The sequence below is a fragment of the Stegostoma tigrinum genome, chromosome 16 (genome assembly GCF_030684315.1).
Source record: "Stegostoma tigrinum isolate sSteTig4 chromosome 16, sSteTig4.hap1, whole genome shotgun sequence".
In the NCBI taxonomy this organism is placed as follows: domain Eukaryota; kingdom Metazoa; phylum Chordata; class Chondrichthyes; order Orectolobiformes; family Stegostomatidae; genus Stegostoma; species Stegostoma tigrinum.
Window position 1 is genome coordinate 56,996,557 of NC_081369.1, and position 288,358 is coordinate 57,284,914.

General features: G+C 43.6%; 2 protein-coding genes and 1 long non-coding RNA gene across 12 annotated transcripts; 1 reads left to right on the plus strand and 2 right to left on the minus strand.

The window, feature by feature from the left end:
* Positions 1-2,074: 2,074 nt before the first annotated feature.
* On the minus strand, positions 2,075-20,731 carry nudt7 (nudix (nucleoside diphosphate linked moiety X)-type motif 7). Of its 2 annotated transcripts, none has more exons than XM_048546714.2 (4): positions 20,457-20,731; positions 12,883-13,036; positions 3,959-4,117; positions 2,075-2,768 (listed from the first exon to the last, which is right to left on the minus strand). In XM_048546714.2, exons 1-4 carry the CDS (start codon positions 20,624-20,626, stop codon positions 2,415-2,417), a joined length of 837 nt encoding a protein of 278 aa, XP_048402671.2. In that variant the 5' UTR covers positions 20,627-20,731; the 3' UTR covers positions 2,075-2,414. The 2 variants fall into 2 exon arrangements, with proteins under 2 accessions (XP_048402671.2, XP_048402672.1); XM_048546715.2 differs by lacking the exon at positions 20,457-20,731 and adding an exon at positions 19,960-20,102.
* LOC125459814 (hypoxanthine-guanine phosphoribosyltransferase-like) lies at positions 17,037-89,927 on the minus strand. 9 transcript variants are annotated; one of them, XM_048546708.2, is made up of 12 exons: positions 82,478-82,574; positions 81,946-82,326; positions 80,015-80,161; positions 69,844-70,027; positions 67,917-67,982; positions 64,710-64,727; positions 61,342-61,424; positions 59,769-59,815; positions 56,495-56,571; positions 38,821-38,947; positions 35,073-35,161; positions 32,298-32,606 (listed from the first exon to the last, which is right to left on the minus strand). In XM_048546708.2, the coding sequence occupies exons 4-12, from the start codon at positions 70,015-70,017 to the stop codon at positions 32,520-32,522; spliced, it is 768 nt and encodes a 255-aa protein (XP_048402665.1). In that variant the 5' UTR covers positions 70,018-70,027; positions 80,015-80,161; positions 81,946-82,326; positions 82,478-82,574; the 3' UTR covers positions 32,298-32,519. The 9 variants fall into 9 exon arrangements, 8 of the variants coding, with proteins under 8 accessions (XP_048402663.1, XP_048402665.1, XP_048402662.1 ...); XM_048546705.2 differs by lacking the exons at positions 80,015-80,161; positions 81,946-82,326 and adding an exon at positions 89,599-89,927 and having other exon boundaries at positions 82,478-82,584; XM_048546710.1 differs by lacking the exon at positions 80,015-80,161.
* On the plus strand, positions 89,467-120,804 carry LOC125459816 (uncharacterized). The gene is made up of 3 exons (XR_007249111.2): positions 89,467-89,623; positions 111,004-111,167; positions 120,272-120,804. It is a non-coding gene; the product is annotated as an uncharacterized LOC125459816 (long non-coding RNA).
* Positions 120,805-288,358: the final 167,554 nt, after the last annotated feature.

Below are 288,358 nucleotides of genomic sequence, written 5' to 3' on the forward strand. Positions count from 1 at the left end.
CATACCACCCCACCAACCTCAGGATACAATGCATCATTCTCCGACAATTTCGCCATCTATAATCCGGCCCCACCACTAGAGATACTTTTCCATCCCCACACTTGTCTGCCTTCTGGAGAGACCACTCTCTCCAGGACTCCCTTGTCCGCTCCACACTCCCCTCCAACCCCACCACACCCGGCACCTTCCCTTGACACCGCAGGAAGTGCTACACTTGCCCCCACACCTCCTCCCTCACACCCATCCCAGGCCCCAAGATGAGTTTCCATATTAAGTAGATGTTCACCTGCACATCTGCCAATGTGGTATACTACATCTGCTGTACCTTCCTCTACATTGGGGGAACCAAGTGGAGGCTTGGGGACCGCTTTGCAGAACACCTACGCTTGGTTTGCAGTAAACAACTGCACCTCCCAGTCGCGAACCATTTCAACTCGCCCCTCCCATTCCTTAGACGACATGTCCATCCTGGGCCTCCTGCAGTGCCACAATGATGCCACTCGTAGGTTGCAGGAACAGCAACTCATATTCCACTTGGGAACCCTGCAGCCCAATGAAATCAATGTCGATTTCACAAGCTTCAAAATCTCCCCTCCCCCCACTGCATCCTAAAACCAGCCCAGGTCGTCCCCGCCTCCCTAACCCGTGCTTCCTCTCACCTACCCCCTTCTCCCATCTCAAGCTGCACCTCCATTTCCTACCTACTAACCTCATCCCGCCTCCTTGACCTGTCTCTCGCCCTATTTATTTCAGAATCCTCTCCCCATCCCCCTTTTCTGATGAAGGGTCTAGGCCCGAAACATCAGCTTTTGTGCTCCTAAGATGATGCTTGGCCAGCTGTGTTCATCCATCTCCACACTTTGTTATCTCGGATTCTCCAGCATCTGCAGTTCCCATTGTCTCCGATCTCAAAAACAAGAGGCACGGTTTTAAGATAATGAACAAAACAGCTACAATGGCAAAGAAGAGATAAAATTGGGCAGAGTATTGTTGCGCTGCTAAAATGCACTGTCTCAAACATGGAAGATGATTTAATAGTACAATTCCCAGGACAAAATGGCTACGGTGAAACAACAGAAACTAATCGTCTACTATAAGAAAGATTCAACACAGGCAGCATATGCCAAATTACCTCTTTCCAAACTAATGAACCTCAGATGCAACAAAAAAAAGTCAAATCAAATCATTCCGCAGCCTATTTTAATACATTTACTGATTTCTCCTTAAGTAGATTTATGCTAAATACAAACTCCCTACCACCATTGTGCATTCCAGCACTTAAAATCTTCACCGAATGAATAAGTCTTCAATGTTAGAATGTGTAGTTCAGATTCTCTCTAGGCAGAGCCACATTAGTTAATCCTTTCCTGTGTTTGAACGTATATCCTATAAAAAAGATCTGTAGCAAATGCCATTGACTTCAGTTGTTAATAAGGTTTGCAACTTGTTTTAACAAATGCTAAGGCTGAGAAATTTGATGAGTAGATCACTGATGGGTCTAGGAATTTAAAAATGATAAACGTTGCAAAGTCCAAAGCTCCCCCAACCCTGGAAGTTTCTTACAGCGAATAGCTGCTCAGTATGCAAGATAATCTTTCAAAATCGCTAATTGCAGTAGACACATTTTCTTACACAGTGTGTCACACTGTTGAAAACTCATCCAGCATAAACCACACATCAGCACAGAATAAAGCAAGAAGGGAACACAGTTGACAAAGCAGCAAGAAAAACAGTATGAGAATTATTTCTTTCAAAATCTGAGCAGAGGATCATGTGCTATATGTGACGTAGGATTTTTAAGTTGAATTTTATAGGTGACAATGGCGTTAAAAGCCATCCTGAAGACGTTTCCCCAGAATCTTCTCTGCCTGAGAGATTTTGCGTGCTATATCATCAAATCCATTAACCCATTTAGAATTATCACTGCGTCACTGGATGAAGCCGCGTCCCAAGAGGTTAGAACAACTCAGCAGATATGACATCCTGGCCACTCTTGATGCAATTCTCCAAGGATGACTGAATAACAAAATGGAAAGCATGCATACACGTCCCATTCAAGCATATATTAGTGAGTAAAATAATTTATTATCTGTCTTTATAATTATTAATTAATTACATGTGCTTGTTTAAACCACATGTATTCTGATGAGGTTTCACATCAGTCCACAGCATGAGATCATAACAAACACTGTGGCAACATCAGAAAATGCTCAACTTAATTAGCTGCTGGTTCATTAAGGTAGTAGTATGGCAATTAAAAATGAATAAACTGAGAATACTGTACATAAATCAGCCACTGAAGTAAAGAAATAAAATAACAGTTAATACACTAATGTAAAAGAGGGTTTTAAACTTTATCAAAATATTAGTGCTTATCCAATTAAAGACAGAGCAAGGAAGTGCATCAGTAAAGCTCATAATTTACTAGTAGCATATTTTGCCATGAGATACTTATCCATACTTGCAAAGGGGTCATCAATGTCAAAATCAACCTTAAACAAAGGCTTCTGGCCTAGAGCTACATAAGCCACAATAATACAAATTTGTGCAGTGAGGCCCCAGATAGTGAATGACTTGTGTAAATGCCGGTCCTTAAATGTGAAGAAGTGTACCAACATGCCCGTTTCGTAAGATGTTGAAGAGTGCTCTTCTGACTTTAAGAAGTGGTACAATGGCAGGACAAACACGTCGCTCACTTCATCAGCATTGGGCTGTGGTTGAAATGTATCTTCAATAAATGCCACCACCGGTGTCACCAGAATATCATCCTGTGGATGAGGGTGAGTACAAAGTAAACATTAGGATAAAAAAAAGACACAACAGAGGCGCCATAAAGACTGTCCTGAGGTTTGACAGTGAGAGATTTAAAGTGAAATTAGTGTGTAAAATTTTTGATAGCTCTTCCAGGTTTTAATTCCCTTTTTTGAAAAAGTCAATCATTAGTAATTATCCCATCTAAAAGTGGCAACTTAAGCATAAAAAAAGTGGCAACTTAAGCATAAAAATAGTTTTTTATGTTTATTCTGGCCAATGTTCTGCAGTAATTAAGTGCAAACTTAGTGAATCGCCTTACAGCAATTTGCAGTGTTCACTGTGTACGAACAGCTTTCTATTCCCCTTCATCCTTTCTAGGATTCACTACCCTATGTCAAGTATCTGTCCTCAGGCTTCAAAATAGCATGTTTGCCATGGCATCAGGGAAGTGGACAGACAATTGAAGTGTTTGGCTTCGCCTCCCAGCCGTTCCTTCTTTCCCAATAAGAGGAGGATCTGGCCTCCAAACTAGGAACTGGGACACAGCAGGCACAAAACCAAAGCTGACTGATGGCATGAAACAGCTTGGTACAATATGTCAATGTCACATCCTCAAAACCTATCCACTATCTACAAGTCAGGACTGTGGCAGAGTAGCCTCCACTTGCCTGGATGAGTACAACTGCAATAACAATTAAGAAGCTCATCTCCACATAAGAAGAAGCAGCCCAATTGACTGATGACACATCCAGATTCACTCCTGACACTCAACAGAAGCAGTGTGTGTCATCAACAAGATGCACTGCATAAATTCACCAAATCGTCTTACTTAGCAACTTCCAAACACATGACCAACACCATCTGTGAGGACAAGGCCTGTAGATACATCGGAATACCACCCTCTGCAAGTTTCCTTCCAAGCCACTCACCATTCTTAAATGGAAATAAATCACTGCTCCTTCAGTATTTCTGGGTCAAACTCCTGGAACTACCTCCTTAACAGCATTTTGGATTTGTCACAGACTGCAGAAAGAGGCTAAAAATCCCAAGAAGAATGAGGGATTGGTAATAAATGCTGGGCCACCCAGGAAGCCTACACCTCATGAATGAATTTGTAAAAAAGCTGATTCAGGTATTGACTTGATTTGAGTACTCAATAGCCTGGTGCTGATAGCTGACTGAAGAAATACCTGCAATCATGTACCTTGTTGATGACAGGGACCAGTTTGCAGACTACTTCCACTTGATCTGGGGGAAGGCCAATTTCTTCTTGGGCTTCACGAAGAGCTGTATCTATATCATTCCTATCCTTCATGTCTTGTTTCCCACCTGGAAAGCAAACCTCTCCACGGCTGCTGTGCAACTATACAACCAAAATCATGAGAAACATTATTGAGCAAAGTTGAATTATGAGAATTTCTCTCTACAATGTAAAGGAATGTTATTGCAGATTTTCACCTACAGTTTAAGTTTTGGATTACAGCACTGGGCTTAAATCTCTCCTTGCGTCAGACACATGGTCAGCCATGCACTTTCTTTCTGTCACCCTTCTCCAAAGTTCACTAGCTCATGCTGGCAGTAAGTTCCTTTCAGTACCTTGACTGAGAGGCTATTCTTTTAAATCTGAACTCTGAGAAGACAAGGCAAGGCAAGCTCATTAATGTCCTCTTCTAGTGTTCATACCTGTGCACTTTCAGTTAAGTGTAGCTACCTACCCTGGATAGAGACACAGTAATTGATTTATCTCTCTCCTCAGCCCCACAGTCACTGAGGTCAGAAGATTAGATAGTTGCTTCCCATTGCTGAATGGCTGTTCTGTCATACCAGAAATAGTGTGGAATCTTTCTGGTAACTGGCTTCATTTCATTGGAATCTGAAGCTTCAGTAGCAACGCTTGTGCCTCTGAGCTAGAAGACACAGGTTCAAGTCTCATCTGAGATGTGTTGACCATGTTGGAACAGGTTGATTAAAAACTAAAAAGAGCTGATTCCATTCTATAGCAGGCAGCCAGCCACTATCTCACATGCGAGATGAGAGGATTGTATGCATTGATTTAGTTGCAGTTGCAGAAGTAAGACCTTAGGAACTTTAGTACCTCACTAAGTCCCCGGAGTCTGCTTTGTCATTCAAATAGATCATGGCCAATAGGCAACATAACTCTAATTATCCACTTTATATCCATATGGCACATTTTTAGTCAAAAAGAAAAAGGAAGCATACAAAAGGTTTTGGAAACTGAAGACAGGACCTTTGAAGAACACAAAGATAGTAGGAAAGAACTCCAACAAGGAAGAGGAAGGGCTGAAAGGTAAATAGGATTGAAGAAAATCCCAAGGCATTTTATACATGTTTAAGAACCAAGAAGGCAGCTAGAGAAAGGGTAGGTCCACTCAAGGAGAAAGGAGGAAATTTATGATGGAGCAGAAGGAAGTGGGTGAGGTCCTTAACAAACAATTTGCATCAGCATTCATGAAGATGGAAGAGATGGTGGATGGTGTGTCTCAGGAGGTGTACGTTGATTTTCTAGGACATGTCATTATAAAAAAAAGTTGGGTGTTTTGAAAAGCATTAAGGTAGGCAAGTCCCCAGGGCCTAATGGGATCTATCCCAGAAGGCTGAGGGAGGCAGCTGACGAAATTGTAGGGGTCTTGTGTGAAACATTTGCCTCTTCTTTAGTCAATGGAGAGGTGCCAGAGGACTGGAGAACAGGCAACACTGTTCCTTTGTTCAAGAAAGGCAACACAAATATTACGGAAAATTACAGGCCAATGAGCCGTATGTCAGTAGCAGGTGAATTATGAGAGAGGATTCTTAGGGATAGGATTTACTTACGTTTGTAAAAATAGGGATTTATTAGCGACAGGCAGCATGGCTTTGTGCTTGGAAGGTCATGCCTCACAAACTTGAGTTTTTTGAGGAAGTAATAAAGAAGATTGATGTGGGGGAAGGTGCTTTTTTGATTGGAGATCTGTGACCAATGGTGTTCTGCAGGGACAGGACACATGTTATCTGTAATACATGCTTCAGAGGACAACATAGGTGGTCTGATTAGTAAGTCTGCAGATGGCACAAAGATTGGGATAACTGCTTTAATGAGGAAGATACAGCAGAATACAAATAAGTTAACGATTTAGAAGGAAAAATGGTAGGAGTTTAACCCAGCCAAATGTGAGGTGATGCATTTTGGGTGATCTAATGCAGGAAGGAAATATATGTAAATGGAAATGTACGTAGCATCAAAAACAGAAGGATCTAGATGTACCGGTCCATAGTTCCCTACAAGTAGCAATAGGAGTTGTTAAGGTGGTCAAGAAGGCATATGGCATGCTTACTTTTATTGGTTGGGGCATGGAGTATAAAAATCAGTAGGTCATGTTGCAGATAAATAGAATTTAGTTAGGCTACTTTTGGAATGCTGTGTTCATTTCTAGTTGCCACACTACCAGAAGGATGTGAAGCCTTTGGAGAGGATATAGAAACGGTTTGCCAGGATACTGTCTGGTTTTGAGGGCATATGTTATGAGGAGAGATTAGACAAGCATGGTTTGTTTGCACTTGTGTCGAACAATGAGAGGCAACCTGGTAGAAGTTTACAAAATTATGAGAGGCATGGATTGAATAGATATTCAGAGTCTTTTTCCCAGGGTATAAATGTCAGTTACTAGGGGACAAGGGTTTAAGGTAAAATGGGTACGTTTAAAGGAGATGCGAGAAGCAGGTGTTGAGTGCCTGGAATGGGCTGGTAAAGGAGGTGGTAGAGGCAAATACAGGAGTAATGTTTAAGAGGCACCTTGACAGACACATGAATAGACAGGTAATAGAGGGATATGGACTGTGGAAAGGAGAAAGGTTTTTAGTTTAGAAAGTCATGTGTCAGTGCAGTCTTGGTGGAACTAGTTTCTGCACCACCTCCAGTTGACATTACAGAACGCAGTTCCAAGAAACAAATGCATTTTTGGAAAATGCTATATACTCTTGCGTGGCAGAGGCTCTCTTTCCGTTCTTTCATAACTTTTGTGAAGAGGGGTTGCCTCCGTGGATTTCAGTCCTGACAGTTAGTTGAGGTGCAAGTTTCTAATCTTGCTATGAAAGCTGCAATTATATTGAATTCACATCCAGTTACAGGGAAATATGAATCAGCATAGACTACATGACTCACAGATTGGAGTCTTTTATACGCAGCAACACTTTGCATGGGTCAGATGATGTCTGAACTGCAATGTCTGTTATGTCTCAGATGCTTTATATTGGGTAGGCAAGAGGGTTACATTTTGGAAGTCTTCTTTCTGTTGAAGGTAGTGTTTTTAAGGTAAACAGGAATAGCAGGGGCATATGACTGAATGTGAACTGAGGTTCCATGTGCTGCCTGACTGATTAAATGAGGTGATACTAAGTTTTATTGCTGGCTACTGCAGTAAAAGATTTTTGTCCCAAATTTCCAGTGTTGAGAGGACAAAACCCATTCAAGGTTTGTATAAGCCCTTCAAAAAAAAATGCACAAGCTCCAAGTGGGGGAAAAATAATAGAAACCACAGAAAAGTACATTTGACTTCTTAGCTTCACATTACGTGGCTACTCTATTCTGTCATCATTGGCAGAGTCCCCAATAATCTAGCAGTACTTCACCATGGAAGTTCTGCATCCAGGATGGTTATTTCACAAACTGGGAGAACAGACTAGGATCCAACAGCACAGCCGAAGAGTGAAGGGGTGACTGTGAGAATTGAGATGAGGAGGAATTTCTTCAGCCAGAGGAAAGTTAATCTGCAGAACTCATTACCAAGTTATTGAATGTATTTAAAACAGAGATAAATAGGTGCTTGGTTAGGAAGGCGATCAAAGGTTATGGGCAGAAGGCAGGGGAATAGGGCTGAGAATCGTATCAACCATGATTGAAGAGCAGAACAGATTCAATGGGCTGAATGGCCTAACGCTGCTGCAACATCTTCTGGCATTATTTACTGAATGGCATCTGCTGCTACCTAATCTTTTATGTCTTCTTTCTATTTCATATGCAAATAATATTCCAATACTGTTAAAATTTCTCAGTTGGGAGTTTTAAAAAAAATCATTCCACAATTACCCCAGGGAAATTTTAAATAAAATAACATTCCATTTCAAAGCTTTTAACAAACTAGTCTATACATTACCTTATTCATTGTAAATAGCAGCTAATTACCTGCAGCTGGCAGATTAAGATAATATCTACCTGAATTCTGGCATTCAATTTTTTAATATTAATCAGCTTTCAGATATAACCGAACACTACCTCATCTTTTACTTTGATCTAATTTGCATAACAATAACTCTGTGAATCAGAGTAGAATTGGTTTGAATGGTTAGTTAATCATTCTTTCGACCAGACAGTAAAAGGAGTATTGCTGTAATTTCAGCAGGTGATTTTTTTTATTCACACGGTGAAGATGTCACGAGCTCGGCTAGAATTCGTTGCCCAACACTAATTGGCTAGAGGGCAATTAAGAGTAGGAGCAAATTTGAGCAGATGCTGGAATCTGAACAGAAAACAAAAAATACTAGAGATCACAGTGGGACAGGCAGCATTCATGGAGAAAAAGCAAGCTAACATTTCAAGTCAAATGACTTTTCATCAGAGCTGAAATGACGTGTGGAGGGGGTATGTAGCATTTATGCAATAGTGGGAGGAGGAGTTGGAGTGCTGGGGGAGAAAGTATGTCGATAAAGAGATAACCAGGTGTAGAGCTGGAAGAACGCAGCACACCAAACAGCATCAGAGGAGCAGGAAAGCTGACGTTTTGGGCTGAGACCCTTCTTCAGAAATGGGGGAGGGGAAGGGAGTTCTGAAATAAATAGGAAGGGGGGGAGGCTGGTAGTTCAGATTAAGTGATCAGAATGTGAGAATGGTAGAACTATGATGTGGAAAAAGGAAGGAATGAGTTCCCTTTTAGATTTTCTTGTTACATTCTCTGTCACCCGTCTCCCTTTCCCCCACTCCAGCGGGACTGTCTCTTCTTTCCTGTCTGACAGTTAGACACACCATTGTTCTGCCATTGCACATTGCAATCACGTAATCTGAACTATCAACATTCTTGGATTAACAGTCCAGTGAAAATACCACTAGGTCATCACTTCGCCTTATGGTGAAGGATTAATTTTGCAGGGAGGAGAGCATACATTTAGTGCACAAGGCCTTTGACCTAGTACTGCAGGGGCGAGCCTTGGTTAGGTTGTTCAAACCCCATGCTAAAGATTGAAGCAGTTAATCTAACCTGACATTTCATTGATGTACTGAATGAGTGCTGCACTACTGGAGGTGTTAAACTTATGCCTTATTTCTTCTGTTTAGAGGTTTTAAAATATGCCATCATCTAGTGACAGCCAGCATTCCTATCAGCTACCCATGTGTAGATTTGCAGGAAGCATGTAAAATTATCTGAAGCGTAGATAGGGTATATTGTTGAATCATTCCCCATGGAAGACATGTTAAGACTAGAGGGCATAAGTTTAAACTGAGGAGTAAGTGGTTTAGAGGGGATCTGAGGAACACATTTTTCACCCAGAGGGTGGTAGAAATATGGAACGGGCTGCATGAGAGGGTGGTGGAGGCAGGTACCCTCACAATATTTAAGAAGCATCTGGACAGGGATTTATGATGCCATGACATAGGAGATATGGACCACGTGTGGATAAAAGAGATTAGTGTTTTTTGATGAAGGGCTTGTTTCTATGATGTATGTCTCTGCCTGCACTTGTGCAAAAATCTGGCATCGTGCATGCGTAACCTGCTGGTTATCTCTGGTTGCATTGGGAAAAGACCTTTTGTTAAAACACAGCAATTTGATACAACTGGATGCCTTCCTCAACTATTTCAGAATACATACGGTCCTACAACACAGAGACAGGCTCTTCAGCCCAAACTGGTCCATGTCGACCAAAATGTCATTCCACAATAGCCCCATTTCCATTCACTTGGCCCATTTCCTTCTAAACCCTTTCCTATCCATGTGTCATTCCAAATGTCTTTTAAACGTTGTTAATGTACCTGCGTCAACCACTTCTGCTAGCAGCTCATTCCAAATGTGTACCACCCTCGGTGTAAAAAAAGTTGCCCCTCAGGTTCCCATTTATTCTTTCCCTTCTTACCTTAAACTGCTGCCCTCTAGTCCTCGATTCCCCAATCCTAGAAAAAACACTGAATACATTCACCCCATCCATGCTTCTCATAATCTTATACATAAAACACAGAACAGTACAGCACAGTGCAGGCCCTTCGGACAAAATGTTGTACCGACTTACTATCCGACTAAAATCAAACTACTCTGCATACCCTACACTATACTATCATCCATGTGCCTATCCAAGAGTCACTTACAAGTCTCTAAAGTATCTGACTCCACTACCACTGCCCGGAAGCGCATTCCACATGCACACCACTCTCTGCATAAAGAACTTACCTCTGACATCTCCCCTATACTTTCCTCCAATCGCCTTAAAATTATGCCCCCTTGTAATAGTCATTTCCACCCTGGGAAAAAGTCTTTGGCTATCTACTCTATCTATGTCTATCATCATCTTGTACAATTCTATGAGATTCCTCCCTCAGTCTCCTATGCTCTAACAGAAAAAAAGTCCTGGCTTGTCCAACCTCTCCCTATAATTCAGACCCCTGAGTCCTGGCAACATTCTTGTAAATTTCTTCTGCACTTTTTCCAGTTAATAACATCTTTCCTCTAGCAAAGTGACCAAAACTGAACACAATACTCCAAGTGCAACCTCACCAACATACTGTACAGCTGCATCATAACTTCCCAACTTCTGCACTCAATGCCCTGACTGATGATGGCCAGTGTGCCAAAAGCTTTCTTCACTGTCCTGTCTACCTGTGGCTCCATTTTCAGAGAACTGTGCACCTGAACTCCAAGGTCCCCCTTCCCACTACACTCCTTCAGACCCTACCATTCACCATGAAACTCCTACATTGATCTGACTTTCCAAAATGCAAGACCTCACGCTTATCTATATTAAACTCCATTTGCTGTTTCTCGGCACACTTCTGCAGCTGATAAGATCCTGCTGCAAATTCTGATAACTCACTGTCCACAATACCACCTATTTTAGTGTCATCCGCAAACTTACCAATCATGTCTTGTACATTCTCATTCAAATCACTGACATGGATAACAAACATCAATGGGCCCAGCTCTGACCCCTGAGGGACACCACTAGTCACAGGTCTCCAGTCCAACAAACATTCTTCCGCTATTACTCTCTGTTTGCTACTACTCCATACGTATGTTGACCAGTTGATGTAAGGATGGTCATTTCCTTCAAGACATTTCGGTGAACCAATCAGATTTACTGATCATTCTGAGAACTTTACAGTCACTTTTTATTTCCAACTTGTTTTTAAACATTTCTCAAATGCCTCTGGTGAGATTTGAACTTGCATTCTATGGATTACTAGTTGAGCCTTCAATTATGAATAACAGAATGCTATAAACAATGCATGACTACACATTTACAGTGGTACTCTTCTCTCAACTTACCGTGCCAGCTCTCACTACAAACTCCTCTGCCTCCTATCTAGGGGAGATAATAACACAATAGTGCTGTTATTTATCCTCTGGGGAAATGAGTTCAAATCCCACCATGGCAGTTGGTGGAATGTGAATTCAATGCAAATCAATTCAGTGGTAATGCGACTATGACAACAACCATTAATTCTAGTAAAAACTCACGTCATTCACTAATGTCCTTTACAGAAGGGAATGTGCTGGCCTAACTAGGTCTAGTCCATATATGACTCCAGATGTACAACAATGCTCTCTTGGGAATAACCAAGAAATGCTGGCATTGTCACCAAGACACATCTCATTGTAATACCATATCCATACAACTAAACTTTTCTTCCGCATCACAACTTACACTAGGTGCTATCTACCTTATCCCCAACAAGATCCTACCCTTTCCAGAGTCTTCAATTCACATGGGGGTTCTCTTCTCTCTCAGTATTATTTCTCCTCCAGCTGAGTCCAACTGGTCTAGGGACCCAGTCTTGCTAAATTGTGAGAAACATGAAGCAGCACTATGTTGGCAGTACGATACTGTAGGGTGCTGGTGGGGACCATTATTCACATTCATTTTTATCAGCAAACTTCGACAAGCAGATTCCAACCTATGTTGGATGCCCATATGAATCATGAATAGTTGGCATGCATGTTGTGGCATGATACAAATGGGAATACTTCCAAAATCAAATGAAAATTAGATGTTGCTAACTGGAAAACACCTGAGGGTAAATGCTTCCCATGGAGAGTACCTGACAGTGAAGTAATTGACTTCTCTTGAGGCATCAGTTCCCCATGATCTTAAAAGGCAGTCTGCCCTGTGATATGAAGTTGATTAAACATTAAAAAAAGTTTAAATAATCAAAATCTAATTACAAATAGAATGTAATTTTACAAGGGGCAGCTCTCATGACCTAAAAGTATGCTCTTTAACAATTTTAGTTTAGGAAGATTGCTGCCAGGATGCTGCCTGGACTGGAGGGCTTATCTTATGAAGAGAGGTTGACTGAGCTCGGTCTCTTTTCATTGGAGAAAAGGAGGAGGAGAGGGGACCTAATTGAGGTATACAAGATAATGAGAGGCATAGATAGAGTTGATAGCCAGAGACTATTTCCCAGGGCAGAAATGGCTAGCACGACGGGTCATAGTTTTAAGCTGGTTGGTGGAAAGTATAGAGGGGATGTCAGAGGCAGGTTCTTTACGCAGAGAGTTGTGAGAGCATGGAATGCGTTGCCAGCAGCAGTTGTGGAAGCAAGGTCATTGGGGTCATTTAAGAGACTGCTGGACATGTATATGGTCACAGAAATTTGAGGGTGCGTACATGAGGATCAATGGTCGGCACAACATTGTGGGCTGAAGGGCCTGTTCTGTGCTGTACTGTTCTATGTTCTATATGTTCTAAGACCGAAAGGTTCGTTTTCGTGCTTTACGACTCTATAACTTCATGCCAACTGAAACTGATAGAAAAGCTGACGACTCTGTGAATGAAAATCCTGGATCTAAGAGTTCAATGGGCAAAGCTCCCCATTCTGATACAAACTAAGATTAATACCCCTGCACTCTCTATTTCTCAGTACTGTACCTTCATGGATCTGACTGTAAGAAGTACATGCAGCTCCTCATTTTTTATGAACAGGGGCACTAGCACTGATGCTCTGGGAAGGGTCAAATCTGAGTATTTATTTCCGACATCATATGTCTTCAGCACGTGCTTCACCTTCTCTTTAATTGATGATCTAATAAGAAACAAAATAAGAAACATCATAGGCTGAAACAGAGCTCCAGTTTGAAGACTTGTGACAGCATTTGCTGCAACTGCCCGTAGATATTACAATCTGCCTCAGAATTGTGACTTGGCACCTTAAAGATGAAAATGGGTAAAGAAAAAAAGTCAACTTATCTCATATCTGGTTCCAGCAACAGACATGTTTTAATTCAATGTTAGATTCACCACACAGGAGAGGAAATTATAAAGTGTGGAGTAATGTTTCCAATCATAGAAATCACTGAATTTTAGAAACCACACCAACCCTCTGAAGAGCATCCCACCCAGGCCCGTTCACCCTACCCTATCCCTGTAACCCTGCATTTCCCATGACTAATACACGTAGGTTGCACATCCCTGGAACAGTATGGGCAATTTACCATGGCCAATTCACCTAACCTGCACATCTTTAGACCTCGCGAGGAAATTGGAGCATCCAGGGGAAACCCACGCATACATGGGAAGAATGTGCAAATCCCACACAGACAGCTGCCCAAGGTGGCACTGAACCTGAGACCCTGGTGCTGTGAAGCAGCATTGCTAAACACTGAGCCATCCTTCTGCTCATTTACTGAGAAAAGTCATGTAGTGATTTTAGGTAAACATTAGCAGAACATTTCACAAATATAAACTGGAAAAGTAAAAATCCTAAAGTGTGAATCAAGTATGTTCAGCTGGACAGAATCCTGTGCTTTTGTAACAACAATATTAACTTGGAGAGAGGATGTTTAGCTAATTGATCCAAAGTGCACACACTCTCATTGAATCATTTATCCTCAAATAAACTCCTCGGTTAATTACAGTATTACAATCACCCTGCAGTTTTCTAGTATTGTAAAGATACACAGACAGCACAGCTGTAGTTTTGGCATTCTTTGCATTTTCTCCAGCAGAAATGTTGATATGATTTACAAAAATTTCAATGATAATGAGCTAAAGTCTCCTGGAATTTGGGTTGCACACAACTTCTTCTTACATTGAAGTAATGACCCCATTATCATTAGTCTTTTTGACTGAATATCATTATAAATCAATGATAAAATGGAAATTATCTGTTACAATGCAGCAGTGGCAACAAATGCAGAATGCTCATAAACAAAAAATATTTATAAATAAATAGATATCAGGAAATATTCTCAAACTAATTAAGCCTTACACCACATCAGTACCGAGGTGCTCCTTTCACAAGTAGCCCAAACTTCAAACACAAAATAGTGCAAGTGCCCTTTACGTCACTTCAAGAACCACAAGAAGCCCACAGCAAGGAGCACAGCACTACACTCAGTAATTAACCACTCCCACAATACCAGTTTCCATTTTCAAGTTTTTGCAATTGTGCCCTGTACATACTTTTTTTTTGAAATTGTTGCAAGTGTTTAATGTGGCCCAGTGATTAGCACTATTAACTTTCGGTCTGAATGCTGTGGATTCACGTTCCACTCCAGGGATTATAACATACAATCTTGTCTGGTATTTTAGAGTTATATTGAAGGAGCATCACATTGATAGAGGTAACGCAAATGGAGATGGAGAAACACAGCAGGCCTGGCAGCATCAGACAAGTAGGAAAGCTGACGTTTCGGGTCGGGACCCTTCTTCGGAAATGGGGGAGGGGAAGAGGGCTGTGAAATAAATAGAGAGAGGGGGAGTTGGGCTGGTGAAGGTAGATGAGATGGCGAGAAGTGAGTGCAGGTACGTAGTGGTGGGGATTAGCAGAGGTTGGAGGAGCGCATAGATGGGAGAGAAGGCAGGCAGGTCAAAGAGGTGAGGATGAGATGGGCTGGGGAGGGGAGGTGGGATGGTGATATATCCCACCTCCCTTCCTCAGCCCCTTACCCCCACCTCCCTGACTTGTTTCTCTTCTCTCCCACCTATCCGCTTCTCCAAGCTCACTGCCAATCCCCACTACTACCTACCTACACTCACTATCACCATCCCACCTACCTTCCCCAGCCCAACCTCCCTCTTTCTATTTCAGAGCCCCCTTCCCCTCCCTCATTTCTGAAAAAGGGTCTTCTGAAAAGACCCGAAACATCAGCTTTCCTACTCCTCTGATGCTGCCTGGCCTGCTGTGTTCCTGCAGCTTCATGCTGCGTTATCTTTGACTCCATCATTAGCACTTCTTACTACATTGATAGAGGTGCTGTCTTTTACATGAGATTTTAAACCAAGATCCCACTTGCCCTCTAAGGCTACTTACCTCTAAGGGTATTATGTCACGTGGGGAAATAAACAGGTCATACACAAGTGACAATCTGCAGACTCGGCTATGCATCAAGGATCTCACACAATGCAACAAGCTGGCTGTATACAGTTAACACAAATTAGAGGAAACACTGCTCTCAGGTTGAGATAAAAGAAGGTGGAAATTTATTTGAAGAGTGAGGGAATTCTAACTTGTGTTCTGGTCAACATTTCTTCCTTAAACAACATCACAATTGCTGTTTGTGGAAATTTGCTGTGAATAAAATTAATTCTGCATTCCCGATGGCTGTATTCCCGACTTTACCTAGGTTGTGAAAGATGCTATATAAATGTAAGTCTTTCTGTAATCTGTATTTCAATAGCGCCATGACAACAGTTCAACTGTTCAGGTGTAATCATTTCCCAACTGCTGTGAAAATTTTCTTGTTTTGGAATGGGGTGAATCAGCATTAGACCACAATAAAATCTTTCCAAGTATATCAATTCAATTCCTCTGATCAGGTGGAGGGGTTTTGTAACTACTATTCAACACAGGTAGATGAGACAGACTTAGAGCAAATTAGGATATGAGATTTGACTGAGGTCATTTTTGCATATGGGAAGCTGGTCACAAAAACAAAAGAGATAATAGGAACTGGTCAATGATCTCAAGCAGCGTGCGAGACTAGTCAATGAGATGGAATTGAAGGTGAGGGGTCAGTATTTGTGGAAGGGACTTAAAGACAATGGCAGTGAGGACTCTCCAATAATAAGCCCATAATTTGTCTGTGTCTTGTTTTCACACTTCAACTTTCTCATGCTTCTAATATATACATTATCTTCCCCTCCTTCCCCTTTATATAGCAGCCATTTTTTTGAGCTCCTCATGGGCTGTCTGTCCTCTCACCATAATTAAGATTCTGCAGTACAAATAGGTTTAGGCAGGACTTGGTGAAGCCAGGTAGAATTCAGTGTTAATTGGACAATATCTTTCAGAAATATCCAGAGCCCAATGGTTTGTGAAATTAAAAAAAATTAAAAAGTATCTGAAATGGAGTGAATGCAGCACTATCACTGAAATTTTTGTCACGCTCATAACACAATTTCAACATTTTATCAATTTGAGTGATGAAAAGCCCAGTGTTACAGTTAGAGAGTTTCTGTTTACAAATCTAAACTGTTGGGAAATAGAAGTTCAAGTTGTTTAATACCAAAAATTAAATATTTGTGATTACAGCTCTATCACTGTGTAATAGTTTATTGGCAATTATAAATAATATTGGACAAACTGTTTATTGTCGTAACATCAAATTACGTTAAAAACAAAATACTGCAGAGTTGGAAATCTGAAATTAAAAAGCAGGTAACATCTATAAAGGGAAAAAAGCAGTTTATGTTTCAAGTTCAATTTGACTCTTCTGAATTATGTTAGTTTAGATTCAATTTCCAAAGAGTTTTGGCAATTAACCATCCATGAATAACAGTGATCCCTGTGATTAAAATTAACATACATACAGTGCACTTATACACATTAGGAGGTTAAATATCAGACTGCATACCCTTGGTCTTTACTCCATTGAATTTAGCAGATTAAGAGAGGAGCTGATTGAAATAACGAAATATAGCATAGACGCAGACAGGTAAGCATCCTACTGAAGAAAAATCTGTTCTGCACCAGACCAAAAGTCAGACCCCAACCCCAAATATAGTAAGGAGATAGCCTCTTATATTTATTAAAAGGTAAGTGTAAAGTGCTGTGTTTCAGATATGATTCAACTGGTCCACCATTAGGCTTTAAACAAAACACACTTTATTCCTACAACACTGTTAAAATACAGAAAAAAAATTGGCATAACTTTAACTCTATTGAAATACTTAACAAGATAATTATGATTTACCAATAATCATCAACTGTTCCAAGACAGGCAGTATCCCATGAACACACCCATTGTCAAAAATGCAATTCAGCAAAACAGTTCTTGTTCTCATATGCTGCCTCTCTCCAGTCCAGAAGAAACAATCAATCTGCCTCTTGTCTAAGATTTCACTCTTAGCAGTTTGGAACTCAAGCTTTTAGTTCAGCAGCCAGCAGAAATCTTCAACCAACTGAAAGCAAAACTAAAGATCTTCTTGGATCTGTGTGAGCCTTGAACTCACCCACTCATAATGCTTTGTCATTTCAAAAAAGCAGGGAGAGTTCTGAAGCTGTTAACCAGCCTGAACCACTGTGGCAACATCTTTCTGCAAGAGAAACAGTACAGAAGACACGTCTCTTGAAAGTGCAGTACCATCACAAATCAAAACAAATAGAAAAGCACGCTTTTTTTAAAAAACAGAATATACATAATTAAATGATCAACAGACACATACAGAACAAAAGAAAATCAGGGTGGTGACAGTACCACAAAAGGTTACAAACAACAAATTCAGCGGTGTTGGCAGGAATACAGAATAGTTTCTTGATCCCAGTGTTTATTAGGGAGACTGACAAAGTGGGCATGACATTGGAACATAAAAAAAGATGCAGAAGTAGCCAAGTCAGCCCTTCAAGCCTGCAACACATTCAATATGATCATGCAATTTCAGTATCCCATTCTTGCTTTCTCTCCATACCCCGGGATCCTTTTAGCCACAAGGGCCATGTCCAATTCCCTCTTGGATAGAATCAAGATGTAAAGACCTATGTGACAGAAGGGGTAGCAGATACATTTTGAGGAAATTTTATAAAAACATGACAGAGTCAGATGGGATGAAGGTGAATCGAACTTTGATCACATATTCTATTTTTGCGCTATAAATATCATGTAACCAAACCAGTGGGATTACATACAAAGATTAGAGAAATGAGGGAGAGGTAGCAGAGTCATTATTATGTACATATAAATTCATAACTAAATAGTGCCAAAAGACTACAGTCAACTAAATACTTCCTATATTCAATAAAAGGAGCGAGAGTAAGTGCAGGGAATTAAAACTGATTAATTCAATATCAGCGGGAGGGAAGATAATGGAAGCTTTACTCAAAATTTCATGCAAAAGAGAAACATCTGGAATCTGAAGCTATCTTGTCAACATGCATTTCAGAAGCACCTTTGCACAATACAGGTTGGTGGAAAACTGGAACTCCATCTGTTGAAAGGCTGCAGCTGCTTGGTAATTACAAATTTTAGGACAGAGGATCACCAATTTTGTTGGTGAGGGGTATCCGGAAAATGATGCACATGCAGGTAAAGGGAGTTGAGATACAGATTAGCTATGATGTGATTGAGTGCAAAGATTCAAAGAGCTGAATAATCTCTGTCTATTACTCTGATTCTAGGATGGATCAGTACACCTCTGCATTTTTCATTGTTGCATGCCTTTAATGCAATCCACATTCAGATTCCATTATTATCATGGTTTTAGGACCAGTATTTCCAATGCTCCAAAAACAAATTTGATAATTCTTCAGCACTGTTCATGCGCATGGAAGCCAATTACAACCAATTCGCAAACATGTCTCTCAAAAGTCCTGAATTAATTCATCATCCTGTCCTATGATGCTTTTCTCTTACCAACATTTTCCATCATTCCCATTGGCTTTTTACGCAAAATCCAGTGTTTGATCTGCAAATCACATTAGAAATGCTAAATGATAAGATTAGATGATTTGAGAGGAATGTGGCTATCATTCCTCAGTGTACTCCCAGATCTCAAGGTCTCATTGCGTAATAAAACAGTTTCTCTTGCTTGCTTGCTGCAGGCTAGAACACCAAAAGGACACAGGAACACAGGATGTACACTGGGAGAATACCACTTGGCCCATCAAGCCTGCTCTGCTGTTCAATACGACCACAATATCATCATAGCTAATCTCAGGATTCATCCCACTTTCAAACGTGTTCCCTAAATCCTTTGATTCCCCGAAAATCTAAGCACCTGTCAATCGCAACTCTAAGTGGATTCAATCATAAAGCAGCCACAACCCTCAGGGTAGAAAAATCTGAAGTTACATTGTATTCAATGTATAGTTTACTAATCTACCCAGCATGGTATTTTATTAATGTAAACTCATCAATGAAACAACTGATTGCCCATGAGATTACAGCAAGTCTTACAATGCTACATACTTTGCTAGGAGATCACAGGCCTCCACGTTCAAAATCAATATTCTCTTCTGGCATGCCAAATAATTCACAATATTTCAGGTGGGTCTGTAGATAGCAGCAGCACATTCAAGGTAAGTGTTCTGTAAATTAGCCACTGGCTATCAGTTACCACAACCAAGGATCAGTTAAATGCTCCAACAAGTTGCACTGGCTTGCACTGGAGTATTAGCAGAGCATAATTAAACCTCCTCCTAACAAAACATACGCATTTGTCCCTTGCTGAGATGAACATGGCTATTTTTGTGAATCACCTAGTCCTTTGATGTTCCATAGATGTTCAAATTCAGTGGGTGAGAATCAAGCCACTCAGCACTTGACCGAACCACGAGGGAATTCTTCTCCAAAAACAACCAGTCTTGACTTGTAATAGAGACGGTACAAACTGCTGATGCTGGAGAATCTGAGATAACAACGTGTAGAGCTGGAGGAACACAGCAGGCCAAGCAACATCAGAGGGGCAGGAAGGCTGAAGTTTCGGGTCAGGACCTCCCACCTGCTGTGTTCCTCCAGCTCCGCAGAACTTTAAAGCTAATGTTTTCAAATAAACCTGTTGGACTCTCACCTGGAGTAGTCTGCTTTTTGACAGCCCATAGACCCACCCTAACAGCCTGGCCCTGCCACAGGTTCCTTCCCCACTCCAAACCCATAGAGCCGCCCTAAGGCCTAGGCCTGACCCAGCCCCGCCCTGGGTTCCTAGTCCCACCCTCACACGAAGTCCCTCCTCGCCCCCCCGTGAGTCACCCCCAGCCCATAGCCCCGCCCTACACCACTGGACACGCGCCCGACTCTAGCTCCACCCACCAGGACTAGCCCCGCCTCAAAGCTGCAGTTTCCACGCCCCCACCACGACGCCCGGACTTGCCAGCAGCTCCTTGCCGTGGTTTCCAGGCCCTAACTTTCGGGACGGCCACCATCCCGCCAGCTCGTCCTTCCGTTCGGGTGGCCCAGCCGGGCACGTCCCATCGAATTTCTGGGTTCTGGTCCCGCACTGTCCCCTACCCCATCCCGGTCAACCCTGTCGCAGCCTTATATCGGGAGACATAAGAGAGAGAGAGAGACCTTCCCTGTTGTGCCATGCCACCGGAGAACTGCTTTCCACAGGGACTAACGACCAAACGAATGACGCGCAGCAGGGGGCTCGAGCGGCTCGGTGTACTGTTACCAACATCCCAAAGCAACGCCCTCTGGTGTCCTGGAGTAATAATATCAACCTCCCCGCGCAGCGCCATCTCGCATCTCGGAGTTGTTCTACCACCTTCTGAAGTGGTGCCTCCTGGCGCTGTGATGATGGGAACTGCAGATGCTGGAGAATCCAAGGTAACAAAGTGTGGAGCTGGATGAACACAGCAGGGCAAGCAGCATCTCAGGAGCACAAAAGCTGATGTTTCGGGCCTAGACCCTTCATCAGAGAGGGGGATGGGGTGAGGGTTCTGGAATAAATACGGAGAGAGGGGGAGGCGGACCGAAGATGGAGAGTAAAGAAGATAGTTGGAGAGAGTATAGGTGGGGAGGTAGGGAGGGGATAGGTCAGTCCAGGGAAGACGGACAGGTCAAGGAGGTGGGATGAGGTTAGTAGGTAGCTGGGGGTGCGGCTTGGGGTGGGAGGAAGGGATGGGTGAGAGGAAGAACCGGTTAGGGAGGCAGAGACAGGTTGGACTGGTTTTGGGATGCAGTGGGTGGGGGGGAAGAGCTGGGCTGGTTGTGTGGTGCAGTGGGGGGAGGGGACGAACTGGGCTGGTTTAGGGATGCAGTAGGGAAAGGGGAGATTTTGAAACTGGTGAAGTCCACATTGATACCATTGGGCTGCAGGGTTCCCAAGCGGAATATGAGTTGCTGTTCCTGCAACCTTCGGGTGGCATCATTGTGGCACTGCAGGAGGCCCATGATGGACATGTCGTCTAAAGAATGGGAGGGGGGAGTTAAAATGGTTCGCGACTGGGAGGTGCAGTTGGTTGTTGCGAACCGAGCGGAGGTGTTCTGCAAAACGGTCCCCAAGCCTTCCTCTACCCCAATGTAGAGGAAGCCACACCGGTCGCAATGGATACAATATACCACATTGGCAGATGTGCAGGTGAACATCTGCTTGATATGGAAGGTCATCTTGGGGCCTGGGATGGAGGTGAGGGAGGAGGTGTGGGGGCAAGTGTAGCACTTCCTGCGGTTCCAGGTGTGGTGGGGTGTACCTACCACCTCATCCCGCCTCCTTGACCTGTCCATCTTCCCTGGACTGACCTATCCCCTCCCTACCTCCCCACCTATACTCTCCTCTCTACCTATCTTGTTTTCTCTCTCTATTTATTCCAGTTCCCACTCCCCATCCCCCTCTCTGATGAAGGGTCTAGGCCCGAAACGTCAGCTTTTGTGCTCCTGAGATGCTGCTTGGCCTGCTGTGTTCATCCAGCTCCACACTTTGTTATCTTCCTCCTGGCACTGAGAAGTGCTGCTGTCCACCTCCCAATGCAGCGCTATCTAGGCTCACGGCTGAGCTGCTCCTTCACATTTATTTCGATTTACCATGTAGAGTGTTATGCAAACAGGCCAGTCTTAAAAGAGTGCCCTCAATGGATTTCCAGCTGATAAAGTATCTTTTGAGATGTAATTGTTGCAACGTAGGGAATGCAACAACCAAATTACTGACAGCAAGCTGCCAAAAGCTGCAGTGACATAGTTATCTGGTGATCTGATTTACTGATGTTCGTTCAGAAAATGAATACTGACAGCCAGAAATCCTCTGAAATAAAGGCACTGAGTTTTTGTCATCCACTTGCAAATATTTTCTAGTCAACCTATTTAGAGATATCATGACACACCACCAGTACAGGTGAGACTTGAATCTGAGACCCTAGCTTAGAGCTCGGGCCACTTCCACTGTTTCACTGTCACTAAGTGCCTCTGCTTAATGTCTGGCCTGAAAAATGGTACTGGAATGGATTTCAGCCTTTGTGTAGCAGATGTTCTTTTGCCTCTGAAAAATTCAAGGTAGTTCGGATTCCAAGCCTCATACCGGCCCAGTGTTTTCAGTGCAAAATCTAGGCTGACTGAGGGCGTTCTGTACTGGCCAATGTGCAATCTTTAACGTTGAGGCTTTGAACCAAAGTGTTGCCTGCTCTCTCAGGTAGATGTAAGATACATAATGGCTCCATGCAAAGAATAGCACAAACCTGTCAACAATTCAGCGAACAACACTTGGCCAACATTAGATAATAAAACAGACCGCCATTGATCAAATTCTGCTTCTGGAATTGTTCTGTGCTAACTTTGGTTACTGCATTTCTCTACATTAGAATAGTTTTTTGCTATTCACTAATGGGACAAGGACATCACCAGCTGGACTAGCACTTATTAGTCATCCATAGTTGCCCTTGAGAAGGTGGTGGTGAGCTGCCTTCTTGAATTGCTGCAGTCCACATGTTGTGGTAGACCCATAATGTCATTAGGGAGGGAATTCCAAAATTTTGACCCAGCAACACTGAAGGAATGGTGAATATATTTTCAAGTCAGGATCATGAGCGGTGCGGAGGGGAACTTGCACCTGGTGATGTATCCATGTAGTCTGCTGACCTTGTCCTTCCAGGTGGAAGAAACAACATGTTTGGAAAATGCTGTCTAAGTCTCTGATGAATTTCTACAGTGCACCTTACAGATAGCCCATACTGCTGCTACTGAGCATCGATGGCAGAGAGAGTGGATGTTTGTGGATAATAGTATCTGAAAAACAGAATGCCAAACACACTTGTTCTCTGTCCAGATTTCAGGCCTAGGAACACTAACTTGTTAAGATTCAGTTCCTCCTGATAGTTTTATCCTTTTGGTTTTAGTAGACATTGTATTCATTCATGGGATCAATTGGCTTGGATGGTAGTTATTGCCTTCTCCAATGGCTCTGGAGAAGATGGTGATGTACAGTCTTCTTAAACCACTGCAGTGTTTTCTTAGGAATCTTTTAATTATCATGCATCTTCATTGTCTCTGTAAACTGGAAACCAGCACTGGGCAGAGTGCTCACAGCATTTAATGTGAGCAACCAGCTTGAGCCAGATCACAATGTACATCTTCCACTCTTCCTTTCCTCACCACTGGAAACCAGAACTATCTCATTGAGACACTGTGAAGGAGCTCGACAGGGAAGACACTGAGATCATCTACCCATTTAGCCAGGGATCCTAAAGCACAAGGGACCAATTGATTAGAGCTGAGATGAGCAGAAATTACATTCAAATCGAAGGACTATGAATCATTGGAATCTCTGCTCTGGAGAATAGTGGATGCTCCATTGTTGAGTACGTTTAAGGTTGAGAGAGGGGCAGGATTTTGGTCTTTCAGGGAATCAAAGGATTTGGGGAGTGAGCAGGGGAAGCGGAGTTGAAGCCCAAGGTCAGTCATGATTGAATTTAGGAGTACAGCAGGCTTGATGGGCTGAATGATCCCCTTCGAGTTCTATTTCTTGTGTTCTTTTCTTGCCCTTCAACTTCTTCAGTGGAGGCCAGTCATTCACTGTGATCTTCAGTTAAAGAATTTTATTTCCCCCTTCACTGACTCAGTTCGGACTCTGTGTTCAAAATGGTCTCCCAAAAAAAACCCTTCACTCGACCTTTAGACACCCGTATTAAAGTTTCTCTATTTCTAACTCAACATTCTACCTTTTGATCAAGTATCCTGAAGTTTTAGGATTTATTTCTGAGAGTGGGGACTGTAAAGGTGTCAGCGTTTGACTCAATTGCCTCCTCTGACCTAACTTTGATCCTGAAGCTGTAATGAAGCAGGACAAAAATGCACATAATGGCAAAATACCACAGATGTTGGAGGTGTGAAACAAATAAAAGCATGGGTCTACCTGGCTCTGAGTCCCACCTAACTCTATTCTACAATAAACAAGATTTACGAGTTGAGGACCTCAAGAGAAGAGACAGGGCCTCGGTTTAATACCTTATTCACAGGATGTACAGTACCTCTGACAATACCGCAGTGTCTCACTGATAACCTAGGTCTCTTGGTACTCCAGTGTCAGGCAACTCAGCTTTCTAAATTCAGAGGCTGACCCACTTGCTAAGCCTGAAACCTACATTCAGAAATGTCATTAAAATTATCATAATTCCAGTTTTAACACTACATTCTCATTTTGGTGTGACAGCTGACGCCAAAGGATTGTTTTAAGGAGTTGGTGGAACAGTTGGAGCTGAATCATAGTATGAGCCCCCTCTGCTGGACAGTCCCCAGTAAGACTGGTTGTAAGGAAAAGGAACCTGGGGACTAGAACTTCTCAATATCACAGATTCAAAGGAAATCAAGGCACAGAAAGAGGCTATTTGGCCCACTGCGCCTGTGCCAGATTAAAAGAGAGTTATTCAACCAAAAACTGGACTTTGAACTCTTTGTACCATGTCTTATAGGTTACAGACTTTCAAGTCTAGGCCTGAAACAACAGCTTTTGTGCTCCTGAGATGCTGCTTGGCCTGCTGTGTTCATCCAGCTCCACACTGTTAACCCAAACTCAAGCTTCTGTTTTTACCACATTTCCCCTGGTGAGTCCCAAGCCCGACCACCCGCTGCTGTCATATTATACCTCAAGGTAGCTTCACCAACACCAACAGTCTCAGTGCCAATTTCCACCTCTTAGCATTCGACTCACTCCCGGCTGATTTAAAAATAAGAATTAAGAGCAAAACAATACCATTTCAGTGCCTCAAGATCTGATTATGACCTCCACCTCATTTTACTGCCTACCTCTTTAACACTCATGTTAACTAAGAATCTATTGAACTCTGCCTTTAAAATATCAAAGGACCCTACCTCCATAGTCTCCGGGGAAAAGAATTCCATCGACTCCACTTACTCCCAGAAAAAAAATTCTAATTTCCATCTTAAAAGGGGAACCCTTATTTATAAACTGTGTACTCTAACTCTTGCCTCCTCTGCTAGAGGAAATATCCTTCCAGCATACACTAAAAAAACCTCTAAGGATCTTTTATGCCTCAGTAAGATCCTCTCTCATTGATCTAAACTCCAAATCTGTCCAACCTTTATCAGAATCCCCTCATCTCAGGAATGAGTTGAGTGAACTTTCTCTGAACTGCTTATAATGCAGGTTTGCCCTTTTACAAATTAGGAGATGAAAACAGTAAATAATATGTCTGGTCTCACCAGTGTAATACAAATCTGTACCCCTTGCAATAAACAACATTTCAACTGCTTCCTAATCACGTGCTGAATCTGCATACTAACATTTTATGATTCATGCGCCTGGACAGAACACATTTTCACTATTTCTGCTAAAACGTCTTCCTACATTATCTGCCATGTGTTAATGTTTTTACACAATTAGTTTTGCAGATCCCTTGTGATCTCTTCACAAGTGACCTTCCTATGCATCTTTGGGGGTCACCTGAAACTTGAGAAGTTGTACATTCAGTCTCTTCACCCAAGTCATTGATACACATTGGTATTCCATATTCCATCCTCCCTAAAATGGAAGTCACCCCAAAACGTGCTTCCTGCATCCTTACTCATGCCACATCCCAGTCACCTAAGCTTGCTGACCTATAGTGGCCCATGGTCAAGGAATACTCTGATGTTGAAATGTTCATTGTTTACAAATATTTTGACATCCCTATCCCTACCCTGCCAGATCTCTGTAACCTCCATTCTTGCTCTCATCTGATTTTGCTCATGTACTTCCAATTGTAACTGCTCCACTCTCAGCAGACATGCCTTCAGCTGCATTAGCCTAAGCTCTAGAAATCCCTTTTTAAGCATCTCCCTCTACCATTAATACATTGAAAGCCTTCTTTCAAATGAGCTTTTGGTTATCTGCCCCAACATTGCCATATGTGGCTTAGTGCCTAATTATACTACTTCTATAACCTTCGGAGAATTTATTACCTTAATGGCTGCTGATGAATGAACAATCCACACGGTTAGGATTGGTTCAAGTTCAGAACCTAAGGGAAAACATTGGGGAAAATCCTGAGTAATCACTAGGAATAGGGAATTGAATAAATCATTCTTTATTTTCCATAACTGTTTTGTCACTCTTCACTGATTTCTGTATAAACAATATATTTATATAATGTGTACAACTTACATTTCCATGCATTCATTAGCAACAAAGCAGAGCTGAACTAGACAGCCTGTGTTTATTTGGTGCTGTGTCATGGCTTCAGAACAGTCCATGAACTATTCTGAAGTGATGTTATCATAAAAAGCAGACGATCAACACACAGCAAGATCCCACAGTAAGATGAGTGATCAGTTGACCTCTTACAACCGAGGAAGTCAAACCTGTTAAAATTATGGAAATGGAGTGTGGTGGGGGTAGGGAGAAGGATGTGGTCTTGTAACAGGATAATGGAGCATCAAATATACCATTACAATTTAATATGGACTTGTGACATATGCCAGCATCCAAACAGAGCAGGATGGAATGACATCACCTGGTAAATGAACTCATCTATGGCCCAACTACATCATCATGGCACACGTAAATGAACCTGATTATATTATTAGCCTCAATACTGTACAAACTTAATTTTGACAGTCTGGTTTCCTGGTGCACATTCAACTAATAACAGTGAATGCTGCAGCTCAGATCGGTATCTGAACGAATCAGCCATACTAATGTCTGAATCTAGTTATCATGCGATCCCCTCAAAACCGAGCAGGGAAGAGAAAAGTGTGAAGCTTCTCCTCCCATATCAAGTTAGTCTTCTGCTGTTCTAAATTATGGGCAATTATCCTCAAGTTGTGGACTTCCAACCTTCACTCAATTTACTGAGAGTATCCCAAACTAATCTTGACTGTTAAAAGCCAGTAAAGTATTGTTCATTCCATTAATCAATGTTAGATTTAATGTCATCAATAGAGCGTGCAACTCATTGCAGAATCTGTCTATCACCACACACTGGGTTGCAACTACAAAAACAGCTTTGTCGTAGCAATGGTTTAATGTGTAGTGTTGTTGCAAGTGATAGATGGTCCTTGACTCTTCAACCGAAATAGGCTTGTTGTTGATTTACAAACTTTCCTGTATAAAGGTGGAGATTATACAGAAACATGATCTGGATATGCAAATCTTGTTCAGCTGTTTAGCAATAGCGGCCTCTGGAGTCTGAGTACCAGCACTGCACTAGGTATTTCTTTGCTAAATTTAAGGCTAAATTTAAATAAGATTCTCATAGAATCCCTCGCTGCAGAGTGGAAACAGGCCCTTCAGCCCAACAAGTTCACACCGGCCCTCAGAGCATCTCGACCAGACCCATTCCCCTCTTTCCCACCTACCTACGCATCCCTACCACACTACAGGCAATTTAGCAAGGCCTTTCCACCTAGCCTGGACATCTTTGGATTTGTGGGAGGAAACCCACGCAGTCGCCCGAGGGTGGAACTGAACCCGAGTCCGTGGTGCAGTGAGGCAGCAGTGCTAACCACTCAGCCACTGTGCCGTCCCTTTGGAAGACATATGCTAAGAAGATAAATTTCTGCCCATCTCTGAGGTGATGGCTGTGTGGTAATATCACAAGTCTATTACCTCAGTGAGCCAGATAATGTTCTGGTGACGTAGATACAAACCCCACCACAGTAGATGATGGAATTTGAATTCAACAAAGCATCTTGAACTAAGAGGCTAATAATGATCATGAAATCATGGTCGCTTGTCAGGAAAACCATATAGTTCACTGTCGTCTTTTAGGGAAGGAAACAACCATCTTTACCTGGTCTGGTCTGCATATGACTGTAGATCCACAGCAATGTGGTTGACTCTTAACAGCCCTCTGGGCAATAAACACAGGCCCAGGCTGTGAAACACTCATTCTGTGAATAATTAAAAACTCCTGCACTAGCCAACACTGGTAACACCACCACACAAAGATACGAATGGAAAACACATACACAGGTTTGAACCTCGAGGGTGAGGTCCGTACCCTGCTAACTGATAAAGTTTTCTTTGGCATGAAAATCAAGCATGCGACTTTTCATTTATTGAACTTTAGCCCGACATTGCAAAGCCTCAAGACCTTGGGCTGGGAGATGCTATTCCATCGATGAGATGTGAAACTTGTATCTCATGAAGATAAATGTTGAATGACTGAGCAGTTAGGCCTACACTTGCCAGAAATAAAAGAAATCTAACTGAGGTACACAAGATGCCAGTAGGAACTGAAAAATTAGATGGAGAGCAGATGTTTCCCCTTCTGGGCCAACCCAGAATGAGAGGTCATAATTTTAGGCAAAAGGGATGGCAGATTCAAAACAGAGGAGTTAGTTCCAAAGGATCATGAACCTGTGGAATTCATGAAACCAGAGTGTGGTAGACATTGGGAGATTTGAGGGGCATGGAGACATTTTTAATTATTAACAGGTTAAAGGAACATGGGGAGCAGAAGGGAAAGTGGAGTTTAAGGCTGAGACAAGATCAGCCACTAACATATTAAATGGCAGAGCAAGTTCGACAGGCTGAATTGCCCACTCCAGCTCTGTCGTTTTATTGCAAGCCCTTGATACTCTCTGAACTAAGGTGTCCTGGTCACTGTTGTTATTTGGCTGCATTTATTCCACCTCCAGCCAGAGCAGGAAACACATGTCAGTCAAAACTCAACATCTAAAAGCAGGAACAAAAACAGAAATTGCTGGAAAAGCACAGCAGGTCTTGTGGAGAGAAATCAGAGTTAACGTTCAATGATTTTTCTCCACAGATACTGCCAGACCTGCTGAGGTTTTCCAGTAATTTCTGTTGTGTTTCTAGTTTACAGGATTCAGTTTTAATCGAAAAGCAGGACTTCTCTGAAATATCTGAAGTGACAGGACAGCTATCCTCCTTCTGCAGTGAACATCTAGCTGTTGCGCTTGGTGTACAGAGGTGATTTACAATCTTACCTGCAATAACTAGGAGTTCCCTCTGATTGTAGAAGCATTAGCTGATTTACCTTACTGCAAGGTGTACTGCAAAAACTGGGGGAGGAAAACAAACTGCTGCTTTCTTAAAAATGACCACCTCAGAATGACAAATTTATTTGCACCCTCATTCCTTTAACAAGTCTGGGAAGGCCAAGGCATAAATGGCTATAGGCCAAGTGCTGGAAAGGGAGATTAGATTAGGTGGGTGGTTCTTTTTGACCAGCATGGTTGCAACGGGCTGAAGGGCCCATTCCTATGCTGTACATTTCTACAACTCTAAGGCCAAAAACTTCAACAATATGCAAATGCGTCTGTTCACATACAGTTGAATCATAGTGTTCATGTTTTAGCAGTGAGACCCTTTGATCTGGTCCGAATTTCTTCAATTTAGAAACAGATGAATAGGCCATCAGCTCCCTGCTCTGAGAGATTTGGCTGTTGCAGACTAGCTGATGCATTTACCACCAGCTTTCAAAGCAGAATGCTTTTCCTATGTTGCAATACCATTGACTTTAAAATCACCCTGGTATCAGGAATCATTTGTCATGTGTACTAATTCCTATCTTAAACCGAAACGGGAGCCATGCACTGATAGCAGTGGCATTTAGCAGATTATCATTAATGTTTGCACCAAATTAAAGATTTCTGCAGCCATCTCGAAAACTGACCCAGGTCTGAACAACTCAGAAGTTAACACAGTTTCTAATTTTTACCATCTCCAGCAGACTCTGAATGCTACCGACTCTGTGAGGTAGCTACGCTTCTTTCATATTCATATTTATTTCATGGTATCGATGCTAAGGTCAGAATTTGATACCCACCCCTAACTGCCCTTGAACTGAGTAGCTTGCTAAGCCATTTCAGGAGACAGTTAAAAGCCCACCACCTCACATGGTCTGGAGCAAAACGTAGGCCAGACCGGGCAAGTGTTCTAGGCTCCCCTCCCCTGCCCTCCAGAACATTAGTGAAGTGAATCAGGTTTTACAGGTGATGATAATAAACAATAGGTGTTGGAGTAGGCCATTCGGCCCTTCAAGCCAGCACCACCATTCATTGTGATCATGGCTGATCATCCACAATCAGTATCCTGTTCTTGTTTTATCCCCATAACACTTGATTCCACCATCTTTAAGAGCTCTATCCACCTTTTCTTGAAAGTATCCAGAGAGTTGGCCTTCACTGCCTTCTGGGGCAGAGCATTCCATATATCCACCACTCTCTGGGTAAAGAAGTTTTTCCTCAACTCTGATAGTTACATGGTTACCAATAGAAAGGCCAACTTTCAATTTGTTTGCTGGCATGTTGGGATTTGAACCCATGGCCCCTAACCACAAACCTGTGTCTCTGCACACTTAGGGCAAAGACAGTACAGATATGCCAGCATCTCTTCAACAGTAACTGAGGCTGCAGAACCAGCTCATGATGACAGTCTAAGAGGCTTTCCCACCCGACAGGAAGGCAGGCGATCAGCTGCTGACTCTCTGCTAGGGTTTGAGGGATGGCGAGCACCAGAACAAGGTACATTTCCCCGCAATGCCACCTTCCTGGTGGAAGTAGTGAAGACAGCAGGCATGCCTCAGGATCACAGCCAGCGTTCCCTGTAACCCTCTTACTGGTTGTGTAGGCCTCCGAGGCTCGGAAACAACAACAACTTCCTGGATGAGTGCAGCCCCAACAACAGTCAAGAAGCTTAACACCATCCAGGATAAAGCAGCCGCTTGATTGGCATTACATCAACAAGCATTCAGTTCCTCCACCGCCAACGCTCAGTAGCAGCGGTGTGTACTATCTACAAGATGCACTGCAGAAATTCAAAGATTCTCAGTCAGCACCTTCCAAACCCACGACCACTTCCATCCAGAAGGACAAGGGCAGCAGATAAATGGGAACACCACTATCTCCAAGTTCCTTTCCAAGTCACTCGCCATCCTGACACTGAAATATATTGCTGTTCCTTCACTGTCACTGGGCCAAAATCCTGGAATTCCCTCCCTAATAACATTGCAGGTCAACCCACAGCAGGAGGAATGCAGCAGTTCAAGAAGGCAGCTCATCATCACCTTCTCAAGGGCAACTAGGGATGGGCATGAAATGCTGGCCAGCCGGCGACACCCACATCCCACAGATGAATTAAGAAACTGGAAACCAATATCATGATCACCGTGCTGATTGCAATCACCACGTGCTCAACATCAGAACAGCTGCACACATGCAACCTACAAAGGTAAATTGGTCAGAGTCCAATACAGCACCAACGCAATCCACTGAAAGAGGAGTCAACCATTGCAACAGCAGAGCAATTGCTACCAGCAGGTCCAAAAGTTTCTTTTTCACTTGTTCACAGGATGAGGTTGTCACTGGCTAGGCCAGCATTTATTGCTCATCCCTAACTGCCCAGAGGGCAGTTAAGAATCCACCACATTGCCCTGAGTCTACAGTCACATGTAGGCTAGACCAGATAAAGGACAGCCATGACCTTCTCCAAAAGGGCATTAGTGAACCAGATGGCGTATTCCAATATTTCACGATCATTAGACTCCCAATTCTAGATTTTCATCAAATTCAAAATTCCACCATCTGCTGTGGTGGGACTTAAACCCAGAAAGGGGAGAAACTGGAGTTAGCTGCGAGGTCATTAGTTGAAGCCAGGCAGTCGTTTTATTTGGGGAGGGGGGGTGGGGAGCACAGTGTGGAAGATGACAAAGCAGAACAAGCCAAGGAGTCAGAAGCACTGGCTCCTTTTAATGGGCTTACCAGCCTGGTTTGTGGAATATTCGGTTCTGTGACACTGATCATCAGCTTTGTTCATGTCTTTTCCAAATGAGCTGCGTCCACTTTGTTTCAGCCAGCTCTATAAAAGATTACCTCACCTGGTGTTTTCCCTTCTCAAAAACAAACTCAACTGCTGGGTATTGCTAACACTTCCTCGCACTCAACTTGAAATCTTTCATAGTCAGCACAAAGGTCAGGCCATTCACCGTTCGCTACAAAGACTTCATTCTCTTACAATACTTTTAAAAGGCTGCTTTAATACATCTGGAATTATTCAGTATCAAAATCCTGAGGGTCTCTTTAACAGCATTCAAGATTGAGGGCAGGAAAATTCGATGGGTTGAGGTATTCTTGGGATATTCAGCAGCTCGGGAGATTTCCCAGCACGAGGTTTCCTCCTTATGTGTTGTGCGTTTGGTGCATAATCTGAGTGCTTGTTTGGCTGTTGTCTGCTTCATTTTACCGAGAATCCTCTCCATCACATTCTTTTGTAACTGTAGTAAATATCCTCAGGCCGTGCATGGCTTGGATTTCATCTTTTAATGCCTATATTTAAGTGAAAGTGAGAAAAGGGGAGCTTACAGTTACCTTTCACAGCCTTGAGGTGCCCCGAAACATTTCACAGCCAACAAAAAACATTTGACATGGAGTCACATAAGTAAACACATTAGTGAATATGGACATAATGCGGACACACAAACTGCAACATGAAGATGACCGGATAATCTTTTTTATGGTGCTGGGAGATAGTTATCATCCAAGATGCCTCAGAGAGTTGTCTTCAAAATAGTTGGACGCAAGATCCTGAGGCACTAACAGGAGCTGATGGGCCTTCTGCTTAATATCCCAGCATCTCTGACAGTGTAGATCTCACTTTCTGTGCTGGGAGGGCCAACTCAGAGGATACGCTCAAGTCTTGAAACTGGACTGATAGCTTTCTGACTCACAAGCAAGCATGCTATTAACTGGGGCACAGTCGACACTGTAAAGGTAACAGTGTCAGGGAACAAAACTGGGTTTTATCTAAAGTAGGACATCCTTTTCATCCATTCCCTAATTTAACAGAGGGAACAGAATGGATGGGATTCTCCAATCCAGGCACAAAACATTACTGTCCAAAGCTTTGCAGTAATGAGTGTCCAACCTCAATGTCAAAGTGGCCTTTGCCTCCCCCAATGTGACATGAGTAACATACAGAACAGTGTCAGATGAGATCACTAAAGAGAAGACCCTGTACTGCCTGCAATTCAAATCCCCTGAAAGCAGCAGAATGGAGTCAGGTTTTCATTGTAGTCTGTGCAGAACAAAGACTCCACAATGTACACGTCTGTAACGTGCTTGGATGGACAAACAGATAATTTTGTAAAAAAAAAGTCAGGTCAACATGGAAAAGGAGGTGCAACAGCCCTAATAAGGAAGAGTGACATAGGAATAGCAGTGAGAAAGAATCCTGGCTCAGAGAATCAGTCAAATCAGTACACAGGGAGAATAGGAAGAGCAATGGTTAGAACTCAACTGATGGAAGGATAAATATTAGGTAGGAGACTGGGGTTAACTCCGCATCTCTTCCTCAAAACAATGTCATGGGATTTCTAACACCTACTTAATAAATTAGACAGGGCATTAATATAACCTCTCATCTGAAAGACTGTGTTGGACAATGCAGCACATCCTCAGAAGTATACTGGAGGATCAGCCTGGATTGTGTGCTATTAAGCGTCTGGAGTGGGATTCAAACAGGAGTTCTTGATTAAGCGGAAATTTGTTGCTCACTGGCATCACTTACTAAAAAAAAACCTCAAGTTTTTAGCGACATCGTGCATCATGGAACATTGACTAGATCAGTAATTGCGACATTGTCACAACTTCACAGATCCTTCAGCCATTTCTCAGAACCACGGAACTGGTACAAAGTGACAGGAGGCCATAAGGACTTCTCGCCATTCTCCTGAATTCTCCCTAGATCCTTGCACATTCTATCTATAGATATTGTCCAATTCCCTCCTGAGCCCTCAGTTTACTGGGCCTCCATACTTCCACTGTCAGTAAACCCTAGACCCAAAACAGTTGTGTGAAAACAACATTACCTCATGGCTCATTTGCTATGTTGGCAAATCACTTTTAGTCTTAGTCTTGACATTTTACAAGCAAAAACAGTTCCTCCCTATCTCCTCTATCCAGAGCCCTCAGCAATTCTGAAACTAGCAAATCTCTTCTCAGCCTTCTTCCCCTTTAAGGAGAACAGTCCCAATATCTCCAATTTATCCACAAATGAATTTTTTCAACCTTGGAAACATTCTTTCAAATCTTTCACCCATGAGTACATATCCTTCCCATAACATGGTGTCCAGGAGTGTACATATTAGCTGAGGTCTAATAAGTGTTATATAAGTTCAGTATAACCTCTTTGGTCTTGTGCTCTATGCCTCGAAGAATAAAGCCCAGGATACTGTGTGCTCTATTAATGGTTCTCTCCACCAGTCCTGCTACTTTCAGTGACCTGCACATATATACATCTAGGCCCCTCTGCTCCTGCATTCCCTTAAGATTGCTCTGCTAGTTTATATTGTTTGTCTACCAGAATGCTTCACCGAGTCTACAATGGAACACCTTTAGATGAGCTGATCTTTACCCGTCATGCAAAGGTGGGATGCCTCTAGTAAACACAACGGTGTGGGGGATGGGAGCAAGTGGGCTGATGTGGCAAGGAAGAGAGACAGACAAGAGTAGGGGGAGGCGGGGGGAGAAGAGAAAAAAACCTTTTGCGACTCGGATGCGAGCAATAAAATCAGTTAGCAGCACCACTGTGGTACTCTGCACTGTGTAGAAATGAGGCCAAAGCAAGATTTGATTAAAATGGTTTTACATGCATTTGGAAATTTTCATGTCTTGTGAGGAGAGTGCAGTTTGCCACCGAATTTAGGTTAAATAGGAAACTAATGTGGTTTTGTGCTAAGCTAGACTGCTCTTGTCTCTGCCCCATTTCACAGGATAGGGCAAAGCTGCCAATACCTGATTAATCATCTGGTGTTGTTGGACAATGCGTTTTCCTTTAAACTCCACTGATTCCACATGCACTTCATACATGGCCCCACAACCTCCTATGGGAGAGAAAGTGTCATATTTAGTGGCTCACAGGTCACCACAAGGGCCTTAATAAAGAGAACAAAAAACAGTTTTAGGCTAGGCCTCATCACTGAGTATAACTGGAGTTACATAAATAACTGTGACAGTGGGCATCTTCAATCCTACACATACACAAACCTGTACTCTTTGAAAATAAAAGCCACTGGCAACTTCTGCAACTGTTGTCCATCACTCATTGCGCTCAGCTCCAAAGAACAATCACAGCGCTGAGATTCTGACTTTGTGACAAGTCAGGAAGGTGTACCTATTACCCTGGTTCGTGCAGATGGTAGAGGTCAGGGGGTTCTTAAGAAACTGCTAAAAGTAACCGTGACAAGTTGCTGCAGTGCAATAAATTTCTGGGCTTGTGTCAAGGATTGAACATTTAACACTGAATTGAATTAGCTTTATTGTCACGTGCACTCAGGTGAGTACAGTGAATAGTTTATAAGCCGCCTCTAAAGGGCCATATTAGGTGCAGAGTACCTAGGTACAATTCTTAGTTACAGACCTGAAGAAAAACAAGTGGCACTACAGCTATACACAGCATAGCCATGGGTCAGAAAAACAAGAAGCAAAGTTAAAAAGACAAACATCACATCACAGATGAGACAGAACACTGTGCTACCAACAACAGCCATTTACAACTGTATTGGGATTGCAACCTGGCTGGATGCCATGATTTAAAAGGGGAAAAATACACAGGGATTGGTGGGGCGGGGGGGGGGGCTACAAATTCTCAAATGGCACCTGAAGGCCTTTATCAGTTTTTAATTCAAGAACAGTCCTGTCAAATCTCAAACTATAATGTTACAGGTGAACCGCTCCGACCTGTAAATAATCTGAGGTCCAACTTCTTCATCAGGAATGGATCAAATGTCACCGATAATTTTGAAACTGATGGTATTGCGTATGTCAGGATGTAAAAATTGTAGTGTTGTTAACTGAATGGGAACATTGAACTTGTGTACAGGGAATATGTCATTCCTTGGAACATGCCTGCTGTGGGAGCATCATTTCTCAACTGTACAACAGAAAACGAATACTGTTGAGTACCTCCAAATACGTGGAGTGGTGCAGCATGTTTAACTTGGTAAAAGCATATTTTGAGGAACGGACCCACTCTGTACACATCAGAAAAGTGAGTGAAGAACTAATTCTATTCTCTCTTGTTACCTCATGACCACAATGACACATTGCTGATACTCGAGGAGGAAATTGTTTCCAAAGGTAGAAACATACCTTTCTGTAGAATTGTGTAATGTTAATTGCTGGAAAGAGATTGTCATTCACTTACAGTTGAAGAAAAGAAAAGTGTCTTTGCTGTGTAGCCACAGCAGACGAGAAATTTTACTTGGAATAGCCCACTGCACAAATTTGAAATGCAATATTACAATCTTACCGCAGGCAAATTCGAAGCAAATGCTTAAAATTCAGACATTTTCTGAAATGCCAAATACGGAAATTAAGGATTGCTGGAAGACTGCAATCAACCTTTTCAGCAAAATGTTTCATTTCAATGTTACTCAGATATAATGTTAATTCTGTCTGATTAGGTGGATGTCTAAGGTCCTGCAGCGACAATGGAGAAAATACATGGAAGGCCAGCATTTAACTTTAAACCAGCACCCCTCAAGCAAATCTATTGAACACATTGCGCTATAAGGGAGCTTGGGTGTGTGTATATTTTTATACAGTGGCTCAGTAGTTAGTACTGCTGCCTTACAGTGTCAGGGACCTGGGTTTGATTCCACACTTAGGCAACTGCCTGGGAGGAGTTTGCACATTCTCCCATGTCTGCCTGGATTTCCTCTGGGTGCTCTGGTTTCTCCCACAGTCCAAAGATGAGCAGGGTGGGTGGACTGGCCACGCTAAATTGCCTGTAGTGTCTAGGGATGTACAGGCTAGGTGGATTAGCTATGAGAAATGCAGGTTCTGGGTGGGATCAAAAATAAACAAACAATGGTCACACAGTGGCTCAGCAGTTAGCACCGCTGCCTCTGTGCCAGAGACCCGGGTTCGATTCCATCGTCGGGTGACCATCTGTGCAGAGGTTACACATTCTCCCTGTGCGCGTGGGCGTTTCCTCCAGTGCTCTGGTTTCATCCCATTGTCCAAAAATGTGCAACGTGGGTGGATTAGCCATGGGAAATTGCCCTGCAGTGTCCAGGGATGTGTAGGCCAAGTGAGTCAGCCATGGGAAATATAGGATATGGGGAATGGGTCACTCTTCAGAGTCTGAGAACACTATTTGGGCCAAATGGCCCATTTCCATACTGTATGGATTTTATTCAACAGAATGTATTTGGAGGTGGAGGGTTGCTACAAGACTTCAAGGACATCCTAAGAGTCCAGGTCTGTGAACTGTGACCACCACCCTGGTCGGGATTCATCCAGGTACCTTTCTAATGCTGAATGCTCATAGTTTGGTTACAAAGTCAGTTAACTCCTTTTGATCCTCAAACAGCTGTTAATGCTTACTATTGGTAAGGACGTTACAAGTATATATACTTGACATGCTGCTGATGCCGAGGCAGGAATGACACTGGGAGTAAATTTCAAACTGTATAACGTAAAGCTGAATCTGGTTACATTTTACATTTTGTAAAAAAAAAGTCAGGTCAACATGGAAAAGGAGGTGCAACAGCCCTAATAAGGAAGGGTGACATAGGAATAGCAGTGAGAAAGAATCCTGGCTCAGAGAATCAGTCAAATCAGTACACAGGGAGAATAGGAAGAGCAATGGTTAGATTTTGCAATGACTGTCTTGTCGCGCAGGCTGTTTTCAATTGTCATTTCGATCCATCCTTTAACCATCTTTTCAGATTTTCATTATAGAGGTTACTCAGTGAATTACAGTATGAAAAAAAGGCAAAATACATTCTAGAGTCAATCATTTCCCTGCACACCCGAGCGTAGTCTGTGCTCACGTTTATCACTGTTAGACAGCGCCTCAGATGCAACTCCTCCCGAAACCCACACCCTCAACTGTTCTTTCACATACCAACCCTGCCCCAAAGCAATGAAACAGCAGCTACACTCTTCCTGTCTGTTCTGGCTCATCTGCTCAAAGTTTGAATGCAGCTCTGTTAGGCTTCTAACTGAAGAGAAGGCTCTGCACTGTATCACTTAAGGCCTCTGTTATCCGGCCCGAGACCCCTCCCCTGTGCCCTTGTAATTTCTAATCCAGTCAACCCTGGATTGGAAGCAAGTTCCCTGGAAAATTTCTGCAGCTTTCCACGGTGGCTGGGGTCAATTCAGAATTGCAACCCAAACATGGCCTCCTAACTGCTTTTTGGGTAGAGACTAGTGCAGCGATCGCACAGAGACTGCAGATCAAAATCTCATCGCAGTCTGCTGCCTTATCGACGATTGGTGTTAAAAGCAATAGCACCAGCACTTCAAGAGGTCATATTCAGGGCAAAACTAAAACCGTTCACACAGAGACACCCCAAACCCTGTGCTAAGATTCCCACCAGCCACCCGCCCACCCAGATTCCCTCCTATTCTTTTGAGCTTAGACTGTTTTTATCCCCAAATCTCACTTTGGTAAAAAGCATTGCTAGCCCATTTTCCCAATTATCTATTCACTCCCAGAAAGATAGCAAACGCTGTGCAAGTTTGCTGCACTTGCCTGATATATCCACAACTTTAATCGCCGAAGCACGTGGAAATTTGCTTTTTAAAATGTCTGTAATCCGGGCCTCGCCATTGGTCTGTGCTGACAAACTTCTTTTTAGCATGTGGGAGAGCGCCCGTGTCTAACAGCAAAGAAACAGCAGTTACATTTTGTACAGAGATTCTAGAGCACTCATGGACCACGCACCCATCAGTAAAAGGATGATCTAGAAACATTAGGAACAAGAGATTCAGCTTTTTGAGTCTGTTTCACTATTTAGCTAGTGAGAGAAGGATCAGCATCACCATTACATTTTCTCATCTTAGCTGTCATTCTGAATGCCCACATTGACCAATTTCACTTCCTGTTCATGGCAGCTTCCAAAATTCTTGGGGAGAGAATTCCAGAATTGCACAATTTTTTTGACTGAAGAAAATAAGAATAAAACGAAAGAATACAAATACCGGAAATCTGGAAAAAAAAAATGCTGGAAAAGCTCAGCAGATCTGGCAGCATCTGCGGACAGAAATTAGAGCTAACGTTTCGGGTGAAGTGACCTTTCCTCGGAACTTACGATAGCTAAGAAAATGTTAGTTTTTGTGCAGATGATAAGGTGGGGCTAGAGGTAAAGAGTAAGTGACAGGTAGAGATACAGCCCAGAGAGAGAGAACAGTTAAGACAGAGAAAGGAATGGACAATGATCAGCTTGGGACAATAATATGGACTATTAGTGGCTAGCAATGAATTGTAGGTATAAGAGTTCATGTGATAACAAGGCCTGGTTGAGAGGGAGAGATTGTAGGAACTGCAGATGCAGGAGAAACTGAGGTAACAAGGTGTAGAGCTTTTTTGAAGAATTTCTGAAGCAGGGTCTAGGCCTGAAACGTCAGCCTTCCTGCTCCTCTGATGCTGCTTGGCCTGCTGTGTTGATCCAGCTCTACACCTTGTTATCTCTGGTTGAGGGGGAGTTGGGGCTAAGGGCATGGGAGGAGGTGCGTCAAGCTCTGAAATTGTTGAACTTGATATTGAGTCCAGAAGACTGGAGAGGCCTCACGCAGAAAATGCAGTGCTGTTCTTCCAACTTGTGGTGCGCTTTGCTGGAGCACTACAGCAAGCTCGAGAGAGATGTTGGCTCGGAAGCAAGGTGGTGTGTTGAAGTTCCTGCTATCACATGGTCTGCTATTCCGCACAACCCATTATTAGATGTTGCAATCCTTCCTGATGATCATCCCTGAACATTTTAACTCATAACTCTAAAATAACTTCTCTTTGTTTCACATTTTCTGACCAGAAGAAAGCTTTTCTTATCCATCCTAACATTTCCTTTAATTATCTACAGGCTTTGTTAAATCTCTCTCCTTTCATCTTAAAAATATGCACCCTGCCTTGAAATTCCCCATCCTAGTGAAGACACCTGCCACGAACTCTGGACTTTAACAAGTGGGAGCAACATGACGGATAGAGCCCCCTTCCAGGCCCTACACCCCACCACCTCCCCGGTCGCCCTCGCACCACAAAGCTCCCCCCACCCCCACCAAGTGCCCCTCGCGCAGCTCCCCACGTCTCCCCCCCCCTCCCCCACGTCTCGCCTCGCCCCCCCTCCCCCACGTCTCGCCTCGCCCCCCCTCCCCCACGTCTCGTCTCGCCCCCCCCCTCCCCCACGTCTCGTCTCGCCCCCCCCCTCCCCCACGTCTCGCCCCCCCCCTCTCCCCACCCCCACGTCTCGCCCCCCCCTCTCCCCACCCCCACGTCTCGCCCCCCCACCCCCCCTCCCCCACATCACCCTCGCGCAGCCCCCCCCACCATTCCTTCCTCAGGTCGCTCCGCTCCAAGCCCCTCTCTCCTCTGATCACTCCCATTCCCCTCTCTTCCGATGCGGACCCAGCCCCTTTACCCGCGGGGAAGGAAGGTGAGGTGAGGTCCCGGTGCTCCGGGGTGTCGGGGTAACCCACTCACCGCCGCCCGCAGCCGAGGCGCTGACTCCATGGAGCTGGAAGAGTTAGTGTCGCACCTCTATGTCATCAAGGCGAGTTTCGCGACGCATTGAAATGACGTCCCCTGAAATAGGACCCGCTCCCCTCCGCCACCGGGCGGCGAGCGCAGGAAGTGCAGAGGCTGGAGCCGGTGTAACTCCCAGGGTAATGGCCCTACATTGGAGCTGGTGCAACTGCTGGGAAGGGGGATGACAAGGTATAGAGCTGGATGAACACAGCAGGCCAAGCAGCATCAGAGGAGCAGGAAGGCTGCCATTTTGGACCTAGGCCCTTCTGCAGAAATGGGGGGGGGGGGGGGGAAGAGAAGGGGAAGGGGGTTCTGAAATAAATGGGGGGGGAATGTGGGTAGAAGATGAATAGAGAAGATAGATGGAGAGGAGACAGACAGGTCAAAGAGGCGGTGATGGAGCCAGTAAAGGTGAGTGGAGGTGTGGAGACGATAGGTCAGTCCAGGGAGGATGGACAGGTCAAGGGAGCAGGATGAGGCTGGTAGGTAGGAGGTGAGTGTGAGGCTTGAGGTGGGAGGACAGGTTACAGAACTGGGGACAAACTGTGCTGGTTTTGGGATGCAGTAGGAAGAGGGGAGATTTTGAAGCGTGTGAAGACCACATTGATACCATTGGGCTGCAGGGTTCCTGGGAAGGGGGGGGGCGGGGTGAACTGCTTTGGAGCTGGAGTGGTATAAGTGTAGCACTCGAGTGCCACTGCTGTGATATTGAGTGGTATGCTACGACCAGAGCAAAATATTTCTACAGCGCATCTGGGTCGGTTCTGCAGTCCCATCAAGTACTTGGAAACAACAGTATCAGATGCCACAAACATCTCAGTCTTCAATATTGATAGACCTCAGCAGGAGGGCAGAAAATCATTTGTAAAACCTTCAGCTGGAACATTGATGTCATATTTGACTTTAGGATTCCAACTGTGGTCTTAAGAGCCTTGCCTTCAATAAGATGTAGTTTGTTGCTTGATAGTAATGTTATTCATACCTGTTTGCTAAGATCAACAGTATTGCCCTGGATATTCCAATGGCCAGAGAGTCAGTGGAGCAGTTTAGGCTGCTATTGCCCATTGGGATCATGCAGAATGCCTGACACAACTGAGTCTGTGGGAGTGGCATCTGTTGAAGGCAGAGTCTTCGGATTCACTCAAGCATAACCATTACCTAGGAAAGTTAAAGGATTGAAAATACACTAATTTCTGATGAAGGGTCTAGGCCCGAAACGTCAGCTTTTGTGCTCCTGAGATGCTGCTTGGCCTGCTGTGTTCATCCAGCCTCACACCCTGTCATAAACACCAGTCTGTTTCACTACTGCCGTTTAGGGAAGTTAAATGCTGACATTGCCAGTGATACCCACATCCCATGTATAAATAAAAAACACACGTGCAAAGCAACATAGGTCATTGTAGAAAACACTTTTAGCCAGTAAGGTATCTTGCCAAGTCTGGTTTATTGCTAATACATCCATATCCTACATTCACAAATATAAATAAAACAAAGATAAATCAATAGCAAAGTAGTGTAGGCTGACATTGAAATGGCAAATGCACTGAAGTATATTCCACACCATGCAGTGAGTTCTGGGATCTCTAGCTTGTGCTCTTACATGCAATGTTTACAATACAAAGATGCAAGCAGCACATCCCCTTGTGTTAAAACTTTGGTGGGATGCCAGTCCAGCAAACACAGTACACAGAGCATGCCAATACAGATCTACATGCTCAGCAGGTGATGGCCATAATGACCAAGCCACATGAAGCAGGGAAAAGCCCACTAAAGGGAGATCGGCAAAAACAGGAATTCCACCTCATTCTATCAGAAGGGGGTTTCGACCCCCCCCCCCACTTTCTTGCTGTCACTTTGCAGAAGAAAATTGGTACAGATGGGTTCCTATTTTCTGTCAGGTGATGGGATAAAAGAGCTGAAAGCTGCTGAAGTTCCACCCCTGCTTTTTATTTGGAAGGCTGTGCAGCCTTATATCCTGTTTGCCTTTCCACTCTCAGGGCTCCCTTTGACGTGGTTATTAGAAATGTCACTAAGCCACAGCACTGCATAGCAGTGTGGTTGGGATGTGCCCCTTTGCAGGGGGACGTGGCCCTGAGGGAGGCAGCAGAATGGCCGCCTTATTACTTGTAAATGAGTTTGGGATTGTCTGGTTTGCAAGATGGGCTCAACAGAGACAGGACACTCCAAAACTAGCCTGCATCAATAGATGAAAACAGCTTTGTCATGGCTCAGTCAATTTCTATCTGGTCTGGTTCTCTGTCCCATTGAAGCCCGATAGGAGTTGGGTTTGCTAGGAATACATTTCAGGCTACCAGTTTTTAAACCCCCAGGCCTTTGGTTGTTTTCAACTGCTGATTTGCAGACCACCCAAGCCATTTAAAGCGACTGGCCCTGGGTCAGTACACTCCCAATCTCACCTACACTACTTCAATCTTGTTGAGGTAGGCTTGGCAAGTGGAGTTCATCTGCCCAATCTGACAACGCCTACTCATGAGCACTGCTGCCCAGTATTGAGATTGGGCCATTGACTCCAACTGCTCACCACTGCCTCGTGTGAAACACAGAGCACAGTACATGCTGCAGATTTGATCACAATGCCGCTTCACGCTCATTTGTGCGCACATAAACAAAACATCTGAATATAAAAATATTTCTTTTTGCTCTCAAATGATTCCACGAGGGTAAGTCATAACTTTACAGCACATTTCAAATATAAAAATTTGACCCATTTCCATCAGACGCAATACAAAAATAGTAAATAATCTGACATATGTACATTTTCAGATGGAACCATTTTGCACACATTCCCATTGCCGATATCAAATCGATTGATCAAGAGGGTAGGGATGTTTCGAGATCTACAGTGATTTATTCCTTGTCAGAAATATTCACGTTATTGCAAACATGTCCTTTGTGTCTTCATACTTTGTACTTTTGTCTTCCTTTTTCACTGATCACACAAATATGCTTTGAAAGAAAAGAAAAGGTTCAAGGTGATACAGGTAAAGTTTTGCCAATTTAACAGGTCAACATTAATCTTTTAGTTTTTATTCTCCCATACTTTTGACTATTTTAATGTTTTCCTGACTGGTGAACAACTAGCTGTAGTAAGAAAGACTTTAGAAGTTTGGTCACTTTTGTAACAAATTTGGCACATGACAAATTGCCACAAACAGCAAAGTGACTAGTTTACAAAATAGTGAGGGGTACAGATAGAGTTAATGGGAGTTGTCTTTTCCAAAGGATAGGGGATTTCAAGAGGGGGGAGGGGCACCTTTTTAAAGGAGAGGAGAGAGATTTCCAAAAGACCAAGGGGATTTTTTCTTTTGCAGAGAGGGTGGTTCACATGTTGAATGAACTTCCTGAGGAAGTGATAGATGCGAGTAGAGCCATGGAGCTGTACAACATAGAAACAGATCCTTTGGTCCAACTTGTCCATGCATACCAGATATCCTAAGTTAATCTAGTCCAATCTGCCAGCATTTGGCTCATATCCCTTTAAACCCTTCCTATTCACATACCCATCCAGATGCCTTTTCTGGCTTCTGGCAGCTCATTCCATACACACACCACCCTTTGTGTGGAAAAAGTTGTCTGTTAGATCCCTTTTAAATCTTTCCCCTCTCACCTTAAACCAATGCCTTCTAGTTTTGGGGTTCCCCCACCCTGAGGAAAAGACCTTGGCTGTTCACTCTATCCATGCCCCTCATGATTTTATAAACTTCTATCAGGTCACCCCTCAGCCTCCAACGGAAAATAGCCCAACCTCTTCAGCCTCTCCCAATAGCTCAAAATCTCCAGCCCCAGCAACTTCTTTCTAAATCTTTTTTCTGAACCCATTCAAGTTACTCAACATCCTTCCTACAGCAGGGAGACCAGAACTGCACACAGTACTCCAAAGCGACCAAACCACAATTATATTTAAAGAAAATGTTTGGATAAGTACATGAATAGGAAAGGTTCGGAAGGATACGAGCCAGGAGCAGGCGGTGGGACTAGTTTAGTATGAGAGATAATAGATACTGCAGAATCTGAGATAACAAGGTGTAGAGCTGGATGAACACAGCAGGCCAAGCAGCAGAGGAGCAGCAAAGCTGACGTTTCAGGCTGAGACCCTTCATCAGAAAAATATCTCTTTTCAAAGACATTCTGCTTTTGTTACACTCAGTTACACTCTCCTACCCTCTCCTTCTCTAGGAAGTACTGACTTATTATTTTTTAGTTGCAATAGCTTCTCATGATAGCCTTCCCATTCACCATTTTTCATGGGATGAAGGGATGTGACTGGATTGTAATCCAGTAATCCCATTTTTCATGGGATTACTGTGCACACATTGCCAAAGATTGTACCTCTCTGGCCATGTATTAAAACCGTATGAAGTAAAACAGAGTCTCCTTAATTACAGAATGATCCCCTGGAAGAAGATAGCAAAACAAAAAAAAAAAAGTGTTGACTAATGGTGACTCGTCTCAATCCTGAAGAGGCCAGATCCGGATCAGTTTCAACCATGCACCATGTACACCATGCGATAGCCCTTTCCTGTCTGAGTCACTGTGATAATCTCCCAAACATGGAGAGGCAGATTGAGGGAAACGCAAATACAAACACCCTGCACCTAGAAGCCAGAGCCAGAAAGAAACAGCAGTAGTGGATGTGTATTTCGCTGGATTGTAAGAATGGCCTTGCCCTAGCGAGGAGCTGCCTCGGTAACAACCCCAGCTGACAGAAGCTGTCATTCCCAGCAGGTGCAGGGGGGGGGCGGAGAGAAGCGGTGATAGGAGCAAAGTAGAGTAGCTTACTCCTCCTGAGTGACTGATGATCAGCAGCAGCAGCTGCTAACAACCAAAAAAATTCTAAGAATTCATCTTCCATTCTAAGTTCAAGATTCTGGAACAGGACTTATAAGAAAGAGGTTGGATAGGCTGGGACTTTCTTCCCTGGATCAACGGTAGATTGGGGTGACCTTAGAGATTTATAAAGCCCAAGGGGCATGGATAATGTGAATAGTCAAGGACTTTTTCCAACGGTAAGGGAGTCCAAAATTAGAGGGCATTGGTTGAAGGTGAGAATGGAAGGATTTAAAAGGAACCTGATGGGCTCATTCTTCTGAGGGTGCTACTTGTATGGAATGAGCTGCCAGAACAAGTGGTAAAAGTTGGTACAATTATAACATTTAAAAACATTTGGATAAGTACACAGATAGGAAAGGTTTAGAGGGATATGGGCCAAATCCAAACAAATAGATTAGCTCAGTTCAGGAAACCAGGTTGGCATGGGTGAGTTGGGCCAAAGGGTCTTTTTCATGTTCTGAGACTTGTAGCCATGTCCTGAATACAGCATGCTCCTGTTGGGTGTGTTTTGCATCCTTCTCACCTAAGACAACAGCAAGCACTCAGCCCAAAACCTGCCCCCGACCCCACAGTCCCATACAGAGTGCACATGAACACTGAAATGAGCAGCTTGTGCAGAACTTACAAATGAATTGGTGTCAGGTCAACTGAATTATTTAAGTGCTCAGTATGACTGCAACATTTCCCTGCCCACCCCATAATATGTGCAGAACAATAGATTAAGAAGCCCTGCCTTTGCTATTTGCAAAGTATGAAAATCAGAGAGAGGAAAGGATCACTATGTCCTGAGGCTGCCCTTTACACTTCAGAGGGTCACAACCCAGACAAAAGGACACCTTTCTTCCTCCCTATAAAAGGGTTTAAAAACCAAAACCTTTTCCTCATCTCTCACCCACCCACAATCCACATCTTCCCCTCCCACCACCTTGTGAACAAATCCCCACTGCCTGATGCCCCTCACTTGCCTGGTTCCAGGGTCCAATGAGGTCCACAGTTCTGGGTAACTGCCACTATGATTGGCAGCACGAGCACTCCAATCGTGTGGGCCAGCAGGTGCAGGGGTTGGGACCACCTACTTCCTGCCCCTGGAAGTGGATGGGGAGGTGCTGACCTACTCTGCAATAAATTTAGCCACCCGCAGCACAACATACCTCCTTACCGTCTATCAGTCAGCTGCCGACTTTCCTTCCAGGAGGTACCCTCCCCATGCCCCCTGATGTTTCTATCCACGGATATAGTTATGTTGCTGACTAATCAGAAATAGCAAGTTGAAGAGACCGGCCAGGCTGAAACACGGCAGGTGCAAGGAATGTCTGTTGGAGTAAATTGCATCTGTTTCAATGCAAGATGACAGACAGGTAAGGCCGATGAACTCTGTACCTATCCACACAAGGGACTGGGATGTTATAGCTGTTAGAGAAACATGGCCAAGGGAGAGACAGGATTAGCAGCTTAATGTGCCAGGGTACAGATGCTTTAGGTGGGACAGAGTGGAGCAAAGATGGGAAGGGCAGTTGCATTTTTGATTAAGGGGAGTATGGCAATAGTAGTCAGAAAATAACTAAGGGATCATCCAGCGAGGTTGTGTGGGTGGACCTAAGAAATGAGAAGGGATGGTGACTTTGAGGTTGTTCTATCAGCTCCCAAATAGTCAACAGGAATTAAAGGAAAAAATATGCAGGTAGACTGGGGAGACTTGCAGGAAAGATAGGGTTGTCATAGGAGGGGTTTGTTATTTTCCTAACATAAACTGGGACTGCCAGAGTGTTAAGGGCTTAGATGGGGTGGAATTTGTTAAATGTGTTCAGGAAAGTTTCCTCAAGCAGTATACAGACAGTCTGACTCAGGAAGGGGCAAAATCCAACCTACTGTTGGGAAAAAGGGCAGGACAAGTGACTGAGATAACAGTGGGGGAGCACTTTGGGACAATGACCATAGTTTGATTAATTTTAAAATAGTGAAGGGGAGGGACAAAAGCAGGTCCACAGTTCGTGTTCCAAATTTGGGCAAGGTGAATTTTGATCCAATTAGACAGGAACTTGCAGGGATTGATTAGTTTGTTTTCAGGCAAAGGGAGCTCCAGGAAGCGGGAGGCGATTAGAATTGTGGTTGCTAGAGTTCAACGTCTATATATTCCTGACAGTGAACAGCAAGGTTGGCAGGAGTAGGGAAACCTGGATGACAAGAGACATTGAGGCTTTGACCAGGAGAAAAAGGAGGAGGCATAGCTCAGGTAGAGGCAACTGGGAGCTGGGGAATCCCTGGAGGCATATAGGGGATACAGGAGTTTTCTGGAAAAGGAAATCACAGGGTGAAAAGGACACAAGGTAGCTTTGGCTGAGAAGACTGGGGTGAATCCAAACAGATTCTTAAGTATACTAAAAGGAAAAAAAGCTGGAAAGAGAATTGGACCTCTCAAGGACTAACGTAGACATGTACGTATGGAGCCACATGAGATAGGCAAGGTCTTCAATGAATATTTTCCCCCCCCCCCCAGTGTTTACTGTGGAGAAATACATGAAAATTTGGGAACTCTGAAGTTAGTGGTGACACCCTGGGGACAGTTCATATCACAGAGGTGGTGTTGGACATATTACAATGTATGAAGGTGGATAAATCTCCTGGTCCTGGCCAGATATATCCAAGAACCCTGCAAGAGGCTAGAGAATAAATTGCAAGAGCACTGGCTGATATATTTATATTGTTGTTAGCCACGAGTGAGGTCCCAGAAAACTGGAGGGTAGTGAATGATGTGCCCTTATTCAAGAAGGCTGCAAAGAAAAACCTGGGAACTATAGACCAGCGAGTTAACATCAGTGGTACGTAAGTTACTTGAGATAATGGAGGGAAAAGGTATATGTGCATTTGGAAAGACAGGGTCCGATTAGGAGTAGTCAGCATGGCTGTGTGCACGGGAGATCATGCCTCTCAAATTTGTTAGTGTTTTGATGAAGTGGCCAGGAAAGTTGATGAGGGCAGGGCAGTAGACGTAATCTATATGAATTGCAGTAAGGCCTTTGATAAAGTTCCACACAGTAAACTGCACTGGAAGGTTAGGAGGTAAGATCTCGTGGAATCAGGGAGAGCTGGCAAATTGGATACACAATTGGCTTGATAGTAGGAAGCAGAGAGCAACAGTGGAAGGATGCTTGTCGGACTGGAGGCCTATGACTAGTGGTGTGCCTCAGGCGTCACTGCTGGGCCCATTGATGTTGATATAGATAAACAGCAATGAGTTGGATCAGAATGTACGTATAAGGCATGATTACTAAGTTTGCAGATCACCCTAAAATAGGCGGATCATGGACAGTGATGAAGTTTATTAGAAATTGCAGCAGGATCTTGATCAGCTGGGGAAATGGGCTGAGAAATGACAAATGGAGTTTAATATAGATAAGTGTGAGGTGTTGCATTTTGGAAAGTCAAATCAAAGTAGGAGTTTTGTGGTGAATGGTAGGGCCTTTGGGAGTGTAGTGGGACAGAGGGACCTTAGAGTTCAGGTGCACAGTTTTCTGAAAGTGGAATCACAGACAGGGCAGTCAAGGCGGCTCTTAGTACACTGTCCTTCAGTCAGGGTGTTGAGTAGAGAAGTTGGGAAGTTATGATGCAGCTGTATGGGACATTGGTGAAGCTGCACGCGGAGTATTGTGTTCAGTTTTGGTCACTTTGCTATAGGAAGGATGTTATTAAACTGGAAAAAGTGCAGAAGAAATTTATAAGCATGTTGCCAGGACTCAAGGGACTGACTTACAGGGACAAGTTGAACAAGCCAGGACTTGTTTCTTTAGAGCACAGGAGACTGAGGGGAGAATGTTATAGAAGTGTCTAAGATCATGAGGGGCATGGATAGGGTGAATACACTCAGTCTTTTTTCCAGGGTTGGGGAAATAGAGGGCAGCAGTTTAAGGTAAGAGGGGAAAGAATACATGGGAGCCTGAGGGGCAACTTTTTTTGTTTTTTCTTAAAAAGAGAGGGTGGTATGCATTTGGAATAAGCTGCCAGGGAAAGTGGTTGACCAGGTATATTAACAGCATTTAATAGGCATTTGGATGAATACATGGATAGGAAAGGTCTAGAAGCATATGGGCCAAGTGCGGGGAAATGGGGTTAGAATGGATGGACATTTTAGTCAGCATGGGTCAGTTCGGGCTGAAGGGCCTGTCTCAGTGACATAGGACTCTGACTCTACTGCATCCTTGATGACAGTCTAAACACAAGATTATAAAAAGGTGATTACGGATTAGGCAGGCTATTTAACATCCCACGTCTCCTGTTTTTTGCCAATATTCACTGAAGGGCTCACTTTTGGGTCGACTTCCCTGCTCTTCTCGTGGAAACTTCATGGTGTACTCAGAGAGGTAGGCTGGGCCTCAGTTTAACATTGCATCTGAGGCACGATAACTGACAGTGAGTCACTTCCTCTGTGCTGCACTAGACCTCCACCCAAGGGTTTAAACAAGTCTCTGAAATGAGATCTGAACCCACCAACTCATTGCAAAAGGGAGGGCAAGCCACTGGAAACATTAACTCTCCTTTCTCTTGTAAATGCTGCCAGACCTCCATTTTCTGCCTGTAGACACATGACTGTTGCCAAACTCTGAACAAACACCAAATACAAGTTCACTGACAACACCACGGTAGTAGGACAGATAGCTATCTACGAATCCAAGTACAGAAGGGAGGTAGAGGGCTTGGTGATGTGGTGAAATGAAAACAATCTCTTTTTCAATGACAGCAAAATTAAAAGAACTGATCATTGACTTCAGAAAGAAAGCAGGAGGACGTGGTCCCATCTACATTGATGGAACTGAAGGGGGGGGGGGGGGTGGGGGGAAGGTGGTCAAGTTCCTCAAAGTGACAATAACCTATCCTGGACTTCCCACATAGCTGGGGCGGTCAAGGCGGCACAATGTCTCTTCTTCCTCAGGCAGCTCAGAAAGTTTGTCATGTCTGTAAGGACCCTCACCAATTTCTACAGATGCAGTGATAATGGGAACTGCAGATGCTGGAGAATCCAAGATAATAAAATATGAGGCTGGATGAACACAGCAGGCCAAGCAGCATCTCAGGAGCACAAGAGCTGACGTTTCGGGCCTAGACCCTTCAGAGAGGGGGATGGGGTGAGGGTTCTGGAATAAATAGGGAGAGGGGGGAGGTGGATCGAAGATGGAGAGAAAAGAAGATAGGTGGAGAGGAGAGTATAGGTGGGGAGGTAGGGAGGGGATAGGTCAGTCCAGGGAAGACAGACAGGTCAAGGAGGTGGGATAAGGTTAGTAGGTAGGAGATGGAGGTGTGGCTTGGGGTGGGAGGAAGGGATGGGTGAGAGGAAGAACAGGTTAGGGAGGCAGAGACAGGCTGGGCTGGTTTTGGGATGCGGTGGGTGGGGGGGAGGGGGGGTCGGAAGAGCTGGGCTGGTTGTGTGGGGCAGTGGAGGGAGGGGACGAACTGGGCTGGTTTTGGGATGCAGTGGGTGAAGGGGAGATTTTGAAGCTGGTGAAGTCCACATTGATACCATTGGGCTGCAGGGTTCCCAAGTGGAATACGAGTTGCTGTTCCTGCAACCTTTGGGTGGCATCATTGTGGCACTGCAGGAGGTCCATGATGGACATGTCATCTAAAGAATGGGAGGGGGAGTGGAAATGGTTCGTGACTGGGAGGTGCAGTTGTTTATTGCGAACCGAGTGGAGGTGTTCTGCAAAGCGGTCCCCAAGCCTCCGCTTGGTTTCCCCAATGTAGAGGAAGCCACACCGGGTACAATGGATACAATATACCACATTGGCAGATGTGCAGGTGAACCTCTGCTTGATATGGAAAGCCATTTTGGGGCCTGGGATAGGGGTGAGGGGTGGTGGTGTGGGGGCAAGTGTAGCATTTCCTGCGGTTGCAGGGGAAGGTGCCGGGTGTGGTGGGGTTGGAGGGCAGTGTGGAGCTAACAAGGGAGTCACGGAGAGAGTGGTCTCTCCAGAAAGCAGACAAGGGTGGGGATTGAAAAATGTCTTGGGTGGTGGGGTCACATTGTAGATGGCGGAAGTGTCGGAGGATGATGCGTTGTATCCGCGGGTTGGTGGGGTGGTGTGTGAGAACGAGGGGAATCCTATTTGGGCAGTTGTGGCGGGGGCGTGGTGTGAGGGATGTGTTGCGGGAAATGCGGGAGTCGCAGTCAAGGGCACTTGCGACCACTGTGGGGGGGAAGTTGTGGTCCTTGAAGAACTTGGACATCTGGGATGTGCAGGAGTGGAATGCCTCATCGTGGGAGCAGATGCGGCGGAGGCGGAGGAATTGGGAATAGGGGATGGAATTTTTGCAGGTGTGTGCGTGGGAGGAGGTGTATTCTCGGTAGCTGTGGGAGTCGGTGGGCTTGAAGTGGACATCAGTTACAAGCTGGTTGCTTGAGATGGAGACTGAGGGGTCCAGGAAGGTGAGGGATGCGCTGGAGATGGCCCAGGTGAACTGGAGGTTGGGGAGGAAGGTGTTGGTGAAGTGGATGAACTGTTCGAGCTCCTCTGGGGAGCAAGAGGTGGCGCCGATACAGTCAACATAACGGAGGAAGAGGTGGGGTTTGGGGCCTGTGTAGGTGCGGAAGAGGGACCGTTCCACGTAACCTACAAAGAGGCAGGCATAGCTGGGGCCCATGGCCATCCCTTTGTCTGTAGGAAGTGGGAGGAATCGAAAGAGAAGTTGTTGAGGGTGAGGACGAGTTCGGCTAGGCGGATGAGGGTGTCGGTGGAGGGGCACTGGTCGGGCCTGCGGGACAGGAAGAAGCGGAGGGCCTTGAGGCCATCTGCATGCGGAATACGTGTATAGGGACTGGACGTTCATGGTGAAAATGAGGTGTTGGGGGCCGGGGAATTGGAAGTTCTGGGGGAGGTGGAGGGCGTGGGTGGTGTCACGGACGTAGGCGGGGAGTTCCTGGACCAAAAAGAGGACAAAATGGAGTCCAGATAGGTGGAGATGAGTTCTGTCGGGCAGGAACAGGCTGAGACAATGGGTTGACCAGGGCAGGCAGGTTTGCGGATTTTGGGAGGGAGATAGAAACGGGCTGTGCGGGTTTGGAGAACAATGAGGTTGGAGGCTGTGTGTGGGAGGTCTCCCGAGGTGATGAGACCATGAATGGTGTTGGAGATGATGATTTGGTGCTCGGGGGTGGGGTCATGATCGAGGGGGCGGTAACAGGTTGTGCCGGAGAGTTGGCGTTTGGCCTCGGCGATGTAGAGGTCAGTGCACCATACTACCACTGCGCCACCCTTGTCTGTGGGTTTGATGGTGAGGTTGGTGTTGGAGCGGAGGGAGCGGAGGGCTGCCCGTTCTGCGGGGGAGAGGTTGGAGTGGGTGAGAGGGTGGAGAGGTTGAGGCGGTTAATGTCTCGACGGCAGTTAGAGATGAAGAGGTTGGGGGGGTGGGGTAAGAGGCCTGGGGTTGGTGTCCAGGAGGAGGACTTGTGTTGGAAGCGGGTGAAGGGGTCAGTGGAGTGAGGGTTAGGTTCCCGGTTGAAGAAGTAGGCATGGAGGCGAAGGTGGCGGAAAAACTGCTTTATGTCCAAATGTGACTGGTATTCATTGATGTGTGGTTGTGGGGGGACAAAGGTGAGCCCCTTGCTTAGGACTGACAGTTCGTCCTCAGTCAGTGGGTGGTCGGGGGGGGCGCGCTGAAGATTCGGCAGGGCTCAGTGTGGCTGTCTCCTCTGGGGTCCCGTCGGCCGTGGGCGGAGTTCCGTCAGCCGTGGGCGGCAGCAGCTGCAGTGAGGGTGGTGTGTGAGGTGTTGTAATTGGAAGTGGAGGCGGTGACTGCAACAGCGGTCCCGAAAGAGGTGTGTCCGGCGGATGCGACGTCATCGGTGAGGTCTCCGGCCGTGTCCTCATGGTCAATGGCGGCAGGTGCGTGGTGGGGGAGGGGCAGGGACAGGCTCGGGATTTGGGAGGTGCAGGAATCCTCTTGTGGATGGCAGGGGCCAGTGAGTTTGTTGTACTTACGATTTTTGGTATCCAGTAAAGCCTAGTAAAACTGGGTGTTCAGTCTGTGGATCCTGCGGAGGATAACAAACAGCAGAGGTCCTTTGCAGGTCTGGGAAAGGGAGGCTCTGAGCTGGGGCAGGCTGGATTGCAGTGCCTAGAGGTGCCGGCACATGGCCGCGAGTGTCTGTTTCAGGACTTTGAAAGCATACAGTCTGGGTGCATAACGGTCTGGTACAGCAACTGCTCTGCCCAGGACCATAGACTACAGAAGGTGGTGTGCACACTCCAGACCATCACAGAAAACTTTCCATCCATGGACTCTGTTTACATGGCTCACTGCAGCAGAAATGCCAAAGAGCCATCACACTCCAGTAATGATCTCCTGCAACCTCTTGCATCAGAAGAAGAGAAGAAGCCTGAATAGACGCACCAGCAGGTTCAGGAACAGCTTCTTTCTGGCTGTTTTTAGACTGATATTAGACTTTCTAGCTTCAAATAACACTGTTCTTGTTAATGTTGGTCTAGACTAGCACAAGTGCTGTTCAATGTAACTTGTATCCTCCAAGTCTTTTTGATCTAAACATTCTTGCTTACTATGATCTGCCTGTACCGCATGTAAACAAAGCTTTTCACTGTACTTCAGCACGTGACAACAAATCAATTTCTATTTTTGTTTCACATTTTAAGTTCTTTTGTTATTTTTAGTGTCTTCAACCCACAGTGACTCAACGGTGAGACAAGACTAACAACACAGCCATTTGTGACTACAAAGCTACAAAAAGAGCTGCTTTTGACAATTGGTATGCATTCAATTTTAAATCAGTCTACCATTGATCTGGAGGGGACAGATATAGTTCAAGGGATCAAAGGGAATGAGGTGAAACCCGGAACAGGTGTTGAATTAGATGATCAGCCATGATTATGTTGAATGGCAAATGAAATAACTGCACAGAGGCGGTTATCCCATCACCCTTTATTTACACATGCTCAGTACATGGTCTCTGACCAGCCAGCTCAGAGCCAGTCACTAGAGAAGACTTTCTGACACTCCTATTTCTGTCAGCCAGGATTCCCTGATTGGCCCAGGTTAACAGCCTCAATTGGCGATCTCACACTCAACAAGATTCACCTGGCCAGACTCATTCCAGTCACCACAGCACAGCAGGCTTGAAGAGCCAAATAGCCTGCTCCTGCTTCTATTTTGTGTGTTTCTATTGGTGAACGTGTCTTCAAGTGCCTGGGTTATAACCTGTGGACACCATCCTCTCTCAGAATTTAATAAATAAATGAGAAAGGAGAAATCATTGTTGTTAAATACAAACCACCAAATCAATCTGTCACTCACTAAATAATCAACAAATTACAAAGTACGAGATCCCAGGGGCATTGCAACATTAAAAACAGGTGAGGTTGGAGGGAACTAAATTAAAATGGAGTTGACAGAGAAAAATCTCACACTCCTGCTCCTTTAGACAATGCCTTAAATCCAGGTTCACCCATCACAAAATATCCTGATGTGGTTTGGAATCAAGCTTTGTTTGATAACCTTCCTGTGTAGGAATTTCATCCGGTGCCCATTCTGAACTGTCACTTGTTTGGTCATTTCAGAGGGAGGTTAAGAGTCAACCACGTGATTGAGAGTCTGGAGTCACAGGAAGATCTGAACAGGTAATGACAGCAGACTCTCTTCCCTGGAAACATTAAATGAACCTGACAGGTTTTCACAATATTTGGTGGTGGCATCATCACTGAAACTGTATCTGAATTAGTTGAAGGAAACAAGATGTCTTTGGCCTATATGTCAAGGACCCAGAAAAAGACATCATACTCCATAAAAACCAAAAAAACACTGTAGATGCTGAAAGACAGGGTAGGAAATGGCCTAGTGGTTTTATCATTGGACGATTAATCCAGACACCCAGATAACATTGAGGACCCGGGTTCAAATCCCACCGTGGTAATAATAATCTAGAATTAAGAGTCAAATGAAAAATCCATTGTTGATTGTCAGAGGGGAAAAAAAATACTCTGGTTCACTAATGTCTTTTAGGGAAGAAAATCTGCCATCCTTACCTGGTTGGGCCTACATGTGGCTCCAGAGCCACAGCAATGGGGTTTGACTCTTAACTGCCCTCTGGGTAATAAATGCTGGTCAAAAATAAAACAAAAAAAAAACCACAGTAAATTGCTGAAAAAGCTGAGCAGGAGTGTCACAGTCTGTAGAGAGAAGTCAGGGTTAACATTGAGTCCAATGACCCTACCTCAGAACCGATGGTGGCTAGGAAAAAGTTGTTTAGTTTTGAATACAGAAGTTATGGTGGGAGACAATTGGGGTAAGGAGTAAATGATAGGTGGAGAAGAGTCCAAAAAGGAGAGAGGGACAGCTGGACAGACAAAGGAGTGGATAATGATCAGACTGGGAGAATGAATAGCTACTAATGGGAACAATGGGTTGTGTGTAATAGCAGATCATGTGATAACAAGATCTGGTGTGTGGGGTTTAGTGTCATGATGTGAGAGGAGTACCTCGAGGCCTAAAATTGTTGGACTCAATATTGAGCAAAGACGACTGTAGAGTTCCACTCTAAATGGCTTCAGCTATTGTACTGACTGAGGAGGGGAGATAATACTACAGGTACATCAAACTGTACACCAAGGTAATGAGAGAGCAGAATATATTTGTAGGACCTAATAAAGCAGGGCAATGGAAACCTTTCAGTTAATGGATGAGGAATTGGGCCAAGCCATCAAACTACTGCACAGGTAAAGCAATGTGAAAAAGAATGCTCATTGCAACTGTAAAGGAGGGCATAGCATGAGTGTAAAAGGCTTCATTAAAAAAATTCCATAGATCACAAATAAAAGTTGTAGCAATGCATACTTACATTCAAGTCTCGGAAATACTCGTTGTAATCCAGCGCATATCCCACCACAAACTTATCGGGAATTTCAAATCCTACAACTGCAAAAACAAGGCATTGAGCGTTAGCACTGTCACCATTGGTAGCTGTCACATCCCAAGATGGGAATTTGTTCAGTGCCTTTGATTGCCCCCTTACGGAACGTTTCCTGTCTTCTGATTACAGCCACTAACTCTTTGGTATGTCGATTCAATGTTTGGATATGAACTGTCCACTATAGCATCAAAGACTAGGAGGAGGCCATTCAGCTGATGAAGCCTTGTGCTACTTCTTTGAAAGAAGAATTCATACAATCCCATTTCTCATTGCCCTGCTATGTCCCATTTCCTTTTAAATGTCACTATTGACCTGGCTTTTGCCTTTCTTTCAGACACTTTAATCCTGAGCAAAACTTGCTTAAAACAAATGCTCTTAACTCCCTTCTGAGGCAACCATAGTTTTAGAGGCACTGAAGTTACAACTGTGGAGGGTCCTTCAAGTTTCCTGATTGCAGGGAAATCCTTCCCCACCTGGTTCATAAAATCCATCCGTCACCGCTCCTTCTCCACCTTCCGTAGTTCAGTAAAAAGGAGGAGTGAAGCAAAAACAACGTGCATTTATAAAGCACCTTTGACAGAACGTCACAAAATGCTGCAACTTACCTAGTACAAGGAAATAAATGCTGGCCCAGCCAATGACACCTGCCTCCAGTGAACAAATGAAACAAAACCTCATTGCAGCATTATCAAACAATAACTAACATTTGATTCAACAAAACAGGCATTACAAAAGATGACCAAGCATTTCGTCAAGAGGGCTTTTAAGGGGTAACTTAAGGCTGGAAAAGAATTGGAGAGTTTTAGGAAAGAAATTCCAAGGATTAAAGTCTGGATTACTGAATTACTTACCATTAGTAAGCATTGTGTGCGTTTTGTAACCTAAACCAAACAGTTCTGTTGATTATTTTGGGATAATCCCACATCCTGATTAAATCTGAAGTGATAAGCAGATGGTTTGAATCCAGTATTACTGTTTAAAATGTCAACTCTACATCTCAACTTTTCCTATGGTTCCTGACCAGCCTCCAATAAACACGTGTTCACCAAGGACTCAAACACCAACATCCTAAAACACAAAGACCGCTTCAACCATGACCATTGTTCTCTGACCAATACTGGCTCCTGGTCCAGCCATGACTACGTTCTAAGTTTTTGGAGTAGATTTGTAGCTCGGGTGATGGGTGTTGAGGTTGGTTGGTTTCTTGTTTCTCAGACGTTTTGTTACCATGCTGGGTAACATCTTGAGTGCAGCCTCTGATGAAGCATTGGTGAGATTTCCCAAATAACAGTGTGGAGCTGGATGAACACAGCAGGCCAAGCAGCAGCTTAGGAGCACAAAAGCTGATGTTTCGGGCCTAGACCCTTCATCAGGAAAGGTGGATAGGGAGAGGGAACTGGAATAAATCGGGAGAGGGGGAGGCAGACCAAAGATGGAGAGAAAAGAAGATAGGTGGAGAGGAGAGTATAGTTGGGGAGGTAGGGATGGGATATGTTAGTCTGGGGAGGGCGGATAGGTCAAGGGGGTGGGATGAGGTTAGTGGGTAGGAAGTGGAGGTGCAGCTTGAGATGGGAGGGGGGGATAGGTGAGAGGAAGAACAGGTTAGGGAGGCGGGGACGAGCGGGGCTGGTTTTGGGATGCAGTTGGGGGAGGGGAGATTTTGAAGCTTGTGAAATCCACATTGTTACCATTGGGCTGTAGGGTTCCCAAGCTGAATATATGAGTTGCTGTTCCTGCAACCTTCGGGTGACATTATTATGGCACTGCAGGAGGCCCAGGATGAGCATGTCGTCTAAGGAATGGGAGGGGGACTTAAAATGGTTTGCGACTGGGAGGTGCAGTTGGGGGGGCGGTGGGGTGGGGAGGAGGGGAGTTGCGGTCCTTGAAGAACCAGGACATCCGGGATGTACAGGAGTGGAATGCCTCATCCTGGCAGCAGGTGCAGCAGAGGCGAATGAATTGGGAATAGGGGATGGAATTTTTGCAGGAAGGTGGGTGGGAGGAGGTGTATTCTAGGTAGGCATGGGAGTTGGTTGGCATGAAATGGACATCAGTTTCTAGGTGGTTGCCCGAGATGGAGGTAGAGGGGTCCAGGAAGGTGAGGGATGTGTTAGAGATGGTCCAGGTGAACTTGAGGTTGAGGTGGAAGGTGTTGGTGAAGTGGATGAACTGTTCGAGCTCCTCTGGGGAGCACGAGTGATTATTTTCAAATTTGCTTCCCAGATTTCAAATCCCACCCTTGCCTTATCCCTTTTCACTGCTGTTACATCCTCCAACTGCACAACCTGCTGATCTCAGTCCTCCAATGCTGCCCTCTTGCGCATTTACAGGAAAATGGTAGCATTATGGTAATGTCAATGGACTAATACTCCAGAAACATGAGAGTAATACTCTGGAACACCAGTTCAAATCGCACTAATGGTGACTGGTGGAATTATTATAGTTCGATTGATAAATCTGAATATAGAAATTTCGCTTAAGCAATTGTGGCTTGGTATCATCTGTCATAATTTAAAAACCCATCAGGTTCACAAAATGTCCTTTTGGAAAGGATGTTTAGTGTCTTTACCCAGTCTGGCCTACATGCAATTCCAATTCCATAGTACTGAGGTTGACTCTTAACCGTCCTATGAAATAGCCCAGCAAGCCACTCAGTTTGAGGTTAATTCAATGACAATGATGCGCGCATATTCCAGGAAAGAATCATTGTTTTAAAAATCCCAATTGCACTTGCTCAACCATTGGTTGCCATGACCGAGGACTCAAGCTCTGAAGTTCTGTCCCTATGCCCCTCTTCTTCATTCTAACTTTAAGTGGAGCCTTAAAACCTAACTTATTCTTAAAGCCTCGATCGTCTAGCTGAATACTGCCTTGCGTGCTTCAGAGTCAATGTCCATTTGAGAATCCTGCTGTTCAGTATACATTTTACCACGCTGAAAAGGTTCAAGAAAATGCAAAATATTGTTGCTCAAGACTGAGCACAAAGCATGAGAAGCTATCAGGGCTTCTCAGATTATAGTTGAGAGACCTTTGCCCTAAAGCCTCCCTCTCCACACAAAAAAAAAAGCCCTTCATATTGCAACGGCAGACTATTTTAGTGCTTCTAGTCACTGGGTGTAACTGCAAACTCAGTCATGAAATTAAGCCCAGCACTAATCTTCTTTCTTGGACTTTAGTGAAGCAAATGGAGTGCAGTACTTACAATCTGGTCTATATCCTGAACTCCTAGGGGTCCTTTTCAGCAACAAGCTGCAAGTAGATTCAAAAGAGAAAGAAAGTCATTTAACATGGGCCAATTTAGCTGCACCTTCAAAAACTGTGACCCTTACTGCCTAAATGATCTTGGGCAGCAGACACATTGAAACACTGTCTCCCATCAGGTCCCCTCCAAGCTATGCATTATCCCAAATTGGAACTTAAAAATCACTGTCCCTTTACAGTCACTGGGTCAAAATCTGTGAACTCCACTACTAACAGCACTGGGGTTTGGGGACACCCCAAGGACAGTAGTGGCTTTAGGCCGTGGCTCTCAATCACATTCACTGGGGTAATTGGGGATGGGCAATAAATGCTGGCCTTGTCAGTAACCCCAGCATCCCACGAATGAAAACAAAAACCACAAGTCTACATAGTAACCGTGAGCCAGTGCAGTGAAAAACTAGTAATCTACCATGAAGGGGGATGGACACAGTGCAGAATATTCAAGGTCACTGCATTAAACTTAAATGGAATGGACAGTCACAGTGGACTCTGATTCAACAATACATCACAACCTGTCAGTTTAGCTCATGCAGTTACATGCACTAATGAATGTTAATTAACGCTCTACTTCAGAGATACAAGAATGTGCCTTAAACTGAGAGTGCCACACTGTCAGGTGTCATCATTGTAAGCAATGATAAAATTGAGATAACGGAAATGAAAACCCTCATTTCTGATGAGCTTTTCATGAGCTCAGGGTATCTCAAAATGTAATATAACGTGGAAGTTTCTCAATGGCTCTAGTGTAGGAAATACAGGAACAAGGATCCATGTGGTTGTCCCTTTAGGACTGAGCTGAGGAGAGATGCCTTCACCCAGAGAGTGGGGAGCCTGTGGAATTCTCTGCCACATATAGCAGTTGAGGGAGAAAGCTGGAACAGGGCGCTGAGCTGAATGATCAACCGAGATCATATTAATGGTGGAGCAGGCCCCAGGTGCCTATTTTCCAGGCTTCTACATAAACGCAACAGTCAGTTTGTTCACAGCAAAATCCCACAAACCAGATAATCTGTTTTAGAAGTTTTTAAATCAAGCTGTAGGGACATAGCACCACACCACACACATCTGGTAATCTGTTTTATAATACTGTTGATTGAAGGACAAATATTGACCAGGGCATTGGGGTGCGCTCCTTTGCTCCTCTTCAAAATAGAGCTATACGGTATTTTAGATCCACCCCAGAGCACAGCAGAATCTCACAATACAGTACTCCCTCAGTGCTACACTAGAGAGTTAAAGACCATCATACCACACAGAAATAGGTCCTTCAGTCCAACGCGTCTGTGCCAACCAGACATCCCAATCTGAACTAGTCCCATTTTCCAGCACTAAGCCCATTCTCTCTCCAAACCCTTCTATTCATTACCCTTCCAGTTGCCTGTTAAATGTTGTATTTGTACCCGCCTCCACCACTTTCTCTGGCAGTTCGATTCACGTACTCGTCACCCTCCAGTCAACCAAAAGTTCTGAGTCAGGGTTCAAAGTGCCAAGTGGCCTACTGAAGTGCACACTACCTTGCGACTTTGACCATTTGGGGCTTGTATGTCTCCAGGAGGGCAAGAAGTTTCCTCATTGTTCTGCCTGTTTCAATAATGTCCTAGAGAGGGAAACAACACGAGGCACAGAATGATAACCAGGCTATGGAATTCAGGGCATTGAATACGGTGGGGACAATGGAAAGGAAATGGAAAACGAAGTGTTTCATAAAACTAATATTACTGGCAATAAGTGGTAGTATGTCATCCCAGATCAATCATCTCTCCACAACGATAAACTGGCTTCCCCCCGGCATCCCTTCAATCCCTCCATTTAACGGTTTGGGCATCATTCTTAGCTTAGCAGCTCTTACCCTGGAGTTTGACAGTTTTAGTCTTGCTTTCTACCTCCCCAGTCAAAAGGAAAACGCAATGTTAGTTTTTGCTTGAAAGAGCCTGAAGTAATAATCCATACTTCATTTTAAGCAGCTTTATCATATTTTGCATTTTGCTTGAAACAAATAGTTAATTGCAAAAACTAAGGCAGTGACAGCTGTTAATTTTAAATAAACAAAGCTGTGATAATATTGATAATAAGAATAATTTAGAGAACTGACCATCCAGTGCCTATCCAAGCCAAAAACAGAATTAGTGGAGGCAGTTTAGAGAAGGTTGACTCGGACGATCCCTGGTATGGAGGGACTGCCTCACGAACAAAGGCTAAACAGGTTGGGACTCTCTGCTCATGAGGAATTGAGAAGAACAAGAGGCAATCTCACCGAAATGTATAGGATTCTACAGGGGCTTGACAAGATAAATTCTCAGAGGATGTTTCCCATTATGGGAGGGTCCACGACCAGCGAGGGCATCGTCTCAGAATAAAGGGGTGCCAATTTTAGATAGATGAGGGGGAATTTCTTCTCTCAAAAGATTGAGCATCTTTAGAAACCCTTGCCACAGACAGTTGTGCCTTGTCTATATTTAAGGAGGGGATAGATCTTTGATCAGTCAGGGAACAAAAGGGATACAGGCAAAAGGCAGGCAAGTGGATGTGAAGAATGTCAGATGAGCAATGATCCCACTGAAACGCAGAGCAGGTTCAATGGGGCCCAATGGCCTACTCTCGCTCCTACTGCTTACGGTTTAATTGTTATAATAACTAGCACGAAGATGATGGTGATGTTCTGGTAATATTACTGGACTAGTAGGCCACAGCATGATGTCTGAAGGCATGAGTTCATATCTCACTGTGTAAGACAGACAGCAGAATTTAACTTAAATATGCTGACAGCTTGTCTCAGTAATTGATGTGAAAAGCCATCTGGTTTATAAAATGGATTTAAGGGAAGGATATTTGCCGCCCCTACTCAGTCTGGCTGACACGTGAATCCAGGACCACAGCGATGTGGCTGGTTTGCTCCACATCCAAGTTAGAAACTTAATAAAACATAAGGCCACAATGTGAGAATACACAATTGGAAAGCATTTCATGCAACAGCCTTTATGTGGAGAGAGAAATGAGAAAACTAAAAAAGGATGGATTTGTAATAGTACAACTGGAAGGCTGCTCTTCTCTCCCACTTCTCCACATCCTCCAAGTGACAGTGTCCAGCAACAAAGTGAAATTGGAAAAACATTTATTCACCATGAACTCAAAAGACAGCTACACATTTTGCAGGTTTGGGGAGGGAAGCTCAGTGCAGAGGGCCTAAACAAAAACAAGGAATTGCCTCCAGTGTTAAAATGATGAAAATTGAATACATGCAAGCTGGATGAGCCCAGACAAAAATCACAGAATTGTTACAGAGCAGAAGGCAGCCATGCAGCCCAACGTACCTGCACTGACACTCTGGGTATTTTGACTCAGCGCCAGTTTGTCCCATAACAAACAGATCAGCCAATGCCCTCCTGAACGCCTTGACTTAACTCCAGAGTGCAGTGAATGCTGGGGCATCAGAGGAGGAGTTTTTTTTTAAATTAGTAATGGATTGAAGAGCTATGGAGAGCATGCATTTAAGTCGATTTGAGGCAGAGATGAAATTAGTCACAATCATGTCAAATGATTGGGCAGGGTTGAGGTGCTGAATTGCCTACTCCTGCTCTTAGCTCTAATGAACTTGTGTCCAACCACAATTCACAATATCGCACTCCAATTATTACGAAGTTGGATACAGCATTCATGAATCGGAAGTCAGGAAGCTAGAATTTGGTGGTAAAAATGATCGTGGGGAGAAAGGAAAGAATGCAGTGGTCCCTTTAAGAGGTTGCGCTTTGTCAGTGCTTGCAAGTTTATAAATGCAGGCACACAGACAATGCCCAAGTAGGAGCATTTTGCATAGAACAGCCAAATAGCATTTTTCCAAGACAAGTTTGAAATTTGCCACTATTTTAAACCAAGCACCGAGATACAGAAAGCCAACTGAATTTAAAATCGGATGGTGTTGACAACCTGAAACTGATCATATTGCAAGAATTTGACTGTGTCATTACACGTAAGATGAGGGCATTTGGAAAATTGTGGAGAGTCATCTGCCATTTGTGAAAGGTTAGCATCATTTAGCGCTCAGAGGAAGCCCATCTAATTAATCAAAGGTGCTATGGTACTTCAGCTTAAAGTCCTCACTGAAGAAATTAGACAGAAAAAACCCATTCCTGACAGCAGAATTAGCAGAAAAAAGGTGCTTGTGAAGAAAGTGGAGAGGACAGAATATTCCCAACGACGATCTCTCCATGTTCGTACAGACTCAGTTATATTTCATTCTTCTCTTATTAATTGGGTTTATTAAATTGGACGTGTTTATTTGAACAGTGTTCTAGTAGCAATTAGAAAGTAGTTAGAAGTCTCAAGGGGAATTGTCGATTTGTTAGTAATCGTTAATTTGTTTCTTGTTACTTGTAAATTGGAGATCAGGGATTTTCTTTTAGCCACTCTTAATATATTATTTGGAGAAAGGGGAGTTTCTCTGGGTGTTTCGGGGGAAATTATTAGAAGGGAACCTCTAATCCCATCATAGCAGATTGGGGCTTGTGTGTTGGTTTGACTGTCTGAGGGGTACAGCTATTCCCCCTCCATAACACAATCCTGAACCATTGCACGAAAGCGCTCTTTTATCTTGTACTGACTTCTTTTGCAAAGCAGTTTGAAAATGTTCCCTCTGGCTCTCGATCCTTTTACAAGCAGGAACAGTTTTTCCCCCACAGTACTCTGTCCAGACCTCCATTGTTAGGTTTAAAATAGTTTACCAAAATAGTGAAGGATGTGAAGGGATTGTAAATCAAAGATTGAATTTTAAAATTGATAGTACATAAAAGTCTATTTTCATAACAAAATTAGGAGATCCGTAACATTTTAGAAATCTTACAACACATGTCAGATATTAGGAAATGAGAACATAAAAGTGACTTACCTCAACTATTAGAACATTCTAGATCACATGACAGTAGACAGGGGAGAAGAAAAGGAGAGATTATAACAATTTGTTTTCATCAACTTTATACTAAATGGTCTGTAATTAGCCTGTACACCATTAGAAAGTACAGCCAAATGAACTGACAAATCAAGTAGCTTCGTGAAGAATGTGATAGTTTTGGCATTAGCCAAAATCCAAATCCATCTTTTCAGTGCCTCTACCTCCTATTTTTATTTTTTTTAAAAACATATCTTGACCATGGTCAAGGCTGACTCCCACAATGTTGTTTTAGGTCATTCAAACATACTTTTTTTCCTTTCAACAGTCCCAAAACTGCTTGCAACATTCCAAAAATGTGGTCTAACCAGAGCCTTATGTAATCTCTGCTTGCATAGTGCAGCCTTTGTGAAGCCTTCACATGTTCCCAGATTGTATTCCATCTGCCACTTCTTTGCCCACTCCTCTAAACTGTCCAAGTCCTTCTGCACCTCTCCACCTCTTCAGCATTACTTGTCCCTTGATCTATCCTTGTCACCCGCAAACTTAGCAACAATATCCTTCATTCTTTTGTCCAGATTGTTAGTGTATACCATGAATACTTGTGGTCTTAACTGACCCCTACAGAACTCCACTACTCCCCTTTATCCTCACACTCTGCCTTCTACCAGTCAGTCAATCCTCTACCCATGCCAGTACCTTGCCCCAGTACCATGGTCTCTTATTTCGCTGCTTCCCATGCAGCACCTAGTCAAAGGCCTTTTGGAAATCCAAGTAGGTAATGTCTACTGGTTTTCCTTTGTCTAACTTACTCATCACCTCCTCAGAAAAGAATTTGAGCAGATTTATCAGGCACAACCTTTCATTGACAAGTCTGTGCATCCTCAGCCCTATTTTACCATGCACTTCCAAACACTCTGCAATCTCATCATTAATAAAGCATTTTAAAATCTTACTAACAACTAAGGGCAGGCTAACCAGCCCACTGTTTCCTGTTTTCTGTGTTCCCAACCCCACCCCCACCCCCACACCAACCCTGGCAATTCTTAAATTGGAGTTTCACATGAGTAGTCTCAGTCCTCCAGGAATTTCCCTGACTCTAGGTGATTCCTGAAAGATCACCAATGTCTCCACAATCTCCTCAGCTTTCTTCTTCAAAACCCTGGGATGTAGTCATTCTGGTCAGGCTGATTTCTCCACATTCAGACCGTTCAGCTGCCCCAGCATCATCACCTTAGAGATGGCCACTGCACCCACCTCTGCCCATTGACTCTCAAATTCTGTATGCTGCTGGTATCTTCCACTCTGAAAACCGATGCAAAAAGTGTTCTCTCTCTCTAGCCTCACCTTCCATCAGTCCAACATCACAATTGCGTCTCTTACCTTCAAAATGTCTTTTAAAAATGCCTTGCAATCTTTAATACTTCTAGCTAGCCTACCCTCTTATTTAATAGTCTCCCCATTATTCCTTTTTTAGTTATTCTCTGCTGGTTTTTAAAAGGGTTTCCAATCCTCTGGTTTCATCATCACATTGCCTGGTCTTTTGTTTTCAATGCTGTCCCCTACCTCTCTGGTTAGCCACAGTTACCTCATCCTCCCTTAGTATGCTTCTTCCTCCTTCTGTGCCTCCACGATTACCCCCAAACTCCTGCCACTGCCACTCCATCTTCTATGCTAGGCTCCCCTACCAATCAATTCTGGACAGCTCTTCTCATGTTATTGTAGTTACCCTTACTCTGTTAATACCGTTCCATCTAATTCCAGCTGTTCCCTCTCAAACTGCAGGGTGAATTTTATCATATTATGGTCACTGCTCCCCTATGGTTCCCTCACCTTCAGCTCCCAAAACAAATCTACCTCATTACACATCACCAAACCCATAATTGCCCGTTCCCTAGTGAGCTATACCACAAGCTGCTCCAAAAAAAGACACATATCACACAGGTACAACACTTCACTTGACCCTGCATCTTCATTTTATTTCCCTAGTTGTTCATTTGATTTAAAAAAGAATTCCTACTGGTCATTTAGTTTGTAACCTGTAAATAACTCCCGTTTTTCCTTCAAACCAAAAGTAACCGTTAATAGTCAGTCAAATTAGAAGCTATTACCAACCAATGAACTTACAGTTTTCCTGTAACGCAACTGTGTGCTGGGCCCCAATTTATTTTGTATAAAAAACACTTTATAGCTATGAACTATAGATTAGTACATGAACAAGAAATGTTTGGAGGGATATGGGCCAAGCATAGACAGATGGAACAAGTTTAGTTTGGGATTATCGTCAGCATCAACTGATTGGACTGAAGGGTCTGTTTCCGTCCTATATGACTGTATAAAAGTCGAGAATTAAATGTTCACCCACCTACCCACAGACACACATTGCTTCATTCAACTATCAGGGGAAACAAAAATCTAAAATTCACCCAGGTCCGGCTGGGCTGGTCAGCTACAAAAGGTCCTGAAGTCACTGGAGGAGGAGAGCGGAGGGCAACGTGCACAAAGGTGAGAGAGTGTTGAGAGATACAGCATACCGAGAGGGGGGTACCAGGCTAGGGAATTTGTCAATAGCAATGTCACACTTGATGATGGAAGGATTATGAAAAATAGTTTAAATATCATTTTTTGGAGCTTGGATTTCAAATTAGTGGCACATGGCTGTTGGCTACTTTTGTGGAGCATTTCTTTTAAAAAAGAGAACATAACGCCAGATAATCCTTCTGAAACAGTGACATTATCCAGTACGTGTCAGACAACAGGTAACTGCAAAAACCTGGATCAATAATACAAGATGTTTATCCTGTGGTGTTTATGAACGGTAGTATAAAAAGGCAAGACCATTCGTACTTTTCCCTGGTTCAGAAGAATCTAGGATCAGTTTTTTTTTTAATTCTATTTCGCAGATAGACTTTTCATAAGCAAAGTGGAGGAAGGGATAAAGGGTAGGTGGGAACAGAGTAATCAGATCAAAGGAGGCTCAAGGGGTTGTGTGGTATACTCACGTTCTCAATTTGTCTATTTGGCATTTGAATGTTAAAAACAAAAGCAATATCTGCTGGATATTAAATTGCACTTTGCAGAGTACAGCTCTGGAACTCTCAGCCTGTCGCGATATGCACGGCAGTCAGTCAGTCGAGTGCATGCACACCCTGCACACTAAAAATATAGTTAAATTATTGTGGCACCAAAGGAGAGTATTATACCAACCTTTCCAGCCAACATGCACAGGTCATCCCCTCCAATAACTTTCACCTCCTCTACAGTCTGGTCATTCTTTACAAAAGACAGAGAAAAAGGACATTGTAATTTTGCAAAAGTAATAGATGAAAGGTCAACACACACTAAAAGCATTTACTTGGATGTCACCAGGAATTAACTCAATTCCCAGTTTGAAGTTATTCAAACCGACTGTGGTTTTGAATCCATTGTGGACTTTTTTTTGTGTTTGCATTGTAATTTCACTTTTTACTGCTTTGTTGCACTTCACATTTCTACATCTCATACAGATACTTGTTGCTCAAGTCCCCCAGGCTTGGTGGGAAAGGATCAACATTATGAAGAGAGCTTAGTGTGAGATCATTTAAATCAAAGAGTTGGACCATTATTAATCTTTTGGTATGCACCACTGCTGGAGGAGCTAGCTGTGTGCTCTGCTCTCCCAGCACTCCCTTGTTGTCTCTTTCCTCCTCACCTCCAGTGCCCTCCCAACCCCCGCTCTCTCTGCCATGAAGCTATACACCCAGCAGCAAGGCCCCAGTTTAATGATTTAGCTGGTCTTGCTGGTAGGTGATAATACAAACGGGCTTTAAAATGTCTTTAGGCTAGGAATAAGGGCGATAAGAGAGGGATTAGACATCCAAGTGGCGAATGTTATTCATTTGTCATCTTTTGCTGCCAAAAGTACCTGTGTCGTTTGGATCCAGCACTGATGGGAACTCAGTTCTGCCAGGCTTCATGGTTGCACAACCTTCCAATATTCGAGGTCTAGGCTGACACACATGAAGGCTTCTGGAGGGTGCTGACTCTGGCAGGAATGGGATGTCGAGCAGATTATTAAAAATGGATTTGGATGGGGCAGGTGATAGAAATCACAAAACCAAACCAAACCAAACCACACCACACCACACCACCCGCTTCTGGTGTTAGTGGCAGCTGGGCAGCCGAACTGCTCCCAGGAGGTAGATTCTCATTTAACTATTTCAATGAGAACACGTGCTTCAGAACTTTATCTCTATTTTAAATTTAACCCTGAGCAGCTCGGCATCATAACACTGAAAAGCCAGCATCTAAAATACAAGCGAGGCAAAGGGTACTGCACAGAAATTGCACATGGCCATCGTCCCCACCAACCAGTGGTGCGAGCGCGCCGAGGAGGCCCCCAGTCCTATGACATGAATACCCACCTCGGTGACCACTCCAATCCCTCCACAACAATCCTGTTTCTGAATTCTGGGTACACTCACAAAGCCTCAAAACTATTATGTAGTCTCCCCCGTCCACAACTAATCCCCAAGCAATGCACAACATACCACTTCTTGGAGTGCAGCAGTCCACATACAAAAAGCAACAAGCCAGTCCATTTGATGAACACAGCAGGCCAAGCAGACCAGTCTGTCTCCTCTCACTCTATCTTCTCCTTTATCCATCCTCTATCCGCCTCCCTCATCTCCCTATTTCAAAATCCCCTTCCCCTCCCCCATTTCTGAAGGCGGCTCGCGACCTGAAATGTCAAACTTTCCTGATCCTCTGATGCCGTTCGGCTTGCTGTGTTCATCCAGCTTCACACAGTGTTATCTCAGGTTCTCCAGCAATCGGCAGTTCCGACTATCCCAGTCCGTTTAATTGGCATTTAATTTTCCCAAATTGGGACAAAGTGCTAATATCCTACCCAAAATGAATCCCACCTGCTCCTAAAATCACTTCTTCCCCCCCGACCAACTTGAAAATCCTACCTACCATAATCGTTAGGTTTGACAACACAAGAAGTGTCATTCTTTTCTGGAAACCATGACATATCAGTTCAGTCTACATCTCATTTCACCAACATACATTACTTTGTCCTCTTTACCTGCAAGAGGCAATTTAGAAACAGACCATTCGGGCCATCTTCCACGGCTAACAAGGAAATACTTACACAGTAGCTCTTCAAACGAATGAAGTCAATGGTCATTGGGAGTGACTCTTCCTGGTTCCTATTTAGAGCCTTGATGTAGTCCAAAAGGTCAGCGAAGAACTTGTAACCACCCTTCAGCACACAGAGGACAACAATGTGATCACCTCCCATTTCCTTTGCTATATCTCTGGCCATGCGTTCGGTCCTGAGAAAGCAAACAATAGCTAGTGCATCTTCAGATGGAATCCAGAATGCCGTAGCTTTCCTAAGGTTTCACAGAAAATTGCCATTCATCTAGTCATGTTGGTGCAGATTAAAAAGTTAAAAAACAACCCTTTCTCATTCCACGTTCCTGATCGTGGCCTGTAGATTTGCAGGTTGCAGCGCTTCAGGTGCGAATTCACAGAAACATTCGTATGCCGAGGGCAGCCCCTTGGTCCATCTTGCTGCAGCGGTTCTATTACATGGTGCCTGTCTCCTGACTTGTCCCTATAATCACTGAAAACCATTCCTATTCAAACAATCATCCAACACCCTCTTGAACACTTCAACTAAGTCTGCCTCCTCCACATTTGTGGCCAGGGTATTCCATACCCGAATGACTTGCTGTGTGAAAAGGTTTATTTTTCATTACACCCATGTTTCTTTTGCACATTATTTAAAATCTGTGTCCTGGCATTGTTAGGCCATTACAAATAGAAACGGGGGGATGCCATTTGGCCCCTCAACTCCACTGTGACATTCAATGGGATCATGGCTGATGCAACTTTCCTCATGGGCACTCTCCTGTCTTTTACCTGTAACCCTTAATTCCCTGACTGAACAAGGATCTAACTCATTCGTAAATATACACAGGACTTTGCCCCTACAGCTGTGTGTGGCGTGCATGCATGGAAGAAAAAGAAAAGTTCCACAGACTCAATCCTCAGAAGAAATTCATCATCATCTCAGTCATGAATCGCTGGTTTCATTAGCGAGTGGGAACAGTTTCTTCCTACTTACTCTATCCAATGCAGATCCAGATCCTTTTAAAAAGGGCTAAGGCCACCATTATCAAACGATAATAGTCATACATTGCTTTATAACTAGGGATATCCAAATAGTTCAATTCTTCCAATCTTTCCCCAATTCTGGCCGTCTAAACAGTTGTCAGGGAAATATTAACTTCAATAATGCTTTAAAACATTTTGAATGAGTACTGAGAGACATTACAGCTCTGGGAAAGATCACCGGATCTGAAACCTTAACTGACTTTTTTGCACAGAAGCTGCCAGACCTGCTGAGCTTTTCCAGCAAGTTGTTTGTGTTTCTGATTTCCAGCAGCAACAGTTCTTTTGATTTTTTATAAAATCTAGTACATCAGCTGGAAGACCAGCATTGTGATTCCACTTGATAATGATAAAGCTAATGGCAGTTTGAATTTTACGGTTGTCTCCGGTTTCCTGAAAATGTGTTCATTCCTGAAGCCCCTCTGGAGATGCCTGCTGTAGACAGAGCACAAGAGCAAGGGAACACAAACTTTGTAAGAGACAGAGTTTGACAAGCCCAGCAGTGTGTCAACCTTGCCCTGTTATTGGAGTATTTGGACTCTTTCCTGGTTTTCCTTTTCGCTGGTTAAGCATTTGTTACCTATCTGACAATTGGTAATTTCAAGTTATTATTGGGGACTAAGGTGAGGTCCTTTACGTTTACAGCAAATACTCTATTGCAACAAAATGGAGAGATTCTGTTCAGCGGCAAAAGATGGGGATTCTCTCCAGTGCTCCAGCTGTACCTACCTGCCCAGCTTCGTCCAGCTCAAAAAAGGTACTTCCAGTTTATCAAAAAAGCTTTGTAGATCTCTTTTGCTTGCTAATCTTACTTTTTCCCTACTGCTTGTATTGGGGGAACTTTTAGAATGTCTAAGCATTATCTGCCTTTTCTTCTTGTGGACTTAAACTATGTTGCTGCTTTTGTTCTTAACCAGAAAAAAAACTTCAGCTACATTGCAGTAATTTTTTGTGCAATATGCATTACAAGTAAGGTTAAGTGGATTCCCTACTTGAATTTTATTTGCAGCTAAAACGCTAACTCGAACACAGTTTAAAGAGTGAAAGAACTGTGAATTAGGAACAAAAAAAAACAGAAGTTGCCAGAAAATCTCAGCAGGTCGAGCAGCATCTGAAGAAAAAATTCAGAGTTAATGTTTCGGGCCCAGTGACCCTTTCTCAGAACTAATGGTAGATGGGAAAACGTTGGTTTATATGCAGAAAATAAGGAGGGTGGGGGAGGGGTGGAGATGGATTATGGAGTAAGCAATAGAATAGAGCCCGAAGAAAGAGAACAGTTGTATAGATAAAGGAGTTGATAACGATCTGGGTAAGTGGGTGAGCAGTTGTTAAATGGGGATGGTTAGTGACTAACAATAGGTAGGGTGAGAGATAACATGGCCTGGTGAGTGGAGTAGCAGGCGAGGACCTGATAGGGTTTAGGCCCTAAAATTATTGAACTCCATATGGAGTCCAGAGGGCTGCAGGGTCCCAAAGTGGAAAATGAGATGTTGTTCTTCTAGCTTGCATTGAGCTTCGCTGGAGCACTACAACAAGCGAGGTTGGCCAAGGAACAGAGTGGTGCGTTCAAGTGGCAAGCAACAGGTGGCTCATGACTTTTGTGAGCAGAACGTAGATGCTCTGCAAAACGGTCATCCAGTCTATGTTTCATTTCCCCAACGTAGAGGACACCACATTGTGAGCAGTGAATGCAGTAGACCAGATTCTGGGAAGTGCAGGTGCAGGCCTACATGCTGAGGAACACACTAAAGTTTTGGGCAACAGCAAAGTACAATGAGGTAAGACCATCATCCAAGATCTTGCTGCCAAAGTTAAATGGAGTTCCAAACACAGAAGTTACTAAAAAGCTCAATAGGTTTGGCAGCATCTGTGAAGAAACTGCAGCACAGTGGCTCAGTGGTCAGCAGTGCTGACTCAGTGCCAGGGGCATGGGTTCAATTCCATCCTTGGGTGACTATCTGTGTGGACTTTGCACCTTCGTCCCGTGTCTGCGTGAATTTCCTCCAGGTGCTCTGATTTCCTCCCACAGTCCAAAGATGTGCAGGTTAGGTGGATTGGCCATGCTAAATTGCCCGTAGTGTTCAGGGATGTGTAGATTAGGTGGGATGTGAAGGAGGGTGTGGACTTGTTGGGCCGAAGGGCCTGTTTCCACACACAGTGGGGATTCCATGGTTCTAAAAATCAGTTAGTTGTTAATATTTCAGGTCCGGTGACCCTTCTTCAGTTGTGTTCACGGTTCTGTCCTGAAGGCAAATCCACGTCCCAGATCTGGCAAACTTCCATTTATTCTCAGCGAGTGAGTGCCCAAAATAAAAGTGAAATTGCAACCGCAGTTTCAGCCCTGCTGCTAAAAACAGCCTTAAAATGTTACATATGCACACAGCTGGTTGCAGTCGAATTGACGTGCCAGTAACCAAAAGCATAAGTGCTTTCTTAAAACTGATCTCCATTAAATATTTAAAACCAGGATTCTCAATGATATATCTTAATAAAATCAATTCAAACCTCACTCTCACCTTTGCTGTTCCTGTTTTTCCTCATGCCTCTGATCTTAATTTGAGTACTAAAACATTATCCAATAAGACAACAATTCCTATTAAACCAGTAGTTACTTAATTCTTATTTCACACCTGAAGTATAAACTAGCATTCTGATAAAGATCAAGGACTAAAGGGAGATAGCTTAACATTGCATGCAGCTATATCAGACCATTTTAACTGCATGCCTCGGACAGTTACAAATCAGTTTGTCAACACTTAAGGCCTGCATCTAGGAAGGGGAATGCTGTCACTGGCAAGTTCCCCAATGCACTGTCACCGGGTCAAAATCCTGGAACTTCCTCACCAATAACATTTCAGTGGTGAGAGGGGCACTACCTGCAAGATCCTTCACATATGCCCAGTTGGTCTGTGCCACCGCATGCTGCCCTCAAAGCAGCTGTGGAGAGTGTTGAGACTGTCAAACATCTCCTGCCCAAAGTGTGCCTTTGCACAGGAAGCCTGGAGAAAAATGCAATAATGTGTGTCTAGGTTTATCGCAAGCAGCTCTGTGATGCAGGATTCTGCACTCATACAAGCTGTTGCCCAGACACACAGATTTTTGCAACAATGGACAACAGTTTCATGGTCATCGTAAGACCATTACTGACTCATTTTTATTGAATTCCACCATCTGCTGTGGTGGGATTCAAACCTAAGTATCTGTGGCATTACCCGGCTTTCTGGATTCAAAGTTCAGTGACAACACTGGTTGGGTTATGTAAATGTCAGAGGCAAAGCAGTTTCTACTTGACCAATTCACCACTTTGAGCAACGGTCCTTCAAGGTTTAAGAAGATTTGTTACTTGCGCTATGGATGAGGTTGTAGACTTGCTCGCTGAGCCAGTGTGTTTGGTTACAGATTTTTTTGTCACCCTGCTAGGTAACATCGTCAGTGCACCTCTGGTGAAGCATCAGCATTCTGTCCAGCTTGTTATTTATATGCCTCTGTTTGCTGGGGTGGTTGGTATCACTTGGGTTCTGTTTTACTGTAGTTTGTATAAATCAGGTCCAGCTCATTTGTTTCCCCCAGTTCATGGCTTCCTCTACATTGGGGAAACCAAGCGGAGGCTTGGGGACCGCTTTGCAGAACACTTATGCTCGGTTCGCACTAAACACCTCCCAGTCGTGAACCATTTCAACTCCCCCTCTCATTCCTTAGATGACATGTCCATCCTGGGCCTCCTGCAGTGCCACAAAGATGCCACCCGAAGGTTGCAGGAACAGCAACTCATATTCCGCTTGGGAACCCTGCGGTCCAATGGTATCAATGTGGACTTCACCAGCTTCCAAATCACCCCCTTCCCCCACTGTATCCCAAAACCAGCCCAGCTCATCCCTGCCTCCCTAAACTGTTCTTCCTCTTATCTATCCCCTCCTCCCACTTCAAGCCGCACCGCCATTTCCTACCTACTAACCTCATCCCGCCCCCTTGACCTGTCCGTCCCCCCCTACCTATACTCTCCTCTCCACCTCTCTTCTCCTCTATCCATCTTCGGTCCACTTCCCCCTCTCTCCCTATTTATTTTAGAACTGCCTCCCCATCCCCCTTTCTGAAGGAGGGTCTAGGCCCGAAACGTCAGCTTTTGCGCTCTTAAGATGCTGCTCGGCCAGCTGTGTGCAACCAGCTCTACACTTAGTTATCCCAGTTCATTGTTTGTTGATGGAGTTCCAGTTGGAATGCCAAGTCTCCAGGAATTCCCTGGTGCATCTGTTTGGCTTGTGCTATTATGGATGTGTTGTCCCAGTTGACTTCATGTCCTTTGTGTGTATTGAGACCAATGAAAATGGGTCGTATCTCTTAGTGGCTAGCTGCTGTTCATGTGTCTTTATTGTCAGTTTTCTCCTAGTTTACCCCATGTAATGTTTTTCACAGTCCTTGCATGGGATTTTGTATATTATGTTAATGTTACTGGTTGTGGATACAAGATCCTTTACATTTTCCAGTAGCTGTCACAAGGTGGTTATTGGTTTGTGGGCTACCCTGATATCTGAGCTTCTGAGTATCTTGTGGTCATCTCTGATAGGTCTCTGATGTACAGTAGGGTGACTGGTGTATCTGGCCGTGGTAAGTCTTCTGGTTGTGGTGTGTCATGGAGGGAACGGTGGGTTGTGCTTTTTGGGTGTCTGTTCCTTTCAAAAAGGAACATTTAAAAATGCTCTTGTTCTGCTTTGCATAATTCCAGGTTTCTGCAGCGTATTGTTGCTCGTTTGAATAATGTCTTGATGCAGCTCCGTTTATGAGTGTTAGGGTGGTTGCTGGAGTAATCAAAGTATCTAGTCCATATATATGGACTTTCTGTATATGCTAGTCTGGAGTTCACCAGTTGTTTGTGTGCTCTACCATTATGTCCAGGAAAGGTAGTTGTTGATTGCTCTTTTCCTTTGTGAATATTATCGCCATGAGGATGTTGTTGTGTTTCGGTGGGTTTCTTATAGTCTGGTGCATTTGATAATCATGAAGAGGTCATCTAGATAGCAGACTCAGTTTTGGTTGTATTGCGGGGAGCACTGTTCGTTGTAACCTTTGCATTACTGCTTCTGGTGATTGGTCCTGATATTGAGGATGTCATTGTTTCATTTGTATATACAATGAAGCACCAGTCATTGAAGCTGAAGTGGGTTCAGAGGCACAGATCCAACAGTTTCAGAGCGCAGACCCTGATGATGCTTTTGGTGTCATGGAGGTGCCCGCCTTCCCGATTCATCCAGCAGCGTGGCAATTGTCCCTTTGGCTAGGTCAACATTTATGGACATAGAAAATAGTGCTGTTAAGTCATATGATATTATTATCTTGTCGTTTATTCTGGTGTCCTTGATGATATTGAAGAATTCTTGAGAGGAGTAGATGGACTGGGTAATGTTGTCCCCTGAGTATTTCAGCTTCCGTTGTAGTTCTTTGGCAAGTCTATATGTTGGCATGACTGGTAGCAAGACAATGGGTCCAAGGGGGATCTCTGACTTGTGTACCTTGGGGAGTCCATAGGACCGGGTGTAGTGGATTCCTCTGATTTCATTTTTGTGGTAATCCCGGAGTTGTGTAATTTCTTAAGGGTTGTTTTGATCTGGTTCTCTAACTGTGGTGTTGGATCCATCACCATCTGTAGGTAGGTGCCGGTGTCTGCTAGTAGAGAGTTAGCTTTCTCAATGATTTGGGCTCTGTTAAGGATTACTTTCATGTACCCTTTGTCTGCTGGTAAGATTACGATGTTTCTGAATTTCTTGAGTCTTTTCAGGGCTTTCCTCTCGTGTTGAATATGTTGCACTTACCTCTTCAATGCTGGGACTACTGTCAGTCTGACAGACTTGTCTTTCCTCCAGGACTCTGGTATTTTTTTTCCAGTGTTGATTCCAGTGCAGCCCAAGTCAGGTTTTTTGGCATATCTGTAATTATAGTTCAGTCCACATACGAGGACAGTCTTCTGTGTCTGCAAGTGATCAGTCTGCAATATTCTTGATCTGTGTTTTTGTGTTATCAGTGTCATTGTTGTGGGGGAGTTTAGATAGTCCTTCTTGTAGCCTTTTCTTTTCTGTGTGCTAGTCTTTTGTTGCGAAATGGTAATGGCTTGTTCCAGTGTGCATGTCCATTCTTGGTCAGTTGCATTGGAGTTTAAAATTTTTTGGCACGTAATTTCTCACTCAGAGGACCCCACGCCCACAGCCAGTAAAATTAACTTAACATACAAAATACCATGCAAGGACAGTGAAAGCTAGGCCAAACTGGAAGAAAATGAACAATAAAAGCTAACATGAACACCAACAGGCCACCAAGAGACACTACCCATTCTCACTGGTCTCAATTCAAATGGACAAAGGAAGACAAATTTGACTCGGATGGCACGGTGGCTCAGTGGTTAGCACTGCAGCCTCAGTGCCAAGGACCTGGGTTGGATTCCAGCCTCGGGCAACTGTGTGAGAAGTCTGCACGTTCTCCCTGTGTCTGCATGGGTTTGCTCCAGGTACTCCGGTTTCCTCCCAGAGTCCAAAGATGTGCAGGCTAGGTGAATCGGCCATGCTAAGTCACCTGTAGTGTTCAGGGGCGTGTGGGATCTTCAAGCGGCGGTGTGGACTTGTTGGGCCGAAGGGCCTGTTTCCACACTGTAGCGAATCTAATCTAATCTAAAACACATCCATAACAATACAAGCCAGAGGCATGTCAGGGAATTCCTGGAGGCCTGGCATTCCAAACATGTTGAATTAAACCTAACACAAACCACAAAAACAAAATCCGATGCAATGCTAACCATAGATAACAAAGTGTGGAGCTGGATGAACACAGCAGTCAAGCAGCATCTCAGGAGCACAAAAGCTGACGTTTCAGGCCTAGACCCTTCAGAGAGGGGGATGGGGTGAGGGTTCTGGAATAAATAGGGAGGTGGGGAGGCGGAACGAAGATGGAGGGAAAAGAAGATAGGTGGAGAGGAGAGTATAGGTGGGGATAGGTCAGTCCAGGGAAGACGGACAGGTCAAGGAGGTGGGATGAGGTTAGTAGGTAGGAAATGGAGGTGCGGCTTGGGTGGGAGGAAGGGATGGGTGAGAGGAAGAACAGGTTAGGGAGGCAGAGACAGGCTGGGCTGGTTTAGGGATGCAGTGGGGGAAGGGGAGATTTTGAAGCTGGTGAAGTCCACATAATTCCATTGGGCTGCAGGGTTCCCAAGCGGAATATGAGTTGCTGTTCCTGCAACCTTCGGGTGGCATCATTGTGGCACTGCAGGAGGCCCAAGATGGAAATTTCATCAGGAATGGGAGGGGGGAGTTAAAATGGTTCGCGACTGGGAGGTGCAGTTGTTTATTGCGAACCGAGCGTAGGTGTTCTGCAAAGTGGTCCCCAAGCCTCCGCTTGGTTTCCCCAATGTAGAGGAGGCCACACCGGGTACAATGGATACAGTATACCACATTGGCAGATGTGCAGGTGAACCTCTGCTTAATATGGAAAGTCATCTTGGGGCCTGGGATAGGGGTGAGGGAGGTGTGGGGACAAGTGTAGCATTTCCTGCGGTTGCAGGGGAAGGTGCCGGGTGTGGTGGGGTTGGAGGGCAGTGTGGAGCGAACAAGGGAGTCACGGAGAGAGTGGTCTCTCCGGTAAGCAGACAAGGGTGGGGATGGAAAAAATGTCTTGGGTGGTTTGGTTGGATTGTAGATGGCGGAAGTGTCGGAGGATGATGCGTTGTATCCGGGAGGTTGGTGGGGTAGTGTGTGAGAATGAGGGGGATCCTCAGAGCGATTGTGGCGGGGACGGGGTGAGAGAGGTGTGTTGCAGGAAATGCGGGAGACGTGGTCAAGGGCGTTTGCGGCCGCTGTGGGGGGGCGGCAGCTAGTTGCGGTCCTTGAAGAACTTGGACATCTGGGACGTGTGGGAATGGAATGCCTCATCGTGGGAGCAGTTGCGGCGGAGGCGGAGGAATTGGGAATAGGGGATGGAATTTTTGCAGGAGGGTGGGTGGGTGGTGGTGTATTCTCGGTAGCTGTGGGAGTCGGTGGGCTTGAAGTGGGCATCAGTTACAAGCTGGTTGCCTGAGATGGAGGCAGAGGTCCAGGAAGGTGAGGGATGTGCTGGAGATGGCCCAGGTGAACTTGAGGTTGGGGTGGAAGGTGTTGGTGAACTGGATGAAGTGTCGATGCCAACCAACCCAGCAAACCAAGGCATATAAGCAACAAACGGGACTGAGCACTAATGCTTCACCAGAGGTGCACTGACAATGTTACCGAGCAGGGTGACAAAACACTTGCAACTCAACACACTGGCTCAGCAAGCAAGTCTACAATCTCAAATGGTCCTTTAAAACTCAACTTCCACACATCTGCAGGACTTAAATTGTGAATTAGATATCAAAAGAACCAGAGGTTGTAGCCATGGCTAAGTTAGAGAGAGAGTACATTTTGGATTGGGTGGGGCTGGGCCTCGGTGTCTTGAATGGGCAATGTGGATGTAGGGAGCTAAAATGGAGGGGTACAGCCCCAATTGACACAAGGTACCTGGTGCAGGCACTCATCATCAGACAACACCCAAGCTAACTGGCCAGCTGCCCAGAGGGTTAAAATCTGCCACGCTCCAAGTCAAGTATAAGCCTCTCCCCTCACATCAGACTGGGATGAGGCCCTTAGCAGAGCCACTGGTGGACGATCTGCCCAACATGGACGCCCCTAACACCCCTCTCGCCCCACCCAAAAAAAAACTCCGTGTCACTCAAAATCTAGGTGGGGGCATGGTACAGCTCAATGGTGAACAGAGTGCCAGTGGCACTGTACCCCAAGTTACAGTGCTCTCCAAGCAACCCACCTCCAACACCCCGCCCCCACCCCCGACTCTGCTGCCTGCTGGTCACCTGTCAAACTAAAACCACAAACAGTCAACAAAGCTTCCTGAACTGTTGAGTTTTTCCCAACACTTAAGTAAACAACAATTTTGCGATTTGTAAAATTTTAGGTTATGCTTTTTCCCTTCTTTAAAGCAGGAGAGAAAGCACTCGACACAATCCATCATTTAGCAAAACTCCGGCTCCTAAAGTCTTTGATAAATTATGGTCTGTTCCTCCCACAGCTCCTCAGCATTGAAAACTATTGACCTATTTTTTGAAGTCTAAGACATTGGATTTCTGAACTCACTTGTTCAAGTGGCACAGCTGGTTTGGTGCGGGGAGAGGGGATATAGCTCTTCATGTACTTCAAAGCAAACTTCAGCTGGCATTCAAATTGGATAGTTGCCAGTTCTCAACACAGATCCATAAATAACATTATAAAGCAGCAAATGCACTTGGGTATCAGGGTAAAGGAGAAAAAAATCCAAAACAAAAAGTCTATTAAACAATGAACAATTATTAGCACATTCACATGCAAAGATACATGCAGCATAGAGGCCTTACATCGATTCTTTGAAAGACACATCCCAGATGGCTTATGGACCCAAGTGGACTTGTCCATTTTGTTTTGATCGATGTATAAAATTTCTTTTTGAAGTTACAACTAAATCTGCTTCCACCAGGGTCTGGGAGAGCAGGCAATTAAAGATCAATAACAGGGGCTCACTGTCATCAGGTCAAAAGGTTAAAGGCTGGAATCCCCAGCCAGTGATTTCTGTCCCTGACTCTGCAGGCTTCAACAACCCTTTCAGGTAATCCTGTCCCAGATCATAACAGCTCTCTGCTGAAAACAATTTCTCATGTCGCCTCAGGTTCTTTCCTAATTACTAAGTATTGGGGTCCTCTAGTCATCAATCCTTCTGGCAATGGAATCAAATTCTCACTTACTCTATCATAGTGCTGGTAGTTGTGAATACTTCTGTTAAATCATTACATATCTTTGTCTGCTCCAAGGGGAATATCCAGCCATACAATTGAGTCACAGAACAGTAACAATGTAGATGGAAACCATTCTGTGGATCATGTCAATGCTGGCTCCTGATAACTGCTAGGAGCAAGGACAGAAATCACAATCTCTGGTGCTGTCCTGGACTCAGGCCTTTGGCCCTAGCGCTTGCCACCTTAGAGCTTTGGGCACCACCGATCGGCTCTGATGTATCCCCAGAGTCAGCCCCTCGTGACGTAATGCTTGATTGGTCCCACTCCTTTACATTTGCCACCAAACCCCTGCAAAATTTTCCTCTCTTCAGATTATCAGATTCTCATTTGAAACTCACAATGGAGTCTGCCTCCAACACTTAAGGCAAGGCATTTCAGATTCTAGCTGCTCGCTATGTTTCAATTTTTTTTCCTCACTTCACCTATGTTGTCAAACCCATTGATTTAATGTCTTCAGGTTCTGAACCTTTCCACCAATAGGAAAAACTTCTCCTTACCTACTTGTTAGATCGCTCATGATTTTGAGCACGTCACTCAAACCTCAACTAACTCTTTCTAAAAGAAAGCAGCTCTAGCTTTGCCAATCAATCCATGTAACCAGTGTCACTTAGCTATTTACCAAAAATCTTTCTCGGCCTCCCTCCAATGCCCTCACATCGTTACTGAAGTGTAGCAGTGTCCAATTTGGAGTACGATACTCCGACTGAGTCCAAACCAGTGCTTCGTGAAGACATCACAATTTCATTGCCTTGGACTTGTTACTTTTTAATTGTAAAGCACAGCATCCTGTATTTTTCTCAGCCTGACCTGCCACCTTCAGCTCTTTGTGCATCTGTTGGTTAGCTCAGGCTGCTGGTTTGGTGAAGCACAGTACTGCCATAAAATGTTGGTTCAATTCTTGCACGAGCTGAGGTTAATGTGAAGTGTGCTCCTTCTCAGCCTGTCCCCTTCACCTGAGGCATAGTGACCCTCAGGTTTAACCAGTACCAGTCATTTCTCTCTCATCCTGTCATGGCCACACGGTCCTCTGCGACTGTGGTGACTGCACTACCAAGATCCCTCTGCTCTTGCACCCCCTTTAGAATTTTATCCTTTATTAAATGTTCTGTCTCATTTTCCCATCCAAATGCATCACCTTGCACCTATCTGCATAAAATAGAATGAGCAGATGAAGTTTTATGTACTTTTGTGTCACTTTACTCCTCAGTTCATAATTCTCTCAAGTTTCATGATACTTACAAATTCTGAGATGGTGACCTGTTAGGGTCATTCACAGAAGATTGATATGATGTATTGTTGATAGTTTATCCCATTAGTACCATCCCTCAGGCCAGAGGCGGATCAAGAGAGTCACTTCTCTCTACTTCTTGCTATTCAACCAATTTCGTATTTATGTCTAAGCTTAAAGTCCTCTTCTCTGGTGTCGTAAATTACATCCTGAGGTCACGACACCTTTTCTAAAAGCATACTAGCAAAAACACAATTCAATCACCTAACTGGAGCTCAGTGATTTCTAAGATTTTTGCACAACATTCATGGTTTCTTTTGCATTCTAAGTCTCTGTTCCCAAAACGCCAGGATCCTATGTGTTTGACTAGCCTTCTTAACTTGACCTTCCACCTGCGAACAAAACAAGAGGCAAATCATATTCAAGTAGATTTTTAAAAATGCTGTTTCAGATCACAGAGCCCACAGTAAACTGTTACAGAGTACATTAACTGGAGAACAAATGGAGGACACCCAATGGAAAGCATGAAGGCTAATTTCTTACCGGTCCATAATAAGGCCATGAGGAATGAAAACCCTTTCCAGATCCTCTATGTAGTGTTTGGGGATACAAAACATCTCAGGGTCGTAACCGCTTTCATTGTCACTGATCTGCAGAAATCAAAAAATGATAAATTAATTCCAGATTTATTCCAATGCGTCCATTGCATCTCAGTGATGACGCAAAAAGGGGCTTCATATATCAAACAGCCTTGTTTTTCGGTAGCTTTATTGCTGGGTTTTTCAATGAAGCTGCCACTAGTAGAAGATAGATAGCGGGAGGTCAAGGCACTCATCACATAAATAAGGGAAGGAAGACAAGACATCCAAAAGGAAAAGAAAAGAAAAGCAGCATTTACTTAGGATCAAAGTTGTGAAACATGCTGAAACACTCTCTAACTGATGAGATAATGGGAACTGCAGATGCTGGAGAATCCAAAGATAACAAAGTGTGGAGCTGGATGAACACAGCAGGCCAAGCAGCATCTTAGGAGCACAAAAGCTGACGTTTCGGGTCTGGACCCTTCATCAGAGAGGGGAATGGGGAGAGGGTTCTGGAATAAATAGGGAGAGAGGCGGAGGCGGACCGAAGATGGAGAGAAAACAAGATAGGTAGAGAGGAGAGTATAGGTAGGGAGGGAATAGGTCAGTCCAGGGAAGACGGACAGGTCAAAGGGGGTGGGATGAGGTTAGTAGGTAGGAAATGGAGGTGCGGCTTGAGATTCCCCCACCGCATCCCACAACCAGCCCAGTTCATCCCCTCCCCCCACTGCATCCCAAAACCAGCCCAGCCTGTCTCTGCCTCCCACCCATCCCTTTCTCCCATCTCAAGCCGCACCTCCATTTCCTACCTACTAACCTCATCCCACCTCCTTTGACCTGTCCGTCTTCCCTGGACTAACCTATTCCCTCCCTACCTATCTTGTTTTCTCTCCATCTTCGGTCCGCCTCCGCCTCTATCCCTATTTATTCCAGAACCCTCTCCCCATCCCCCTCTCTGATGAAGGGTCTAGACCCGAAACGTCAGCTTTTGTGCTCCTAAGATGCTGCTTGGCCTGCTGTGTTCATCCAGCTCCACACGTTGTTATCTATAACTGATGAAGTACCTTTTCCCCCCCACCTTCCCCCACCCCCAACACCCACCCTCTCCCAAAGTGATGTTGTTGTAATGTAGAAAAAAACAGCAGCCAATCCAAGATTCCACAAACAGCAATGGGAATGTAAGTGACTAGATCACCCGTTGTACTTCCACTGGTTAAAAGGGACAAAATATTGGTCATGGCTTTCATGAGAACTTTCCTGCTTTTCTTGGAAATAGTACCTTGGGATCTTTTACAACCACTCTGTTAACATGTGTGCGCGCAAGAGGAGACTTCCAACAGTGCCTCAGAGCGCATGCATTTGCAATGCAAATACCCAAGCCTGGCAACCCAAATTCATTCTAAGGCCCATAGTGGATGCAAAAATCCTTTTCCTAGAGGTTGCTACATACTTTCAGCTCTTCCCATTTTTATCATCTAGAACTCAATGCATGCAGTCACGTTCTCAAGACAGTGACCAATCATACCATCCTTACAGCATACTTTCTGTCAATATCAAGCAATAGTCTATGGCCAAAAGCCTGGAGCTTCCTGAGCTAGTGTCTAGGCGGATGTACCTGTGGTTACGTTAATGTCTGAACTCTGAACAACTGGTACAAGCAATCTTGTACATCATGTCGATGCCAGAGTTCTGAAATGTTCTGGTTCCGCATTAAGAAACAAGTTATGACAAGAAAGGAATGCTTTCTGCTAACCGTACGGTCAGAGGCCACAATAAGAGAATCACAATTGCTGCAATTCAGTCTTGCCGTTGGGGAAGGAAAAATTAAGCCCCAATGACAACGTTTTTGTTTTTCTTCTCCATTCAATCACTAAATGTTTCTATGGTATTCATAATGGTTCAATCACAGTGCACTGTGCTCACTAATTTAAATGCTTGCTTTACCAAACTATCCCTTGTCCCCCTAACAAAGAGTGGAGCAATCATCTACTTTCAGTATATAACATAACATTTCCTGTTTATAAAAAGGGACAGATGAATTAGCTTCAGATATACATTTAAAATCCTTATGTGTGTAAGCCACGTAGTGTGAGGTAACTAATCTTAGTCAGAGACAATTAGAAACAGGATGCTACAGAAGGTGCTCATTTAGGTTTGAGGTGAAGACATGCTGTTGAGAGCAGAGCTGAATCAATTAATTTAAAAAAGATTTTCACTTATGTTTCTGCTTCAATTGTGCTGGCTCCACAAAAGAAGAAGATAATCCATATTCCACCTCCCGGCCACTCCACGTGTGTCCCAGCCTAGTCTCAGTGGCTCACGGCAATATCTCAGCTTGGCATGCAAACGGAACCTGGCCGGGCACACCACCAAAGACATTTTTCCCTCCCCACCCTTGTCTGCTTTCTGGAGGCACCACTCTCTCTGTGACTCCCTTGTCCACCCCACACTCCCCTCCAGCACCACCACACCTGGCACTTTTCCCTGCAACCGCAGGAAGGGCTACATCTGCCCCCACACCTCCTCCCTCACCCCCATCCCAGGCCCAAGACTTTCCACATCAAGCAGAGGTTTACCTGCACATCTGCCAATGTGGTATACTGTATCCGCTGTACCTGCTGTGGTCTCCCCTACGTTGGGGAAACCAAGCGGAGGCTTGGGGACCGCTTTGCAGAACACCTCCGCTCGGTTCACAATAAACAACTGCACCTCCCAGTCGCGAACCATTTTAACTCCCCCTCCCATTCCTGATGAAATTTCCATCTTGGGCCTCGTGCAGTGCCTCAATGATGCACCCTGAAGGTTGCAGGAACAGCAACTCATTCCACTTGGTAACCCTGCAGCCCAATGGTATCAATGTGGACTTCACAAGCTTCAAAATCTTCCCTCCCACTACTGCATCCTAAAACCAGCCCAGCCCATCCCCACCTCCCTAACCTGTCCTTCCTCCCACCTATCCCCTCCTCCCACCTGAAGCTCCACGCCCATCTCCACCTACTAACCTCATCCTGCCCCCTTGACTTGTCCATCCTCCCTAGACTGACCCATCTCCTCCCTGCCTACATACACTCAACTTTACTGGCTCTATCCCCACCTCTGACTTGTCTGCCTCCTCTCCACCTATCTTCTCCTCTAGCCACCTTTCATCCACCTCCCCCTCTCTCCCTATTTATTTCAGATTTCCCCTTCCCCTCCCCCATTTCTGAAGAAGGGTCCTGACTCGAAACGTCAGCTTTCCTGTTCCTCTGATGCTGCCTGGCCTGCTGTGTTCCTCCGGCTCCACACAGGGCTCTCTGATTTTAGGTTCAGCAGTTCCTACTATCGCGGAGTTATAACATCATCTTTATGGATCCTTTTCTAACTCCTTATTATTGACCGAGTGGAACTAATTCTGAAGAGAGCTGCTACAACACACCTTCAAATCCTTGCTCAAGGCCATGGCTAATGGGTTAAAGTATTTGTCTTGTAAACTGGAGACCTGGAGTTCAAGTCTCAGCAACGCACTTTTTGAGGTCAGCTAACTCAAGCAAAATGGTGTCAAACTTTTAATCTGAAAAAGGTCTTACACTCAGGCCTGGACTCTTGTTCAAATCCTTTAAAATAAAGTGGACAAATGCTTAAATAGTAAAAACAAAAAAATGGACAGTTTGACTGGTTACTGCTTCCATCAATGCACCGTGGCAACAATATGTACCATCAACATGACGCACTTCAGAAAGGCTCTTTACGTAGCACCTTCCGAATACACAAACAGTATTAAAATCGACAAAGACAACAGCAGGTACATGGGAACACCACTGCCCACAAGCTCCCCTCCAAGCCACACATCATATGGATTTTAAACTATTTCATGGTGAAGAAACAATCTCTGGGACAAATTCTTGACAGCACTGTGGATCACTTTCAAATCAATGACAACAATGGCTGAAGTAGGCAGTCAATATTCCCTGAACAGCAATTGAAAATGGATAACAAATGCTGGCTTAACGTGTGACACCCACATTCGAGGATTAAATAATTAAAAAAGGCCCAGCTTATATTTGCATAAGTAACCGTTTAGAATTGTTAAATCCCAAAGTGCAGAGGGGTCCATTTGGCCCACTGAGTCTGCACTAACCATCTAAAGAGCTATAAATTGGCAAGAAGGTTGTTATCCGCTGGGCGTCCATACTTCCACCGCAAGGAGATCTTCCATTGAAATAGGAAAACGACTAATATTGATATTGACAACTGACAGACGCTTGCTGACAACCATAACTTCTGAGGATGCTACATGTTTGGAGGGTCATTAGAGGAGTACTGTTGGCAAAGAAAAGCACTCAGGCAACAGAATAGTGAAATGTGCCATGCACCCTCACAACCCACTATCCTCCTCAGCAGTGAAACACAAACTAGGAGGCAGTGATGGCCTAGATGTATTATCACTGTTAATCCAGAGACCCAGGTTCAGATCCTACAACCATAGATGGTGGAATTTGAATTCAATAAAAACAAAACATGAATGTTGATTGTTCACTAATGTTCTTGAAGGAAGGAAACTGCCATTCTTACCTGGTCTGGCCGATGTGTGACTCCAGATCCATAGCAACAGTTGACTCCTGCCCTGGGTAATTAGGGATGGCCAATCCATTGACACCTTTATCCCATGAATGAATAAAATAAAAGCATAGGCCGTTTGCAAGAGCAAGCTCAAACGGCCAATCAATGAGATCATGGCCAATGATGTCTCAACTTTGTCCGAACACCACATTCCTGTTTTTTCTCTAGACCCCTTACTGTCTTTAATATCTAAAAATTCTCTCTTCTTGAACACACTCTCTAACCTTGCCTTCACAGCCTTCTGTGGTAGTAAACTTCAAAAGGTTGGCCACCTTCTGGATAAGGCACAAAGACAGTATTGGCAGAGTAGAACTCTTGAGTCACACTGGATGATCTTAACTCAGTTCATCACCAGGACATAAACCACCACCTCACCAAGATAAAAGCCTACCAAAAAGTAGGTGAGGATATACGCACACAGGCATTCAATTGTATAAGACTGGAGCATTGTTCTTAGAATTAACTTCATCAAGAAGTTTTTTCATTTTGCACACAATTTGCAAGAATACATTTGTTTGGCAGACAGAGAGGACAAAGTGCACCTTTTTCAATTTAAAATAGATGACAGCACTTGCAGGTACATTTCTTAGGTCAGTACTCTGATCAGTCAACCTGCCTGGTTTAAAATTTAAACAAAATCTAATAGTGACTATCAATGGGAGCATTCTCCATGGCAACAACTTCACCACAGTACACTTGCCAATCAACCAGCACTCATCTCACTCTGTACAAAAGAATTCTGTATTTTTTCCCCACTGAATTGGTATTCTCGTGAATTGACCGATGAGTTTAAAACGAAAAGCTTTAGCAATTTTTTCTGCAAATTATTTGGTTAATTTTAATCCAGAAGACTACAGATTTTAGTAATAAATAGCAGATCATCAATAGGGTTAAGGATCGAGATCTGATTGAAAAGATGAACTTTAGCTTATCTACTCCTGTTGGTACATTTCATGGTGCAGTCAGTTAGCTCATGCTTAAGGTACTTAGTATACATGATTGTGTTCTGATTTGTAGAAAATAAAGACCACAGTGTTGTCAAATTGGCCACTCAAAGATGAGGGGGAAAAACCTGAATGGGAATAGGCCTTAATTCTCACATTTGTCAACTCAATAGCATCCAGAGTACTGAGATCCCATGTAACAACAAAATAAATACAGCCCAGATGAGAAGTATGTGGACACAAGAGTTGATATATAGGGTACTTTAGTCAGTTTCAGTCACAAAGGAACAAATGCTGTTTTTAATGGAAAATTACACACAGTTCTGTTGACTCCAATGGGACATTAAAGAAACTAACTGGTGGCATGACAGCTCAGTGCTTACTACTGCTGTCTCATCACACCATAGGGCCAGGTTTGATTTCAGTCTTGGGTGTCAGGATGTGTGGAGTTTGCACATTCTCCCTGCACCTACGTTGGTTTCCTCCTGGTGCTCCAGTTTCCTCCTACAGTCCAAAGATGTACAAATTAGGTGGATTTCTATGCTAAATTACCCAGAGTGTCCAGGAATATGCAGGCTTGGTATGCAGCCTGGGAAATTATGGGGGGAGGGGTGCACAGAGGGAGGGAGGCAGCACCTAGTTCTGAGTGGGTCGCTGTTTGGAGAGTAAGTACAACTCAAGTGGGCCAAATGGCCTCTGTCTGCACTATTGGGATTTTATGATTTGACTCATAAAGCAGACATGTCCAATGTGACTGAGACTGGGCTCAGTCTCCTGGTTTTAAAAATTACCAAAACAACATAGATGCTTACTGCCTGCCCAACCAAAAAGCTTTTCAACATTGTAAAGTCAAACAATATTCCTTAGATGCTGTCAATGATTACTGTAGTGAAACTTGCCTTCAGGAGAAGTTCCCAACTATTCTTAAAATGCAAGTCCACGTCTGAAACCTTATAAAGGAAGGCAAATTGTACCTTATTGCTCAAAATCAGCAAGGAGGAAAAGGTAATTTACCAAAAGGAGTTCAACCTACTAATACATCCAAAAACTTAATCGCAAGATTCGGAGCCCGGATCAAGAAACCAATAGTACGAGAAAGCCCACAAGAAATTATAAACAGGAGGGAAAGGGAAACTTTGCATCTAAAAAAAAACACATACTGCTGAGAATGGGAAAATTCAAGAGGGATTTACACACCACGCATAAACAGCAATTTAAGAGGGTGACGAATCAGTCATGGGGTAAATTGTCTCGAATATTAACTTAACTCAACGCTATATCAAAACACCATCCGGCAAATATGCAAAGGCAGAAGAAATGCCAACCATGTGCGCTTCAAATAAATTCCCAATGCAGGCATTAAACAGCGCAAGGTCGGCACATTGTGGAAATAAAAACAAACCAACGGCGCCTCTCAGACATACACTCAATGGCATTGCAAGTCGTCACCGCGGTACGAATGCTGTTGAAGATGAGCCTTACAGAAGCAAACAAGCTGGTTGATGCAGAAGCACTGCGCGAAATGAGAGAAGATGCTTACCAGCAGTCCTGAAGCCATTGCAAAGGTATGTTGTTGACGAGCTGTTGCTGTTGCTGCAAATGCCCAAGGTTGTTGACCGGCTGCTGAATTTGGAAGAGCAGCGTCAGCTGGAGTATTGCCTGCTCTGACCTAAAGAGGGGTTGGGTTAGAAAAAGGTGGAAGAGCTAAGCAGCTGCAACGCCGTCACTGCGGCTGGACAAGCCATGGGGATACCCGCTGACGTCACTGCTGCCCGATGGTTACTTTCAGTCGCACCTGGACAATCCAGTCACCTGTAGCGTATCCCCGGCAACGCTGGCTGCATCAGGTTCGAATCCCACGCACCAGCCTCCACCACCTGTCAATCACTTCCCATCTCCCCACCCCCAAAACCTGACCACACCCATCTGCCAATCACGGTCCCATTCTTCCCAACCCCCGTCGCCTGACCACCCCTAACTGTCAATCACTGTCAGCTGACCACTCCCACCTGCCAATCACTCTCCCCATCTCCCCACCCCCAAAACTTAAACGCTCCCACCTGTCAATCACTATCCCCATCTCCTCACCCCAACACCTGACCATCCCCACCTGTCAATCACTGTCCCCATCTCCCCACCCCCAAAACCTAAACACACCCACCTGTCAATCACCGTCCCCATCTCCCCACCCCAGCACCTGACCACCCCTACCTGTCAATCACTGTCCCCATCTCCCCACCCACTTCAGCTGACCACCCCTACCTGTCAATCACTGTCCCCAACTCCCCACCCCCAAAACCTAAACACGCCCACCTGTCAATCACTGTCCCCATCTCCCCGCCCCAAAACCTGACCTCCCCCACCTGTCAATCACTGTCCCCAACTCCCCGCCCCAAAACCTGACCACCCCCACCTGTCAATCACTGTCCCCAACTCCCCGCCCCAAAACCTGACCACCCCCACCTGTCAATCACTATCCCCATCTCCCTACCCCAAAACCTGACCACCCCCACCTGTCAATCACTATCCCCATCTCCCTACCCCAAAACCTGACCACCTCCACCTGTCAATCACTGTCCACAACTCCCTGCCCCCCCAAAACCTAGACGCTCCCACCTGTCAATCACTGTCCCCATCATCCCACCCCCAAAACCTGACCACCCCCCACCTGTCAATCACTGTCCCCATCTCCCCTCCCCCAAACAAACCCCATCTGTCAATGACTGTCCCTATTCGCCTCTCCCAAACATCCCACCCACCTGTCAATCACTGTCCCCATTTCCCCCTAACACCTGACACTCATCTATCACTGTCCCTATCTCCACTTTTCTCCCATACCTGCCCACCCTGCACCTCTCAATCACAGATCCCTGTTCCTCTCCCCCACATTCAATCTTGACCTGCCCCCTCATCTGTCAATTAGTATCCCAGTCTCCCCGAACCTCCACACAGCACTTTCCAAACTTGCAACTTGATTGAAACAAAAAAACTCCTAAAGTGCTTTGAAAGGTTTGTTGTGGAGAGCGTGTTTCTTGTAGCAGAGTCTCGAACTCTGAGTCACTAATTAAAAATCAGGGGTTGCCTATTTAGAACAGGAATTAGTTGAAGTATTTTTCTTGGAAGAATTGAGGTCCCCGGATCTCTCTTCATGAAAAGTAGTCCTTGAATTATTTTTAACGCAGAGGTGGATGGATTCCTGTCAAAACAGGCTCCTAAGATGCTGCTTGGCCTGCTGGGTTCATCCAGCCCTACACCTTGCTATCTCTAGTTGAAAGGTTACCAGGTGTAGGTGGGAATGTGCATTTGCAGTTACAACCAGATCAGCCATGATCTTGTTGAATGGTGAAGTAGGCTTGAGGAGTGAATGAGACATAATGGGAACTGCAGATGCTGGAGATTCCAAGATAATAAAATGTGAGGCTGGATGAACACAGCAGGCCAAGCAGCATCTCAGGAGCACAAAAGCTGACGTTTCGGGCCTAGACCCTTCATCAGAGAGGGGGATGGGGGGAGGGAACTGGAATAAATAGGGAGAGAGGGGGAGGCGGACCGAAGATGGAGAGCAAAGAAGATAGGTGGAGAGGGTGTAGGTGGGGAGGTAGGGAGGGGATAGGTCAGTCCAGGGAAGACGGACAGGTCAAGGAGGTGGGATGAGGTTAGTAGGTAGCTGGGGGTGCGGCTGGGGGTGGGAGGAAGGGATGGGTGAGAGGAAGAACCGGTTAGGGAGGCAGAGACAGGTTGGACTGGTTTTGGGATGCAGTGGGTGGGGGGGAAGAGCTGGGCTGGTTGTGTGGTGCAGTGGGGGGAGGGGATGAACTGGGCTGGTTTAGGGATGCAGTGGGGGAAGGGGAGATTTTGAAACTGGTGAAGTCCACATTGATACCATATGGCTGCAGGGTTCCCAGGCGGAATATGAGTTGCTGTTCCTGCAACCTTCGGGTGGCATCATTGTGGCAGTGCAGGAGGCCCATGATGGACATGTCATCAAGAGAATGGGAGGGGGAGTGGAAATGGTTTGCGACTGGGAGGTGCAGATGTTTGTTGCGAACTGAGCGGAGGTGTTCTGCAAAGCGGTCCCCAAGCCTCCGCTTGGTTTCCCCAATGTAGAGAAAGCCGCACCGGGTACAGTGGATGCAGTATACCACATTGGCAGATGTGCAGGTGAACCTCTGCTTAATGTGGAATGTCATCTTGGGGCCTGGGATGGGGGTGAGGGAGGAGGTGTGGGGACAAGTGTAGCATTTCCTGCGGTTGCAGGGGAAGGTGCCGGGTGTGGTGGGGTTGGAGGGCAGTGTGGAGCGAACAAGGGAGTCACGGAGAGAGTGGTCTCTCCGGAAAGCAGACAGGGGTGGGGATGGAAAAATGTCTTGGGTGGTGGGGTCGGATTGTAAATGGCGGAAGTGTCGGAGGATAATGCGTTGTATCCGGAGGTTGGTAGGGTGGTGTGTGAGATTCCGGAGGTTGGTAGGGTGGTGTAATCCGACCCCACCACCCAAGACATTTTTCCATCCCCACCCCTGTCTGCTTTCCGGAGAGACCACTCTCTCCGTGACTCCCTTGTTCGCTCCACACTGCCCTCCAACCCCACCACACCCGGCACCTTCCCCTGCAACCGCAGGAAATGCTACACTTGTCCCCACACCTCCTCCCTCACCCCCATCCCAGGCCCCAAGATGACATTCCACATTAAGCAGAGGTTCACCTGCACATCTGCCAATGTGGTATACTGCATCCACTGTACCCGGTGCGGCTTTCTCTACATTGGGGAAACCAAGCGGAGGCTTGGGGACCGCTTTGCAGAACACCTCCGCTCAGTTCGCAACAAACATCTGCACCTCCCAGTCGCAAACCATTTCCACTCCCCCTCCCATTCTCTTGATGACATGTCCATCATGGGCCTCCTGCACTGCCACAATGATGCCACCCGAAGGTTGCAGGAACAGCAACTCATATTCCGCCTGGGAACCCTGCAGCCATATGGTATCAATGTGGACTTCACCAGTTTCAAAATCTCCCCTTCCCCCACTGCATCCCTAAACCAGCCCAGTTCATCCCCTCCCCCCACTGCACCACACAACCAGCCCAGCTCTTCCCCCCCACCCACTGCATCCCAAAACCAGTCCAACCTGTCTCTGCCTCCCTAACCGGTTCTTCCTCTCACCCATCCCTTCCTCCCACCCCCAGCCGCACCCCCAGCTACCTACTAACCTCATCCCACCTCCTTGACCTGTCCGTCTTCCCTGGACTGACCTATCCCCTCCCTACCTCCCCACCTACACCCTCTCCACCTATCTTCTTTGCTCTCCATCTTCGGTCCGCCTCCCCCTCTCTCCCTATTTATTCCAGTTCCCTCCCCCCATCCCCCTCTCTGATGAAGGGTCTAGGCCCGAAACGTCAGCTTTTGTGCTCCTGAGATGCTGCTTGGCCTGCTGTGTTCATCCAGCCTCACATTTTATTATATTGAGGAGTGAATGACCTACTTCTGATTCAGAGATAATACAGTGCAGAGCTGGATGAACACAACGGGTCAGGCAGCATCAGAGGAGCAGGAAAGTTGACATTTTGGGTTGGGACCCTTCTTCAGAAAGAAGGACCCTCACTCAAAACGTCAACTTTGTGGCTCGTCTGACACTGCCTGACCTGCTGTGTCCCTCCAGCTCCGCATTATGTTCTCTCTGACTCCAGCATCTGCAGTTCCTGCTATCTCCTACTTCTGATTCCTATGTTTGTATAAATTGTGCCACAGGAAGACATGCACAGCAGATGCATGGGAGCATCATCAAACCACGCACCACCCTAATTAGGAACTACATCCCCATCCCTTTTCCGTGGCTGAGTCAACACTCTGAAACTCCCTCCCTCACAATACAGTAAGTATTCCGACATGCTAAGAACTGCAGTGGTTCAAGAAAGCTGCTCACCATCACCTTCTCAAGGGCACCTACTGATGAGTAATAAATGCTGGCTTAGTTAATGTCACCATTATTCTGCGAATGAATAAAAATAGATTTATTCAGCATCCTTTTATCTATATCAATTGAATATGTCTCAACTGCTCCACATGGTACTGAGTTGCTATAGTCCCCACTCTAAGAAAAGGAGTTTCTCCTGAAATTCTTTCTGGATTCAAAAGTGACTATTTTTGTTTTGTGGTCCCTGGCTATGTTCTCTCCTCCACAAATGTATACATCTTTCTTGAATTTACCCTTTCAAAGTCCTTTGTCATATGAAAGAGCTGTTATCAGGTCACCCCTCATTGTTCTCTTTTCTGGATATATAGCACCAACCTGTTCAGCCTTTACATTTTGTAATGATTTCCTTTTGTACAATTTTTAAAAAAGATAACTGCCCTTCCTCTCCAGTGTGTCACGGGCCATTCTTCTACTTATAATTAAGTGACTCTGTCTTAAGGCTTGGTGTTGAAATGCCCTGTGCGTGAGGGATCAGTGAGTAACTAGAGTTCAGCTCCTTCCATCGCTCCCCACCCCCCAACCCCGACCAACTGCTGGAAACTGATTAATGTTCAGCTTGCTCTGTGTATTATTCTAGGTGTCCTGATTAGGATGATCATATTAAATCCTGACAACTCTCATTTAACAATATTGGTGTGATCCAATTTCAATGCCTTGGGGCATGGGCTAGGCAATTAATGTTAATTGTGCCTTATTCATTTTCTACACAACCTTTACAAATAAAACAAAACGGGGAGGGAGAAAAAAAAGCCTGTTTTTTGATGATGTGTAACGTATTACTTTCATGAATTATAATGTTGAAGTCTTAAGAATTATAACCTTCTAATAATAGACTATTTAATGCCCTGTTCAAGTTGCTCACATATCGTGTGTAATTAAACACAGTAGGCAGATAGCAAAGGAAATCAAGTTAAGTGGCAGGGATAATGGGAACTGCAGATGCTGGAGAATCCGAGATAACAAAGTGTGGAGCTGGATGAACACAGCAGGCCAAGCAGCATCTCAGGAGCACAAAAGCTGATGTTTCGGGCCTAGACCCTTCGTCAGAGAGGGGGATGGGGAGAGGGTTCTGGAATAAATAGGGAGAGAGGGGGAGGCGGACCGAAGATGGGGAGAAAAGAAGATAGGTGGAGAGGAGAGTATAGGTGGGGAGGTAGGGAGGGAGGGGATAGGTCAGTCCAGGGACGACGGACAGGTCAAGGAGGTGGGATGGGGTTAGTAGGTAGGAAATGGAGGTGCGGCTTGGGGTGGGAGGAAGGGATGGGTGAGAGGAAGAACAGGTTAGGGAGGCAGAGACAGGCTGGGCTGGTTTTGGGATGCAGTGGGGGGAGGGGAAGAGCTGGGCTGGTTGTGTGAAGCTGTGGCGGTAGGGGACGAACTGGGCTGGTTTTGGGATGCAGTGGGGAAAGGGGAGATTTTGAAGCTGGTGAAGTCCACATTGATATCATTGGGCTGCAGGGTTCCCAAGCGGAATATGAGTTGCTGTTCCTGCAACCTTCGGGTGGCATCATTGTGGCACTGCAGGAGGCCCATGATGGACATATCATCTAAAGAATGGGAGGGGAGTGGAAATGGCTTGCGACTGGGAGGTGCAGTTGTTTATTGCAAACCGAGTGGAGGTGTTCTGCAAAGCGGTCCCCAAGCCTCTGCTTGGTCTCCCCAATGTAGAGGAAACCACACCGGGTACAATGGATACAGTATACCACATTGGCAGATGTGTAGGTGAACATCTGCTTAATATGGAAAGTCATCTTGGGGCCTGGGATAGGGGTGAGGGAGGAGGTGTGGGGACAAGTGTAGCATTTCCTGCGGTTGCAGGGGAAGGTGCCAGGTGTGGTGGGGTTGGAGGGGAGTGTGGAGCGAACAAGGGAGTCACGGAGAGAGTGGTCTCTTCAGAAAGCAGACAAGGGTGGGGATGGAAAAATGTCTTGGGTGGTGGGGTCGGATTGTAGATGGCGGAAGTGTCGGAGGATGATGCGTTGTATCCGGAGGTTGGTGGGGTGGTGTGTGAGAATGAGGGGGATCCTCTTTGGGCGGTTGATGCAGGGGCGGGGTGTGAGGGATGTGTTGCGGGAAATGCGGGATACGCGGTCAAGGGCGTTCTTGACCACTGTGGGGGGAAAGGTGCAGTCCTTGAAGAACTTGGACATCTGGGATGTGCGGGAGTGGAATGCCTCATCGTGGGAGCAGATGCGGTGGAGGCAGAGGAATTGGGAATAGGGGATGGAATTTTTGCAGGAGGGTGGGTGGGAGGAGGTGTATTCTAGGTAGCTGTGGGAGTCGGTGGGGTTGAAGTGGACATCAGTTGCAAGCTGGTTGCCTGAGATGGAGACTGAGAGATCCAGGAAGGTGAGGGATGTGCTGGAGATGGTCCAGGTGAACTGAAGGTTGACCTGTCCGTCTTCCCTGGACTGACCTATCTCCTCCCTACCTCCCCACCTATACTCTCCTCTCCACCTATCTTCTTTTCTCTACATCTTCGGTCCGCCTCCCCCTCTCTCCCTATTTATTCCAGAACCCTCACCCCATCCCCCTCTCTGATGAAGGGTCTAGGCCCGAAACGTCAGCTTTTGTGCTCCTGAGATGCTGCTTGGCCTGCTGTGTTCATCCAGCCTCACACTTTATTATCAAGTTAAGTGGCGTTTATTGATGCCTTTCACGAACTCAGGGTGCCCAAAAATGTTACAGCCATTTAAGTACTAATAGAATACACTCACTGTTGTTTATGAAGAATGTAAGAAAATAAATATGAATAATGAGAGATTCTTTCTGGCGGTCTGCAAAATGATTCTGAGAAGGCCCATGTTTAATGTATAATCATAACAAGAAATAAGAAGTTAAAAGGAGAAATTTCTGAATGATGGTTGTTGTTCCACATTATTTTAAAAGAAAATTAGAAGCTGTTTGAAGAAGTTATTGGAGGAGAATGGGATGAGATTAAGTGGGTATTCCCTAGAAAAAGAAAAGCACTGTCACAGAGTCATAGAATCATATAGCACAAAAACAGACCCTTCAGCCCAACTTATCCATGCCAACCAGATTTCTTAAACTGAGCTAGCCTCATTTGCTGATGTGGCTGTGTCTGATGAAGGGTCTAGGCCCGAAACGTCAGCTTTTGTGCTCCTGAGATGCTGCTGGGCCTGCTGTGTTTATCCAGCCTCACATTTTGTTATCTTAGCCTCATTTGCCTGCCTTTAGCTCATATCTGTCTAAATCTTTCCTATCCGTGTACCCATTCGGATGTCATTTAAATGTTGTAACTGTGCTCACCTCTACCACTTCTTCTGGCAGCTCATTCCGTACATGCACTAACCTCGGTGTGAATGTGATGCCCCTCAGCTTCCATTTACATCTTTCCCCTATCACTTTAAACCTATGCTTCCTAGTTTTGGACTTCCCTACCTTGGGGAAAAGACCTTTGCTATTCATCTTATCTATGCCTCTCATGATTTTATAAACCTCTGTAAGGTCAACCCTCAGTCTCCTATGCTCCAGGGAAGAAAGTCTCAGCCTATCCAGCCTCTCCTTACATCTCAAACCTTCCAGTCTTGGTAACAGCCTTGTAAATCTCTGTTGTACCCTTATCAGTTTAATAACATCCTTCCAATAGCAGGGCAAGCAGACTTGTATGCAGTACTCCAAAAGGGCCCTTACCAATGTCTTTACTCTCCAATTGTGATACCCAATGCTCAGGCCAATGAAGACAAGCATGCCAAACAAATTCTTCACTACCCTGTCTACCTGTGACACCACCTTTAAGGAACTATGTATCTGCACGCCTTGGTCTCTCTTATCGACAAGACTCCCCAGGCTCCCCAGGCTATCCTGAACAAGTCCTGCCCTTGTTGATCTTACCAAAATGCAACACCTCATACTTATATAAATTAAACTTCAACTGCCATTCCTCGTTCACTGGCTCGGTTGATCAAGTCCCATTGTCTTCTTGGATAACCTTCTTCATTGTCCACTATACCAACAATTCTGCTGTCACCTACAAACTTGCTAACCATGCCTCCTATATTCTTTCATCCAAATCATTTGCATGAATGATAAACAAAGGTGGACCCAGCACTGATCCTATGGCACACCATTGGTTATAGGCCGCTAGTCTGAACAACAACACTCTACTACCACCCTCTGTTCCCTACCATCAAGTCAATTTTGTAACCAATTGGTTACTTTCCCTGGATGTCATGCGATCTAACCAGTCTACTGTGTGGAGCCTTGTTGAAGGCCTTGAAGTCCATTTAGACAATGTCTATTGCTCTGCTGTTATCTTGCTTCTTGGTCACTTCTTCAAAAAAACTCTGCCAAGTTTGTGAGACTTGATTTCCCATGCACAAAGCTATGCTGATTGTCCTTGGCTTTCCAAATGCACATAGATCCTGCCTCTCAGAGTCCCCTCCAACAGCTTACCCACCTTTGACATCGGTCTTGAGGCTGAATGGTTATTTCTGTGTACAGACACTGAGCTATTTTTTAGAAGGATGATAACAGCAAGTAAGAGGCGGGTAAGGAGGGAAAGCAAATGGTTCTAATTTATCTAACACCTTTTACAAAACCTTAATTTGGTATTTTTGCAAAATATCCTGAAGAGTGCAACACAAGAAAGAGTCTTCACAAAAATGTGTCTTTTTACACTTACTTCAAAAACTTTCAAGTCCTTCTGTATGGTTTTGTTTATGGCTTTGTTCTACGTTAACAACAGTGAAGGTATTTCACTTATTCCTAAATGTTTGTTTAAAGAGATAATGGGAACTGCAGATGCTGGAGAATCAGAGATAATAAAGTGTGGAGCTGGACGAACACAGCAGGCCAAGCAACACCAGAGGAGCAGAAAAGCTGACATTTCAGGCCTAGACCCTTCATCAGAAACACACAATTAGCTCATAGCACTGAAAGGCGGATGAGACAAATGACATGACTTGAAGTTGGTGTAATCTGTCCAGAGTTACAAGAGATTTCCTTTGAGTGGGCAAAAAAACTTGCAGTACCCCTCGAGTAAATCTACTTTGAAAATGTAGGCTGCTTTATCTACCCCATCTGTCTTCAAGCAGTCAGCTCTGGTCATCGCATCCTCTTTTTGGTGATCAGTAGAGAGCCTGGTGGAGCCATCCAGCTTGGACACAAACAAAACTGAGGATCTCTAGCTACTGCAACTAGACTCTGTTAGTTGGTGCTCCAACATGTAGTTAATGTCCTCCTGAACCTGGGTGGGCCTGTCTGGACCTAGCTGATAGGGAATATCACCTTATGAAAGAGGCCTCTCCCTCACCCACATCACATGATAGTTAGTGTAGCCTGGCTTGTCTCTGCACACGCCCTTGCATGCAATGAGCAGCCTCAGTACGTCTGCTAGCTGCTGCTCTGCATCCAGCAGGGTGAACAAGAAGTCTCAGTTTTGATATTTTTCAGAATTATTTAGTCAGGTAATGGAATCATAGAGTCATACATCATGGAAACAGACTCTTCAATCCAACTAGTCCGTGCCAACCAAGTTCCCAAACTAAACCAGTCCCACCTGCCTGCATTTAGCCCATATCCTTCCAAACCTTCCCTATTCAACTACTGATCCAAATATAATTTAAATGTTGTAAATGTTCCTGCACCCAACACTTCTTCTGGCAGTTCATTCCACACACAAACCACTCTCTGTAAAAAGTTACCCCTCATGTCATTTCTAAGACTTTCTTCTCTCACCTTAAAAACATGTCCTGTAGGTTTGAAGTCCCCCACTCCAGGGAAAACACCCTGCTATTCAACTTATCTATGCCCCTCATTATTTTATAAACCACTGTAAGGTCCAGTGAAAAAAGTCCCAGCCAATCCTAATTTTATAACTGAAACACTCCACTCCCGGCAACATCCTCATAAATCTTGAACAAAATCAAAGTTGCTGGAAAAGCTCAGCAGGTCTGGCAGCATCTGTGGAGGAGAAAGCAGAGTAAACGTTTCGGGTCCGGTGACCCTTCCTCAGTCTGAAACGTTAACTCTGTTTCCTCCTCCACAGATGCTGTCAGACCTGCTGAGCTTTTCCAGCAACTTTGCTTTTGTTCCTCGTATATCTTTTTTGAACTCTCTCCAATTAAATAATCTTTCCAACAGCATGGTGATCAGAACAGCACACAGTACTCCAGAAATAGCCTCATCAACATTCTTAACAACCTCAGTGAATTAAGCTATGAAGGCAAGCCTGCTAAATGCCTTCTTAATGACCCTGCCTACTCATGATGCAAATCTTAAGAATTATGTACCTGAGCCCCTAGGTCTCTCTGTTCTACAAAACTATCTGGGGCCCTACCATTAATTGGATTAGTCCTGCCCATATTTGTCTTACTAAAATGCAATACCTTGCGTTTATCCAAATTAGCCCCCTGTATGCCACTCCTCAGGCCATCGACCCAATTGATCAAGATCTCTTTGTAATTTTAGATAACCTTATTCACTGCCCACAATACCACCAATTTTGATTTCATCTGCAAACTTACTAACCGTGCCTCCTAGTGGACGCAGTACCAATTCCTGTGGAATCCCAGGAATCTACAGGTCACAGTCCTGTAGAAAGCGTAAGGTTCAATAAGGGCCTCACCCATGTCTGTGTCCTACTCAATCTGCCATTTTCCTTATCCTCAAGGTCACTAATAATGAGGCAGACCATCACCTGCTTCTACTTATTGTGGCTGTGGTGTTGAACCATAGAATCCCTACAGTATGGAAATAGGGCCTTTGGCCCAACAAGTCCACACCAAACCTCAGATCATCCCACCCAGACCCAACCCCCTATAACCCACCTAATCTACACATCCCTGAACACTACGGGCAATTTGGCATGGCTTAATCCACCTAACCTGCACACCTTCAGACCGTGGGAGGAAACCAGAGCACCCGGAGGAAACCCGCACAGAAACAAGGAGAATGTGCAAACTCCATACAGACAGTTGCCCAAGGCTGGAATCAAACCTGAGTCCCCGGTGCTGTGAGACAACAGGGCTAACCACTGAGCCACCATGCCGCTAATCCATTGCTTTATCATGTTGACATGACCGAACATTTCTCCAATCTGAGGTGTCAATCACATTCCCCAAGCCTTTTGACTTCTCAGTTAGGACCACTAAACTGGGCGTTTAAGTCTTCACCTGTTGTAGGTAGAACACTGACACAAAGTCCCCTGATAGAAAGTTTCAGACTCTGGTGTGTTTGTCTGCCTTTCATATCATCGCTGTTTGGCAGACTTTCAAATGTTCTCGGGTCCCTTCACAGACTCTCAAGAGATGCTCTTGGAATCCTACTCTATAATCTAATCTGGAGACTTTCTCCTAAAATACCTCTTCTTGATTAGTTATAGAAGTCCTTGCACTTGTTAATTGTAAACTAATTCAAATGGACTCATTTGGAGAGTTCGTGGTGGTAAAGGAAGAAAATCTAGTCCTTTATTCTAGTCACTGGGATACCCCCTGAGGTGTTCTCTCTTTCCCGTTTTTAAGCTCTGGGGTACTGTTCGGTCATTTCCTATGACACTGGCTGATACACTGAAGACTTCTGTTAAATCTTGTCCAAGTTACTCATGACTGAAGTGCAGCATTAACATTAATTCAAGTGGGCTAGAATACAAAAGCATGGATGTACTGCTGAAGTTGTGCAACGCTCAGGCCAGACCTGATTTGGAATATTGTAAGACATTTTGGACCCATGATTCAGGAAGGATGTGCTGGTCTTGGGGAAGGTTTACAAGAATGACCCCAGAATGAAGGAATTGGTCACATAAAAAAGCAGTTGAGGACTCCATGTCAGTACTCAATGGAGTTTTGAAGGATGATGGGGAATCAGACTGAAACTTACAGAATACTGAGAGACCATGATAGAGTGGACATGGAGAAGATGTTTCCACCAGCAGGAGAGACTAGGACTTGAAGGCGTAGCCTTAGAGTGAAGGGACGACCCTTGAGAAGTGAGATAAGGAGGAATTTCTTTAGCCAGAGAGTGGTGAATTTATGGAACTCATTGCCACAGAGGGCTGTGAAGGCAAAGCCATTGTGTACATTTAAGGCAGAGATAGATAGATTCTTGATTATTACAGGAATGGAGGGTTACATGGAGAAGACAGGAAAATGGGGTTGAAAAGCATATCAGCTGTGATTGAATGGTGGAGCAGATGCAATGGGCTGAATGGTCTCATTCTGCTCCTACATCTTACAGGCTGAAGATCTATGGTCTTACGGACTTCCCAGAAGATAGTGTACATATGCTTGGGGCCCTTTTTAGTGTAATTCAGATATCAACACCTCAGTGTGTAAAAAATAGTTTGGCAATTGCTTGTTTTTACTCCAGATTGCCCCTGTTTGCCATGGAAGGATTCAAATCCACATCTCCAAAACATTGTTACAGAGATAGTAGGAACTGCTGATGCGGGAGAATCTGAGGTAACACGGTGTAGAGCTGGATGAACAGAGCAGGCCAAGCGGCATCAGAGGAGCAGGAAGGCTGATGTTTCAGGTCTAGACTGCTCCACTGACCCCGCTTGGCCTGCCGTGTTCATCCAGCTCCATGCCTTGTTATCTCCAAAACATTAGTCTGGATTTCTGGATTACTAGCGCAAAGCCATTACCACTATACTATCATCACAGCAAATTTCAGACATTTTTATATTGATGATCCAAAAGGTGTTGTTTTTATTACGAAGACAGGAACCTCATCAGCAGCAGAAGCAAAGTACGTCTATCTGGTCTTTGCAAACAATTCTAAGGGCAAACCAAATATATCTGTTTGTTTAAACTTTTATCCTCATGGACTCAGGTCTTATTTCTAATCTCTGTGTACATGTGTTCCATTACTAATTCTTCCACATGTAGTCATTGATAAATTCACTCTTTGCTAACTCAAGAAAGCCTGGTAAAATAAGTGCCTTTTAAAACACTAGGTCATTTGGGTCTGAAGAGAAAGGTAGTCAAAAGAGAAGGCAAGGGGAAAAGTGGCCAACAATCTATATTAATATACACTGCTTGGGGAAAAAAAAATCTGCTTTCATCAAAACAGTGAAGCAGAAGTCACATTTCACTAAAGCTCCCCAGAAGACTTCTAAGGGGACTTTTGAATAGAAGCACCTCTTCAACAGATGGCTAGCCAATCAACACATCCCCAGAAAGACATTTCAGATTGCTAACTCTATGATTGGACTTTTGGACTCCCACGTTAAAAAAAAATGGGGATATTGATAAGCTGATATTCCCTCAGCTGTTTTGCATTTAAGCTGCAACAAATTGAATAATCTCTTTATCCGTTCCAGTTCTATCTCTCTTTGTAAGTTTGTAAGTGTGCTGATGTTGTGAGATTTTCCCCAGATCTAAAAGCATGTGAACTGAACCCTCTTCCTGGATTAACTTTACCACAGTCTTATCACCATCCTTAAAACATCAGAGCCCATAATTAGTGGGAGTGGGAAAAATATGTCTGCACGTTTTTGTTCAACAATAGAGAAAACTATATCATTATCTGTTTATGGAGCTGTGAAGAGAATAGGAAGAGAGAACTCATAATCTCTCTGTAACAGTGGAAATGCCAGCTAACAGGTTGAAGGAGAAAGTGAATTATCTTTTGGCCTTGTTGCAATTGGTTAATTGGGACCAGAGGGAATTTTTACAGATTGTTTTCTTCTCAAATTGGCCAGAATATCTATAATGTTTTTGTTTGCTTCACTGGAGGGTCTGAATTAAAAGGAGAGGCCAGGTTGGCTGGGACTTTTGTTTTTCCTCATAGAGTTTTGTAAAATCATGAGGGACAGATATAAGATAAATAGCCAAGGTCTTTTCCCCAAGGTAGGGGAATCCAAAACTAGAGGGTATAGAGTTAAGGTGAGAGGTGAGAGATTTAAAGGGACTTGAATGGCAATTTTTTCACACAGAGGGTGATGCATTAATGGAACAAACTGCCAGAGGAAGTGGTAGAAATGGGCACAACTACAACACTTAAGAGACATTTGGACAGGTTTATTCATTCACAGGATGAGAGTGTTGCTGGTCCAGCAGCATTTATTGCCCATCCCTAATTGCCCAGAAGGCAGTTAAGAGTCAACCACTTTGCTGTAGGTCTGGAGCCACATGTAGGCCAGACCAGGTAAGGATGGCAGTTTCCTTCCCTAAAGGACATTAGTGAACCAGATGGGTTTTTAGACAATTGACAATGGATTCATGGTCATCATTAGATCCTTAATTCCAGATATTTATTAAATTGAAATTCTACCATCTGCCATGGCAGGATTCAAACCTGGGTCCCCAGACCATTAGAAGAGAAAACAAATGTGGAGCTGGACGAACAAAACAGGCCAAGCAGCATCTGAGGAGCACAAAAGCTGACGTTTTGAAAAGATTTTCTGATGAAGGGCCTAGGCCTGAAACATCAGCTTTTGTGCTCCTCAGATGCTGCTTGGCCTGCTGAGTTCATCCAGCTCCACACTTTGTTATCTCGGATTCTCCAGCATCTGCAGTTCCCATTATCCCCAGAACATTATCTGCGTCTCTGGATTTTCAGTCCGGCGATAATACCAGTAGGCCATTGCCACCCCTTGCCGTCCCCATGAATATAAAAGGTTTAGAGGGATGGAGGCCAACTGGGACTAGTTCAGTTTAGGAAACCTTGTAGGCATGGATGATTTGGGCTGAAGGGTCTGTTTCGATTCTCTCCATCTCTGTGACACTCTGACTTTGTGACCCGAAGGAGACTAATGTTTTTTGATAGGGTGAACAATATGTAGAGGTCTTTTCCAAATCTGTCATTGTTTGTAGGTATACCAGCACAACTGATTGGAATAGGATACATCTGCGTGGTTGAGGGGCAAGGCCCAAAAAGGCAAGATATGGCAAGGCAGCGTTCCTTGCGGCTGGCACTTGTGGGATGCCAATGTGCTTATAGGTGAGGCGCGTGTGTCCAGTGTCCATGGAGCATGCCCTAAAATGTTTGTGCCGCGCGTCTGATATGGTTTCATTTGAAGCAAGCAACAGCTGAAGTCACCAGGTACCCGCTCTGACCTCCATGTTGAGAATTCTAGCCAATTAGATTGCTTGGCAGGGATGGTAAGTTAGGGAGTTGCATATTGATGAGGGACGGTGTGCAGATATTAGTTTATTAACAAGCAATAATGCCCTTTAATTGTCAATTCACTGCTGCTTTGTGAGAATCTCCCCTTGACACATGGGACATGCATAACCAGATGCCGCAAGTTGCTCCAGACATTGAAATTGGTCTCGCTGGCTGGACTTTTTGTGTGATCCTGCAGAATTTTTCACCGTCGGAGCCATCAGCGTTGCTGGGCCAAGAGCTTGGAATCCCCTCCTTAATGGCAATGCGTGTTTACCTGCAACAATGGCTCAAGAAGACAGATCACCTTCACCTCCTCAAGGGATGACTAGGTACAGGCAATAAATGCGGCCAGTGATGCCCATGCCTAGCCAGTGAATAATAAAGAAGGCACATTGTTCAGCTTCCTATTGGTTTCCACACAACAATATTAAAGATCAGAAATGTGCATGCATCGTTTGCAGTTGAGTCTGTTATTTTATTTAAAGTGAATAATTGTTGTTTTGATTAGCAAAAAAAATCCATGTTTGTGTCAAGTAGAGTTCAGGAGAAGGAAGGAGTTTGTGCAAACTTTTAATAATCCATGTTTTGAAATACATTTTAAAAGTTCATTTTTTATTTGGGCATATTGTAACTGTATTTGTAAATAAACACTTGGTAGTGCAGGTCTTAGTGTGTGATATAAACATTGTGCAGAAAATTACTTTAAATTACATTATCATTTTTTATAACCTCTAGATGTTCCAGAGGGATTTTTTTTGGGAGGTTGACTGATTTTTCCTAATCAATTCATTCAGAAATGTTATTATATACGTCTGGAGCAGGTGGGACTAGAACCTATGCCCTCCTGGTTCAGGGGTAGGGGCATTACCACCATGCCACAAGGCTGCCCCTTTTCTTTGTGAAGTGCTTTTAATATATTATTGGTGTTGCAATGAAAAAAATACGGCGTCTGATTTCAAATCATTACAATCCCACAAATTGTAATGACTTACAAGGTATGCTGTTTTATTGATGTGAGTTTAGGGATAACATTGACCATAATGTTGAGTACCATGGAATCTTTTACTTTCCCCGAAATGTGCCGCAAGCTTTTCTCTGGACTCATATGAGTACGTGTGACAATAAGACTAATTCAATTCAAGTTACATTTAAAATACACCAGTTATGATAACTGCAACATTCATTCCACACTGTGCTGACAGTGTCACCATAGATTACATGGTCAGTAACTGGAATGGTACTTGAATCTATAATCTCCTGACTAAGTTACAGGAACATCGCCCAAGGAGCTGAGTTGATATCTACCATGTCCTGTAAGCAGAAAGCAAAAAAGCCATCAGTGAAGGGAGGCCTAAGTGTTGCAGAGGTTGTGAGTAGTCTTTGCATTAAAAAAGATTAATGACTTGGAACAAAGTTCGTTAATTAGGAAACAGAGAATTGAAAATGTTTACTAACTCTCATTTTGCTGACTCAGATTCTAAGTGACATTGTTTATTTAATATAAAACTGTATCCAGCCCCAGTTATTTTCATGAATGCACAATCTTTCAGCATTTCGCATAAATATAATTATTGCTTTTACAAGAGCGCAGCTTTGGTAATTATTGCTGATGTTGAAATTAATTGTAGTTTGAAATGGACATTTGGCAACTATATTCCTGAGGTTAGGCTTTTCGAAAACAGTAATGCCATTTCAAATAAATTGCCTCTAAAATGAATAGAGCTGTGTTTACATGTTTTTGCATGAGTTTTGTGCTCACCAAATTGAACCTTGGAAACTGCATTTTATGTAGTTACGTGCAACTATAATATTATAATCAGGATGGTGATTGTGATAATTATTTATCATTTTGCTTGCGTAACTGATATTTCAGAATCTTTTTCCCTGAATCTACTGGGACTTAAGGACAATCAATGTTGCTGTGGAGATCTGAAGCACTCATTTGGCACCTTAAGAGAACAGAAACAAATAGCCAAGGGTTTTTCCCAGGATAGGGGTGTACAAAACTAGACAGCATTGTTTTGAGGTGAGAGGGGTTTAAATTTAAATTTAAAAGGGACCTGAGGAGTAACATTTTTACAGAGAAGGTGGTGCATATATGCTGCCAGAGGCAGTGATAGAGGCAGGTATAATTTCAACATGTAAAAGACATCTGAACAGCCACATGGATAACTAAAATTTAGAAGGATATAGGCCAAATACAGGCAAATGGGAACTGAAAGAACTGCGGATAATGTAAATCAGAAACAAAAGCTGAAGTTGCTGGAGAAGCTCAACAGGTCTGGCAGCATTTGTGAAGAGAAATCAGAGCTAATGTTTCAGGTCTGGTGACCCTTCCTCAGAACTGATGGTAGCCGGGAACATATCATTAATATGCAGAAGAAAGGATAGGGTGAGAGAAGGTAAAGAGACTGTGCAAACTCCACACGGGCATTCTCCCCGTGTCTGCGTGGGTTTCCTCCGGGTGCTCCGGTTTCCTCCCATAGTCCAAAGATGTGCAGGCTAGGTGGATTGGCCATGCTAAATTGCCTGTAGTGTTCAGGGGTGTGTGGGTTATAGGGAGATGGGTCTGGGTGGGATGCTTCAAGGGGCGGTGTGGACTTGTTGGGCCGAAGGGCCTGTTTCCACGCTGTAGGGAACCTAATCTAATAAGTGGATATGGAATCCAAAGATAGAGAACAGTTAGGCAGACAAAGGTAAAACAATATGACTGGGAGGGTGAATGATTGTTAATGGGGAATGTTAGTGGCTAACAATAGGTAGTCTGTAACGACAGACTATGTGATGACAAGGCCTGGGGTGTGGGATAGGGGACTAAGACATGAGATAGTTCAGGCCCCAAAATTATTGAATAAAAACTGGAAGGACTGCGGCTGCTGTAAATCAGGAACAAAAACAAAGTTTCTGGAAAAGCTCAGCAGGTCTGGCAGCATCTGTTAATGTTTTGGGTCACTCTGTTTTTTCCTTCACTGATGTTGCCAGGCCTGCTGAGCTCCTCCAGCAACTTCGTTTTTGTTCCTAATATTTTTGAACTCAATATTGAGTTTAGAGGTCTGCAAGGTCCCCAGGCAGAAAATGAGATGCTGTTCTTCCACCTTGTGCTAAACTTTGCTGGAGCACTGCAATAATCCGGACAGAAAGATGTTAGTCAGGGAACAGAGTGGTGTGTTAAAATGGCAGGCAACAGGTAACTGAGGGTCTTTTTTCTGCAAAGTGGTCTATGCTTCGTTTCCCCTATGTAGAGGAGACGAAATAATGAGCATCGAATGCAGTAGGCTAGACTGCATGAAGGGCAGGTAAAGTGCTGCTTCACTTGGAAGGTATGTTTGGGCCCTTGGGTACTGAAGACATTGAAGATGGAGGAGGAAAATGGGCAAGTGTAACACTGGTTGCAGGGCCCCAGTTCAATTTAGGAGACCTGTTCATCATGGATGAGTTGGGTCGAAGGCTTGTTTCTGTGCCGTATGACTCTAAGGAAGACAGAAGGGTAAATCATTTGGTCATTCCTTAAAATCATTGAGGTTTCATTTTTTACTTACCTTGCCATACTCCCCATAGCCTTGTGCCCCTACCATAAACCCTGACTCATAGATCAAAAGTTTGCCTAACTCAGCCTCTAATTCCATTCCTGCACATCCCAGATGTCCAAGTTCTTCAAGGACCGCAACTTTCCCCCCACAGTGATCAAGAACGCCCTTGACCGCGTCTCCCGCATTTCCCGCAACACATCCCTCACACCCCGCCCCCGCCACAACCGCCCAAAGAAGATCCCCCTCGTTCTCACACACCACCCCACCAACCTCCGGATACAACGCATCATCCTCCGACACTTCCGCCATCTACTATCCGACCCCACCACCCAAGACATTTTTCCATCCCCACCCCTGTCTGCTTTCCGGAGAGACCATTCTCTCCGTGACTCCCTTGTTCGCTCCACACAGCCCTCCAACCCCACCACACCCGGCACCTTCCCCTGCAACCGCAGGAAATGCTACACTTGCCCCCACACCTCCTCCCTCACCCCCATCCCAGGCCCCAAGATGGCATTCCACATTAAGCAGAGGTTCACCTGCACTTCTGCCAATGTGGTATACTGCATCCACTGTACACGGTGTGGCTTCCTCTACATTGGGGAAACCAAGCGGAGGTTTGGGGACCGCTTTGCAGAACACCTCCACTCAGTTTGCAACAAACAACTGCAACTCCCAGTCGCAAACCATTTCCACTCCCCCTCCCATTCTTTAGATGACATGTCCATCATGGGCCTCCTGCAGTGCCACAATGATGCCACCCGAAGTTTGTAGGAACAGCAACTCATATTCCGCTTGGGAACCCTGCAGCCTAATGGCATCAATGTGGACTTCACCAGCTTCAAAATCTCCCCTTCCCCCACCGCATCCCTAAACCAGCCCTGTTCGTCCCCTCCCCCCACTGCACCACACAACCAGCCCAGCTCTTCCCCTCCACCCACTGCATCCCAAAACCAGTCCAACATGTCTCTGCCTCCCTAACCTGTTCTTCCTCTCACCCATCCCTTCCTCCCACCCCAAGCCGCACCCCCATCTCCTACCTACTAACCTCATCCCACCTCCTTGACCTGTCCATCTTCCCTGGACTGACCTATCCCCTCCCTACCCCCCCACCTATACTCTCTCCACCTATCTTCTTTTCTCTCCATCTTCGGTCTGCCTCCCCGCTCTCCCTATTTATTCCAGAACCCTCACCCCATCCCCCTCTCTGATGAAGGGTCTAGGCACGAAACGTCAGCTTTTGTGCTCCTGAGATGCTGCCTGGCCTGCTGTGTTCATCCAGCCTCACATTTTATTATCTCAGCGTCTAATGTATTTTTTCACCCACGCTCCACTGCTCTCTGGGCTCCAATGAATAACAGATCTCTGAGAGAAAAAAAACCAGCGGTCAGCAACACTCACTAATGAGTATGATTGTTCACTGATGAAATTCCACTGCACTGAATCCCTCAAGATAGATGTCATGTAGAGGGTATCTTTTAAGATGCAAATACCGTTGCACATCAGCAGACACACAGCCCCTAGACAGGAGGTAGATCTAATTCCAATGGCCTGTAAATCTCGCTGACTCCGGATCTCCCTGCTGCTGCACCCTTCATTTGTCATAGTAGCCATTAATATCACATGAATATCTTCCACCTGGATCACCGTTGAGGATTTGTTTAGGACTGTGCTTTCTCTAGGTCCTCCCCTCTCCGCCACAGCAAGGTGCAATCCATGGAAAATCCTCATCTCAGTAATAAATTGGAGAATCCTTATTTTGAATCTGTGATCCTTAAATCTAGATTCCTCCATGAGAGAAAATGCCATTTTAGCATCAAGACTTTCAATAGCAGTCAGAAAATTATCTTTCACAATAAGATCACCACTCATTTTTCTAAATGCTAATGAATATACATAAAGAGGGCACAGCATCCTCTGAGACTGGCTGAAGGATTACTCTTCTTTGTTCTTAACCAAATGGTGAGTGTTGTATTCCTGATCTGAATTTTGCACACACTCCCTCTGATTTCCCACTTTGCTGTTTCAGTAAGGCTGGTGTTGAGTGCCTATAAATGGACATTAGGTGGTCCACATTGTTGTCTGGGACAGAGTGTCTCTAAGATCCTGCAGACTCTTTGATCGGTGTACACAATGTTGATTTACACCAGCAGCTTAGCATGATTCGGGAAAGGACTACACAGCATGAGTCCTCAGCCAGTGAACCAGGTCGCAAATTTATTTGAAGACAGCAATGATTAAGAGTTAGACTTTACACTTTGAACCACTCTATTTCTAACAATCTGCTTCTTTAGAAACCTAAAATACTTCCCTGATAGTCGTAGATTTTGCTGGCCTGTTGAATTGTTTAGTCTGTTCCTCTCTTCACAGGTTGATTCTCTCTGTGGTTGGAGGGTGAGCTGGTCTGGTCACCGCTGTATCCCAACATGTCTCTAGGTATGCTGGAGAGTGGGGCTACCCAAGTCCTGCCGAGCTGGGTTCGTGCACCCTCCTGGTTACCTTCTGGAACTTTCCAAAGACTTGACTGATTGGAGGTATCAGATTAATTGGCTTTATCACTTTGAAATGCTGCTCATGGCTCTTTGATGGCTTGCTTAACAGCAAGCCCTTTAATTTGAATAAAAACTGAAGGATGCTGTAAATCAAGAACAAAAACAAAGTTGCTGGAAAAGCTCAGCACATCGGGTAGCGTCTGTGAAGTAGAAAACAGAGTTAACGTTTCAGGTCCGGTGACCCTTCCTCAGAACATGTTTGTTTTTGACCCCTTTTAGGAGCTTGCTCGTGGACCTGGATGTCTGGTTTTATCCCACAACATACTCCTGGTCTTTTGTCTTACTGAGGCATGTCTGCCCCTTGCATCCAGTGTTGTTTGTTTGTCAGGAAGGGTTGAGCTTCCCTTTTACACCTCCTGGTGCCCACTCCGGTTTTGATTGTCTGGGCTTGCATCTTGCAAGGACTTGCCCCCTGGCAGAATTGTCGCTTGTGTCTGTTTTGGCTCGGGGATCCCAACATACTTTGCTTTTTGGCCAATTTTAAGATCTAATTTATTTCAGTTGCTGTGCGTGTACTTCTGGCTTCATTAGTGAATGATTTTTATTTCACTCGAGCTAATACCTTGAATTTTACCTTTTATCGGCTTTGTTGGCTTTTTTCACCATTTTACAACTGACTTTTAGGTTTTTGGACATGATGGGCACTGCAAACATTCAGTGGATCAGGGCTGATTATAACTGAATTGTTGACCGATCTGACTTCACCATCTACATTGACTGACCTGCGTGTTTGCATAGCTTTTCTATTTGCATTTTTCAGCAGATAGATTCATAGAGTCATACAGCATGGAAACAGACCCTTCAGTCCAACCAATCCATGCTGATCATAATCCCAAACTAAACCAGTCCCGCTTGCCTGCGCTTGGCCCATACCCCTCCAAACATTTTTCATTCATGTACTTATCTGAGTGCCTTTTAAATGCTGGAACTATAACTGTATCCACCACTTCCTCTCGAAGTTCATTCCACAAACAAACCACTCCCTGATTTAAAAAATTGCCCCCATGTCTTTTTTTTAAACCTTTCTCCTCTCACGTTAAAAATATGCCCCCAGTCTTGAAATTCCCAAGTGAAAAGGCACCTGCCATTCACCTGATCTACACCCCTCATGATTTTATCCTGTAAGGTCACCCATCAACCTGCTACACTCCAGTGAAAAAAGTCTCAACTTATCTGGACTCTCCTTATAACTCAAACTCTCAATTCCCAGCAACATCATGGCTAATCTCTTCTGAATCCTCTCCAGCTTAATGATATCCTTCCTACGACAGGGAGACCAGAACTGGACACAGTGCTCTAGAACAGGCCTCACCAACATGCTGTACAACCTCAACACGATGTCCTCAATCCAATTCTCAAAGGTCTGAGGAATGAAGGCAAGTGTGCTAAATGCCTTCTTAACCCCAGTATCCACAAATGATCCAAACTTCAGTTACTTATATTCCTGAACACCTAGATGACTCGGTTCTACAATGCCACCCAAGGCCCTATTTATAATTGTATAAGTCTTGCATTTGTTTGTTTTACCAAAATGTAATACCTCACATCCATCTAAATTAAACTGCAACTGCCACTCATCTGATGTACTTTATTGAAAAAATGTCTTTAAATGTATTCGTCTGCTCAGCTGGGCTGTCTGGGCAAATCATAAGTGGGCACAGGGATGTTATAAATAAGAGTGGATTCATTAATCACACAACGACAGGACAATCAAACCCTCATTTCCAAAGCTGCCATGCTTTGCAAAGTCAGGAAGGAGAGATCGCATCCAGAGTGAGACGTAGCCTAAGTGAGTTACAGTTCGGGGAATTTGGAGGCACTATGGAAATTTGTTGCAGGAGGCAGAGGAGCTTTTTGCTTACTATTTTTTGACTCACAGTTTATAAGGTTATTTTTAACAGGATAAATCGAAGCCCAGGATCAGGGCCAAGCATAAATGAATGACATCACAGTTAATTGCCTGGTGACAACTATGTATTTGACTTCTCTAGCACAGATTACTTTCAGATTGAGGGGAAATAGGGGAAATACTTATAGGCTGCAAACGGAAACACCAGTATGAAATTTGTAAAACTTAAATTAGGAACTAAGCAATTAAAACAGAAATGCCGGGGCAGGCAATGTATTGAAATTGAATGATGCAGGAGCCAATGTGGTTTGTTGTGCCTACATCTGTAGTAAGTGTTAGTTGCTTGAGGAACTCCAGCTCAGAGTTGATGAGCTGGAATCTGACCTTTGAACGTTCTGACACATTAGGGATGGGGAGAGTTACCCGTATGCTGAGTTGCAAGAGGCAGTCACATCCCTTCGATTAACTACTTCAAATTCAGCCTGTGGTCAGAGACAGAAGGTGTGACTATGAGCAAGGCAAGTAGAGGAATCCAGTCCTTGAGACTGTCTAACAGGTTTGAGATTGTGGGTGAGAGTGGGGTATGCAGGGAGGATGAGCAAAGTAACCATTGCACTGTGATACAGAGAGAGCCATTCAAGGGAGGGGATAAGCAAGAAATGCAGTTGCAATTGGGGATAGTATAGTCAGGGGAATGGGCATTGTTTTCTCTGGCCATAATCAAGAGTCCTGAAGGCTGTGTTGCCTGCCTGGTGCCTGGGTTCGAATCTGGCCTACAGAGGAGCTTGGAGTGGAAAGGGAAACATCCAGCTTTTGTAGTCCACGTGGATGCCAGCGATATTTGTTGAACAAGGAGAGAGGTTCTGCTGAAGGAACTGAAAAGTTGATAATCTCCTGATTACTGCCTGAGCCATGAGCAAACTAGCACAGGATCAACAAGACTAAAGAGGTAAACACATGACACAAAAGTTGGTGAGGGAGAATCAGGCTTGGCTTCATAGGTCATTGCGACCACACTGGGGAAGAAGGGAGCTGCTTCACCCTGCATATCCCATTCTCACCCACCAAGGGAGCAAGAATCTCAAATTTGCTAGGCAATCTCAAGGGTTGAGGCTCCTTCAGCAGTAACTCCTGGATTCCTCTACCTGAATCTTGAGTCTTGGCAAACCTCATAACTAGGACTGTGGGTAGGGCTTTAACTAAATATTGGTGGGATAGGTACAGTTACATGGAAAATTGTGAAAAGTGTTAAAGGTGGGGAGTGCTCAGCATAGGCCAGAGAGTGTGGCAAGGTTCAGGAATCAAACTTCAGGCATAGCAGATAAGGAGACAACTATGAGAAAGAGGGCAGTCAACATAGGACTGATGGTGTTATACATAAATGCTTACAGTGTATGCAACAAGGTTAGTAACATTGTGGCACAGATTGAAATCGGTAGGTATGATGTTGAGGGTATCACAGAGACGCAGCTGCAAGGGGATCGGAGCTGAGAACTAAACATTCAAGGATACACATCCTATCGAAAAGCCAAGCAGATGGAATGAGGGGTTGGGTTTGCCTTGTTCGTTGGCAATGGGACTGAATTGATAGGAAGAAATGATTTCAAGCTGGAAGACATTGAACGTGCGTGAGTAGTATTGAGGGACAGCAAAAGAAAAGAAACCCTCTTGGGAGTTGTGTACAGGCATCTTAGCAGTAGTGAGGATGTGGAGCCGAAAATAAATCAGGAGATGGGCACGGCATGTAAATATGGCAGTGTTATAATAAACGTGGGGGACTTCAATATTCAGCAGGACTTGGAAAATCAGGTTGGTAGTGGATCCCGTGAAAACAAATTTGTGGAGTATCTACAATGTGGTGTTTTTGGAACAGATTGTGGTAGAGCCCACTAGGGACCAGACTATTCAGGTTTTCAGTGATATATAATGAGGCAGGCTTGATTAGGGAGTTTAAGATGAAGGGACCCCTGGGGGTCAGTAACGATAAAATGACAACATTTGGCCTGCTGTTTGAGAGAGAAGCTGGATTCTGATGTAATGGTATTCCAGCTTGAGGGAAGGGATCCATAAAGACATGAATGAGGAGCTGGCCAGAGCTGATTGAAAGGGAAGATGGTAGAGCAGCAATGGTAGAGGTTTCTGGGGTAACTTGGGAGGCACGGCAGAAATTCATCTCAAGGAAGAAGGAGCGTACTAAGACAAGTCAAGGCAACCATGACTAACCAGGGAAGTTGAGGACTATATAAAGGAAGCAAAAGAAAAAGCTTATGTTGCACTGAAGATTAGTGGGAAGCCAAAGGATTGGGAAGCTTTTCAAAATGAGCACAGGATAACTAAAAAAGCAACAAGGAGTAATAAGATGAAGTATGAGAGCAAGTTAGTTAGTAATATAAAAAAGATTGCAAGAGTTTTTTTCTTAGATATTTGTGAGGTAAGAAAGAGGCAAGAATGGACATTAGACCATAGAGAATGAGGCTGGAGAGGTAGCAACAGAGAAGAAAGAAATGGCGGAGGCAGTGAATAGTACTTGGCATCGGTTTTCATAGTGGAAGATATGAGTAGCATACCAGTTGTTGCGAGGTTGGTGTGTGTAAAGTTGTAAAATGGGAGGAAACATTGCATTTCCCCTTTAAAAGATGGTGGTTTTTTTCAGTTTTTAGAGTTAAAATGGGTGCCTGACCAGCAGCTTGAAATGCATGTATATGCAGAGAGTGTCTGAATGGCAACATTTTGTATGGAAACGGCCAAGAAGCATTTTTATCAATACAACGATTCTTTTCAAATTTAGTTAATAAATTTAAATCAAACCCACAGATTGTAAAAACCTATTAAATTTATATCTGGTGGTCTTGACAAGCTAGAGCCAATCTGAGTGTAAAGAAGTTAATAGGTCATCAAGGGTATAAAGATGAGGGCATTTGGAAAATCGGACAGCCAAATGCCAAATACCAAGAGACAACACCTTTTAGCTCTCTGAGAAAGCATCACCTAATTAATCAAAGGTACTTCTAGCTAAGAATCTTTGCAAAGAAAACATCTCTGACAGCAAAATCAGTGGAAGAAAAAGATTTGTGACTTGAGATCGACAGAAGACAGGCTGGAGAAGGCAAAGTGTTCCAGAGGATGCAGTTGGTGCGAATTTGGAGAGATTAAGTTTTAATTTATTAATGTCTTATTAACTGGGTTTATATTAGTTGGACTTGTGTTTGTTTGAGCAGCATTCCAGTAGAATTTAGTTCAGTTAAGGAGCAGGTAGCACTTCGGGGGGAATTGTTCAAATTGCAATTCCATTAATTTGTTCACAGGTAGGGTTAAATAAACAAATTGTTGCTATTTATAGTCCATCAGGGATTTTCTTTCATTTAACTTTGCCATCTCTGTAACAGTTTAACAAATTAGGTAAGGCGAGGCAAGCTTCTCTGTAAGTTTTGGGCTTTAATTATTAAAGGGGGGCCTCCACTCCCACTGTAATAGACGGGGGGCTTGTGTTTTGATTTTAATTATCAGCGAGCTTCGACCTCCCCTTTATAGCACAGTACTTCCAGAGAGGCAGAGTGCAGAGGTGAATGTAATGGCCCCCACTAAGGAGAAGGTGCTGGGAAGGCAAAAGGTCTGAAGGGAGATAAATCACCTACACACCAGATGGGCTGAACTCCAGAGTTCTAAAGGAGGTAGCTGTGGAGATTGTAAAGGCATTGGTGGAGGTCTTTCAGGAATTACTGGAGACAAGGAGTGTGCCGGAGGACTGGAGAATGGCTAAAGTAACACCACTGTTAAAGAAGGAAGGGAGGCAGCATACGGGATAGGCTGGCAAAGAATGGATAGGCTGGTAGTTTGGCCTTGGTTGTTGCAAAGATTTTAGAGATCATTCTTAAGGATGAGCTTGCAGAGTGCTTGGAGATGCATGGTAAATTAGGGCTGAGTCAGCATGGCTTTGCTTTTGAGGAGGCAATGAGCTAGTTAGAAAACTGAGAGCCAGTGAATTTGATTCATTTGGATTCCTTTGAGAAAGTGCCACACGGGAACCTTCTAAATAAGATAATAGCCCATGGTATTAGGGGCAAGGTTTTGGCCTGGATAGAGGACTGGCTGACTGGCAGAAGGCAGAGAGTAGGGATAAAGGGGTCTTTTTCAAGATAATTTGGAGTGACTAATGGAGTTCCATAGGCGGATATTTGTGTTGGGAACACAATTATTCACTCTATACATTAACAATCTGGACAAAGGAACTCAGGCAGTGTTGCTGATTTTGCAGATGACACAAAGATAGTTGTAGGAACAAGAGGTGGTGAGGAAGCAGGAGGCTGTAGAAGGACTCAGCCTTCCTAGGAGAGTGGGCATAGAAGTGGAAGATGGAATACACTGTGGGAAAGTGTGAGGTTATATACTTTGGTAGGATGAATAGAGGTGTAGACTATTTTCTAAACATGGAAAGGCTTCATAAGTCTAAAACACATTGAGGCTTGAGAGGCCTACTTCAGGGTTCTCTTCAGGCTAAAATGCAGGTTTAGTTGGCAGTCAGGAAGCCAAATGCAATGTTAGCGTTCATTTCAAGAGGCCTAAAATACAGGAGAAGGGATGTGCTGCTAAGGCTGTACAAGGCTCTGGTCAGACCCCATTTGGAATATTATGAGCAGATTTGGACCCTATACCTAAAGTAAGATGTGTGCTGGCATTGGAGAGAGTCTAGAGGGGTTTTACATGAATGATCACGGTGTTGAAGGGCTTGAAATATGAGGAGTAGTTGACGGCGCTGGGTCTGTGCTTGATAGAATTTAGGAAGGTTGAGGGGGAATTTGATTGAAACTTACAGAAAACTGAGAGGCCTGGATAGAGTGGATTGGAAAAGATGCTTCCTCAAGTGGGAGAGACTAGGACCCAAGGGCACAGCCTTGGAGTGTAGGGGCCCACCCTTTAGAGATGAGGAGGAATTTCCACAGCCAGAGGGTGAGAATCTGGGAATTTTTGCTGCAGAAGGCTGCACAGATCAAGTCTTTGAGTGTCTTTAAGACACGGCTGGCTGGGTTCTTGATTGGTAAGTGGATCAAGGGTTACAGGGAGAAGGTAAGATAACAGGGTTGAAAAGCTTATCAACCATGATCGAATGCTGGACCAGATTTGAAGGGCCAATAAGCCTAATTCTTAAATTACATTTATCTTGTGTCTCCTTTATCTTACGGTCTTATGGCATGATTGCAGGATATCCCTGTGAAAACTTCTACCCCAATGTCTCACCTTGTCACTTTGCCAGCCTCGCTGATCAGCAGTCCATCCCCAAAGGCAGCCACGATCGAATGGTGGAGCAGATTCAGTGGGCTGAATGGCCTAATTCTGCTCCTATGCCTTATGTTCTTATGGTGTAAGATTGCAATTTCCCTCCTGAATTAGGCCTTCCACTTGAAGGAGGTGTTCATTCTGTGAAAGACATATTCTCCCCTCTCCTGATGCCATTGTCTACCTTTCACAAATGTTTTTCCAGCAATTTCTGTTTTTTGTTTTGGGTTTTCAGCATCCCCAGATCCTTGTTTTTTTTGTTGTGTGAATATTGGATTGTCCAGGCCTGTACTCATCGGAATTTTGAAGAATGAGAGGGGAACTCATTGAAATGTACATATTTCTGACTGGGCAGGACAGACTGGATGCAGGGACGATAGTCAGCTGTAGAGTCATAGAGTACTACAGCATGGAAACAGGCCCTTCAGCCCAAGCTGGTCCTTGGTGCCCCCTCAGCCAGTTCCAATTGCGCGTATTTGGTCCATATCCCTCTTAACCTTTCTAATCCAATAATCTATTCAAATGCTTTTTAAATAAATTATTGCGCCCACCTCAACTACTTTCTCTGGCAGCCTATTCCAATATGCACCACCCTCTGCGTGAAGAAGTTGCCCCTCACGTCCTTCTTATATCATCTCCCTCTCACCTTAAATCTATGCTCTCTAGTTTTCAATTCCCCATCCCGGGCAAACAGACTATATGCTTCCATGCTTTTTATATCTTTTATGATTTTGTATGCTTCAATAAAGTCAGCCCTCATTCTCCTACATTCCAAGGAATAAAGTCCTATTCTGGCCAACCTCTCACTAAAACTGAGGCCTATGAGTCCCAGCAACATCCTTGTAAATTTTCTTTGCACATTTTCCAGTTTAACTATGTCTTTCTTATAACAGGGTGACCAAAGCTGTACACAATGCTCCAAGTGCGACCTCACCAACGACTTATGCAACTGTAACATAATGTTTCAACTCCTACATTCAATGCCTCGGCCGATGAAGGCCAGCATGATAAATACCGATGATTCTAGATCTTAGATATCTAGAACAAGGGATCATGGTCTCAGGATACACTTAACACCATTTAAAACTGAAATGAGGAAACATTTCTTCACTCAGAGAGCATTGAACCTGTGGAATTTTCTACCCCTTAAGGTGCTAGAGGCCAAGTCACTAAATATATATTATGGAATGAAATGGAAACATTTCTAGATGCTAAGGCCATCAAATAGTATGGAAAGAGAGTGGTGTATGGCATACGATAGAATATTAGCCACAATCATATTGAATAGCATAGCAGGCTTATTGGGCCAAATGATTTACCCCTGCTCCATTTTTCTATTTTTTTCCACATTGACAAAGCATGAGAGTGGTTTCTCTAAATCTTTTCCAAGTAGAAAGTTTAATTGATAACCGTCTGCCCTATTATGTGGCTGTATGATATTATTTCAAAGTGGACTGGGAGTGTTGTTCCTCATGTTGTGGCTAACAGATATCCCTCAAACCAACATCACTGTTGTTTGTGGGGCTTGATATGAATAAATTCATTGCTATGTTTCCTACATTGCAAACGCGTTCAAATCAAAAGTCACAATACTTAAGGAAGATGTCTCTGGTAGAAAAGACATGATGCAGTTGTAAAAATCACTATCGAAATGCAAGTGATAATGGGAACTGCAGATGCTGGAGAATTCCAAGATAATAAAATGTGAGGCTGGATGAACACAGCAGGCCAAGCAGCATCTCAGGAGCACAAAAGCTGACGTTTCGGGCCTAGACCCTTCATCCCGAAACGCCAGCTTTTGTGGCTCTCTGGTGAAGGGCCTGGGCCCGAAACGTCAGCTTTTGTGCTCCTGAGATGCTGCTTGGCCTACTGTGTTCATCTAGCCTCACATTTTATTATTATCGAAATGCAAGTCTTTTGTTTTCTATCTTTCTCTCTTACTTCTTTCTTTCTTTCTGCCCAGATATAAAAAAAAGAGCCCAACATCTCCTGGATTCACAGATAATTACAGCAGAGAAGGAAACCATTCAGCCAATCATATCTGTGTATGTCAACAAAGAACTGACTATTCCAATCCCACGTCCCAGCTTTTAGCCCATAGTCCTGGAGGCTACAACATTGCAAGTGAAAATCTACATTCTGCTTCAATGTTAGGAGTTTTTCTGTCTCAGCAATCCTTTTAGGCAGTGGGGTTAGGGTTAGGGTTTCCAGAATCTCACCAACTTTCCGATTGAAAAAAAATACATTTTCCTCAACGTAGTGGTTACCACAGTTGCCTGACTGCGCTGGGGACCCGGATTCAATTCCAGCCTGGGGCGCCTGTGTTTGCAGAGTTTGCACGTTCTCTCTGTGTCAGTGTGGGTTTCCTCTGGATGCTCCGGTTTCCTCCCACAGTCCCAAAGATGTGCAGGCTAGGGGAAATGGCCGTGCTAAATTTCCTGCAGCGTCCGGGGGGGATGTGTATTCTAGGTAGGTTTGCCATGGGAAATGCAAGGTTACAGGGATAGGGTAGGATTGGATTTGGGTGGGAAACTCTTTGGAGGGTTGATGTGGACTCGATGGACCGAATGGCCTGTTTCCACACTGTAGGATTCTAAGATTATCTTAGCCTTATACCTTACATTAAATCTATGCCCCCCCCCCCCGGTTATTACCACCTCTACCAATCGAAAAAAAGTGCCTTCTTATACCTGTAATAATCTTATACACCTCCGTTAGGTTCCCTTTTAAACTTTGCTGCTTCAAGGAAAACCAATCTTTCCTTGTACGTCTGACCCTTCACCCCACACAACTTCAAGCCCAATGCAGTAGGCACCTAATCAATTAATTCTTGTGCTAAAAAGTAAGGCAGAAACTTTAGCAGGCGGTGCCTGTCCATCTCAGTGAGAAAATCCATTACCTAGGACGAAAAAGATGAAATTGGAGACGAAAACAGACGCGTTTGAAAGATGCCAAGCTAAGGGTTTACAAGATTGATGCAGGAGGTAGAGATCTCGGCTGATTGGGTTTCTATCACTAAGTCGCCCACAGATATATCTCACTCATTTACACTCAAGAGGAGTTAAGCAGTTGACATTGGATTTGGGATGTCATGGTTTCACTTTAATCAAAACGTTCAAAACACAAACGACACAATTGTCACCAGCTTGTCCGTCACATTTATAGATTTAATTTCAAGATTTGTGTACGTCAGAATAGCCAACAAACTCCCCTTCAGAGGCTCCTCCAAAATGTAAAGATACGTGTACTTGTCTCATTCAGCACTAGAGGGCAGCATCCGCTCAAAATCCTGCCACTTAATAGGTTTTACATTGCCATCATTTTAATAAACGTAAAAATATCTAATATTCTTTCATATTTATATTCAGTGATTACATTTGGCACAAACACAATGTTTCCCCCCCCCGCCACTTCTGATTCAGGACTTTAAGTCAATTATTAATTTCTGGAAAATCTCTTGCTCCAATGCTACAACAATGACTTGTGTTTAGACAAGCATCTGAAAGGTAATAAAATGTTACAGTTATCAAACAAAATATGGCTATTTTATCAAGTAAGGTGATATTAGGTGGCTGACAAAGGGTTTGGTCAAAAAATATTCTTTTCCATGAGGAGGGAACCAGAGAAAGGGGATAGATTTAGGGAAGGAAACTAAAGGTGCTGCAGGGATTTGCAAAAAAGGGCGAAGATTTTAAATTTGAAGGGGTCCCGAAACAGAACACAGGGGGAGTACGGTGAATGGGACTTGGTGTGTGTTAGAATCTGGGATGTGGGAATTTGGATGGCCTCAAGTCAATGGGAGGGTTGAACGTGGAAGGTTGATCAGGAATTGAAAAGTTACCGTGAATAACTGAGGAAGCGCAGGGAGAATTGAACAATCGAGGAAATCAACCGTTTCCTAAAGAAAGACAGGACAGTTACACCTTTCTCAAACTTGGGATGTATCAAAGCATTTGCCAATCAGCAAACTAACCTTTCTCGAATGGCAGATAATGAAATGTGAGGCTGGATGAACACAGCAGGCCCAGCAGCATCTCGGGAGCACAAAAGCTGACGTTTCGGGCCTAGACCCTTCATCAGAGAGGGGGATGGGGTGAGGGTTCTGGAATAAATAGGGAGAGAGGGGGAGGCGGACCGAAGATGGAGAGTAAAGAAGATAGGTGGAGAGAGTATAGGTGGGGAGGTAGGGAGGGGATAGGTCAGTCCAGGGAAGACGGACAGGTCAAGGAGGTGGGATGAGGTTGGTAGGTAGGAAATGGAGGTGCGGCTTGGGGTGGGAGGAAGGGATGGGTGAGAGGAAGAACAGGTTAGGGAGGCAGAGACAGGCTGGGCTGGTTATGGGATGCAGTGGGTGGAGGGGAAGAGCTGGGCTGGTTGTGTGGTGCAGTGGGGGGAGGGGATGAACTGGGCTGGTTTAGGGATGCAGTAGGGGAAGGGGAGATTTTGAAGCTGGTGAAGTCCACATTGATACCATTGGGCTGCAGGGTTCCCAAGCGGAACATGAGTTGCTGTTCCTGCAACCCCACTTTCTCGAATGGTGTTCCCCTTGTGATGTTGAAAACACAGCAGGCAGCTCACGTCCAGCATCAAGACATCGACCAGTTCTGTTTTGTGATGTCGATGGAGATATCAATATTAGTCAGAGCACTGGGGATGGATGGCTCTCTGATTTCATTGAAGGCCCTGTGGAATCTTTTGCATCCGCTTTAGAAGAAAGACGGAGCTCTGCATTAAAATTTCATCTGATGGACAATCCCTCCAATGGCGTGGCCTTCTATCTGTATTACACTGAAGGACCAATCTGACCTAAGCTTCTGGAGTGGAGCAGGAACCATAATAATATGACTCTGAGGCAGCAATACATTTTTTTATTCATTCATGGGATGAAGGCACCACTGGCTGGATCAACATTTATTGCCCATCACTAATTACCCAGAGGGCAGTTCAGCGTCAACCACATTGCGGTGGGTCTGGAGTCACATGTAGGCCAGACCACGTAAGGATGGCAGTTTCCTTCCCTGAAGGATGTTCGTGAACCAGATGGGATTTTCCTGACAATCAGCAATAGTCAACATTAGATTCCTAATTCCAGATTATAATTGAATTAAAATTCCACTGTCTGCCTTAGCAAGATTCAAACTCAGGTCCCCAGAACATTACCTGGATCTCTGGATTGATAGTCTAGCAACAATACCATGAGGCTGTCACCTACTCACTGCTTGCTGAACCACTGCTGACATGTTCTAAGGAATCAATTAAAGAAAGCGAAAAGAAAGGTTTTTAATCAGTTGAATTTCCTCAACAAAGTCAGTTATCCTTTGAGACTCGCTTGCCTTTTATTGTGCAGTTCTTTGAGTGCAGGAGCTGGGATATTATGTTGAGGTTGTACGGGATATTGGTGAGGACTCTCCTGGAAAACTGCATCCAGTTCTGGTCACCCAGTTATACGGATGATATTATTAAGCTGGAGAGGGCTCAGAAGAGATTTACCAGGATGTTGCCAGGTATGGAAGGCTTGAGTTACAAAGTAAGGCTGGATAGGTTAGGACTTGTTTCACTGGAATGTAGGAGGCTGAGAGGTGACCATACAGAGGTTTGTAAAATAGTGAGAAGTATAGATAGGTTAATGGTAGGCGTCTTTTCCCTAGGTTAGGGGATTCCAAGACTGGGGGCCCATTTTTAAGGTGGGTGGAGAGAGATTTAAAAGAGACATCAGGCGCAATTTGTTTACAGAGGGGATGCTTTGAGGATGGAATGAACTTTCTGAGGCAGTGGTGGATATGAGTACAATTACAATGTTTAAGAGACAATTGGATAAGTACATGAATAGGAAAGGTTTGGAGGAATATGAGCCAGGAACAGGCAGGTGGGACTACCTCAGTTTGGGATAACATTCGACATGAATTGGTTGAACCGAAGGGTCTGTTTCCATGCTCTATGACTCAGTTAAAAAAGCTACACGGGCTCAGGAAAGGTCTATCCATAGGGATGGGTCTTTAACTTCAAACAGGGCTATAAACTGATCTAAGAACTGTATTGTCTAAACAAGGATTAGGAATCAGTGCAGGCTTGATGGGCTAGAGGGCCTGTTCCTCTGCTGTCTTGTATTATATTGTTATATTGTATTATAACACTGTATGTCCTAGGATGAAGTGGGATCTGCTCGGCTGTTTAACACGATGAATGGTGAACTCCTGCCTCAGCCAAATGCAGGCAGACAGGACTAGCTCAGTTCAGGGGAAATAGGAGCTGCAGATGCTGGAGAATCCGAGATAACAAAGTGTGGAGCTGGATGAACACAGCACGCCAAGCAGCATCTTAGGAGCGTGCTTCTAAGATGCTGCTTGGCCTGCTGTGTTCATCCAGCTCCACACTTTGTTATCTCAGTTCAGGGAACTTGGTTTGTGTGAATGTGTTGTGCTAAAAGATCTGTTTCTGTGCTGTATAACTCAATAATTGCATGCATCCTTGCTTCCAAATGAGATCAAAATCAATCTCGATCACCCTTAAAACATAGCCAGCCACGGGGTATTTATAACCTCTGGGAGCAATCAACTAATTCAAACATTCACAAATCCTTTGAATGAATAAGTTGTCATATGGCACAGGTACTGGCAGATATGAATGATGTGCCAGCACAGGAATTTGGCACCATCAAGTCAAGGTAAAAAATTAGTTTGTGACTTTCAGAAAGATGAATGTAGGAAGACAATGTCAAGTTAACTGCAAAGGCTCTGATAGATGTTGGTGCTTTATGCTGCACAAGGAACTTTACAAATGTGCACAAGGCAGCTCCCCTCCCTACCTCCCCACCTATACTCTCCTCTCCACCTATCTTCTTTTCTCTCCATCTTCGGTCCGCCTCCCCCTCTCTCCCTATTTATTCCAGAACCCTCACCCCACCCCCGTCTCTGATGAAGGGTCTAGGCCCGAAACGTCAGCTTTTGTGCTCCTGAGATGCTGCTTGGCCTGCTGTGTTCATCCAGCCTCACATTTTATTATCTTGGATTCTCCAGCATCTGCAGTTCCCATTATCACTCAAGACTGGGGAGACTCTGATCAGCAGTGTGGCATGGGGACATAGTGCAAATGTCATGATGCAAACTTGGGAAGACATCACAGGAAAACACATTAGCACTTGGAGAGAGAAACTGTCCATGAAACGTGGGAAAAAATGACATTGATCCAATTTCTGGTTAAGATTCAGCCCAATATTTATCATACAAATCTAACTTGTACTCGATTGCTAACATTGCTGTAAATTACATTTGAACAAAACAGGCTTGGTGGCAGCAAACCACCCCAACCGCAAGCCACTGATGGTTGACATCCTAAAGAGTGCAGCATGGTGATCAGTGAGGTTTGGAATTCAGTTTAGCTGTACCATGCAATGTAGTAACAATGGTGAGAATTCTAGTAAATGGAAGGGCAGAGAGTTCTGGGTTTTTTGGAAATAATAATAGATGTAAGCAACTTTAAAGACATTATAGCTTCAAGATTACTCATGTTGTAGCCAGCAGCTACAACAGCTGAAGAGTAAAGCAGTTGAACAGTGAACTCAGCACATCTATAAATTAAACCAAGCTTGTAATACTGATGATTTCACAAAGCCAGAATTAAGGCATCAAAGATGCAGTTTAAAAGCTGACTCAGGCAGGGGTATAACAGGAGAACATGGTGCAGAAACTATTGAGGCAGTGACAAGAGCGGGACATCCCCATAACTTAAACTGTGGTTCAGGCAGGAAGAATTCCTGAAGGTTGAAGGCACCAGGCTTTACTTGGGAATGTCATGGAAAAGGAATGGCATTTTTATCAGGCTGTGAAAGTTTGCCTGAAACTACGGAAAGCTCCGTTTAATCATAGCAAGGAGTACTAAAATACAACATTACTATATTAAAAAATTGAACATTTTAAGAGAAGGATTTTAAAAAAATATTGGTGTACAGCAGGTTGAAACATCTTTCAGGCAAAGAGAATAAAAATGTTGAAATATTGCAGAATTTAAAATCAGCAAGTAGAATAAAGTACCATTGAGGTATTGCTGCATTTAAAAAAAATCTTTAAGGTTAGAATAAATGGTCACATTAGGAAGAAATGTCAGGAGAAACAATACTTACTGGCAGATTTCGTTTCAGAGATGGACCATATAATAGACAGCATTGGGCATCTTAGAGAGAACAGTTTTCAAGATAGAAAATTACTTCCAAACTACACAGCAACTCACAAGCTGAAAAGGAATTATACTATTGAATGTAAGAAGACCTACAGCTGGTCATGTTATTTGTCATTAAGACATAGAAGAAGACTTTTGATGAAGTTCTATAAATTTTTGAGAGCAAATTTTGAAAGACTAAGATTTAAAAGAAAAGTTCAGCATCAGGTAAATCACCGAAGATAATTTCATGTATGCTATTTACATATTGAAGATAATTTCATGTATGCTATTTACATATTGGTTGAAATCAATGACACTGCAGCTTTGCATTCAGGATTAATAAGAAACAGAATTGTTGTTGGGATCAATAATGAGTCTATGAACAATCTACCTGGCATGGAGATCCAGGATTCTATTACATGAAAAGGAAATTATTGAATTAACAAAGCGGCCATCTTCCACAAAGAGAACTCAATCGGCAAAAGATCACCCAGATGATATGAAGCAACTACTTGATTTAGCAAGGAAGATTTCCACTCCAAATAAATTCAGGGCATTAAGTTACTGGCCCAACTTCCTTGTTTTGCCAGGAAGGACATGCTTAGTGAAGGACATGCTAAGATAAAAGGTTTCCAGTACAGGGAGCCCTTACAGCCTATGTTAAGGTTAATGGCCCTCAAGCCAAATACCTACCATTTTCTCATGTCCAAAGTGGGCACATTATGAATGCTTTTGGTTACCTTAATTTGTGAAGTCAGTGACTGTACAGGGAGATGGGGCAGTGATGAGTATAACAACCCATACAAGTGTACAAATATTATCTATGGGAGTAAAGCTTGGATGAGATGTTGTATAAGCTAATGGTTCTGAAGGGGGTAATGTTGAAGCCTGAAGTACGCTCCACCCAATCTGATAATACCATAATGACTTGTATGGGATAAGACAGAACAGTGTAGGATCTCTTTGAGTGAAGACCTATATCCTGGATCTCCACTATCTTGTGAACAATGTTTATGTTGCTAATATAATTAATGTTTACTCCTAATGTGTAAAGCATTTCATCATGTTTAAGGCACAAGCCACTTACGTGGTGACAGTAAACCGCCCTGACCTCGAGCTATTAATTGATGTGTCAAAAAATATTTAATATTTGATGATCTTGGAAGGTGGTCAAATTCATATTCTATATATTTTAGGTAGCCTGAAATAAACAGGAATTGGATGGCTGGGATTTCTTGAACAAGCAAATTTAATTGTTACATGTAAGTATGAGCTTATTCACACTTGTCGGGAAATTGGTGAGGTCATCTGAATAGCTAAGGACCACAAACTTAACATGAGGGATCTTAATTTTCCATTTTCCATTACAGCATTCACATCCCAAAGGATGTGGAAAGCCCTGTAAAAAAGGGGAAAAAAAATGAATAGAAAGTTTCATAAAAGGTTACACTTACTGAAAGTCACATATTTTGTTAATTCTAATACTTAACCCTCCACTGTGAGAACAGTGTCTATTGTTAGCAATTCAGAATCAATTTGCATTGCAGTGGTGGTCAATGGAAGTTTAAAGAAAGATATTCTAAGCTCTGCCCTCAAAATGAAGTGTAAAAGAAGAAAGGTGAATTGTGGAGAAGTTAAAGGGTGACCAACAGACTAGTATTTTAAGGGATTGGACTTATGGGGATGGTTTGCTCTTTATTCCATAAGGAGGTCTTTGGTCCTTATTTCTTGGACAGTTCTGAAGGACTGACCATCTGTTTTCTTTGTGAGCATAAGCACTATGACCATTAACCACAAGTGTTGTTAATAAACTCCAGCAATCCCAACTCTCCTACAGATCCCCATATCTCCTGCAGTTATGGTCGTTCCAGTCATAAGCAACATACTACATGGATGTGACAATCAAAATTTAGTTATTTATTTTGTTTTAATGGTCGGTCACTCCAACTTTCATTCAATACAATGAGTTGCATTGATTTACCCACCCTGGAATTTACATTCTACTGACTTCTCAAACATACTCAATTTTAATTACTCCCCCGTTTATGGGCTCAACTTCTGCTGCCAATACTGTAAACTCTGTCAGACGTCTCTACCTTGTTCTCTTATTTTAAGAAACTCCTTCAAATCTTCTTAGAGCCAGCTTTGGTTCACCTGTCCTATACCACCTGATATGGCTCGATGTTTGGGAAAGCTCTAGCGAAATGTTATATATTGAAAATGCTACGTAAATACAATATTGTGTTAGTCAGCAGATGAATCAATTAAAAACTGGAATTCTCTACCACAAGCCTTTGTTCAAGCAGAGGAGGCTTTTAAACAGAATTTTGATATATATAAAATAGGGAATAATGTCACTTACAGGCTGAGTGGGAGGGTTGGATAACGCTAAATGGTACTCGGAACTGATGGGTGAGCTGAATGGTTTCTGTGCTGTAACCTCAAGTGATTCAATGGAAATTTGGATTAAGAATATTTTCTAAAGAGTTGTCAAGGAAAATGATCAAAAATGGCTGTTGAAGTGAAAGGTATAAATGGGTTCAGGAGGGAGAAAGGAATGCTTGCATGGGGAATGAACTTTCGAAGGAATACGGGTACAATTACAATGTTTAAAACACATTTAGATTGATACTTGAATAGGAAAGGTTTGGAAGGATATGGACCAGAAGCAGGCAAGTGGGACTAGTTTCGTTTGACATTATGTTTGGCATGGACTGGTTGGACCAAAGGGTCTGTTTCTGTGCTGTATGACTCTATGACTCTATAATTTGTAAGGTGATTATGGTGAAGAACTGCAGGTGTATTAATAAAGATTGTGGTACATGGTTCTAATGGCTACTTTCCATTTTAAAAAATACTTATATTCATAAAATACAAAAACGAGGAAGCAGTGACATAGACTTTGGTAACAGTAGATGTTCCCTTAATGTTAGAAATTATGATGTCTACAGAATCTTTGCATTTAAATTGAATTGTGTTTAAGAGATAACAAGGTGTAGAGCTGGATGAACACAGCACACGAAGCAGCATCAGAGGAGCAGGAAGACTGACGTTTCGGGCCTAGGGTCGAGGCCTAAAACATCAGCCTTCCTGCTCCTCTGATGCTGCTTGGCGTGCTGTGTTCATCCAGCTCTACATCTTGTTATCTCAGATTCTCCAGCATCTGAAGTTCCTAAGATCACGGTGTTTGAGAGAGACTGAAATTCGAATTCCAGTCTATGGGTATGGTGGAGCTGATGAGTTGGGGCAGTACTGCATGATGTGATTAATACAAAATAAACTGTTGTGGTCAAACATGATCTCCAGATAATTACCAACTAAAAGAATTTAAAACTTTTGCCAGAAATGTGGAGAAAATCTTTTTTATTTTAGCAACAGTTGGAGAAAAGTTTGAATGACCAAAGGGCAACATCCCATGAAAGAATTAGAGAATAAAAAGCTCAGCACAAACAAAGTATTTATTTTGAGAAAATGGACCAGTCAAACACTCATTTTTCATGCTTTAGATTTATTTTTACAAATCAGTGGGCTGAAAATTGGGTGAGCTTCATAACAATTCCACAAATGTAAATCTGAAGTCATCCAAAATTCAGTTGCTCATATCCTAGTTTGCAATGTATCCTGCTTATCCATCACTTCCATGTACACACAGACCTACTTGGGCTCTGAGTCGCCAAAATCCTTGATTTAAAATTCTCGTGTTTCCAGTACAACTACACCCTTGGCCTCCACCCCCTCCATATCTCTGTAACCATTTCCTGTCTGGCAATCCAGGAAAAAGCAATCTTCTGAAGCATTCATTCCCTCCAGTGCATAGTGGCAGCTTCAAGTTCATCCTCAAACTCTCTGCAGGAGTCTCACTAGGTTGGAATCTTGGCCTGTAATGCTTTCCTCCGTTGTGTCTCCACATCCATTGATCATCCACAATATCTCCCATGCTGGGAAGATCACTGACATCTTGTCCGATCTGCATTGATAACTCTTCTGGAGCAATGGTCACGTGTAATAGTATAAGGATTCAGCTGTATCTCCCAAATGGCACGCAGAAGGTAGTTTTTTTTTAAACAAATTATTTTATGGAATAAAGGCACTGTTGTCAAGGTGAGCATTTGTTACCAATTCTGATTTGCCCTTGATCTGATCACAATTAAGAGACAACCATATTGCTGTGGGACTGGAGTCACATGTCGGCCAGATCAGGGAAGGATGACAGATTTCCTTCCGTAAGGAACATTATGGAACCAGTTAGGGTTTTATGTCAATTAAAAAATGTTTCCTGATCACCATCAGTGAGACTTGCTTTCAATTTCAGAATTATTAATTGAATTTAGTTGGAATTACAATGTCAGGATGTTAGCCTAGGCCTCTGAATTACTTGTAAAGTGACCTTACTACTGTGTCATCATCTGCCCCAGTTGAGAGAACTGCTATGTTTATCTTTGTTCACTTGCCAAGAACCATCAGTGAGGTAGGTTAAGAGGTTTCTTCAATAGCTTGCATGGTCTCTTCAAATCTTCTTTTGAAAACCTATTGTTCTACACACATTATAACAAATTGTGAAGCTGGATGAACACAGCAGGCCAAGCAGCATCTCAGCAGCACAAAAGCTGACATTTCGAGCCGAGACCCTTCATCAGAGGATGCTCTGATGAAGGGTCTCGGCCTGAAACGTCAGCTTTTGTGCTCTTGAGATGTTGCTTGGCCTGCTGTGTTCATCCAGCTTCACACTTTGTTATCTTGGATTCTCCAGCATCTGCAGTTCCCATTATCTCTGTTCTACACACATTCTCAGCTTTCCACCTTTTCCCTTTGTTATCATGCTGGTAATCCAGCAGGAGTCCAACAGCTCCCCGAGTCATTTTCTTCTTTCCCAGCTCCTCCCTCTTGCCATTCAGATTGGACTTGAGGGAAACTGGGCTCTTTTCGGCAGATGTTAAACTGGCCTTGTACTCAAATCAAATTCAATATGATATTCAGCAAGCCTGTGAAAGCATCTTTCTAAATGACTAGGATATACTCAGTTGTCAACTGCTTGATGTCATGTGAAATATTGAAAATCTGTTCTAGTTCATTAAGGGTTGGCAGACCAACCTTTAGACACAGAATAAATTTAAGGAGGAAAGAGACAGATTTTTAATGAGTAATGGCTTGAAGAGTTCTGGAAAACAGGCAGAAAATTGGAGTTAAGGCTGAGATGTGGTCAGCCATGATTATATTCAATGGTGAAACAAGCTCGAAGTGTTGAGTTGCCTACTCCTGCTCTTAGTTCCAATGCTACCTCAGCTGAGTTGTGGGGACATTGGCCAATGCCCATGATCTTAAACTGCAGACTTTCTTTTTCCCCATTGCATCAGATTTTCACCAAACTCTAACTCTTGACGCTAGCATCACTCCATCATAGAGTCTCAAATTCACCTTCAGCAGCTTCATTTTTTTGGTCACCATCTTGAGCAGCTTCACACAGGTTAATGACACTCCCGATACTGCACAAAGAACTGATGTCGATCAGACACTTCGCATTTCACTTGATGTTCTCCTTCTACACTCAACATTCAAACAGTCACAAACTAATCTTTCTCTTGACCTGATGTGCCAAATGTGATCGGTGCCTCAGTAGATGGCACAGGGTTAGGGTTGTATGAGGTGGTTCACTCCCACCAATTCCCTACACTCCAGATATTTTCCTAATCAACCTGTTCAGAGATGTAAATACACACCTCTGGAGAAAGTAGCACTTGAACCTGGGTCTCCTGTCTCAGACATACCACTACTCCACAAGAACCCTCTATCCCAATTTATCTGGAATGTGTCTAAGGCTTGTCTAATTATCAGTGATCGAGTATATAATACTTAAGATTCTAAACGGATGAGGCACTTGTTTTGAATAAGATATTTTATTGAACAAGAGCAATAAGTACACATTGCCTGCCTTCAGTGGTATGATGAGCAAGGACTCTCAGGTGCCATATAGAGTGCATCAGGCTAATGGAGAACACTGTCTCCACCCAAAGACTGTGTGAGAACATGGATTTGAGCCAATGCAAATTTAACATTAACTTTTTCAGAATCATTACGCTGTACAACAATGCAACCTGGTCTAGGCTGTAAACTGAAACATCAAAATTATTATCTGACATTTGCCCGCCCTCCATTTTATTGGTGTGTTTTCATTTCCAGGAAAACAAAACATTAGCCAGCAAATGTATTCAGCTTCTTGCATTAGAGTGCAGCTTTCCCCACTCTGAATGGACTTCCTTTTCTTTGTGTGTGGTTTGCTCCACAATATGAGCATCCTGCCCTCTGGCCTTGATCATTCTGCTGAATTCTCTATGAATTTCCCTTCTTTATCCTGAATGACTTGTACTTGGAAAAATTGGGCCAGCTGTCAGTAATTCTGGCATCAATACTCTTCAGCTGATGATGAGCCACCTCAGAGCTTCCGTACATGTCCGCAGCTTTCTTGAGCATTATGTTTCTTTCTTCTGATATGCTCTTACACCAGGGTCTCTCACTGCTAAGATGACCTTATCACCGATGTGGTCATCTTTCAGATGCCAAACCCACCAGATTCAGCTAGAGGTCTAAACACAGGCCCACAAGAGTCACCCTCTCTTCCTGAGCTCCTGATTTAAACATAGAGTTTTCATAAATGGCATTAGTAGACGGTTCAAAGTGTTTTTTCAAGGCATCCGAAATTTTGTAAGTCATTTTTTTTCCATTGCTCTAATGGAATTCCAAGGTTCATTGCAGTTTGTGGTGGTTCTTCCTGGTACTTTTAACATTCTAGCTATTTTCATTTGCTCAGGTTTCATGTTCAAAAATCTGTGGCAAAGGCCTTCAAGAGGAATGTGGTGATGGTGTGATAATGTCACTGGGATAGCAATCAAGAACTCTATCCTGAGGACATGAGTTTGAGTCCCACTGTGGCAGGTGGTGAACTGTGACTTCAATAAAGCCTATAATTAAAAGTTAGCCTACCCAAGTAGCTACGGTCTGACAGCTGTAAAAACCCATTGGCTCATGAATGCCCTTTAGGGAAATAAATCTGCCAACCTTACCTGGTATGGGCTACATGTGACAAATGTGGTTGACACTTAACCACCCTCTGGACAATTCGTGATGGGAAATTAATGCTGGCCTAACCAGTGATGTTCACATTTCCCTGAAAACAATGAAAAGAATTATGCCTTTGACACCAGATGTATTGACAATTGCACTCTCAAATCTCTCTTCTTCTCACTAGAGCAGGAACCAGACCATTCAAAGCCATGGTGAGTTAGATATAATGGGAACTGCGGATGCTGGAGAATCCAAGATAATAAAGTGTGAAGCTGGATGAACACAGCAGGCCAAGCAGCATCTCAGGAGCACAAAAGCTGACGTTTCGGGCCTAGACCCTTCATCAGAGAGGGGGATGGGGAGAGGGTTCTGGAATAAATAGGGAGAGAGGGGGAGGCGGACCGAAGATGGAGAGAAAAGAAGATAGGTGGAGAGGAGAGTATAGGTGGGGAGGTAGGGAGGGGATAGGTCAGCCCGGGGAAGACGGACAGGTCAAGGAGGTGGGATGAGGTTAGTAGGTAGGAGATGGGGGTGCGGCTTGGTTTGGGAGGAAGGGATGGGTGAGAGGAAGAACAGATTAGGGAGGCAGAGACAGGCTGGGCTGGTTTTGGGATGCAGTGGGGGGAGGGGATGAGCTGGGCTGGGTTTGGGATGCGGTGGGGGAAGGGGAGATTTTGAAGCTGGTGAAGTCCACATTGATACCATTGGGCTGCAGGGTTCCCAAGTGGAATATGAGTTGCTGTTCCTGCAACCTTCGGGTGGCATCATTGTAGCACTGCAGGAGGCCCATGATGGACATGTCATCTAAAGAATGGGAGGGGGAGTGGAAATGGTTTGCGACTGGGAGGTGCAGTTGTTTATTGCGAACTGAGCGGAGGTGTTCTGCAAAGCGGTCCCCAAGCCTCCACTTGGTTTCCCCAATGTAGAGGAAGCCACACCAGGTACAATGGATACAGTATACCACATTGGCAGATGTGCAGGTGAACCTACCAGCTTTTGACGCACTGTGTAAATTTCCAGAGCAAAATTTTAATTATTCTCAGCTTCATTTTTAATCTAATCACACTCCTACAGCTTCAAAATCCACTCAAACCTGGCTGCATGCATCTGGAAACTCGTTCCGTACAATGTGTTAAAGTGCTGTTGCTCTAAAAAACTTACTTTAATCTCTCAACCTCAGAGGTTACACCAGCCACGACGTATGAAAGTAATAGCCCATACAGCCCTGCTACTAAATTCAAGTGGCTCATTCCTTCGACACCTTGGGTAGCCTATCACTTTTATTGTTGTTCACAAATAATAAATATTAAAAATGTTTTTTTGTCAGGAACCTTCTATGAGCGAAGTGGAGTAGGCATCATGATCATTATGCCAGTTCCCAGAATCCCCTTACACCCCTGAAGTCCATCGCATAACTTAGCTGAGATTTGTGCCTGTGAGGCAGAGTGCCTTCTATTACTCTTCCTGTTAGGAACATAGATGCAGGATAAAACCATTCACTGTTTGAGCCTACTCCTGCATTCTAAACTCCACATAGACGGTCGCCCAAGCGTGGAATCAAACCCGGGTCCCTGGTGCTGTGAGGTAGCAGGTGGTTAGCACTGCAGCCTCACAGCGCCAGGGACCCCAGTTTGATTCCACCCTTGGGCGACTGTCTGTGTGGAGTTTGCACATTCTCCATGCATGAGTACGCGTGGATTTTCTCCGGGCACTCCAGTTTCCTCCCACAGCCCAAAGATGTGCAGGTTAGGCAAATTGGCCATGCTAAATTGCCCGTGGCATTCAGGGAAGTGTAGATTATGCCGATGGGCCTGTGTAGGATACTCTGAGTGTCAGTGTGGTCTTGTTGGGCTGAAGGGCCTGTTTCCACGCTGTAGGGATTCTATGATCTAGGCTGATTATTTACATGACTACTATTCCCTCTTCCCCGATGTCACTCGTATCTAGAAATCTTTCCATCTCTATCTTGGACACATCCAATGACGTGATTTTCAATGGGATCGCCACTATTTGCAAGTTTCTTTCCAAGTGACACACCATCCAGATTTGGAACCATATTACCATTCCTTCATTGTCACTGGGTTAAAATCCCAGAAATCCCTCCCTAAGAGCACTGTGGTTGCCTTGACATTCTAAAGATTGGAACAGTTCAAGAACAGTTCCACTATCTTCTCCATGGCATTTAGGGATGGGCAATAAATGCTGATCTAGCCTGGCATACCCACATCCCATGAATGAATAAAAAGATTGATCACCTACAGCCCTCTGAGGAGAATAATTTCAAAAATGTACTTACCTTTGAGTGATGAAATCCCTCTTTATACCAGCTCTATATGCTTTCTCTTTATTCTGAGACTGCGTTCACTCATTCTAGGTTCACCAGCTAGGGAAACATCCCATCTGCATCTATCCTGCTGAACCCTTCGAGATATTTGTAAGTTTCAATGAGATCATTTCTTATTTTTCAAAACTCTCGAGTATAGAGACCTAATCTCACCAGTCTCTCTTGTCACAGGATAGTCTGGTGCATCTCACACTGGAAGTTATCCTCAGTTTGAAGGTGAATTCTGAGAATCAAATGTTTGAGAGCCTCTGCTCTGAAGAACTGTACACACTGCCCTACCATGTAATTCTATTTTCAGTGAACACTTCGTCCACAAACTAATGGTAGTAGAGTTTCCCAAGGTTATCAAATTTGGTTGATTATACACAGATATCAGAAACCATGGAAGAAAAATTAAAATCTCCAACATCCTTTTACATAATCTTAAACTTGACATCGTAAAACCCAGATAATATATCATTGTGTCATTTCTTAATCTCACCGGCAAAAGAATGAAATGCAATCTTGTTTCTTCACTGTTCACCGTTCACTGTCTCCCATTCTAATTCTTTATACTCAATAATTTTTATGGGCAAAACTCAGATCTTTAGGCTCAGGTGATTTCTAAGTGCTTTGTTATGAAGAGGAACTGTCTAGTGCTCTTCAACAACTACATAGACCGTGAAAAAATGAATCTTCAAGAATGCTCCTGGTTAATGAGCACAACAGCTTATCACTGAGGCAGAAATTGGTTGTGTAATTTCCTCAATCAGTCCTGCTCAACCAGAGTTTGTATAAATACTGCAGTCTGTAGTTATTTTACCAGGGAAAAACAAGTCAAATCAAGATTTCTACAGGTTAACAATAAAAGCTACATTTCTGATCCACAATGAACATATTATTATTTTTTCATGGGCTCTCATCATCGGTGGTTCTCAAATTGCTGAGCTGCTCTGTAATATTCAGGCATCTGAGGTTTGCTTCTGACTAGAGACTAAGCAGGCCTGAAACTCTGAGTTTAACTTCAGGAATGATTGAGAGTGAAATAAAAATAGGAGTCAGGGACTGCTGTTTGAGGAAAAACATAACAAAATGAGCTTTCATGTAGGTCAAGATGGGAAGGTCGTTTTGGGTGAAAAGATCAGCAATGATCTTATGCTGAGGAACAAACTCAATGCGATGTACAATGTTCTTCTCTTCCTCTTTATAATGTTGTTGTCGTGTTAGAATAAACTAGCATTAAAATTGACACAATTTCTGCATTGTGAATTTCCATAGGCATTTTTTAAACATTTCCTCCCTCCCTCTGCCCTGTACTCCCTCAATCCTTTTCTCCACCCTCTATCCTTTTCTAACCCTTCCTCCCTTCATTCCTTTCTTCATTTCTCCCTCCCTCCTTCCACTCCTTCCTCTCTCCCTTTTTCCCCTCCTTCATCCACTGTTTCTCTCCCATTCCTTCCTCTCATACACCTTTCCACCCGTCCTCCATTCCTTCCTCACTCCATCCCTCCCTCTCTGTCTATCTCTTTTCCTACCTGTCTCTCTCCCCCTTCCTCCCCCTTCATTTCTCTTCGTTCCATCCCTTCCATCTTTTCTGTCTTCCTCTTTCCTTTCCCCTGTTATGATCATAAGCTTTCTGAACCCAGTTGGTTGTGATTTTGATAGCCAGGTTAAAGGGAGACCATAATTTCATGAGAAAATCAGACCATTTCTGTTGACTTTCAGACTTAAACTCATGGATCTCTCCTACTGCTGCCCATGGAAAGTGAGAGCTGATTGGTGATGACTTGCTAGAGGCACAGCAAACTGGATAAAGAACTTTGGGTGCTGATAGAGCTCCATCAATTAGTAGATGAGTGTGGAAGATAGATGAAGAAGTGTGACAGAACGGTGAGAAGTTTTATAATGAGAACGATCCTGCGATGATGCCATGCAGAGACTGGATAGAGGGATGGCTATCAAATGAAGAGTAATTCAACACATAAAAGAAGTGACACCAATCTGGTAATTCATTTCTTAGGCCTTGGCCAGTCAGAGTCAACCTACCTGATTTAAAGGTTCAACAAAACCTGGCAGTCAATTGCTAATTGTCAATAACTGGTGCACTCTCAATTCCAATGCGTCTATAAGTCAGAGATCACTTATCAACCAATCAGCACTCGCCTCTCATTCCATATAAATGCTGGTTTTCCCTTTAAATTGGTCTGTTTGCAAATTTTCCCAATGAGTGCATGACTAAAAGCTTCAGCGAAGTGTGCATTTCCTTCAGCTGATTCCTGACAGAATGATGAGGTCCTTGATGGTTTGGGATGTAGAGTGTTCAGTGGGTGATAATTGAACCACAATGAATTCTTCCATCAATGGTCACACCCCTCATCCATTTCCACCAACCTCCCTACCCATAAAACCAGCAGGCACGGTATCCAGAAAGTAAACCCTTGGGAATAAAATGCACTCTGTCATTTTGTTTTGAAGTTAGCAAGTAGCAGAACATTCTGCACATGTTGTAAAAAAAACAAACCCAGGTGCAGACATTTGAAAAGAGTTGGAAGGATTACATGTAAAACGTTTAAAGCCAATAATGATGGGATTCTTTGAAAGACATACTTTTCAAGCCCAGGCAATCCCTATTAAGATACATAAACAAATAGCATTTATAAAATAGGTTGTTTTCATTGGTTTGTAAATTGTCATCCTATTTTAGAGAGAAAAAAAAACTCTTGTCAAAACCTGATATCTCTTACTTTATTATGCTTATATTGGATGACCTCTTATCACATAAGAACACAAGAACATAAGAACTAGGAGCAGGAGGAAGCTGTCTGTCCCGTCGAGCCTGCTCTGCCATTCAATAAGATCATGGCTGATCTTTTCATGAACCCAGCTCCACTTGCACACCCGCTTGCCCTAACCCCGAATTCCTTTACTGTTCTAACATCTATCTATCTTTGACTTAAAAGACATTCAATGAGGAATCCTCAATTGCTTCACTGGGCAGGGAATTCCACAGGTTTACAACCCTTTGGGTGAAGAAGTTCCTCCTCAGCTCAGTCCTAAATCTGGTCCCCCTTATTTTGACGCTATGTCCCGTAGTTCAAGTTTAACTCTCCAGTGGAAACAATCTCCCTGCTTCTGTCTTGTCTGTTTCCTTCATAATTTTATATGTTTCTATAAGATCGCCTCCTCATTTTTCTAAACTTCAATAAGCTTAGTCCCAGGTTGACAGAAAGCATGGATAAGCTTAGTGAGAATTATTATCTATAACAATCACAGAGACTTAAGTTACAGGAATCATAGAATTCCCACAATGTGGAAGCAGGCCATTCAGCTCATCGAGTCCACACTGACTCTCTGAACATTGTTTCATTCATTCTCTGTAACCCTGCATTTCCCATGGCTAATCCACATAGCCTACACACCCCTGAGCAGTACAGACAATTTAGCATGGCCAACCCATCTGATCTATACACCTTTGGACTGTGGGAGGAAACCAGAGAAAACCCACACCGACACAGGGACGATGTGCAACTCAGGGACAGTCTCACAATGCTGGAATTCAAACCCAGGCCCCTGGCGTTGTGAGGGACTAACCACTGAGCCACCATGCCACTCCTTCGGAAGCAACTAAGAGCTGTTGGCATACTGAGTAAAACTTTAACCCTGTTAACTCTGTGGGTGGGTAAGTGGAGCTGAGTCCACAAAAAGATCAACCATGATCTTCTTGAAGGGTGAGCAGGCTCAACGGGCAAGATGGTTTACTCCTATTCCTGTTTCTAATGGCCTTATGTAACCCGGGTCTAAAAAGACAGGTAAATTGGAGAATCCAAGATAATAAAGTGTGAGGCTGGATGAACATAGCAGGCCAAGCAGCATCTCAGGAGCACAAAAGCTGATGTTTCGGGCCTAGACCCTTCATCAGAGCTTTTTTGGATGGAATTTCTGCAGGAGGTTGGGTGGGAGGAGGTGTATTCTAGGTAGCTGTGGGAGTCGGTGGGCTTGAAATGGACATCAGTTACAAGCTGTTGCCTGAGATGGAGACTGAGGGGCCCAGGAAGGTGAGGGATGTGCTGGAGATGGCCCAGGTGAACTGAAGGTTGGGGTGGAAGGTGTTGGTGAAGTGGATGAACTGTTCAAGCTCCTCTGGGGAGCAAGAGGCGGCGCCGATACAGTCATCAATGTAACGGAGGAAGAGGTGGGGTTTGGGGCCTGTGTAGGTGCGGAAGAGGGACTGTTCCACGTAACCTACAAAGAGGCAGGCATAGCTGGGGCCCATGCGGGTGCCCATGGCCACCCGCTTTGTCTGTAGGAAGTGGGAGGAATCGAAAGAGAGGTTGTTGAGGGTAAATTGGAGAATTCTGCACACCAACTATGAACTTTAATCTTTGCAATGGCTCTGCAAGTAGTGGGACTTAATTTTCAGTGTACTATTCTGATGAGGTGTAATAGTAGGCTACATGGTCTTTCATGTTGGCTGCTCCATTTGGTAAGATCATGGCTCATCTGAATGTGCTCTTGAAGGACCACGAGGCGTGGTGATGGGGAAGAAAGTGAAAAGTATAAAACATTGCTGATTCCTGCCTTCTGACTCTGTCGACGCTGCTGCAGAGGGGGAAAGGGGCAAACACACTCACTGCTGATGTTCCATGTTTGTACGTAGACTGGTTTCAGAACTTTCTGGTGACTGACCACAGACCTAAAGCCTTTCAGAATTAGTCTGGCAAAGAGAAGAATAAGCAAGCACTCCTTGGCATTCTGGGTATCCACCTCCTTATTGCCTTCTCCCTGAAATCCTTTGAACCTTGGCCTGAAGTTTCCTGGCAGCATCTTCGCAAGCATTTACCCGTCAACAACCAGGATGACAAGGCTGTAGGAGCAGAGGCAGGCCATTTCGGCCCATCAAGTCTGTTCCATTATTAAATCATGGCTGATATGTTTCACAACCTCATTCTCCTGCGTTCTCCCCATAACCATTATTAATCAAGAACTTGTCTGTCTCTGTCTCAAATACACTCTATGACTTGTCCTCTGCAGCACCATGTTCCACAGATTCACCATCCTCTGACTGAAGAAATTCTTCCCTTTCTCAGTTCTAAAGGGTCGTCACTTCACTCTGAGGCTGAGCTTTCAGCTCCTAGCCCCTTCTGCTCATGGAAACATTATCCCCATAACCGCTCAATCCAATCCTCTCAGTATTCTGTAATTTCTCCCATCACAGTGGGCTGTCTGTTTTATTTTTGCCTCTCTTATCCACTCTGCTTTGTCTTTAGAAATTAAGAGCTCCTGGTGCATGGCTGAAGAAAGTCTTCCCTCCCTTATGCTCCAGTTCTATTTTATGTGTTGGTTACAGTCAGCTCGTGACAGTCTTGTCTCTTCTTTCGAGAGTTCTCGAACCTGAGCATGTACCGGGGTGGGGGGGTGGGGGGGGTACACTCCATTGGAGGTGCTAAAAATTAGTGAAAGCTATATTCCTGCTAAATGTTCAAATGGGTGTAAAAGATTCCAAGGCACACCTCCAAGAAGAGCATGAAAGCACAACAATGCAGAAGCAAAATATTTCAGGTACCAGAGATGTGAAGCAAAACAGAAAATGGTTGAAATACTCAGCAGGCCAAGCAGCATCTGTATTTTCATATTCCATCACTGTTCTTATTGTTGGAAACATTTTGCCTTACCCTGTCTTCCTTTTTTAACCATATACTCTCCCTTTCCAATCTTCTGGTTTATTACTGAGCACTGTTTAGTGCTTTCAGCCTTCCCCTTACCCCCTTCCACTGACCCTATTCCTTATGAAGGATTAGTTGCTTCAGGTGGATGGATGGTTGGTTTGTAATATAGACTGATGCCAACAGTGGTCAATTCCTGTACTATCTGAACCTGCCATGAAAGATCTGTCTTTTCAAGCTCACCTGAAGTGTGGCTCCTCTCCAATGAACTCACCCCTTATTGTCTTCCTCTAAGGAGATTGGGGGCTTTGATAGCTTTCTTTTATGTTCTTCACTGCTTGCTTCAAATATTCAAATATTTCTTTTGATGAAAGGCCATTATCTGAAAAGTTAAGTCTGTTTCCCTCTTCACGGATGCTGAATATTTCCAGCATTTCTTGTTCTTTGGAATATTGCAATTAATTCATTATAGTCCTAAACTAAGATCTTTCCTCAAGTAATGCAGAAAAAAATGATTTGAGAAATATTTTGACTCTGTATCAAATCTTGGTTAACCGACACCTGGCGTACTGTGGAGAGTCCCTGTCCCAATATAGTACCATCTCGATAATTGAATGACATGCAAAATCTGAAGCAGGCCATGGGATAAAAGATAGATTGCTGGAGAATCTCAGTGGGTCCAGCAGCAACAGTGGACAGAGAAACAGAGTTAATGTTTCGGGTCTGTTATGATTCTTCTCTGGAACTGTTCTGAGCTCCATGATAAGTGGGATCTCCCCAAAGTGGTAGGATGCAAACTCAGAGCTGGCAGCAAAGCAAGTGAATGGAGACCTGCTGTATCAGAAGGAAAACCCTGAAGTCTTTCACTCTTTTGGACAAGTTACGAGGTTAAAAGTAAACGAACGAGAAAAAAAAACATAAGAACATAATAACTAGGAGCAGAAGTAGGCCATCCGGCCCCTCGAGCCGGCTCCGCCATTTAATTAGAACATGGCTGATCTTTTTGAGACTCAGCTCCACTTACCAGCCCACTCACCATAGCACTTGACTTGGAGAATTCCTCAACGAGACCTTCATCTGTAGATTTCCTAATCACCTCCTCTGCTGACAGCAGCCAGGACACCAAATGGCACATTACATCTTTAAAAGAAAATCTCTGTGGGAAATGCTCCAAATTATTTGACCTTTTTCCTTTAAACTTGAAGCCGAACTAAAATTTTCTCTTCCAGGCATGCAGTGACTTTTTACCCCCCATCAACTTGTTCAGAGATACTACAAGCATTTCTGGAGTGGGTGGGACTTGAACCCAAGCCTTCTACCTCAGAGATAGTAGGAACTGCCGATGCTGGAGAATCTGAGATAACAAGGTGTAGAGCTGGATGTACGCTGCATGCCAAGCAGCATCAGAGACGCAGGAAAGCTGACGTTTCGGGCATGAAGGGTCTAGGCCCAAAACGTCAGCCTTCCTGCTCCTCTGATGCTGCTTGGCCTCCTACCTCAGAGATACGTAAACTACCACACCACCACAAGAGCACTGGGCACCTGGTGATCACACCCAACAATCACAGGTGGTTTACTAAGGCAGCTAATATAGTATCGCTTGTTTCCAAACTCAACTAATTTGGAGCAGTCTGTATGAAGTGTTAGCCAGTTACAGACATTACTCAATGGGATTTAATATTCCGTTGGTGCAAATAACTGGCATCTTCAACAGAACCAGAATTGGTCATGTCACCTTACATATTACGATTCCACTGCATTATTAAGTACATCTGAAGCATTGATCCAAGAAAGATTCCCAGGATCGAGAGATTGAATCAATAAGGAATGATTGTACAGGCTGAGGCTATTAACCTTCTCTAGAAAGGGGAGGATTGAAATATGACCTGATAGATACCTTTAGGATTATAAAACGGATTGACAGGGTGAAGGTGCAAGGACGCAAAAAACAAATACGAAACAGACAATAGTAAATGTATATGTAATAATAAATAGAATTGGGATTTCAGGAACAGTTTGTTTACAGTGGTAAGAGTGGTTAGAATTCCTACCACCAGAGTCGTGATGGTGAACACCATAGTCGCCTTTAATGTTAAGCTAGATGAATACGTTAAGGACTCAGCGTAATCTCTACAGAGTCAGATACTGAGGGGTGGTAGGAGCCTCATGTGGAGTATAAACCACAGCAGGAACTAGATGGGTTGAATGGCTCTACAAAGTACATAATATGTATCATAGAATCGTATATTATCCCCATCCAGCCCACACCAACCCTCTGAAGAGCATCCAGACCCATCCCCCTCCTTTATACTCATAACCTTGCATTTCCCATCACTAGCCCATCTAGCCTACACATCCCTGGATACTATGGACAATTTAGCATGGCCAATTCACTTAAACTTCACATCACAACTGATCTGTCTGTAGGCTGAGACCAGAGCATCTGAAGGAAACCCATGCAGACACTGGGAGAATGTGCAAACTTTGCGCAGTCTCCTGAGGGTGGAATCAAATCCAGGTTCCTGTGACTGTGACACAGCAGTGCTGACCACTGAGACCCCATTGTGCCATCCTGTAATTCTATTTAAAAAATTCACTCCATTAAATGATCAATATAATTTGCTATTTGGGAGACCTAGCTGTGCGCAAGTTGTATAAAACAAATGGTGGCATTTTGCAGCATTATTCATTTTAATTTGCAAACTGCTTTGGGAGGCCTTATCAAGGAGTGAGTTGATTCATATAAACTTCATGGTGGAAAAGCAACCTATTGATGTGCTGTAGATCTGAAACAATATCAGAAACTGCTGGAAACACTCAGCAGGTCTGGTAACATTATTAGGGGGAGAAACAGAGTCAGGTCTGTGAGCTTTCATTGGAACTTCAAACACCACAAATCTCCGCCCCCAACCGTAGTTCACAATTCGTTGAAATTGATTGTGGCCACAAAAAAGTGGTGAATGTTTTTCCGGACAGCATTCTCCAGGAATCTAAGCCCCATCGCCCCCACCCCTCAACATATATACACAAAACCTTTATCCACCCACTGCTCATGCTCTTTGGAACGTGAACCTATTGAACCCATATAAAATAAGCTGATTGTAAAATCATAATAGGTTCAACTTGTACTGTAAAATGCTTTGACCCAGAACCCCATATCGTTTCATAACATCATTTGCAATATGTGCTGGTTGCCTTTGATTTACAATGAAAAACTTACTGAGAACAAATGGCTCATTGAGCACAACACAACACATTTCAGAGAGTTTTGTGATTTTCTTTTAGATTACGTTGACTTATTAAGGAATGAATTGCTTCTGAGTTATTTTAATGACTGTCTAGGCAGCACTTCAGACAGGAACTATAACAGCATGCCTTTGAAAACCAGGACAGGTGTGAGGTGCTGTCTCTTGGCATTCAGCAATTCCACTCACCAGCTGTAACAAGTAATTCTGGCTTTTCCACTTGTGTTCCATATTCCTGTTAAGCTGACACCTTTTCCCCTTTACATTGATACTCTTTCTGACTGAGGACATTATTGAGTCATAGCCAGGCATACCTTGGTTCTACTTTAATTTTCTATGGATCATAACATCCAACTATGAAAGCATCCATTATTACAGGATGATATATTCCAGAGAAAATCTGGTTGTAAAATCTTATTTTATGCCGATGACTTCTTTCTTAAAGTATAGGTGCCCATTATCTCAGGAATCTGTCTTAACTCTTCAAGAGAGTTATCCACAGAATCCCATTTATGAATAAAGGACAAATAATTTTGCTATTCATTACACACAAAGGACAATAAATTCATAGATCATAGGTTCCAGCACAGAAAAGAGCCATTCAACGATAGTAGGAACTGCCGTTGCTGGAGAATCTGAGATAACAGGGTGTAGAGCTGAATGAACACAGCAGGCCAAAGCAGCATCCTGCTCCTCTGATGCTGCTTGGCCTGCTGTGTTCATCCAGCTCTCCACCTTGTTATAGCCAGTCACCCTTGTTTTAGCACCGACTCCTCGCAAACGCTGTTCAGCTAGACCCACTTCCTCACCTTTTCTCCATAGCCACCATTTCTCCCATAACTTGCCATTTCCTTTGAGATAATTATCATACCCAATGGTAGTAGATTCGCCAACTTTAGGTACATTTAAATCATCATTGGATAAGCATATGGACGTACATGGAATAGTGTAGATTAGATGGGCTTGAGATCGGTATGACAGGTCGGCACAACATCGAGGACCGAAGGGCCTGTACTGTGCTGTAATGTTCTATGTTCTATGTTCTTAACATTGCTAATGAGGACACAAAGGGCGTAACATACTGAGATTTTTAGAAAGCTTTAAAGCCTCCCAATGGAGTCGGGTCAGCAAAATTACAGCACATGTGATAGGAGAGATGTACTAGCATGGACTAATGATTGGCTGACAAACAGAAAATGGAGAATATGGATCAACAAGGCATTCTCACTGCTGGCACCCTGTGATTTGTTGGGTTCTACAAGGGTCAGTAGTTGGGATCCAGTTGCTCACAACATGTAACAATGATTTGAACGTGGCAATGAAATGTAATATTTCCAAATTTGTGGATAATACAAACCCGAGTAGGAAAGTGTGCTGTAAAGATGCAGAGCTGTTTCAGGAGGACTTGGACAGTTGGGCACGTCCACAGTGACTAGGGAAGAAATTGGGATATAATTTGGGTGAGGTAATCAACTTTGATTGGAAGAACAAATGCTGAGGGGTTGGTAGGTATCGATGTGCAGAGATTTTCTTAGATGTACTTGTCAAAAATTTACTAAAGGCTAACATATACATGCAGCAAGTTATCAGGGAGATTAATCCGACATTAGCTTTTACACAAGATTTGTACACAGGACTAGTGAACTGGTTGAATGCTCACATGATGCAGTGGCAGCATCCTAACCTCTGGGCCAGAAGGCCTATATTCAAGCCCCACCTATCTCAGAGATGCACCATAACATATCTCAACAGATTGATTTGAAATGTCCACAAGCTGAACTTGATGGGTCTTTGTATTTGGGTCAAAATCTTGGAATTTCCTCCTTAAAAGCATCGTGGATCTACCTACAGCATATAGACTGCAATGTTTCAAGAAGGCAGCTCACCACCACCTTCCCAGAGGAACTAGCGATGGGTAATAAATGCTGGCCCAGGCAGTGATGCCATGTTCATGAATGTCCTTTAGGTAAGGAAGCTGCCATCCTCACCTTGTCTGGCCTACATGTGACTCCAGACCCACAGCTATGTGGTTGACCCTGAACTGCCCTCTGGATAATTAGAGATGGGGAATGAATGCTGCCTGGTCAGTGATGCCCTCATCCGGGTAAAAATAAAAGAGCCCAAATCCCGTGAATTAAAATAAAAAGCCTTATTTCAGTTGTATAGGAGCTTGGTTAGAACATACTGGAGCACTGTGTGCAGTTTTGGCCTTCTTATCTCAGGAAAGATGTTACTGCCAATAACAGGAGTGCAATGAAAGTTCAGCTGACAAGTTCCTGGTATGATGGAACAGTTCTAAGAAGAGAAATTGGTCAAACTGGGCCCGTTTTCTGTAGATAACAACGTGTGGAGCTGGATGAACACAGCAGGTCCAGCAGCATCTTAGGAGCACAAACGCTGACGTTTCGGGCCTGGACTGATGAAGGATCTAGGCCCGAAACGTCAGCTTTTGTGCTCCTAAGATGCTGCTTGGCCTGCTGCGTTCATCCAGCTCCACACTTTGTTATCTCCAGCATCTGCAGTTCCCATTATCTCTGCTTTCTGTAGAGTTTTGAAGTTTGAGGCAATTTCCTTGAAGCCTTCAAAATACTGTTAGGAATAGACAGGGTAGATGCAGGTAAGATGTTTCTCCTCGTTGGGGAATCTAGAACCAGGGGTCATAATTTAAAAATAATGGAGATGTTATTTAGAGTGATAGAGTCATAGAGATGTACAGCACAGAAACAGACCCTTTGATTCAACTTGTCCATGTTGACCAGGTGTCCCGAGTTAAACTAGTGTTGACCAGGTATTCCAAGTTCATCTAGTCCCATTAGCCAGTATTTGACCCATGTCTCTCTATATATACCCATATACACAGCCAGATTTTTTTTTTACTGTTGTAATTGTGCCAGTCTCCACCACTTCCTCTGGCAGCTCATTCCATACACACATCATCCTCTGCATGAAAATGTTGCCCCTTTTAAATATTTCTCCTCTCACCTTAAACCTATGTCCTCTACTTGTGGACTCCCCTACCCTGGGGAAAAGACCTTGACTATTCACCCTGTCAATGCTCCTCATGATTTTATAAGCCTCTATAAGCTCATCCTCAGCCTCCAACGCTCCAAGGAAAAAAGCCCTAGCCTATTCAGCCTCTCCCTATAGCTTAGAACGGAGTTCACAAGAAATTGATTTAATGAATGCTATCAGTCTTTAGAAACTCAGAATTCCAAAGCACATTGAGTCTGTACTGACCCTTTGAAGAGTATCCACCCCAACTCCAGAGCACTGCATATGGCTAATTCACCAAACCTGCACATCCCTAGACACCACATCTAACCTGTGTATCATGTGACTATGGGGGAAAACTGGAGCACTCAGTGAAGAACATGCAAACTCCACACAGTCACCCAAGGTTGGGATCAAACCCAGATCCCTGGTTCTGTGAGGCAGCAGTGCTAACCACTGCGCTTTCCTCTACTGCAGACAGTTTTGGAATCTCAACCTTTGAGTAAGTGTAAAGGAAAATTTCATAGTTTTCTGATTACCAATGGTGTGAATGGTGATGCAGATTGTGTCGTTAAAGGCATCGACATGATTGATCAATTAATTAATGGAATCATCTCAAAGGGCTGAACAATTACAGCCTAGAAGAACACCATTAGCCCTCCACCATATCTACAAGCACCTTCTCTATAAGATTCTCACTTTGTCCTGTAGCAGGTCTTGCTGAACTGGACTGGCTAGGCTGATGATAATACAAATAGCTTTTAGTTTGCAGGACATGAAAATTGTCCAGGAGATGTGATGTGAATGAGCAATATCTTAACTTTTGTGAAAATTAGATTTAAAATGAAAACTCATACTCACTGAACTGATTGATGTAAAATTTGTAACATAATTGAATTCCTGTTTGGAAAACGTAAGCTTGACTTGATTCTTGTATTTGATTCTTGAGAGACTGATTTTTATGCAGTTTGGGAGATTTGATTGAGTGACTTACGGTAGTTATTAGGACTATGAAGGTGTCTTGAAGTGGCACCAAAAGTAAATTTACAAGCAGGGCACTGCGCTGACAAACTAATGTGTAGCTCATTCGTGATCAACGGGGCAACCTTTGACAGATTGCAATCCTGATCTTTTTACTATTCATTCAGGGGATGAGGACTCTGCTGGCCACGCAGCATTTATTGCCCATCCCTAATTGTCCAGAAGGCAGTTCAGAGTCAACCACATTGCTGTGGGTCTGGGGTCACATATAGGCCAGACCAGGTAAAGATGGCAGTTTCCTTCCCTAAAGGTCATTAGTGGGTTTTTCCAACAATGGATTGACAGTCATCGTTAGACTCTTAATTCCAGATATTTATTGAATTCAAATTCTACCGTCTGCCGTAGCAGGATTCAAACCCAGATCCTAACACCACCCCTGTCTGCTTTCCGGAGAGACCACTCTCTCCGTGACTCCCTTGTTCGCTCCACACTGCCCTCCAACCCCACCACACCCGGCACCTTCCCCTGCAACCGCAGGAAATGCTACACTTGTCCCCACACCTCCTCCCTCACCCCCATCCCAGGCCCCAAGATGACATTCCACATTAAGCAGAGGTTCACCTGCACATCTGCCAATGTGGTATACTGCATCCACTGTACCCGGTGCGGCTTTCTCTACATTGGGGAAACCAAGCGGAGGCTTGGGGACCGCTTTGCAGAACACCTCCGCTCAGTTCGCAACAAACAACTGCACCTCCCAGTCGCAAACCATTTCCACTCCCCCTCCCATTCTCTTGATGACATGTCCATCATGGGCCTCCTGCACTGCCACAATGATGCCACCCGAAGGTTGCAGGAACAGCAACTCATATTCCGCCTGGGAACCCTGCAGCCATATGGTATCAATGTGGACTTCACCAGTTTCAAAATCTCCCCTTCCCCCACTGCATCCCTAAACCAGCCCAGTTCATCCCCTCCCCCCACTGCACCACACAACCAGCCCAGCTCTTCCCCCCCACCCACTGCATCCCAAAACCAGTCCAACCTGTCTCTGCCTCCCTAACCGGTTCTTCCTCTCACCCATCCCTTCCTCCCACCCCCAGCCGCACCCCCAGCTACCTACTAACCTCATCCCACCTCCTTGACCTGTCCGTCTTCCCTGGACTGACCTATCCCCTCCCTACCTCCCCACCTACACCCTCTCCACCTATCTTCTTTGCTCTCCATCTTCGGTCCGCCTCCCCCTCTCTCCCTATTTATTCCAGTTCCCTCCCCCCATCCCCCTCTCTGATGAAGGGTCTAGGCCCGAAACGTCAGCTTTTGTGCTCCTGAGATGCTGCTTGGCCTGCTGTGTTCATCCAGCCTCACATTTTATTATCTTGGAATCTCCAGCATCTGCAGTTCCCATTATCTCTCTCTCTCTCTCCTAAGAACATTTTCTGGGTCTCCAGATTAACAGCCTGATGACAACACCATTTGGCCATCAAATCAGTGAGGTCATCGTGGGAAGCACAGCTCAGGCGTACACTCACGCAATGTCTCATCCACTTTTGAGCCTCTGAGTTGTAGATTATGCGTTCAAGATCTATTCCATAAGCCTGAGCACCTTGTCCAGGGTGGCTTTCAACTGCTGTACCGATGAATTGCTGCACTGTAGGAGACGCTGAAGTCTTCACTGAAACTTTTAATTGAGGTTTCATTCAGCCTGTCATGGTGGGTGTAAAAGATTCTGCAGTATCATACCAAAGAAGATTGGGGAAGTTCTTTCCTGGGTCCCTGAGCCAATATTTGTCCTTCAATTATCACTAAAATAGATTATCTGGTCACTGTCATGTTATTGTTTGTGGGAGCTTTCTGTGCACAAATTCATTATGACAATAATTGTACTTCACAATATGTAATTGACTTCAAAGTGCTTGGTCATGAAAGGTGCTATATTTATGCAAATTCCTTTCTGAGGGTGGCAGAAATAATTTGAGCAAGGGAATTTCCTCAAGTGTTGTTCAATAATGTCCTCAATGACATCTTTCCAAAATTGACCCCTTAAAGTTCCTGATCAATCCTGTTCCTTTCATGGCCCCCAGCTCTAATAGTCAGAAGATGTGCCAGCTCTTGCTTCAAAGCTTCCCATGCAGACAATATCCTAATTATTAAAAGGGTGTATCATTAGATTGTTGCCAGTGAATTCGTTGCCTGAGAGGAAATAACCGGGAGAAAGCACCTTTGTTCGTTTCCAACAGTTTGGGTGATTTTACAATTAAGTTTTTAGCTTTCAACGTTGTAACAGCAGGGCAAGGTTAGAAGTTTAAAGTTACCAGGGTATTTATACACTGATCACTCCATCACTGAAGTCACTGAATCTCAACATGAGAAAGTGCAACATAATCCTGTTCACTTTCACAACTTTATAAGACGTAAATGAGTAAAACAATAAAGGCAGCATATATATGTGCCTTACTGTGGCTGATATGAAGCAAGCTATTGTTCTCAATAAACAACATTGACTCATTCTCATGAATTGCGACAATATATTGTGTTTCATCACTTTATTTCTTTCACCGCTGAAGAATGAGATGGTGCCTTCTTTTTTGTGTATATTTTGAGCTGTCAAGGTGAGGAATATGGATGGGGAGGCACAAACGTGTTTCACACTGAACCATCAGTACATTCCCAGGCCTAGAACCCAACAATGGGGTTAAATGTGGGTTCTGATCCCCACACTGTGCAGTGAGCACGGTCCCTTAGCAAAGTAGTTTTGCTTTCATTGGCCCAATTATTTATAGGACAAGCTCACATGTAAGTTCTGGCTGTTTAAGTATGTCCCACAATTAGTAGGCAATACAGGTTAAAGGGATATGCTCATGATATCATTGTTTTCTCACAACATGTAACTGATGGTGTACAGGTCTCAGTCTCTATCTGACTGGGGCCACGTGCAGAATGGCATACTGAGGGAAGAAAATGACAGATTGTAACCAAATTACCTAGTACCAGCCCAGACACATCAGTGCTGGTTGTTGTAACATGCATTCAAAGAACTGGAATTCTAAAAAAAATGTCTGTTGAATATTTTGGTACAACGTTACTCAGAGCTAGTTCCTATGTTTCAGGTGCTAACATAAATATCTTTTCAAAAGGTACAAATACCCAGCTGGAGGTAAACTAAAAAGCTTATTGCTGCATTTATGGCAGAACATGAAGGCATAAGGTTAACAGCAATGTCTGTTTATAAAGAGCATCAATCTCAATTACCATATTGAAATAACTCAACAGAGGCCAGTATCCCATCACCAAGTCATCTTTTATTTGCACATGGAGAGTACTTGTTACTGATCCTGCTTCCTCAGAGCCAGCTCTCAGAGTGAATAGAACCTCTGACACTCCTGTTTATATCTGTCAGCCAGGGCTCCCTGAATGGAACAGATTAACAGCCCCAATCAGGGATCATGTTCTATGAGGTTCACCTGACTGACCTTGTTACAAACACTACACATATCACCTGAGGTCTGAGAGCCAATAGGGTGCTCTCCAACATGTAAAGAGCTGTAACCTGTCATTCAGATTAGAAAGAGAGAGAGAGAAAGAGAGAGAGATACAGAGACAGGGAGAGAAAGAGAGTTAGAGAGACAGAAAGAGAGATCAGGTGCTTGCTCCTTGAAGATCACCCTTTGCAATGTTTCACAAATTGAAACAAAAATGGCAGGGCCACCATTGTGGCATGGGGTAAAGAGTGGGTATGATGTGGCTGGGTATAGGTGTGGAGTGATCTCAACAGATAGATCAGGGGGAAAAAAAACTCTCTCCCAGTGTTGTCATTTTTTGGAATTTGCTTCCTCCAAGAACAGTTAATGCAGAATATTTAAATATTTTTAAGGCAAAGTACACAAATTCTTGACAAGCAAGTGAATAAATGGTTAATGGTGATGTATAGGAATGCAGAATTGAGGTAAAAATCAAATCGTCCATAGGCATATTGACTAATGGTACTGGCTCGAAGGGCTGAATGGTCTATTGATGTCCCTAATTTGTTTATTCCTATGTTTAATTCATTCAGTAAGATTGCAGACAGCAGCTGGTCACCCCCATTCCTCTGTCCAACAAAATGGCTCAAACACAGGATGGTGCCAGCAAACTGGCTTACCAGCTACCAGTTCCCACCTGCATTCATTCTCTTCCCCATTTTGGGTCAAAAACCTTTACCTTCATGTTAAAGCTTCATCATATCATTGCCTAGCCTTTTTTTTTTCTGTCACTAACATCGAGAGTGATGAGTGCTCTTCATATTCTTGGTCAGATTACAATTTGACATATCTCTTCATCCCAAAACTCTCTGTCTCCAGTCACTCTTTCAGACACTCGACTTTTGATGATTTAACTTTAGAAAGGGAATCAGACTACATAATACTATTTGTGTTTTTGTACATGTTAGCTCACATTATGTATGCCATCGATAACCGGGTTCTATAGAGTCAGATATCTTTAAAGTAATCTACAATGTTGACTATTTGCAAGGCTACAGTAAATGGTCTTACGCAATGCTTTCTGATGTTACTGTACTTTACAGATACATGGGAACATCGCCAACTGCACGTTCCCCTCCAAAGCACTCATCATCCTGATTTGGAAATATATCGCCGTTCCTTCACTGTTGCTGGGTCAAAATCCTGAAATGCCCTGCTTAAGGGAACTGCGGGTCAATCTACAGCACATGTGTTAAAAACAGGCAGCTTTTCAAGGGCAGCGAGGGATGGGCAATAAATGCTGGCCCAGCTAGCCAATGATGTGCAGGTCCCATAAGTGAATTTAAAAACCAAACTGACTGATTCCATTACATGGAGAGAATGAGTAAAGAATGTGGGAAGGGGCTAACTGTATATTAGGCTGTCACATGTTATGATGTCATATAACTGTCTTAAAGGAACAGACCTGTCTGGTTTGGAACCACTACTGTAAGATAACACTATGCTTACCAAAGTTAGAATTTTTAATAAGTTAAATGCCATTGCTGAAAGGTGTGGAAACTTGCTACGGTGTGGAGCCATGTTTATGATAGATGACCTTATCTTAGGGGCTGCTGATCTTGAAAAGTGGAATTGAAAATTAGTTCAAACACCAAAGCAGAAATGAGGGTTGATAGGGAATGGAAAAAAAAACCTGGAGATTAGATTCTGTACAGTGTGGAAACAGGCCCTTTGGCCCAACAAGTCCACACTGCCCCTTGAAGCATCCCACCCAGACCCATCGCCCTATAACTCACACACCCCTGAACACTATGGACAATTTATCATGGCCGATCCACCTAGCCTGCACATCTTTGGACTGTGGGAAGAAACTGGAGCACCCGGAGGAAACCCACGCAGACATGGGTAGAATGTGCAAACTCCACATAGACAGTCGCCTGAGGCTGGAATTGAACCTGGGTCTCTGGTGCTGTGAGGCTGCAGTGCTATCCACTGAGCCACCATGTCGCCCCTTATAGCAATAACATAGCAATCGATAATAGCAATCGAAATTGGGAACTGATATTATTTTACGTAGCATGCATTTCCCAGGATCTTCAGAGCTTTGGGTGTAAAAAGACTTAAATTGGTGTCATGCCAGGAATGTTGTAAATTGGAAATGTCTCACAAAATATGAGTTACCACTTAACCTATTTTGTTTGATACATAGATAGTAGAATATGAATATTGCACGTATTAAGCAATGGGATCAACTTGCAAACTCAATGGGCCAAATGGCCTATTTTTATACTTCTTGAATCCTATTATACCTCAGCCATATTCTGTTTTAGCCCACCTCCTTCTCATTTATAGGGACCACCTTGAATCAGAGGATGTAATTGCACTTGGAAGGGGGTACAAAGGAGATTCAAGGCTGAATAGGCTGGGGCTATTTTCCCTGGAGTATCAGAGGCTCTGGGGTGACATCATATGTTTATAAAATGATGAGAGGTATGGAAAGGGTGAAAAACTAAGGTGCTTTCTCCAGGGTACGCGAGTCCAAAACTAGAAGGCGAAGTTTTAAGGCGAGAGGGGAACGCTTCAAAAGGGACCTAAGGGGCAACGTTTTCATGCAGCAGGTGGTGTGTGTGTGGAATGAGCTACCAGAGAAAGTAGTGGAGGCTCATGCAGTTACAACATTTAAAAGGCATCTGGATGGATACATAAACAGGAAGGGTTTAAAGAGATATAGGCCAAATGCTGGCAAATGGGACTAAATTATTTTAGGATATCTGTTCGGCATGGACAAGTTGGACCGAAGGGTCTGTTTCCATGCTCTTCAACTCTATGACTCTATGATCAGGATGTTGCTTGGGATGGAGCATTTCAGCAATGAATAGAGGCTGGACAGGCTTGGATTGTTATCTTTGGAGCAGAGACATTTGAGAGGGGACCTGGCAGAGATGTATAAGATTATGAAGGGCATTGGTGGTGTGAGTAGAAAGAAGCTGTTCCCCTAGTCATGCAGTCAATAACAAGGGGGCATAAAGTTAAAGTGAAAGACAGGAATTTAAGAGAGGACTTGATGAAAATATTTTTTGCCCAGAAATTGGTGGTGTCTGGAATGCAATGCCTGAGAGGGTGGCTTGCAACAGTTAAAAAAAGTACTTGGATAAGCAGTTGAAGAATCATAACATTGAGGACTCTCGGCCTAGAGTCAGCAATTAGGGCTAGACTAGGTAGTAGTCTAGCTTTTGGCAATAGAGACTCAATGGGCTAAAGGGTCTCTTTACTATTTGGTTCAATGATTCGATGAAGCTGCATGTGAAGCCTATTAACAGGAGGAAATGTTTGTGCTGCAACTGCTATGTAGTTCGGCCTGACCAGGAAACTGCCGCACCTCCATTTCCTACCTACTAACCTCATCCCGCCCCCTTGACCTGTCCGTCCTCCCAGGACTGACCTATCCCCTCCCTACCTCCCCACCCATACTCTCCTCTCCACCTATCTTCTCCTCTATCTATCTCCAGTCCGTCTCCCACTCTCTTCCTATTTATTTCTGAATCCTCTCCCCACCCCTCTTTTCTCATGAAGGGTCTAGGCCTGAAATGTCAGTTTCTGTACTCCTAAGATGCTGCTTGGCCTGCTGTGTTCATCCAGCTCCACCCCTTGTTATCTTGGATTCTCCAGCATCTGCAGTTCCTATTATCTCTGACCTCTTACTGCTGGTTCAGAGGGATTGGTAAGATTTGCAGTCTGATTATCAATGTGGTTGATCACTCTGTGAATGAACCCATTGTGGGATTTAAATCTGGTCCATCTGGCTCCAAGTTAGGGATGCTACCACTGCACCACAAGACGCCCATAGGCATCATTCATGGTCTATCATATACCCACAGCACTAAAGGTATTCTCAAACACAGAGGTTAGTCTCAACTTTCTCTTTACCATTCACAGACCTCTTCCATATTTTCTCTCACTTATCTCTAGAACAACATCTTAAACCCTGCCTCACTGTTTGTACACCCACACACCAGATTGTACATTCTCATCACCCTTTCACAATCTTGAATCAGTCTTTCCTAAACCTCCAAAGTAATTAAACATGCACCGAGCAGATTGAGAGAACATGATCATGATTCCAGCCAGGACAAAATGGTTTGAACATCCTTTAAAAAATGGAGTCCTACACAATGATAACCTGAATATAAACATTTATTCCACCAAGAAATATCCACATCAAGGAATGGCAGCCAATGGATATTTTTCAGGCTGGATGAAGCTTTGTAGGGGAGTTCACAGGGGTCAAAATTGGGACCCTTACCTTTTATTGATGATCTGGATCTTGGTGTGCAGGGGACAGTTTCAAAGTCATTGAAATGAGAGGAATTGTAGGTGTGAGGATGACAATATGGAACTCTGAAAGGACATTGACAAGTTGGCACAGTGGACAGATAAGTGGAAGATGATGTTCAATACAGAAAGGGGAGGTGATGGCCCAGGGGTATTATTGCTGGCCTGTTAATCCAGAGACCCAAATAATGTTCTGGGGACCCCAGGTTTGAAGCCTGCCACCAGCAGATGATGGAATTTGAATTCAATAAATATCTGGAATTAAGAATCTAATCATGGCCATGAATCCCTTGTCAATTGCTGGGGAAACGCCCAGCTAGTTCATTAGTTTCCTTTAGGGAAGGAAATTGCCATCCTTACCTGGTCTGGCCTACATGTGACTCTAACAATGTGGTTGACTTTTAACTCCCTTCTGGGTAATTAGGGATGGGCAAGAAATACTGGCTAACCAGCCACACTCTCATCCTATGAATGAATAAAAAAAAAGCAAGGTGATGCATTTTGATTGGAAAGATAATATAAACTAGGAGGTGAAGCGTGTGCAGGAGCAGAGGGACCTGGATGTATACATGTACAGACATGAAGAAGTGACCGGGCAAATGGAGCGAGTAATTAATAAAGCCTACAATATTCTTGATTTTATAAAGGGGGGCATAGAGTTCAGGCTGAACTTGTACAAAACATTTGTTAAACATCGCCTGGAGTTTTGCTTCCTCTTGTGAACATCACATTATAGGAAAGATGTGAATGCATTGGAGACAGTGCAGAAGCGATTTGCAAGAATGGTTTCAGGGATGAAAAACCTCAGTTATGAGGATAGATCTAAGAAGCTAGCACTGTTCTTCTTGGAGAGATTTGAAAGAAGATTTCAAAACCATGAGTTGTCTGGATAGTGTTAATAGGGAACAACCATTCCTGCTTGTTCAGGGAACAAGAACGAAAGGACATCGATTTAAATTGATACGCAAATGAAACAAGGACAATGTGAGAAAAATATTTTCTGCACAGGAGTAGTTAGGGTGCAGAATGAACTGGAAATGTGGTGGAGGCAGGTTCAACTGAGCCATTCAAGAAGACCTGAATTTCATGCTTCTAGGAGGAGTGAATTTGAAGTGAGGTTGTTCCTGTGACATGCCACTACAGTATTGTGACCACAATTCACTGCCCAAAAAAGTGGTGGAGGAGATAAGACAGTAACTTGCAAAAGGAAATTGCATATATATCAAAAAAGAGAAAAAAAAAGAAAGGCAGAGGGGGAAAAAAAAAGCCAGGCTAGTGATATTAATTAGCTAGAAGTGCAAGACAGGCTGAATGATTCTATTTGATTCTACATTACTCTGTGAACTTTAATTTAGCAGAAGGTTCAGAAATGGGGGCGTTGGGGGATGGAATTGTTAATTGTACATTAGTTGGGTGGGGGACAGTTATCTCAGTTGGCAGTATGACCGGACATGGTGGACAATTACCCAACAGGACAGGTATAAATCCCGTACCAGCTACCCTCATGTAGTCTCCATTCCTCTAATAGATAGAAATTTTTTTTATTCTTTGTGGCTTGGTATAACTATTTGAAATATTTCCAAATCAACCTGTTCAGAGATGTTACTACATGCCTCCAGAACAGGTGAGACTTTACCCTGGGTCTCCTGGCTCAGAAGTAGGGACACTATCACTATGCCACAAGAACCAATCATGGCCTCATGTCATTCATTGAGTATTAATTGTTTTAAGGAGATGGACATTAATTTGAGATTAAACGATGCTCATATACAACTAGGAGCCAACTGAAACAGAAGGAGCAGGGTTGGAGATTCATGAAATTCTATGTGTATTTCTACAAAAGGCATCTTGTGTGCACACAGTGTAAATAATCCAATCTGTCCTTTTCCATCTGTCTCCTTATGTTTAACTGGATTGTAAGTTCCCAGCTTTTTCTGAAATGAACATACATAGGTTCAAGTTCATGTCTTGGGGACATGGATTTCACAATAGCAGCTGGTAGAAATTGAATTCAAATAACTCCAATGAATTAATATGGAATTGAAAACTAGCCTCAGAAGTGATGGTTGTTGGTTCTCATAGAAGCCCAATTGGCTCGTTAGTGTCATTTCAGGAAAGGAACCTTTTGTCCCTATCCAGTCTGATCTACAAAGTGACAACAGAACCACAACAATGTGGTTAAACTTCCCTGGCTGAGGAAGCTTCTTCAGGGCTACAATTGATGGATAATAAAGGTTGGCTTTGTAGAAGAAATGCAAGTCCAATGAAAGAATAACTAAAAGCTTGTTTTACCAGGTAACAGTCAGAAACACGGATTTCTCCTGAATGTTTCTTCTGGGTGCTCTATTTGCATTGCAATGCCCTGTAGTGTGTATAATTATATGCAAGACACTGTTAAAGATGCAGCGGGCTGGTATTTGACCCTACAATGAGGAGGAAACATTGAGATCATTCCAAATCAGGATGATGTTTGACTTGGAGGGCAACCCGCAGGTGGTGATGTCCCTGTTCACCTGCTTCTCTCGTAAAGCTGGAGAGGTCATGGATTTGGAAAGTGCTGCTAAAGAAAGCCTTTGCAAGTTACTGTGCTGTATCTCAGAGAGAATCTGCCATCTTGTGTCAGTGGTGCAATGCTTTCAGGTTATGGGTGGGATGACAATGTAACAGGCTGATGGTTGTCCAGATTCTCTGCGTTGTTGGAGCTACTCTTCTCCAGAAAGTCACTTCCACTTGTGTTCCTAACGTGTACTTTGCATACAGTTTAAGTAAGCAGGTGGGCCGCATGTCGCAGAATTCCCAGCCATCGATCGATTCTTGCAGTTGTTGACATTTTCTCATCAGCCAGTTCAGTGATGTCATCACAAGCTTCTCGAGCAGGTGGGACTTGAATCCAGCCCTCCTATCCCAGAGGTAGGGGCACTACCAATCCACTTCCACAGTTCTTTCTACAGCATTTATATGGCTGCTCTAGGTAGATCTCTTCTCGCTGATGATTCCCCAAAACATTGATGGTGTGGGATTTAGTGATGGTAATGCATTAAATTCAATGCAAATGGTTGCATTCTCTCTTAGACAGGGTCATTGCAGTTATTAGTGAACATCCCCTCTTCTGGCTCTAAGATGGAGGGAAGGTCAGTGATAAAGCTGCTAAAGATGGTCAAGCATAAGACGCTATCCCAAGGAATTCCTGCAGTGATTTCTAGCGACTGAGAAGTTTGGCTTCCAACCATCTTCCTTTGTGCTGCATATGAATTAATTCCTTTCAGGCCACAGAAGAGGTGCGACAAGTCAACAAATGCAATACCGTTGTTCGAGAAAAGAGCAAGGGATAAATCGGCAAACTACATGCCTGCCAGTGTAACTTCAGTGGTGAGGAAACCATTGGAAGCAATTTGAAGGGACAGTATGAATGTGCATTTGGAAAGGTGGGGTTAATCAGGAATGGTCAGCATGGTTTTGTTAAGGGGAGGTCATGCCTGACCAACTTGATTTAATTTTTTGAGGAGTTAACCAGCTGTGTCGATGAGGGCAATTCATTTGGGTCTACTTGGATTTCACCACGGCTTTTGATAAAGTCCTGCATGGCAGAATGATCACAAAGGTAAGAGCTTATGGGATCTAAGAAAACTTGGCTAATTGAATCCAGAACTGGCTGAGTGGTAGGAAGCGGAGAGTGATGTTTTCATAACTGGAAGCCTGTGTCCAGTGCGATTCCACAGGGATCAGCTTTGGCCCTCTTGCTATTTGTGATACATGTAAATAATTTAGACTTGAATGTAGGGGGTTTGATCGATAAATTTGTGGATTATACAGAAATTTTTGGGCTGCGAAATAGTGAAGAGGATAACCTTAAATTACAGGAAGATTTAGATAGCCTGGCCAAATGGGCTGATCAGTGGCAAATGGAATTCAATCCAGGGAAGTGTGTGGTGATGCACATGCAGGAGAAACAAGTCATGGGAAAACAGCATGAAAGGTATGACCCTGGGGAGTACCAAAGTTCGGATACACCTTGGTGTACATGTACACCAGTCCTTTAAGGTATCAGGATAGAATAGTTAAGATGGCATGTTATTAGCCAAGGCACAGAGTTTAAGAGCAGTGAGGTTATTCTGGAACTGCATCAAACACTGATTAGAGTGCAGAAAGAATATTGTGCGCAGTTCTGGGACCCCCTATTATAGAATGAATATGATTCCATTGGGGAAGGTGCAGAAGAGATTCACCAGGATGTCATATGGGCTGGAGAGTTTTTGTTATGAAGACAGAATGGGATTGTTTTCCTTGATGCAGAGGAAATTAAAGGAGGAAATTGAATGAGATTGTCATGCTTGCCTTCATTGCTCAGACCTTTGAATGTGGGAGTTGGGACTTCATGGTGAGGTGCTCATTCAGGATGTTGGTGAGGCCTCTTTTGGAAAACTGTGTGCAGTTCAAGTTGCTCTGCTGTAGGAAAAATATTATTAAATCTGAAAGGTTTCAGAAAAAAATTACCACGGTGTTTCTGGGAATAGAAGGTTTGAGTTATGAAAATAGGCTGGTCAGGATGGGACTTTTTTCACTGGAGCTTAGGAGGTTGAGGGCATGACATAGAACATAGAACATTACAGCACAGTACAGGCCCTTCGGCCCTCCATGTTGTGCCGACCTGTCATACCAATCTCAAGCCCATCTAACCTACACTATTCCATGTACATCCATATGCTTATGGAGTTTTAGAAAATCATGAGGGACAGAGATAAGGTGAATAACTAGGGTTGTCTCCTCCATGTCAGGGAATTAAAAAAACTAGGGGACATATTTTTATGGTGAGAGGAGAAAGTTTTAAAAAGGCCATGGGTCCTTTTTACACAGAGAGTGGTTTGTGTGTGGAATGAACTGCCAGAGGAAGTGCTATATGCAGGTACAGTTACAACATTTAAAAAAACTTTTAGGTGAGGACATGAATAGGAACGGTTTGGAGGGATATGGGCCAAATGCAGGTAAGTGTGGCTATTTTAATTTGGGAACATGGCCAGCATAGACGAGTTGGATGGAAGAGTCGCTTTCCATGCTGTATGACTCTATCACTCTATGAGGGGCATTGATAGGGTAGGCTGAAAGAGACATATCTCCCCTGGTGGAAGGATCAATGACAAAGGGCATGGATATTGGATAAGGGGCAAGACAGTTAGAAAGGATGTGAGGGAAATTTTTCACCCAGACAGTGGTGGGAATCTGAAACTCACTGCCTGTAAGGGTGGTAGGGGCAGGAACTCTCTCAACATTTGTGCCCACTTGCAATGCCAAGGCATACAAGTTCTGAGCCAAGTGTTGGCAAATGAGATGCAAATATTTAGGTGCAGGTTCGATGGGACGAAAGGACTTATTTTTCTGTGCTAGGATGCTATGATCTCTATGGCTATCTTGGAGGTGATGGCTAAATGTTCAAGGAAGTGGGTGGTTTTAAGAAGATACATTGAAGAGGAGGGAATGGATGGGTTAGTAAGGGAATGCCACATTGTGGGCCTTAAGCAGCTGAAGACAAGATTGCTGTGGTGAGGTGAGGGTTGAAAGGGATGTACAAGAGCCTATTTGAAGAATGAAGAGGCCACACACAGGCAAGGAGCTTAAACAATCCAAATAAAAAGAAAGAAAATTATTTTCAGTGTACCTTTCGGATTACCTAAACGGAGGCCAAAAGCAGACATGGTTTTTCAACAAAATCCCCTGTCAAGATTTATAGAAAAATGTTTTAATTAAGGATTTCAGATGTATACTGAGTCATTTCCACTTTGTGAATGCCTTTTCTTCAATAAATGGAAATTGAAATACAATCAAGCATTACCTATCCACACCTATTGGATTGCTGTTAATGAAACACTTCAGGTTTTTGAATTCATGCTAACTGAATGCCCTTTGTCCTAGTTCCAGTGTTTGGAATAATGGACAGATGAGGATAAATTACAAAGGGGGCATGCAGTCTTGAGTTGTTTATTTGGCTGTAACATGCAGGAGTGGTATGACGATGAATGAAAGCTCTCGTCTAAACCTAACAAAGGGCCTCATATCCCACCATAATCTGTTACCAGTGATCTTTCATGACCGACAAAGCTTGCCGTGCGCATGAGGAGGAGGTTTGACGGCTTCACTCAGACCCAGTCTATGAACGGATTACAATAATAAGTAGACCACACGGATAGATGGGCGTTCAGCTGAGGCAAGCAGTTGGTAGCAACGGAGCGGGCAAACCAAATTCCCTGCAGTTCTATAATGAAGTAAGTGTTTAGCATGTCAGCTGCTGTCTGCAAGTGAAGCCATTTTTAATGCTTTAATTGAGTCGTAACGATCAGCAGCCCTGATTTGAAGGAAGAACTTGCATTGACGTAGCGCCCTGCATGGCTTTGCAATTTCCCAGAGCGATTTATAGCCAGTGAAGTGATCTGTGCACAATAAGCTCACAATCTCGACAATTTGCACATTGAGTTGTCAAAGGAGCTGATGTATGACCACAAACATCACTATTTGTCAGAGCAGTGACACAAGTCATTGATGGCTAAGCACACTGCAGGACTGAATAATGTGATCCAGGTTTATGAGCACTTTCACATGGCATGTGAAAATAATCAGTTTTACTGATGACTGAAGGATAAATGCAGAAATTGCTGGAGAAGCCCAGCACGTCTGGCAGCATCTGTGCAGAGATAAACAGAATTAATGTTTCGGAGATAACTTCTGAAGAAGAGCCATACTGGTCTCAAATGTTCTGTTTCACTGTCCACAATGCCGCCATACCCGCTGAGTTTCTACAGCAATTTCTGTGTTTGTTTCAGGTTTCCAACATCCGCCATATGTAGCCTTTAAGTGAAGAATAAATGCTGGCCAGCGACCAGGGGCAATTCCTTTACACTTCTCTGAAATATTGCCAGTGGATTTCTTGTTAATAGCTGTCAGAGACAGCAGACAATGCTCTGCTTTAGCATCTCACCTGGAAGACGACATTTCACACTGAGTGTGTTACGATCTGAAAGAACTGCCTGTAACAGTGGCAGAGGCTAATTCGATTGTGTTTTTCAAAAGATTAATAGCTGAAGAGTAAAAAGTTATAAGGCCATGAGTAAAAGGCAAAGTGTGACATTGGATGAATAGTTATATTGTGGACCTGGCACAGACATGCAGAGAACATAGAACTGCGCAGCATGATATTGTGCCAAACATGACACCACATTAAACGAATCCCTTCTGCCTGCCCTTGGCCATATATCTCCATCCCTTGTATATTCATGTGCTTATCTAAAAGTCTCTTAAAAGCCCCTATCGTATCTGCCTCCACCAGGGGAGGCTATGGCCTAAGGTATTATCGCTGGACTGTTAATCCAGAGACCCAGATAATGTTCTGGGGACCCGGGTTGAAATCCTGCCATGGCAGATGGTGGAATTTTAATTCAATTAAATATCTGGAATTAAGAGTCTAATGATGCCCATGAATCCATTGCTGATTGTCAAAACAGACCCATCTGGTCGCTAATGCCGTTTAGGGAAGGAAACTGCCATCCTTACCTTGTCTACATGTGACTCCAGAAACAGCAATGTGGTTGACTCTGAACTGCCCTCTGGGCAACAAATGCTGCCTAGCCAGTGATGCCCACATCCTGTTAATGAAATTTTTTAAAAAAGCTACTCCTAAAAAAAGACTCATACCACACTCTACGTGAAAAATGTGCCCCTTACATCTCCTTTGAACTTTCACCCTTCTACTTAAATGAATGTTCTCCTTTTATTAGCCATTTTAACTCTGGGAAAAAGATTCTGACCATCAACTCTATCTATGCATCTCATAGGCTTCTATTAAGTCTCCCCTCAGTCTCCAAAGCTTCAGAGAAAAATACCCTAGTTTTTATACCTTTCCTTATAGCTCATACCCTCTAATCCAAGTAGCATCTGGTAAACCTCTTCTGCATCCTCTCCAAATGTAATACAATGAAAGTCTTCCTTCTGTATTCTATCCTTTCAATGATTTTGACAGAATACCATCCATCTCTCCTGCACTGGAGTGTCAGGCTTGGAACTAAAAAAAGCCTGAGTCAAAGATAAGAATCTTAGCCACTGAGCCAAAGGTTAGCAGTGTTCCCTGTAGCGGGACGTTCTCTCTGACATTATCTGTGTGGGACATAGTTGGCTCATTCTCTGGATTTCCCTGCTGTATCAGCACAAATTGTATTAGGAATGCCATGTGAAAGTGCTCATAAACCTGGATCACATTATTCAGTCCTGCAGTGTGCTTAGCCATCAATGACTTGTGTCACTGCTCTGACAAATAGTGATGTTTGTGGTTATACATCAGCTCCTTTGACAACTCAATGTGTGAAACCATCACTTGCTTTCTATTTGATATCTACGTTGAGTAGGAACTTGGCTTGAATCCTTTACTCATTCACAGGATGAGGGCATTGCTGACCTGACAGCATTTATTGCCCATCCCCAATTGCCCAGAGGGCAACTCAAAATCAACCATACTGTTGTGAGTCTTGAGTCATGTAGGCCAGACCTGGTAAGGATGGCAGTTTCCTTCCCTAAAGGACATTTGTGAAGCAAATAATTTTTTCCCATTAATCAATAATGGATTCACTGTCACCATTAGATCGTTAATTGCAAATATTTTATTGAATTCAAATTCCACCATCTGCTGTGACAGAATTTGAACCCAGATTCCCAGAATGCTATCTGGGTTAACAGTCCAGTGATAAACCATGAGGCCATTGCCTCCCCTACAAATTAGGCTTGAGTTTGAACTGATGAAACTTGTGGAGCAAAGTGCAGTTTCTCCAGCAGAGAACCAGAGGTAGGTTATAAAATACCTTGACACAGCTTGTGGAGTTAGAGTGCCAACATTACAATTTGTTTTAAAAGATGTTGATATAACTACGACTGTATAGATTCAGTTGTCTGGACAGCTGGTTTGCAATGCAGAATGAGGCCGACAGTTTGGATTCAATTCTAGCACTTGTGACGTTACCATGTAAGTTATGTCTCCTCAATCTCACCGTAAGCCTGACATGTGTTGATGTTCAGGTTAAACTATTACCAGTTGTATCTCTCTCTCTCTCGCTCTCTCTCTCTCTCTCTCTAATATGAGAGCAGCCCTCCTGTCTTTTGGGATTAGCGTGACTTTAGTTACAATAAAAAATTAGTTGTGGCCTTGTGTTTTAAGCAGCACACATATACGTTGTAGTCAGATGGAAAACAGCAGCCTGCATTTATAATTCACACTGAACCTCAGGCTATTCCAACAAACTTTCCAGCCAGTTAAATACTTCTGAAGTATAGTTACTACTGTATTACTGTGAACAGCATTTAGGAATAGGGCATTTCCTTCAATTTATGGAAGGATTGTCCAAAACTAGTTTTAATCATTCGAACACAAGATACACAAAAATACAAGAAATCTCCCAGAAATAATAGAGATCAAAGGGACGAGTGGGAATGAGGAACTGAAGGAAATCAATCGCCGTAAAAAGGTGGTTTTGGGGAAATTAATGGACTTGGAAGTTGACAAATTCCCAGATGACATCCCAAAGTGCTGAAAAATGAGTCGTGGAGATGGATTGATAATCATCTCTCAAAATTCTATAGATTCTGAAACGGTGCAAGTAGATTAGAAGAGGCAAATGTAGGCCCTCTATTCAAGCAAGAAGAGAAAGAGAAAAATGAGGAATTAAAGACCTTTTAGCCTGACATCAGTAAGGATGAATTGATTATAAGTAAACACTGAGAAAGTAACAATCTGATTGCACAGAGTCAACATGAATTTATGAATCTGAAATCTCATTTGACAAAGCTGCTGGAGTCTTTGGATGAGCAAAAATCAAAAGGATGTTATATATTTGGATTTACAGAGACCTTCAATTAGGTCCCATGCAGGAGGTTGATAAACAAAACTAGATGGTAAAACTCTGGCATGGATTGAGTTAATGGATCGAAAGGATAAGCAGTCATTCTCAGATAGGTAGGTTGTGACTGGGATATTGGGTACCATAGAAATCTATGTTCAGTCTCCAAGTGTGCACAGTCTATGTCAATGATATGGATATGGGGACCAAATGTAATATTTCCAAATTTCTGAATGATACAAAAGTAGGTGTGAATATGTATTGGAGGGGTAGTGCAAAGAGGCTTCAAGGGTACTCACAGTCAGGGAGAGTGGGTAAGAACAGAATAGTTGGAATACAATGTGGACAAGTACAAAGTTATGTACAAGTGGAACTGAGGAACAAAGAATTTCTGAAAGGGTGAGAGATTGGAAAGTATCCAGTATTCAGACTGCTGGTTGCCCTTGTCCATAGTCACTGAGAGCTAACTTTCAAGTGCAGCAAACAATTTGGAAGCCAAATGGAAGAGTAAGAGGATTTGAAATCAATAGCAAAGATACCTTGCTGCAGTTGAAGAGAGAACAAAAATGTTGGGTGCAGTTTATGTCCTCCTATCTAAGGAAGGATATAACAAAAGCAGAGGTTGCTGGAAAAGCTCAGCAGGTTTGGCAGCATCTGTGAAGAAAAATTGCCGTTAACGTTTCGCTCCGAGAGAGCGCGCAACGAAGGTTCACCGGACAGATTCCTGGGATTGCAAGATAGAATTTCCCTGAGAACAGATTGAAGGCACTACGCCGGGATTCTCTAGTATGTATTGGAATAAGAGGAGATCTCATGTGAACATAGAATTTTTTAATCAGACTGGATAGGTGAGATGCAGAAAGGGAAGTATGACGTTGTACAGGTTTATAAAACTAAGAGAGGCATTGACAAGGTGCACAGCAAATGTTTTTTCGCTAGTGTGGGGAGTTCAAAACTTGGGGCATATTTTTAAGATGAGCAAAAAATGATTTAAAAGGGACCTGAGGGGTGACATTGTTTACGTAGGAGACAGTTTGTGTATGAACTGAACTGGCAGGTGCAGGTATAGTTACAATATTTAAAGAACATCCATACAGGTATGTGAATAAGAAAGGTTTAGAGGGACATGGGCCAAATCCAGGCACGTGGGACTAGCTTAGTTTGGGAAATTTGGTCGGCATAGATGGGTTGGACCAAAGGGTCTATTTCTGTGTTGTATGACTCTATGACTCTGTAACTGGGGACACACTTTCAGAATAAGGAATTGAACATTTAGCACTGAAGTGAAGAGGCATTTCACCGCTCAGTGGTTTGTAAATATTTGGAATTCTGTGCATTAGAGAGCTGTGAAGACTCAGTAATTGAGTAAGTTCAAGTCAGAGATTGATAAATTTTAAGTTGCCAACGGCATCAAGGGGAATGTGGATGGCACAGGAAAATGGCCTGTGGTCAGCAATGCTCTAGAACAGTGGCACAGGTTTGAGGTCTGAATGGCCTGTTGCTGCTCCTGTGCTCCTCTACAATGTGTAAGTTTTGTCTTGACATACCTGCATTTCAACTGGATTTTTATTGTTTGAACTATGCAATAAAATTGCAAATTACTTTGCCGTGTTCATCACCAATCATTTAAACACCAGGGCTTATGAGCAGCCAAAAATTCTGGATTTGGTGGGCCTTTGGAGTCCACTGACTCTTCTTTAACAAAACAGTGTATGACAATCACCAGATAATGTGCTGTTAGTGATATTATTGAGGAGTAAACATTTACCAGGGCACTGCCTTCCTTTTCCAAACACAGCTTATCATTTTGCTGCCTGTAAAATGCTTTGGAACACACTTAGGTTGTAAAAGGTGTTCCATAATAGTAAGTCTTTTTCACTTTCACTGTTTCCTTATAACGAGCAGAAAATTGCAGCAGGTTGAATGGGTAGGTGATGAAAGTGCTATAAAGTGTTCCATGCAGCATAACATTTACAATCTCCTTTGGGAGGTTTGTGAACCTAGGGAATTCCCTGCCCAGTGAGTAGTGAGGCTACCACATTGGATGTTTTTAAGGCAAAGACAGGTAGAATTTTCAACAGTAAAAGAATTAGGGGTTATGGTGAGTGGATGGGTAAATGGCGCTGAGTCCCCAAAAAGACGAGCCATGATTTTATTGAATGGCGGGGCAGGCTCGAGGGGCCAGATGGTCTACGCCTGCTCCTAGTTTTTATGTTCTTATGGAAAGGAAATCTGTCATCATCTGATGAAGGGTCTAGGCCCGAAACGTCAGCTTTTGTGCTCCTGAGATGCTGCTTGGCCCTGCTGTGTTCATCCAGCTTCATACTTTGTTATCTTGGATTCTCCAGCATCTGCAGTCCCCATTGTCCCTGTCATCCTTACCTGCTTTGGCCTGTATGCAACTTCAGACTGTATGGTTGATTTTTAATTGCAGTCTGAAGTGGCCTCTGAAGCTATTCTGTTCAAAGTCAATTATGGATAAACAACAAATGTTGGCTATTGTGGATTTTATTTTCTGACTGTATCAACACTGGACTTTAAATCACAGCCAATGAATGTCCTTTTCTTGATCTGTATCCATTCTTGTCTGGAAGCTCCCTGATACTGCTGTCTATGCTTTGCTCACGTGCAAACTTGGACTATTGTTCTGTTCTGTTTCATTGATACAATGCAGATAGAACACATCATGGGAGAGTCTGAGGTTATGCATCTTGGTAGGAAAAATAGAACCATGGATTATTTTCTAAATGGGGAAAGACTTGGGAAATCTGAAGCACAAAAGGACTTGGGTGTCAAAGTTCAGGATTTTCTTGAGGTTAACATGCAGGTTCAGTTGGCAGTTAGGAACACAAATGCAATACTGATTTTCATCTCAAGAGGAGAGATGTACTGCTGAGGCTGTATAATGTTCTGGCCAGACCACATTTGAAATGTTGTGAGTAGTTTTGGGCCCTTTACCTAAAGAAGGATGAGCTGCAGGTTGGAATGTTCCAGAGGACGTTTGTGAGAATGATCCTGGGGATGTAGCGTCATATGAGGAGTGGTTGAGAACTCTGGGCCCATACTTGATGGGGTTTAGAAGAATGAAGGAGGATCTGATTGAAACTCACAGAATATTGAGGGGCCTGGATAGTGTGGATGTGGAGAAGATATTTCCGCTGGTAGGAAAGACAAGAAACCGAGAGATACAACCACAGAATGAAGGGATGATCCTTTAGAACTGAGATGAGGAGGAATTTCTTCAGCCAGAGGGTAGTTAATCTGAGGAACTCATTATCGCAGAAGGCTGTGGAGGTCAAGTCATTGATTGTATTTAAGACAGAGATAGTCTTACTTGATTAGTAAGGTAGTCAATGGTTATGGCAGAGGGCAGGGGAATGGGGTTGAGGAACATATCAGTCATAAATTGACAGGTGGAGCAGACTCAATGTGATAAATGGCCTAATTAAGCCCCCATATCTTATGAGATAACAAGGTGTAGATCTGGATGAACACAGCAGGCCAAGCAGCATTATAGGATCAGGAAAGCTGATGATTCAGGCCTAGGCCCTTCAGCAGAAATGGGGGAGGGGAAGGGTGTTCTGAAATAAATAGGGAGAGAGGGGGAGGCAGATAGAAGAGGATAGAGGAGAAGATAGGTAGAGGGGAGACAGACAAGTCAAAGAGGCGGGATGGAGCCAGTAAAGGTGAGTGTAGGTAGGGAGGAGATAGGGCAGTCCAGGGAGGATGGACAGGTCAAAGGGCGGGATGAGGTTAGTAGATAGGAAATGGAGGTGCAGCTTGAGGAGGGAGGAGGGGATAAGTGAGAGGAAGAACAGGTTAGGGAGGTGGGTCGAGTTGCGCTAGTTTTGGGATGTGGTAAGTGTAGGGGAGATTTTGAAGCTTGTGAAATCCGCTTTGACACCATTGGGCTGCAGGGTTCCCAAGTGGAATATGAGTTGCTGTTCCTGCAACCTGCGAGTGGCATCATTGTGGCACTGCAGGAGGCCCAGGATGGACATGTCGTCTAAGGAATGGGAGGGGGAGTTGAAATGGTTCGTGACTGGGAGGTGCAGTTGTTTATTGTGAACCAAGCGTAGGTGTTCTGCAAAGCAGTCCCCAAGCCTCCGCTTGGTTTCCCTGATGTAGCGGAGGCCACAACGGGTACAGCGAATGCAGGCCCGAAATGTCAGCCTTCCTGATCCTATGACGTTGCTTGGCCTGCTGTGTTCATCCAACTCTACACCTTGTTATCTTAGATTCTCCAGCATCTGCAGTTTCTATTATACCCCATATCTAATGGTTGTATGATCTAACTGCTGCCCAGAAGAGGTATAAGCCGAAATGGGTATATTTGTCTGTGGTGCATGAAGGGTTAATCACTTCACTAAGCTACATAAATTTGTTTAATTATTACATTACTGTATGTGTGCAGTGCAATAAAAGTACAGAATTTGAACATAATTCATGAAGTTTTATTATTGCTGTGAATTCAATCATTGTTGGAGATGGTATTAAACATGCTCACGCCATTGCAATCCCCATAAAGCAACCAATTGTAACACAACGTAATTAGAACAATGTTGAAATAAAAATTGAATTCTTTCAAGTAAATTCTAATTGCTGACAGGATGGAAGTTGCTGGTCTAAAGAATAATTTTGGGAGATGAAGGTGATCCATTGGAATGTGCTATCACAGAATGTGTGATTAAGACGGAAAGACCTATGTTTATGTTCTCAGTCTGAAGCTGTCCCAAAGTTCATTACTGCCAGTGATTATTTTTGAAGTGTAATGTAGATAATGTGGTAGCCAATTTCTGCTCCCACTAATAGCAATGACACAATGAGCAGATAGTCAGTCTTAAATGTTGATAGTTATTGGTCAGATCATTGGGGAAACTCTGCTTTTTATTTGAACAATGACATGGAACCTAAATACATTGACCTTTGAGTGGTCACTGGGCTTTATTGCAATGGCTCATTCAAAAGATAGCGTCTCCAACTGTGCAGCACTCCCATAGTATTCCATTGGACTTTGTTGGATGTGTTACATCTTATTAAAATGACATTTCCCGATTTCATGCTGTGAAATATTTAAAGGAAAAGTAGTGAAGGCATTAAATGAGCCATTGTTTCAACTTGTGCAAATTAACAACATCAATTTGCATTTGTATAGTGTCTCTAATGTGGGAAAATGTTCCAAGCCTTCGCAAGGATAGTATGAAACAAAATTATTCATCGAAACACAAAGATATTAGGATATGTCACAGACCCAGGTTGTTAAGGAGCATCTTAAGAGGCAAGAAAGAGAGAGAGCGAGACAAATCAGTTCAGGAAGAACATTCTGGCGTTTAAATTCTAGGCAGCTGAAGGCACAGCCAACAATGACAAAGCAAGTGAAATTATGAATGGGCAAGAGGCCGAGGGTGAAGGAGCGCAGAGATTTCAGAAGGTTGCCATGCTACACACTCACAAGCTTGTGTGAGGATTGTTTTGCCAAAGTCCTTCCAGAACTCACCCTGCCTGACAATGGGGGAGAAGGGCACCTCGCCATCAAGTTTGTGATACTTGATACCCAAATCATGAGAAGCCCACCTTGAGCATAGACTGGCCCAAGATGCTGGAAATGATGACAAATCACGATTCACAAATCTAGTGGAATTCTTCAAGGATGTCACTATAGAGTTGATAAGGGGAACCAGTGTATGTAGTTTATTTGGACTTCCAGAGAGCTTTTGGCAGAGTCCCACATAGAAAGTAATATGTAAATTTAAAGCACATGGGATTGAGGGTAGTATTTCGAGATGGATAGAAAATTGGTGAGCAGACAGGAAACAAAGACTAGGAATATTGAAACATCAGCTTTCCTGCTCCTATGATGCTGCTCGGCCTGCTGTGTCCATCCAGCTCTACACCTCGTTACCGAGAAGTAAATATGTCTTTTTCTGAATGGAGGCTCAAAGAGTGAAATTTCCCCTCATCTTTATTTTCCCCCTTCTCCAAAAAGGTTCACCCCTACGGCTTCCTAGCACTGGACTCCCCAACCATCAAAAACATCCTTCCTGTATCCAACCGTTCAGTTGAGGGGAAATTTCACTCTACCCCAGGTCCTATGTTCTCTGTTTCTCTGTTTCTCTGTATTGAGAGCAGCATGACTGAGGCTGTGTGATAGATCCACCTTTGTCTCCCACTATTTTGTCAACACCCAGCAATTGGGATTAAATCTTTGCCAGCTTGCCTTATCACCTGGGCCCAGTGACTACTGGGGTTTGACAGAGATCGGTTCTAGGATCCCAGCAATTTACAAAATCGTTAATGATTTAGGTGAGTCAACTAAATATAATATCTCAAAATTTGCAGATGGCACAAAGTTGGATGCAAGGGTGAGCTGTGAGGAGGATGCTGAGATCATAGAATCCCTACTATAGGCCATTCGGCCCATCAAGCTCACACTGCCCTGCGGAAGAACATCCCGCCCAGATCTATTCCCCTACAACCTGGCATTTCCCATGTCTAACCCACCTAATTCTTACATCCCTGGGCACTACAGGCAATTTAGCATGGACAATCCACCTAACCTGCACATCTTTGGACAGTGGGAAGAAACCAGAGCAACTGGAGGAAACCCACACAGGCACAAGGCGAATGTACAAACTCCACACACACCCAAGGCTGTAATCAAACTGGGGTCCCTGGCACTGTGAGGCAGGCAGTGCTAACCACTGAGCCACCATGTTGCCTGTGTTGCAGTGTGGTTTCAACTGGCTGAGTGAGTGTGTACATGAATAGCAGATGTAGTATATTGTGGTTAAATGTGTGGTTATCCACTTTAGTTGCAAAAATACAAAGGAAGATTATTATTTGATTGGCAGTAAATTGAGGGAGGGGGATAGTCAATGAGAACTGAAAGTGGATGCTGCCGGCAGTAAAGGAGGCAAACTGTATGTTGACATTCGTAGTGAGAGGATTCGAGAAGAATGTTCTTGCTAGAGAAGGAATGTGGTGAAGATTAACAAAATTGATTCCTGGGATGGTGTATGAGGAGAGATTGAGTCAATTAGGATTGTATTCATGTAGATTAGAAGAATGAGGGTGGGATCTCATAGAAATCTATAAAATATTAACAGGACTGAACGGTTGGATACAGGAAGGATGTTCTTGATGGTTGGGGAGTCCAGTGCTAGGAAGCCATAGGGGTGAACCTTTTTGGAGAAGGGGGAAAATAAAGATGAGGGAAAATTACTTCATCCAGAGTGTAGTGACCCTGTGGAATTCACAGCTACAGAATATGATCAAGGCTAAAGCATTAAGTGTCTTCAAGAAGGAGGTAAATATAGCTGTTGTGGCTAAAGGGATCAAGGCATTTGGTGGGAGGATGGGAGTTCAGTAATCAACCAGATTGAATGGCAAAGCAGACTCAAGGGGTGGAATGGCCTACTCGAGCTCCTATCTTCTCTGTTTCTGTGTTTGAGAGCAGCATGACGGGGTCAGTGCAAAAGTTACACCTTTGTCTCCTATCATGTTAGCACCACCTACCAATTGGAATTAAATCATTGCTAGCCTGCCCTATCATCTAGACACAGCCACATGATCATTGAGTCACCCAGTCTCTGAACCTAATTCAGATTCAGAAGAATCCCACATAACAAAGTGTGTAGCTGGATGAACACAGCAGGCCAAGCAGCATCTCAGGAGCACAAAAGCTGACGTTTCGGGCCTAGACACTTTGTTATCTTAGATTCTCCAGCATCTGCAGTTCCCATTATCTCTGATCAGAAGAATCCCACATTTTGATTTAATGAGGGGGATGAAGTATCAGTTTGCCTGGACTCGGATGCTGAAGTGAATTGCTATTTAGTACTGCAATTCAAATGTTGCATTTTCAAACATTGGCTTTCTCCCTCTGCCCGTGACTGCGCCGAAAGTGACTGGAAATGCTGGTCTCCACCTCACATTTCTTGTTCTTGAAGTTTAACAGGGCAGAGAAGTTAGCATTCCTAGTCTGCCAGAGATCCCAGGAAGTATCTCAGAATCCCCAACCAGAACATTGAGAATTATCTTACAATCCGATACCCTTTCTGGACAATTCTCATGAATTAAATGACACGAACAATATTATTCAAAGCAATCCTGAATTCATAGCGTCATTCTTTAAGAAACAAGTTGCTGGGTAACTTGGAATATAGCATTGAGACTTGGCAAAAGACAAAGCAATCCTTTCCTTTGTTGGTAATAGTTAAAATAAGTGAAAACACTAGTGAGATATATGGTGCTATCATGGTTATTGCAACTTGCCCAGTAATCTGGAGGGACTGAGTTCAAAATTCACTTTTGTAATTTAAATTCAGTGTAAAAGTGACCTGGAAACTGTTGGAAAAAGACAACTGCTTCCTTGATATGTTTTATGGGCTGAGATCTGGAGCCCTGTACTTGGCCTGGTTTAGATTTGTCTCTAGTCTCACATCAAAACTGAACTGCCTTCTGACGTGACTGAGCAAAACATTGTTATACATGTTGTCGGAGCAGTCTTATGGGCTGAAGCTATTCTAGATGACCCTAGGCCACCTCAAAGCTGTTCGGGCTGGACAGTACATGCCAGAGGTGACCATTTCTCTAGGCTGAATGCAGTGTTCCAAGTTTTCTTCCATCTGCGATTGATTGTGCTGATTTGCTGCCTGATGGCTTTAACTTGATTTGATTGTTCAGGCCTGTGGGTAGGCCAAGAGACCTAATTGTACAAAGAGGCTTCTGGAGAAGATCTGAAATCTGGGTGAGATCAAGGGTGGAACTGTACAATACTCGATAGTGGGAAGCAAGGAAAGCAGGGGAATTTAATAACACAAGGGGTCAAAAATCTTATGTGAAATGATTTTCACAATTAGGTTATCAAAACTCAATCGGCTTCTTGAGTTTCCTGATGTTGGAAAGATTTTTTCTATGCCTTGGCATGTCATGCATACTCATTCAAGGTCCATGTCACCAGAAGGAAAATTCCCTTGCAGTTATGCTCTCTTCCAGAGAATTTGCACCTTCCGATTCCTTCAGTAAGTGATTAGTGAGTGACCAGTCACTGTTTGGTCCTTCTTGAAAGAATTTGTCTGTACCAGACCACGATACAGATTGCGTGTCAACAGTCTATGTTGAACTGGGTATGGGGGTTTGACTGAAGGAGTGAGTCAGGACTATATGAGCAGAAGGCAAGTGGGATAGACAAGGGGTTCATCTGTCTGGTCAAAGGAGATAGACAGACTGAGGAAAGGAGGCAGGTTGATTGGGAAAGGGTAGAAGGGCCAGGCGTTTTCACACAGTGATTCACTTCAAGAACCCGAATGATGCTCCCGGCTAGCAGGAAATGAATGGTGGTCTGGATACCCTTTAAACATGGTTCCAAGATCTACAAACCCCTTAGAGCAAAAGCAAGGACATTGAGCTTCTGACTGTTCTTGCCACAAGATTCAATGTGGTTGTTGTGCAATGCATTGTAATAATCTAAGAACTGTATAATCACGTGATCAAAGCTGACTTACGCCTGAGCAGAAGTAATCAGAGATAATAGGAACTGCAGATGCTGGAGAATCCAAGATAACAAAGTGTGGGGCTGGATGAACACAGCAGGCCAAGCAGCATCTTAGGAGCATAAAAGCTGACGTTTCGGCCCTAAAGGGTCTAGGCCCGAAACGTCAGCTTTTGTGCTCCTGAGATGTTGCTTGGCCTGCTGTGTTCATCCAGCTCCACACTTTGTTATCTCTCCTGAGCAGAACTGATGTCCACTGCCAAACTTAGACTCCATCGCAGAAAATTTTCTCCTCATTTTAATTTTTATTCACTCATAGGACATGACATCATTAGCTGGGTCAGCATTTATTGCTTGTCTCTAGCTTCCCATAAGAAGGTGCTGTTTAGCTGTCTTCTTGAACCACTGCAGTCTGCATGCTATGTGTCAGCACAACCTTCCCTTCATGAAGGAATTCCAGAATTATGACCCAATGACAGTGAAGGAACAGTGATATATTTCCTAGTCAGGATGACAGTGGCTTGGAGGAGAACTTACAGAAGATGCTCCATCATTGAACATATTTAAACTGAGGCCGATTATTATTTTTCAAGGAATCAATGGATATGGGGAGCTTGTAGGAAAGTGGTGTTGAGGAAGGAGATCAGCTATGTGTGTATTGAGAAGAGGAACAGCTTTACTGGGATGCATGCTGTATTCCTGCTCTTATTTCTTATGTTCATTCTCTCACCTGAGTGTCAAACATTTAAGAATGCATGGAAAAGATCTCACAGAATTGTTTGGAAAAAGAGCAGGACGGCGATTCCTAGTCAATATCTATCCTGCCCAATATTTGTCCCCCAACCAACATTACCCAAACTAGATTATCTTGCGGTGTCTCTATCTTTGATTCAGAAGGTCTGAGTTCAGGACCCACCAGCCATGGAGGTGTGCCATCAAGTGCCCCAACAAGTGGACCAAAAACATTTCGGGAGCATCTTAAGGCGCAACGGCTGTGTCTGTATCTCTGCACCAGAAGATCAAGGCTCTCATCCCACCTCAGGATGTGAGACCTTATAGTTGTGTCAAAATACCCCAAACAGGTCACGTTTTTAAAAATTACCTGGCCATTATCGTATTGCAGTTCATGGGCTCTTGCTGTGTCAATGTTAGCTGGCAGAGTTTTGAGACTGCAGCAGTGACAACATCTCAGATGTGCTTCATTGACAATAAAACCTTTCGGGTTATGTGAGCGTTGTGTAAATGCAAATCTTTCTTAAAACACATTCATTCTCGGTGTTTGATTGCATTTTCGTGTGGATTTCCCAGGCCTCATTACAAGCTTAGGTTGGACTTCCTCCTAATTGTGAATCTATTTGCTGCAGAGATTCGGTTAGCTTAGCTGGATGGCTGGTTTGCAAAGCAGTGTGATGGCCACACTGTGGGTTCAATTTCTGCACCAAATGAGGCTTCCACGAAGGACTCTCCTCCTCAACCTCTCGCCTTGCTTGAGCATGAGTGACCCTCAGTTTAAACCATCACTCGTCATCTCTTTCTCTCTATTGTCACAGCAGCTCTCTGGCCTGGTAAGACGATGATGACTTTACCCAATCTTATTCATTGTACATGTAAGACTGTGGAGCAGTAAACCTCAAGCTGCATTGCTTGCTGAAACACTAGCAAATGAACTACTGAAGTCAAAGTTCACCGCAGAGACTCATAGAAACATGCATTAAACCCTGTCACTGCACAAAGCAGACTTTAGAAAACATGAAAGTTGTTGTTAGGTTATCACTGTCATGATCGTACAGAATTGTACAGAACAGGTCATTAGACTGAATTGTTAACTCTGTTTCTGTCTCTGCAGATGTTGTCACACAACACCAGGTTAAAGTTGAACTCGTCCTCACACTCAACAACTTCTCTTTTGACTCCTCCCACTTCCTACAGACTAAGGGGGTGGCCATGGGCACCCGCATGGGCCCCAGCTATGCCTGCCTCTTTGTAGGTTACGTGGAACAGTCCCTCTTCCGCACCTACACAGGCCCCAAACCCCACCTCTTCCTCCGGTACATTGATGACTGTATCGGCGCCGCCTCTTGCTCCCCAGAGGAGCTCGAACAGTTCATCCACTTCACCAACACCTTCCACCCCAACCTTCAGTTCACCTGGGCCATCTCCAGCACATCCCTCACCTTCCTGGACCTCTCAGTCTCCATCTCAGGCAACCAGCTTGTAACTGATGTCCATTTCAAGCCCACCGACTCCCACAGCTACCTAGAATACACCTCCTCCCACCCACCCTCCTGCAAAAATTCCATCCCCTATTCCCAATTCCTCCGCCTCCGCCGCATCTGCTCCCACGACAAGACATTCCACTCCCGCACATCCCAGATGTCCAAGTTCTTTAAGGACCGCAACTTTCCCCCCACGGTGATCGAGCACGCCCTTGACCGCGTCTCCCGCATTTCCCGCGACACATCCCTCACACCCCGCCCCCGCCACAACCGCCCAAAGAGGATCCCCCTCGTTCTCACACACCACCCTACCAACCTCCGGATACAACGCATTATCCTCCGACACTTCCGCCATTTACAATCCGACCCCACCACCCAAGACATTTTTCCATCCCCTCCCCTGTCTGCTTTCCGGAGAGACCACTCTCTCCGTGACTCCCTTGTTCGCTCCACACTGCCCTCCAACCCCACCACACCCGGCACCTTCCACTGCAACCGCAGGAAATGCTACACTTGTCCCCACACATCCTCCCTCACCCCCATCCCAGGCCCCAAGATGACATTCCACATCAAGCAGAGGTTCACCTGTACATCTGCCAATGTGGTATACTGCATCCACTGTACCCGGTGCGGCTTCCTCTACATTGGGGAAACCAAGCGGAGGCTTGGGGACCGCTTTGCAGAACACCTCCGCTCAGTTCGCAACAAACAACTGCACCTCCCAGTCGCAAACCATTTCCACTCCCCCTCCCATTCTCTTGATGACATGTCCATCATGGGCCTCCTGCACTGCCACAATGATGCCACCCGAAGGTTGCAGGAACAGCAACTCATATTCCGCCTGGGAACCCTGCAGCCATATGGTATCAATGTGGACTTCACCAGTTTCAAAATCTCCCCTTCCCCGACTGCATCCCTCAACCAGCCCAGTTCGTCCCCTCCCCCCACTGCACCACACAACCAGCCCAGCTCTTCCCCCCCACCCATTGCATCCCAAAACCAGTCCAACCCGTCTCTGCTTCCCTAACCGGTTCTTCCTCTCACCCATCCCTTCCTCCCACCCCAAGCCGCACCCCCAGCTACCTACTAACCTCATCCCACCTCCTTGACCTGTCCGTCTTCCCTGGACTGACCTATCCCCTCCCTACCTCCCCACCTACACTCTCTCCACCTATCTTCTTTACTCTCCATCTTCGGTCCGCCTCCCCCTCTCTCCCTATTTATTCCAGTTCCCTCCCCCCATCCCCCTCTCTGATGAAGGGTCTAGGCCCGAAACATCAGCTTTTGTGCTCCTGAGATGCTGCTTGGCCTGCTGTGTTCGTCCAGCCTCACATTTTATTAACCAGGTTAAAGTCCAACTGGTTTATTTGAAAACAAAAGCTTTTGGAGCCTTTATCCTTCTTCAGGTGTTGGACGTTGTCAGACCTGCTGAGTTTCTCCTGCACTTTTGGTTTTTGCATTGACCCAAACAATGACCCTACATATCAGAGAGCAAGCTTTGTCAAAGCACCTGTCTGTTTATTTGCTAGCAACTCGTCCAGAGTCATTTTCCTGTTGAACTTTTGAGAGACAAGGTCACATTGTTTGTGGCAGAAACCCATGAGCTTTTATCTCTCTTTGACTTGTGGTGCGAAAAGCACTTCCTAAACCTCACCCATAATCACACCTCTGAGGATGGAAAGCTGCATAATCACAGGAAGGATTTGCCAAATCACTATAATCACTTGATTCACCCCCTGATAGTTGTCAGCTTTTTAACAATTGAGCTTGAGTGTTTCACATTCTCAGTCACACATTCACCAGGTCATTCCTAAATGGAGAGAGTGGTGCCTGGGGCTTCTTGACATTCTCCAGTTCTCCATTGGCAGCTTATGTCATTGAACACCCAGTGCACACTGAGGGAAATCATGACAGCCAGATAAATTCGGTTTTACAGGTTTCTCTAAGCTTTATCTAAAGGTATTCAAAATGACAGCGTGTTTCTGAGCACAGAAGAGAAGTCATTGGCATTTTTTAAAATAATCCAGCAAGTGCTGCAGAAAGTGACTGAGCCTTTTGTTCACTGAACAGAACAACACATCATTTCGACTGGACAAGATGTGCTCAGTTCTCTGACAGTCACACACTTGACGAAGTCCAGGACTGTAGCAGTTCAAGGAGACAGCTCACTAGGGCAGTTAGAGATGGGTAATAAATCCTGACCTAGCCAGCGATACCCACATCCCATTATTTCCTAACAGTTGTTTCTTGGTGGTCTTGGATCATGTCTTGGATGTCCCCTGAAGCAACTTTGGACTGTAACTTCACTGCACAGCCTGCTACAGTGTAAGCTCATATCCCAAGAAGGAATACTAACTATAAAACATCCCAAAGTCTTTTACATACTGTGAATTAAAGTGATACTTTAGTGACAACCGCTTTGTACACAGCAAGATCTCACAAGCAGCACTTGCTTCAGTTTTGTTTTGGCTAAAAGAACAATACCAGGTATGGCAATCCCTCCATCTTTAAATAGTGCTTGCGTGGGTGTGAATGGTGTTCAACCTTCAGTTTACCATGAGCCAAACCAAATTCATACCAATCAACTATGTATTCGCTGTCAGTGAGGCAGTAGGAACTGCCAATGTTGGAGAATCTGAGATAACGAGGTGTGGAGCTGGATGAACACGTGCGAACAATTTGTGTTTATCCAGCTCTACGCCTTGTTAACTCAGCTCTTTGTCAGCAATGCCTTGGAATGCCAGCCCCAATAGTGTGCTTAGATTGAGCAGTGGGGTTTGAAGCTGTATAGTTTTTAGTTACAAAGGGTTATGTTCAATAATGGGTTCTGTGTTTGAGCATGAAGGATTCAAGATACCAGCACTTGATTTTTCAAAGGAGGTTGATGAAAGGAAATTAGAGCTTTTATTTTTAACAAGGCATTTTATTTTAGTCACATGTTTTGTGATGACTGCTTGATAATTGGAGCTCATCTGCATGGGTTTATAATAGTCAGACTGCAGTTTCCGCTTTTTCAGGAGTTAGGGAGGAGCTTGTTAAAAAAAAATGCAGCCGCCCAACTCAGCTCTCTGGTTCCTGGAGAAACAATCCTATGACATGAGAAGCTTCTGAAAGCAAGTTTGTTGATATTTCTTGAATGACTGCAACTCAAAGTCACTGGTGACAATTGCATGTGTTCCACAATATCCATCATTGTGCACCAGAACATTAGATGAAAGCTATCTGAACACTTCTAACCTTATCCTTTAAGAATTTAGAATTATTGGCCAAAATGTTTTTATTTAAAGTCAGCATCTGTGCACATGGAGATACAGTTTTGGTTTCTTTTATCTGTTGTGAGTGTATATATATCTGTGAGCATGTATGAGCCAGTTTGCAACTTTGTTTGTTCAAATAAACTGAACTTTTTGTGTTGATGTAAAGTGAAAGGTCTTGTTTAAATTTGTAGCAACCCTTTTCAACTCAGGTGTGCTACGTATTGAGATAGACAAACGGGACAGACATAGGGAACAAGTCAGGGGAAGATTCAACACAACTTTATTGAACACTTTAACAAGAAAAATATGTTTATTTATCAGACTTTACGATTACACTTTAATTAAACTATATCAAACTCTATCTATCTCTTTGCAAGATTCTCCAGTAAACAGTCTTAAATCTACTTGTTATCTACCTCTAAAATGTACTTTCAAAGATTTGCAACCCCCTATCTACAGATCTCTACGACTGTAATTGAACTGTTTGTCTAAAAGGACTGTTAATACACATTCAATAAGGCTGAGACAGGCTGTTCCTCAGTCTTTGAGGGTTGGCTGATATTTCAGAATTCACAGTTGTTAACTTGGCCTACGCCTCTCACCTAGGGTTGTTTCTGGTCTTCCGGTCATATCATTGAGATGGTCTCCCTGGGTGGGTTGAGTCTGATGGTGCTCTCCATGAGGTACAAGGAACTGGAGATGCTGCACAGTTTAGCTGCCAGCTGTCTGGAGATGCTGTTGAAGAAGTACAAAAGCAGAGAGATCTGGGGATCTGGTTTTCTTTCTGCCCTTATTCATTCACGGGATGAGAGCTTCGCTGACCGGGCAGCATTTATTGCCCATCCCTAATTGCCCAGAGGGCAGTTAAGAGTCAACCACATTGCTGTGGATCTGGAGTCACATGTAGGCCAGACCAGGTAAGGAAGGCAGTTTCCTTCCCTAAAGGACATGAGTGAACCTAACGGGTTTTTCTGAAAATCGACAATAGATTTGTGGTCATCATTAGACTCTTAATTCCAGATATTTATCAAAATCAAATTTCACCATCTGCCATGACAGGATTCAAACCTGGATCCGCAGAACATTAGAGATAACAAAGTGTGGAGCTGGATGAACACAGCAGGCCAAGCAGCATCTCAGGAGCACAAAAGCTGACGTTTCGGGCCTTGACCCTTCATCAGACCCTTCATGTAGGCCCGAAACATCAGCTTTTGTGCTCCTAAGATGCTGCTTGGCCTGCTGTGTTCATCTAGCTCCACACTTTGTTATCTTGGATTCTCCAGCATCTGCAGTTCCCATTACCCCAGAACATAACCTAGGTCCCTGGATTAACAGTTGAGTAATAATACCATTAGGCCATCACCTCCCCAACTCAGTGTGGCTGTTTTTGTCCCCCTTCTCAACCACTTCTCGAAGGTTCTGTGGCCTCTGGTCAAAACTGGCATTGGGTGAGAGCAGTAAGATCCAATGAGGCTACTACTTTCCTTATTTGCAGATCACGGGACATGGTTTTGAACCTTCAACTGTCAAGTGCTATTGCTGACATGCTGCGCTTCTGGTCTCCTACTGATCTGGGTGCCGCCAAGTCTGTGTAACATTCTTCTAACAAAAGAAGTTCACTGGTGATGTATACAATGGTTCATTCTGAAACACTGTGGCCATTAGCATCTGACCAGGCATTTTCAGGCCTGCTGGGTTTCAATGAGAAGTTGATTGACCAAGACCTGGCTGCATAAATAGCATCTGTTCCAGCTCTGCAACTTTCAAATTGGCTAGGTTTAAACACCTATGTTATGCCCACAAAAATGACCTTGAGCTTCCAATTGCCTGCCATTTCAACACACCACACAGTGTTGCCTGGCCAATATGTGTCTCAGGCTTGCTGCAGTGCTCCAGAGAGGCTCAACACAAGCTTGAAGAACAGCATCTCCTTTTCTGCTTGGGAATCCTGCTGACTTCAGGACTCAACATCAAGTTCAACAATTTTAGGGCTTGCTTGAGCACCTTCTCTCATGCCCTTACCCCAAGCCCCATACACTAGGCCTTCTCATCACAGAGATAGTAAGAACTGCTGATGCTGGAGTCAGAGATAACACAGTGAGGAGCTGGATGAACACAGCAGGTCAGGCAGGCATCAGAGGAACAGGAAAGTTGACTTTTCGGATTGGGACCCTTCTTCAGAAATAGGCTGCTATCATACACAGCCCATTACGGCCACTTTTGATCCCCATCAGCAGCTGTTCATTCTTCTCGGCTGACCTTCAAACGCTCCTTTGTCTGCCCCAACTGGTTTTCTCTCTCTTTGAGCTCTATCTTCAACTACTGTTTACTCTGTCTCCCTCCCCCCCACCCCATCTTTAGCATATATCCCTACCCTTTCCTAGTTGCAATCAGTTCTGCAGAAGGGTTACTTGTCCCGAAATGTTAGCTGTGCTTTGTCCCCACGGATGCTGCCTGACCTGCTGAGTTTTTCCCAGCAATTTTTGTCTTTGTCTCTGATTTCTAACATCCACTGTGCTTTGGTTTTTGTTACAATTTAGTAGGCTACTGGAATACCACGTTTATTAGGTGAGAAATCAAACATTAAAATAAGGACTAAATAAAAACCAAAAGAAATAAAGATGCTGTAAATCAGGAACAAAAACAAAGTTGCGGAAAAAGCTCAGCAGGTCTGGCAGCTTCACAGATATTGCCAGACCTGCTGAACTTCTCCAGCAACTTTGTTGTTGTTCCTTGTTATTAAAATAAGGGCGTTAATATTCTGTTATATGGGGCGTTGGTGAAACATTATGTCAAATTCCGAATGTACCTTTGATCACTTTTATTAAGAGTGATAAAAATGTACTAGAAACAGTTCAGAGGAGATTTACTGGAATGAATACCAGAATGAAGTGTTTGAATTTGGAGGAGGAGTTTGATCGGCTCACCTTATTTTCACTCGTGTTTTGAAGTGTAAAGGATAAATTGGTCGAATTGTATAAGACGTTGAATGGACCTGGCAAGGGGGGGATGTGGAAAGAATGTTTACTGTTGTGGGTCAGTCCAGAACTAGGGGGCCACTGTTTTAAAATTAGGAATCATCCTTCTTTGACAGAAATGAGAAACATTACTTTCCTCTGAGAGGATTGTTTGACTTTGGAATTCATTGGCCCAGACAGCAGCGAGATAGGGTAATTGAATATTTTTAGGCTGGAGGTGGATAGCTTCTTGGCAGACAGGGGAATTAAAGGTTATTGAAGGCAGATGGGAAAAATATTGGCCATGAACTTCCTAAATGGTGGAACAGGTTAGTAGGGACAAGTGACCCACTTCTTTCCCTGATTTCAATGTTTCCATGTACACCATGTTAACTTTACCTTGACAATGGGTGTCATAAATTGTGATTAATTTCAGGCAGCATTTAATTTCTGCTATTTATACGGTATTTTATGACTTGGCTTCTAATTTGGCACATCTGCCTGGAGGTGTATCGTGCGGGAGATGAGCTAGATCCTTGCTGATTTTCTGCTTTGCCAATTTCTGTCATGGTTCAAATCCACAATGAGTGCAAGTGATAGGAGTTGAAATAATAAATAAGAATGACTCCTTGGGATTAACTCTATTGGATCACACATCCTGATTTTTAAAACTAAAATTCCATTTATTTTTCAACTTAACAATGGAAACTTCCGCCCTTCATTTCAATTAAGTTGACTCTCAACTACCCTATACAATGGTTTAGGAAGCCACTCAATTCCAAGGCAGCTCAAAGAATGAGCAACAACTGTTGGTATGGCCATGAAGGAATAAATGAAAATATAATTTTTGGCAGCGATTGCATGACTCACAATGTTAGTCCCAATTCTTTCTTTCCCCCAATTAGAGAGAATCTAGTGGTAAGGGAGTGAGCCAGTTATCTACCTGATCCTTAGCCTCTTTTTTCCAGTCATTGAAAGTTTTTGTGCCTCTATTGGTTAGCTGGATCCTGAAATGTCCTTCATATATTATCCACAAGAGAGGGAAGCCAGCCAAGCGGAGGATTAAGTCTCCACACAGTGGTTACCAAGCATCTGTGTTCCATCTGTTGCGACAATCATTCAGCTCACTGTACACTAGCATTCTAGCTCAACTGGCCATGAATAAATTGGCTCAGGGTGCACTGATGTTCATGCTCACTTTCCTATCACTGTATGTGATTAATACTGGCAAGGTCAACATTTCTTGCTCATCCTTTAGTCCTCTTTGAACTGAATGACTTGCCAGGCCATTTCAGAGGGCAGTTATTGGGCAACCACATTGCTGGGAATCTGAAGCCACACGCAACTGGTAGTCGGTGGGCTGGAGGCCTGAAATGGGGCAGCTGACAGTTGGCAGACTGGGCCTGGTTTGGTCAACCTGTCACAGATGGCATTCAGTGGCTTCTAAGCCAGCTTGTGGTCAGACCAGCGTGGGGGAGAGCAAGACCATATGTGGAAAGTCCCAGCATAGAGCAACTGCAGGTCGTAGAAAGACCATAATGCTTATCTTTCAGCTTCATTTCTTTATGTCCCTCTTCAATGAAGAACTGTATTGTAGAACATGTAGCTTTTTTTTCCTTATTTCTCTATTTTTGAGACTAATCTATTTTAGTACCTAAGATTTACCATAGCCATGGAAAGGGAAAGGAGCAGTTACCAGGGGAAGATATTTAACTGGGGTAAAGGAAACTATGACGCTATCAGACAGGAGTTGGGAAGTACAGATTGGGAGCAATTGTTCCACGGAAAGGGCACAGTAGACATGTGGAGGCTGTTAAAGCACCAGTTGTTGCGTGTGATGTATAAATTTGTTCCACTGAGACAGGTAAGAAGGGGTAAGATTAAGGAGCCTTGGATGACAGGTACAGAGGTGCTTCTTGTCAAAAAGAAAAAGGCAGCGTACGTAAGGTGGAGGAAGCAAGGGTCTAGCACAGCTTTAGAGGATTACAGGCTTGCTCGGAAGGAGCTCAACAGTGGACTGAGGAGGGCCGGGAGGGGGCACAAAAAAGGCTTGGCAGGAAGGATTAGGGAGAACCTGAAGGCATTTTACTCATATTTGAGGAATAAGAGAATGATCAGGGAGAAGGTAGGGCCGATCAGGGATAGCATAGGGAACTTGTGTGTGGAGTCTGAGCAGACAGGGGAAGCCCTCAATGAGTTTTTTTGCTTCGGTTTTCACTAAGGTAAGGGACCTTGTTGTGAATGAAAACTTTGAGGAGCAGGAAAACAGACTTGAACAGATCAAGATTGAGGAAGTTGATGTGCTGGAAATTTTGGCAAACATTAAGATTGATAAGTCCCCAGGGCCAGACCAGATTTATCCTAGGTTGCTCCGGGAAGCGAGAAAGGAGGTTGCTAAGCCACTGGCGAAGATCTTTGCTTCCTCACTCTCCACGGGAGTCGTACCAGAAGATTGGAGGGAGGCAAATGTTGTTCCTCTTTTCAAGAAAGGGAATAGGGAAATCCCTGGAAATTACAGACCAGTCAGTCTTATGTCTGTGGTCAGCAAGGTTTTGGAAAGAATTCTGAGGGATAGGATTTATGACTATTTGGAAAAGCATAGCATGATTAAAGGGAGTCAGCATGGCTTTGTGAGGGGCAGGTCATGTCTTACAAATCTTATTGAGTTCTTTGAGGAAGTCACGAGACAGGTTGACGAGGGTCGAGCAGCGGATGTGGTGTACATGGACTTCAGCAAGGCATTTGATAAGGTTTCCCTTGGCAGGCTCATTCATAAAGTCAGGAGGTATGGGATACAGGGTGATTTGGCTGTCTGGATTCAGAATTGGCTGGCTGACTGGAGGCAGAGAGTGGTTGTAGATGGTAAATATTCTGCCTGGAGCTCAGTGCTGAGTGGTGTCCCGCAGGGGTCTGTTCTTGGGCCTCTGCTCTTTGTAGTTTTTATAAATGACTGGGATGAGGAGGTTGAGGGGTAGGTTAGTATGTTTGCTGATGACACAAATGTTGGAGGTGCCGTTGATAGTATTGAGGGCTATTGCAGGCTTCAGCGAGACATTGTCAGAATGCAGAGCTGGGCGGAGAAATGGCAGATGGAGTTCAATCTGGATAAATGCAAAGTGATGCATTTTGGAAGGTCGAACTTAAATGCTGAATATAGGATTAAAGGCAGGATTCTCGGCAGTGTGGAGGAACAGCGGGATCTTGGTGTTCAAGTGCATAGCTCCCTCAAAGTTGCCACCCAGGTGGATAAGGTTGTTAAGAAAGCATATGGTGTTTTGGCTTTTATTAACAGGGGGATCGAGTTTAAGAGCCGTGAGATTATGCTGCAGCTCTACAAAACCCTGGTGAGACCACACTTGGAATATTGTGTCCAGTTCTGGTTGCCCTATTATAGGAAAGATGTGGAGGCTTTGGAGAGGGTGCCAAGGAGGTTTACCAGGATGCTGCCTGGACTGGAGGGCTTGTCTTACGAGGAGAGGCTGACTGAGCTCAGACTTTTCTCTTTGGAGAGAAGGAGGAAGAGAGGTGACCTGATCGAGGTGTACAAGGTAATGAGAGGCATGGATAGAGTCGATAGCCAGAGACTTTTCCCCAGAGCAGGATTGATTGCCATGAGGGGCCATAGTTTTAAGGTGTTAGGAGGAAGGTATAGAGGAGACGTCAGAGGGAGGTTCTTCCCTCAGAGAGTTGTGAGCACATGGAATAGTTTACCAGTGATAGTCGTGGAAGCAGAGTCATTAGTGACATTTAAGCGACTGCTGGACATGCACATGGACAGCAGTGAATTGAGGGGAATGTAGTTTAGGTTGTTTTATTTTTGGATTAGGATTATTCCATAGCACAACATCGTGGACTGAAGGGCCTGTACTGTGCTGTACTTTTCTATGTTCTATATAACATGATTGTTCCGTTCTTGTGCCATCTTGCATTATAAGAAAGTTGCATAATAACCGTGACATTTAAAGTGATCGGGATGGAATCGTGTTATCGCCAATGCAGGTATGGAAAGTTAGCATTCTACAAATGGCAGTGTACATTTCTTCAATTGTTTTATAACCAATTCACGAAGAAGAAACAGGCGTTATATCAGAACTGACTGTAGGTACTTTATACCTAAGTTGGCACTGAGTGTGGTGACATTGTGCACTTTTCACTGTACTCCTGTTCTTTTGTAACTTGAGTACATGTGACAATAAAAACTAATTCCATTTCAAACATTAGTGACAGATTCTGGTGATTGATGGTAGTTTAATGCCCCAGTCTTGAGACTAGCTTTTAATTCCAAATTTCGTGATTGAATTTGAACTCTTGTCCCAGCAAGTGAACTTTGGCCTCCCAATTACTGCTCCAGTGACATTACCAATGCGCATCATCTCCTCCATTGGCTTTTCCCCTTGCCTAGTCAGTGTACATTGCTGCTTAGATTCTCTACACTACTGCACACAGCTCAGCACATGCAGATAACAATGGTCTTACTTCATCAATGACTACACTCACTCCTTGTTAATGGATTCATTACCTGCATATCCCTGCACTTGCAAAATCAGTCTTAGATCCAATTTCATTTTTCTAATTGACAGCTCCCAACTGATCACTTGCCCCTTTGTGGTATGTTGGAGATTTCGGTTTTAACACTGTTAGGGTCATCTATATCCCTGTCCACAACAGGTAACAAGGATTTGATATATTCTTGAGCTCATCTATGTTGTTTAAACGTAAATTTTCCTTCAAAACAGGATCTATAAGAAGTTGGAATCATCTCATTCCAAAATAAAGCCTGAGACTGTTCATGTTTTATCCATTTTTTGTATTATTTCTGCAATATTACATTTTTCTTTGGGGGAAGGATGGAAGTTGTCAATTTTTTTGGTTGGTGAAGATTTCCTTACCAGCTTTATAGGCCTAAATATATCAGACTATGTTAGAAAATCCATACACTGTCCTGGGCAAGAGCTTCAAGGACATCTTTCTGAAACATCTGCCAAAACCCACAGAAATGATGGAACAGCTTCAATGTCTGTTTTCTGTTATAAGCGGAAACATGGAGTGGAAACATTTGGCTGTGCATTTTGTATGGAGTTGATTTTTGTTTAGCCAATGTACTGCATTAACTGACCAGGGAGCGTTTGTAACCATCAATGTATTCCCTGAGGAGCTGTGAGATTTTCAGACTGTGGGTCACAACTGCTAAAGTTGGCAATATGTCAAGTGGGACAATAATTCAGAGACCCGGCCTAATGTTGTGGGGATACAGGTCCAGATCATAGCTTGCTGGTGGAATTCATATTCAATAAATAAACCTGAAATAATAATCTAGTGCTGACCGTGCCAACTACCACCAACTGTGTGGACAGAATCAGGCAAAATAAAAGTGAATGGAATCTTATGGGGGCCCGAATGATGTGGACTATGGTGAGATTTGTGGCAGTCATTTGAGAAGCTGTCTGAAGCACGTCTCAATACCAGGATTGACTTATTGTACCTTTTACGCAGTTTCTGAACAGTGAAGCAAGTATCTTATTAGGACATTGTGAGTTACTAGATGACAGGGCTTATAGCTCGATAAACATCTTGTTAGTGGCACAAAACACCTCACTTCAGGCTGGCTGCATTCTTTTTCCCCTCCCTTCCATCTGCATCCTTTTTTTCTCCTTCACTTCCCTGACATTGCGGAGAGGCCGAAGCATTGTCGATGGTCACTACTGGTTTTGTAGGCCCGATGCATGGACTCCTGGAACGGTTGATGGGGTGTTGGCTGCAGCGATGGCAGATCTGGGTCTTCTAGCTATGGTAGGCCCGGAGTGTGAACTCTTTTGGCAGTGGAGGGTTGTCAACTGCATCGGTGTCAGTGCCCAGAGCGGGGATTACTGGCTGTGATCTTGGAGCCATGGTTGGGAATCTATCAGATGAAGACGAACACTATTTACATATTTTCTTTTTATTCTTTTGTACTTCAAAATGGTGCCAGAGTGTGGCAACCGAACACTTTTCACTGCATCTCCCGACCTGTATGTGACAATAAATGACAGAATAGGCTCATCTTTGTGTACAGTAGAATCAAAGAATCCCTGCAGTGCAGATGCGGACCATTCGGCTCACTGAATTCGCACCAATCCTCCAAAGACCATCCCATCCAGATTGACAACCCCTTCCCCCCACCCTATGCCTGTAGCTCTGCACATCTCATGGCTAACCCACGTAGCCTGCACATCCCTGGACACTACAGACAATTTAGTATGGTCAATCCAACCAACCTGCACATCTTTGGACTGTGAGAGGAAATTGGAGCACATGGAGGAAACCCTATGCAGAAACAGGGAGAATGTGCAAACTCCACACTAATAGCCACGAGGCTGGAATTGAACCCAGTTCCTGTAGAAAATGTTTGTTGTGGAAGGTATTTGCTGCACAGAAACAAGCCTACAACTCAGCATGACAAGCCAATGTTTATGGCCCACATGAGCATTTTTTTTTGAATGGCTGATAATTACTGTAAAAATCTTGATGGGCAAGTGAAAGTTACCTCCAACTTGTAGCCACGTCTTCATGACCAACCAAGGCTGACGATAGAGAACCGTTGTACCAGCCCTCAAGCACTGTGTATGCATACAAGGAAGGTTGTAAGTACAGAAGAAATAGGGTTGAAGTAGACCATGCAGCTTTTTGAGCCTGCTTTACCATTCAATATGATCAGGCTAATCTTGGGCTGCATTCACTTTCCTGCCAAACACCCACATCCAGTGATTCCCTCCCAAAGGGGAAAAAGGAAGTAAACTCAGACTAATATTTGGAAATGAACATACTGGTCACACTGGAACTCTGTTCTGAGATATACAAAACAAATTGGACCAGTATACAAGTTTTAGTGGTTTCTCTTTGAGAGACCAAAAATATGTCTATCATATCCTAAAATATATTCAACAATGGAGACTCCACAAATCCGCAGCTATTCAATACCAAAGAAGGAATTTCACCTTGTCTCAGCCCTCATTGACTGAGACTTTCTTCTGATAGTGAGTTCCTTACTGCTTCTCTTGTCTTGGATTTTTTGGCCAGCAAAATAGGAGAGCATTAGATATGCTAGATGTTTTGCTATCAACTGAGGTTGTGAATCGACACTGAAGAGCACTCATGAACAAAAAAAAATCAGCAACTTCATTATATAATGCACACATATTTACATATCTAAACCATTAAAGTTTTAAGGGAACCATTACATTGTTAACTGTACTTGAACCTGTTAGGACTTGTGTTCAAGCTTCTGTATCTTCTGTCTGACGGAGAAGTCTGGAAGAGAGTATTACTGAGGTATGATAACGTTGGCAGTCTTTCCACGGCAATGAGAAGTGTAGATGGAGTCCATAGATGGACTTTCGTGGTTGCCTGAGCTGTGTGCACATCTTTAAGTTTATGGTCCTGGGCAAAGCAGCTGCCACACTAAGCTGTTATGCACCTGGGTAGAGTGCTCTCTATGGTACATCTGTAAAAGTTGGAGAGGGTCCTTATGGACATGCCGAGTTTACTAAGTCAACTGAGGAAGAAGGGGCATTGTTCTGCCTTCTTGACTATCGAATCTACGTGGGAAGTCCAGGTTAGATGGTTAGTTATTGTCACTCCAAGAACTTGCCACTATCAACTGTCTCCATTGCAACTCCATTGTTGTACATAGGAACATGCCCTCCTCTTGTCTTCCTGAAGTCAATGATCAGGTCTTTTGTTTTGTTGATATTGAAAGAGAGATTATCATTGCACCATGACACCAAGCACTCTATCATCCTTCTTCAATGGTCATGGAAACATCATATATGCATGATCCTGTTTGTATCTCTCAATTCTGGTAACTACTATGACAAAAGCTGAAGGAAAGTAAAGGGTAAACACAACTCTGAGCAGTCTACACAATTTGCTTGCTGTTTTCATTGAAATCTGGTCTGTTAACTAATTGGAGGGTTAAAATATATTAAAATAGGGTGGAGTCAGGACAGTTTCATTTAGGGGATGCTGTGCCAGACCAATCTTTTGGAATTCTTTGAGGAGCTAACAAGCTAGTTATACAAAGAACAGCCAATGGATGTGATCGATTTGGGAATTTCCAGAAGGCCTTTGACAAGGTGTCACAGCGGAGGCCATTAAATAAGATGGTGTTACCAGCAAGGTACTAGCATGGATAGAGGATTTACTGACTGGCAGAAAGCAGACAGTGGGGATAAAGTAATCTGTTTAAGCATGGCAGCCAGTGACCTGGCAGAATTCTGCAGGGGTCAGCTTGGGACTACAATTATTCGTGTTATACATTAATGATCTGTACAAAAGAAGGTTCATAGTTCCTTGAAATTAGAGTCACAAGTAGACAGGATAGTGAAGAAGGCATTTGATTTGCTTGCCTTTATTGATCAATACATGGAGTACAGGAGTTGGGAGGGCATGTTGCAGCCGTGCAGGACATTGGTCAGACTACTTTTGGGATATTGCGTACATTCCTGGTCTGTCTGCTATAGGAAGGATAATGTGAAACTTGGAAGGGTTCAGAAAAAAAAATTACAAGGTTGTTGCCAGGGTTGTAGGGTTTGAGCTATAAGGAGAGGCTGAATAGGCTGAGGTTATTTTCCCTTGAGCGTCAGAGGTTGAGGGGTGACTTTGTAGAGGTTTATAAAATCATGACTGGCATGGATAGGGTAAATAGACAAGGTCTTTTCCCTGGTGTGGGGGGGTCCAGAACTAGAAGGCTTGGATTTAAGGTGAGAGGGAAATATTTAAAAGGGACTTAAGGGCAAACAATTTCACACAGACGGTGGTGTGTTTATGGAATGTCCTGCTGGAGGCAGTGGTGGAGGCTCGTACAATTACAACATTTAAAAGGCATCTGGATGGGCATCTGAATAGGAAGGGTTTGGACAGGTATGGACCAAATGCTGGCAAATCAGACTAGATTTATTCAGGATATTTGGTCAGTGTGAATGAATTGGACCAAAGACTCTATTCCTACACAATACATCTCTATGACTCTATAACTGAGGGTCTTGTTGCTAAGTTTGCAGATGATGCAAAGATAGGTGGAGGGATGGGCAGTGTTGAAGTAGCAAGGAGGCTGTGGAAGGACCGGGACGAGCTAGGAGAGTGGGCAAAGACGTGGCAGATGGAATATAATGTGGAAAAGTGTGAGGTTTTGCACTTTGGTAGGCAAAACAGAGGCCTAGGCTATTTTCTAAACTGAGAAAGACTTCGGAAATCTGAAGCACACAGGAACTTGGGAGTACTACTCCAGGAATCTCTTAACGTTAACATGCAGGTTCAGTTGGCAATCAGGAAGGCAATTGCAATGTTAGCGTTCAATTCAAGACGGCTGGATACAACAGCAGGGATGTACTGCTGAGGCTGTATAACACCTTGGTCAAACTGCATTTGGAATATAATGAGCAGTTTTGGGCTCTTTATGTAGGAAAGATTGTGGTGGAGTTGGACGGTGTCCAGAGGAGGTTTACAAGAATGATCAAGGAGATGAAGGGCTTGTCATATGAAGAGTGATTGAGGACTCTGGGTCTGTACTCCATAGAATTAAGAAGGACGAGCGGGAATCTGATTGAAACTTACAGAATACTGAGGTAGAGTGGACAAGGAGAAGATGTTTCTAATAGTAGGAGAGACTAGGACCTGACGGCACATCCTCAGAGTGAAGGGAAGACTACTTAGAATTGAGACGAGGAGGAATTTCTTCAGCTGGAGGGTGGTGAATCTGTGGAACTCATTGTCACAGAAAGCTGTAGAAGCCAGGTTATTGAGAGTATTTCAGGCAGAGATAGATATATTCTTGCTTAGTAAGGGGATCAAAAAAAAGGGTTATGGGACAAAGGCAAGTGAATCAGGTTAAGAAACATATCAACCATGATCAAATGTTGGATCAGGCTTGATGGACTGAATGGCCTAATTATGCTCCTGTATCTTATTGTATGGTCTTGATAGAAAAAGCCTGCAATTTGGAGCTTTGTGGTATAACAGCAGTATCCTACCTCTGGGCCACAAATTTGAAATTCAAATATTACCTGCCTTAGTGGTTAGTCATGTTCAAGCAGGTTTGGGGGAGACTATTTTGAGTGCTCTTCGGCACAGTGTCAGTATCTCTACCTCTAGGCCAGACATTGAAGGTTCAAATCCCACCTGCTATAAAGGTTTGTTGCAACATATCCAAACAAGTTGATGGATTTTTTTTTCCTTAAAAAAAATTATGCAAACTGAGACAGAATTTTTGTGACGTTTCCTTTGGTTTCAAGCCAGAAGAAAGTTACTTGTCAGCACTCATTGCAACACACCTTTGAATCCTTTGTTTTTAATGTTTATTGCTCTGTTTAAAGGGATTGTGAGCCCATTTGTTCTGGGAATGTGTTCCCACATATTAATGATGAAAACTGGATTGAGGCTGAAACCAGCATAACTGATAGAACAAGACAAGCTACTTGTAGGCTTCCAGGTCTTGTTTCAAGCAATTTAGTTTCTACTATTCTTTCCTTTCAAGCCCACAGGAACCACACACAGTAATCTGAAGAGGTTCAGTGTTGTATGCTTTTCTGCTGCTGAAATATTGAAGGTTGCTGAAGGCAAGCAGGAGAAGCAGTGGTGTAGGTGGGTGGTGTGTGTAGGTAGCGCGTTTGGCAGAATAGTTTTGGGGGTTGACAGCTGTACTAATGCAGGGAAGATTGCAGTCAACCATCCCAAAGTCCTTTTGGAGGCAAACGTTTGATGAAATGACAAGTGAGGGAAAATGCTTTGTTACTTAGGAAATGCAAACTTTCAATGAAAGTTCTCTGGAAGCCGTAACTCAAAGCCTTGCTGGCTGAAATATTTCTTCATTCTAGAAAGACAGAGATACAGGACGAGTTGGTGAAAGCCAGAGTGGAGAAGGATGTGGGAACTTTGCACAAAGCATGCAGCACCCCATTTCCAGAAGTTGTGAAACCTCTGTGCCCTCAACTTTACTGTTCACTTTGATTTGAAATAAATTGCCGCAGGATATCCTCAACAATGCATTGGATTAAGCAATGATTCCCACAGTTTCGAAGCACAGCTTTGAAACTTGCAAAACCAACTGGCTCAGCAACAAAAAAAATCTGATGAGAAGCCAACAGATGTAATAAATTTCCTGAAAGTGGCAAAGAAACTGAGTGATAGAATAGCATTTAAATCATGTCCATTGCCCATCATCAAACGATGAGTTTTTGTCTATGTCAAGAGTACTGTATAATTAAATCCAAATTTATTTCATTTGGTGACTATGCTCCAGATTCAGTGGTTGCAATAATGATGAAAATTGCAGAATTTGCCAACACAGCAACTGTGAAATTGATAGCAACTTCTGTGGTTCAGACATGTGCAATTAAATACTCAAAATCTAGAAGCTGTTGGCAACGATATGCCTCTTCCCCACATAGTGGGAGGTGATAGTGTAGTGGTATTATTACAGGAAAAGTTATCCAGTAACACAGGTAACGAGGAAGGGATTTGTAGCTCCATATGACTTCAGATCAACAGAAATATGGTTGACTCTTTACTGCCCTCTGAAAGGGCCAAGCAAGCCATTATATTAAACTAAGAAACAGACTTGACAAAAAGGAATGAAAACAGATGCACTGCATTATGACACTGGAAGCAACAACAGCATTGTTGCTCTATCGAAGTCCTCCTTACCAACATTTGGGAAATCTGCCTCTCAAACTAGTCAAGCAACAGCCTGATATTGTTATATACATTGAATCAGAGCCTACAGATAATATCTCAGATACCATTACACGTGCTGTCCCACTGACAGGAAGGAGACACAAGTGTGATGGCTCACTGGTATATAGGCAGGAGGGAGTTTGTTTGGGAGCCCCCAACATTGACTCTGGACTCAATGAAGTATCATGGCGTTAGGTCAAACGTGGGCAAGGAAACCTCCTGCTGACTCCCACTGAGTGATGCAAGGACATGGTGTGTGCTCTGGGGTGGGACTTCAATATCAGTTGCCAAGAGTGGTACCGCAGCATCACTCCCAATCAAGCTTTCTTCATGATTCATTCATGGGATGAAGCTATGCCAGCATTTGTCAACTACTGCCCAGAGGGCAGTTAAGAGTCAGCTACATTGCTGTGACCAGGTAAGGATGACAGTTTCCTTCCCTAAAGCAGGTTAATGAACCAGATGCATTTTTCCCAATGACTGGAAATGGTCATTATTAGATTCCGAATTCCAGATTTTTATTGAATTCAAATTCTAACTAACTATGTTCCATGGCAGGTTCAAACCCAGGCCCCCAGAATACGACTGGATCACTGGTTTAACAGTTCGGTGATAATTCCACTAGGTTGTTGCTTCCCTTGCTGATTGGGTCCTAGCACTGATAGACTAAGTCTGCAGTGAGTGGTAAAGACATCAACAGAGAGAAATATATTCTTGACCTCATCTTCACGAAATTTGTCCATTCTCGTAACAGTAAGGGTGACCAGCACACATTCTCTGTGGAGATAAAGATCCCACCTCGACTTTCAGGAAGTCCTCCATCATATTGTGTAACACTGAATCCTCCAGTGAAGGTTTCAAAATATCTCACACATTACAAAGTAGTTTGTGTTTATTTGATGAATAAGTAAGTAATCATATGAAAGCAAACAGCGTTAAAAACTGTCAGTGTTAATATGTAGGTTACATATGACCATGGATAATATTATGGAATTCAACACAATGTTTGTAGACTTCTCACAAAGAACAAGGACAAGAATTATGAAGCCAATTTATCAGACTTCAATAGTCAGGTGCAATGTCCCTGCTTTAAAAAATGTACTATCTTTATTCATTCATTGACTTATGGGCAATGCTGTCTAGATCAACATTTATTGCCCATCTCTAATTGCCCAGAGGGCTGTTAAGAGTCAACCACATTGCTGGAGTCACATGTAGGCCAGACCAGGTAGGAAGGGTAGTTTCCTTCCTTAAAGGACATCAGTGAACCAGATGGGTTTTTCCGTGGCTGTCATCTTGACACTCTTAATTCCACATTTGTATCAATTTCAAATTCCACCATCTGGCATGGTAGGATTCAAACTCAGGTCCCCAGAACATTACCTGGGTCTTTGGCTTAAAAGTCCAGCAATAATTGCTAACCCTGTATGATGTGGATAATGCTCCTAATCTTCATCTCCGGGTATATCCCACACTGAACTTGAAAAAAAAACAAACAGTTTTCCCAGATGACCAGCAGTAAAAGCATTCAGCTCAGCAGGTCCGGCAGCATCTATGGAGAGAAATCAGAGTTAACATTTTGTGTCAGGTAATGCTTCCTTAGAACTGAGGAAGGGTCACTGGAGCTGTAACATTAACTCTGATTTCCCTTCACAGATGCTGCCAGACCTGCTGAGGTTTTCCAGCAACTTCTGCTTTTGTTTTTGATTTACAACTTATGCAGCTCTTTTGATTTTTATAAAAACCTTTGGTGCATGTTTGTTGGAAGCTAATCTTTCATAATCTTATTGTGCTTTCAGCCCTGCTGTAGCCCCCTGAAGACTCTCTGATATTTTAATTTGCAAGCATTCATGTTAAAGCAATGAAATGTGAAGGTAAATCCTAATTTTAAACTGTTTCTTCCAAAATGTTTGAGCCAAATTCACCAAATACATCCCACAGGTTAATAATGTGGGAGAAAATTGGTTGGGATATAAAGTAGGTGACACCCCAAATTCAACCCTTGCAGGATTACATTAAAATTATATAATCGTTTCTAAACAAAAGAGTACAGTAAACTGTACAGGAAGCCATGAATGAACTGAATGGGAGAACAGGCTTGATGGCCTGCATGTTTTCTCCATATTCCATGTTCCAATAAATGACACTGAACTGCAATCTTAAACCCAAATGCTGTGCTAAAATTGGACATGCATTGCTTGATGTTTTCTGACAGGCTCAGCCTTTAGTAAATGCGAACCCACCTTTTAACTAAGTGCATCCATTCCATCAGCTTTACGTGTTTGAAGGTCACAACCAGATGTTCTCAGGCACTCTGCTTGGGTCAGGAACCCAAAAATATCTCGTTGCCACCTTAACATTGTATCATTTGGCTCTTTACTCAGTTTAGTTTGAAGGTGTGCTTTGTTTAAGAACTGGAGAGGCAGTAAGAAATATTGTTGCAATTAGGCAAAAAAACCCACCTGATTATTTTGGAGATCTAAGATAAAAAACAGAACATTTTGGCTGCAGAGAAAAGCAGATTTAACTTTATGCTCTGCCAGGGAGCATTATAATCTTAGGGAGAGGACAAGCAAAAAGTAGGAGGAGAAAGTTAAAAATGACACTGTTTAAATGTGAAAAAAAAACAAAGTTGGATCAGAACTGAAGAAGGGTCACTGGACTCGAAATGTTAACTTTGTTTCCTCTCTACAGATGCTGACAGACCTACAGAGTCCCTTCAGCAATTTCTGTTTTTGTTTCAGATTTCTGGCATCCACAATTTTATTTTTCTGGAAATGGATTAAAACTATGGGTGAGGTCCACATGTCTTTGTTGGAGGAGTGCTGAAAAACTTGTTTCTTCGGAGAGGAGGTTGTGATGTCATGGTATTATCACTGCTTGAGTGATCCACTCTAATGTTGGTGCCAACATCAGTTCAGTCCCACCATTAAGACCTGTTCAAGTTTGAATCTAATTAATAAACCTGATATTATAGCTAGATGAATGACAAAAGATAATGTAGCAACATATAATTGGTACTGGCACTGTTTTACCAATTTATGATAACAAAGCAATTGTCTTAAAACCCCATTTGGATCACTACTGTGTTTAAAGGAAGGAAATCTGGCATCCTTACTTGGTCTAGCCTAGGTATTGCGCCAAACTGACAGCAGATAGGCCATAACAGCAGAAAAAAAATGAACAGGATTAAGCTGTTAAGTCCATTGAGCCTGCTACACTATCCAGTAGGATCAAGGTTGATCTGGCATTCCTCACATTCATTTCCCTGCCCTTTCCCCATAATTCTTGGTTGCACTACTGATCAAAAATCTACTTCAGCTTTGAATATACACAAAGACTCTGCTCCCCGCGCACCCGTCCCCCATCACCACAACCACAAACATTCTATGGCAAGGAGTTCCAAAGGCTCACCACCCTTTGGGGAAGAAATTCCTTCTCATCTCAATTATAAATTGGTTTGCCCCTTTATTCTGGGTCTAATCCTTCCAACCCTTGTCTCTCCCATGAAGGGAAACATCCTCTCAGCATTTTACCTTGTGAAGCCCCTTAAGAATTCTATATGGCTCAATGAGATTACCTGTCATTCTTCTAAATGCCAGTGAGTAGAGCCCCATACTGTTTAATCTTTGCTGATAACACAATTCCTTTGCATCGGGGATCATCCCCGTGAACATTCTTTGAACTGCTTCCATTGAAATGACATAGGACATAGAACATTACAGCACAGTACAGGCCCTTCGGCCCTCGATGTTGTGCCGACCTGTCATACCGATCTCAAGCCCATCTAACCTACACTATTCCATGTACGTCCATATGCTTATCCAATGACGATTTAAATGTACCTAAAGTTGGCGAATCTACTACCGTTGCAGGCAAAGCGTTCCATTCCCTTACTGCTCTCTTTCCTTAAAAAAAGGGGACAAAACTACTCACAGTACACCAGATGTGTTCTCAGCAGCACCTTGTACAGTTGCTGTAAGACTTCGTAACTCTCATACTCGATCTCCTTCAAATAAGGGCCAGCATTCCATTAGACTACCTGATTATCTGCTGCATCTGTGTGTTAGCTTTTGACATTTACTGCAAAAGTTCCCCCAACTCCCTTTATGTTGAAGCTTTCTGTAATTTCCTCTATTTAAGTAAGACCCTGTTCTTTTGTTCTCCCTTCCACACTGTCCAACTTCTCATTATTCCACATTATTCTCCATTTGCCAACGGCTTGTCCACCTTCTTAATCTATCAATATCTCTCCGAAAACTGCTTGTATCTCCCTTGCAAACTTTTCGCTTATCATTTTCATCTACAAATTTGGCTTCAGTCCACTCACTCGTTTCTTCCACCTTATTAATATATATCGCAAACATTTTTGGTCCGAGCACTGATCCTTGTCGAATCCCACTGATCATGGGTCACAACATGAAAAAGAAATTTTATCCCCACTCACTGTTTTCTGCCCATGAAGAAATTGTCTGCCCACTCCAGTAAGCTACCTCCAACAATGTGGGCTCTTATCTTATGACTTAAACTTTTGTGAGGTGCCTTGTTGAATGCCTCCTGGAAGTCCAAATACAACATATCTACCAGATCCCCCTTATCCATTCTAATTCAAACTTTCTCAAAAATCTCTAATGAAGTAGTCAAACATGGGTTGCCTTTCATGACGCCATGCTGACTCTGTATGACTAGGCAATGATTTTCCACATGTGCTGCTATAACTTCCTTAACAATTGATTCCAATACTTATCCAACAATAGATAATCAACTAAATCATCCTGTTGTTACCTGCTTTTTGCCTTTTTGAACAAGGATATCATATTAACAAGATTTCCAATCCTCGCAAATGATGCTCGGAAAATTACAACTAATGCATCTGCTCTGTCTGTACTAACTTCTTTGAGGATTCTAGGATGTAAGCTATCAGAGCAGGCGTTCATTTACCTTTAGCTCCATCAGTTTGTCTGTTATTACTTCTCTGGTGATGGCCCTCAATTCCACCCCCATATTCTTTAGCATGGCTGAGATGTTGGCAGTATCTTCCACCATAAACACTGATGCAAAGTTTAAATTTATAGGGCAAAGGGTGGGTTGTCTAATGGATTTAGTTTTGCAAGTCCCTGAGATGTGAAAAAGAGAGAAGATAGGGAATAGGGAAATGAAGTGACAGAAGGCTTGGCAGCAAATAAAGAAATGATTGCCTTCCAATAGACAAGAAAGAATAAATGGAATATATGAACAAAATTGAGGAATTGGTAGCAGAAATCGCTCTTGGGAGATATGATGTAGTACCTTTAATAGAAAAATGGCTCAAGCCAGGACAGGACTGGATAATTAACATTCTGGGACTTAAGGATTTCAGAGGGTAGTTTAAAAAATGGAGGTGTCGTAGTCTTGGTCAAAGATCATATCATAGCTCTTGACTGAGGTGCAGTTCCTGACTTAGAATCTAGATGGTTGGAAATGGGAAACAAATGAAGTAGTGACCTTACTGGGTACTTATTATTGACCTCTAAATAGCAGGATGGAAGTAGAAAGAGATAGTATTTGTGGGCAGATTGTAGAAGCCTGCAGGACAAATAGGGTTGTGATTATTGATGGTTTAAATTACCGTAGAGTAGCCTGGATAAAAAGTAGGGAGCTTGGAAGGGGAGCATTTCCACCAATGTGTGTAGGCAAACTGTTTGGAACAGTACATTTCTAGCCCTATCAAACAGGAAGCTGTGCTGAATCTGACCCTAGGAAATGAGACAGGCCACTTGGAAAATGTCAGGGGGATGAATAGTTGGGAAACAGTGGTCGTACCATAAAAAGGTTCAACATTAAGTTGGAAAAGGATACCATAGAGATTTTAGAGGAAAAGAAATATTAGAGAAATTGAGTTTTTGCCTTTGAAGCAGAGTAGATTAAGAGACGACCTTATTGCAGAGTTCAACATTATGAACAATTTTGACAGGGTGAGTAAAGATATTCTGTTTCCACTAGTTGGAGTGCTGTTATCTAAGGGCCATGATTTCAAGACTATCAACAAGAAAGCTAGGAGTGAAATGAAGAGAAACGTCTTTCTCAGAAAGCTGTCAGGATTTGGAATGCGCTGCCTGGAATAGTGTTGAAGGTGGATTCCACAAGTGGTTTCAAAAGACCCCTGAATATTTAATTAAAGGGGATAAATTTAGAGGGCCGGGGCGATAAGGTTGGACTGTAGGACTAGCTTGGTAGCCCATTCAAAAGCCAGCACAAATGATAGGCAGGATAGCCTCCTTTAGTACAATAAAAAAAATTATGATTCTATAGTCCTGAAGTATCTGTTTATCTCCACTGACATTTCCTTGTTCCCCAAAACTAGCTCTCCAAATACATTTTCAAAGAGGCCTATGTTCACTTTGACCTGTCTCTTCTTTTATTATAAAAAAACTCTTATAATTGATCCCAGTCTTTAGGATTCCTTATATGTTTTTTCTTTCAAATTAATACTCTTCTTCACTTCCTTAATTAGCCATGGTTGGATTATCCCTCTCAAAACCTTTCCTTCAAATTGGCATGAATTACCTCCTTAAATATCTGGCACTGTTTGCTTACTGTCAATCCTGCTAATCTATCTACCCAATAAAAACTGAGAACTGTGGATGCTGTAAATCAGGAACAAAAATAGAAATTGCTGGAAAACCTCAGCATGTCCCAATCAGGATTAAAGTTTCAGGTCTGGTGTCCAGTTCTGAGGATGGGTCACCAGACCCGAAACGTTGACCCTGGTTCATTTCTACACGGATGCTGTGAAATCTGCTGAGCTTTTCCAGCAATCACAGAATTCACCTCCCCACTATTTAGTTTAAAATCCTAACTACAGCCCTGAATAGTATCAGAGATAATGGGAACTGCAGATGCTGGAGAATTCCAAGATAATACAATGTGAGGCTGGATGAACACAGCAGGCCAAGCATCATCTCAGGAGCACAAAAGCTGACGTTTCGGGCCTAGACCCTTCATCAGAGAGGGGGATGGGGAGAGGGAACTGGAATAAATAGGGAGAGAGGGGAAGGCGGACCGAAGATGGAGAGTAAAGAAGATAGGTGGAGAGAGTGTAGGTGGGGAGGTAGGGAGGGGATAGGTCAGTCCAGGGAAGACGGACAGGTCAAGGAGGTGGGATGAGGTTAGTAGGTAGCTGGGGGTGCGGCTTGGGGTGGGAGGAAGCCCAGCTCTTCCCCCCCCACCCACTGCATCCCAAAACCAGTCCAACCTGTCTCTGCCTCCCTAACCGGTTCTTCCTCTCACCCATCCCTTCCTCCCACCCCAAGCCGCACCCCCAGCTACCTACTAACCTCATCCCACCTCCTTGACCTGTCTGTCTTCCCTGGACTGACCTATCCCCTCCCTACCTCCCCACCTACACTCTCTCCACCTATCTTCTTTACCCTCCATCTTCGGTCCGCCTCCCCCTCTCTCCCTATTTATTCCAGTTCCCTCTCCCCATCCCCCTCTCTGATGAAGGGTCTAGGCCTGAAACATCAGCTTTTGTGCTCCTGAGATGCTGCTTGGCCTGCTGTGTTCATCCAGCCTCACATTGTATTATCTTACAGCCCTGAATATGTGCTTCCCCAAGACTACAGTCCCAACATGATTCAGGTGGAGCCTGATGCTTCGGAGCAGTCCCTGATGTCTTTGTCCCAGAAATTCAAACCCATTTCTCCCAATTTCTGAACTTGTGTTTACCTGTTTAATCTTGTTGACCCTGTGCCAATTAGTTAGTAGCTCAGGTGATGATCCAGAGATTATTACCTTTTTGGTTCTGCTTTCTAATGTAGGTCCCAGCTGCTCATATTCTTTCAGCCTCTTTCCTCTTTCTATCTATATTGCTGGTACCTCCGTGAACCATGACAACTGGACCCTTACCCCACCCCCCCACTTCAAAGTTCCTTTGTAGCCCAGATGGGATATTCTAAACCTGGGCACCACGCAGGCAAGAGAGCTTTTGGAACTCCTGATCCTGGCCAGAGGGAACAGAGTCTATTCCCCTGACTACGCTATCCCCAATTATAACTACATTTCACTTTTCTTCCCTCTTTTGAATGGCTCCCTGGACTATAGTACTATGGTCCGTTTCCTCATCCTCCTCACAGCCCCCGCTCTCACCCACAGAGGGGCAAGAATCTCAAACCTGTTAGACAAGCTCAAGAGATGAGGCTTTTTCAGCACTACCTCCTGGATCCCTCCATTTGTGTTGCTCATAATCACACCCTCCTGTTGCTGACCGTTGCCTGAATTTGAGATATTTAATATAAAGGGTGTAGCTGGCTCCTGACACATGGCATTAAGGTATCTCACCCGCTCCCTGATATCATCAATTCTGAGCCAGAGTTCCTCAAGAAACCAACACTTAATAGAGGTGTGGTCACTACTGACCACAATTAGGCCTACCAACTCCCATGTTATGTCGGTACAACATATCACCTGGCCTGCACCTCTGTTTTATTCACTTAGTTCTTAACTTGATTTTTAAACATTACCTATTGGTCTTTTAGTTTGTAATTTGCAAATATTTCTCCAATTTATCTCCATTCTGAAGGTAACCTGTGATGTTACTCCTATGATGTTACTCTTTGCTTTGTGTTGGGCCCTGATTTTGGGCTTCAGTTTAATCTGTTAAAAAGACTTTTCAAACTATAAGCTAATAAAGCAAGCATAGAGCACCTTTTCCCCTCTGCATTGAAATCTCACACTTCTCCATTCCTGAACAATGTACTAACGCTTTGGATATGATTTCTCCTCCCTTACCATGCAAAACTTACTGAGGAATTTCTGAAGAATTGTCCTGATCTGAACTGTCAATGTTCCTGCCCCACTGCTGCTGCCTGGCCTGCTGTGTTCCTCCTGCTTGACACTGTTATCTCTTATTCCTGAGGAGTTATTGCCTTTGAACTAGCCTAGTAGTGACACCCACAGCTTAACTTGAAAGAGCTATTCAAAGTTATTGGTTGAAAACAGGAAATGCTGGAGATCAGAGCAGGTCAGGCAACATCCATGGAGAGAGTGGAAGCTAACGTTTCGAGTCTAAATGACTCTATCAGAGTTGATGTGAAGTGTGGGGAATGGGGTGAAGTGCTAGGGGAGAATGTTTGTTGATAGTTCAGATTATGTGAGAATGGCAGAACAATGGTGTGTCTAACTGCCAGGCAGGAAAGAACAGACAGTCCCATTGGAGTGGGGAGAGGGGAGAGAGGACAGAGAATGTAGCAAGTAAAGCTAAAAGAAAGGGAAGGAATTGGAGGGGGTTCACAATTTGAAGGCATTGAACTCACTATTAAGTCTGGAAAGTTGTAAGGAATCTAGTCTGAAGTTGAAACATCAAAACAAAGAAGATGGGAGCAGGAGGAGGTCATTCGGCCCTTCGAGACTGCTCCCCGATTCATCACGATCATGGCTGATCATCCAGCTCAATAGCCTGATCCTGCTTTATCTCCATAACCTTTAATCCCATTTGCCCCAAGCGCTGTATAGAACATAGAACATAGAACATAGAACAGTACAGCACAGAACAGGCCCTTCAGCCCACAATGTTGTGCCGACCATTGATCCTCATGGATGCACCCTCAAATTTCTGTGACCATATGCATGTCCAGCAGTCTCTTAAATGACCCCAATGACCTTGCTTCCACAACTGCTGCTGGCAACGCATTCCATGCTCTCACAACTCTCTGCGTAAAGAACCTGCCTCTGACATCCCCTCTATACTTTCCACCAACCAGCTTAAAACTATGACCCCTCGTGCTAGCCATTTCTGCCCTGGGAAAGGTATCTAGTCACCTTTTGAATACGGTCAATGTTTTTGCATCAACTACCTTCTGTGGTAATGAATTCCACAGACTCACCACTGATGAAAGATTTCCTCATCTCCGTCCTAAATCATCTAGCCCAAATCCTCATACTGTGACCCTGGTTCTGGACACACTCACCATCGGGAACATCCTCCCTGCATCTACCCTGTCTAATCCTGTTAAAATTTATAAGTGTCTAGGCGATTCCACCCCCCACCCGCCCCCCCCCCCCCCCCCACCCCCCGCCACCACCCCCACCCCATTCATCTGAACTCCAGTGAAAACAACCCCAACCTGGTGTATCTCTCCTCATACATCTGACCCGCCATCCTCAGAATCAGCCTGGTAAACCTTTGCTGCACTCCTTCAAGAGCAAGAGCACTCTTCCTCACAAAAGGAGACCAAAACTGCACACAATATTCCAGATGTGGCCTCACCAAGGTCCTGTACAACTGCAACAACACATCCCTGCTCCTGTACTCAAAACTTCTTGCAGATATTGTTATTTCCAGTGTGCACTGCTATTCACTGGAGCATTGCAGCAAGCAGGGACAGACAATTGGGCATGCGAGCAGGATGTTGTGTTAAAATAACCAGATTGGGGAAGGCTGGGGTCATGCTTGCGCACAACCTGGAGGATTTTACGCAAAGTGGTCATCCAGTCTGCATTTGGTTTCCCCAGTGTAGAGTAGGCCACATTTGGTGCAGCGAATACAAATACATAAGATTAGATGAAGGTACAGGAGAAATGCTGCTTCATCTGGAAAGCCTGTTTAGGCCCTCAGATGGTGAGCAGGGAAGAAATGAAGGTGCAGGTGTTGCACCTTCTGCAGTTAAATGGGAAGATGCTGTGGGAAAGTAGGGTGATGATGGTGGTCGAGGAATGGAGCAAGATGATCCAAAAGATATGATCCCTGCAAAATGCAGACAGGGGAGTGAGGGAAAGATCTGTTTGGTGTTAGCATTCTGCTGGAGTCATCTGAAGTGGCAGAGAATGATCCTTTGAGTGCAGAGGCTAGTGGAATGAAAAGGGAGATGCGATCACACTTTTGGGAGTGATGGAAAAGGGGCAAAGGCAGCTATTTTCTATTGAGTTGTCTGCTCTAAGACTTTATCAGGACCTTTCTCTCTCATGTTCCAATTACATGTGATAAGACGTTATCTGATGACATACTCTAATAAGTAACATTGTAACTATCAACCCCTACATGATATGAAGGATAGCAAAACACACCAAGCGTCAAATGTGCATTCATGTCAGTACTTCACTCCATCCTCTGAAACTGCAATACGTTTACAAGACTGAATAACATGTATAATGTTGACATTCTACATTAATATTGCAGATATCATTGAACAACCTGTACAGGCATGCCATTAAAACAACTATGGAACAGTGGAACTTGAAACAAGGCTTTCTAGCCCAGAAGTAGGGACACTACCACTATGCCACCAGACCCCCTCCATTATTGTTGTAGATATTTTAAATCAACCTGTCCAGACATATTATGACACATGCCTGGAGCAGTTGGGACTTGAACACCAGTCTTCTGACTCAGACATAAGGACATTACCACCGTGTCACAAAAACCCTGCAATTCGTGTTATATATAGAAACTTTAAATGCTGCTGTCTGAGAGGAAACCAGTGACAATTAATAGCAATTACACTTAATTTATCCTTAAATTGTGACAGTAATTAAGTCTCCCACACACTTAAACTTCTTTGCAGGCTCATTAACCAGCTTTCCAATCTTCCCTGATTCTCTGATTGAGGCGCAGTTTGGAGCCAAAGATTCCATGGGACCCTTTACTAATAAATTAATGTTAACAAGATCACGGGCACTTTAATCAACTAGGGACTTGTCTAGCGCTTAAATAGCTAAGAGTATTTGCAGTTATTACTCTTGGCTCCCAATATCTGTATGTTGTGTTGACAGCAAAGTGAGACGCCCCATTTGCCTTCCCGAAAGCCTGAATCCTTTTGTATGTGTCTTTGTCACCTGATCATTCATTGTGTGTCAAATTCCTGAATGAACAGGAAGGTGGAAGATCACTTAAGCCATTTTCTCTCATCCAAGCTGATGCAGGCAAACATCTTTCCATCTCCATATCCAAGAGTCTTTTATATCAGAACTTTTGTTTCTCATTTATACAAAAGGTTTGGATGAGAATATCAAAGGCATGGTCAGTAATTTGTAGATCACACCAAAATTGGCGATATAGTTGACAGTTAAGAAGGTTATCTAAGATTGCAAAGGGATCTTGATCAATTCGCTCAATGGACCAAGGAGTGGCAGATGGAGTTTAATTTGGATAAATGAGAGGCATTGCATTTTGGCCAAATAAACAAGAACAGGGCTTAGACAATTAATGGTTGAGCCATGGGTAGTGTTGTAGAACAGAGACCTAGGGTTTCAGCAAATAATTCTTTGAAAGTTACATCACAAGTAGTCAAGGTGGTTAAACATGTGATTAGCATGCTTGTGGATGCTGCTGAGCCTGCTGCGTTCATCCAGCCTCAAATTTTATTATCATTGATTAGCATGCTTGCCTTTATTACTCAGAGGTTTGTGTATCAGAGTTGAGATGCTGAGTTGAGGCTGTACAAGACATTGGTAAGGCCTCTTCTGGAGTACTGTGTGTGGTTCTGATTACCCCACAACAGGGGGGATATTATTAAATTGGAGAGTCTTTAGAAAAGATTTACTAGAATGTTGCTAGGAATGGAGGGTTTGACATAAAAAAATAGACTGGGACCTTTTTTGCTGGAGAGCAGGAGGTTGAGGGGTGGCTTTATAGAGGTTTATAAAATCATGAGGGACATAGATAAGGTGAATAACAAGGGTCTTTTCCCTAGGGTGGGAGAATTCAAAACTTGGGACCATATTTTTAGGGGGAGAGAAGAATATTTTAAAATGGACATGATGGCAACTTTTTTTTACACAGTGGATCATACGTGGAATGAACTGCCCGAGAAAGTGATGGATGCAGGTACAGTTACAACCTTTAAAAGATATTTGGTTAAGTACATAAATAGGAAATATTTGGAGGGATATGGGCCAAATGCAGGCAGGTGGGACTAATTTGGTTTGGGGGAGCATGATCGGCATGGGCTAATTAGCTCAAAAGGTCTGTTTCCATGCTGTATGGCTCTATGACTCTAAAAGTGAGAATATTCCCTCCCTGATGCTAGACCCAAACATCTACTTGTACTCTCACTTTTCACCTGAGGATAAACTTTCTAACATTAGTTCTAAACTTTTTTTATGTTGGTTTGAACCTGAAACTTCTTTGCCTTACTGTCATAGTTCAACTGGAAGTGTTATTCTGTTTTTTTTGAACTATCATTGACATCTTGTCTTTCTTTATAAACTAAAGATGTCTCTCTCACCAGCTTTGAGGGATGAGTGTCTCCTTTGTATCTTGATGGCCAAAATTGGGAAAGATATTTGACCTGAAGGAAAATGAAGAAAGATTTAGGTAGGTTGAAATAACATAGCTTGGAGCTGGAGGAACACAGCAGGCCAGGCAGCATTAGAGGAGCAAGAAAATGGATGTTTTGGGTTGGGACCCTTCTTCAGAAATGGGAGAGGGGGGGAAGGGAGCTCTGAAATAAATAGAGGAGGGGTGGGTTTGGGGAAGGTAGGTGGCATGGTGATAGATGAGTGTAGGTAGACAGTGGTGGGGATTGTTCAGTGAGGTGGGAGGGGCAGATAAGTGGGAGAGAAGATGGACAGTTCAAGGAGGCAGGGATAGGAGGGAGGGTTGGCCATGGGATGAGGCTGGGGATGGGGAGATTTTGAAACTGGTAAGGCCCACATTGAGGCTATTGGGTTGAAGGCTTCCAAGGTGGAATATGAGGTGCTGTTCCTCAGTTTCTGGGTGGCATCACTGTGACACTGAAGGAGGCCCAGGTTGGACATGTTGTCGAGGGAGTGGGAGGGGTAGTTGAAGTGGTTTGTGACTAGTCATTTGTTGCGAACTGAGCATAGGTGCTCTACAAAGCAGTCTCCGAGCCTCTGTTTGGTCTCATCATTGTAGAAGAGGCCACAGCAGGAGTAGCAAATGCAATAGACCACATTAACGTATGTGCAGATGAACATCTGTTTGATGTGTTATCTCTCGCTCTAGCATCGGCAGCTCTTACTATCTCTTAGATAGGTTGAGGTGTATTCCTGAGACCAGGATAGACTCAGTGCAGGGGATCCTGAATGAGGTGAACAAAGATCTGAGGAGCATAGATAGGGAAAGTAGAGAGGAACATTTTCAATTCATAGAGGGGCACAGTTTTGAGCTAAGTAGCAGGAGGCTTGGAGGGGAATTAAAGATTTTCTTTTCAACAAGAATGTTGTGGGTATTTGGAACTGACTGTCTAAGAGAGTGGTAGTGATTGGGACCCTCAAGACATTTAAGAGGTCCACAAGAAATGTCATAGCATACAAGACGACAGGCAGAGTGTGAGAAAATAGGATTAGAGCAGATAGATGCTTAACGGCTGGCATGGACATAATGGGATGAAGGCCCTCTTCCTGTACTGCAAAATGTTTTTGGCCCTGAGGTATTGTCTTTCGAGGTTTACCATCAATGCCCTCAGGGTGCACCTTCTGGGTGAAAAGATATTTGCTCAGATCTCCTCTAAATCTCCTTCTCCTAATGTTAAAACTGCACACACTGCTTTTTGATTCCTCCACTTAGAAGGACGATTTCTTCCATTCTGCACTGTCAAGGCTCTAAATAACTCTGTACACCTCAGCCTTACCTGTTCTGAGAAAAACAAATCCCCTGCCTATCCAATCTTTCTTCATAGCTGTGCTTAAATCTGGGACCAACTTTGAACCGATAAACTTCTGACTCAAAGCTGCAACCAACTGAGTCAAGCTGGGGGAAAAAAAATCACAAATCATTGAAATGAGATTTCGCAGTGAGTTTGAAATGATGATCCAGCAGCTTTTTTTTATTGTTAAGTATGATTTCTTCACGGTTTTGCTCTAAGTGCTATAATTATCCCTCCTAGGATTTTGATATGCTCTTGGTTTTATCAGCTGATAAGGTGCAAATTAATAGTAGGAGAAAGCAACGCATCTGAGGGGTGAGATAGCAGGTTATCTCACTGAGCAAGTTGACATTTGCTTGGCTTGCTGATGACAGCATGATTTATCAGACACATTATGAGACTGCCTGCTAATGTCTGGCTCAGTATTTAACTCTGCTGAGAGAATCATTCAGCTTTACTTGCTAAAGTAGTTTAATTTCTGATTACAGTTCAAGTCCTGTCACTGCAATGAAAATATTAAAATAAACTTCCCCTGAACACTTTGTGAGTTTATTTAGTCAATCGTTTACCTATCAAGAGTCTCTGGTCTGTGTTAAGCTAGTTGCTTTCAGTGAGAATGGTCTCAAGGCTATTAAAGTAAGTCTAGTGCTCACTTATTGTTTGTATTTTGATCTGGATGTTTGAAAGGCCAATTCATTTTCCTGGAAATTGGGCGACAGAAGGTAGTAACAAGGATGGATGTCATTAATTGGAGTCGAGCATTGCTGAGAACACTAATCTGCCATCTCTTAGTTTGTAATACTCTCCTCCCTGACTTAGGGTTGCAGATTCAAGGGCTGGCATGCTTTGACAAGAGTGAATCTAATCATTGCCCCTTGATGTTCAATAGCACTCACTACCAAAATCCTGAGCTTACCATTGAACATAAATTGAACTGAAGAAGCCGTATAAATAATCTGGCTACAAGATCACACCAAAGGCTTGGAATCCTACGGCAAATATCTCAACTCCTGACGCCTGACTGCACATTATAAGGCATGAGTTAGGAATCTGACAGAACGCTTCCCTGAATGGGTCCAACTCCAAAGACACACAAAAAGCTAGTAACCATCCAGGATAAAGCAGCCTATTTGTTTGGCACTGCATCTACTATCCTCAACATCCACTGCTTTCACGACAGTGACAAAAGTGTGTACCATCGACAAGATGTATCACAATTACTCACGAAGTTTCCTCTAACAGAACCCACCAAACTTATAATCTTTCCACGGAGAATGACAAGGGGAAACTGATGCTTCAGAACACCACCATTTACAGATTCACCTCCAAGCCACACAGTATCCCAGTTAGGAACCAGAATCAATATTGCTTCATTTTTGGAGTGTCTCTTTATGACAGTACTGTGAGTGTCCAAAGGCTGCTGCGGTTCAAGAACACAATTTACCATCTCGAGCTCCAGGGCAATGAGAGAATGGACAATAATAGAGGAAATAGACAACGGTGTGCCCAATGCATGAATGAATTTTTTTAAAAAGCTGAATGTTCCACTTTAAGGAGCTCGTGTGTCACAGTTTGCAGATGTGCCTGGTCTATGTCTATTTTGATCAATGCGACAGACAACAACAGCACCACTGAAAGAACATTGAGTGCTGGCTTTGAATAAAATGTGCCCCTCAACAAACATCACCAAAAATAAATTGATTAGACCTTTACAAAACCAAAATCGATCTGAGATAAAACCAGCAATTTCAGAAATACTCAGCAGATCTGAATATGTCTGTGGGGGAGAGAGAATTAATTCGCAGTCTGGGTTTTGGGTGCCCCCTTGTTCTGGGTTTGTGTTTAAAATTGTGCACTTAAGTTTTCTTTTTGGGGACTGGGGATATTCTCTAGTGTTGGCCTTCTTTTTGGGGGACAGTGCCAACTATTAGTTCTCGGTGCTCCTGAAACAACTGGAACAAACCAATTGGTGGACAGCTCCAGGGGGGCGGGACTTCCTACCACCAAGGGACAGAACAGGAAGTCCTACCCTGCAACCACTTCGCCCCTCAGTGCCTCACGACAGTGGGACCGACTTCTTCTTGGTTGGACGGGAGCATGCTGGCTCTCTGGGAATACACAGTTGCCCCCATAACACCCACACCCACCCCCGTAATATACCCCTGGCCAAATATTTCAGATCAGTGATGAAAGATCAATGATATGAAACATTGGCACTGTTTTTCTCTGTACAGATACTCCTTTGGAGCATCAGCAATGTCTGGCAAGAAAGCCAATGTGTACTGTCAGCCTCAGAGTGGCCTCAGCCTCCCGGCCTCAGCCTCCTGGACTCTGCGCGGCCTCAGACTCCCGGTCTCTGCGTGGCCTCAGACTCCCGGCCTCCGCGTGGACTCAGCCTCCCGGCCTCTGCGCGGTCTCAGACTCCTGGCCTCAGCGTGGCCTCAGCCTCCCGGCCTCAGCCTCCCGGCCTCAGCGCGGCCTCAGACTCCCGGCCTCAGCGCGGCCTCAAACTCTCGGCCTCAGCATGGACTCAGACTCCCGGCCTCAGCGCGGCGTCAGACTCCCGGCCTCAGCGTGGACTCGAACTCCTGGCCTAAACGCGGCCTCAGCCTCCCGGCCTCTGCGCGGCCTCAGCCTCCCGGCCTCAGCGCGGTCTCAGACTCCCGGCCTCAGCGCGGCCTCAGCCTCCCGGCCTCAGCCTCCTGGCCTCTGCGCGGCCTCAGACTCCCGGCCTCTGCGCGGCCTCAGATCCCGGCCTCTGCGCGGCCTCAGGCTCCCGGCCTCTGCGTGGCCTCAGACTCCCGGCCTCTGCGCGGCCTCAGACGCCTGGCCTCTGCGCGGCCTCAGACGCCCAGCCTCAGCGCAGTCTCAGCCTCCCGGCCTCTGCGCGGCCTCAGCCTCCCGGCCTCAGCACGGCCTCAGCCTCCCGGCCTCTGCGCGGTCTCAGCCTCCCGGCCTCTGCGCGGCCTCAGCCTCCCGGCCTCTGCGCGGCCTCAGCCTCCCGGCCTCTGCGTGGCCTCAGCCTCTCGGCCTCAGCGCAGACTCAGACTCCCCGTATTCCCAGCCTTGATGTGACGCCCAGCATTGGTCTGGGATGGGATGATTATTATTCTGAACTGTTACTGCCCTATTTTTCCAACTTATCGCTGGACTTTTTATTTCTTTATGTTTAAAAAAACTTTTCCTCAGAATTTGTACTTAGAATTCTATACTTGGGTATCTTGGCACCTGAGATGGTAAGTTAGTGGAGACTCGTAAACTTTTCAATGTATTCGTCTGAGTATGTGACAATAAAACAAATTCTAATTCATTTTCATCTCTCTCTGTCTGTGTTCCTTTTTTAAAATCTCAACTGTGATTTAAAAATGGTCGGTTGCGTGAAGAAAAATAACCATTCAGTTGCTGGCAAGGTCAATGGAATTCCTTGTTTCCTTTGGGAAAATGACGGTGAGCCACTTTCTTGACTCACTGCAGACTCTACAGGGCAGGGTCTCCAACTGTGTCATCAAGAAGGTAGTTTCAAGAATTCAATCCCATAACATTGAAGGAATTGTAATTCAGGATTGTGTATGACTTTGCAGGTGAAGTTGTTCCCTTGCATCTGCTACACATACTTTTTTGTTTAATTCATTGGGTGTGAAGTCTCTGACTGGGCCAGCATTTATCGTTCATCTCTATTGGCCAGAGGGGTTTAAGAGTCAACTACATTGCTCTGAATCTGCAGTCACACATAAATCCGACCAAGTAAGGACAGCAGGTTTCCTTTGTGAAGCGATGGTTAAACTGATGGGATTTTACAAGAATTGACATGTACATGGTCTAGATTTCCACTGAATTCAAATTTTACCATCTGCTGTGGTGAGATTCAAGCCAATGTCTCAGACCATTAATCTAGGTTTGTGGATTACTGGCCTAGTGATGTTGCCACTGCGCCTCAGACTCATCCTTTCTGGAATTGTGTGCATTATGGGTTTGGACAAGGCTGCTTTTGAAGATGGCTGGTGATTTTCTGAAACGCACCTTATCAATAGAACATGCCATAACCACAGTTTGGTGGATGGTTAACATGAAGGACAAGCAATAGGGTCTAGGCCCGAAACGTCAGCTTTTGTGCTCCTGAGATGCTGCTTGGCCTGCTGTGTTCATCCAGCCTCACATTTTATTATCTTGGAATCTCCAGCATCTGCAGTTCCCATTATCTCTCACACTTTATGATCTTGGATTCTCCAGCATTTGCAGTTCCCATAATCTCTCTTCAAAAAACTTAGGTTGAACGGAGTTTGGGGCATTCTAGGATATGTGGTGTAAAGTAAGCCGTTATTTGGTTTTGATCAGGATAACCATGATCAAAGGTTTTCCTATATCCCGATTCACTGTCCTACTCTGAAAAAGTTAATCTCCATTTAAACCACAATATTCAAGGAGTGAAAGACATGGATGTAAACACAGATGTTTTAGACTGCGTGATCGTCCCTGGACTTTTTCTTCCATTTCTCTTTGTGTTAAACTATTCAGCTTTGGCCTTACATTGTCAAGTTACTGGAGTGGTTGACATTTTGATACAGAGCTGATATATCTTCATCATTGTTCTAAATGAATGTATTGTCAGCTTACAAGTATGGTGCTCTGTTGGATTAAATTCTTACCATTAACATAATATTATGTTTTCTGTTAAATTTCAACAATGTATCCTGTTTTAATGACTGGGCTGATTGGTGGGAAATGAAAGGAACATTCCTTTGTTCAGAGAAGCTCATAAATGAAGTTTATTTTTCTTTTCTCTCTTTCTCAGCAGTTTTTATGAATTAACCCTTTGTAGAGGTGCAGTACGTTGAATCTTGGTCTCTGTCTGGTACGTGTGTTCTTCATGCTTGATATCAGAACATGGTAAGAATGTAAGAACTAGGAGAAAGAGTAGGCCATTCAGCCTTTCAATGCCCATCCCCATTCAAAGAGATCGTAGTTGATCTGAAATGGCAAGAACTGCAGATGGTTGAGTCAGAGATAACACAGTGTGGAGAGGGAGGGACACAGCAGGTCAGGCAGCATCAGAGGAGCATGAAAATTGATGTTTCAGGTCGGGACCCTTCTTCAGACACCGCCTCAACCTCTCTTTCCTGTCCGCTTCCCAAAAATCTTGACTCTTTTGTCAACCAATACTTTATCAAATTCAGCCTTGAATATATTCAATAACCCAAATTTGAAATTCGAATAACAAACATTAATAATCCTCTGAGAGATGCTGGGTGGAGCAGAAGTGGTTTGAGGCCTGGAAAGCAAAACTTGTCAGTAAGCTGGCTGAATTCTGCTGATTTTCTGCGTTGTATTGCAATGCATCATGCTAAAAGCATCTGGCCCTTCACGAGAGACAGGTTGCCCATGTTCGTTTCAATGTAAATGTCAATTTCATTCAACCTCTTGAAAACAACATGGGTTTTGCAATTTAACCGTGGGCTTCTAAGAACTTACCATAGAAAACAAGATAAGAATATAGCAGCCGTGGAGGGTTGGATGGGGCAGAGAGTGGGGGTATTTCCCTGAAGCAAAGAAGTATTGATGTCTCATGACTGTTTCTTCATCACTTGTTTGGAAGAATTTGGTCACAGCACTTAGGTGGAGAGGCTACCTTTTAAACTTTGGAGGACGTATCTACACTTTGCGGGTTTGAGCATCTGGAAATGTGCTTTGGAGTCCTGATCCACCAGATCTGCACAGAAGGGCAACTGATATTGTGTTTGCACTGACTGCCACATAAAAGCCAAAGTGATTGCGGCATGGGGTTACGTCGGATAGGCTTGAAAGGCTTAGCATCCTTGATTTGTGTTTCACAAATCTCAAACTCTCATTTCAGACTGCAAGTAGCTGGTTCTGCATTCCAGGGGGCACAGCCTGGGATCTCCGTTCAGTAACTGTGTAAAACTAAAGGGCGTGACCCATCAGCAAGAGCTGGTCTGGTGTTTAGGGAGTGGAGAAACTCATCCTCTCTAATGAGTGCTGAAAGTGTGGCAATATAGGTTTTCTGGTAATCACAATTACTTGCCTGCATTTCGAAGCTGTTCTTATAGTTAGCAAATGTGAGTATCTAATTGGATAATATAATCACCTAGAGTCATGAGCTGTACAGCACAGAAACAGAATCTTCGGTTCAACTTGTCCATGTTGACCAGATATCCGAAATTTACCTAGTCCTATTTGCCAGCATTTGACCCGTATCCCTGTAAGCCCTTTCTATTCATGTCCCCATCCAGATGCCTTTTAAGTGTTGTAATTGTACCAGCCTCCACCACTTCCTCTGGCAGCTTATTCCATACACTCATCAATCTGTGTTTGAAAAAGGTGTCCTTTGAATACATTAAGTGTTTTGGCATCAGATACTTCCTGTGGTAATGGATTCCACAGGCTCACACTCTTTGGGTGAAGAAAATCTCCTTGTCTCTGTCCTAAATCATCTACCCTGAATCCTCATACTGTGACCCCTGGTTGTGGACACACCCACCATTGGGAATATCTTCCCTGCATCCTGCCTAGTCCTGTTAGAATTTTATAAGCCCCTGTGAGATCTCTGCTCATTCACCTGGACATCAGCGAAAACAATCCCAAATTAATCAATCTCAGGAAGTGTCCTTCATTATGCACCAGCTTGGTCTCCAGAATGGTGATCAGTATGTTACATTCTGCACACCATTGCCATGTGCCCTCTTTCATGTACTCTTTCATCACCATCTCTCTTATGTCTCACACTCTTTCTTTGAAACAAGTCAGAGGACACTTTGCCATAGAACAATAGGATGATGAAATATCAAGGCTAGTCTATGGTGCATTCTATTCTAGGTGGCATGCCTAGACTTTAAGCCATTTATGACAGATGGTATGAACTTATGTATCATTACATAATCCATGCAATTTCATTCCATCATGATTGAGAAGGACTGCACCAATTTCCTTGATAACATGCACAGTGCAGCTTGAATCTCCGCCATTACATTACTTATTCCCAGCTGCAACATTGACTGCTTACAACTGCTTACAGCATCTGTATCCAGCTGGGTAGAAGTTGGACAACTCTGTAGCAGATGTATGGGAAAATCTTTGTTCTGCTCCAAGCCACACACAATACTGACTTGGAACTACATCACTGTTCCTTCACTATTACTTCCATGCCCTTTGCTGAGTCAAAATCGTGGAACTCCCTTTCTAGTAGCATTGTGGGTGTCCCCACACCCTCATAGTGGTTCAGGAAAAGAGCTCACTACCACCATCTCCAGGGTAATTAGTGACTGGTAATTAATGCTGGCTTGGCCAACAAAATATCCACACCCGATGAACAATGGGCGGCACAGAGGCTCAGTGGTTAACACTACTGCTGCAACAGTGCCAGGGACCTGGGTTTGATTGGGGTTTGCATGAGTTCGCATGTTCTTCCTGTGTCCTTGGGGTTTTCTGTCAGGTACCCCATTTTCCTCCCACAGTCCAAAGAAGTGCAAGTGGATTGACTATGCTAAATTGCCCATTGTGTCCACTGATGTACAAGCTCGGTAGATTAGTCATGGTAAATGAGCTGTCATGGAGATATGGCAGGGGTCTGGGTGGAGTGCTCTTTCGAGGGTCAGCACTTGTGCCAATGCCTCTATTCTAAGATTTGATGATAAAACCTGTCTATTTCAGTCTCCAATTGTTATATATGAGTCGTTGCTTCTGTGAAAACCCAACCATTTGCCTACTGTTCCCACTGAAGGTTGAGTATTGAGCTATTGTGTTGACTGCTGAAGCCTTGTGAAAGTGCATTGCTAAATTGTTCAATGTCCTCTGAGCAGTCAGCATTGCCCACCTGAATTGCCTCCTGTGCGGCACCTGGACGCCCTGAGTGACATAAAATGACACAGTTAGAGATGGCAATGTAAGAAATAGGTCACCACTATACTCGTGATTAGTCTATTCACTGCTGACATCGGCTCGACATCAGCAAATGTTGTATGTGCCATATTGCTGTCAGATATCTCTGCCAATTCTCTTGAGACAGGATGGTAGTTCAGCTTCTGAAGCACAAATTGCCGTTAGCTTGTTTAACCATACACCTAAGGTGTACATAAGGATGAAAATTTAGAACAGGCAGCAAAGCATTGGATACTCATTTGTGAAACATTATAACCTGACAGATTAATCATTGCTGGTTTCTCTTGACGACATGCCTTATTGTTTAGAGACACATTATAGAAATGTTTTTCATTTCTTTACTCATGAACCTACTGAGAAAGCTTTCATATAATTATATAAAAATTACAGGACTTTTCAGTCCCACCAGTTTATGCTGGTGTTTATGCTTCGTGTGAACATCATCACACCCCTCTTTATCACACTTTTTTTCACAAGAACACAAGAAATACGAGCAGAATTAGACCGTGTGACCCATTGAACCTGATCCTCCATTCAATGGGATCCTCGTTCATCTTGGGTCTTGCTCCATTTTAATGTCGCGTTCACCATATCCCCTGAATCCAGAGAGATCAAAGATCTGTCTATCTCAGCTTTGGACACATTGAATGATGGAACATCCACAACCTTTTGGGTTGCAAAATTCCATAGATTCTCAACCCCTTAAGTGAAATAATTTCTCTTCACTTTAGACCAATATGATTGACCCCTAGTTCTGTGATGGCACCTTCCAGATTGACCAACCGGCGGAAGCAACCTCTCAGCATCCGTCCTATCAAGCCCCTTCAGAATCTTGTACATCCCCATGAGACCAGTTTCCATTCTTCTTTACTCCAGACATGAAGACAAACTTACTCCATTGTTCCACACTTTTCTTTCTCTTCTCTTTCCCTTCAATATAGCAATGGCATCCACCACAAAAACACAAAGGTGCTCATTCACTTCACTCACCATGTGAAGATGCATCTCTTGGATTCTTAATAGATTGGTTTGACTACATCGTATATTTATGAACCAGAGTTTTCAACTCTTTGACAAGTAGAAATATCTCCTTTGTAATTTCAAGAGACCAATTACATCAGCCCTCAGCCTCCTCTGCTCTTAATTTAATAATCTAACAGTAAAATCTTCCATGTGGCAGATTAGAGAAATAAGTGAGGGTTGAGTACTCTTGTAATTTAACTAAACAGGTTTCTTTTGGCAGATGGTTGATATTTTAGGGACTGACAGGATTTTGTTGGAAATTAAAGTGTCTGGCACTGGACCAAGCAGGTGAGGGCTGTAATATTTGAGTCTGTAAACTTATTCATGGCAGCAAACTCTTCAAGTTCAAACAAATAACACACTCCACTCCCTCTTTGCCTGTCAAAACAACCTCAATCTACTTGTACAAGAACAAAGTTGCTGGAAAAGCTCAGCAGGTCTGGCAGCATTTGTGAAGGACAAAACAGAGTTAATGTTTTGGGTCCGTTCCTCCAAACTACTAACCTCAAGTATATTTCTTCTTTCATTTACAGTTGGTCAGCCTGAATGGCACAATACATCCTCCAAAATTTCAGAAGTCAGCAATTAGGAGTTAGTAATTTCACTGTCAAGGTTTTTTGTTGGTTTTTCTCACTGTTGACGGCTTGTCATTGATGACACTCGATTTAATATTTCATCAGAAATTAAAGCTCTGTAATAAGACAGGCGGAATCAGCCCATCTCGTTGCTTTTGCACTCTTGTGGTCCAATATTCCTTGTGATAACTACATCCCAAGGCGATGTTTCAGGTAAAACAATGGACTTTGATTTGTCCTCTATCATGACTGGTTTGACCTCAATCACCCTTAAACTGACTGACCTATTAGAAGTGCCATCTTAGTATTCAATTCCTGTCATTCCTCACTCTCCCTGACTCTCCTCCACTATCTCAAGCCTCTGAAATTTCCACCCTCCTTTGTTTTCTTCTTTATTCATTCTCAAGACGAGGGCATTGCTGGCCGGGCAGCATTTATTGCCCATCCCTAATTGCCCAGAGGGCAGATCAGAGTCAATCACATTGCTGTGGGTCTAGTGTCACATTTAGGCCAGACCAGTTAAGGATGGCAGTTTCCTCCCCTAAAAGACATCAGTGAACTAAGTTTGTCCTTTTGCACATTCCCCAATTTTGATCAATTCGAATATTGGTTGCCAATGGCAACCTAGGCCCTAAGCTCTGGAATTCCCTCCTTAAACTTTTCTACTCTCCCTCTTCCTGCTTCAATATGCTGCTTAACACCCATTTCCTTAATCAAACATTTGCTCTATAATCGTAAAAGTCATTTTAAAATGTTGTCTGGCACTGCTTCTGTTTTTACTGTCTTGAAGGTGCTATTCAAATTAAAAAGATGTTTTTACAGATGGCTTCATAGTGAGGTGAATGGATTCCCCCCAGGGCTTTCGACTGCTCTGAATGTTGCATTATATATCTGATTGACTGGCTTTGGGTTCTCATTAGTATTCCAACATTTGTTGAATTGTCTTCATCTGATTCTCAATCAGACTTAGACACAAAATTCATTACCACAGTGTTCTGCTTGCCAACAGGGGACTAAATCACGGTGATGTTTGTCCAGTGACCACGTGTTTAATACTGCTTTTCAATTTACTGTTTTCTCATTAAACTGTTTCTTGCTCTGGGGAAAGATACAATGGATGACATTTACACTGCAGCTGCCTAGACTCAAGTATTTAATGAACTACGATGCATTGAAGTGATGAATTTACATGAAAAGTGACAGGATCAGAGTAATGTTTACAAAGGCTAGGGGCAGTGGTCATTTTCTTTAGAATGCAAAGGAATTAATTACTGCAGTACTTCCCCCGTCTATGAGAAAACCCCCCTTTCACTGTCTGGCCTGACTCCCCCACCCATTGATCTGTGTGATATCTGAGACTACCACAGCAAGAGCGAGAAACTCTCTGTAGTATCAGGTTATTGACAAGCTCAACTACAGAATTGAGTTACAAGCCACTCAGATGTTTATGTCAATAAAAATAATTATTGCAGGCTCATTCCTGTGGCTTCGGCCAATGCACATTTTTCATCAAAGGCAGCTCTCGCCCGCTGCACACACCCTACTAACCCCGCCAGCCCCGGCACCTATCCCTGCAACTGCAGGAAGTGCTACACCTGTCCCTACACATCCCCACCCCGCCACCATCCTCATCTCCATTCAAGGCCCCAGACAAAATTCTCACATCAGATAGAAATTCACCTGCACAGCTGTCAATGTGGTCTGTTGCATCCGCTGCTCCCGATGTGGCTTCCTGTACATTGGTGAGACCAAGCGTAGACTCGGAGGCTATTTTGTAGAGCGTTTGTGCTCTGTTCGCGACTACCAACAACACCTTCTGGTCGCCAACCATTTTAACTCCCCCTCCCACTCCCTGGGTAACATGTCCATCCTGAGCCTCCTCCAGTGTCACAATGATACCACCAACAAACTGGAGGACCAGCACCTCATATTCCACCTCAGGAGCCTGTAGCCCACTGGCATAAATGTGGACTTGACCAGTTTCAAAATATCCCCACCCCCAGCCTCACCTCATGTCCAACCTTCACTCTCATCCCCGCCTCCTTGACCTGACACAACCTGCGCATCTTTTCTCCCACATGTCCGCCACTGCCACCTCACTGACCAATCCCCATCACCTGCTACCTGTACTGTCTTATCACTATCCACCTACCTTTCCCAGCCCCACCCCTCCTCTCTCTACTTATTTCCCAGCTTCCTGCCCTGTCCCCGTTTCTGAAGAAGGGTCCCGACCCAAAACATTAACTTTCCTGCTCCTCTGATGCTGCATGGCCTACTGTTTTCCTCCAGCTCCACACTGTGTTGTCTCTGACTCCAGCACCAGCAGTTCTTGCTGTCTCTGATACTGTTGCTGTGACATAAAATGAAATGACTGTTGTAGCATCTGACTATGCATCTAGAATGTGATGAGGATATCAATCAGTCCACAGGCTGATCAGCATCCTCAATATGAACCACTGAAGCTGCTCAGATGCATTTCTGGGCACCACTGCATGGGCATTATGCCCAAGAGATTCATGTTGGTCCACCTGCTTTGTTGACCTCATTTAGACAAAAGTTGAGTACTTGGAGTGGTTGGAGGAATGCAGAGGTGACAGGGAGGAGAACGAAGAGCAAGGGGTAGGGGGAGTGATGCAGAAGATGCCAGTCCTCTGTGATGATTGTATTAACCGAGATTTAAGTACAAAGATGAATATAGAGACCCTAAGCTCTGCCCTCTGGAGGTAGTGGACCTTCTGTGAGAGACTCCTAATACAGGAATCGTTTCATTGACATTTTAACATGGAAGGTTTGTGGTCCTAAGCAATGAAGGGAAAAGTGGTTCATAGTCGCAGGCCGCATGCACCTTCTGCAGCCTTGATGAGACAGTGTTCCATGCCTATGCTGGGTGTAGTAGGTCACAGCCCTAGTTTGCATTTTTTGAAGGTGTGGTTGCTTAAATTCTGCTGGCACCTTAGCCCCGTATTGCTGATCCTTGGGTGTGCATTATGGAAAGGGGCAGGCAGATCAGAGGATCTCCTCATGGGTCTGTTCCTGACCTTATCCAATGAGCCTGCTGCCTAGACCTATCCAGGAGGTTATTATTCCGCACTGTCTGCCTCTCTTGTGTGGCTACTGCCATGTCTGTGTGCCCTCAGGGAGGGAGTGTGCAGTGTCTCGAGGCCTTCCACAGCCAATGGGCACCGGCGGAGTTGGTGTGTAGTATCTCAGCCCATAAACAAATTTTTAACCAAATTAAAATTAAAATTTCCTTTAATTTTAAAGGAATTTCTCAATTCCTTTGAGAATTTGTTTATTGCTAAAGAGTCCTTTTAAAGCATTTTAATGAGTTAGTTTTGTTTAATGGATTCATCTATTCATAGATTATTTTGTCAATGAGCTGCGGTCTATCATTTATTACCCAGGAATGATTGCTCTGGAAAGGGGTTGGGTGCACTGTCTTCTTGAACTGGTGCAGTCCTTTGGGTGTAGCTACACCCACAAAGCTGTTTGGAAGAAGGTTCTAGGATTATATCCTAGCAACACTGAAGGACTGGTGATAGATTTTCAAGGCAATACAATGTGGAGCTGTTGAAGCGTCCTGACCGATAACATTAACTTTCCCCCTCCTCTGATGCCACCAGCCCTGCCGTATTCCTCCAGCTCCACACTGTGTTGATTCTGACTCCAGAATCTGCAGTTCTTGCTATCTCCAAGACAGGGTGGTGTATGGCTTAGAGGGGATCTTGCAGGTGGTGGCTTCTATACCATGTATCTAATGCTTTTGTTCCTGTCGATGGTAGAAGTTGAGGGCTGGAAGATGCAGTGGAAGAATCCCAGGTGTGTTACTGATGTACATCTTGTAGATGGCTCACACTGCTGCTTCAGCGATGAAGGCAAAGATGGTTGATGGAAGAATGTGCTAGCTGGGTGTCAATCAATCACAATGCTTTGGGCTGGATGGTGTTGAGCTTCTTAAGTTATTGATGTAGCTGCCTGAAGTCCAAGGAGCTGAAGTGTATTTCAATGCACTCCAAAGTCGATTTAACGATTGCACAATTCCTAACCTCTGACCTGCTCTTGTAGCCAAAGACTTTGCATGGGTTCAGCTTCTTATCAACGATAACCTCAGGGTGTAGATAGTGGAGAATTCAGGAATGGTATTAAATTTCAAGTGACAATGGTGATATCTTTTTCTTGAAATGGTCAATTCTTGGCTCTTGTTTTGTGCGAATGGTACTTGTACAAACATGGATATCGGTCTTGTTTCAGTATCTGAGGAGTCGTGAATGGCGCTGAACATTATGCAATCTATGGCGAACATCCCCACTTTTGACCTTATGATGGAGGGAAGATCATTGATGAAGCAGCTGAAGATGGTTGGGCTGAGGACGCTACCTTGAGGAACACCTACAGAGATGTCCTGGAGCTGAGGTGACAGATCTCAAAACAACCACAACCATCTTCCTTTGTGCCAGGTATGACTCCAAGTCAAGAAGACTTTGCATCAGATTCCCATTGATCTTAGTTTCTTTTTAGGACATCTTAATATCACATTCAACCAAATGTTCTCTTAGTGTCAAGGGCGGTTAATTCTACCTACCTCTGGAACTCTGCCTTTTCATCCATGTTTAGACCAATGCTGCAATGAGATTGGCTAAATGACCCTGGGAAACATAGGCCATCACCAAGGAGATGTTTAATTTGTTGTAAGTGCTGGCTGACTGCATTGTTAATGACCCTTTCTATCACTTTGCTGATGATCAGGTGTAGCCTGATGAGGTGATAATTGGCCAGGTTGGATTTATTTTTAGACCAGAGATATGTGGGTATTTCTGGGTAGATGGCAGTATTGGAGCTGTATGGGAAGAGAATGGCGAGGTGCCGAGAATTGCTGGAGTATTATTAGAAACCAGACTAGTTTCAGTGCCTTCCGCTGGTTCTTGATATAAAGTGAAGACATTCTAATTGGCTGACAACTGGCATCTGTGACTATGGGTCCCACAGAAGGAGGCCAAGATGGATATTCCACTTGTCACCTCTGGCTGAAGATAGATGTTGAGTATGAGGATATTTGTCGAGCTTTCTCCTCCTGTTAATTGTTTAATTGTCCACTATGATTCACCACTGGATGTGACAGAACTGATCTGAACTGGTCCATTGGGCTTTGCATCATTTAGGCCAGGCTATTTAATGCTGCGTCTATTGATGGCATGCAGGTTGATTTGTGATCTAACTTCATCAGGTTGACACTTAGATTTGCTAGGTGCTGCTCTTGGCAAGCCCTCCTGGAGTCTTCATTGATACATAATTAATCTCCTGGCAAGATGTTAATGATACAGTGGCATCAGCCAGGCCATGAGGTTATAGATTCTGATTGAATATATTTCTACTGTTGCAGATGGTCCACAACACTTCACAGATGTCCAATCTTAAATTGCGAGATCTGTTTGAGCTCTGTCTAATTTAACACAGTGATACTGACACACAGCATGATGAAAATTATCCTCACTGTGAAGACTGGGGCTTCACTGACGCACAGCGGCACAATGTTTAGCATAGCTGCCTTGCAGCACTGGGGACATGCGTTTGATTCTTTCAGTGGCTGGATGAGTACAAGATTCACTGGGAGTTTTCAAAAGAAAGGTGGATAAGTTCTTGCAAAGAGATGGATGTTTTTTAGGGTGGCACGGTGGCTCAGTGGTTAGCACCGCTGTCTCACAGCATCAGGGTCCCAGGTTCAATTCCACCTTTGGGCGACTGTCTGTCTGGAGCTTGCACATTCTCTCCATGTCTGCATGGGTTTCCTCCAGGTGCCCTGGTTTCCTCCCACAGTCTAAAGATGTGCAGGGTAGGTGGTTTGGCCATGCTAAATTGTCCCTAGTGTCCAGGGATATGTAGGTTAAATGGATTAGCTGTGAAGAAATACAATGTCACAAGGATAGGTTGGGGGGGGGGGTGGAATTCTTTGGAGAGTTTGTGTGGACTTGTTGGGCTGAATGGCCTGCTTCCACACTGTAGGGATTCTATGACCCCATTGACACTGTCATGTGTAGAGGCATCTGCAAAATGTTGATTGATGAAGTCAAGATCAAGTAAGTACTTTATTCTCAATAGCTACATCACATCCAGTACAGCCCTAGTTGAGCAAGTATGTTCTTTAGAACTCATTCAACTGTGTCCAGTATTGGTGCTACTGAGCCACTCTTAGTGATAACATTGAAATCTGTACATTTTGTGGAATGCTCACCTTCAGTTGTTCCTCCAGGTAATGTTCAACGTGGAGGAGGACTGACTTCTCAGGCAGGGGAGTGGGTTTCGGAGGGGCAGGTGGAGATAAGTTGTGATTGGTAGGAAGTTTGGTTACTCCTTTTGACCTGATTCCATGAAACAGCATGAATCCAAAGTCAACATTGACGACTCCTAGGTGACTTCCTCCAGTCTGTGCTGACACTGCTGGGATATTTGAACCTGTGACATTGTCATACTCATAGAATCATACCTTGCAGACAATATCAGGCCATTGCTTGACCAGTCTGTGAGAATCTTCTCCTAGTTTTGGCACAAAACACCAGATGTCAGAAAGGGCTGGTTTGCAGGGTCAACAAGGCTGGGTTTGCCATTATTATTTCTGGTCCTTATGTTGATGCACGGTGATCCACCTGGTCTTATTCAGTCTTTAAGATTGTTGTTTTCATATGGCTGATTGCCTTGCTGGGATGGTCCAGAAAGCAATAAAAATTCAACCATGTTAAGAGCCACATATTGGCCACAGTGAATTCAGTGTTTTTATTTTTGACATTCATTTAAGGGATCAGGACATCATTGGCTAGGCCAGCATTTATTGTCCATCCTTAATTGCCTAGAGGGCAGCTCAGAGTCAATGACATTGCTGTAGTCTGGAGTCACATGTAGGTCAGACCAGGTAAGGATGGCAGTTTCCTTCCCTAAAGAACATTAGTGAATCCCATGGATCTTTCCCCGACAATTGACAAATAATTCATGGTCATCACTAGACTATTAGTTCCAGATATTTTTATTGAATTCAAATTCTGCCGTCTGCTGTGGTGGGATTCAAACCAGGGTCCCCAGAATGTTATCTAGGTCTCTGGATCAGCAGCCCACTGATAAAACCACTAGGTCACCACCTTCTCACAATAGACAGCTTTATACCGCAATGGACAATGGCTGCCTATTATGTTTTAATTGCAGATGTCATCAAATTCAAATTTTACCATCTATCATAGCAGACTTCAAGCTCATGACCCCAGAACATTAACTAGGGATTCAGATTACTACTCTAGTTACATTACCACAATGGCACAGCCCCCCTCTCCATGTAAAGAGAATCTGACAAACAAGGAGCTCAAATGGAGTGAGGAAATACATAATATTATGCTTTTCAATGCTGAGCGACACCAACAGTGAGGGCTCCATTCCTGCACTGACTGAGGTTCCCTTGAAAGACTCTCCCTCACCAGCTGTCCTCTCACCTGAAGTGCAATGACCTTTCGGTGAGAGAGAAGCTTTATGGGACTATGGTGAGCTTACCTTGAGAGACATTGAACTCAAAAGTTAACTCTGCCTCTGCTCCGCAGATGTTGATAGACCTGCGGAGTTTCACCAGCAATTTCTGTTTTTGTTACCTTTTTACCTTTAATATTTCACAGTGTAAGTAAAATCTTTTTCAAGTAAAGGCTGACACTAGTTTCTTCCTTCACCATTTCACACCAACGCCCCACCTATACCTTGGTTCTTGTTCTTGTTGCCCACGCGTTGCACAGTTTGTGGAAGCCACATTGGTATGTACAGTCACCTATAAAATCACCCTGTGAGTGGAAAAGAGTAATCCTTGTCTGTGAGAAACTGCCAATGAGCAGTGATTAGAAATATAACACTGTGGATCAAACTTCTCTTTGTTTCTGGAGACAGGACCCTTTGACCACTGGGGAAGCCTGATCAGCCCAGTCTAATACTCTATGAAGATTTTTGCCATCACTGAATTATTACAGTGTAAAAACAGACCATTTACCCAATTTTATCGGAATCAGTTCTCCAAACGAGCAATTCACCTTGTGACCATTCTCCAGACTTTTGCCATTAAACCTGCACATTCTTCCTTTTCAGATAATAGTCTGATTCACTTGTTCCCAATTCTTCAACTGGGTTTGTCTATTGCATTTATACAATTGTGTAAATTTCTTGGCATTTCAATTGGTCATAGTCATCAATTCTGATAATAGTACATAAGGTGAGGCCATTCTCCTTGGAAGACTTGTATGGGGATATTCTGGCCCTATCTTTCAGCCAGGGGCCATGAGTTCAAAACTCATCTGATCTAGGTTTATGTAATAACATTTCTGAACAGGTTGATTAATAAAACACATCTATCTTAAACCACAATCCTACTTCCTGCCTCCCCTTTAAAGATTCTCTGCAGTTGACAAAAGGAAACCGGAATGACCCATATTTGGTTGATCCATTCCATGTTCAGTCCACAAGTACTGTAAGGAACATTGACTTTTCTACTAACTTACGGCTGACTGACATAAAAATCACAAGTTGTTTCTGGACCCCGAAACATCAGCTTTACTGCTTCTATAATGCTCCTTGGCCTGCTGTGTTCATCCAGCTGTAGACCTTGTTATCTCAGATTCCCCAGCATCTGCAGTTGCTGCTATCTCTGAAACAAGTTGTTTCTGTGTATTTGTTTGTCTATTATTTTTCAGCTGCAAGTCCTTAACTTGAAAGGCAACATCTAAAACCAGCAAATAATGATACTGAAAAAAGTAATGAGAAACACAGAAAGGACAACAAGGAGATGAAGGAAAAGATTAGAAAGCAACAAGTACAAAGACATTCACAAAATGTAAAAGGATCTATTAAGTGCTATCATAAGGAATATCAAAAAATGATAATTAAAGAGAGGATAGAAATGCTGAGGGATGGGGGCGGATTCTATTTATGGAAGTTGAAGGTAAGGCAAGATTGTTCAATTAATGTCACTTTGTACCATATGGAGAACACAACTTTCAATTGTTCAATACTCTACAGCGTATTCACTGAATTTCAGTGCTTTCACATTCCCACAAAGCTCTGTGTTTGGAAAAACGCAATTGTAAACTTAAAGAATTGATTGAAATGCCATAACTGTGTGATCCCTATCTTAGCCCTAAAAGCCTTTGTGCACTGAATGTTGGAGCTGTTAAACACATATCACTTTGAAAATAGTGTCAGAGTGGTGCAGATGGAGACGTGTGCATTTTCTGACCTGTAAGGGAGCTAGCTACAAAAAGAAACAGTGAAGAAGACGCTAAAAAAAATGCACTGTAACTTGGAGTTATTGGGTGAGTATAAATGACAGTGAATTTTCCACTCCCAGTTGCTGTGAAATGAAAAGAAATGCAAGGCAGAATTGGGATTTATTTTCATTCTCAATAGCAAAACTATAAAGCAGTACATGAGCTAGGAGCAGAAGAAGGCCACTCAGGCCCTAATGCCATTTCTCTCATTCAACAAGAACGTGGCTAATCAGATTGTAATTGTAAATCTGCTTCCTTGACTACTCCCAATAACTCTTCATGCCTTTGCTTAACCAGGGTGGTCTACCTCAGCCTTAAAAATATTCAAAGACATTGGGCTGAATCCTACTGGAAATAGGTGAAAGGTTATTTTTGACATTTCTAGGACATCTCTGGGAGGCACAATGGGTTTGCTTGCACTACCTTCACAAACTCATCTCATTACCTATGCACCAAGACTTTATCGAGCCCCATTGGCCATAGGTGCCAGTGATCCCAGGGCATAGGAATCCCTTGGGTGTTGCCTTATTTAAAAGAATTTTGCGCACCTGGCCAAGTACAGCCAACATGGAGCTGATATGCAGCCCATTTAGTTGGAGGGGACCTGGAGGTCCGTGTGAAAGGGATGTTGCAAAAGACGGTTGCCCTATTTCCCCAGGATTGGCTGAGAAGCCTACACCTCTAGAACCTGCCAACCTGGTCTAAAGTCACTGTCCGAGTCAATGTGATCTCCATGGTCTGCAGAAACACACAGCAGCCCTGCAAGAAGGTTGTAACCTTCTTTGTTATCCCAGAGTAAGTGCCATCCCAGTGTAAGTGCCACGTTGCCTCTGCCACTTGAGTGTCTTGCTTCCTGCAGGGAGAGGTTGGTGGCTGTCACGAAGAGCCGTCCAGCATTCCCAGTGTTTATTGTATCCATGCACAGACTTGCACTGTGAACATTGGCAAGGCAACTGTGGAACGTAGGACAGTGACCTCCCTCCAGATGTCCTTTCCTCACAAGGTGGCAGTAAGCCAATGCCTAAGGTTTATAAGCAGCATGTAATGCCTAACAGGTTTGTCACCTCTACCATATGGCTGTCTGAATATGCTATTGCCCTTTGAAGAGCTTCACTTTGCTGAGAAGACAAGCTGTCCTTCACAAAATGAAACACTTACCTCACCCAATCTGTGTACTGGTGGTGACTGTTTTCAGCTCCATTGCATACTTGTTACTTACAGAATGATGGAACAAAACAGTGGTTGCCCTTCACACAGTGACTCTCAGGCTCGGTCTCCACCCCTTGGTGAGCATCCAAGTCCCCAAACACATTCCCTTCTTGGTAGCCTTCCCAATCAATGTTGCATTTTCCAAAAGTCCCAACTCAACTCTTTTGGTTAACTCTTCATTTTCCCAATTTACCAAACCCACACCCGTCCCCCAACATATTTTTGCCATCTTCCTTCGATAATGTGACCAGGACTGGGCACAACCCTCGTACAACCCCTATGGTGCGGAAGCAGGTCATTCAGTCCATCAAGTCCACACTGACCCTTTGAAGAGTGTCCTACCCAGAACCAGCCTCCCACCCTTCCTCTGTAACCTCGCATTTTGCATGGCTAACCCACATAGCCTGCACATTCCTGGACACATGGGAAATTTAGCATGGTTGAGCCACCTAACCTGTGGCATCTTTGGGCTGTGGAAGGAAATTGAAGTTCCTGGAGGAAGCCCACAAAGACACAGGGGGAATGTGCAAAATCCACATGGACAGCAGTCCATGGTTGAAATCGAACCTGGGTCCCAGGTGTTGTGAGGTATCAGCGCCAACTACCAAGCCACCATGCCACCCGAACGTGATCTCACTGATGCCCTGAATTACTAAACCATAACTTTCCTAGTTTCCCATTCAGTTTCCCTTGCAACAGATATTAATATTTTACTGGCTTCACTTAGTACTTGTTGTAACTGTGGATTAACCTTTTATGATTTGTGCTTGATGATACCCAGATCCCTCTGCATCTCTGAGTTCTGCAGTATCTCACCATTTATATGATGTGCCTTTTTTTAAATTCTTCCTGTTAATGTGAACAATTTCTCATTTTTCACATGATACATCATTTGCCCATTTATGTATATTGTAGCCCCCTTTCATCTTTTTCACAACTTGCTTTCCTATTTATCCTTTTGATAGTAATAAATTTGGCAACCATACTTTCTACTTCTTCTTCTAAGTCAGCTTTATAAATTGTAAACAGTTAAGTTCCCATTACCAGTGCCTTTAATACAACACTTAGTACATACTGCCCTTTTGTAAAAGGCTTACTTATTCTACTTCCTGTATTCCGGTTGATCTTCTATCCATTCTAATATACTAACCCCTACGCCATGCTTTTTTATTTTTCCACTATAACCCTTGATATTAGTACCTTCTCAAATAACTTCTGAAACTATTGTACATCTACTAATTCCCTATTATCCACATAACAAACCATCCCCTGTTCCCAATTCCGCCGCCTCCACCGCATCTGCTCCCACGATAAGACATTCCACTCCCGCACATCCCAGATGTCCAAGTTCTTTAAGGACCGCAACTTTCCCCCCACAGTGATCGAGAACGCCCTTGACCGCGTCTCCCGCATTTCCCGCGACACATCCCTCACACCCCGCCCCCGCCACAACCGCCCCAAGAGGATCCCCCTCGTTCTCACACACCACCCTACCAACCTCCGGATACAACGTATTATCCTCCGACACTTCCGCCATTTACAATCCGACCCAACCACCCAAGACATTTTTCCATCCCCTCCCCTGTCTGCTTTCCGGAGAGACCACTCTCTCCGTGACTCCCTTGTTCGCTCCACACTGCCCTCCAACCCCACCACACCCGGCACCTTCCCCTGCAACCGCAGGAAATGCTACACTTGTCCCCACACCTCCTCCCTCACCCCCATCCCAGGCCCCAAGATGACATTCCACATCAAGCAGAGGTTCACCTGCACATCTGCCAATGTGGTATACTGCATCCACTGTACCCGGTGCGGCTTCCTCTACATTGGGGAAACCAAGCGGAGGCTTGGGGACCGCTTTGCAGAACACCTCCGCTCAGTTCGCAACAAACAACTGCACCTCCCAGTCGCAAACCATTTCCACTCCCCCTCCCATTCTCTTGATGACATGTCCATCATGGGCCTCCTGCACTGCCACAATGATGCCACCCGAAGGTTGCAGGAACAGCAACTCATATTCCGCCTGGGAACCCTGCAGCCATATGGTATCAATGTGGACTTCACCAGTTTCAAAATCTCCCCTTCCCCGACTGCATCCCTAAACCAGCCCAGTTCATCCCCTCCCCCCACTGCACCACACAACCAGCCCAGCTCTTCCCCCCCACCCACTACATCCCTAAACCAGTCCAACCTGTCTCTGCCTCCCTAACCGGTTCTTCCTCTCACCCATCCCTTCCTCCCACCCAAAGCCGCACCCCCCGCTACCTACTAACCTCATCCCACCTCCTTGACCTGTCCGTCTTCCCTGGACTGACCTATCCCCTCCCTACCTCCCCACCTACACTCTCTCCACCCATCTTCTTTACTCTCCATCTTCGGTCCGCCTCCCCCTCTCTCCCTATTTATTCCAGTTCCCTCCCCCCATCCCCCTCTCTGATGAAGGGTCTCGGCCCAAAACATCAGCTTTTGTGCTCCTGAGATGCTGCTTGACCTGCTGTGTTCATCCAGCCTCACATTTTATTATCTTGGAATCTCCAGCATCTGCAGTTCCCATTATCTCTGATCCCTCCAAGTGGAAACTGCTTTTCAACCCATCAAGCCCATACGGACCTGCTGAAGAGCATCACACCTGGACCCACTCACTATTGTTCTGCATTCTCCATGGTTAATCTGCCCAATTTACACCCTAGATTCTTTGAGCAATTTCCCACAGTCAATCCACCTAACTAGCACATCTTTGGGCTGTGGGAGGAAACTGGATCACCTGAGGAAAACTCAACAGGGACATGGAGAGAATGTGCAAACTCCACACAGACAGTCACCCACGGGGTGGAATCAAACTCGGGTCCCTGGTGCTTTGAGGTAGCAGTGCTCGCCACTGAGCTACTGCCTCACCCACATTGCTTTGGCAAAGAATAGATTAGTCAGGCATGATTTGCCTTTCACAAAACCATACTGAGTCTGACTGATTGCCTTCAACATGTCCAAGTGCCCTGCCACAATTACTTTAATAATAGTTTCTAAGATACAGATTTTAAGCTAACAGGGCTGTCGTTCATGTCTCCATCCCTTGTTAAAGCAATTATTTTCACTATCTTCCAATCTAAATGGGAAGAAATGATCTCATCATCAGCACAGAAAACAGAACAGCCATCAGTCTCAGAGGTTCATTGTTCCCCCAACAACAAAAATAGACCAGCAAAACCTGTTACTATGGCAACAGCATTCACCACCAGCCTGATGCTGTCTGGAGAAGGAATATTACCACTGAAATGAGCAGACATCAGAGGAATAACCAGTGAAACATGTGTGCATACCATGAGTGGACTTGCATGATTTAAATACTGTATCTGCAGTGCATGTGCAGAGACTGACAAAATTGGAACTGACTAGATTGTCATTTAAATGACAATTTTCTTTGTGACCTGTAGCTATAAATGATAATGTATCCACATTTTTAATTTATGAAAAGATAGGTGTTTGGAGTGAAATAATTACATCTGCAGTGTTCTGGCTGTCCTGTTGCAATCTTGAGATATCTACTTCTGCAGTAAGTGTCCCTGTGCGCATTGTGTGGAAATCATGAATCACATCTTATTTGAAATGCTCTTTAAACATCTTTCCTTTAAAATAAAAACAGAACAGGCTGGAGAAACTCAACAGTTCTAACAACATCTGTGGAGAGTGAAACAGAATTAACGTTTTGAGTTCAATGACTCTTCTTTAGAACAAATGCTGGCCAGGGCTATTGAGTTTCTCCAACACTTTCAGTTTTAAGTTTGGATCTCAAGCAGCCCAGTATTTTGCTTCCGACCTTTTAAAATCTTCAACATTAAATCCTTCTTCCATTCATTCAAGGGGGAAGGGGGAAACACTGCACATCTGAATATCTGGGAGAGAATTTACTGGCTGCTTATGTTTTAGAAAAATCCACTTAGTTGTTTTGACAATTGGATATAACATTGAGTTTTGAAAAATCACTGGAGAAATTGAAACTTTTGATCGATTGTCTCATAATTTTTGCAGTCAGATCCTGTATTTAGGGATTGTTCCCATGGACTTGGAAGATATTTGAATATGCTCAGTGGTTATCACTGCTGCCTCATGGTGTCAGAGACCTAGGTTCGATTCCACCCTCAGGTAACTGATTGTGTGGAGTTTGCACATTCTCCCTGTGTCTGCATGGGTTTGCTTTAGATGCTCTGATTTCCTTTCCCAGTCCAAAAATATGCAGGGTAGGTAGGTTGGCCATGGTAAATTGTGCATTCAATCCAGGGATGTGCAGGCTAGGTGGATTAGCCATGGTAAATGCAATATTACAAGGATGGGACATGGATCTGGGTGGATTACCCTACAAGAGGGTTGGTCTGGACTTGATTAACTGAATGGCCTGCTTCCACATGGTTGGGATTCTATGATTCCTAAGCCATATCGTTTGCCATTCAAGGTGAACTTACCCTGCGTTTGTGATCAGCCAACTCAAGACGTGCATCTCAACTAGCACCCAAGTAAACCGAGTCAAGGGGAGGTGATGGCCTAGTGGCATTATCGCTCGGCTGTTAGTCAGAAACGCAAATAAAGTTCTGGGGACCTGGGTTCAAATCCCACCACAGCAGATGGTGGAGTTTGAATTCAATGAAATATCTGGAATTAAGAATCTAATGATGACCATGAGTCAGGAAAACCCCATCTGGTTCACGAATGTCCTTTAGGGAAGGAAACTGCCATCCTTACCTGGTCTGGCCTCCATGTGACTCCAGATCCACAGCAATGTGGTTGACTCTTAACTGCCCTCTGGGCAATTAGGGATGAGCAATAAATGCTGCCTCACTAGAGACATCCTCATCCTGTTCATGAATAAAACAAGTTGTCTGGGTAAACAGACAGTCCCCATTTTGCCAGCATTTGGAAGAAGCACAGTCACAGGAGATAATTCAGACAATGATGAGTGTCTTTTAATTCTCAGGAATGCCAAAGTATTTCATTTGAAACCAGATGAAGAATCATTTATTGAGTTGATTCTTTGAGTAGTTGGATTACGTTTCTTTGTAACAAAGGCACTGTCAGGTTTGATGAGGAAGCCTTGTCTTGCTGTTTACAGAAACTTGATCTGACTTTAGTGTATAGTGTGCTGTCAAATTCAGCAAACACTGGCTTTAAGGCTGTAAAGAGGAGTTTAAGTAAGTTGGTACAGGAGAAGTTATGTCTCTGTGAGCTGTTGTGTACATTGAATCACACATGGCATTGTTCTGGTGTGATCATTTCCCTTCTTGCATGCGAGAAAACAGATCAAAGTGACCAATGAAGGGCATTGAGCATCTGCATCATATTTAAAGATTCTGTGGGGCTTTAGCTGATTCTCAGTTGGTACAATCAGCAGGAAAGGAGCAGGCAATCCTACAGTATAGCTGGATTAGCTTTTTGTGGCACAGTCCCTACCTCTGTCTCTGGATAGACCCTGATTCGAATCTCACTTGCGCCAGTGAGGTGTCACAACATGTCAGTACAGGTTGATTAAAATCATATACAGTATGTAAAACAGTGACTTAAGCCCATCTTGCCTACTAACAATAATTCTGTTGAATTTGCTTCTACTGACATTACAGGCTATGTATGCCAGACCATCATATCCTGCTGTGTGAAAAATCCTCAGGCCTTCAATGTTTCTCTTCCAGCCACCTATACCTGTACCTTGTGGTTTAATCTGTGTATCAATCATCTTCCACAAGAAGAGTTTCTCCTCATCTCACCTATAAAAACCCCTCTTTAATTTGAACACTTCCTGCCAAACTTTGCTGGTCATCCTCTCTTTATGGAAAATGACTTCACACATCACTAAGAAAAGCTTTTGTTTCATTCTCATAAATATCTGACACACCCTATTCCAGTCCTTTCACTTTTTGGGTCAACCAGTTAGCTCAGCTGGCCGGAAAGTTGGTTTGTAATCCAGAAAAACCACCAACAGCATATGTTCAATTCCCAAAGCAACTCAAGTTGTCACAAAGAGCATCAGAGATAATGGGAACTGCAGATGCTGGAGATTCCAAGATAATAAAATGTGAGGCTGGATGAACACAGCAGGCCAAGCAGCATCTCAGGAGCACAAAAGCTGACGTTTCAGGCCTAGACCCTTCATCAGAGAGGGGGATGGGGGGAGGGAACTGGAATAAATAGGGAGAGAGGGGGAGGCGGACCGAAGATGGAGAGTAAAGAAGATAGGTGGAGAAGGTGTGGGTGGGGAGGTAGGGAGGGGTTAGGTCAGTCCAGGGAAGACGGACAGGTCAAGGAGGTGGGATGAGGTTAGTAGGTAGCTGGGGGTGCGGCTTGGGGTGGGAGGAAGGGATGGGTGAGAGGAAGAACCGGTTAGGGAGGCAGAGACAGGTTGGACTGGTTTTGGGATGCAGTGGGTGGGGGGGAAGAGCTGGGCTGGTTGTGTGGTGCAGTGGGGGGAGGGGATGAACTGGGCTGGTTTAGGGATGCAGTGGGGGAAGGGGAGATTTTGAAACTGGTGAAGTCCACATTGATACCATATGGCTGCAGGGTTCCCAGGCGGAATATTCCGCCTGGGAACCCTGCAGCCATATGGTATCAATGTGGACTTCACCAGTTTCAAAATCTCCCCTTCCCCCACTGCATCCCTAAACCAGCCCAGTTCATCCCCTCCCCCCACTGCACCACACAACCAGCCCAGCTCTTCCCCCCCACCCACTGCATCCCAAAACCAGTCCAACCTGTCTCTGCCTCCCTAACCGGTTCTTCCTCTCACCCATCCCTTCCTCCCACCCCAAGCCGCACCCCCAGCTACCTACTAACCTCATCCCACCTCCTTGACCTGTCCGTCTTCCCTGGACTGACCTATCCCCTCCCTACCTCCCCACCCACACCTTCTCCACCTATCTTCTTTACTCTCCATCTTCGGTCCGCCTCCCCCTCTCTCCCTATTTATTCCAGTTCCCTCCCCCCATCCCCCTCTCTGATGAAGGGTCTAGGCCCGAAACGTCAGCTTTTGTGCTCCTGAGATGCTGCTTGGCCTGCTGTGTTCATCCAGCCTCACATTTTATTATCTTGTCACAAAGAGCTCTCCTTTTCAACCTCTCCCTGAGGCATTGGTGACCCTCAGATTAAACCCCCACTGTTAATCTCTCTTTGATGAGAGAGCAGTCCTCTGGGACTATGGCAACTTTACCGAACTTTACCTATTCCTAAGGAATCAAGCTGTAAATATGGCACTATTCAGGTGAAACATGTACAGTATATTGCAATGATTTAACATTGTTGGTCTTTGATTAGGTAAAAAGTCTGGGCAGAAACAGGTTTACATTCTCACTCTATCTCACATAAATTCAAGGTCTTCTAGAGCACTTTATAAAAGTATTTTTTAAAGTGGCCACTGCTTTTACATTCCACTTTAGCGCAGAAATGTAATCTTAATACTCTCATGCAACACTGCCTGAAGTTCTGTCATTCATATGAATCATTTGAATAACTCTCCATCTACCTTCCCACGTGACATCAAAGAAACTACAGCCAATCTTGTAAGAAAAGAACTGGATTTTCCTGGTGCCCTCCCATGAACTAATGTTGGCTCCATCAAAAAAATTCACTAGAAAAGAGTTACAATCATTGTTTATTTTACCTCAGTGGGAAGTCATAGAATCCCTACAATGTAGTTACAGGCCATTTGGCCTGACAAATCCACACCATCCCACCTCCCTACATTTATCATGTTTAATCCACATGTCTCATACAACACTGGACTTTTCAGGCAACTTACATGGCCAATCCCCCTAACCTGCATGTTTAGATTGTGGGAGGAAACCAGAGCATCCAACAGAAACTCCACACAGCCATCTACCCAAGGGTGGAATTGAAACTGAGTCTTTGGCACTGCCAGGAAGCAGTGCTAACCACTGAGCCACTGTGTATTCAAGTGTTAGTGTAATGCATCAACTGAATGCTGAATTTTCCAATATGGCTACGGTACCTTAAAAGTATTTTATTGGTAGTAAAGTGCAATGGGACATCCTGAATTTGTGAAAGACGTTTTATTAATGAAAATTCTTTTTTGTCTTCATTTCGGGAACTGTTGGTTCAGTCAATATTTGGATTACATGCTGAGGGAGACATTAATGCCTGGGGTAGCTGCCGCCAAGGTGCGGTCGGTCTTTCTGCCAAAGTATGAGGAAGGCCTGTTAAATTTTGAGATACCCTTGTAGCCTTAATGGCTGTTTAAATAGTTTCCTTTCATGATTAGAAAATGCCTTTTTATTGCAACTGGGTTGAAGCTGTAATGAGTCTTGCCAACATGCCAATGAATTTTCAGCATAAGCTGTATGGGCCTGTTTTGAAGTCACATCTACTTACAGATAATTTTTGAATAAGGTATATGTTTGAAATTGAAAAGAAAATTAATGCCCACCCCTTGTTGCCCTGGAAAATGTGATGGTGAGCAGCCTTCCTGAATCACTGCAGTCCATTTGGTGCAGATCGACATGCAGAGTCATTCGGGAGGCCATTCCGGGATGTTGACCCAGTGACTCTGAAGGAGCAAGTTGCAATGGTGTCTGAATGGGAGGGAAACTTCCAAATTGTAGTGTTCCCATATGTCTGCTGCCCATGTCCTTCTAGGTGGAAGCGATCATGGATTTGGAAGATGTTATCTAAGGATCCTTGTTGAATTTCTGCAGTCCATCTTGCAGATGGTACATACTGCTGCTACCGAGCATCAGTGGTAGAGGGACTGATTCTGTCTGATTATTGTGGATTCAGAACCAAAAGGCTTATAGAATAAACTCTGCTGGAGCTTTCTGAGCTATGAGGTGAAGGGGAAACAATCTATCGACACTTGAGGGCTGGATTGTCAATGAGAGTTATTCAATAGATGAAGGTAAAAGGAGCTCTTCTTTGGCTTGAGTTGGAACTAGCTGGTAAGAGGTTTTGGAAACTGGGGAATTGGTGGAGTTTCATGCAGAAAATTAGTTAATCTTTCTGTCAACATTGGGGGCCACAGTCTCAGAATAAGAGGTAAGATATTTTGGACTGAAATAGGGAGGAATTTCTTCAATTAAAGGGTGATGAATCCATGGAATTCTCTAACCCAGGGGCCTGTGGAAGCTCAATAATTTCTAGACTTTATGGGTGTTGCAGGATATGAGGATAGTGCAGAAAAATGACATTAAAGTGGATGATCGACCATGATGGACTTGCGTGATGGAGCAAACCTAGTGGGCTAGATTACTAGATAACAAAGTGTGAGGCTGGATGAACACAGCAGGCCAAGCAGCATCTCAGGAGCACAAAAGCTGACGTTTCAGGCCTCGACCCTTCATCAGAGAGGGGGATGGGGAGAGGATTCTGAAATAAATGGGGAGAGAGGGGGAGGCGGACCGAAGATGGATAGAGGAGAAGATAGGTGGAGAGGAGAGTATAGGTGGGCAGTTAGAGAGGGGATAGGTCAGTTTGGGGAGGACGGACAGGTCAAGGGGGCGGGATGAGGTTGGTAGGTGGGAAATGGAGGAGCGGCTTGAGGTGGGAGGAGGGGATAGGTGAGAGTGAGAACAGGTTAGGGAGGCGGGGATGAGCTGGGCTGGTTTTGGGATGCAGTGGGGGGAGGGGACGAGCTAGGCTGGTTTTGGGATGCAGTGGGGTTACTCCTGTTCCTGTGTTCATAAGATTAGACAGGAATTCACTTAAGGTTAACTTCAAAAGATTTTGTTCATAATTGATAAACTTGCTAGTGAATGTGAAAGGTTGGCAGGGATATAGGTTGTGAGTGAAAAAAGAGGATGTGGCGAATAGAACAATGTGTAAAGTGAGTAGTTTATTTGATCATATAAAGATTCATTCCAATCATTTGGTGGTCTTTATCTGTGCTGCACTGAGGGTCCTCGATACAAGACTGCTGGCAGAGAGTGCTCCAAATGCTTTCTTAGGTCTTAAAGGCCTCCTGTTTCCCTGAGGGAAGATCTCACGTCCTTTGTGCTTCTTGCATCAAAGTATCCAGTATTGCATTGAACGAATTTATGACATGCTTCATGTCCAATTGTGACCCCCCACTGGATTTTTTCTGATCTCTAAATCCTCTTTCACCACCTTTTTTTACCACTACCCTGAGGGGTAAATGATGTATGAGTTGAATATAGGAATCCAAGGCTCAGGTTAATATCTGGGGCCAAAGGTTCAAATTCGCACCATGGAATGTTAACTGAATATAATGTTTGGAATAAAAGATTGGTTCAGTCATGGTGACCAGGAGGTCAATCATCAACTGTTTTAAAAACCCATCTGGTGAATCAATGGACTTTAGGGATGGAAATTTGGTATCCTTTCCCGGTCTGACCGACGTGCCACTCCAGACGTACGGCAGTGTGGTTGACTCTTAACCAGCCTCTGAAATGGCTGCTCAGTTTGAGAGTTGCTCGGAATGGGCAACAAACGTTGCTGTGCACATTGCATTCAAGAGTAAAAGACGGTTTTCAACCAGGAAGACCTTCCTTCTTTAGAGCTGTAAGTTGACTTTAAATGTTGATAACTTTGCATGAACTGAGGTCGCTGTGAGTTCATGGCTGGGAGCTACACTTCATATTCTAACTAGTGTCACAGTGGCTAATACTGCAGCCTCATAGCACCAGGGACCTAGGTTTCATTCCAGCCTTGGGTGACTGTCTGTGTGGCATTTGCACATTCTCCCTGTGTCTGCGTGGATCTCCATCGCTGTTCCAGTTTCCTCCTATCGTCCAGAGATGCCCAGGCCAGATGGATTGGCCGTATTAAATGTGGCTGTATGAGTGGGATGTTCTTTGGAGGGTCAGTCTGTGTTCAACAGCACAAATAACCTCTTTCCACACTGTAGGGATTCTATACGAAACTTACATGCTACCTATGCTACTTTGAACAGGAACTCAGTGTTTGCATTTCTTGATTTTTCCTCCTGATTTCAGTTTTGCAATCAAATAGTTACACTGTAAGCTCATCATTTTAAAGGTCAGCTTTCATCATAATTCCTGCAAATAATATTTTAGAAACCAAGTTTGTATAAACATAAATGAGCTCATTTTAAAGACCTAAGCGCAACATAGTCAGCATGGATTGGTTGGACCAACATTCTGTTTCCATGCTGTATGACTCTATGACCCTGTAATACAATGGAGACTCAGCAGGCCTGGCAGCATCTGTGGAGAGAGAAACAGAGCTAATGTTTCAAGGCTGGTATCACTCTTCTTCAGAACTAATTTTCAAGGCTTTGTTGTTTTGCTTCCCATTATTCTCTATGAGGAGAAAGTAACATTTTATTAATCTAACAGTCTTGGCTTTTATCATCCGATTGCACTGATTGACAAGTCCCAACTCTGACACCTGGGATAGAATATTCCGTCCTATTGACCTGACTGCTTCTGACTGGCTACAGTTCCTGTGGATCCAATTTGTTAACTAATGAACAAAAACAAAGTTGCTAGAAAAGCTCAGCAGGTCTGGCAGCATCTGTGAAAGATAAAAACAGAGCTAACGTTTCGGGTCCGGTGACCCTTCCTCAGAACTGAAGTCCCAATTCAGTAGTTAAAAAAAAATTCCTGTTCAGATCATCATGATTATTTAGACAATAGAGTTTATAGACTTTACCAATGCATCAAAAGTGTGTCTGGGGATTGCATTCCCTGCTGATCATGACTGGTCCGTGCCACCTCCCAGCCCCCCGAGAGAAACCTCGCCCCAGAGACTACCCTCAACATTACGGCAGCTGTGGTTGTGAATGGGACAACGAGCCGTCCCCAGATTCAGAGTCCAGGAACAGGTAACAGGGGTTCCCATTATAGGGAGGAAAAAGAGACTCGGATGGGGTGGGGATTAGGATGTGTGGGTTTTGATAGACAGACTGGAGTGGAAAGGGAGTACTCAAGGAGGCTGGGGAATGTTGTGGGGACGGGTGCCTGATGTCCTTGAGGAAAAACCACCCGCTTTACTCACCCAAGGCGCAAGCAAGTTGAGCTGCCCACAGGGCTTCAATTGGGATGAGATCTGGTGAGCACCTCGACAGATGCCCATCACTTTAATGTGGCAGATAGATCAAAAAAGGTGTGTGAAAGTTGGGAAGCAACTTGGGGAACCTAATGAGCACCCCTTCCCTTCAAATCTGCATTCAAACCTGATGGCATGAAACTCATAAAACTCTTCCTGTTAATGTAATAGAAAGAGAGCATCTACTGGCTGTTTACAACAGGCAAATTGAGGCCTGGTGAAAGAATAGCCATCCTGTACTGCAGCAGTACATGTGTCGTAGATAGACCCGCTACGCTCTGAAATTCCAGGATTTTGAATCAGCGACAGTGAAGAAATGTTGATGTGTTTCCATGTCAGATTGGTGAGTGGCTTGGAGGCAAATTTGAAGATGGTGGTGCTCCCATGTATCTGCTGTCCTTGTCCTTCTAGATGGAAGTGGTCATTGGTTTGGAGGGTGTTGTCAGAGGACCTTTGGTGAATTTCTGCAATGCGTTTTGAAATTAGGACACACTGAGTGGCACTGAGTGTTGATGTTGGAGTGCGTGGGTGCTTGTTGTTGTGGCACACGTTCTTAGTGGATTAAGTCAATAGATACCATCAATGTCACAGTGGATTTGGAAATTTGGTTAAGTTGAGCAATTTGCAGTTTTTCTGTTCACTCAAAGGACGTGACTTTGCTGATTGGGCCAGATGTGTCGCCAATCCCTGGTTGTCCATGAAGAGATGGTAGTGAGCTGCCTTCTTGAACTATGGCAGCCCATGTGTTATAGGTAGACCCACAGTATCATTAGGGAAGGAATTCCAAGGTTTTGATCCAGTGACACTGAAGGAACGACATTATATTTCCGAGTCAGGATGCTTGGAGGGGAACTTTCAAGTGGTGGTTTTCCCATGTATCATCTGTTGTTCTCCCTAACCCAGAGATTTGAGCAAACCTCTGGTCTTCCAACTTCGAGAGCCAGCTTGCCACTCTTAACTAAGGCCAACAAGCTCATTCTCTGTCCACTAATTGCTCATTTTGTATTAATGCACAAAGGGTGGCTGTTTCCTACAGTTCAGTACTCTAGCCCATCTTTCTTCCTGATAACAGGGTTAAGAAGCCCAAAGGCAAAATCCTGTCTTCAGCAAATGAGGAGAAACTGTTTCGCACTGACAGAAGCCAGACGAATGATTGAAGCAAATGACAAAAGCACTGAGGGAGAACTGAGGTGAACTTCACTTAATGTAGCAAGCAGTGTTGACATGGAATGCATTGCTTAAGAGGCTAATTTAGTTGTAGCATTCAAAAGGGAGTTGGTTAACTTGTTAAAACGGTGAAAGTGTGAACTATTCATTGGAAAGCAGTTTCAATGGCCAGGTGCCAACTTGAGGAGCCAAGCAGCTTCCTTCTGAAGAAGAAGGATCTAGCCCGAAACGTTAGCTTTCCTGCTCCTCTGATGCTGCTTGGCCTGCTGTGTTCATCCAGCTGTACAACTTGTTATCTCAGATTTTCCAGCATCTGCAGTTCCTACTATCGCTCTCCTTCCGAAGAAGCTTGAAGCATTAATTCCCAATGGTGGGTGTGTCCAGAATCAGGGGCCACAGTATGAGGATTCGGGATAAATGATTTAGGATGGAGATGAGAGGCATTCCTTCACCCAAGGAGTGGTAAGTCTGTGGAATTTATTACTATAGGAAGCAGTTGATGTCAAAACATTGAATGATTCAAAAAGCGACTAGATAGAGAGCTTTGGGTGAATGGGATCAAAGGTTATGGGGAGAAAGCAAGGTTAGGTTATTGAGTTGGACAACCAACCTTGATCGTGATGAATGGGAGAGCAGACTCAAAGGGCCAAATGGCCTCCTCCTGCTCCTATCTTCTATGTTTCTATGTTTCTAATACTGCTTTCTCTCTCGAGACCTTTTGAGTTCCTCAAGCAATTTTTGCTTTGGCTTCAGATCTCCAGCATCTGCAGTTCTGTTTAATTTCAGCCTCCTGTGCTTTATTACCTTCAAGTACACTTTCCCTTCCAAGGGTACACAGACAACACACATAAAAATGCAAGATAGGAGATTTTAAAAATTCCCAAACAAGCTCAAGTGACAGAAATGAGCTATTTGTATCTGTTTCTTTTGAGTGTGAAATATGGTTGTGACTCAACCTTCTGATAACCCCTGCACTGAGGTGCTCATAGCTGCAGGCCCTTTGGATGAACAGACGAGCCTGTCTCTTCACCAGTTCACTGAATAGTTGCAGTGCCTTGTCATCTGCAAACAGACCCACGTAGTGATTGCATAAGATTTAGCATGGCTTAAAAGATTTACCAGCTGAGGATTGACAGTCTGGCTTGGACATCTGCAGCTTTTCACTGGTTTTTTTGTTCTCTTACCTCCACTTGCAGGATATTGGGACCTCAATGGCACCTCACCAGGTGACCATTCCATGTGTGTGTGTGTGTGTGTGTGTGTGTGTGTGTGTGTGTGTGTGTGTGTGTGTGTGTGTGTGTGTGTGTGTGTGTCAATGCGTGTGTGTCAGTGTGTTTGTGAGTGAGTGTGTGTTTGTCTGAGAATGCGTAAGAGTGCGACTGTGTGTGAGTGAGTGTGATTGTGAGTGAGTGAATGTGTGTGTGTATGATTGAGTATTTGAGTGTGTAAATGTGTTTGAATGTGTGTGAGTATGTAAATGAGTGAGTGTTTGAGTGTGAGTGTGTGAGCGTTTGAGAGAGTGGCTGATATATATTTCACAGAGGAGTTGAGGCCAATAGCAAACCTCTAACAATTCTTGATGGGCTACCCGGGAAATAAAATGTCCCGGGATGATCTTTAATGCAATCATTAAATGGGCTCCATCAGGTCAATAGAATGAAACTAATTTCTGTGGTGGGTGCATACAGAATATAACATTCAGATTGCAGTGAAGTTGTCTGAGGGTGAAGTCAGAAAGAACTTCTTCACACAAAGGAAAATACAAATCTACAATATCCTCCCCAAAAGGGGGCTGAATGGTCTCCTCTGTATCTTAACAACTTGTGGTTTGGTGAAAAGCTGTCAAGAACAATTGAAAATTCCAAAACTGAGATGGATATATAATTGCTAGGTAATCTATTAAGGTACACAGAAACCAGGAAAGCAGATGGACTTAAGCTGCAGATCAGTCATACTCTAGAAAAGTGGTAGTACATGCTTGAAGGGCTGAATGTCCTTCTCCTGTCCTTCAATTCTTATGTTTTCAGTGGCCCATTATTACCACTTTTCCTAATGTCAGCCATCAAACTTTGAATTCTGTAACTGTGTTAACCAATTCATAACTTCTTCCTCGGCTTCATTGGCTGGCTAAGTCTGAGCCAGCCCTTTGAGTGTGATGTCCAATTTAGTCCCTCATCATTTCCTCATAACACTACAAATTGTTTATAGAGTCATACAATATGGAAACTGACACTACAGTCCAACTTGTTAACCTCTCCCTATAACTCAAATCCTTCAGCCCCATCATCATCTTTCCTTGAAAATCCATGTTTGACTTTCTTTTTAAGAGCTTTGACATTTTGTGACACATTCTGTGTCCAGACGTTCATGCCCCATGGGAAGGACATTACTACAGTGGCATCACAAGTGCCCTGTGGAATCTCATTGAGGTAGCATACCCAAAATCTTAATCGTTGTCATTGAGGACTGCAATGTCACTCTTGTCCCCACCATTTCTCACAGGTCACACCATAAACTGAAAAGAGAAAGCTTTTCTAGTTGCCAAGGTGAACAATTAAATACTTCATAATCCTCTGATTGTTTAAAACTTGTGTATCGTTATCAAAAGATACATATTCTCAAAGCTTCCTTCCTTGCACCCATCATGACAATTTGCAAGAATATCAATAAGAGCAAAATCTAACATTTTTAAAGGAGGAGGCTGCTGATTGGTTGGCCAGCAGATTCTGACTGCTCGAGGCATTGTCAGAGAAAACAGCAGTTGGGAATGATTAGCAGATAATTGCTAGGCTCTGCTTAGATTTCAAACCAGGAAGGTTGACTGATTGGTCTGAGTCCTGAGAACTGAACCGTAAATGTTTGTCATCTACAGTATAAGTATTGTGATCAGAGATAATGGGAACTGCAGATGCTGGAGAATCCAAGATAACAAAGTGTGGGTCTGGATGAACACAGCAGGCCAAGCAGCATCTTAGGAACACAAAAGCTGATGTTTCGGGCCTAGACCCTTCATCAGAAAAGGGGGATGGGGAGAGGATTCTGAAATAAATAGGGAGAGAGGGGGAGGCGGACTGAAGATGGATAGATGAGAAGATAGGTGGAGAGGAGAGTATGGATGGGGAGGTAGGGAGGGGATAGGTCAGTCTGGGGAGGACGGATGGTTCAAGGGGGCGGAATGAGGTTAGTAGGTAGGAAATGGAGGTGCGGCTTGAGGTGGGAGGAGGGGATAGGTGAGAGGAAGAACAAGTTAGGCAGGTGGGGATGAACTGGGCTGGTTTTGAGATGCAGTGGGGGAAGGGGAGATTTTGAAGCTGGTGAAGTCCACATTGATACCATTGGGCTGCAGCGTTCCCAAGCGGAATATGAGTTGCTGTTCCTGCAACCTACGGGTGGCATCATTGTGGCAGTGCAGGAGGCCCATGATGGACATGTCGTCTAAGGAATGGGAGGGGAAGTTGAAATGGTTCGTGACTGGGAGGTGCAGTTGTTTACTGCGAACCGTGCGTAGGTGTTCTGCAAAGCGGTCCCCAAGCCTCCGCTTGGTTTCCCCAATGAAGAGGAAGCCACGCGTGTGTTTGTGTTTTTTTCCCCAATGTTTGTATTCCTGTGAATTGTCCTGATGAACCATAGGTGAAAACTTCAACAAATTAAGTCCTTTTTCAGTAATACTTATATATGTCAGATTTTAAACAAAAACATCTAATACCTAGGTTTCTTAATGAACACAACTGTGGGTTTATTATCAAAACAAAACTTACTGAACACAGATTTTGCACGGAAACAACATCAAGAGGACATCTCAAGATCCCTGCGCCTTTTACAGCCCAACTTAAAATTGACTTGCTGAAAGTATTGACAGCCAATCCAGTGAGTCAATAAATCTTGCACCCACTCTTTACACAGTGTCTTTTGCACACAGTGATTCGACTATCCATGAGAGAGGGCTGTAAAACCATGAGGATGACAGAAAAGGTGAATAGCAAAGGTCTCTTCCCAGGGTAGAGAGATCTAAAACTAGAGGCCACTCTGGTGAGTCTAATCCTAGTTACCCTGAGAGATAAGGTGAATAGCAAATATCTTTTACTAATATGGGGGATTTCAAAACTAGAAGATATAATTTTTCAGGTGAGAGGACAAAGACTTAAAATGGACCTAAAGGGCAACTTTTTCACACAGAGGGTGGTTCGTATTTGGAATGAACTGCCAGAGGTTGTGGTTGATACAGATACAGTTACAACATTTAAAAGATGTACATGAATAGGAAACGTTTAGAGGGATATAGGCCAATTGCAAATAGGACACGTTTCGTTTGGAAAACCTGGTTGGTATAGATAGATGGACTGAAAGGTCTGTTTGTATGATGTATGACTCTCTGCAATAATTTATTAACATGCGTTGTTTTCAATTAAGATGTATAAATCCTTATCCCTCCAAATATCCTACATAAATGCAGGCACATACTCTATTCAAGAAGAAAAACAATATGGATTTCTCTGCAAAGATTGGCTTCCTTAAAACAAAAAAAATACTTTGGCCAATGATTTATTCCTCAAGGCAAAACAATAAAGTGTAGAATGTTCTGGAGTCGGTTGCTTTGATGTTTGGCCTGTGTGGTCAATTTACTATTTGTGTACATTTGTGTCTGAACTTTATTCTTCTATTTATTTTTGGGATGATGGGAGTCACTGACTGGTCAGAATTTCTTGCCAAATTCTAGTTGCCCTTGAGAAGGTGGTGGTGAGCTGCCTTCTTGAACTACTGCATTCCTCCTGCTGTGGGTTGACCCACAATGCCATGAGGGAGGGAATTCTAGGATTGTAGCCCAGTGACAGTGAAGGAACTGTGATATATTTCTCAGTCAGGATGATGATTGACTTGGAGGGGAACTTGAAGGTGGTGGTGATCCCATGTATCTGCTCCCCTTGTCCTTCTAGGTGGAAGTGGTTGTGGGTTTGGAAGGTGCTGACTGGCAATCTTTTTGGTGAATTTCTGCAGTGCATCTTGTAGACAGTATACACTGCTGCTACTGAGTGTGGGTGGTGGAGGAAGTGGATGCTTGTGGATGAAGTGTCAATCAAGCGGCTGCTTTGCCCTGGATAGTGTCAAGCTTCTTGAGTGTTGTTGGGGCTGCACTCACCCAGGCAAGTGGGGAGTATTCCATCACACTCCTGACTTGTGCCTTGTAGATGGTGGACAGGCTTTGAGGAGTCAGGAGGTGAGTTACTGGCTGCAGTATTCCCAGCTTCTGGTCTGCTCTTGCAGCCACTGTGTTAATGTGGTGAGTCCAGTTGAGTGTCTGGTCAAAGGTAACCCCCAGAATGTTGATGGTGAGGGATTCAGTGATGGTAACACCATTGAATGTCAATGGATGGTGGTTAGATTGTCTCTTATTGGTGATGGTCATAGCCTAACATTTGTGTGGTGCAAATGTTACTTGCCACTTATCAGCCCAAGTCTGGATACTATCCTGATCTTGTTGCATTTGAACATGGACTGCTTCATTATTTGAGGAGTCATGAATGATGCTGAACATTGTGGAATCATAGGTGAATGTCCCATTCCTGGCCTAAAGATGGAGGGAAGGTCATAGATGAAGCAGCTACAGATGGCTTGGCCTACATCACTACCCTGAGAAACTCCTGCAGAAATGTCCTGGAGCTGAGATGATTGACCTCCAACAACCACGACCAGCTTCCTTTGTGTAAGGTATGACTCCAACCACCAGAGAGTTTGCCCACGATACCCACTGAGTCCAGTTTTGCTACGGCTCCTTGATGTCATACTCAGTTGAATGCAGCCTTGATATCAAGGGTGTCACTGTCATCTCATCTATGGAATTCAGCTCTTTTATTCATGTTTGAACCAAGGCTAGAATGAGGTTAGGGGCTCAGTGGCTCAGGCCAAACCCAAACTGGGCATCACTGAGCAGGTTATTTCTGAGCAGGTGTTGCTTGATAGCATGTTGATGACACCTTCCATCACTTTACTGATAACTGAGAGTAGACTGTTTGGGCATTAATTGGCCGGGTTGAATTTGTCCTGCTTTTTGTGTACAGGAGATACTTGGACAATTTCCCACACTGCTGGGTAGATACCAGTATTGTAACTGTACTGGAACAGCTTGGCTCAGGGTGAGGTAAGTTCTGGAGCACAGGTCTTCAGTACTATTGCCAGAAAGTTGTAGGGGCCTCTAGCTGTTGCAGTATCCAGTCATTCCACCCATTCCTTGATATCATGTGGAGTGAGGCCGAGGTGGATCATCTACTTGGCACTTTTGGCTGAAAATTGCTGCAAATGCTTCAGCCTTATCTTTTGCACTGATGTGCTGGGGTCTTCCATCATTGAGGATGGGATATTTGTGGAGCCTCCTCCTCCAGTGAGTTGTTTAATTGTCCACCACCATTCACGACTGGATGTGGCGGGACTGCAGAACTTACATTTGATCCGTTGGTTGTGGGATCACTTAGCTCTCTGTAAGACTTGCTTCTTTCGCTCTTTGGCACACAAGTATTCCTGTTTGGTAGCTTCACCAGTTTGATACCTCATCTTCAAGTATGCCTGGCGCTGCTCCTGGCATGCCCTCCTGCACTCTCCATTGAACCAGGGTTGATGCCTGGCTTGGTGGTAATGGTTGAGTGCAGGATTTGCTGGGCCATGAAGTTGCAGATTTTGCTGGAGTATAATTCTGCTGCTGTTGATGGTCCACAGCGCCTCATGGATGCCCAATCTTGAGTTGCTAGATCTGTGTGAAGCCTGTTGCATTTAGCATGATGATAGTGGCACACAATGCAATGAGGGTATTCTCAATGTGAAGGCGGAATTTCATCTCCACAAGGACTGTGTGATGGTCACTCTTACCGAGACTGTCACAGACAGATGCATCTGCAGCTGGCAGATTGGTAAGGATAAGGTCAAGTATGTTTTACCCTCTTGTTGGTTCCTTCACCACCTGCCACAGACCCACTCAAGCAACTATGTCATTTGGGACCCGACCAGCTCAACCCGTAGTACTGCTGCTGAGACACTCTTGGTGGTAGACATTGAAATACCCCCATCCAGAGTACATTTTGCTCCCTTACCATCCTCAGTGCTTCCTCTAGGTGTTGTACCACGTGGAGGAGTACTAGTCCATCAGCTGAGGAAGGACAGTTCATGGTAACCAATAAGAATTTTCCTTGCCAATGGGGTCCAGAGTCAATATTGAGGACTCCCAGGGTCACTCTCTCTCAACTGTATCCCACTGTGCCACCACCTCTGCTGGGCCTGCCCTGCCAGTGGGGCAGGGCTTATCCAGAGAGGGTGATGGTGGTGTCTGGGACGTTGTCTGTAAGGTCTGATTCTGTGAGTATGACTGTGTCAGGCTGTTGCTTAACTAGTCTGTGAGACAGCTCTCCCAATTTTTGCACTAACCCGCGGATGTTAGTGAGGAGGACTCTGCAGGGTTGATAGAGCTGTTTCTGCTGTTATCTCCTCCCATGCCCAGGTCAATGCCAGGTGACCCATCTGGTTTCGTTTCTTTCTGACTTTGTAGCGATTGGTACAACAGAGTGGCTTGCTTGGCCATTTCAGAGGCAATTGAGAGTCGAACATATTGCTGTGGGTCTGGAGCCACATGTAAGCTGGACCAGGAAAGGGAGGCAGATTCCTTCACTGCAGGACATTTAGTGAACCACATGGGCTTTGCTGACAATCAGCAATGATTTCATGGCCATCAGTAGATTCTTAATTCCAGACATTTTCTAAAGTTATTTATTTCAAATTCCACTATCTGCCATGGTGGGATTTGAACCTGTGTCCTCAGAACATTAGCTAATTTTTTCGATTAATAGTCCAGCGATAATACCACTAGGCCAGCGCCTCCCCCAAGTCTTGCTGACACAGCCTGCTCAGTCGATATAGTCTTGAGCAGTTCCTCCAGTTGCTCTTGCCAATAAATAAATAAGTCCCTCCCTGAACACTGCAGAGGATCTTATTCCCAGAAATGGGAGCGATTAGCCTGGACAAACTTTCCTTCAACTCAATTGCTTCTTTTCCGACTTCCCTATAACTGAATCAGATAATGCAATAACCTTCTCCAGGCCAATCAGTGTTGAGAACAGCTCCCAGCAGCATCAAACAGCAAGCAGAAGAGTTATCATCAATTGTACAATTTCTAAGCAGCTTTTTCAAGAAACTCTCTCCGTCGTAAATGTTCAGTAACCTTTTTCAAAGAAACAAGGCCAGATATGTTCTCAAAACTTGAAATAAATGCCTTTTCCCGACAATCCTTGAAAATGTAAATCTTCCAAGCAATATTAAATAAAAAAAGCATCTTTGTAACATAATCCTCTGTATGAAATTGCGCCTCCTGACGTTCCCCCCTGGTGTTTCGTCAATTATTTCAGATCTTTGAACGTATATCAAACACCGGTTCAGCCTCAGCTTCAGTATTACATCCAATTGTGGGTCCCTGGCACTTTAGGGAGAATGAGAAGGCTTCGGGGAGCATGCAGAAGTGCTTTATAAAAGTGGCTTGAGGCATAAGGAGTTTCAATTATGAAGATGGATTGCAGCAATGGGGGTGTTCCCCTTAGAGAAGAGATCTACAAGATCTGTGTGAAGAATGCAAAGTTGTGAGAGGTCTGAACAAAGTAAGTAGGGAGAAAATGTTCCCACTCATGAAAGGAGCATGAATGAGAGGGCACAGATTTGCTGTAATTCGTAAAAGAAGAAAGAGTTTGATGAGGACAAATCTATTCACAGCACACAATTAAGATCTGGAATGTACTGCATGAGAGTATGGTGGAGGCCGGTTCAATCAAGGCTTTCAAAAGGGAATTAGGTGATTAATTTAAAGGAACAATATGCGGGGTTACAAAGAGAAGGTGGGGGCTGGCAAAGGTGAGGCTGTAATTTGAGAGCTAACAATAAATGTTGGGCCAAATGGCCCCATTCTATGCTGGAAATTCAGTGAAATCTGGTGACTTACAAACTTACCAGTTTCTCCCATAGTAAACATTACTAACCTTTACAAAGAAGGGGTTACAGGCTCATTTTCTGTGCCATATGCCGCAAGCACACAAAATTGTAAAATCATACAATAGTACAGCAGGGAAGAGAGATATTCAGCCTAGCTCTTGTGTATTGGTTCTTTTGAAGAGCAATACAGTCAGTCCCATTCCCAGCCTTTTCCCGAAACCCTACATTTTTTTTCCTTCATACATGGTAAAATAGTTCCCATGCTCTCATACAGTGGGCCAAATAATTACAGGTAGAGGGAATTGGGTATTGGCCAAATAACAGGGCTGTGAGGTAGACTGGGAAGTAAAATTATAAAATCCCCAATAATGGAAAATCTCTGGTATATTTCAATATGGAAATGTGAGAAAGTCTGAGAACCAAGCAGCATTTGGGAGAAACTATGGGGCCATTCTCAGTCCAAGAAAAACATTACTATTGGCGGAAAGCTAATGTAAAGATTAATATAGCAAAACCAAAGAACTGCTTGTAATTTAGGGTAATTGTTCTTTAAATTGCTTTGTGGTTGTCATTTAAAAAATAATAATAATTTGAATTCCACCAGTCATCCATTAACAATCAAAAGAAAAACAAACCCCATTAACATTTTCTAAATGTCCTGTGGCTTCCACCCTCTTCAGAATCAAATGAACAGTTACATTTGGACTTTTCAAGTAGTGGGAGAGGGAATACTTTGCTTGCATCATTTCTCTTCCTTTCACCTGCTTGCTGAATCGACTGCCCCTCAGCACATGGCACAAGAGTTATGGCAAAGGAGGAGGAATATTCGGGGAGTGACCTTTACACTATGCATCCATCGTGTCCTAAGCCCTGGCACATTCGCTACTCCACACTCATCAAGTCCTGACTCACTCCGCCAAATTGCTTGTATTAACTATTATAATGGGATGGCATTAAGGAACTGCATTTGCCACGCTTGTTTTATCCTGGCTGCTACAAACTGACTCTCAAGTATTGTAAGTTTATATTGTTTAATCTTGTAGTTCACTATAAATGCAGTCATTGTCAGACCATGCCGTAACCTCACAGTGCTTTCTGTTCAGGTTTTCTGGGCAATCTTTCCAACACATTTATGTTCCACTTGAAACTCATCCCACGAGGAATGAAAAGTTGATCCTCTCTGATCCTGGGTCCAATCCTTCCTTATTTCTCAGATAGTGATATTCAGTCTTCTAGAACATAATGACAGCAAACTACAGGTTAAAAATAGAAGGAGAAACACAATGGCTTGTGTGGAGCAATGATAGCATCTCTGCATTTGAGCCAGGATTCAAGTCCCACTTTCTCCAGAAGTTTGCAACACCATTTCTGAATAGGTTGACTGGGGAAATATCTATTGAGGTAAACACCTTTTTTTCTTCTGTATTTTCATGGATACAACACAGAATGAGTCCTGTAGAAAGCTGGAGAAATTCTGCTATTGAGCAGGAATGAGTATGTTCTTAACAATTGTTTGTCCAGAGCTGAGAACCTTCTGGGATTGTAGAGTTTCAAGGGTTGAAAAAAAAGCTCTGACCATCAACGGGCCAGCCTAGCAATTGTAATGCTAGAAAGTAGCTCTTCTGGTAAACACTTAAAAAGAGCATGGAGGAACTGAAGCAATTGTTCATTCCTCAGTTCTGAAGAAGGGTTACTGGACCTGAAATATCAACTCTGTTTTCTTTCCACAGATGCTGCCAGACCTGCTGAGTCTCTCTTTCAATTTCTGTTTTGGGTACAGATTTCTAGCATCTGCAGTTCTTGGTTTAATTTAATTGTTCATTTCAAAGTAAGATAGGAAAGGTGACCTGGATCTAGGCTAACAGGTGAAATCATGGATAGTAATAGATCTGAGGAAAAGAGAATAAAAATCAGCAAAATAAAGCAGCAAACCTGAGGATTATGAGCCATTTTGATTTCAGAGAAAGAGGATAAAAGGATTGAGTAGGAGCAGGAAATAGAGTACGAGAATAAACTTGTGGGGAACATGCAAAACTGATTGTAAGATCTTCTATGGGCGTATGAAGAGAAAAGCATTAGAGGAAATAAAAGTAGGTCTCTTAAAGTCAGAAGCTGGGTGACTTTTAATTGGGAACAAAGAGATGGCAGCCCAATTAAATACATATTTTCATTCTGCCTTCACAAAGGAGGACACAAATATGACCAAAAACTGGTCGGGAGCACAGGGCCTGATGAGAGAGTGGAGCTGAAGGGAATCAGAATTAGAAGGGAAATCTCGTCAATCTGATTGTTTACATCCCATGGTACTTATGACAAAGTGGATGGTGATCTTCCAAGATTCTGTAGAGTCAGGAATAGTTCGTATGGATTGGAGAGTAGCTAATGTAGCCACTCTATTTAAAAAAAAGGAGATAGAGAGCAAACAGGTATAACAGCCTCCTGATGACTAAACCACAGATAGATTGCTAACTTGGCTAAACAGTGAGAGATGTTGGGTACATTGGCCAACTATAACTCTGAAATCATAAAAACCCACATACCAGACAGAGTACAAACACAGGAACCAGGTACTGATTACATTAGCATAATGTAACAGACAATGGTTATTCCACACAGACACCCACAACAAATCCACGAAACAAAAGAAGGCCCAGACAGAAAGGCATCGGGTCCTGCTACCCAAAGAAACTAACAGCAAAATGCCTTCCAAAGGACTGACACTGTTTCAAACTATTAGGTGTATCTCCCTAATTAGCAAGGCCTATAAAAATTTCCAGGAAACCATCTAAAAGGCATCAAAATAAGGTTCACCTGCGGAATTCTTTTTTTGGAATCTTTGGAGCCTGTCTTGGAATCTTCTGAGGTTTTCTGAAGAACCAGCATGGCAACAGGCAGAGACCAGCTGACTATCAGAGAGAGAGAGAGAGAGAGAGAGAGAGAGAGGAAGAAAGCAGCTTCACAGGCCCAGAGATAGAGCCAGAGAGAGAGAGAGAGAGTACTGCGTAAATCGACAAGACACTCGGGAAGTACTTTAATCTTAAGGGACCAAATAGGATTAGAGATAGTATGTTTAGTATTAAAAGTTACTGTTAGTTATTTTCTGACAAAGTTGAGACTGTTCTGCATTGGTACTGGCTTGTGTTCATATTGATTTGACAGCTGGGCCAATTCATTCGTAACATTCTGGTCCAACTTGTTTAAGGACGAACTAGCCAACACAGGGAATTATTGACCAGCTAGCCTGACATCAATGTGGGGAAAATGTTCAATTCCGATCTCAAAAATTTAATAGCACAGTCATTGAAACACATTATTATGGATTTACAAAAATGAAATCATGCTTGACCTAATATTACAATTCTTTGAAGATGTAACCAGAAGAGTTGATTAGGGGGTAGCAATGAATAGAATAATAGGTGAGGGCCCATGGTGTTCAAGGTGAGCTACTGGCTTGGATTGAGGATTGGCTGTCTGAAAGAAGGCAGAGAGTTGGGATAAAAGGCTCTTTTTCGGAATGGCAACTGGTGACGAGTGGTGTCCTGCAGGGTTCAGTGTTGGGGTCACAGCTGTTCACCTTATATATTAATGATCTGGATGAAGGGACTGGGGGCATTCTGGTGAAGTTTGCTGATGATACGAAGATAGGTGGACAGGCAGGTAGTACTGAGGAGGTGGGGAAGCTGCAAAAAGATTTAGACAGTTTAGGAGAGTGGCCCAGGAAATGGCTGATGAAATTCAATGTGAGTAAACGTGAGGTTTTGCACTTTGGAAAAAAGAATATAGGCATGAACTATTTTCTAAACGGTGAGAAAAATTGCAAATCAGAAGTGCAAAGGGATCTGGGAGTGTTGGTCCAGGATTCTCTAAAGGTTAACTTGCAGGTAGAGTTTGTAATTAAGAAAGCAAATGTAATGTTGTCATTTATCTCAAGAGGGTTGGAATATAAAAGCAGCGATGTGCTTCTGAGGCTTTATAAGGCTCCAGTTAGGCCCCATTTAGAATACTGTGTCCAATTTTGGGCCTCACACCTCAGGAAGGACATACTAGCCCTGCAGCGTGTCCAGCAGAGATTCACATGGATGATCCCTGGAATGGTAGGTTTAATGTATGATGAACGGCTAAAGATCCTGGGACTGTACTCATTAGAGTTTAGAAGGTTGAGGGGAGATCTGAGAGAAACTTACAAGATAATGTCTGGTTTAGAAGGGGTGGACTCTAGGAAGTTGTTTCCGTTGGGCGGGGAGACTAGGACCTGTGGGCACAGCCTTAAAATTAGAGGGGGCAAATTTAAAACTGAAATGAGACGACATTTCTTCAGCCAGAGAGTGGTGGGCTTGTGGAATTAATTGCCGCAGAGTGCAGTGGAGGCCGGGACGTTGGATGCCTTCAAGGCAGAGATCGACAAATTCTTGATCTCAGAAGGAATCAAGGGCTACGCGGAGAGTGCAGGGAAGTGGTGTTGAAATGCCCATCAGTCATGATTTAAATGGCAGAGTGGATTTGATGGGCCAAATGGCCTTACTTCCACTCCTATGTCTTATGGTCTTATGGTCTTAATAGAATCCCTACTCTATGGAATCAGATCATTTGGCCCATCCAGTCCACACCAACCCCCCAAACAGCATCCCATCCAGACCTAACTCCCAACCCTATCCCTGTTACCCTACATTTCCCATGACTAATCCACCTCGCCTGCACACCCCTGGACACGATGGGTAATTTAGCATGGCCAATCCACCTAAACTGCACATCTTTGGATTGTGGGGGGAAACTGGAGTACCTGGAGGAAACCCACACTGACGCGGAAGAACGCGCAAACTCCACACAGGCAGTCTCCTGAAGTTGGAATTGAACCTACTGTGAGCCACCATACCGTCTTTGATACTGCTAGTGAATATGGTTTACTTGGGATTCCAGAAGGCTTTCAGTAATGTCCCACATAAATCAGTACAATGTAAAATTAAAGTGTATGGAATGAAATTGGGATAGTGCACCGACATGGATAGAGAGCTGGTTAGGAAACAAACAACAGCTGGGTATTTTACTGCGTTGCAGGCAGTGACTAGTGGAGTATCACAGGACTCAGTACTTTGACCCTGAAATTCACACTATATATATATTAATGATATAGTCGCAGGAACCAAATGTATTATCTCCAAGTTTACAGAGGACAGAAATCTGGTGGGAGGGTGATCTAATAGGAGGGTGCAGAAGTACTTCAGTGTGGTTTGGACAAGTTGAATGAGTGGCAAATTCTAGTTGATCATGGATAATGTGGATAAAAATGAGGTTATGTTCTTTGGAAGCAAAGGCAGGAAGGCAGATTACTATCTGAAAGATGGTTGATTGAGAAAAGGGGGAGGAGGAATGTGACCTGGGTGTCCTTGTACGTCAGTCACTTAAAGTAAGCATGCAAGGACAGCAGGAGGTGAAAAAAGTAAATGGTATTTTGGCCTTCGTAGCAAGAAGACTCGAGTACAGGAGTAGGGGTGTTTTGCTGCAATTGTACGCGGTGTTGGTGACACCATATCTGGAGTATTGGGTACAGTTTCAGTCTCCTTTTCTGATGAAGGATTTTCCAGCTAAGGAGAGACCGTACAAAAGTTCACCACAATGATGACTGGGATGGCAGGACTGACATATGTAGAGAAACTGGATCAGTTGGGACTACAGTCATTGGAGTTTAGAAACATGCAGGGATTCTCATAGAAACCTATAAATGCGAACAGAATTTGACAGTGTACACACAGGAAGGATGTTCCAGATGATCAGAAAATTCAGAGCTGAGGATTGCAGTCTAAGGATGCAAGGTAAGCCATTTAGGAGTGAGATGAGGGGAAATTTCTTTATCCAGAGAGTGGTGAGCCTGTAGAATTCTGTGCCACAGAAAACAATTGAGGCCAAAACATTGTATACTTTCAAGAAGGAGTTAGATATAGTTCTTAGGGCTAAAGGGATCAAAGGATATTGGGTGAAAGGGGAACAGGGTACTGACTTGGATGATCAGCCATGATTATATTGTGCGGTGTAGCAGGATTGAAGGGCTGAATGGCCTACTCCTGTTCCTATTTTCATTGTTACTTCTCATAAGTCATTTTCATTCATTAGGTAGAAGGCTATTGAGGATTGAGGATGAAAGGTGGAAGGATATTTGATTGAATGTTAAGAACCTTCTGAGCAGATAATGAGGAACCTGTTTACATTCAGAATGTCATAGGAAGAGCAAGAGAGGAAGAGTTGGATAACCAATGATGGGGGGGCGTGGAAGTTGGGGTTTTGAAGTTAAAAACTTATTCAATGAAACCACGATGGAATACGCCCAACAAGACCATCAGCTTTAGTTGACAGAGTTAGGGCAAAATTGCGTGGCCATGCCTACTCTAATTCTGCTCCTGTACTCACTTCCCCTAATGCTTTACCACTCTCACGAATAGCCTATGACATCTTGCCTCGAATATTCTTACACAATCCCACCTCAAAGCCTCTAACTCTGCACTGCCGACTCACTCCCTCAGTGCACCTCCCAGCAGCATCACAAATAACAGCTGTGCCATCCTTTTTCATCTCATTTAATTCCTGTCCTGTGATATCTGTCCTTTAACACCTTGTACCTCTCATTCTAGGAGGAAAACAGCCAAGTGTTGAGATGGGTGGTGAACTGCCTAATATTTGATTCCTCACCTCTTATGAGGAAAGGATCCTGTCTCTGACAGCCCTGAGTGACTGACTGAGCATGCCCAAGTCTCTAGACTGGCATTGAAATCTGCACTTGACTTGCCTTCAGCGAATGCTATTCCCTTGACTGAGGACCGTTGATAACCATCACAACATTCCTAGCTTCTGTCTGAATTAAATGGCAAGGCAACACAGCCGTACTGTGAGCCCGGTATCCCTGGCTAAGGGGGCAAAGTTCAAAAAGGCAAGGCAGTGATGTTGTGAGTATCTGGGTAGGCTGAAAGTGAGTGAGTGCTGTGACAGCAAGCAAAGAGCTTGAAGGTGCAGCCTGGTCTGATACAACGAGTTGTTTAACATAAAATAATTGACAGGGTAAATACAGTGGGCCCCTGATTTACCAACAATGACTTAGGAACGCTTATACTTACAAATGAGATTCCATATTGCCATTAATTTAAGGGTTCAACAGGCTAACCTGCACTTATGAATGGATATTTAATATTGTATTGCATCGTGTCCAATTTGCATCAAAATTGGCTGATGAATGTACCTGGGAATGGAACCCATTCATAACCTAGGTGCTGTCTCGAGAAAAACTATTTCCTCTGGTGAGACAGAGTCCAGAAGAAAGGGACATACCCTGAAAATTATAAACAGTTCAATTTCTGGAGTCAGAGATATCAGGAGCTGCCGATGCTGAAGCATCTGAGATAACGAGGTGTAGAGCTGGATGAACACAGCAGGCCAAGCAGCATCAGGGAAGCAGGAAGGCTTAAGTTTCGGGTCTGGGCCCTTCTTCAGAAATGGGGGAGGGGAAGGGGGCTCTGAAATAAATAGAGAGAGGGGGAGGCGATGATGGAAGGTAGATAGAGGAGCAGACTGGTGGAGTTATTTCCTGGAGTTATCAGGAATCATTTTTTCACACCAAGACTACAGTTGACACCTGAAGCTCTCTCCTCCCAATACATTTATGTGATAGACAAGCAAAAATTTTAAAACTCAAAAGCAATAGATTTTTGTTTGGTTAGTATATCAAGGTAATTAAATGGAATTGTCGTAACAATTAAACATGATTTAATTGAAACAAAGACAAAAATTGCTGGAGAAATTCAACTGGTCTGGCATCATCTGAGGAGAGAGAAACAGAGTTAACGTTTTGAGTCCAGTGGGATTCTTTTTCATAGCCTATCTAACTGAATGGTGGAACAGGTTTGAGAGGCGCAGTAATATACTCAAACTTCTGATATTCCCAAATTGGCTGGTGTATCAGAAACGTAAACATGAATCAAAACCAAAATTTGCTGGAAAAGCTCAGCAGGCCTGGCAGCATCTGTGAAGAGAAATCAAAGTTAACATTTCGGGTCTGGTGACCCTTCTGCAGAGGCTTTTCCAGCAACTTCTGTTAATGTTTTCTTTCTGATTTACAGTGTCCGCAGGTCTTTTGGTTTTTATTTACTACCAGAAATATGTTGACTTATTGAATCCACTGGACTTGGCTTCCTCCTCACAATTAGCGTGAAAAATATGGCAGACTGGGAGATACATATAATGCAGAGACAGGCTGTGCTGGGAAGTGCAGGTCTTTCACAGGATTTAGTGGATATCCTTGCAGGCTGTGCTACGGTTAAATTCACATTGCCTGCCCGTGACAAAGGAAGTAGTGACATGGAATCAAAACAATCATTGTCGCTTGTTGGATGTTGAAGGTGATTGCAGAACAAATGTGTCAACATATAATTGTAGCAACAGGGTTTTCAACAGACTGTGAAAGCTAATCAATCATACTGTGCTAATACCTTACACTTTACTGTGCACTCTCCCAACACAACTATACAAGCTGCTCAGAGCATTGTAAGGAATAAATAAGAAACAACACTTACAGCAAGAAAGAGGTGGCTTATCGAACATGGGGCTATAAATTAAAAAGAATGTAGCCTCAGAAATTATGCCATTGCATACTAAGATATGGGCTCAAAGTATGTGTTAGAAATCCCTTTCTCTGTGCTTTTGATGCAGGCAGTAACCCTATTATTAGACAATTAATATAATTGCTGTATTTAGTAAGATAAATTCTAGGCTGAAACTTTTTCATCTGACAAAAAATTTCACTTGTGAGTTGGAGTTGGAGGGCATGCATGCTAAAATCTCAGCCAATAAATTAGACCTGAGAGATCAAGCTCACAAACTGTGTCATAACATTACTTTCTTACTTGTTCATGGGATACATTCATCACTGGCTGGGCCTGAGTTTATTGGCCAGCCCAAGGTGTCCCATATGAAGATAATAAGTGGGCTTCCTTCTTGAATCATTGCAGTCCCAAAGTGTTGATATATTTGCAGTGTTGACAGGAAGGGATTTAGGATTTTAACCCAGTGGCAACGAAAGAATGGCAGAATAGCTCAATTCAGGGTGTGTGCCTTGCAACTTGCAGCTGTGGTGTTTCTATGCATCTACTGTCTTTGTCCTTCTAGGTGGTAGCAATTGCAGGTTTAGAAGGTGCTGTTGAATGTGGCTTCATGAGTTGCTGCAGTATGTCTTAACGAAGGCACATACTTCAGCCTCTGTGCATTAGTGGTGAAGGTAGTGGCTGAGGTGCCAATCAAGTGAGCTGCTTCATCCTGGATGGTGTTGAGATTCTTGAGTGTAGTTGGTGCAGGCAAATGGGCACTATTCCATCACACTCCTGAGTTGTACCTGACAAATGGTAGACAGGCATCGGGCACTCAGGAGGAGAGTTTATTCACCTCAGAGTTCCTGCCTTGATCTTGTAGCCACTGTAGTCATGTGACCACATGCAAGTCTTATAAATAACTTCAATCTGTAGAAACGTATTGAGTAAGGTCAAAAGACTGCCTTCTTTCAACAGTACTCATGGGTTTTGAGGCCACCAGTGTAATAATTTCACGTCCCCTCTTTGTCTCCATTTTCTTTCAAGGTTTGGATTCAGATTTACAAGGTGGGGAATACACTCTCATTCTTTGGACTCCCAGTTAAGCCACAAACCCACTAGGCCACAGTACCACTCAACTGATAGCAGTTGATGTTTAGTGTAAAAGTTGATCAAGCAACATTGATGAAGCTCATCCTGACCAACACAGGAATGAGCAACCATTGTACATTTTCTTGTCTTGCATCTTGTGGAGCTGTGTGTTTGAATGTATGAAATTACAATCTCAGCAATGTTTGGAGATAGCTATAATTTGATACGCTTTCCATAAGCTATCAAGCACACTAGCCCTGAGAAGGATGTGATTGTTTTTTTTGTAACAGAGTCATGGAGGAAGTGACAGTGATGGAGCTGTGAAAATCAGTTTCCTGGTCATTTAGTTTTGTTTAGACGGTAAAAAGAGTTCTGTTTCACATTGACAGGCAAATATGTGATTTACCAACTGAACAAAAAATATGTTACTACATGCTGCTCGGAAACAGTCGGCTGGAAATGTGATCCCTTTCTCAAGTTGGGTGAATTTTCAATTGCAACAACTCACCCGATGAGGAAACAAAAAATATCTTAATGTGCTCAAATGTCTCGATTGGCTCTTTCGTGTTCTCTGTTTTCTCTTCGCTGAGTTTTGCTTCATGCTGAAGATACACCAACTAGTTTTTTTTTCTTCTCTTGCCACATCACAAGTCTGAACATTGCCGGATTTCATCATGGTGGGGTTGAGCAGGGTAAATGGATCAAAGGAAAATTCAGATACTGCATTCAGTTCTGCTCTCCCTGCGATTGAAAAAGTGTTTTGAACCTTGAAAGCATTCAAAAAAAGATTTACAAAGATGTTACCAGGGTTGGAGAGTTTGAGTTATAGGGAGAGGCTGAATAGGTTGGGATTATTTTCTCCTGGAGAGTCAGAGGATGAGGGGTGATGTAATAGGAGTTTATAAAATCATGAGGCGCATGGGTAGAGTGGATAATAAAGGTCTTTTCCCCAGATAAGGGAGTCAAAAATGAAAGGACATAAGCTTAAGGTGAGGAAAGAATGATTTAGAAGGGACCTCAGGGGCAACTTTTTCACACAGAAGCTGGTGTGTGAATGGAATGATCTGCCAGACGAAGTGGAAGAAGCTTATACAATTACAACATTTAAAAGGCACCTGAATGGGAAGGTGAACAGGAAGGGTTTGGAGGAAAATGAGCCAAATGCAGGCAAATGGGGCTAGAAATGTCGACTATCTGGTCAGCCTGGATGAGTTGGACTGAAGGGTAAGTTTCCATGCTGTACACCTCTATGATTCAATGACTGTATAATGTGATCTCCTATCACCACCCACACTCTCACCGTTGGTTTGGTCCTCCAGGTGCAAGTGGCAAATTGGAAAGGAGCTAGAATCTATGTCACTGAAACATGAAATTGTATGTGGTTGCTACTGAAACAGCTTCAGTTTCATCACATGCAGGAAGCAGTGATGCAAAGTGATTGGCAGACAGAGTGAGGTAGACTCAGCGAATGTTAGGATCTGGAATGAACTTCCTGAGAATGTGTAGGAGGAGTGACTAATTTAGGCTGTCATGAGGAAATTTCGATCATTCATGCAAGAGGTAAAATTTGCAGGGATGCATGGCAAGGTGATTTGCTCCTTTGGAGAGCTCTCATAAGTTTGACATGCTGAACAGCTCCTATCTGTGCCATCATCTGTGCCTTGTCATAATTTTATGTGTCATCACTTCAATATGACATTAACCCAAGGCTCTATCTATCACTGTGTTATTTTTGAAGAAGATCAAGGAGTTGTCTTCATCAATATTTAACTCTCAATCCACCTGAGAAAAATAAATTGGCTGGTCATTAATGTACCAATATCTGGGAGGTTGCTTTGCACAAGTTAGCTTCCTTTTTAAAATATTATAACAGAGACTACACTTCAAAAGTACTGAGATAGTAGGAACTGCAGATGTTGGAGAATCTGAGATAACAAGGTGTAGATCTGGATTAACACAGCAGGCCAGGCAGCATCAGAGGAGCAGGAAGGCTGATGTTTTGGGCCCAGACCCTTCTTCAGAAAATCGGGCCTAGGCTCGAAATGTCAGCTTTCCTATTCCTCTGATGCTGCTTGGCCTGCTGTGTTCATCCAGCTCTACAGCTTGCTTTCTTCAAAAGTACTGAATAGGTTTTTAAACAGCAAAGGGTTTCCAGTGATCATGAATTATGCACACATAAGTGCTCATTTTTCTTTTTATAAATGAAAGTATTCGAAAAAAATTAAATCCAAAGAGTTATGCTGATATTTTAGAGCGTACAAATATTAAGAAGGAGAAACTGTTGGATGCCTTGAAATACATTCAGCAGGATTTATCTCAGGATACCAAGGGAAGCAGGGGAAGAGATCACTGGGGGCTTGAGAGAGATCTTTGTATCCTCTTTGGCCATAGGCGAGAGCCCAGAATACTGGTAAATAGTCAAAATTACTCCTTTGTTTAAGAAAGGCAGCAGGGATATTTCAGGAAATGACAGACAAGTGAGCCTTAGTTGTTGGGAAATTATTGGAGATGATTGTCAGGAACATGATTTAATCACATTTGGAAATGAATTAAATAATTAGGGGTAGTCAACATTGTTTTGTGAGGGAGAGGTCTGGTCTCACAAATTTGATTGAATTTTTTGAGTAAGTGATGATGATGAGGATGAGGCAGTGGATGCTGCCCACAGAGATTTTACGAGAGCATTTGACAAGTTACAAAAGATTAAATCTCATGGGATCCATGCTGAGTTAGTAAATTGAATAAAAATTCGGTTTGGTCATAGAAGCCAAAAGGTTGTGTGAGTGATAATGGGAACTGCAGATGCTGGAGAATCCAAGATAATAAAATGTGAGGCTGGATGAACACAGCAGGCCCAGCAGCATCTCAGGAGCACAAAAGCTGACGTTTCGGGCCTAGACCCTTCATCAGAGAGGGGGATGGGGGGAGGGAACTGGAATAAATAGGGAGAGAGGGGGAGGCGGACCGAAGATGGAGAGTAAAGAAGATAGGTGGAGAGGAGAGTATAGGTGGGGAGGTAGGGAGGGGATAGGTCGAAGCCCCAAAAAGGTTGTTGCAATGCTTTTTAGACTGGAGATCTGTGGCCAGTAGTGACTTTGCAGACAACATGAAAATTGGTGGCGTTGTAGAAAGTGAGGAGGGTTGTCAAAGTTTGCAACAGGATGTAGGTCAGTTGTAAAGTTGGGCGGAGAAATGGTACATAAAGTTTAATCCGGAAAATTGTGAGGTGGTGCATTGTAGGAGGTAAAATGCAAGAGGAAAGTATACAGTAAATCAGGGATAATGGGAACTGCAGATGCTGGAGAATTCCAAGATAATAAAATGTGAGGCTGGATGAACACAGCAGGCCAAGCAGCATCTCAGGAGCACAAGCAGGGCATTGTTTTACAGAGGCACCTTGGGGTCCAATTCCATAGCTGCCTGAATGTGGCAACACAAATGGATGAGGTGGTGAAGAAGGCACACAGCATGCCTACCTTCATCAGTAAAGGCTTTGACATAAAAATTGGTAAGTCATGTGACACCTTTTAGAAAACTTTTGTTAAGCCACATTTGAAGTATTAAGTGGAGTTCTGCTCATCACACAATAGGAGGAATGTCAAGGCTTTGGAAAGGTTGCAAAAGAGATTTATCAGAATCAAAAACACAGTTTCTGGAAAAGCTCAGCAAGTCTGGCAGCAGGTGTGGATTGGTCAGCGGAGTGGGTGGGGCGGATAGGTGGGAGAGAAGATGGACAGGTTATATCAGGTCAAGGAGGCGGGGATGAGAGGGAAGGTTGGAAATGGGATGAAGCTGGTGGTGGGGAGATTGTGAAAGAGAAAACAGAGTTTATGTTTCAGGTCTGGTGCCCCTTCCTCAGGACTGTTCTGATTTACAGCATCCGCGGTTCTCCCGGTTTACATTTACCAAGATGTTGCCTGGATTGGAATATATTAACAGGAAGAGAAAGTTGGACAAACTTGGTTTGTTTTTGCTAAGACATCAGAAGCTGAGGAGTGACCTGAAAGAAGTATTAGGAGTGATAATGAGAGGCTTGAGTAAGGTGGATAGTCAGAGTTTTTTTCCCAATGTGAACATGTCAAATATTAGGGACAAAGGTTTAAAGTGAGAGGAGGAAAGTTTAAAGGAGATGTGTGAAGTACATTTTTTGCAGAAGGGATGATAGTTGGCTGGGATAACACAACGTGCATCTGAAGGACACAGCAGGCCAGTCAGCATTGGAGGAGCAGGAAAGTTGAAGTTTTGGTTCTGGGCTCTCCTTCAGAAATAGGGAGAGGGGAAGGGAGCTCTGAAATAAATAGAGAGAGGAGGGGTGGGGCTGGGGAAGGTGAGTGGGATGGTGATAGGTGAATGCAGGTAGAGGGTGGTGTGGATTGGTCAGCGGGATGGGTGGGGCGGTTAGGTGGGACAGAAGATGGACAGGCTATGTCAGGTTAAGGAGGCGGGGATAAGAGGGAGGGTTGGAATTGGGATGAAGCTGGTGGTGGGGAGATTTTGAAACTTTTAAAATCCACATTAAGGCCAATGGGCTGTAGGCTCCCAAGATGGAATATGAGTTGCTGCTCTTCCAGTTTGCGGGTGGCGTCGTTGTGACACTGGAGGAGGCCTAGGATGAACACATCACCCAAGGGGTGGGAGAGAGCATTAAAATGCTTCGTGACTGGAAGGTGTTGTCGTTTGTCGCGAACAGAGTGCAGGTGCTCTACCAAACAGTCTCTAAGCCTCTGCATGGTCTGCATCATGTCTTCAGGGGAGATGGTAGAAGCCAGTATGATAGTAATGTTTAAGAGGCATTGAGACAGACTCATGAACAGGCAGGAAATAGAGGGATATGGATTGTGTGCAGGCAGATGGAATTAGTTTAGAATAGCATGTGGTTGGCAGAGACATAGTGCGCTGAAGGGCCCGTTCCTGTGCTTTACTTTTCTATGTTCACAATAGTTGCATGTGCTGAAGAACCAACCATAGCCAGGTCCTGGTTGAAGTAGATTGCTAGCACAAATCCTCCTTCCGGTATTCAGTCTAAGGGCTTATGTTGTTAGAATTGGTAGGAGGATCCATTTGCAAATCATAACATGAAGCAGCCCTTTTCTTAGCAACAAAGTGCAGTTTATTGCATGATAGCAATAGTTACAAGTTTTATTAGATCACGAAACATCATTACTAATAATGTGAGGAATTAGGGGTAACACGTACAACTCCATGAGGATCTCGGGCTTGTCTCCTTTTTTCCTCACCGAAGACTGTATGACGTTATCAGATTGAGTGGATCTTCATGCAATATTCAACATTAAGCCTTCAGAAACATTACTTTATAGAACATCTTACCCCAAGCTTTTTACCTCATATTTAACATTTGTGTGTTCAATTATGAATGTATTTTTATGCTTAGTAAACTCTATCTTCCCCAAATCACTCACTTCACAGATTCAGGATGTTTCACAGTACTTGCAGAACACATTCGGAATACATAGTTTAAGGATATGTTGTCCTCGATTCTGATGAGCTGTCAATAATACCTTCATTGGAGGATCTTTCATCTCTTAGATGTGTTTAGCAGAGGACACATTTCCAGCTAATGCTGAGATTTTGCTTTTTATCTTTCCTGAAGGGGTGTTAATATCCTAAATAGCCTTTGCAGGGAAAATATTCACAGGATAATTCAAGACAGTGATGATATAATCTGGAGGAAATGTCATCATGTCAGTGTCCATCATGGAAGACAACTGCTCTCTTGCAGTATCCTGGGTTTCCAGATGAGGAGATGTCCGTTTCTTTGACAGTGACTGAACTGTTTATTTTCTATTCATTCCTGGGATGTGGGCATTGCTGGCTGGCCAGCATTTCTTGTCTATCCTGAGTTGCCCTTGAGAAGGTGGGGGTAAGCTGCCTTCTTGAACTGTTGCAATCCACTTTCTGAATGCTCTTAGGGAGGGGATTCCAGGGTTTTGACCCAGTGACAGTGAAGGAACTGCGATATATTTCCAAGTCAGAATGGTGAGGGGCTTGGAGGGGAACTTAGAGGTGGTGATGTTCCCGTGTGTTGATGCCCTTGTTCTTCTTGACTGAAGTGGTTGTGGGTTTGGGACGTGCTATCTCAGGATCTTTGGTGAATTTCTGCAGTGCATCTTGTAGATGGTACACACTGCTGGTGCTGAGCGTTGGTGGTGGAGAAAATGGTTGCTTGTGGATATAGCGCCAATCTAGTGGGGGCTGCTTTGCGCTGGATTGTGTCAAGCTTCTCGAGATTTGTTGGGGCTGCCCACATCCAGGCAAGTGGGTTGTATTCCATCACACTCCTGACTGTGCCTTGTAGATGGTAGAGGAGTCTGGAAGTGAGTTACTGGCCATAGTGTTCCCAGCTTCTGACCTGCTGTTATAGCCACTGTGTTTATGCGGTGAGTCCAGTTGAGGTCAATGATAACCCCCAGGATGTTGATAGTAGCGGGATGCAGTGATGGTAACACCATTGAATGTTAATGGTGGTGGTTGGATTGTCTCTTATTGGTGATGGTCATAGCCTGGCATTTATGTGGCACAAGTGTCACTTGCCACTTGTCAGCCTGAGGCTGGATATTGCCCAGATCTTGTTGTAAGTGAACTGCTTCAGTATCTGAGGAGTCACAAATGGCACTGAACATTGTGCAATCAGCAGCGAACATCCCCACTTCTGGCCTTATGATGGAGGGAAGGTCATTGATGAAGCAGCTGAAGATGGTTGGGCCAAGGTCACTACCCTGAGGAACTCCTGCAGCGGTGTCCTGGAGCTGAGATGATTGACCTCCAACAATCACGACCATCTTCCTCTGTGTAGGTATGACTCCAACCACCAGAGAGATTGCCCCTGATACCCATTGAGTCCAGTTTTGCTCGGGGTCCTTGATGCCACTCTTGGTTGAATGCAGGTTTGATGTCAAGGGCTGTCGCTCTCACCTCAACTCTGGGATTCAGGTCTTTTGGTCATGTTTGAACCGAGGCTGTAATGAGGTCAGGAGCTGAGAGACCCTGGCCAAACCCAAACTGGGTGTCACTGAGCAGGTTATTTCTGAGCAGGTGCTGCTTCATGGCACTGTTGAGGATACCTTCCATCACTTTACTGATTATTGAGAGTTCACTGACAGGGTGGTAATTGCCTGGGTTGGATTAGTCCTGCTTTTTGTGTACAGGACATTCTTGGGCAATTTTCTACATTGCTAGGTAGATACCAGTGTTGTAACTGTACTGGAGCACCTTGGCTCGGGGAGTGGCAAATTTTGCAGCATGAGTCTTGAGTAGTGTTGCTGGGATGTTGTCAGGTCCTGGAGCCTTTGCAGTATTCAGGCTCTCCAACCATTTCTTGGAATCACTAGAGTGAATCGAATTGGCTGAAGACTGGTATCTATGATGCTGGGGACCACTGGACGAGGCCGAGATGAAGCATCCACTTGGCACTTCTGGCAAAAAATTGCTGCAAATATTTCAGCCTTATCTTTAGTGCTGATGTGCTGGGCTCCCCCATCATTGAGGGTGGGGGTATTTGTGGATCCTCCTCCTCTAGTGAGTTGTTTAATTGTCCACCACCATCCACAACAGGATGTGGTAGGACTGCAGAACTCAGATCTGCTCCGTTGGTAGTAGGATCGTTTAGCTCTCTGTGAGATTTGCTGCTTTCGCTGTTTAGGGTGTAAGTAGTCTTGTTTCACCAGGTTGACACCTCATCTTCAAGTATGCCTGATGCTGCTCCTGGCATGCTCACCTGCACTCTCCATTGAAGCATTGGTAATGGTCAGGCAATAGCATATCTCTACTTTGTTCAAGCATCTCTTTATTGTCCATCTGTTCTACATCTGTGTTGAATTTTGTGACATTTTTTACTTCAGCTTGTTGATTATCTTGGACGATTTCACTTGTCCTCTGTATTTACCTTCCAGTTGCAATTTCATAGAAAAATCATAATAAAACAGCTTAATTTCCTCACTAGTAATACCAGGGGGTTGCAGCTTATTTAGAAATATGTATCAGAGATAATGGGATCTGCAGATGCTGGAGAATCCGAGACAACAAAGTGTGAAGCTGGATGAACACAACAGGCCAAGCAGCATCTTAGGAGCACAAAAGCAGCTTTTGTGCTCCTAAGATGCTGCTCGGCCTGCTGTGGCCATCTAGCTCCACACTTTGTTAACACAGAAGATAGGAGCAGAAGGAGGAGCTTTTCTGATGAAGGGACGGCACCTGAGTTGTTGGCTTTTGTGCTCCTGGGATACTGCTTGGCCTGGTGTGTTCATCCAGCTACACACTTTGTTGTCTCTTGTTTAGAAATATGTTTGTCACTGAAGCTGATAATTCTTTTTAGAAAGGGTCAGAAATCACACAGCACTCGGTTATAAGCCAACAGACCTCATTTGAAGACACAACTTTTCAGAGCCTTGCTCTTTCTTCAGGTGTTAGTCAGAGAGATAGTATCAGGCACAGAATTTATACGTAAAAGAACAAAGGGTCACACCACTGATCAGGATGTATTAAGCAAACGTGAGTTGATGTTGAATCTTCAATCAGTTAGCAGGCTTTAATTGATTAATATGTATATGTAAATCTCTGAATTCCTTTCAAGTCACTGTCCTGAGAGAACTAGAGGTTTTATCAGTGTAAAGTAGAGGTGATATTTTAAGTCAGACAATGCATGTTAGGTGTGAGGCCTTGTTTAGAATCTGTTTGTGTTTTGGTTTGGAGTCAGACAGTTTCTTTCTGAAGTAGGAATTTATAAAATGCCACATTGACTGACTATCTATAAATTGTGAGCGTTTTGAACAAAATGGAATGTGTCTGCAAATACAAATTCAACCCATAGATTCACATGTGTGAATATATGTGTGCGTATGTGAGGGAGAGAGACACTGACTTGTGTGTGTGTTTGAGGGAGAGAGAGTGTGTGTGTATGTGTGGGAGTGTGTGTGTGTGTGAGGGAGAGGGAGAGTGAGTGTTCTCAGAAAGGCAAAGCTTTGAAGAAATGTTAACCCATCATCCAGCATCAAAATCAAATCTGCAGCATCAATTTTTTCATTGGGCTGGTTTAGTCTCATGGACTTCCATTAAAGAATCACTATCAATCTGAGATAGCAAGGTGTAGAGCTAGATGAACACAGCAGGCCAAGCAGCATCATAGGACCAGGAAAGCTGACGTTTCGGGCCTAGACAAGAAGGGCCCAGGCCCAAGACGTCAGCTTTCCTGCTCCTATGATGCTGCTTGGCCTGCTGTGTTCATCAAGCTCTACACCTTGTTATCTCAGATTCTCCAGCATCTGTAGTTCCTACTATCTCTCACTATCAATCTCAATTGGGTTGAATTGCCCATCATTTTTCTCAGTAGTTGCTTTCTGGACTTTTTATTTTTCTATTTTCTGAGATCTTATGACTGAAGAAGCTGTACTTAGGTACCTTTGTATCTAAGATGGCACTCTAAGTGACAATTTATAAACTTTTCACTGTACTCGTTTGAGTACATGTGACAAGAAGTTAATTCTAATTCTTTGGAAAACTTTGCTGATTTTGTCTTCTGAATGTTCTTTGGCAATAGTCAGAACAGAAAACATTTCCATTACTCCTGTGTAGCCATAAATTTACTTCCTGTTGACAATATGAAAGAATTGTTTATGACAATGTCAGTTATGTTCATACATATTTCTTCTTCTTTTCAATTCTTCCATAAATCTGTGGAGCCTAATGAAATCTTCTCCTGGTTCCCCTTGAACAGCTGGTTGATAATGGTTTGTTTCTGTTACCAGTTGTTCACCTGGAACTAGTTGAGCTTTCTCTCATATCACAAAGATGTTGAAGTCAAGATGTGTGCAGGTTCAAACATGAGAAGTGTGATTACATCTACATTGTCAAACTTCTTAAGTTCTTTATGTTGTGATGATACATGGAGCATACCTTTAATTTTGAAATTTATTCCATCAAGACCATATAATTTCTTCTGTTTATGCTGCAAATTCTGTTTCTTCAGCCATTGCATTCAATCTGATTGGACAGTCACATTCATCCTTGTATCAAGCTTGCAGTAGATAAGATGCCTTTTGGCATAAGCAGATTTTGTCAAACATGAGTTGATTGGATCACTTATTTTGCCGAGGAATGTATTATCTTCAGACCTGTTGGAAATTAGAGTCCTCTTTAAAATTATGTTCTCTTAGTATTCCATGCTAAGTACTTCTTGCATAGCATGAGACCTCATTTAACAGATTCGGTGGTAACTAGCCTCCTACAATCATAAACAAAAGAGGGAGAGAGAGGATTCAAGAGAATGAGCCACCATTTTCTTTGGAGAAGACCAGAAATTCCCTTACATTAACCAAGGGGAAGAATAAAGATTATTAGCACCAAAGACTGTGTAATATCAGGGCCAAATACTCCAGCATACCAACACTACTTTCTGTGTTCCTCCATGCTACAGGATGGCTTCTGCATTGGTACAGCATTCTCATCTGTCATCAGTTATATACTTTCTTTGTTTAGGTAACTAATGTAACACATTTATATTGCTGCTTTTTACCCAAATCAATAAACAATCATAAAATTTCTACAAATTGCTGATGTCTGTATTAAGTTTCAAACTCCTCAAAATTAGCTGATCTTTTGCTGCTTTGGAAGTTTGCTCTAAACCTACATAAGAATTGGATAAATTCTGGGGTAAGATTGTTGATTTCTCTCAAGATTTGTCTCAATCCTTCTTGGTTTCTGCTTCCAGTACAATTTGAACAGCTTATTCCAAAGTCAATCTTCCTTAGACAGTAATAAATTTGACAAAGACTCATCAGTTAATCCAACAATAAGACTGTCTCTTATAAATTCTGATTTCCAAGCTCCATCATCATGTTATCTACTTATTAATAATATATATTAATTAGCTGTAGGCATCAGTGACTAGGCTTGCATTTATTGTCCACCCTTAATTGTCATTAATGGTTAAGTGGTTAAGAGCAAATCAATTGCTGTGGGTCTGGGATCCAGATCAGGCAGGAACAGTAGATTATCTTCCCTATAGGATCTTACTGAACCAGATGGGTCTTTCCAAAATCAACTGTGGTCACATGGTCACCATTAGGCCAACTTTCTATTCCAAATTTACATTTCATCATGATGAGTTTTAAACACATCCCCAATGGGTTGGGGGTTCTGGGTTGCTCGTCCAGTAGCATTCTGCTATGCCAACACTTAATCTGCAAATGTCAATAATGAAATTAACTGTAGTTTACCTAGGCATGAAACCCATCTGATACATTTTACTCTTTTAAGAATGCTGCTTGACTTCTGAAGTTGACAAAAGCTTGAAAATTTTCTTTAGAAATATTTTGTGCCTTCTTTTATATCCTGGTGAATTGTGAAATCATCAGCTACATGTCCCATCAAATATTATAATGTATATACTTGCTCATAACAAGGCTTACTATTTAATCTTGAAGTAATTCAGTATCTTAAGAATTATTTTCTCCAAGGTGTCTGATTTTCTTTTGGTCTATCACTGACATGAAACCTTTGTTATAGTATTATTTCTCCTGACATTTTGTTTCCAACGTGATTATATATTCTTCTTCTTAAAGCTGTTTTGAATCTGTGGTATCTGAATGTTGTTTGCAATCTTTTTTAATCTTTCAATGTTGCGGTATGTCAATGCAGTTTTAATTTTCTGTCTAACTCAATTTAACTGTTCTACATGATAGCAATTCTGTTTTCATGTCCTTCTAGGCTTTGAAACACTTGATATGGTAATGCTGTAGTATTTCTTTTTAATCAAATTTCTGGTTTTGTGTTTTAGCAATGTTGTAGTTTTTCGTTATATTGTTTACAGCTTATAAATTCTATTAAATAGCTATACAATATCTTGATGGTCCTTGCTGGATTTTTCCCACTTGTTTTGTGATCAAAATAGTAATTTTCCTGGCTCCTTTGAGTAAAGTTGAGGTTTTTCTGACTTCTGTAGCCGAAACAGTTGTTTCTTGCTGCTCTGAGGGCTAAATGGTACATTCCTACCTTTCACTGTTGCATACTGTTGCTCCTGATTTTTGAAGTAAGTTTCTGCAGCTACTGCTTTGATTAAATTTCCTGCTAAATCCTCGATTTAAATTGTGCACCTCTTGATCTTACCTTAATCTTAAAATTCTTCAAACTATCTTCTTCTGCCAGACTCTATTGGCTTAAATCTGCCCTATGATGTTCTTAATGCTGCAGCCTCAGGATTAATTACTTTAATGATGCTTGATTTTGCTCCTGTAGTCTGCTTCATTGTGCCAACTCACAATGACAGTGACACTCACTGTAAATGTTAAAAGTACCATTTTCACTTGCATCCTTCACAGCCTGACTCTTTGTACCATCTGCTTAAAGTTTCTTTCCACTTGCACATAGAAATGATCAAATTTATTCACAAATCTCTGAAATGCTTGCTTTCGAACCAAACATTAGATTGGGACTGCATCCACAGATCTGTCTTCTCTCAGGACTCAGCCAAGAGTGACCAGCCTGTTTACTCTGTTGCTAGCTCACGCTGTCTTTCTTGCATCTCTGAGCAGTTCTGAGGTCAAGGATTGGCCTGCAGTACTTCCCACTTGGATGAGCAGTTGAAATGTCATAACATTCAAGGCCGTGGACTAGCTGCTGGAAAATGGAATGAGTGAAGATTGGTTGGCACAGGCGTGATGGGCCGAATGGTCTCTTCTGTGCTGCACGACACTACAACATGAGAGCCATGAGTTCTGCAGTATGTCTGGCTGTTCAAACACTTGCAGCTGACTGACTTAGTGTTCTAATAGCTATTGTTTGTGATATATGTAAATGATTTGGAGGAAGGTGTAGGTGGTCTGATCAGCAAGTTTGCACATGACACTAAGATTGGTGGAGTAGCAGATAGTGAAGGGGACTGTCAGAGATTACAGCAGAATGTAGATAGACTAGAGAGTTGGGCAGATAAATGGCAGATGGAATTCAATCTGGGCAAACGCGAGGTGATGCATTTTGGACGATCAAATTCAAGGGCGAACTATACAGTAAATGGAAAAGTCCTGGGGAAAATTGATGAACAGAGAGATCTGGGTGTTCAGGTCCATTGTTCCCTGAAGGTGACAACGCAGGTCAATAGGGTGGTCAAGAAGGCATATGGCATGCTTTCCTTCATTGGATGGGGTATTGAGAACAAGAGTTGGCAGGTCATGTTGCAGTTGTATAGGACTTTGGTTCGGCCACATTTGGAGTACTGTGTACAGTTCTGGTCACCACATTACCAAAAGGATGTGTATGCTTTGGAGAGGGTGCAGAGGAGGTTCACCAGGATATTGCCTGGTATGGAGGGTTCCAGTTATGAAGAGAGGTTGAGTAGATTAGGATTATTTTCATTAGAAAGACAGAGATTGAGGGGGGACCTGATTGAGGTCTACAAAATCATGAGAGGTATAGACAGGGTGGATAGCAAGAAGCTTTTTCCCAGAGTGGGGGACTCAATTACTAGGGGTCATGAGGTCAAAGTGAGAGGAGGAAAGTTTAAGGGAGATATGCGTGGAAAGTTCTTTACACAGTGGGTGGTGGGTGGCTGGAATGCGTTGCCAGCGAAGGTGGTAGACGCAGACATGTTAGCGTCTTTTAAGATATATTTGGACAGGTACATGGATGGGCAGGGAGCAAATGTCTTTCTTCTGGGTTTAATGGGAATTTTGCACCTTGAGGTATTTATGTCTCAACACTAATCTCCATGTTGTCTCTGCTGCAAAATTAAGAGATTCTATGATTATATCCATGACGCCACTGAACTTACCCCTTCCTCCTACCCCCACTAGAACCACTACATTTCGGGCTGCCAGTCCTCCAAGATTGTCCTGCAGTTTCTGGGAATTAATGATCCATCTGCCAAACACAGTTTCAACAACTGGGAGGGAATCTATAAATCCTCCTTTTTATCGTAAGTCTCAGGGTCTGTCTAGTTAACATGGTTGAGGATGAGTCCCAGGTGAGTCTTAATAAAAAGAGCCACTTATCTTAAAAACAAGATGCAGTTTATTGCATGATAGCAACAGATGCAAGTTACATTGATTGGTTGGACATAATTAATTGGACCAGTAAGAAACAATTTAATGGTTTTACATGATGTAATTTTAGTTTTCATGTCCTTGATTTGCAGACTCTTAAATAATTACTCAGACTCTTAACAGCCAGCATCTAACCCGATCAGAATTTGATTCCTATTTTCCCCAGCCATTGCCTTGTGATATCATCAGAATAAATGGAGCTTTGGTGCAGTCTTCAGCATTAGTCCTTTCAGAACCATTACCTTGTCTGAAAAAATGTCATTAAATTCTCGTTTCCATGCCGGTTGCTAAAATGGAGTTTGGCAGATGAATCATCAATTCCCAGAAGCTGCAGGACAATCCTGGAGACTGGCAAACCTTAATGTTGTGGTGGGGGTGGGGAAGAGCGGTGGAGGGGTAGGTTCAGTGGAGCCATGGATCTAATCAAAAGATCCCTATGGTGTGTAAAAACACCATTCAGCTTATCTAATCCACTCCACCCTGCCAAAGATCATCCCACCCAGATTCACCTCCTCTCCTTTCCCTGTAACCCTGCATTTTGCATGGCCAACCCACCTAACATACACATCTTTGGACTGTAGAAGGAAACCAAAGCACCTAGAGGAAACCCACACAGATATTGCTAATGGTGGAATCGAACTGGGGTCCCTGTTTCTGTGAGGCAGCAGTGTTAGCCATTCAGTTAGTCAAACCAATAGACCAGCATCAGTGTGAATTTCCCCATTTGATGTTTGCTGCAAGTAATGTCCAGGTACAGTCATCTCCAATGTAATCTTGTGGCACAGTGGGTACAGGGCCAGACGCTTAATGTTAGAGTTGCGCTGAGGATTTGATAGCCAAGGAAGGTGTGTTCATAACTGAACCAGGCAGGTCTGGTATCAAGTCATAGAGCCTTTCAAACAAAAAAAACCCATCTCCACCCATAGCTCCAGGTTACCACATGCATGTCAAAACAATGTCACCACATCATTCAGGCTCTCTGGGTACACTGTAACACAACAAACGCACAGTAATCTCCATGTAGCTATCGTGGAGACTTCCTGCACTCCAAATAAAAAGAATTAAACAATCTAAGGTACTAAGTGGTAGTGAATTTTAAGAAACGTCCAATTTGAAAGGAGCGGCTGTCGATTGTTACCGTGGTGTCAGCTGTGGCTCAGTTGGTAGAACATACATCAATGACTCAAAAATGTTGTGGGTTCAAGTTCCACTCCAAAACCCTGATTGCATATAATCCAAACTAACACTTCAATGTAATATAGATGGATGACTGTGCATTTGAAACGACAGCTTTCAATAAAGACATTAAACTTTGGCCCCTGTTGGGTGGGCAGGAGAGATCGTGGGTCACTAATCTGAAGGAAAACAAAAGCAGTTTCCCTCAGTGCCCTGACCTATATCTATCTGTCAAATAGACTCTGAAATAACACATCACAATCTGTGGGATATTATGGTGTGTAGATTGGCTGCCGCCCCACATCACAATAGCTGCATTTCAAAAGTATTTTGTTCTTAATAATGTGCATTGGCTGTAGAAGATGCTACATAAATAAGCAAATTACCTTTATTTGCCATTTACCATTTACCATTTGGGCAGTACAGTGGCTCACTGGTTAGTACTGCTGCCTCACAGCTCTAGGAACCTGTGTTTGATCCCACCCTTAGGTAACTTGAGTAAAGGGGGAGGCGATGAGCTCGAGGTATGATTGCTGGTCTGTTAATCCAGAAACGCAGATAATGTTCTGGTGACCCGGGTTCAAATCCCACTATGGCAGATGATGGAATTTGAATTCAATAAGCATCTGGCATTAAGAATCTAATGATGACCGTGGACCCATTGCTGATTGTTGGAAAATCCCATCTGATTCACTCATGTCCTTTAGGGAAGGAATACTGCCATCCTTACCTGGTCTTGCCTGCATGTGACTCCAGACCCACAGCAATGGGGTTGACTCCGAACTGCCATCTGGGCAATTAGGAATGGGAGATAAATGCTGCCTGATCAGTGATGCTCTCATCCTGTGAATGAATAAAGAAATAAAAATTCCTTGTGTGGATGTGTGTTTCTTCCCACTGTACAAAACTGGGCAAAATAGGGTGGATTGGCTGTGGTAAATTGCTCATAGTGTCCAGGCATATGTATGCCATTTGGATTTATCATGGTAAGTGTGGATTACAGGAATGATGTGGGCCTGGGTGGGATGCCTTTCAGGGGGTTGGTATGGTCTTGATGGGGCAAATGGTCACTTTAGGGATAGTTTGATCTATGTTCCTTCTGCAGATGTCTGATGAATCTGCAAAAATATTATCCTGAATATGCTAAGATGTCCCTCCCATGTCCATTACTTTAAAAGGTCTTACCGATTTGAAACAAGAGCTTCCTTGAGTCATATAGTCACACAGCATAGAAACAGGCCCTTCAGCCCACCATGTCAGGGCCAGCCAACAAACATCAAACTGCCCTCTTCTCATTTACAAGCACGCACATGTACGCTATGCAAATACTTCTTCTGCCTCTACCACCTGCACAGCCATTGAGTTCCAGATATTCATCACTCTCCCATGTTGTATTTGTTATGACACAGAAAGCACACAACAGTCAACTTTTATGCAGCCAGCTTCCATGTCAGCGGTGAGAAAATGTGAAGATAACCTGCATCAGGTGTTGGCTGATAGATGAATATTATCCAGAATACCAGCAAGGACACATCGTTTTTGAAATAATGCTTTGGAATTGTTTGCTTCCACCCTTTACAGGGCAGCAAGCCTCAGTTTAATGCCACATCTGCAGCGTTGCACCTCCAACAGGGCACACTAGTACTGCAGTGAGAGTGCAAAACTGAATTTTGTACTTGAATCTCTGCAGTGTAGCCTAACATTAAAAGACTCAAAGGTGAGAGTGCCGTCTAAGGGGCCAGAGCTGACACCTTCATGCTTCATATTGATCCACATTTTAATATGAACAGCATACAATTGAAGGATCTTAAAACATAACAGGTCCCGCATGTTTTTCTTTTGGATTTGCACATGTCTGCATGAGTTTAGCCTGTCGTTTACAGAATATGGCTGTTGTGTTCAAAGTGACCATAACATTTTGTGGTCTATTGTAGGCAGAACATGATGAGAAGACTGCCCTGAGAAATCTGCTTAGTCATGGCCTTTTACAGGATTGTGACCAGAGTTGGTTCCAAATAAACTTTCATTACAACCACACATCATTGGTACTGTTCCAATAGTCTGTGCTGCAAATGTCGTGAGAATTTATTCAATTATATTAAAGCTACATGTGCCCGAGTGTGTATTACAGACTGTGGAGAGTTTAGCCTTGAGGATAGGAATCTTATGGTGAGCTTGGGGAGCATGTGGAAGTGATGTTAATTTAGTGTAGGTAAAGGCTGATGATTGCAAAAGGCAGTTGGAATTAGGAATGGAAATAAGTAAATGCAGTCAATATAAGGCTCTTAGGTTAGCGAGAAATCTGTATAGAGGGATTCTCATCAAGATATCCAATTATTAGAATCAAGCAGAGCCACTCAACATTTTGAGCCATTCTACATTTATTAAAATTTCTTCTTGGAATATGGTTGCCATTGGCTAAGATATCATTTACTTCACGTCCCTAATTAGCTCGAGGCCATTTGAGAGTCAACCACATTGTTGTGGACTGGAGTCACAAAGGTATGCCAGACCAGGTACGGATGGCAGATTTCCTTCCTTAAAAGGACATTAGACAACCAGACAGGTTTTACAATTGACAATGGTTAGCACTGGGCTAGCTTTTATTTCTAGACATGTTATTCCATTCAGAACTGTAGGAGATTCAAGCCCGTGTCTCCTGACATTGACCTGGAGTTCTGGATTACTAGCCGAGTGACATTACAATAATGCCACCTCTACCCTATATTCGATTTTCATTATTTTAAACTTTTTTTAAAACTTTGTTAGATTCCAACTGACCAAAGAGTAGGCAGAATCTCTTGCCCTCCTGGACCCTTTGGTTTCCCACATGAGCAATGCCTCAACACACCACAAACTAAATATCTCCAAGATATGTCTCGATTGGTTGTTTGAGCATTAAGTTTAATCAGACCAGATTTTTATACAGTATAAACATGCAGTAGTTGGGATAATTATCCTGCTTCTTGATCGTAAATGCTGTTTGCAATACTTTGTAATGGATTTAAAACTTGTATTAAAATGCATCATCCTGTTGAATATCCTTCTTTCTCTCCTAACATTCCTCTCGTTCAACCCACATCAGGAGAGGAAAAGTGACTGAATTTGGGAAAACAAAGACAAACGTTAATTAGAGCTAGTCAAGATTCAGGAATGCTAGACTTAGATCAGATGTACCTTTAACTTTGACCTCTGGCCAGGCTAGTCCATCTGAAAAATGATCAACAGCCTCATTTTGATTGGACACTGCTCTGTTCAAAGTGCCATCTTTCATATGTGGCATTAAGCTAAGGCGCCATTTGCCCTCTTAGGTGGATGTCAAAGATTCCATGGCACTATTTTCAAGAAGAATTAGGGAGTTATCTTTGATAACCCAGGTCAACATTTATCCCGCAGTCAACACAAGAGCTGCCAGAGAAGGTGGATCTGCAAGAGGAAGCCATGGAGACTGGGACAATTATAACATTTAAAAGGTATCTGGATGGATACATGAAAAGGAAGGGTTAGAGTGATATGGACTAAAAGATGGCCAATGGAACTTACTTTACTTGGGATATTTGGCATGGACAAGGTGGACTGAAAGGTTTGTTCCTGTCCTGTACAACTCTATGACCACAAAATTAGATAATCTGTTCGTTTTCACATTGCTGTTGATTGGGCTTTGGCCACCTCTTTTTCCATTTTGTCTACGCGTCTGAAGCACGTCATTGCCAGTACAGCCCTTTGAGAAGCCCCATGGTCATGAAAGGCACTATATAAATGCTAGAGATCGTACAAACTGCTGATGCTGGAGTCAGAGATAACACAGTGTGAAGCTGGAGGAATGCAGCAGGCCAGGCAGCATCAGAGAAGCAAGAAAGCTGACGTTTTTGGTCAGGACCCTTCTTCAGAAATGGGGTCCTGATCCAAAACGTCAACTTTCCTGCTCCTCTGATGCTGCCTGGCCTGCTGTGTTCCTCCAGCTTCACACTGTGTTGTATATAAATGCTAGTCCTCCGTTATATAAAGTCTTTTTTTGACAATCCTGAATACTCTGCAATTGTTTGATCATAAAAAAAAGGATTGTCACTGTGGGAGATTTTCAATGTTACAATTAACCAACTCCAAATGAATCCAGCAGCATTGTATTAAAATCCAAAGGAATTTATTTTGATGGTGAACCTAACATCTTATTTTCAGTTCGGTACAAGCATTGGCTGATTCTTCAAGAGGCCTTGCTACTGTATAAGTGTCTAGCAGAACTACTTCATGAGTAAGGTTAACATCCTCTTGTGAAAATGCCAAGACTAATAATCCATTGCTACTTTATTCCTGGAAATTTGGGAATTGGATTTATTGTCCTTGATTGATGGGATTAAAATCCTTTTCTCTCTGGTACTGCTGTAAAAATGCTCCATGAAGTGAGTTTGTGGATTTCTAGCCCCTTTTCTCAGAGTCATGAATCCATGACAGAAAGCTGCTTGTAATTTGGAGCCTCACTAATGGAATTAAATGACTAATGTCCCTCAGAGTGGCTGTTGTGGGATGGGGAAATTCCACACTATTGCACTGGAATTGGAGTTGGCCTTCTTGGTTTGGCTGAGGGCATGTTAATTTATGTTGGCAAGGATCAGATGAAAGCTGAGCTCCACACACTGCTTGACATGGGTGTGCCTGATACTGCATGTAGTACATAATGGGTTTCAGCAAGAAGCCCTCTTGCAAGAGAGCCAGTAAGCTGTGCTGCATTTTGAATAGACTATCAAACCAAAGTCTCACTGTCAGTCCTCTGCAGCTGGACAGTGAAAAATCTTGTGCAGGCCCTGCTGCTCATTTAATGTTTAGCCTTCGGCCAACATGTGACTTGGTCATTTACTTCATTGCCGTCTGCGGGATTTTTGCACCGCATTTTCCAACAGGCAACAACGTGGTTTTTCAATGGCAGTGACTGCCACGGTGAGGAAGAAGGGACAATCAGTCTGCGCACTGCAAGGTCCAATCAGGGAGTTCACAGACTGTACCAGATCTGTGTGAGAAAGGGGATAGGAGCTCTGTGAATGGTGCCTGAAGATCCTGCAGCTCAGCATTGTCTACCCGTGGCTGTGGAAATAACAACCAGGCAGCAGTTTATATTGCAAGCGGCCATTGCTGATTCATACAGTGTTACCTAGGCTGCATCTGGAATGCAATCCTCAGAAAAGCCGAGAGAATCTTGACTATCTTAGACAGCTTTGGAAATATTTAGATAGAAGGCATTCATTAAACCAGAGTACGGTGGATGACAGGGCATTGAGTAAATATAAGGAGCTGAGAAAGAGTTTTAATTAGTAATAGGTTGGAGGGTTATGGGGAGTGAGCAGGAAAGTGGAGTTGAGGCCGAGATGAGATTAGCCACGATTGTATCAAATGGTAGAGCAGGCTCAAGGGGCTGAATAGCTGACTGATCTCGGAAGGGGTCATCAGGAAGAACAAGTCTCACAGGTTGTGGCTATTAAAAAAAGTTGGGTACACAGTCATTTATTTTGTTGAATGAAACATCTCCTGGTGTTTTTTCGGGAGTGCAACCAGCCAAAAATCTGACACCAAAGCACTAAAATCGATAGGCCACGTGCACAAACACTTTATATAAGAATTAAGTTTTAATAGCATATTATTATGAGCGAAAGAGAGCAGTGAGGTTTATGGAGTGAATTTCAACGTGTAGAATCTGACGAGCCAGGAGCACAGCTAACAAGTGTAGTGCAAAGGAACACAGGAGTGCACTTTGGAAGAATGCCCTTACTTTATTTTGAATTCCCTGTTGGAAGTGAAATAAACAAAGGTGTGGAGCTAATCACTAAATATCATGGCAGAAACCAGCATTGCAAGGATTTTTGGAGATATGAGAATATCGGACAGTGTCTCTGCAGATTACAGCATAATGAGAGGAACAGTGACATAGTTAGCACAACACTCAAGAAGTTGCTACAATCCATTTCAAAAATACATTTGCTTCAAGCAGTTTATATCTCATTGAGCAATGAGGAGCAAATCACAGTTCCTTGAGGGGATTAAACTAATTATAAGTTCAATCAAGTGGTTGCACAAGGCATGGCTTTCTGCAAATACTTAACTGATAGGTCAGTGAATACAGTTGTAAACCACACCACTATGCATCACTGAAGACGTATGTGTGGGTTTGATTAAAGGTTGTAGAATTTAAGTGATATAATGAATGGGATGTTGGACTGTTGTTGAGTCCAAAGGTTGTCAACAGCAATGGCCATGGTGTTATTAATGCGTGTCTGTTTAAAGTCTCCAGTATCTTGGCCATGCCCATGTTTGTCCAAATTTGCATGCAATTGCTGTATCCCTAAACATTATTATGCAATTACATATTTGGAAACTAAATCTTAAAACAAAAGGGATTATCTTTTGTAAGTAGAACTATTTTAAAAGGTTATTTAATCAAGAATGCAAAGTCAATGATTAGAATTTGCTACAACAATGTACTTACAACAAGGCTCCATTTGTTGCCGGCGCCACCATGAATGATGCATCGACGGCTCATGTATGGAAACATGGTTTTGCTGTCAAATGCCTGAATGTTGCCTCGCTAAAATCAAGAGGCTTTCGAATCACCATTAACAATAGCTCAGTAACATTGAGGAAATTCAGTGTGACTGGTCATGGATTCTGTGGAGCTTTGTGTAGCTGATGAGTCCAATCCAAGAGCCACATTTCTAACATATTTAGCAGGTGTTTCCAGGAGGTGGAATTTGTCCATGGCCTTGGGATTGTTGGCAATCAAATTCTCCAATTACTTCGCTGTATTTCCTCTTACCAACTAGTGAAAGACTGTAGAATTAAGGTAAAGTCACCATAGTCCGACCAGACTGTAAGGTTACTGTATAATTGGAGGGAGGGAGGGAGAGAGAGTGAGAGAGTGAGAGATGACGTGTGGTGGTTCAATCTGAATGTCACCAGAGTTTGGGAACGAGAGTCCCTTGTGATAACCTTACCTAGTTTGGGAATTGAACCAACGCTGTTGGCATTACCCTGCATCCCAAATGCACCAGAAAATAAAAAATGAACTAACTAACCCCATTCGACTTTAGATATTAGAGGGTAATAGAATTGAAATGTCAGTATGCCATTTGATTGAACTTCCACCACAATAATACAAAGGTCTACATACAAGAAATGGCCCTAAAGTGAATTAGTAAACCATTGACCAAGAGGTGCACTTGGAAAGAGCCCATGTGCTGTGCCTACTATCTCACTCATTGCCACACTCCCTGAGTGAAGTGGCAAGCCATGCAGCAAGAGATGTGCCCAGCATTGAGGATGGAGTGTTGTGGGCGGTGGGCAGTGGTCTGAAGGACAGTTGGGGGGTAGCCAGAGGCTCTCTTGTGACATCATAGCTTGCACTCCGGTATGGCTGTCTGGTCATGCCAACTCCTAGGGATATCAGTTTGGACCTGTCATTGAAAATCCTGTACATTTTGTTGGTATAGCCAAGACTTTTGCTAAGGATGACTGTTCCAGTCCCTTTGTGAGATTGACTAATGTGTATGTCCAGCTTTGCCTTAAGATCTCATAATACTGCCAGACATTCACACAAGTCAAAAATACCTTTGCCGGACTTGTGGCAGATCAGTGAGCTGCCATGTGATGATATTTGTGATAGGGTTTGCCCTCAATGGCTTGCTGTGTTGTGTATGTATAGTTTGTCCAAATCACACAAAAGCTACAGCAATCTATGTCCTTGTGTTCATTTGACATTGCTAGCCTGTTCACCAATGTGCCACTCAATGAAGCGTTGGATATTCTCATTGTAGCCCTATGTTATGGTGATCTAGACCTCTCACCTTTGCATTTTCAGTAATTGTTCAACTTACAAACTTAGCAACTTGTTAAGCTCAGTTTTAAAGAAGTATGTCCAAATAAATGTTGTTGTCTAGGGTCCCCATCAGGCTCAGCTCCCACAAAAGTCTTTGTTGGATTCCTTGAGAAATGTGTCTTCAGCATTAAAACACCTAACATCCTACTGCATACGTATTTCTGAGATGGAGACAAAATGAGGTTGTTGACTTGCTTGCCGAGCTGGCTTGTTTTCATTCAGACATTTCGTCACCATGCTGGGTGGCATCATCCGTGAGGCCTCCGATGAAGCGATATTGTTCTACTCAACTTCATCGGAGGCATCAATATTACAAGTCAACAACCTCAAACACAACACGAGCTACAAATCTTTGCTAAAGCTTTAAATGGAGATGAAATGCTTGCTATGGAGTACAAATAGGACATCTTTACAATTCTTACATGTTTGGTGGTGCATACAGTTCTACTGTTATATTTTGAAAAGGATATAAGGGCCCTGCAGAAAGCATTTATAAGGATAATGTGAGAAACATGTAGAAATACATCTCAGGAACAGATTGCTAGGCTCTGTCTTTTTCTGCTCAATCATGAGGCTGACAAGAGGCCTAATGTAGAGGTGTTTAAAATCATGAAAGACAGTGTATGTAGATAGAATGTTTCTCCATATAGGGAATAGCAAAACAAGAAGTTATCAATAAGATAATCATCAGGAAATTTCGTTCGAAATTCAGAGAAAATTTCCTTATCTAAATAAAATAAGAATGTGCATCTCCCTGTCGCAGGAGGTGGTTGAGTGAATAGGATTGGTGTTTATAAGGGTAACTAAGCAAAGAAAAAAAATGAGGAGGATATGCTAATAAATTTAAATGAGAAAAATGGAAATAGCATCAACAAAGGCATGGACCATTTGGTTGAATAGATTATTTCAGTGCTGCCTATCCTACATGCTTTGTCAGAAGAAGGATTTCTAATTAAAGTTTCTGAGACATCTGTCAGAAAAGCTGGAAGGAAGTTGGATTTTTCGAACTGCAAAGTCCACAGAGATGTCACCACAGCCGAGGAAGGTTGGCCCCTGGGATTCCCGATTTCACCTGGAGGTACAGGAGGAACGTTGGCCCCTGGGATTCCCAACCTCACCTGGAGGCTCACCTGAGAGTATTCATTGGCTGCAGTGAGTGGAGTTCTGTAGTAAATGAAATGCCCAACCTTGCCCAACCCAGCAGACAAGGATAGATGTGGCTGACTATGTGAGGAAATGTGAACTGTTTAATCTGGCAGAGATAATAGAAAGTGTAAATACTGGAGAATCAGATGAAGGGTCTAGGGTCTAGGCCCGAAATGTCAGCATCCCTGCTCCTATGATGCTGCTTGGCCTGCTGTGTTCATCCAGCTCTACACTTTGTTATCTCAGATTCTCCAGCATCTGCAGTTCCTACTATCTCACCAGAATATTAACTGGGTCTCTGATTCAATAATCTACTGATAATACCATCACCTCTGCTAGAGACTCTCCTGGATTCTCTACCGGCAGTGTGTTTTTGATTTCTGGTCAGGGTGTCATTGATAGACAGGCAAAAATTTCTGTTCACCCAGAGAGTGGTGAGCTGTGGAATTCTCTGCCACAGAAAGTGGTTGACACAAAAATGCTGAATGATTGCAAGAAATTAGCGCTAAAAGGACAATAGTCTATGTGGAGAAAGTGGGAACAGGGTACCGAATGACAATGCAGGCTTGAAGCGCAAAATGTCCTATTCCTAAATCCATCTACTATGTTTCTATATGTTTGGGATAATTCAACATTATGTGGAGGTGCTAGTGTTGGACTGGGGTGGACAAGGTCAGAACCAGACGACACCAGGCTATAGTCCAGCAGGTTAATTTGAAATCACAACCTTTCAGAGCGCTGCTCCAACATCCAGTGAAGTCAACAGAAAGTGATAAAATAATGGATAGATGTCAATTGACCTGCATGACATGGTATATATGTCTGGGGAAGGTCTAGCAGGAACTGTTATTGCTCAGCTGGGCAAATCTTTCGATTTACAGTTCCTTGCTATGCAAAACTGGTCACCTAATTACACAGACTACATTGACACTTGGTAGTTGACCACAAACACCTTCCTGAGAAGTGAGTGTCACTGGCAAGGCCAGCTTTTATTGCCCATCCTACTTACCCTGACAGTTAAGGTGAACAGGAAGGATCTTATCCTTAAGATGATGGAGTTCAAAATTAGGGGGCGTATTTTTAAAGGTGAGAGTAGAAAGTTTTGAAAAGGACACTAGGGGCAAATATTTTGATACTGGGAATGATTAGTGTGTGGAATGACCTGCCAAAGGGAGTGTTGGATGCAGGTACAGCCACATTATTCAAATTTCTTTTAAACAATGAATAGGAAAGGTTTGGAGGGATATGGGCCAAACGTCCAAGCAGGTGGGACCAGTTTAGTTTGGGAACATGATCAGTGTGGACTAGTTGGACCGAAGTGTCTGTATCCATCCTGTAAGACCCTATGACTGTAAATGTCATCTGGGTTCACTGTATAAACCTCACTACCTCTCTTTCCCTTTGTAAAACCTAATTCTTATCTTGACTAGGCTTATTCAAAGGGCAGGTAAGAGTTGGCCATATTTACCACCTTAGAAAATACTTACAGATTTCTTATTTAAATTTTTTAGCAAATCTTCATTGAATAACCATTGAAATTCATTAATTTTCTAGTTGAATGTTACAGGAAAGGGGAAAGAAAAATAAAAGGAATAAATAAGATTTTTCCGCATTATCATTTCTTTCAAAACATCATCAGATTTTGACATCATCAAATGATTTATGCATTTCCATTCCCACGCATTTCTCCAAATCTTCCCCCTCGACAGCATTCCCAGAGTTGCTGTGCTATTATCCGTGG

What these genes read in the sequence shown, in the direction of transcription:
- nudt7 (XM_048546714.2), bottom strand. Translation starts at nt 20,626, where the DNA reads ATGGCGCTGCGCGGGGAGGTTGATATTATTACTCCAGGACACCAGAGG. An exon ending in TTACAGTCAGATCCATGAAG is followed by an intron (nt 4,118 to 12,882) that starts GTACAGTACTGA and finishes TTGGTTGTATAG; the next exon opens with TTGCACAGCAGCCGTGGAGA. An exon ending in TGGTCCCTGTCATCAACAAG is followed by an intron (nt 2,769 to 3,958) that starts GTACATGATTGC and finishes CCTCATCCACAG; the next exon opens with GATGATATTCTGGTGACACC.
- LOC125459814 (XM_048546705.2), bottom strand. An exon ending in CATGGCCTTATTATGGACCG is followed by an intron (nt 70,028 to 82,477) that starts GTAAGAAATTAG and finishes TTGCTTTCTCAG; the next exon opens with GACCGAACGCATGGCCAGAG. An exon ending in AGTATTTCCGAGACTTGAAT is followed by an intron (nt 38,948 to 56,494) that starts GTAAGTATGCAT and finishes CTTTGCTGTTAG; the next exon opens with ACACGGGCGCTCTCCCACAT.